At 44.7% G+C, this 288,358-nt stretch overlaps 1 protein-coding gene across 2 annotated transcripts; it reads right to left on the bottom strand.

Moving 5' to 3' along the window:
• Positions 1 to 76,116: 76,116 nt before the first annotated feature.
• COPZ1 (coat protein complex I subunit zeta 1) lies at positions 76,117 to 277,421 on the bottom strand. 2 transcript variants are annotated; one of them, XM_078688353.1, is made up of 10 exons: positions 277,125 to 277,280; positions 211,413 to 211,517; positions 178,060 to 178,128; positions 130,279 to 130,360; positions 129,298 to 129,389; positions 109,244 to 109,299; positions 90,776 to 90,853; positions 89,396 to 89,447; positions 87,499 to 87,537; positions 76,117 to 77,750 (listed from the first exon to the last, which is right to left on the bottom strand). In XM_078688353.1, exons 1-10 carry the CDS (start codon positions 277,140 to 277,142, stop codon positions 77,703 to 77,705), a joined length of 639 nt encoding a protein of 212 aa, XP_078544479.1. In that variant the 5' UTR covers positions 277,143 to 277,280; the 3' UTR covers positions 76,117 to 77,702. The 2 variants fall into 2 exon arrangements, with proteins under 2 accessions (XP_078544479.1, XP_078544487.1); XM_078688361.1 differs by lacking the exon at positions 211,413 to 211,517 and having other exon boundaries at positions 277,125 to 277,421.
• Between the last annotated feature and the right edge of the window lie 10,937 nt (positions 277,422 to 288,358).

Below are 288,358 nucleotides of genomic sequence, written 5' to 3'. Positions count from 1 at the left end.
ATATCACAAATCACTGCAAACAAGCAATGGGAATAAGGAAAAATATTAGAACCATTGAGGAAATTAGGTGCTACAGCACAGTTAAAATTCACTGCTATGTTGCGAGTGATATACATGAACAAAATTCAGAATTTCAGGAGAACTGAGGAAGTAGAAGCATTTATTAAAACTATTTCTGAAGTGGATGTTAGTTAATTGTGTATGTGTATACACTAAAAGAGGGGGGACGGGGAGCTCAAATAAGAAACTAGAACAGGAAAGTGCGGTCCAGTGCCCTTGCTCCCAAGGTCAAATGTGTCAACACATATAGGGTCGAAAGTTCCTCAAGGGGAGTATACCTAAATGTAGGATGCTCCAAAAGAAAGGGTAGAGAAATAGAGATAAGTATAAGGGAATGGTTTTGCTCTTGTTCTGGACTTCCAGGTGGAGTTGTAAGAAATGCGTGTAGTGAAGTGAGTGCTTCTCCTTGGTAATCATCGTGGCACGTAGTGCCTCCATCAGTTAAGGGAGCCGCATGAAAATTGCATTCTCAAGGGAGGGGCAGGGGGGGGAAACGGTGACTTTGGCGAGCACGAGGACAAGAAGTCCCCGTACCGGTACTCACAGTTAACTAGGGACCACCAGACGCGCGAAACATGTCGACCGAATAATTTGTTTACCCCCCACTTTAGCACTTACCCTGAGAGCAGCGTTTAGTTAGACAACCGCCCCTATCATTTGTTACATAGGGATATTCCAGGGTCCACCCCCTTTTCCAGACCCCTGAATAAAACTGGTTTGAGGGTACTGTACGGTTATTTTAACTTCCTCACACTCACTACTAATTTTTGCTTGGCCCCCAGACCCCCATGCACAACTGCGGCATCTCCAAAAAAAGAACTCCGTCAAAGAGCCCCCTTGTGGGGCCCGTGAGGGACTGCAGCGCCGCCCACACAAGGAGCAACGCCCAATGATGATCTAGGGTGACAGTTAGGTTGTCTGAGGGCACTAGGTTACCAAGGAGAAGCACTCACTTCACTACACGCATTTCTTACAACTCCACCTGAAAGTCCAGAACAAGAGCAAAACCATTCCCTTATACTTATCTCTATTTCGCTACCCTTTCTTTTGGAGCAACCTACATTTAGGTATACTCCCCTTGAGGAACTTTCGACTCTATTTGTGTTGACACAGTTAATTGTGTATGACAGTCTGGGTGGTCCCTAACCTTTTTTTTTTTACATTGCACTCTTTCTGTTTTTGGTGTTAGTTGGTATAAGATAGTTATATTTCTTCTGTGCCATAATTAAATGTGATATTTTTCTACGGTTAAATCCCGCCTCAGCGCCCCCCCTCGACCCCCCCTAGGCGTAAGCCAGGAGGAAGGAAGGAGGGTTCTCTAGGGTAGGGGGGAGGAAGGAGTTAGGTAGTTTTAGGGATAGGGTCACTGGGTAGGGAGCATTGGGGGGGACAAAACAAAATGTCCTCATCAAGTAGATATTGGCTATGGCGCCTCCAATTCTGAAATACTATTGAACAAAAAATGGCTGACGATCAGAGAGCTCGAGTAGAAATATTATCATGGAATGTTAATGGCCTAAGAGTGAACGGGAGAATAGAAAGGATTCTGCAGAATTTGAAAGATGCCTCAGCTCAGAATGTAATTTTACAATAAATGCACTTAACCGAAAGTGAAATGATGGAATTATTAACTCTAGAGGTTGGGTCTGAAAGGTCGTCTGTACTAGTCAATAGCTGATGATAAAGGGGGTGGCAAAACTGATTTAAAAAAATCCTATACCACTATAGAGCACAGCATAATAGATAGAGCAGGCAGATGGGTTGTCATGAAGCTAAAATTATTTCAACAAAGGTTTACATTGGTTGGGTACTACGGCCCAAATATTGACGACACAGGGCCTTTCAAAGGAATGTTGACAGAGCTGTTGAATTTTCCTGATCCAGTCATCTTGGCTGGTGATTTTAATGTGATTTTAAGATAACACAGTGGACCGCTTGGTCAACAGCAGGCCAGCTATAAACAGTAAGATGTTATCCATAAATAAAGTCTCCATTAAACAACTTGGATTATGTGATATATAGAGGAAGATGATGGGAGTCAGGAAGGGTTTTACGTACAACAACAAAAAATATGGGCATAAGTCAGGATGAGGCATCTATTGAGGTGGTTAGACTAGAGACTGAAGAATGTTTCTCCATCAATGTAGACAGTCTCCCAGTGGGAGGAGTATGGGATGCATATAAGGCCTTTTTGAGGGGGACAATAATCAGGAGGCAATCATTTAAAAGAAAAATGTTTATAGCAGAAGTAGGTAAGCTAGAAAGTAGTATTCCGTTGCAGAACAGGAGTTATCAGGTGTTGCGGGGGAAAGTGAGAAAGTAACCCTACAAGCCTCTCTTCAAGCCTTAAGAAAAGAACTGTCAGGAGTAGTAGAAGACAGGCTAAGAAAAAGGTGGCAGATGAGTAAAATCGCCCATTTTTGAATACGGAGAGGGCGGTGGGAAATTGCTAGCCTGGAAAGCCAAGAAGTAACAAACAATGTGTTTTATAAAAGAAGTTAGGTGTTAGCATTCAGGTAGACTTCTCACTGGATGCAAGGAAATTGAAGAAGCCTTTGAGAAACACCTTGGGGAGTTATATCAGAAAGAGATGGTAGTTACGGGCGGGAGGTAAAGGCATGGCTGGACCAGGATGTTCCCCGAGTATTAGTGAAAGTAGTAGTACAGTGATAAATATGAACATAACCCCTATAGAGACTGGATCAGGGCAGGAAAGTCAGGCAAAGCAACAGGACTGGATGGGTTGCCATCTGAAATATACAAACTATTGGATGAGGTCCTACTGCTATATATGACTAAGCTGTTTGTGGATATTTTTGGAAAAGGAGCAGAAATGCCAGTGTCATGGAATGAGGCTGCAGTAACATTCATTCCTAAATCGGGAAAGCACTTAAATGTATGTGACTCTTACAGGTCCATTTCTTTATTAGATTGTGAGTATAAGATTTTCGCAAACGTTTTGGCAGAGAGACTAAATGGGGTGGTGGGAGGTCTTTTGCATGAAGATCAGAAAGGGTCTGTAAGAGGAAGAGGGATGCATGAATTAACATACAATTTGATAGGGGCAGTTGATATAGCCATCACCTATGAAGTCCCTCTAGTGGTTATTACACTAGATGCCACCAAGGCTTTTGATCAGGTAAATTGGGCCTATTTGTAGACAATGTTAAAGCTGTACAACCTAGGTGAAAATTTCTGTAGAACCTTGGTCATGATATACTGAGAACGGCGGATAAATGGAAATCTCTCCACGCCCTCTAGTATATTAAGGGGGGACGAGACAGGGTTGCCCATTATCTCCTCTGCTCTTTAATTTATACATTGAACCGTTGGCAACAAAAATCAGGAAAGATAATCAAATTCTGACTTTCAGATATAAGGGTTGGGAGAAAAAGGTGGCTTTATACGTGGACCATTTGCTGGTACATACCTCAGACCTGCAGATGACGGTTCCGTTATTAAATGACTTAACCCTACAATTTGGTCATATTGCAGGGTACTCAGTAAATAGGACCAAAACAGAGATCATGGCTTGGAATTTGGATACGAATCCAGGCACTGGCAAAAGAGAGATGAGATACTTAGGCATAAAGATCACTCAGGATATTAGGGACCTCCCGAAGGTAAACTTCTCAAAGGTAATAAAGGAAGCCTGCAACCTGATGCTAAGTTGGTCTCATCTACCACTGACTATTCTAGGGAAAGTAAATTTGGTTGAAATGTAAATTCTCCGTAAGTTTACTTTCCTATTTCAGGCGATCACACTAACTTTTAATGTTGAGTCACAAGCAAAAATGCAGGCTAAGATTAGCAGCTTCATTTGGGCTTCAAAAGGCCTGGAAAAAATTGTGAAGTAAGAAAGACAAAGAGGGTTCATGCCTGCCAGAGCTGTGTTACTATACCTGGGCTTTTTTTTGAGGAATGGGAAGATGTTACTAAGTGAACCGGACGATGTGGTCTGACGGTTAGACTGCCGACTTTGGTGCTGGAAACCAAGGTTTGAGCCTCAGGGTCGCGTCCACATCCTGTGATTCTGGGAAAATCACTTAATCTCCCCATGCCTGAACATGTCCTTGTGTAACGTAATCGGTGCTCATGTAAAGCGCTCCAATACCTTCGGGTCGAGTTTACGCTATATAAATCTGCATTAAAAAAAAACTTTGATATTTGCAAACTGTTTAGGTCTATGTTATCGGACATTAGAGGAGGAGAGCAAGGATTTATGCATACGTTTAGAGACCCAAAGTTCTTTAAAAAGGTGAGTCTTAAGGTCTTACAGAGCATGCTGCACTATGGTTTAGGATCAGAAAGGAGTCAAAACTCACCTACAATAGCAAGTTAGTGCAAATATGGGATGCCCCTTGCTCCCCCAAATGAAGTAAGGATATCCTTGCTGTCCCTTTAAGAGAGGCAGGGATGGTGAGATGGGATCACCTGGTGGATGAAGGAGAGTTGGTTTCTTGGGACAAATTGGTAGAGATTTCTAACAACAAAATCTTGAGGTTTAAATATTTTCAAATTAAAAGTTGGTTTCAGACATTTGGGGCAGATATAGGCACCTCAAATTAATTAGAATTCAGTTTGATTTGTGACGTGCCAAGGAAGAAGGAAGTGGCCAGATGGTACTAGTTACTAGTGGAGTTAACAGATGGTGTCTTCAGACTTCCAGGCGACCTGTGGGAAAAGAGCTTGTTGGCGATGCAGCCAGAAGATTTATGGCAAGTATCTCTATTCCACTTTGCATCCCACCAATTTAAGGAGAAACCACATATTTTGTCTACATAGGGTATATTGGACAACCCTTAAGTTATCGAAACTGGGGAAGGGAAGAACACTGAGGTGTGCAAAATGCAGCCAAGAGAAGGCAGATGATATTCACATGTTCTTGGAGTGTCCTGTGATTAAAAAATTCTGGGGCGATGTGAGTAGATGTATTTCAACTATACCTTGTACAGCACTTCAGGTAAGCCTGCCTTTTGTATTTTTTGGGGTGCCAGCGCAGCAGATTATATGCCTTACGAAGTAAAAATGCAGCTTTTTTATTTGATTCTCCTTGCCCGCCGGGAGATTTGCAAAAAATGGATCAGTAACTTACCACCAACTGAATTAGACTGGGGCAAATCCATTAAATACACTATTAGTTTGGATAGAGCATTGTGTGATCTGCAGTTTGGCTAGTTGGCCAGGGCAGAAAACCGAGGGAGAAGTTTATGGGACTTTTTGATCCTTGGCATAAACCAATATCTCTGGCAGGCACTTGTTGAGGGAGGGGCCTAGAGATCGATTCCAAGGTGAATGAGGACAATTCGATTTTTTTTTACAAAAGAATGGTTTGCCTATTCAATCGGAATTGTTTTAGAATATCCAGTTCTTATATTGTGCCAAGATCTGGATATGGTCTGAATAGTTGAGGCTATTGTCTCCTCACTCTCCCTGGGTTCATATGTCTGCGTTTAAAATATAAAAAGTTTGTAAATGTTTGTAAACATAATTTGAAAATAAACCACACATTTCATCTAGTTTTCAATATATATTAATTTTAAAATACATAATTATACAGACCCTAAACATGTTTGGTATAATTATTTGTCAGAAATGACTTTTTTTTACATGTTTACATTTTTTCTTTCAAATGTGTAAATAATGCATTGTAAATGTATTATATACATATATATTTTTTTTAATTTCAGCCCAAATACTGTCAATGGCGGTATAAAGAACACCACATATATATATTGCATTTAGCCACATTTACACACTACATTACACTTTTTGGAAAAACCAAATGAACATCATTAGCACTTTCTACATGTAAACAAAGTAGCCACCTTTTTGAGTGGTGGTGACGCACTTAACATTAACAAACACACTATTTCTGAATGTAAAATGGCTTACACCTGACCTCACCATCAGGACCTTTGCTATCAGACGTCCATAATGGAACCTGACCGGGTAGTGGGTGTGACACTCCATGACGGACACAGCTATAGGTTAGCATGTGTGATAGCAAAGTACGAAAGCCAATAGATGTGTACGATCACGAACAATGTGTACATGTGTGAGAAGTTGGCCTGGTATATGATGTTCACTATTCTAGTGAGCACCTTGCACCAGACCAAACAACCCTTATGGTGATTGGTTGTAAAGTCAACCTTATAGACCAGCTATCCTAGTGGTAGCATGGACAAAAGCAGTCTTAGGCTAAACTCAAGAGGGCATGTGAAGCCAGCTGTTTTACCATATGCAATCCCTTTAATACCAAATGAAAGGACACCACACAGGTTATATATTCAAAATATATATGTGTCTATTTCTAGAATAACCTCCTGTACTCTTTATGAGGACAGAAGCACAAGCGTATAACAAATAACTTAATATAACATACAGTAAGTTGCACTATATGGATAGGCCCTGGTGGCCCGTAAAACCATATACTAAAATAGTGGTATAAGAACCACGTCATGAACAATGGTAAGGCCTAGGGCCTTGGGAATCGCTGGGCCTACACTGGACTAACAGTTGTTAGGAGGCAGGAGGCCCACAGGATGCGTGTGCATTGTCTAAACACACACGCGTGCACCTATAGAAGTCAATGGGTGCGTAAAGTTAGAAAATTAAAGAGTTAGGAGTCTTCCGACTGGACTAGAACTAAACCACTTGAAACTAGAATACTAGGAGAGTAAACCTACACAGGAGCACCGCAGTACTCGCGTTACCTCACCCACAGGACGCGGGTGCACAGGTCTCAAAGTGCGTCGGGTTTCGTCATAGAGTTCTATGGAGCCTTGGAGGAAAGATGCTGCAGGCGACCAGGAGAGAAGAGTCCGGTTGGATCCAAGGGTGGATCGAGGATGAAGAGTACCTGAAAGCAGAGGGGACAGAGTCTGGGTCACTAGCCAGTGACCAGGAAGGAACCAGGAAGGAACCAGGTGATGTCGGGAAGCAATCAGGTGATGTCATGAAGCTTGTCTCTGCAGCCACGTGGACCAGGAGGTGTCGACGATGACCAGGAGCTGGATACGGACTATCCCACAAAGGCTCTCGCTGTTGGCGGTGTCGGATCTCGAATCGGAGTCAACAGGCCTTGGCAAATGCAACCCATGCAGGAATCAAAGATGGCTTCTTACTCAGACCAGCAAGGTCTGAGGGGCCGCTCCTTTTCAGGGGAGCGAGGGCCAGTCTGGAGCAACCAGACCAGCAGTGTAAGTTGAAGGTTTCGTCATCACAGAGGCCACTAGCCAACGGGCAACTGACCAAGCATAAAAATGCAAAAGGGCCCCACGCAGCACTCGGTGAGTGTGGAGAGGTGATCTTTGATGCAATTGATGCTCAGGGCTGGGGCTTTTAAAATCCCAATGCACAACTTCGAGGGTGCCTCAGAAGTTGCACGGAAAGCAATTCGTTGGCTTTCCAAGATGGCTGGTCCCACATCTCGCGTCGCCTCCACCGGTCTCAGCTTTGCTGTGGCTGTGGATCAGGCTGAAGTCTGGGTCTTTTCAGGCTCTGTGTTCGAGCTCCGGCGGGAGCAACGACAAAGCAAACCCTTGAGCGCTTGATGGTGCCTGTTTGCACAGGGTGGTCACTGCTTGGCCACAAGGGAGATTCTACAGTATCCTCTTGTAAAGTAGATGGGAGAAGGTCCAGAGTTCTGTTTCAAAGTTTCAGTCAGGATAATCTAAAGTCTTGGGACTCAGCTCCTACCTTTATTCCAAATCAAGGGGCTGGATTACCTGCTAGGTCCCTCCTATGGGTGAGACCCAGGAAGGGGGTGGTTACACCCCTTTCCCTTTGTCCAGTTTCGCGCCAGAGCGGGATTGGAGTGCCCCAGCACCTGTTTGAACTGGACTATGCATGGGACACCTTGTGTGCCCCAGGCAGTGTCTCGTTTCATTCGGCCCTCCCTGCCCCAATACACTATGGCCTGTCTGGGTTGGTGCTAGCACCTCCCTGTGACAGGAAACCCATTGTCCAAGCCTCCCTCGCTGGAAGAACTCCCAGCAGCAGGAGGTCAGACTTGTGTCTGTGGCAGCAGCATCCATTTTGTGATGCTGAGGCTCTGGTTAACTTTAACCGGGATTAAGGAAAGTAACATTTCTTCTCGCTCTAGAAGGGTGGAATGCCACCCCCCTCATTAGAACTGGCGAGGGGGTAGTATTCCAAAGCATATGACACCTTACAGGACATGTTTTGATATAGCCAAACGAAAGTTAGCAATAACCACGAGGATTATAATGCACTTAAGAGTATATGGTATGGCAATATCATAGAACAGCTATAAGGACATGGTTCCGAAAGCTGCAGACAGGCTCAGCTCATGCTAGAGCCTCATCTCACATAAAACCAAGCACTCTGCCTTCAGGATTGTTAAGGCCTGCCATAGGAGTGACTTATAGGTGTATATGTGTCTATATGTAAAGGTAGATATAGGAATACTATATCTAAGCAAGGGGTGATTACACCACCTTCCCCCAGCTGAGTGATCAGTCAGTTGTGTCAGTTTGGATGGCCAGCCAGGGGTGGCATAATACATGCTGCAGCCACTGGTAGGCCTTGGGTGCACCTATGCCCTGGGTACCTGTGGTACACTGTACAGGGACTCAAGAGTGACCCAATATCCAATTAGATATGTACCTAAGGTACATGGAGTCCATTTTATAGAGAGAGCAGATAGCCTGGGGTCCTGATTAGCAGGATCCCAGGCCAACTAAGTCGAAAACCAGCTAAACACAAGGCAAACAAATCTGGGGTAACCATAGTCAGATATCCATCCTCCTACTACATGTACGTGGCATTTCATAAAAAGCTCACATGCCTCCTAACACTGCTGCCAATAACAAAACCTCAACTTGTGCTGCTGTTTCTGACTTCTAGGAGACACAATGCCCAGGAAAGCAGGTGAAAGGGCCCCAGCCTGCCCACTAGAGGAGCTGGAGTTGCTTGTTACAGAGGTCAAGTACCTGTACAGCCAGCTCTATTGCTCACCAGAAGAACAGGTACAAAAGGGGGTGGTGATGGACGGAGCATCTGAACCAATCAAACACTCACACCCAGTCAAAAGATCTGGGTTTGATCCATCACCGTTCTTTAGCCCACTCTGCCACCCCAGTTCAGACATGGCTATATGCAAATCAGTCTGACCCTGTGCCTCATGGGAACAGTCCAGCCCGAACTGCCAAGCCATGCCTTCCCTGGACCGGAAACAAGCTTCCGAGGACCGGTTTCTGGCAGAGGAACAGGTACATGTAGAAAATGAATATGTTATTCTGACTAACTGTAATTCTTTTTTAAAACACTGGCAGGAATGTCCCTTTTAGTTCCTGAGTGAAGTGTAGAGATTAAAGTGTCAATTTTTATTTTCAATTACCTAGAACTATAAGGGTGTGTTTTTTAAACACTATATAATTACAGAACACCCCAACATTAGTATGTGTTTGAGGCCCTATATTTTATTTGGCGTGTACTGCTATGTAGATTTGATAATTTCATGTGAATTCTACAAAATTAACACCATGTTAATTTTTAAAATACGTTATATTTTATATATACATATATATTACCTACTGCCTAATGCCAAGCTGACTTCATGTATTGAAGGTTCCAATGGTCCGAATAAACTGTGACTGGATAACTAGCCCCCCACAGGTATTGCCTCCATTCCTGAAATGCCTTTTTTATGGCCAGAAGTTCTTTTTCTGCAATAGTGTAGTTCCTTTCTGCTGAGTTCAGTTTCTTAGATAAGTAGGCCACCGGATGGCACTGTCCAGTAGTCTGATCTCTCTGTGATAGAATGGCCCCAATGGCCTCATCCGAGACATCTGCTTCCACCACAAAAAGATAATCTGGTTTAGAATGGGCAAGTACAGGAGCAGTGGTGAAGGCTCTTTTGAGGTAAGCAAAAGCATTGTCAGCCTCACTGGACCACTGAAAAGGCACTCCTTTCCTAAGTAAGCGTGACAGAGGAACAGCCCCCTGGGAAAAATTAAGGATGACCTGCGATAATAGTTCGCAAATCGCAGGAAGCATTGTACGTCTCTCACACTTTTTGGGGTTGGCCAGGCTTGCACTGCCTTCACTTTTCGCTCAGACATATGCAACTCTTTTGGACAAAGCATAACTCCAAGAAATTCCACCTCACTCACCCCAAACTCACACTTGCTTAGCTTGTATAACAAGCTATGGTCCCGCAGGTTTTTCAACACACTGATGACTTATTCTGAGTATACCTCAACCTCGTCAGAATAAATAAGGATGTCATCAATGTACACCACTACAACTAGGTCCAAATACTCCTCCAAGGCATTGTTAAGGAAATACTGAAATGCCGCCGGGGCGGTACAGAGCCCGAACAGGTTCACAGTATATTCATATAAACCATAATGAGTCTTGAAGGCAGTTTTCCATTCATCCCCTTTGCGGACACGCACTAAATGGTAAGCACCCCTCAGGTCCAACCGGGTGTAAATCTTGGCATCCCTCACCTGGTCAAGCAATATAGATATAAGAGGTAAAGGGTATCTGTTTCGCACTGTTCTTATTTAGCATGCAATAGTCCACACAGGCTCTCAAATCCCCGTTAGCTTTGGCTATAAAAAGCAGGGGAGAGCAGCAGGTGATCGGGAATGTCTGAAAAACCCTATCTTCAAATAGTGATCCAAGTATTCCTTCAAGTGTTTTTTCTCTGGCACGGACAGCGCATACACTCGACATGCAGGGATAGTAGCCCCCTCTACCGGATCTATTCAGCAGTCATACCCTCTGTGAGGAGGTAACTGTTTTGACTTGGTTTCACTAAAGACATCCCTGTATTGTTGATACTCCAAAGGCACCAATACCTCCTTTTCTGCTGCCATAGCTACAAAGAAAGAAAACAACAAAGCTGCTGCCTGTGTGGGTTTGTTCTGTACAAAATGACTCTGGCATTTCTCAGCAAGGAACTGTATTGTCTTGGTCTTCCAATCGATGATCGGATTATGAATGATACAGCCACGACATTTCCAGAATTGCTTCATACTGTGGTGCATTGATTATATTTAAAGAAAGCTTGTCCCTATGTCTTCCGTTAACAACAGAGACAGTCAACAATACAAGCTCCGTTTGCTCAGTAATGAAACCGGATTTCAGTGGTTTACCATCCACTGCCAATACCTCTTCGGGGGTCTCCCTTGACACTCTGTTCAAAGCAAGACTTGTTACCAACCCGCTGTCTATGAAATTCACTGTTGCCCCGGAGTCTATCATAACCAAGACCTGATGGATCTGCTGATTACTCTCAAGACTCATAGGGAGCACAACGTGCGACTCTGTGTCCTGCAGGGCCATAATAGACAACAAGGGGAGTTTCCAACTTTTTTCTTCCTCACCCTCCCCTCTGGATTCGCCTGTTTTATACAAAGCAGGACTCGAGGTGGACACCACCACCTTCTTGTTCCGGAACCAGGCCCCTGAGGTCTTTGGTTTAGAGGGACATTCCCTTACATAGTGTCCTTTTTTACTGCAGTACATAGACACTCCCTGCACCCTACGACTCTCCCTTTCTTCTCTCGATAAAGGAGCCCATACTGCTCCGATTTCCATAGGTTCATTTCCAACCTCACAGTTTACCATGGTTCTACGAGGTCTTGTGTCAGTCCTAAAATATCCTCTATCCCATTTCTTTCTCTCACCCCCTCTTTCCGACATCCTACCATCTAATCTCAAAGTCAGATTAATTATCTCTGCACATGTCATTGGTTGGGGGTCAATCTGTGCTATGACATCTTTTATCCCTTCCCTCAAGTCCTGGTAAAACAGCGACATCCTCTTCTCCTCTGGCCATGCTGTTTCTGCCACTAACCTATTAACCTCTTCCCTGCTTATGACGGAACCACGCCATCATGAGCCACAAGCGGCATGTGCTCATGACAGCATGGTTCCGTCATGCTGCGGCCGCTCCACCCACACGGCACTGATTCCCCGCATTAGTGAGTGCGCAGAGTCGTGATGGAACCAGCCGTCATGAGCACAGCTCGCCTGTGACTCATGACGGCATGGAGCCGTCACGAGCATGGTGGCGCCGTGCTCAACCCCCACACCCCCAGCGCCGCAGCGGAATTACCAAGGGGTTAAAGGTAGTCAGATAAGTAACCAAATCATTTCTCCCTTGTTTGAGATCTAACAGTTCCCTGTCCGCACTAAACGTAGTTGCCCTCCGATCAAACACCCTCTCAAATTCGGACCTAAAAGCAGACCAGTCTGATAACACAGTGTCGTTATTCCTAACTTTAGGAACGGCCCAAATGGCTGCGTCATCTACCAAGTATGAAGTAGCAAAAGCCACCCCAGAATGGTTATTAGAGAAGGAGGCAGGTTTGCATGAAAAGTGCTCTGTGTCAGGAACACCTGAATCTTCAGAGGGTCCCCAGCATATCTCTCAGGACTAGCCAGGGGGATGTTACGTTATGTTATGTTATCTGAATTTATATAGCGCACAGCTGCCTCAGCAAAGAGGCGTCCCGGCGCTGCCAGCATCAGAAGGAACCAAGAGGCAGGAAACCAAACCTGAAAGCACATATCACCAACAGCTGGATAGAAGGCTAAGCAGAGGGGAAAAGAAAAGTTGTAATAGCTTTCCTGAAATCCAACAGGCGGTCCAGGCTGAGAATCTGGGGAGGCAGGGAATTCCATAGCTTAGCTGCTAAGCAACGAAAACATCGACTCCTAATCCGAAGGCGCTTCACTCGTGGGACTCTAACCAGGTGCAATACCAAAGAGCACAGCTGGCGAGCCGGGACAAACGGGTCTAGCAAATTAGCAAGGAGGCCAGGTGGGGGTGGTACAATAACCTGTAACTGTGAGGCAGTAGGAGAAGCATCAAAAGGATTTCTGGTCAACTTGTCTATTTTCTCTCTTAACGCTGTGGTTTCCACCTTGGATGATGCCAATTCCTGTTGAACCATTACTAACGCCTGAAGGACATCATCCATTGATGCCATAACCCAAGACACCTGGTTTGGGCGGAGCAATATACTTGGGTCCAAAATTCTGTCAGGATACGCTTTGCAGGATCCAGTTGCCGCAAGCAAGGGTCCACCTCCTGATATCAACAACACCCTAATATGGGTACAGAGTGTTTGAGTGATCAGGCGAGAGAAAGGCATGGGAAGGGGCAGCAGGGGAAAAAGAACCTGTAACAACAAAAGACAAAGATATAAACAAAGCGATCAAAAGACTACTCTCGTACATTCTCACTAAGCTCTTCCTATACCTTGTTAACAGACAGCAATTACTCTGATCTGTATACCCATTGGGACATCACTCAGGCTATGCCTCATGCCTGACACAGAGAATTCTCACAATCAGCGAACCCATGAGCACAGCATGTCATCAGTGCATTTATAGCCAGTCATCGCCCATACATACCATTTTCTGTGCAAAACCCTCAAGAAATGTCTTTGTATGTCCCAAATGTTATATAATCAAAAATCAAGGGTGAGGGAGTGAAGAGGTAGTGCTCAAGAGCACTCTGGTGGATGCATCCTCCTCCATGCAATGGTACCAGAAAACAAAAGGATCCACCTCTAAGAGGTTTACTGTATGTCTAGAGATGTAAGGCATACACAGTATTTGTTAAAATACCCCTCACACACCAAAAGGGCCCTTGGTGTCATGCTTCATCATCGGGGTCTTCCCGCCCCACTGCGGGACGGGGCGTGCTGCGACTGGCGACTACGGTTGAGCACTTTAAGTTTGTAAGTGCTATGTGAGGTGTATTTGTAGTGAGTGATGTAGGGTATGGGGTGGATGGCAAAGTGGTGATAAAAAGTACCTGACCTTATGGATTCAAAAAACTTCATTGGTCATAGGCTGGTACCGTTAAAAGCAGTGTATCGGAGAGTCAAATCTATTAATGTGCTGGTTCTCCTGGGGATGTCAACATGTTTCAAAGCTGTGAAAGCTTCTTCGTCAGGACGGAGTAAGATCCTTCTGTCACTCACTATGTTGCTATTAATATGTGAAAAATATATACAAGTGGTTAGAAATGCTATACCTATGTGGTATGAATATATGTTAGCTCTGTCAGTATTTCTGAGAATAAGCCTGTAAAATAAAGAGCACACTTACTTTAATGTGCGCTTCCCAAAGCGCAGGCACTTGCCACCTAAGGAAGGAAAAGGTGACATATAGTGACTTTTGGGTGATAGAATATCCTATAGTTAAACATAGGTGCCGTGACCTGTGGGGTAAAGGGAAAGACAATACATAATCGAACATACACAGAAAACAGAAAACACACACTCTATATAGTGAAATGAGAGAAGGCTGTTGCTAGCTGAAAAACATTTTTTGATTGGAAATCAAGTACATACTAGAAACGTACGGAGTCAAAGCCCCATGAGCCTTCGGGTCGAGAGGTAAATGAAACTCTCATCTGTTGGTTTGGAAAAACAGAAAAACAGAGTCTTAGCTCTCAGTTGGGGAAGAGAGTCTTCAGATGTAGTCAATTTCAGGAGAAAGGCAATCATGATAATGGTCAGGTCCCTCCTCAAGCGGCTATGCTGTACTTACATGAAGTCGTGTAGTCCTCGCTCCCTCTCCCTCCCGCGGCTTCCGTGGTATGAAGGAGAGGGTCAGCGGGGGCGTTTTTATATGCAACTCAATTGGATAAGGGCTTCTACCTGGCCGACTCGCGCCACGGTGAAGTAGGCATAAACACTAGAAGGATGACGATAAAGCGCCGTGGCAAAATGGGGGCCATGTTGCTTTTCCGAAAAGTGAGAACGGAAAAACTGGATTGGTCATCATAAAGGCGATTTGGTATAGGTTTGCCTGATTAGAAAAATGAAAGCAAATAATTTAGGCACATCAGTCCCTCTGAGAATAGAACTGTAGGCGGGAAAGCTGAAACGTGCCCCACATATTGTGGCTGTATTGCCGGAAGTGTTTTAGGGGAACACCCAGTGTGGCGGCCATCTTAGTGTGGTCACAGCTCAAGCAAAGAGCCCAAATGCTGGCTGAACTATGATTACCAGATTAGGCAATATTTTTCCGGGGCATTACATCGGTGATGTGAGGATCAAATATCATATGAGGCAAACTACTGGCGTTGCTGTGGTGACTTGAAACACTCGCAAAACATGCATTTAAAGAAACATGCATTTGTAACATTTATCAAACCATGCATTTACAGCGAGTGGTAATTCCTAGCATGATGGTAGTGCCCACTAAGATCTGGGAGCTCTGTTGGGGGAATGCAGGGGGGGGGGAGTAAAAAGGGTTATTTTCTTAAAAAGGGTTATTTTCTTAACAAACGCAGTGTACTTCATGCCGGTGGGCAGAGGGTACTGCCAAAAGATGTAGAGCTACTGCAGAAACATAACTTCTGTGATTAACGGTGTCATGCCAATGCGCAAGGAAAATGGGATGATATTGTGAATCATACAAATGGTATATCAACACGGTAGATGATAAAAAGCCTAGAAAGCAAAAAGGCTCATGAGTCCAGGGTTCCGTGTGTTTATGTCAAGTAGTGGTCATGTCGGTGAACACAAGAGCAACATTTGTTGCAAAAAAAGCACGACTAAGATGGCCGGCCACTACTTGACAATAGGTCATGACATCAAAGATCTTCGATGGACGGTGATTGAAACATTGGGAACGAAAAACACCTCCTCGAAAAGGAACAACGGTGGGTGTTCTGCCTAGGAACACATATCACAGGGCTCAACGATGATATACCTTGGGCACAACTGAGCTAGCACTCTAACAGAATAACTCTAAATTTATACAACTAGATATACCCAAGGTCCACATTTTTCCATGAACACACGGTACCCTGAAAGCAGCCCAGGTGCCGGTTACCTTACACCAAGGGCTGGAGTGTTCACAAGCCTTCCGTGACACACTCAAATAATGGACTCACTGTAGTACCGCATTTCCGCCAACATCCAGCAGAATTCACACTCACGAACACAGAAGCGAACAGACGGCTTCTTCCCACCATGGAACTCTCTCTCGGGTGAGAGCTAGAAATGTCAATTCCTGAATTACGCACATCGGCCGATGCATGACGTTGCCTCAAGTACCTTCTCCCCGTAGAGCATCATGGGAGTTGTAGTTCAGGTACATTGAGGTAGGCGTCAGTGAGGCACCTTCTAAATCCTCCATCCAGACACTTATACACCCACTCATTCTTCAATACACCTCGGCACATATATATAATACATATTTAAACTTTACAGAAACACACAGTCACTGGATGATGTCATCAGTGATGTACTGACCATATCATGAATGATGTAATATGTGACGTCATCAGCAGTGCATTGCGGGGGCGCTAGTTATAGTTAGCTGAACTAACTATAATGGGGGAATTTCTATGGTTTTGTATGAGTGAAATGTCTAACTAACTATAACGTCCCTGAAACCTATGGTTTTTTCATTGAATTTCTAAGGTTTTTTAAATGCTAATTTCTAACTATATAATGTGCCTGAAACCTGTGCTTTTTTCAGTGAATATATATATATATATTTATATATATATATTTAAAAAACAAATATATATATATATATATGTATTTAAATACCAAATAAAAATGTTATTTGCTATTTGTATTTTCCCAAAAATCACTCGGCCTACTGGCTGAGTGAATGGTTGGCGACTAGTGTCTCCAATCAGTCGACTGTGAGCTACCAGTAGCTCCCAGATAACTTCAAAGTAGCTCACAGTCTTGAATTAATTTTTAAGATAGGACAAGCTTATTTTTCCCTTTCAAAGTTAAGTGAAGGCTGTGTTCATTTTACATCATTTTCATCAGGCTGCAGATAGCAGTGTCTGATAATGAGCAGGGTACAAGAGATAAGCGAACTCAAAAGGTTACTATAATTTTGGTTTATTGTATGATTCTTTTTTAATGCAGTTGGGCTTCATACTAATGTGTGTGACTAATATTTCAAAATTGTGGTACAGCAATACAAATAAACAATGAATCCCAAAACATTTGTTTTTTTCTTTCTTTTTAAGTATCCATACAGGTCAACGCCCATCAGAAAAGACAATCTTGAAGGTCATCGCTAAGAAGGTGCAGACCATGGGAGTCGACAAGCGGTGCAGTATCCATTGCCGCAAGAGGGGGAGGACCTACAACGCTGGACCAAGAGGTCAGCTGAAGTCCGGTTTGACCAGTCCTCCCAACATGGGAAGCAGGTGCACCACACCCTGACCCCCCTAATGGCCCACATACTTGTTGGTGGCCTATCCCCAGCTTGATGGGCAGTCGAGATCCCAATAGCAGCATTAAGGGGTAAGTTATTTTTGGACTTTTTCATGATGCATAACTTTTCTTTCATTACCTCAAAAAATTATGGTATCAAAATAAATGTGGACATATGTCCATCGAACAAGAAGAGTTCTTGGAAGGTGAAAGTTTTGCCCAAGCTCTTTGATGATGTGTTTTGAATATGAATTTATGGAAAATGATTCCATTATATTTCTGTTCATTACCAAAGGACTGTTTTATACAGACATATGTCTTCCTGAACAACAAATATAACTGAGATTGTTAGGTGTTAGAAGGGACAGTTGTCCAAAACAGGCCACAAGTTATCATTGTGTCAGGTGTGATACTCCGTCACAATTTTGAAGGATGTTATGGTAGCCCTATTACAGGTGACCGCATAAAATGCACTTATGATACAGTGGATGTTCCAAACATCAAATTGGTAAGTTGGTATTCTAAAAAGTCAATGGCGAGGATGTGGGCCTAAATGACTAGGCACATTAGATTAAATTCCAAAATGTTTGATTTGAAACACCTCACCAATATGTTTTGCATCACAAAGACAGTTTAATTTATGTTCCAAGAGACAGATATTCATGTCGCCCTACTTCTTCATAAATGTGCACATAAGCCTGTCTGATTTTTGATAAAAATATTTTTGGGCATGCATATTTGAAAAAAACAGACAGGAATGAGTACACATTGGTGACTGAGAAACACATGTCCAAAAATGTATTTTAAATGGCCTTTGTTAAGTCCAGATCATAAAACTATGATGAACAAAATAGGACGCGTAACGGGACTTTTGCAGATGGAATGTTCTGTCACATATATGTTGGGGTATCCCATCTTGAAACCTCAAAATCAGGCAGAACTCATGCTTCATTTTGAAACTGTAGGAATGCATCAAGGTTTGACCTGTTGCATATTGTGATTTTAATGTTATTTGAATCAAAAATTGTATATTAAACAAGTGTATGTAATTTTTGCTGTGATGTTATACCAATTTTTGCCTAAAGCAAAAGTTAGCATATTTTTGGAATATTTTTGCAATGGAAAAACAAACTGGAAATAACGCAAGATATTTTGGAGTCAGAAGTAAAAATGGGTTTGCTCTGTACTAAAGTTGCTTTTCAATGTATCAAGCCCTATGCATTTACTTAAGATGTAGAAGTCATTTGCAATTCCCTCCAAAATTATTATTTAATGTCTTCTACAGCATACGTGTATACATAGGGCGTGATACACTGATAAGCAACTTCAGTACTTAATCCATTCAATATTTCAAGCATTCTAAAAAATACTTACGTTACTTGAAGTAAGTGTTACCATTGTCAAATGGCCAAACAAAGGGATCATGGTTTCAGATTCCACTAATATTGGTACAGCATTGGAGTAATTGTTTACACACACTGATTCATATTTGAACATTTCTAAAAGACATTTATTATATTTTGCCTTGTGTACACACACTGTACTAAGGGCTTTTCGCTTTATATACATTTTTATGGCATAAGTTCACTATTTACAACCTTAAATCAGAATTATTCAGAGGTGTTAAACTATTCCTGGAGTGAATGTACAAAGGTTAAGAGACAAGATCATTAATGATATAGGTGCGATAAGGGGAATTTCTAAATACTGTGACCAAATGCTTTCTGAAGTTGTTCCCTACATGCATGAGATTATGATGAACATGAACCAAAGTTTGAAAGCTTTGAAGCAGGTGAAATATGACAATTTGGAAAATGTTTTAATAAAAAGACTTTGTGATCAGTTCTAGTTACACAGATACTAATCAATCAATCAGGGAATTCTATGCGTGCTACTCACCCGTGAGGGTCTCAAGATGCTGTGGGGGGGAGCAGTTCCGGTCAGTCGAAGACCAAGGTCTTGAGGGTCTTCCTGAAGATGGGCAGGGTGTGGGGCACGTCTAATGTTGATTGAGACTTTGTTCCAGGTCTTGGCCGCGATGTAGGAATAGGTTCTTCCACCCGTTCTTGCTCTGCGGATGCATGGGTGTCAGCAAGGTCGGCGGATAGGAGGTTTCTCTTGGGTACGTGGAAGGTGATTCTGTCGTTGAGGTATTGTGGCCTGGTGCTGTAGGCTTTGGGTGAATATCTTGAAAGTTACTCTCTTCTCAATGGGGAGCCAGTGGAAGTTGCGCTGGTGTTGCACAATGTGTTTGTGTCGAGGGATGCCTAGGATGAGCCTGGCTGCGGTGTTCTGTATGGTATGGAGTTCGCGGAGCAGAGACTTGTTGATCCCGGCATAGAGTGTGTTTCCGTAGTCCAATCTGCTGGTTATGCATGTGTGGGTGATGGTCTTCCTTGATTCGGGGTGGGGATCCATTTGAAGGTCTTCCGGAGGATGCACAGTGTGTTGAAGCAGGTGGAGGCGACGGCATTGACCTGTCGGGTCATCGAGAGGAAGGAGTTGAGTACAATGCTGAGGTTCTGTGCGTGGTCCGTGGGGATGGTGGGGCTGCCAAGGGTGGTGGGGAGGGTCTGATGACAAGGACCTCTGTTTTCTCTGAGTTGAGCTTCAGGCAGCTGCTGCTCATCCAGGATGCAACGTCCTTTATCCCTTCCTGGAAATTGAGTCTGGTGGGGATGGGGTCTTTGGTGAGAGAGAGGATGAGCCGGGTGTCGTCAGCGTAGGATACTATGCTGCGTCCGTGATGTCTGACGATAGCAGCGAGGGGGGCCTTGTAGATGTTGAAGAGCGTGGGGCTGAGCGATGATCCTTGGGGTACTCCGCAGGTGATCTCTGTAGGTTCTGAGAGGTGGAAGGCTGATTTGTCCGCAGCACCGAGATGCCCAAGGGCATTTGTTGCTCTTTATAAGTTTCAAAAATAAATAAATAAAAAATAAATTCTTTGGGTTCTGCCGGTGAGGAAAGAGCGAAGCCAGTGGAGGCTGGTATCCTGTATACTGGTGTTGTGGAACCTGGAGGTGAGTGTGCAGTGGGAGACAGTGTCAAAGGTTGCAGAGAGGTCGAGTAGGATTAGGGATGTGGTGTGTCTTTGGTCAAGGAGAGTGCAGATGTCGTCTGTAGCAGCAAGTAGAGCAGTCTCAGTGCTGTGGTTGCTGCGAAATCCGGATTGGGAGGGGTCGTGGATGGAGTTCTCTTCAGTGAATTTTGTTAGTTGGACGTTGACGGCTTTCTCAGTGATTTTGGCCGCGATGGGGAGGAGGGAGATGGGTCGGTAGTTCTTGAGGTCCTAGGATCTGCTGAGGGCTTCTTGAGTAGAGGCCTGACTTCTGCGTGTTTCTAGTCGTTTGGGAAGGTGCCAGTTTTGAAGGTGGCATTGATGCAGCGTCTTAGTTCTGGTGCGATGGTGGCGGTGGGTCTGTAGAAGATGTGCAAGGGCAATGGCCCACAGGGGCTCCTGAGTGAATACCTTTCATGGTTGATGTGGTGTCTTCAGTGGTGACTGGGGTCCAGGAGGAGATAGTGGGCTGGCTGGCGTTGCTGGAGGAGGCAGTGGTTTCAGAGTCAGGTGTCTGGTTGTTGAAGTTGTTGTAGTTGTTGTAGAGTAGAGTTCTTCAAGTTGTGGGATGTGCCCCCCTGGGAGGGGCGTGAGTGGGTTCCCAGGGGAGGTGCACATGCCTCTGCAATTGCATGTAAATGAAGATGGCCTGGAAGTGTGGCATGTTTATTTGCTGCATTTCCAGTCTGTCTTCATTTACTTAGAGCCCTTGTGAAAACTGTCATCAGAATGCCACGGGGTGGAGGTCAGGAAGTGTGCTGGCAGAGTCAAAAAGGTTGGTAAAAAAACACAATCATTTGCAATGCAATAGGTCTTGAATTTGTGAGAGTTAGAGCTATTGCATTGTAAATTATGTTTCTTGACGAATTGCTGAAAACAAAAGACATTTATGTATTTTTATTTTTGCCTCATTTCAATTCCTGACCTATGTGAGGATTGCTCAAGAATGTATTTAACTAACATCCTGCTAACAGCAAGAGTACCAAAATAAGTGCTTCAAAACCCATTGAATTTTACTGAGTTAACAACTGGCTGTATTTATTTTGATGCATAAACATCAACAGTTAGGCCTTTATTACAGAAATGTCCATAGTCCCGAATCTTGTGGAAGCTGTTTTTTTCTGCTTGAATCATGATTATAAGAAATGTGGTAATTACAGGACAACACAGTGTTGGTAAATTCAATTGTTATTTCCTATGAGGTTTAAATGCACACCACACACGGAGGGACTTACAGGGCACTGGGTGGATTGGTAGGTACTACTCTCTTCACCCCGGGAGATTTGGGAGTGTTCATTGCTTCACAGCACTGAATTCACAACCGAGCTGTTATTCTAGGGAAGCACTGAGCCTACCAGCCCACTCTGGTACAGGGACAATAGGCTTCAGCAGCAGGATGAGCACTGGGAAAGAGATGCAGTCAGAGAAAGAGGTATTAGTTATAGAGGTCAAGCTCATCAAAAGGACGAGTTTAGAGGTAACAGGGAAAAGAGCAACGGAAAGTAAGAGGAGAATGGTGGAATAAAAGGAAGGCAGGTTTGGTCCAGGGGCAGATAGGCTGGTTCGGTGAAAAGAAATATTGGGGTCAGGAAAAAGGGCAAACGGGTCACTAACGGAAGTTGTCAATATGAAGTTAAAGAAGAAATTGTTGAATTGTTTAGCAGCAAAGGGAATAGTTAATATTTGTTTGAGTGCTGTGAGGACATATTAATCTGCCCGGCAATAAGCAGATGGTTGTTTTTTTTGTACCTGGGCTCAAACTACCTTATGACAACAGCAACAAGGTGTCCGTGGTGATCCCATCCCAAGGTAGGTTTGGGAGACTAATGGCTGCTCAACATATTTAAAAAACATGGCAGAAGACTACAAAAGAAGTGAATTGTGCAGCAAAATAAACCGCAACATACATAGAACTAGGTTCACTTAAAACATAAGCGTGCAACAAGAAAGCCTTTGTCTTCCTGTACTGCACAGTAAAGCAGAATAAAGCAGAATTATTGAAAATACATAAATCTGTCCTCCAGAATAGGAAGTTTATAAGTACTAGTTTACAGCACTGAAGAATTGGATAAGCAGTACTATGCAGCAGATGATGGATTACGTAGCAAATGCGGTAATATAAGTGGCCTTTTTTCCCCCTATTTTTTCTTTAAAAAAGGCCATTCATTAGTGAAGCAGGTACTGCTGCCAGGTGTGTGAGTGGCCACTGCTGGTTATCAATAATTAAACAGATGCAGCAGGACTGGGGCCCAACGGTTTGAGGGTCCCACTGCATCACAGGTATCACTGTCTACCTTCAAAAAAGGGGAATGGGAGCTTATTTTCCTTTTTAGCATTAGAACCGAGGGCACCTTTACAGAAAAAAGGTAGACAACGTGTGGTAGCTTTCTTTTTTTCTGAAAGGGACAGGGAACCTTATTCAAAATCAGAGTGATGGTCAGGCATGGTAGGGAAGAGGTCAAAGCTGCAGAGGAGATAGCCTGCTACTCAGGACTGCTGTTATCAATAATACAACAGGTGTAGTTGCATTGGGGTCCAAGAGTGTGAGGGGTTCACAACACCCCAACTATGGGGAGCAGTATTTTTGGGACCATACATGTTTTTGTTGAATGCATTTGCTGTTTTATAAGTATCATATTTATTGTGGTTCATGAGCTATAGAAAAAGTACTTCAGAAATCAACTCATAAGCCCTGTCCCTTGCACACAGCCATGTCCCTCCCACTCCACCAATTGTTGCCTTAAAGTTTTGTAGGGGGGCCGACCTCAAAACATTTTGCTTAGAGGGTGCTCAGAGCAAAACATTTTGAAGACCTCTGTTGTAGAGGCATTTGATTTTCAGATGTAAATAGGAGCTGAGTTTGTTGCAGAGGTCCTGCGAGGGGGTGATGTATGTGGTTTCACTGAGGAGTTTGGTGAATTCCTGGATGATTCTGAAGAGTTCCTTTGAGTTGCTGGAGTTGGCAAGGATCTAGTTCTGGATAAAGGTCCTTTTGGTGAATCTGATGCATTGGTGGTATTCTGTCATGGCGTTCTAGTAGGTGGTGCGGTCTTCTCAGGATTTGCTGTTTCTCCAATTCTTCTTGAGACATCAGCAGGTGCGACTGGATTCTTGGAGGTCGGCGGTGAACCAGGTGGCTTTTCTGGGGTGCTGTCTGTCGGGGTTACATAGGGGTGTGAGCTTGTCTGCGCTGTTGGTGATCCATTTGTGAAGGTCTTTGGCTGCGAGGTTAGCGTCGGTCAAGGTGGAGGGGGCATCATGGTTGAGGGTGGAGTTAAGCTGCTCCTCGATGATCTTGATCCAGTTCCTTCGCGGAGGGTGGGGTGCAGGTTTGGGGTGGTGGGTTTGTAGACGTGGAAGTGTACGCAGTGGTGGTCCATCTAGGGGAGTTGCGTAGTGTGGCTGAAGTGATTTTGATACCTCCTGCAAAGATGGGGTCGAGGGTGTGGTGACGAGTTGTTTCAGATCGAGGTTGACAAGGTTGTCCAGGAGGGTGGCGGAGTTGGGGTTGCTGAGGTTGTCGAGGTGGAAGTTGAGGTCACCGATGATTATGTAGTCGACGGAGGCAATGACATGGGGCGCGATGAGGTCAGCGATGGTAGTGGTGAACGCGGTTCGAGGTCCGGAAGGTCTGTAGGCATCGGTGTCTCGTAGGGTAATTCTGGGGCTGGTCTGGATCTAGAAATGGCGATGTTCTGTGGTGGTCGGGCTGTCGTTTGAGCTGGCGGGGGTGAGACAGCGGGAGCTCTTGTGGGTGATGGCAAGACCTTCTCCTGGGTGGTTGTGGTGGTTCTTTTTCTGGATCTTGTATCCGTCGGGGATGGCGGTGGTGATGTCGGGCGGAGGTGGTCCAGGTTTCTCTGAAGAAGGCGATGTCTGACGGGAGGGTATCCTGGAGGTCCAAGATCTCTAAAGCGTGCATGTGCAGGGAGCGCATGTTGATGAGGATGTACCTCAGGGCTTCGGGGGTGCTGGTGTCTGGTGTGGGGGCGGCAGCCATAGGGGTGCGGAGGGTGGTGAAGGTATGGCGGCAGTGACGGCAGGAGAACTGGCCATGGGTGGTGTTCGGCATGGACTGCTGGCAGATGTTGTCCCGTTTGGGGTTGAGTGCGAGTATGTCAGCTGAGTCATAGCGATGGGTGGACAGAGATCCAGGATCTCTGGCGCTGGTTGCGGTCCAGCCTTTGGTGCGGCCGTGCCTCGGCTGCCATTAAGTAGGGGCAGGGAAGGGTAGCACAACTGGGAGGCAGAAGCAGGCACGGCAGAGAGGAGCGGCCGCGGGGCAGCAACAGCGGGAAAGAACCAGATAAAAGCACATTAAACAAATAGACAGACAAAAACAGAGAAACAGATACAAGGCACTAAAATAGACAGATAAAAACAATGATGGACACAAAACACGCAGAAAGACAGCAGCGGACCAGCAGGAGAGCAAGACTCTCCCACTGGACCACCAGGTATGAGGCGCAGGCAGGAGCCTGCGGGTGGAGTAGGGCCTTGAACACCTACCAGGGGAGAGGTGAAGGGGCAGCGGCAGGTGACACAGCAGCGAAGCTGTTGGGGCGGGGAGCACTCTGGCCAGGAGGTATGAGGTCCTGCTCCTGATACAATCAAACTATTGTACATGTCTTTTCAGCATCGTCACCAGGGAAGGAGCTGGCCACTGTGGTTCAGGTGGTAAGACTTTGGATGCCAACCGACACTGTAGCATGGAGGGTGAGGGACTGGAGCGAAGGGCACCAACTCTTCAACATCTTCGGTGGCCTCCACAAGCAGCAAGTCCCTAGAGGTGGCAGACCCTATAGGAACTGTACCACCTGCATCCTTGTCCACCACCCACAGACCCATCGCTATCCTCCCTCTTTCTCCTCCCCAGTTGGCAAAACCCACCTTCGTAAAAGAGGACATTGGAGAAGTAATTTGACCTATTGAAGTGCATCCAAAGCATATTGCACTGCAATGCAATTGCCCTATGCTAGAGAGGCTATATATGGCAATCCAACAATGCAGTCATTTAGGTCAACCACCCATGCCGACCATGGTAAGGTTCTGGACCACCAACCGTATCTCCATTTCTGGATCCAGTTGGAGTTGTAATGCCAATGATGCGTTTTCAGATTCAATTGCGGTCTCCTTGAAAAATACTTCAGCTTCAGCTTCATCTTCAGCATTGCCAATGACACAGTTTTCGCCCGTGGTTTTTCAACATCCTAATTTTCTGAGATACTTCTGGCAACCTCACCATCATCAACATCTTGAGAAAATTCCTGAACTTACACCAACACTTTAAAATGCTGGTCTCCTCCATTTTTATGATAGATAATTTGTCACATTTCTTATAACAAAGAGAATCTAAATGAGAAAATGTATACCTTTTTTATCCTTTTTTATAAACAGTTTTTGTACCTAGCTTCAACTTATATAACCATAGCATAGATTTTATTTAACCATCATATATGTTTGCCTTCTAGGTATCCACTTTCTTGAATTATATATGCAGTTTTTTTAGGTGTATGTTTTAAATATATGTGAATGCACATTCAAAAATGTTATTTATTGCAATATGATAATTAAGTCTGCTTGAATATATCCATGATTTTATACGTGCAAACTTAATTTTCTGTCCTGTGATTGTTTTTAAATTATGAACAAGACTTCATAAAATATGATATCTTATCTTCTCACTGATTGGTTTTAAATAATAGGCAAGGTTTCAAAGAATGTAAGTGAGTGAAAGGCTGCAAGGGCTTTAATACTAATTGGTTATTCTGGAAATGCTCAACAACATTCAGATATAATACATAAACCAGAACAGAGCAATATAAGACAGACAGGAACTTTGTACCAGGGATTGAGGACTAACAGTGACACTAAGGGTCATACAGCGCTGTTATTGTCTTCCTTTGCTGAAGACTAAGGAGAAGGCCTATCCAGCCTTCACTCGGTTAGTTGCCAGCTTGCAGATGGGTATAGCAGTTGCTGTTTCTTCGCTGATAATTGTTTCGATTGTTCAGAAGAGGAATGTGACTGTGAACCAACTCCAAAACTCAAAGTAAGCCTCTTGTAGTGGTGGGTTTAGATTAGTTAGCCAAGAGAAAGGTGGGCTTGGGGATAAAGCTGTAAAAAAGCTTTATCATAGCATCGTCAAGTTTTAATACTTTTTATTATTCACCCTCCTGATAAGTATCATTGGCATTATCCTGTTCATTTTGATAAATGTTACTATTCATATTGTGTGCACTGGGATAGGATTGTGATTCTAAATAACTCTTGCAAATATATTTCTTGTTTCTTAGTGTTCTTCAGTGTACACCTCCATGATAAAAGAGGGTTTGGGTTCCACTGACTATATTTTTGAAATCTCACAGGACGGATCGTTACCTGAAACATATCTCACTCAAGTAATGCTCAGTGGGTTGCGAGGTAGTTGCAGTACATTAGGTTTTCTGTTTCAAGTTGGCAAATTGACTAAGTCCTTGGTGCCAGAGGGTCAATAAAACCCACTTCCAGGCAGCTTTCTTTAAAAGAAATCCAGAAAATGTATCACTGTGAGTTTCCGCTGATGGACCAGAGATCTTGGAAGGCAAAACTATCTTAGGTCCTACCCTTTTGGACTAACTGGAGCAGATCTTTTTGGTCTCTTCCAAGGCCCCTAGGGCCCAGGGACAGGACTTAGGTGGCAAGACTGACTACAGCGGAGATCATCAGTATGGTCCTGAGGATGGCCAGTTACTACCGGTTCAGTTGGTCACTCCATCAAAAAAGCCTATTGCAGCTTTTTGTTTTCCTTTAACCACACAGGTGGTCAAACAACTGACACTTGGAGTCCACTTCTAAGTCCTGAAAACAAGTGGGAGCTCATCCTGCCCTGAAGGACTCCACACAGTTTACTGAAAGCAGGTCCAGTCCTCTACTGTTCTTTCTCAGGTCCAGTTGTGTTCTGATGAGTTGTGGGTGAGGTGCCACTGTTGAACGATTCACTAGCCAGCGGGTGAGGGTGACTCCTTGGACACTACCTAACCAATGAGAAAAATGTTTGCAGTGCACCCCTTCCCACTTTAACATCACATCCTGTGCCTTATTGTAAACTATCTCACAGTGCACTAGGAAAATCCATAATGGCAGCATGCATCTTTCCTTGGAGGTTCCTGGTGTCCTAGGCAGGGGTGTGTTGAGGGAAATCAGCAGTTGCCTTCTCCTCAACCTCGCCAAATGGGCTCTAGGATCACCTTCTTGTCCCCACGGGCTGGTGCTGAGCTGGCTATAGTTGGTCCAGGAAAAAATACTTTTTTTTCCAGGTCTCCCCTTACATTTAAGTAGTTACAAGTTAACGAAGATCCTGAACCCTCCCCTGCTGCCGTTCCTGAGCTGAGAGGAGTTACATAATCCTAGGTCTTCCTGCCAACAGGCATAAGCTATTGTTTCTGCTCTGGGAGCAGTTTTCACACCCCATTAAGATGAAGCATTAACTGGGGCCAGTTGCTGGCAGGGTAATGCCAATTAGCTTAAAAGTGGCTCAGGCAGACAAAGTCTAACTTTGTAAAAGTTACTTGTCCTAAATATTTCTTTTTAAAAATCTGACTTCACCAGTGAACTGGAGTTTTAATAAATATTCAAAATAGTGGCTGAATCACTCCTGTAGCTAATCCCTAACCCAAATTAGCAGAAATAGTATTTTATTCCGAACATTCGCTTTTTTTCTCATAATACAGCTACAGCCCTTTAAAGTGAAAATAGCTTTTGGTTGTTAGTCACTGTAGGTACATGCCAACACTAAATTCTAGCATGTACCACTTTGAAATATTAGGCATGCTAGCTGGTGGCTTCCAGTTCTACATGGGGGTGACTTAATTTAGTTTTGAAAATAGGGCTTCCTTCTGTCAATAGCGGTTATTTTGACAGGTTCTCCTGCAGGTTTGAAAGCTGAACCAGTTAGGCTACACAGGGAAGCCTGAAGCCATGTTTCCTTTGCTACCATAGTGGGAGGTACACCAGACACTACAGTATACATGTAACATTTAATTTCCCAACCCATCTATGACTTTTATTCACCCACCATATACTATGGCCTTACTGGAAGATTAAATATTCCATTTGGGGACTAGCAATTTTACTATGTCTTAGAGGTCAAAGCACAAAGACTGGAGTCAGGACAGAAGTACCTCTGTGTGTAGACTTCAACAACCAGCAATAACGGCAATGTTACAAATTGGATGATCCCACAAAAGTTTTTGTTTTCTCACAAGTATACCCAAATCCTTTGAACAATCTTCAAAACCATAATTTGATCCTAGCATTTAGTCAGTGCCACCATGTGCCAGGTAAACCCATCATCACACACCAGTCAAAGTCCTGATTTGCCCCATGTACCACCATGCTCCAGTCAATGGCACAGCGTACTCCAGGCTTACCAATGTGTCAATCAACACTACAATGTGCCCCAGGTATCCACAAATACCAGTCGCAGATGCAATGTGCCCCGAGTGCACAGGCCAATGCCATCACATTCTATGAAGCTACATGTCACACACTAGTCAATACCATAATGTGCTCCAGGAAACAGCTGACCACAGACACTAACAAACATGCTCCTAAACCAACACATGTGCACACACACCCACACACACTTGCATTTTCCAAACTCCTCCCATTGCATACTTCTTTGACAGATGGTGGCTGCACCCCTTATTGCTCTAGTCCTGATTGAGGGTGGGGGCACATGGCACTGTGTGTGCACCTAGGCTCAAGAGATAGTGTGCGGTAGATATCTTTCCTCTAAATCCTCATTACTGGCAGTGCGGCCCACAGGCGGCTGTAGGGGTTAAAGGTGTGGCAGCATCAGAAACAACTGTAGGGCAAGTTCAATTGAATTGGCGCTTTTCACTCTCACTCCCAGGTGATCCCATCCTCTCAGAACGGATGAGGAGTCAGGGATTTGGGCTTGACTTTGTCAGTGCTGACCCTAAAGGTGAGTACATTCAGCACCCTAAGCACTGGTAAATCTGCTCCTGCCATGTTCCTTCTTCCTAGGTTCACACTTTTATGTAACAGCTAATGGCTGAACATGGCAGGACCTTTGTTACTGCAGTGATGACTAACAAAAAAGGATGTCCCATTGCATGCGCAACCACCACTGTCTGCTCATTCTCTTTGGGTGACAACTATTCACAAGGGCAAAAGGTGCTGCAAGCCATTTACTACCACTCTCACAGCCTGTTTAACATGGAATGCCTCAGAACATCTGTAGGACCAGCAGCCACAGCAGCTGCATCAGACTGTGCCATCGTCCACTGGAGGAGGCCCAGTGAGCAGTAGCGCTTCACCCCTTTCCTTTTGCTGCTAGGCCCACCTTTCCAAGACTCAGACAGAGATTGTGGCAACACCGACTTCCTGTGAGCAAGGTAAGGGCTAGGACTACCTGCAAATAGAAAAAGAGGTTTTATGACGTGAAAGCCCCACAACCGAGTATGAAGTGATAAATAAATCTTACAAAACAATACAAGTTAGCAAAAGGCTCAGTTGGGGGCTTTAAAGGCCAGTGGGCTGACAAAGGTATGGGTGTACTATTTGTCTTAAGAGTGATTGTTCGCGCTTTACAAATATGGTTATATATTGTTATTATATGAACAATGTAGGTAAATGCTCTGTTCTCCCAGGGCAGATGTAAGCTGCAGTTTATAAAAGACTTAGTAAACATACTTTGCTGGCTGGGGCTTAGGGGTTGTGTAGAACAGGAAAGAACACCTGTTTGGAACTACTGTTTGAGTCATAGGCCTTTTGCTGAAGTTCAAAGAGTTAATCCGGGAAAGGATGTGAGAGTGAGACGACCTAGTCAGAGGAGATCAGAAAAAAAGTTAACTTGTGGATACATATAAAGCTGTTTTTCACAAGGCTCACGTGTCGGAGAAGGGCCGGGCTAAGACTAAACGAAACGAGAGCTACCAAAGATATGCTATGCTGCTGTCCTTGCTAAAACAGGAAGCAAAGAAAGACTTCTTTAATCACATTGTCTCTTATTTACCCTGAAAATTCATTCAGACTAGTTCTAATAATGGGAGCTGTCAGATGAACAAGATCATTTCTATTAAAGCATCTAAAAGAGCAGAGGTCTCTGCGATCTAATAAAAAAGTATGGGCTCGAATGAGGGGGTGAAGACAGAAAGGTGCACTTGGAAGTCCAATTCGTTTTTGTGCTGTCAGGGCAGCAACTGATCAAGCACTTCTACAATCGCCCACAAATCTGATGGGTCCCAGTCTCGCTAGGGTCCTTGATGATGACTCACCTGACTTGTGCTTGCCCACCTTTTGAAGCCTTCCAGAGCCTGAGAGAGGCTTGGGGTGTGAACCCCTGATAAACATTTTAGCCTAGCAGGAGTAGGTGAAATCAGACTCTTTAAAGATTGTCTAGCTTCTGTTTAGGTTGCAAACCTTTTTCCTTGCTCATAAGATGTACTTGTCTAGAAAAACAGAAACCATGTCTTTAACAAGCATTTACAATGCAATGGTCTCGGCATTCTCAAAGTTAGAGCTATTGGCATTGCTGATGACATTATTTTTATTTATGTTTTTTTTTTTAAAAACATAAATAAATGGCATTGTCATTTACAATGCCAATAGCTTAATCGCTCGCAAATGCGAGACCTATTGCATTTGCACTCACAGAGCCACACACACAAAGCCACCCACACACTTACAGAGCCACCCACACAGTCATTCACATAGAGCCACCCACACAGAGCCACCCACACACACACAGAGCCACCCACATAGAGCCACCCCCACACACACACAGAACCACCTACAAAAAAAGCTACCCACACAGTGCCACACACACACACACAGTGCCACACACACACAGACAGAGCCACACACACACAGTCAGACAGAGCAACAGACAGCCAGAGCCACACAGAGCCACACACAGACAGAGCCACACAGAGCCACAGACACACAGAGCCACACACACACAGAGCTACACACACACACAGCAGGAGAGCAAGCACAAACAACGAGGGGGCAGGAGAGCAAGCACAAACAACGAGGGGGCAGGAGAGCAAACACAAACCAGGGGCTTCTGCTGCCCTTTCATGTCATGACTGGGCTCGGGGAGATGCGAGTGGCTCTGTTCATTAACAAATCCTGCCGAATCAGTTTGACTGGGGGCTTTCACAGTAACCAATCAGAAAAACTCATGTCCAAGAGAAGTTCCGGTTTCTCCAACATGTCAGTACAGCAGTGACGAGTGGGCGCCAGTGTAGCCGAGTACATTTTGCAAGAGTTTGCAAGCTGTTACACTTTAACACTCGTTTTTTGGAGTGAAATAACACCTGACTGCGGGCACTCCAAGCCCACTACCGAAAAAAATACAAAGAATAACGTCTAAAGTATAAACATCGCTTGGAGTATGGTAACCTCCAAATATTATGTCACTCACGCGCATGGCTTAAGCTGCGCATTCTGCCTTTCAGCACATCATCATTTTGAAAGGCTCGTTTAACAGATCTGAGCAGTGCACCTTTACAACATACATGTAGCGCTTTCAATGTCTGCATCTTTTTAATGAGGATCGATCAATGCATCGGTTGTAGAAACTTCCAAAAACCTGCTTGATCACATGTGGTGACCGAAAATGTCACTGACTCACCCTTTCATCCAACCGAGGCCGATAAATAGGTACTACTGATTTGGACAGCAGAGTCAAGGCATTTTGGTACCGAGCATCTATGTAAGCCAAGTCACCACAGGCCTCAGTTGTCTCTCTCGACGACCTGTCGATCATGTAAGTCCCCTTTCTTACGTTACCTTCAAACTATTCATCCAGGCGAAAGAACGTCAACTGAAAGGTTAAGGTCGCCCCTCATTAAAACTCAGGTCGAGAGCTGTCCATTGTTTGGCCTGCGAAAGGGAACGTTTATTTGTTCTGCAAACTTACAACGCGATTAAAAAGAACTCGACACACAATCTATTAATAAAGCCGCTACTCTTCTAAATGTAGACAAAACCACGCTAAATTTCCGAGGGCAAGAGCACAGACCAAGGCACTGACAAAAATGTATCGTTTTTTTCCCCCAGTTACTGCCCTCGCTTTCGAATCCAGCTGCACGGCCGAGGATGCTAGGCCCTTGTAACTCTCCTGGCACAGAGTCAAAAGCTGATAAGCGTTTTGGCGAGACAGTTCAACTGCTGCGCTGGAAGAAAAACAACTGCCATGATTGCAGTTTGATTGAGAGCGCCTCGAGAAAAGGAGGGAAAGAGAGGGAGATAGAAAAATGAGTGCACGTAGAAGCGGAGGGGCGAGCCGTGAGTGCCGGGAGGCATCCAAGCAAAATTCTCTTGGAAAGGGCACGATATTTCCCTCATCCCCCTTTCCTCTCCCCTCCCCCTGGTTTTATTTCCAGGGAAAGCTTGCAGGGCAGACTCCTTCCCTCCCCGCTTCATAACCTCAAGCAAACTCGATGAACCGTGCCAAAAGTCATGCTGCTGCTGCCTACCAAGTGCATTTTCTGAAACGTCCCTTTGATAGCGTCTCCCACCACTCGCCTTTCTTTGCACAGAACACAATGGCTATCCCTTCCACAGAAGAGCACTACGGCCACCAAAATGAAAGTATTTTAATAAAAAACTTGTACCTCTGGGAATAGGATGGGAGAGAAACGCGTCCCCTATTTTCTTGCTGCATAAAGATCAGCTTGGCTGTTTCCATTCCAGCCTGCTCACTGAAACGCAATTGTAAAACAACTTCCTGCCCCTTTTGGCTCTAGTTCCAGAAACTGCTAAGCTAGCCCCTGCACAAACTTTTTTCCCTCTCTCTCCACAGAAGAAGCAGCAAGACAAAAAAAGAATTTGTGCAACCTATTCCCTCCTTTTTCTCTCCCTTTTTCCTTATCACGGAGTAGAGCTGCAGGAGCGCGCGCGCATGCCTTGCGAGTGGAGCCAGGGTTTTCATCCGGACAAAACTGAGTTGAGAAGGTGGGCTCTTTATTTTCTTTCAAATTTTTTTAAACTCGCCATCTCTTTCGCCTAGACACTGATAACCTAATATGGCGGCTGCCTCGCCAATGTTTCATCTGCATATCTCCGGGCTGGGATTTGGCTTAAAATATGCCTCGCTGCCTCCATACCCCCTCCCCTCGCGCGCGCGCACAGACACACTGTCATGGTCTGCTTCGGCATGCTGCATACAGTAACCCGTTCCGTTCACCCTTCCGTTTTGTACTTATGCCGAGTAAAAGTACAGCCACCTTTACATATCCAATGCACACACACACACACGCACACGTTCAACACGCTCAGCATTGCCCCTCTAGTGCACACAAGGATGCGAGCAAGCACTCACACTTCACCGGGGTTCTCCTGCAATCTGCACACTCTAAGCTGACACATGGATCCTTTAAAGTTGTTTTACCATAGGTGCATTACTCCAGATCATGCACGAATGCACACACATGCATGTCCCAAAGGTGCCCCTGCAATTGATACTCTCATTAGCCGAGCCCCAATTTCACATACGTACGTACTCACGCACATTTACTCTTCCAGGGGACACCCTAATTTGACAAACTACGTTGCTTAAAAAGGATTAAAAACAAGAAACGAGAAAACAAACCGTCAGGAGGGCAGTCTAACACCACCACGTTTCTCCGAGGCGAAGCAGAAATGTCTCGGAGAAACCACCGTCATTTTCGGATTCAGGGTGTGGTTTTTGTTCTCTCCTCTTCCCATTGGCTGGGCTGCAAAATTCCAGGCAATGGGAAGAGGAGAGAAAGAAAACAAGAAAGAAGCGAAAAAACACGCCCCCGAATCTGAAAAAGATGGGGCTTGAACGGAGTGATGTCCCTCTCCTCCAATGGCTGGCCTCCGTTTAGGAAGCCAGCTAATGGAGAAGAGAGGCGGGTTCAAGCCCCACTCTAGAAAACATTAAATCTCGGAGCGAGACTGCGCAAGCGCAGCCTACGGTCCGAGACCTAAAAAGGTGCATGGCTACTGCTCGTGTCACAAACTTCAATTCTTACTGATTTGGCATCATAAGACTCATTTGACAGCATTTCTGCCTTGTACATGTTGCCATATGATTTTTTTGGTTTTCGCCCACTTGCTCTGGATGTATACACACACACAGCACCCCATTGCTTCTCCAGCTAGGTTGGTGCTGGGTAGCTGCCTATTTATTTTAATCCTAATAATTTGCAAGTCTATCTTCATTAAACTGCTAGGCCCAACACCCCAAGGAAAGAGAACACCTCTGATGTCACTCACACAACACTGAAATGCTTTTGACATAGGATCACGACAAATGCAACACTGTCAACTACACACTCCTTCGTGGTGTAGCATGGTACCAGGCTGAAAATAGGCAAAGGTGCTGCACTACGATATATGAAGCGCTATACAAATGTGACAATACTGTATTACGTCATTACTTAGTGTTTCTTACCCCAACTGCTGTAAATAAACACATGTTACTTATCATCCAGTTAATGGCACGAAATTCACCGACCTCAGAAAGATGAAAGGCAGCGTTGGCTTTCCCAGCATTCGAAATAGTTTTCTGCATATCACCGGACCGTTTAACACACTGAGTAATTTTAATGAATGTTGGAAGTCACATTTGAGTGGGGAACTCCAACATAAGTATAAGGGAAGTAAGGAGGAAGACAGTCAGTCTCATTTATCTCACCACTGCTTTATGGGAGAAAATGCCACAATCTTGAATTCTATAATTTATGTATAGACCACCTTGAAACGAACGACTTTACAGAGGTTATATTAAACAGTGGATACATGAACAGGATGGAATAGAAAGCAAATGTTCGGTAAAGAGAGGGCGAGTGAGACATGCCAAAGCAATTACACATAGTATTTTACATTGAAGTAAACACGATTTATTTAGTGTGTTCACTGTAAGGAGGTGGGGGAGGGGTTTGTGATGTGGGAGGAGAGTCTTCGAGTAGCACGAGGTGGTCTTGGAGGAATATACATTTTTTTTAATGGCCAGAATGTTGAGTGCTGTGCTGTAGGGCTGGGAGAATGGAAATATCTTAATCTTGAGGTCAGGGCAGGGGGTTCTTACTACTTGTGCAGGAATAACTCGAGTGGTATGTTCCTTGGATCACACAATTGCCGTGTTCAGAGGTCGCTGTACACCCTGTGTAACTTTAGCCTCTTGACTGGGACAGCGCCTTGTATCCTTCAGTCAGGGCATCACTGCTGCTGCTGCCGCCTCTTGCTTCATTTCTATGTCTCCGCGGGGATTGTTTTACTCCCAAGGCACAAATAAAAGATCACTTCCGCCTGCAGGTCCAAGGACATGGCAACCATCTGTGAGCAGGAAAGTGGCAATGGGCGCATTAGTGAGGCACAGCAGCTGGCCCAGCATCACAATGAGCAGCTGCTGTGGATAGATAGCCCAGTGTGGGGCTCCGACGTTCAGCAGACTCCCCTGCACAAGGAGAAACAAAAGAAGGCGACCTGCAGAGACCACTAAACCAGCAGGCATCAATAAACCCACGACGCCTGACAATTCTCCCGTGGGTACGTGTATTTTGTCCCCGACATCCAGCTGTTTCTTCAGAGTTCAGGTAAGTGAAATGCTCCATCTTTCCCCAATATATAAAATAATGTACCTTCCTGTAATTGAAGTTCTCCTCTGTTGCTTGTCACAGATAAGTACATTTCATCCTCTCCGTCGTTTCCTCTTTCACAGATGAAGAGGCTTGAGTATCAAGGGGTATATTACTTACAACTAAACAAATGCTACACTAAGAGGAAGGCCGGTAAGGATATTCACCTTCCAGAAAGAAGCTGCAAAGAACTTGCTGCTCCACCAATGACTGGCGACTTCTGTCCCCATTCAGAAGCGCCTTATGAAAGTTAGTCAGTTCTTCAATGTGGCCCATGTTAACCTCATCGCTGCGGTGCAAATTCCGAAGCAGTGCTGAACATTCCTATCGCGGGCGTGGTCATAACGGCTCCTGGCTGTCAGCACACGCCCACCGTGACTCATTACGGCCGGGAGCCGTCATGAGCATGGAAGAGGTTAAAGCAGTGGTAGACCCACAGGAAGAGCCACTGATCAGCTAAACCCTTCGTAGTATTAGCCATCATGCTCCCTTGGAGAAGACAGGTGCTTTGGTGGAGCAGCAGGAGATGGCCACAGCTTTCTGCCAACATCCTGTGGTTGTTTGGGGGCGCATATTTCAACTGTTCAGGAGCCAGGCTATCAGATTCAGAGACAGAGCAATGTGACGCAAAGGCTGTCCCACCTGCCTGGGAAGGAGCTGCAGTCGTGGCCTGAGAGGGAGCAGAGGCTCTGACGATAAGTACAAATGCTCTGTGAGCCAACCCCTTCTCGGCCACACTAGAGCTATGTCAATAGGGCAACAGTCGAGTCCTTAATAATACAGCAACCCACAGAAAAAACATGAGACTCTGTCTAAATCCGACACAAGGAGGTGATGGAAGGAGTGTTGAAACTCTTCAAACGCTCACCCCCAGTCACAGATCTGGGGATGAATCCATCATCATTCTTTAGCTCACTTTCCCACCCCAGTTCAGACACAGCTATATGCAAATCAGTCTTGACCCTGTGCCTCATGGGAACAGTCCAGTCTGAACTGCCAAGCAATGTCTTCCCTGGACCGGAAACTAGCATCCTGGGACTGGCATGCTGGGACCGGTTTCGGGCTAACAGCCCTCTTAAGCCAGGCTAGCTTGAATCCAGAGGCAAAGTGGGCAAGGGTCCCACGTCTGGGCATACCCTGCCAGCTTAGGGCGAACAAAGCAAACACAAGGAGATGATGGACAGAGGGTTGGAACTTTTCAAACACTCACCTCCAGTCACATATCTGGGTTGAATCCATCATCATTCTTTAGCTCACTTTGCCACTCCAGTTCAGACACAGCTATATGCAAATCAGTCTTGACCCTGTGCCTCATGGGAACAGTCCAGCCCGAACTGCCAAGCCATGTCTTCCCTGGACCAGAAACAAGCATCCTGGGACCGGTTTGGGGCTAACAGCCCTCTTCAGGCAGGCTAGCTTGAATACAGTGGCAAAGTGAGCAAGGGACCCTCATCTGGGCATACCCTGCCAACTTAGGGTAAACAAAGCAAAAACAAGGAGATGATGGATTTAACCCAGATCTCTTGACTGGGGGTGAATGTTTTGATTTGGTCTGCATTCCGTCCATCAATTGTGTGTCTTTTGCTTTATCGTCTTAAGTGCGCAGGCTGTTTTGCATATGGCCAGGTCTAAACTGGGGTGGCATGGTGAGCAAAAGAATGATGGGTTTAACCAGGATCTGTTGACTGGGGGTGAATGTTTTGATTTGTTCTGCATTCCGTCCATCAATTGTGTGTGTCTTTTGCTTTCTCACCCTAAGTGCGCCGGGTATGCCCAGACGAGGATCCCGGGCTCACTGTGCCACTGTATTCAAGCTAGCCTGCCTGAAGAGGGCTGTGAGCCCCAAACCGGTCCCAGGATGCTTAATCCGGTCCAGGGAAGACATGGCTTGGCAGTTCGGGCTGGACTGTTCCCATGAGGCACACGGTTAAGACTGACTTGCATATGGCCAGGTCTAAACTCGGGTGGCTTGGTGAGCAAAATAACGATGGATTAAACCCAGATCTGTGACTGGGGGTGAATGTTTTGCCATTGTGCAACATTCCGTCCATCATCTTGTGTGTCTTGCTATTCACCCTATGTGGGAAGGGTATGCCCAGACGTGGGTCAAGTGCTCACTACGCCACTGGAGTCAAGCTATCCTGGCTGAAGACGGCTGATAGCCAGAAATCGGTCCTAGGATGCTTGATTCCGGTCCAGGGAAGACATGGCTTGGCAGTTCGGGCTGGACTGTTCCCATGAGGCACAGGGTCAAGACTGATTTGCATATGGCCATCTCTGAACTGGGGTGGCTTGGTGAGCAAAATAACGATGGATTAAACCCAGATCTGTGACTGGGGGTGAATGTTTTGCTATTGTGCAAGATTCCGTCCATCATCTTGTGTGTTTTGGTGTTTAAACCGGAGGCAGAGAAAAAAGCAACAAGCTACCTTCACACTTGAGCTCTGACAGAGGTAACAAAACAATTTAGGACAGCGGAAGGTGTAGGGAAAATAACACAAGGGTGATGTGGAGGAGCAGGGAGGGAGGGAGTACCTGACAGGGGAGTGAGGGCTTGAAATGTGGATAGCATTTGGCCAAGGCTTCCTGGAAGGAAGATGCACGAGAAAAATAAGGCAATTACTGCTCTTATTAAACAGTAAATGTTTTGATGCCAGACCCAAGTCAGGTTCTTCTACTCAGATTTGTGAGAGAATCCTTTGAGACCCAGTGCTGGAGAACAAAGTAATATGGAAGTGTGAAGTGCAAGCTCTCCAGCCAGAAATAAGTACGCCAAATTAATTAATGTAGTTGAATTTACGCAGATAATAGATATCCTCAAACAACTATAAACCAAAAAGGTAACTGAAATCTGATGCCTTGACTGGTCTTTTGTGCCCATTATCCCTATTCCCTTCAGGGTTTATGTAGATTTACTAATCAACATTTCTGCAGAGAAAACAAGATGCTGAATTGAGAAAACATTGTAAACTTTAGCCTCTCCTTATGTGATGGACTACTTTATCCTCCATTCCCTTCCACTGGTCAAAGAGTAAAATCAAACACTGTAACTGAGTGATAAGGAAAATGTTACTTACTCTGTAAGCATCTATTTGTGGGATGCAGTGCTGTAGATTCACATGCAGTGCAGACTCCTAACATCTAATGTTGGACTCGGACGTATGCAACTTGTTTTTGTTAGAAGTCGTCTTTGAGTGAAAGGTATGGTGACTCCACCTCTTACTGGTAATGCAAAAGAGCATCAGCTTTATTGTTGGATTGGTTCTCCGCACTGAGGGTAAAGACAGAAATGGAGCACAGATACAGAAGATGAGGACCATGTGAAGAATAAAGAAAGAAGGGCATCTGCAATACCAAAGGCTTCCAGGGAGGAGGTTGGGAGCATATGAATCTACAGCACTACATGCTACAAGCAGATACTTACTTAAAAGTAGCCTTTTCTGTTCGTGGCATGTGTAGCTGTAGAAACACACGCTGTGCATAGATTGCAGAACAGCTCCTTCAAAGCTGTGGCTATCCTTAGGATGATGTAGAAGACCTTACAGCAGTGGTCTTCAAACTTCTTAATAATGATGCTGCTGCCCCCTTACCCACTCCCGTGGGTAAAAAAATCATTGGGCTCCCCCTCAGAATTTCATTACAAGACCGGAGGCTACCATTATGCAGATAACTTTTAATGCAGACCCAAGCAGCCACATACATCATAAAGCAGAAGTTCCACATTAGAACATTAGAAAACATATAAAAGGTGTGAGCACCAAGCAATCAGCCTCTTTTAAATGCGGCTCCAAGCAAATAAGTCCCTCACTTTATTCGTCTTAGTTCTTGTTCTTGATGTTTATTTAATAGTTTATATTGTCATTGCTTGTTAGCTTATTGCTTATTGTTTAAAACCTGTACTTATTATGCCTTAGAATTATTGGCTTACTCTACTGGTACATTTCATACCTTGTACCTAGTGGTGTACATCTAGCATGCCTCGCTAATGTGTTTCACCACTCCCTGACTCGGTCACCTGACCTCCAATGTATAGCGGTCAGTTCCGTCCTTGCCCTTTTCTTCCCGCTGTTGTTTAGACTACCGTTTACCTTCAAAGATTGCTCGCGCCTCGCGCAACGCTGTTACCTCGCGCTTCGCGGTAACATTCTTTAATTTCACCCTAAATTATCGAGCCCATCACAGAATAAAAGCGAGAGCTCTGAGATCAGGCCTGTGGTACTGAGATCGTGTTTCGCTAAACCAGGAAACCATATTAGAACTGACCTGATGGTTAGACAATTTGTACACCTGGACTGGCAGAGGGATCTTTGGTTCAGCACCGGACTTTGCCTTAGGATCAGATGCGAGCCTTCATGGCTGGGGTGCCAGTCTTCTAGATCAGAACACTGGAGGAGTCTGGTCTCAAGAAGAATCGTCGCCCCATATACATTTCCTCGAACTCACCACAGGTCTTTATACACTAATGAGTTTCAAACACTCTCTTCAAGGCAGGTCAGTCATACTAAAAATGGACAACATGTCCGCTATAGCTTACATAAATCACCTTGGAGGTACCAAATCAGTAGACCTTTCTAACTTAGCCAAGAAACTCTGGATATTCTGACTAGAACACACAATCTCTCTAAGAGCAGAATACCTTCCAGAGAAATCAAACCTTTGTGCAGATTGGAACTCGAGGCTCCTTTTGCATCACAGCGACTAGAGACTCAACATAACTGTTTTCAATTCCCTCAACAATTTTTGCGGTCCTTTCCAAATAGATCGCTTTGCGAGCAGACTGATATTCCAACTGGAGGATTATTACAGCTGGATGCCCGACCCGGGGTGCTCTAGCGGTCAATGCCTTTCTCCAATCTTGGGAGGGGATCAATGCTTATGCTTTTCCCCCCTTCGCCATGATCCAGAGAGTCCCTCAGAAGGTGAGACTTCTTCACTCGTGTTCTAATAACTCCATTTTGGCCATCCCAGGCATGGTTTCCCACCACCCTGGAGCTTGCTTCCGACTTCCCCTTCCTATTTCTTCCCTTATGGACCTTCTTACAGACGTAGACTGCCAAATTCACCCTCTTGTTCAAACAGGGAATTTGAACCTTCTTGCCTGGAGAGTGTCAGGAGATCCAATGATCTCGCAGGATTTTCGTCAACAGCTTCAACTCTCTCTGGGACACACTACCGATATAACAACATTTGGAAAGTTTGGTTTCGTTGGTGCTTGGAAAGGAACCTGGATTCCGTGGAGGCACCTATCATTAACATAGTTAATTTCCTTCTGGAACAATTCAAAAGGGGTCCAAGTTACAGATCTATTAATTGTTATAGATCAGCTATTTCCGCAGGTCATGCTCTAGTTAATGGTAAAACGGTAGATACAAAATGCCTTTATTTGTAGAATCCTTAAGAGTATCAGACTAAGGAGACCTCCAAAACCTAGGTATCAATCTCTGTGGGACGTCAAATTAATTCTTGACCTTTTCTCTACTTGGCCTGATAATTCCCCTTTGAACAGAAAGAACCTTTCCATCAAATTAGCTACACTTCTTTGCTTGATTTCTTGTCGTAAGGTCTCTGATGTTAAAGCTCTTGTTATCTCTTATAGATCCTATAATATGTTTGGAGTCCAATTTGAACTGCATAGAAAAACCAAGACCATGTCTGATTCTATTTTCTACCCACGCTTTGATATATGTAAAAAAACTTTGTGTTATGGACTGTATGAAAGAATATGACTTAAGAATGAATGCACTTCGCCCCTCCGTATGAATCAGTTACTTATCTCCTTTGTTAAACCTCACAAAGGTATTACTTCTGCCTCTATTGCTAGATGGCTTAAAATGTTTATGAATCTTGCAGGTATCGATCTGAATATTTTCAAACCACATTCTATCAGCGGTACATTGGCCAGTTAGTCTTTCTGGTCCAGTGGTAAGTTGGATGATATTCTTGAAGCTGCTGATTGGTCTAATTCTAGGACATTTGCTCATCCATATTGAAAACCAATCACTCATATGTCTGATGTTGTCTTACATGGCTACCAATATGCATAATGGTAGCCTCCGGTCTTGTAATGAAATTGCGATTCTCCTATTACCATGACTAGAGAATCTGGATTTCATTAAAGACACGGAGGCTAACATTATCCCTCCCACTCTTTCCCTTGGTTGATTGATTTTTAACATACAGTATACTTTGACATACTTTGTATCTTATATTTGTTACTGTGATATGTTTATTTTAAATGCTTGCATTGCATTTCTCATGATTGTACTTCTTTACAGAATTCTTTCCTCCTTTTGCATTTTTCATTCTTGCACCATGTATATCTCTCGCTTTTTTTCAGATAATCTCTCGTAACTTCATGGTCTTGACCTACGGATCAGTTTATTCATCTTTCATCCCTTTCTTCTTCGTGATACACTAAAGAATTTATGGAGTTTTACTTAGTTTATTGGACTTTTCCTTGAAGTTTATTGGACCTTTCCTTCTTTACACCACATTTAAAATAGGCTGATTGCTTGGTGCTCACACCTTTTATATGCTTTCTAATGTTCTAATGTGGAACTTTTGCTTTATGATGTATGCGGCTGCTTGGGTCTGCATTAAAAGTTATATGCATAATGTTAGCCTCCTTGTCTTTAATGAAATCCAGATTCTCTAGTCATGGTAATAGGAGAATCGCAATTTTTCACAATTGTGATATTAAATTGACAATGTTTAAATAGGTCTATACATATTTAAACACTGCGGTTCCGTTCTGTTACTGTTTTAAAAATGCAATCCTATACATGGTTGGCAAACATACTATTCTGGTAAGGTATGCCTTACTAACACCTACAAGTACCCACAGTGTGATTATTAGAAGTGGGGATGTGGGTTTGAAGAATATTTGGAGTCCTCCTGTTTGACACCTTCTGCCAGCTAGGATATTAATAGCAAAAGATTTTAGTGATGGCCCATTACAAAGCGTCTTACTGCTGCTTATTTTTTTCAGCTTAAAAGAAAGCACTTATCAGCACAATGCTTTGGAAGAAGTGGGAGAGGTGGAAAAGCATAGGAAAATATCCCTGACCAGTTCATCCCTAGTGAATTGCTCATGGACTGGGAGTGTGGGTATCTAAAGCCCAAGATTGGGCATTTTGTGTTTTTGGTGTTGGCGAAGAGCTCTACATCGGGGAACCCCCACGGCCGGAAGTAATAATAATCCATATTTGTATAGCGCACAATCACCCGTTAGGGTCTCTAGGCGCTGGGGGCCGTCGGGAAGATTAAGCAAGCTATTGCCCAGAGTCGCATGGTGCTGGGCTAACCTGCCGCCGGAACCGGGGATCGAACCGTGATCCCCAGATTCCAGCGTCAGTCGCCCTGGCCGCGGCGCCACACCTCTCCCCGTTTAAGGCTTGCGGGTGTAGTTTAAACTTGTGTACATGTAGCTGCATCCTGCAGAGCAGTTCTGCAAAGTCCCACTCCTGATAGGCACTCCACTAGTAGATTGAATCAGTGATGGAGTGCCCACTGCCAAATGCCCTGAGCTAATGTAGAGAACTGTGGAGAGCGAGTGCCACCCTGCTTCTGTGGGCAGTACATGGCGGTCATGTCTGTACGAATGAGGACCACCATGTGCTGAAAGTGACAGAGGAGCAACTTTAGTGCTGTCTGGATGGCCAGCAGCTCCAGGTAGCTGATGTGAAGAACTTGTTGCTGGGGTGCTCTTATACCCTGAACAGTCATATTTCAAGTGCACGCCCCTCTCAGTGAGGGAAGCGTCCCTTGTGACTGTCACTAGTGGGATTGGGTCAAGAAAGGGATGGCCTTGTAACAGATTGTGGTTGTCCCACCACTGCAGAGAGCAATGAGTTCAAACATCAGTTCAACACTAGATCCTCCCATTGATCCTCCGCTTTTGGACTGTGCAGACAGGCACTCCTGCTACGGGTGCATGTGTAATTTGGCATGGAGAAATATGGCAATACAGGAGGCCAGCATGCCAAGGGGGTGCTTGACTGTACTTGCAATGACCTGGCGAACTGGCTGAAAAAGCGGCAGCAATGATTGGAAAGGTTGAACCATTGTCGGGATAACATGTAATGTAAGTGGGCATTTATAAAGCGCGAACTGTTGTTGCGTAAGGAGCATCCTGGCGCTATGTGGAGAAGCGGAAAGTCTTTCTCCCTGGAGCCTTAAATTAAAGATAAGCATATGCTGCCGGTGGCTCTGAATATCCATGTTTTGAGGGAGTTTCTAAAAAGAATTTCGGACTTAAGTTGCCTTAAGTCGATGGCAGTTGATTCCAGGCCTTGGAGCATAGGACACTGATGGTTTTGCCTCCTCTTCTTTTATATTTGTATTTTGGCTGCCTAAGGAGGTTAGAACCCGAGGACCTCAATATTCTGTTCGGGGCATAATGGATGAATCTTTTTGCCAAATATTTGGGGCCAATGTTGTTCATGCCTCTGAAAGTAATTAATAACATTTTAAAAAGGATCCTTTTGTGAAGCGGAAGCCAGTGTAGGCTTTTCAGGGCCGCTGACACAGAAGTTCTTCGAGGCAGTCTTAGAACCAGGCGTGCTGCTGCATGCTGTACTGCCTGGAATTTTTTCAGTGTTTGCTTATTTATGCCTGCAAGGATGCTATACAATAATCTAATCGGGAAAGGATAAGTGCCACTGTTACTGTCTTTCTTGTGGCCATTCCTGGTGACAGAATTGAGGACTGCTTCCAAGAAGGACTGGACCTAAAGGGGCTGGAGGTGGGACTTGACTATCTTGACAGTAAAGCCCAGATCATGTAACAGGTTGATGGTGGATTGGGAGCGCCAAGCACTGTTGTCCGCTTGCGCTCCTGATCAGCCAGTCAACCAAGTAAGGAAAGACATATATGCTGTTCCTCCTGAGATGAGTGGCTAGCACAGCAAGACACTCTGTAAACACACTGGGGGCAGTAGTCACCCTGAAGAGCAGCACTTTGAACTGGTAATGCTAGTCACTTACCACAAACCATAGGTATCAGCGATATGCTTTGTTGATCTGGATTTGAAAGTAGGCATCATTCAGGTTGAGTGCGACCATGAAGTCACTTTGCTTCAGTAGAGGAATGACATCCTGGATCTTTACCATGTGGAAGTGCTCTGACAAGATGTATTTGTTGAGTAGCCTGAGGTCGAGTGTAGGTCTGAGCGACCAGTCTTTTTTGGGGATGAGAACGTACGAGTACACCCCCTTTCCACGGTTGTGGAGCAGCACAGGTTCTCTCGCCTCTTTGCAAATGAGTGCCTTTACTTTCACCTTAACCCCTTCCATGCTCATGACGAGCTCAGCTCGTCATGAGGCACAGTGGAGCTGTGCTCATGACGAGCTGAGCTCGTCATGACCACACCCGTTTCCATTGACCTTCTGCACAGGAGAGGAATCTCTCAAGCAGCGATGAGGTTAAGGAGGTGCTGGTGCTTTTGGGAAAGGGTGTGTCTGTGTGTAGGAATGTTTGGTGGGGTTGTAGTGAGTTCTAAGCAGTAGCCCTGCCCGATGATAGAAAGAGCTCGATGATAGAAAGAGCTCGATGATGGAAAGAGCCTGATGATCAGAGGTGATCTCCCACCAACAGGCGAGAAACCCCTGCAGTCTTTCCCCAACAGGTGCAATGTGATCAGGGGAAGGGAGAGAGAGTCACTGCTTAGTTGGCTGTGGAGCGCCTGCCCTTATAAACGCCCCTCGAGTAGCCCCCTGGTGTTTGTTTGGTGCTGCTGCCTCTGGTAGGAGGTAGGTGCCTCGGAAGAGGTAGCCTTTGAGCTCCATTTATATTGAGACCAACAAATGGAACTCTGTGGAGAACGTTTGGAGTGCTACAATTGCCTCCGGTGTGTCCACATCCTTTTTGATTTTTTTGAAACATCTCATCAACCTGCTGGCGGAAGAGATGCTCCCCGCAGAAAGGCATGTGGAGGAGTTGCTGTTGTACCTCTGGTTTAAAACCAGACAAGCAGCTGGGAGTGGCATAGAACCAGGACACTTTAGTTAGTGCCCCGTGCTGTGGTGTCAGCTGAATCTAGGGCACAGTGGATGACGGAATTCAAATTAAACTTCTGTTGTGAGACAAGCTCACGTCCATGCTTCTTGAACTCATCTGGGAGATGTTGGAGAAGCTCCTCCATCTCATCCCAATGAGCTCAGTCATATCTTTAGAGCAGCCCAATGGAGTTTGCGATACTCTGTTGGTTCGCCGATTGCACAGCGTCACATTTGACAGCTGCATAAAACTTTCTTCTCACTTTATACAGTGCCCTGTGTATTTGCGCGTAGTATGAACCACCAGTCTGGTGGGTGTTGGCCAGATGTAGGGTGGATTGGAGGGCATGGCTTTGTACTTTTTATCAACATTCAGGGTCACTACTCTAGCTTTTACAGGGTCTTTAAAGGTTTCTGGAGTGGTCCTTAGCATGCCTTTCAGCTATGATGAGGATGATTGAGATTTATAAAATGCACGCATACTTCAAGGATTGTCCTGGCGCTAACTGTGAGGCCACTTGTGGTAATACTGAAAGTCAAAAGATGCTTGTTGGAAGAGCCATGTATTACATTTCTTCTTGAAGATGGCCATCTCAGATGTGGAACCAAGTTCCAGTGTCATGCAGTTCATATAAAATTATATAAAAACTGTGCGTTTAAACAACAAACTGTGGGATTGGTGTCCAGACTGATTCCAGACACCCCCACCGGGTATGTTCGTTTGTATACCAACTAGCTCACAGTGCACTGTAAACATCTCTCACCAAGGAGAGAATAGTTCCTGGCAACTATCGAACATGACAACCCTGTCCCATTAGGGATCGTGGAAACAGTACAGTACTTTTAACTCAGTCCCTCGTGCTCACTTTGTCTCAGAGAGATACACAGAATAAACGGTGGGTAAATTCTTCAATCAGCATTTATTGAACCAGCATCACTCTAGTGTAAAATAGGTTTGCTGAAACAACCATAAGACAGAAACAGATATAAATGATTATAAGCACCAAGAGAGTAAATGGATGGTAGATTTCTACCATAGTGCGGAACCAATAAATATATGCAGGCATTTAAATACATGGCAGTAATAATGCATACACCTACAACGCAACCCTAACTAGATGTACCTAAGTGTACCTAGCATGTATGTAGGTGTAGAGCCTAGAACAAGCGGCAGAGAACATGCAAAACAGGCTGGTAGGAATGATAGGAACCAAGACTTACTTAGCTCCCAAAGTCGAGGTTTGCCCACATGGAGTACCATGTGATCACGGTAACATTGCTCAAAGAGCGTTTTATCCATCTCCTTGGTGACTGGGACGTCCACTGCATAGCAGAAAAATTAAAAACAAGATCCCCACTACCAGTAGCAGGAGTAGTGGAAGTCCTTCAAAAATGCTTCCAAATAGGGAGTGTATAAAAGCCGGAATCACTCCGAAGACTGTCTGAAATGTGCTTAACAGTCAAGAACCTATGGTGTTAAATAGGTGTACTATACCCTTCATATCAGACATGTTAAAGATACGCTGTACCATGTCTCCAAAAGTTAGTCCATACCAGTGCCTGTATCTCAGCTGAGGACCTTGCAACCTGAAGATCAAAAGTCTCTCGGGCTGTGGTTAAGGGCACATCTTTCTGTAAAAGCATGACTTTCATTCAGCTCAGAGAAGCAAACCATCTAGGAAACATTCGACGAAGGCCATAACAGCGCCTCCGTGACTGTGGGTCAGTGGAAACAATACTTGCATACAACAAGTAACCCTGGAACTTACTGTGACAAGATATGTGATGCCTGGAAGCATCCACAACAACCTTGATCATTTATCTTTAAGTAACTCCCGTTTGTAAGCAGCTTGAACACTGGATTAATCACAGCAGCTGGTGACCCTTTTAAATGACAGGACAAGTTTGCAACCGAACCATTACAGGCCCGTGTGGCAGAATATCCTGGCAAATGAGAAATCCACTCTAGGAATTCTTGCAGTCTGTACGGCTGAGAAATACTTCAGTGTCCCCGTTCCTGCATCTAAATCTATACAGTAATTCCTAAGATTCATGGATGAATTCACTATCCATTGCTTCATACCTGCCTATCTGGTGGTAGTATAGGCAATATTGAAACTGGAAAGTTGTTACTGGCAATGTTATATGGCCATGAATTAACCATTCAATGGACGGTGCCTCTCCCACGGTGAAAGGTAATTGGTCCAATTTTTCAATAAACTGAAATGTGTAATTCACATCCCTTTATGCCATTGTCTACTTTTCAGTCAAATTATATGCAGAGAACAGAGACGTACTGTTGATATATCGCCAAGGCACATAACCAGAGTGCAGTGATTGTAGCGTCCAGCTTAAGGACACAATAGAACGTAACTGTGATTGTCCGTGTTGCGAGATGGACAGATCTTGTTCCATTATATCTATAACAGAAGATACAATGTTGCCCAATAAATATATCCTGGATGTTAGTGTGGTCATACCATTGTCAACCACAACCAAAGCCTTTTTCAAGTTAATTCTGTCAATTTCACGTAATCTCTCCGCAGCTTCCTGTAGAGAGCTTTTCCAAATGTTATTACAAACAGCGTATGAGAAGCGTTTCTGACGTGGCTTTCTGGGACCTAGTAAAAAATCTCTATTATCCATGTCATCTGAGACTAAGGACAAGTGTTTCACCTGTGACAGTGTCGAGGTTCTTGTCTAATCTAGGCATAACTTCCCAACACTGTATGATGTCACCACCCCCGGATGTTCGCGTTGAACATAGCATAAGTCAGGCCTATAGATACTAAACCCTTCTATGGTACCCCTGAGTCTTTACTGACACCTATTTGTGTTGATAGGCCAAACTAATAATCCCTTCCAATTGAGGTCTGTTGAATTGTATGAAACGTCATGCACGATGTCATCGAGTGTACCCTCACCATTTTCTGTATAATTTTGACATCCCTCCAAGTGTGAAAGCGAGGGAATACAGGGTGTGTTAAAGTTCTTATCCTTGGCTAACCCAAGACAGGAAGACTGTTGCACAGTGTCGTTCAGGAAGAGGATTTGTTGTGGTATGAGGCATGCTCTAAATAATGGCTCAGTTCCCTGAACCTGCCATTCTTTAGTCCCCCAGACTGATTTCATGTCTATAATATCTTTCCATAAGTCGAAACCCTGTTCAGACATCTGCGCAATAAAGGATGCAGAGTTTATCTGTTTCGTGTTAGTGAGCATACTTTTCTTCGCAGATGTAGGTGCAAGCTTATAATAATATGAGCGTGGATCTGTTGTATTAAACAAGGAAAAATTTGCAAACTTTTGTGCAAACGTTTGTGAACTACCTTTTAATGGTGTTGGGCAATGTTTCCATTGGTGATATGTGAAAACATTACATGGTGCACTTGTTTTATGCAGAAAGTGATGACCTTAATGTTGGTAACAGTAGATGGTATCAAAATCAGACGAGTCATCAAACAATTCACTTTTCGTAAATGCTGCAGATAGTTCTAAATCAGACAACATACAATTAACAGTTCCAAAATCCCAATCGTCAGAGTATGTAATGGAGGTGATGATCTCATTTAAAGAAATCTTGAATACATGTGGTATTTTTGAAAGTTCAGTGGGACCAAATACATCATATGAAACTCTACTGCTCACACAGGACAGGTCTCTGTTCACAATGAGATGACATATGAGGTTTCAATACCAAGTTCACATGTGATACTGCTGAGTGTTCTGGGAGATAGTGTCCATTCACAAGCAAGAACACGAGTCACCAAACCTATCCAGAATAGTAGAAACAGTATTCCAGTTATTATCCAGAGCTTTAGCCATGGTGAAACTAGGTATGTTTTTTTTCCGCTCTACCTTTGGTAGCTCAGCAGGTTTTGTTGAACTTGTAGATGTTTCCTGTAGCGCATATTGATGTAGATGTCTGTGCTAGGCCGAATTGACATCTGTGTTTCGATGTTCAACTTTAATAGGAACAAGTTCCATTTCATTGCTGGCAACTCCATTACTACGTATAGAAGGCTCTTCAAATGCTATCAGTCTTTCTGTCTGCACCTCCTGTATGGTAGTGAGAGGAGAGTCGGCTACCCAGGAGCCCACACAGCCTGCTATTCAGTATCGGCCACATAGTGTTGTTTGATCAGATCAATGGAGACGGATCGCTTTTCTTTCTTGCCGGCAAGAGGCTGAAGAAGTACTTTTCTTGTTCCCTCGACAGCCAGGACCGGTACAGGCGTTCTGTATGATGGCCCAAATTCGTTCTCGTTCACAATCTTTTCTATGATCAGATCCCCCACTTTTGGGATCCAGGCAGGTCTTGCCAATTCTTTTTTTACTATCCAAGTGGCTGTGCGTCTTACTTGTACGTTGCTTTGTACTGCCCAGAATTCATTGAGTTCTGTAAAACAGACACGTTTATTGATGTCGACTAGTTTTTCATCCGCCACTGTGCTGCCACAATCTAGGCCAGGTACCCACATGCTTGTCCCAAACTGGCATTCGTTAGGGATAATACCTCCTAGAGAACTTCTTGGCATGTTATTAAGTGCCCTCTGGACCCCAAATAGGTGATTGACCCAATTACCACCCGAGCCCAACACCCTTGGTGTTAAGGATTGCTTTAAGTCCCAGTTTTTCCTTTCCACAACAGAATTTCCCACGGTATGAAACAGAGAGGAGTACCGCAATGCAACATCCAAACTTCCCATAGCTTCTTTGTAAGCCCGAGAGCTAAAAGCAGAGCCACGGTCAGAATGTAATGTGCCAATTGCATATGTCCCTATGAAGACTCGCACATCCTTTATAACAGCTTGGGCGTCAGACGAGCGCGAAGGCCAAACCCACAGGAATCTAGAGCACGAATCCACTGCCACCACAATATACTTGTAAGCCCCATCAGATTGTAAGGGGCTGCAGTTCCAAATAGACACAAGCAAGAGTTCTGTCTGATATTAGTAATGGTGTATGTGCTGCACGTGCTACAGTGGAACCCTTCATCTGCTGACAGATGTCGCACTTGAGGACAAATGTTTTTGTCTGTTTTGTTAAACCGGGCCACCATTAGCGCTGTTTCAATAGAGAAACTGTTGCAGTAATCCCTGCGTGCGCAGAACCCAGACCCTCGTGTGCAGCTAAAATTAAGCCTAATCTGCGATCCATGTTTGGTATAACTCTATCCCCCCACTTCTGGAATTTGAGCATACAGAATATTTTTTGCATCTAACTTGTAGGAGTACTTGAGTGGAAAGCCTTTTGGCAAGGATGAGCTGTTTTTGCATGAAGCAATGACAGCTACCATTATCTGCCCATCTATTCTCGTACTCAAATGAGTGATTGCAGCTATGGCAGCAATTAGCACAGTCGCCTTTCCGGCTTCATCTGCCAATTAATTCCCTTCAACATGATCGCCATCACGTTGATGACTCAGCGTGTGTATCATGTGAACTCTTGGCAAGTCTTTTTTCAGCTCTGCCACTTGTTCCCAAAGCAATTTGTGCTTTATTTTGTAACCTTTTGTCTTTAAACCCATACTGATCCCAGTTCTGAAGATATGCATTGTGAGAGTGGACACAGTAAAATGAATCGCACACTATAAGTGACCCGAATTCCTGATCGGTTTGTATCAGTGCCCATAATGGGGCTTTTAATTCTGCCAGCTGTGCCCTGCAGTCTCCCAAAGACTACATCTTCGTACTGCCAGGATGGAACTTGCCTTCCTCCATATGTCCTTTTACAGTCACACAAGCTGCACTGTATTGCTGTTTACTTCCTATGGCAGGCTGAGCAGAACCGTCAGTGTAAATAATGTATTCATACTGATCCAGAGGCATCATTTCACACGGGAGAGGATATTCTTGTTCGTATTGTGAAAAGCTTGTGTTTTTAGTGTAGAGTCAAATTTGTATTCTACATCCGTTGCAGTGAGAGAATTTGCCCATTGTATCCATCGTGGATGTTGCGTTTTTGCGTTCGGAACGCTAGCTTTTGGAACTTCCTCTAAGGTGGGTACTGGAGTTATGACAATTATTTGTTTCCCCTGTGCCAGTGCCCTTTCTCTCACTACAGCAGTCTGTTCTGCTGTCATAATTTTCTCTGTAGAAGCAAAGTGCATTTCAGCATTTGTGTACAAGTGTGATTTGTATCCTATGGGTACAGTTTCTCCTTCATTGAAGGTTAGTTAAGTGTACCGTGATTGACCTGCAACTATACGGATCACCAGATTTGTGGTGTTTACACGGGTGTGTGAGTGTTTGGAAGCGATCATGTCAACTTGTAAGGAAGGAGTAGTTTCTGTCCTGTAACTCCAGTTCTGTAGTAGGGGTATCTCTGTTATAGTCATAATCTAGTGAATAGTCCCGCCCATATGCGTGGACCCCGGAGAAATAAAAAATAATCTCTTACAGTGTCAAAAAATGCCGAAATGCATAGACACTTAAGAGAGAATTTAAAGACAGATAATGCAGCCAAAAAAGGCTACACTGTCCAGTACTTCAACTAGAAATTCCACCACAAAATCCACAAAACAGCAAAGCCTGTACAGATTTCCCTTGCTTAACAGCAAAATCCCTCAGGAATGATAGAGAGAAGAACCTGGACAGACAAGCCCCATAGGCTGCCATTATGTGGCTTAAATAGGATACTGTGCCTTTAAGGAACCTTCCAGAACCTTCTCCCAGTATCCCAGAATGCATAGCAGGTCCAACTTAGTTTCAGTTCTTTTTGAAGGCGTAAACAACGCCAGACCTGTAGCATTATGTACCTGAACAAATCTCCACCGGGGAGGCGGGAGGGCGCTTATGACTATAACAGAGATACCCCTACTACAGAACTGGAGTTACAGGACAGAAACTACTCCTTCTGTAGTAGGGGATCTCTGTGTATAGTCATAATCTAGTGAATAGAATGGCAAGCCCATCCCCACATCAAGCGGCGGTGGAGAATATGAAAATCACGCCACTATTGTGCGAACAAATTCCGCAGCGAAGCCTGCCCAACCTGAGCGTCTGCCCTGGCATCAGTGTCCAGGCAGTAATGCTTAGCAAAGGTATGGACCGACTTCCAAGTGGCCGGCTTGCAAATCTCTGCAAAGGGATCATTACGAAGCATAGCTGTCGTAGCAGCTTTGCCTCTGGTGGAATGAGCCTTAGGCTTACCCCCTAAGGTCTTATTAGCTTTGCAGTAACACAATTGTATGCAGGACACAATCCACCTCGAGATGGACTGCTTAGAGGTAGCAAGACCTGTCCTGACTGAGCCATAATTAATGAACAATTGGTCTGACCTACGAATATCTTTAGTCTTATCAAGATAAAACTTCAGCACCCTCCTCACATCCAGGGAATGTAAAGACCTTTCCGCTGGAGATGACGGATTCTGAAAGAACGTAGGCAAAGTGATAGTCTGATTGATATGAAAATCAGAAACAACCTTGGGAAGAAATTTAGGGTGAGTACGCATAACAACCTTAGCAGCATGAAACACAGTATAAGGTTCTTGGCAACACAATGCCTGAATCTCACTCACCCTGCGGGCCGATGTAATGGCCACGAGGAACGCCGCCTTCCAGGACAGGTGCTGCAACGAAGCCTTATGAATGGGTTCAAAAGGCTCCTTCATCAATCTGGACAGCACCACATTCAAGTCCCACGAAGGCGAAGGAAGCCTGACAGAAGGGAACACTTTCTTCAAGCCTTCCAAAAAATCTTTGATCACAGGGATCTGGAAGAAGGAAGTCTGTGAAGGGCCTTTCCTGTAGGCAGTCAAAGCAGCCAGATGAACCTTAATGGAATGGACATTAAGGCCCGACTGCGCCAGATGCAGCAGATACGGAAGGATGACATCTTCCTTGCATGTCGTAGGGTCATAGTTCTTAGACTTGCACCAGATGCAAAACCTCTTCCACTTGTAAGCATAAGAAGTCCTAGTGGAAGGTCGCTTAGCCTCCTTCAGTATGTCCATACAATTTACTGGGAGATTCAGATGGCCATATTGCACTATTTCAGGAGCCATGCCGCCAAACTCAAAGACGAGAGGTTGGGGTGTACCATCCGCCCCCCGAACTTCGTGAGAAGGTCCGGCCTGCACGGCAGCTTCATGTGAGGAAGGAGAGAGCGGTGAAGCAGGTCCGTGAACCACCACTGTCTGGGCCATTCCGGGGCAACCAGGATCATCCGCGCCCTGGACTGGGACAGCTTGATGAGAACCGCCGGAATCAGGGGAATTGGTGGAAAAGCGTACAGAAAGCTGTTCGACCAGTTGATCCATAACGCGTTCCCCAGCGTCCCCTGCTGGTAGTACCTGGAGGCGAAGCCTCGGCATTTGCTGTTTTCGGCGGTGGCGAACAGATCCACGTCTGGAGTTCCCCACCTTGCGAAGACTTCTCCTAGTACTTCGTCGTTTAAGACCCATTCGTGGTTTTCTTGAATGAGTCTGCTCAGTTCGTCTGCCTGAACATTCTGCACACCTGGCAGATGGGTGGCCGTTATAGACAGTCCTCGAGCCAGAAGCCAGTGCCAGATCGCCTGCGCCTCCTGCGACAGAGTGCGCGATCTCGAGCCCCCCTGCTTGTTGAGGTAATACATCGTTGTCGTGTTGTCCGTCCGAACAAGCAGAGAGTTGGTCTGAAAGGACGGGTGAAAAGCCTTCAGTGCCAAGTGCACAGCCCTGAGTTCCAGGAAATTGATGTGGTACGTGGCCTCCATCTGGGACCACGTCCCTTGAATTTGTAGGTCTCCGGAGTGCGCTCCCCAACCCTGGAGAGAAGCATCCGTCACGATAGTCTGTGTGGGAATGTCCTTGTGGAAGGGAACCCCTCTGAGGAGATTCTCCTTCGAGCACCACCACTTCAAAGACTGAAGAGCATGCAGAGACAGTCGTATCTTGTCATCCCAAGATCCTCTCCTCTGGTCCCATTGATCCTCCAAGCACTCCTGTAGCGGTCTCATGTGCAGCCGCGCATGTGGCGTCAGGAAGATACACGAGGCCATCGATCCCAGTAGAGAAGACACCGTCCTCACCGTCGTGGACGGAGTAGACATGAGAGCCTGAACCTTCCGAAGGAGTGATAAACGTCGCTCTTCCGAAGGAGACACGCTTGCCGACAGTGTATTGATGGAGGCTCCCAAGTACTGGATGCACTGGACCGGAATCGGGACCGACTTGGACATGTTGATGTGCAACCCCAGCTTGTTCAAGAGAACGCACGTCTTCTGGAAGTGTGCTTGAGCTTCCGAGAAGGAGGAGGCCTTGATCAACCAATCGTCCAGGTACGGGTAGACAAACACCTTGTTCTTACGCAGGTGTGCCGCTACCACTGCCATGCATTTCGAGAATGTCCTGGGTGCAGACTTCAGTCCGAAGGGCAGCACCGTGTACTGATAGTGATTGGTGCCGACTTGAAAACGCAGAAACTTCCTGTGTTTGCATGCAATGGGCACGTGGAAGTATGCGTCCTGTAGATCTATGGCACACATCCAATCTCCTCGTTGCAGCTGAGGGTAGATTTGATGCAACGACAGCATGCGAAACTTTTCTCTGCGATTCCACTTGTTTGCCTGTCGCAAATCCAGAATGGGCCTGAACTCGTTTTTGTCCTTCTTGCGGACAAGAAAGAACCGAGAGTAAAGACCTCTTCCTCTTTGAGACAGAGGTACGTCTTCTATCGCCCTTTTTCTTAGCAGAATGTCTGCCTCCGCCTGAAGCTCGCGCAGTTGATACTGCGAGCTGACGGGAGGAATCGATGGAGGAGGGCTGGTGAAACGCAGACTGTATCCATTGCAAACAATATTCAGCACCCACTTGTCCTGAGTAATTTATCTCCACTCTGCCAGAAAAAATTGAACGCTTCCCCCCACCGGAGCGGGTAACGGACGAGGGGGAAGTAACAGCTCAGGGTCGAGGCCCGGCCGGGCCCTTGGAAGCGGTAGAGGACTGCTGTCTACCTCTACACCCCTGGCGTTTCTGGAAGGGCCGTCTGTACTGCTGCTGCTGTTGCTGCTGCTGCTGATGTTGTCCGGCAGACTGCCCTCTTCCACGACCCTGCGACCCGAACCGCCGTTGGAACTGGCGGTAGGGTTTCTTCTCCTTGGGCTTCTCCAAGCCCACCGCCAGCAGGGTCTCCGCCTCGGCCTTCATCCTGGCCATCTCGTCATCCGCGTGTTTTCCGAAGAGGGTATCTCCGGAAAACGGGAGATTCGCCACACGTTGTTGTGCTTCTGGCTTAAGAGACGTCAACCGGAGCCAAGCATGGCGCCTCTGGTTAATCCCGTGGCAGTATCCGTGCGCAGACAGCAAGGAAATATCCGCCGCGGCGCTAATGGCCTGGTTAGAGACCAGCATCCCCTCCTGGACGATCTCCATGAAGTCCTCTTTGCGGTCTCGAGGAACGAGGTCCGCAAACTGCTCCATTGAGTCCCACAGTGCACGGTCGTATCGTCCCAACAAAGCTGAGTCACTGGCAGCCTTCATTGACGAGGAGGATGTACCACACGCTTTTCGCCCAGCAGAGTCGATCCAGCGGCTCTCCTTGTCCGGGGGCACCGTGGACGCAGGGGAGGTGGCATGAAGCTTCCGGGCCGCCGTCACAATGACCGAATCCGGCGCCGGGTCCTTTCTCAAGAAGGCTGGGTCCAAGTCCGGAGCTCTGTATTTCTTGAGGAGCCTGGAAGGCGCAGACTTCACAACCGCCGGCGTCAGGAAAAGTTGTTCAGCCGGCTCGAGGAGCCCCGGCACCAGAGGCAGTAGGGGGCGAGACAGGTGTTTCTTGTGTAACGTCTCAAAGATGACAGAAGTCGAAGGCGTAGGCGCTTCAACTTTGATCCCCAACTTCGCCGCTCCGCGCAGGAGAACCTCTTGGAATGTGCCGATATCGTCGATCGGGGACACCCTAGTCTCCGGCGAATCAGACAGCGTGGGCGAGTAAGAACGGGTCCCAGATGAGCGTGACCTGGACCGACGCCTCCTATGGCGATGCCTGGATCTCGATGAAGATCCGCGGCCACTCCTGGACTTGTCCCGTCTCCCCGAGCGAGACCTCGATCTCTTGGGCCTGGGACGGTCCGCCGGCCTCCCCGGTTCCGGAGTCCGAGGCTTCGGCTTCGACTTAGGAGTCTTCTTCGGCGGCGTCGGAAACTTGGGCATCGACACCGCCCGCGGTGGAACCGGGGGCGGGGGAGTCACTGGAAGCGGGGCCTGCGGAGCCGGTCGAGCAGGCAATGCAGGGGGGGTCGGAGCCTTCGGAGGCGGACCCCTTGGCAAAGGAGGCAGTGAAGGAGGCGCTGAAGGCTTCTTCGGGGTATATACCTCGGAATACGCCGTTCCCGGCGAGCCATCATCCTGTCCGGAATGTGGGGAGCCCCCCACAGTCCTGGGCCTGTCTTTTCGACCTCCTGACGCCGAAGATCGGTGCCCAGACGGCGAGCCTGGGTCCCTAGACGTCGAACGGCCCTTCGGCGTCGACCGCCTCTCACTCCTCGACGTCGAGCGGTGTCAACGTCTCGACGTCGACCCCGACCAGATGGACGAGCCACGGAATCTCGACGACGGGCGATGGTGCCTCGACGGCGACCTCGACCTCTTTGGACGTCTCGACGTCGACCTGGATCGTCTCGACGTCGACTTCTTGGAACGTTTCGACGTCGACCTCTTGGAACGATTCAACGTCGATCTCTTTGAATGTCTCGACGTCGACGTCTTCCGCGCCGGAGACTTCTTCCATCTCGACGGCGGCCTCGACGACGAGGATCCCCTCAACGACGATGTCCTCGACGGCGAACGGCGGTGTCGCCTCGACGGCGAGCGCAGACGCCGGGTCCTCCGATGTCGACCACTCGACGCCGACGGCGAGGAGATCGACACCGGCTTCGACGGCGGCCGGAACACGTCCCTCGACGTCGACGGGCGACGTTTTCTCAACCCAGAGCCCTGGGGAGACCGGGAACTGGCCGTGGACCTTCCCCTCGACGTCGTGGTCAGCGCAACTGACCCAGACGGAGATCTTGGGCGCGGGCTGGACTTCCTGCCCCTGGGGAGCCCCCCAGAGGCCTCAGCATGGGCAGAAGGAGCCCCTCCTGACCCACCTCGTGCCTTCAATCTTCTTTCTTCAAGTCCCTGAAGTCTGATTTTACGCCTGTCCTTCAGGGTCCTTCCAGAGAAGCCTCTACAGATCACACACTCCTCAGGGATGTGGGAAGAGGGAAGGCAGAGGATACAGACCTCATGGGGGTCTGACTTGGCCTTCTTCCTGGAGCACTCCGGGCATTTGTCAAATAATGCTGGCATTATGGACAATAAAAGAGTGCAGGAACCCAAGAAGAAAGTCACTAAAGTACTTTGAAAGCACCAAAAATCGAATTTAGTGTAAAAACACCAACAAAACCCTTGAAAAGGGAGAGCTCAATGCTCCAGGGTCCTGCTTGCAGGAGCCGGAAAAAAAAACTGAAACTAAGTTGGATCTGCTATGCATTCTGGGATACTGGGAGAAGGTTCTGGAAGGTTCCTTAAAGGCACAGTATCCTATTTAAGCCACATAATGGCAGCCTATGGGGCTTGTCTGTCCAGGTTCTTCTCTCTATCATTCCTGAGGGATTTTGCTGTTAAGCAAGGGAAATCTGTACAGGCTTTGCTGTTTTGTGGATTTTGTGGTGGAATTTCTAGTTGAAGTACTGGACAGTGTAGCCTTTTTTGGCTGCATTATCTGTCTTTAAATTCTCTCTTAAGTGTCTATGCATTTCTGCATTTTTTGACACTGTAAGAGATTATTTTTGATTGCTCCGGGGTCCACGCATATGGGCGGGACTATTCACTAGATTATGACTATACACAGAGATCCCCTACTACAGAACCAAGGATATCCATGTGTTTCTGTGTCCAATGTCTCAGTGAAAAATCCGGTCTGATTAGACCGTAGAAAGGTTTTACTTTTTCTGCGTAATCCGAAATGTATGTTCTGCCAAAATTTAGGAATCCCAATATGAATTGGAAGTTTTTCAGATTTTTTTGAGGTTAGAGCAGTGCACATTTGTTTAAAATGTTAGCTGCTATGGTTTTCCCTTCACTTGATAACTAGGGGTAGGCGGAATTTTCGAAATTGACTTTCGCAAATTATCGCGAAATTGCTCAAAATCTCAGTGAGCACGCGGAACTTTCGCGAAGACGCAGAGATTGCATTTCCTGCCCTTTCGCGATGTGTTTTTGCGTGCTCGCGGGGAAATATATCTCCAACTTGCCCATGCGGTGGCTAATGGGCGCGGATATCTTGCTCGTGATGCTTATTTCCTGTTCCGGGTCGAATGACGTGTTCGCGATCGCAAACTCTCGCGGGATAGCGCGACCGGCTACCAACAATCCAACATCTCGTGGCGCACTCGAACGGATAGGAAAACTCATCGGCGAACGCAGGGACCCGGTAAGTCGCGACCGCGTGAACGCATTTTTAAAGCGCGAAAAATAAAAATACTTCCGTTTTGCGGCAGATTGCGAACGTTTTTACATTTTCGCACTCTCCGCGAAATGTCAAAATATCACAAATTCGATAACTCACACCCAAAAAATAGAACATTGAGGTGGGATATTTTCATTTTTTTTAAAGTTTAATTTGTAGCCCTTAGAGGTGTACCCCAAAAGTATGTTGCTCACCCTGGTCAAATGATCCAATAAATCATCACCAGTAAGATAAATATCATCTACATAGGACAAAGCCTCCTCATAAACATTTTGAAGCAACTCTGCTACCCTAGCTGAGAACAACCCGGGGCTATTCTTATACCTTGAGGCAGTCAACAGAATTGACTCTGTAAGCCAAGGGCTGAGAATGCTGTCACATCTGCTTTCAGGCACTATATTTAGGCAGAAAAGTCCATTTGAGAAATCTAGTGTTATTTTGTATTTTTTACGCACGTTATTCACTAATGCGGCACTGTGTGCATTCTGTACTGCAAATGTGTCTGTGCATGTGTTCAGATGTCTGTAGTCTAAAACTAGACGATAGGAATTGTCAGACTTCATTACGGGAAACAAAGGATTATTCATAGAAGAGGTCCAATTCTCTAGTACACCTTGGTATTCAAGTTGATCTAAGATTTCCCTGACTTGTTTTTTCGCTTGTTGTTTTATTGTGCACTGTCTCTGTTTTCACTGGGATTACATGATGAGGCGACTCAGTATCCCACCTTGCATGGTTGCTATATAATGCTGGAGCTAGTGCTACCGCCCACTCCTGCGTGTATGAATGTTTTAGAGCTACTGGAACAAGGTCGGAAAAAGCTGGTAAAATTACTGTTTCTCCCTTTGGGCACTCCATAACAATCTTAAGTGGCCAATCTTTTTCAATCAAAAGTATATCATAGCCATAAGTCAGGTTCTCCCAAAAGGGACCTTTAATTTTTCTGGGTTTATCCTCCTCGATTAGGAGTGTTATTTTGTATAATGGGTGTGGGACACGTACCCTAGTATCAGGTGTCTCCACTGTGATATGTTCCTTCAACGCCGCTGTCACCAGAAATTCCATCAGGTTCTGGTGAGCTATTGTTATTTCTGCTGCGCTTTCTAGCCTAGTCAGAGCCCATTCAGAAGTTGAGTCCTTAGTATCCTTGTCATTTTTACTTTAAGGCCAGCTACATTCTTCTTTTTTAAATTAAAATTTGATTTTTGTTTCTTTTTTTATATTATAGTCTGAAGTACGATGTGTATCTATGAACTTTGTTCGTTCTTCTTGTATGTATTCTGACTGTCCTTCCCTCTTGGAGTGTTTTGATGAACCCTGAAAGAAAAGAGAGGAACGTGTATCAGGATCCTGATACCTATCAGGTTTTTTAATGTTATTACGATTCCTAAGGTTATACCTCCTTAGGTAGGGCTCCTGCTGCGGAGACCAAACTCTTGATTGTTATCTATTCTTTCTATTCTTTTTATATTATCCCATTTCTACTTGGAAGAATCAGCTGCTTGCTTGGTGTTATCCTTATCAGGTCCACCCATGAGTTGATGTTTTGTTGCTCTAGCTCCCAAATTAGCTTTACCTAATTCGTCATATGTATCTTCGATATTTTTAGGTAATTCATGCTCCTGTTGTATAGGGGTGAAACCCCCTCAGGTGTTGGCATATCGCCACTGCTGCTGCCTTCCCTTTTATGTTAGCCAGCATAATAGTCGATACCTGGGCAAAATGTAATCCCTAAGTTCAGAGCAGGTTCTGCTCCATACTCATGTTGATCGGTCTCAATCATCTGGTATTACTGCTATTGAAGGGATACCAGGAGTTTTGGAGTAGATGCCAGCAAAAACTGTACCCCAAGACGTACAATCCTTTATTAGAGGAGCTATTCCCATTGGGAAGCAGATTGTTAACATTCTGTGTTTTTCTTGGGGGCTTGTGTCTGGAAACACTGCCTCTAACTGTGTGATTTTCTGAGCTATCCAGAATAGCATTTGCTCACGTTTAGTGGGCATTCTACCCGTAACTGTGTTTAGTTTTTGTGATGTTATTTTAGATGCAGTTCCTTGTATTGGTCCTACTGGTGTAACCCATGTACGTTGAAGTGTGAGTGTTCTCACAACAAACTGTGTAACATTTCTGTAAAGCTTTATTAGTTATTTGTGTGGTGGACGTAAGTCTGCTAATGGAATTGTGTCAATGTCCAGATGCAGTGTGCAAGCAGCTAGGACTGGCCAAATGGCTCGGTCTCTGCAAGCGGACTGAGTTTCACTTTATCTGTTGTGTGTGGGAGGGCGCCTTTAAACAAGTGTATTTGCTCCTGGTAGGTGAACGGAACTTTAATGTCCTCGTATGGACAATATTCCTCTGGTATTTCATCTACAGTGTATGAATGGAATGTATTTGCGAGTGCCTCTGCTGGTGGGATTTGGATCCAGGACTGGAATACCTCTGTCCTGTATTATTCATGTGCCTTAATCACAAAGGTAGCAGTCCCACCTACGGCTAAGACTCCGAATTCTGCTAGTTTTAAAGTAAGTGCATTTCTGACATTTTCTGAAATGTTATAGCAACTTTCTGTTTCCCTTCTGCTGCTGCATTCACAAGTAGTGCTGTCGCAGCGCCCTCTTCGACAGACATTATTGAAAGAGTTTCAAAGAAACTGAGATAAGGTTTTATGCACAATAGGGAACTATTTATCCCTCAAACTTGAATAAACCTACAGCCATTACATAGGATAGGCCTACTCAGCTGTGGCAGATTTTTCCCTTCCCACTCCGGACGTCTGAGTAAATGTGAGTAGGGGTCTCTGAGAAAGCACGACTGAACTACTCAGATTTGGCCGTTAAATAAGAACCAAACCAACATTGGGCGTCATGTCGTGTAGTTCCTATAAATCTACATATGATCTGTGCGTTTAGACAACAAACTGGGATTGGTGTCCAGACTGATTCCAGACACCCCCACTGGGTATGTTTGTCTGTATACCAACCAGCGCACAGTGTCACTGTAAACTCCTCTTACCAAGGAGATAATAGTTCATGGCAATTATCAAACATGACAACCCTGTGCCATCAGGGATCGTGGAAACAGTACAGTGTTAGTCGCTCATTCATGCTAACTTTGTCTCAGGAGATGCACAGAACAAACAGTGGGGATGTTTTTCAATAAGCATTTATTGACTGGCGTCATTCTAGTGTAAAATAGGTGTGCTGAAACAACCATAAGACAGAAACAGATATAAATTATTATAAGCACAAACAGAGTAAATGGATGGTAGATATCTACCATAGTGCTAAAACAATGAATATGTGCAAGCATATACATACATGGCGGTAATAATACATACTCCAACAATGTAACCCTAACTAGATGCATCTAAGTGTACCTAGCATGTATGTAGGTGTAGAGCCAAGAATCCCCCTAAGATGAAGCCAACCCCATTACCTGGTATGAGAGAATGAAGGACGCCGTCTTGGTCTCGAGATGGACACCCCGTGAGGGATGTCAGATCACTGCATGCTGGAGTGTCTGCGTGCAGGAACCTCAGTGTCTCGCGTCAGTATGAAAGTCTTTCTCCTCCGCCTGCCCCAGCAAAGATATGATGTACATATACCCAAAAAGTACCCTTCAGGGGTTCTACCTTGCTGTGTCATGTCGGCTGAGTATGACGGAGGGGATGACTCTTATACATAGTTATTATGCAGAAGATGAAAATCCTGCTGTGATTCTGAGAATCCTCATGCATAATTAATGAGGCTAGTTTTCTGGGAAAACTACACAATATTTTATCCAGCACGGTCAATACCAAAAACCGGTAGGTAGTACAATGGCAGGGAAAATGTTGAAAGGTTAGGTGACTACCCAGGCCTATATTGGGATACGTTACAAAACAGAACACCAGGAGAAGCCTTTTCCAAGCCACAGGACCAAGATAAGAAAAGGCTCTGCCTCAAGTCCTGGCCCAGTGGAATTCTGGCCAGATATCCATAGGCTGTCATTCCTAAGGGGGGCATAGGTACAGATCTTCCTCAAATAAACTGTTCCACTGACATGTAAAGCTTTATGAACCAGGACCAAGGTTTTAAAAGGAATCCTTTTTTTAATCGGCAGTCAGTGCAGCGCTTTCAGATGCAGGTCATAGGAGTTTGTGGAGAAAAGTTTAGAAGAATTGGCACTGCCACATTCTACACCTCTTGAAGTATATGGAGAAGATATTCTGGAAGACCCATGTAAAGTGTGTTGCCATAATCAAGTCTGGAGGTTATTGATGCTTGACTCACCTTTTTCTTTGCTTCAACAGATAGGAGAGGTACACATTTTTTAAAGGATTGTAACATAAAAAAGGATCCAGCCAGTGAATAAATTGATGTTTGGAAGGTGAGGGCAGAGTCCAATTAAATTCCTACATTCTTTACCGTACTCGGTTGAGGGCAGGGGAAAAAGTCCTTAGGCCAGGTCATCTTCCAAAAGTCTGGCAGAATGGGTCAAAAAGCTAAATCTCAGTTTTGTTGGTATTACATTTTAGTTTGTTGGTGGACAGACATGTGAACACATCGGAGAGGCAGGTTTTAATAGCTTCAACATCTAGTTCTTCACCTTTTTTACATATGAAAAGCAGCTGGGTGTTGTGAGCATAAGATATTATCTTCACCCTCAAAGTCTCAGCTAACCCTACCAGGGGTGTAAGATAAACATTAAAGTCGGGCTAAGTGACGAATCTTGGGGGACTCCACCTGCTAACTCACAGATTGGAGAAGTAATTAGAGTTATATTGGAGGTGTCCACACTTCTTGCTACTGGTCAGTCAGAAAGGAAGTCAGCCATTTCAGGGCTAGGCCTCCAATCCCAATAGACTGTGGACGAGTCAGCAGGTTCTCATGGGGAACGGTGTCAAGGGCCGCCGATAGAACCAACAGAATCAAGGCAACCTTACCCCCTTTATCTAGCGTGTCCCTAATATATTAAATCACCTCAAGCAGTGCCGTTTCCGTGCTGCAGCCAGGTGTAAATCCCAACTGGCTCGGGTGCAGAAGATCCTTATTTTCCAGGTATACTGTGATTTGGGATTTACGAATTTTATTAAAACTTTAGAAAAGGCAGGAAGAAGGGAAATAGGCCTATAATTTGCTTGGGCTTTGAGATACACTGCAGGATTTTAGAGTAGAGGCAGAATTTTGGCATGCTTTCAATGGACCAGCATCATTCCGCAGACAATTATGTTTTCAGAACTCTGTTGGCAATTGGATTTTTAGCATATGCTGATTTAGGAAGTATGCTGGGAAGGCATTGGTAGGATAGAGAACCCTATTTAAGATGCTTTATGGCTGCTAATGATTCTTCCATAGAAATTGTTGGGAAATTGCAAAGAGAAGGCTTCTTAGAAGCTGGCTTGCTAGCAAGTACCACTTTAAGGGGAATATCTGGGGCCTGGGAGTAGGCAAGCAGGCTAGCTTGGATAGTGGTAATTTTGCTGTGAAAATATGAAGCCAGCAGGCCACACCATTCAGCTGTGGGTTGTTGGTCCCTACCAACAGCATCTGGACTCATAAAATATCTACATTTTGAAAATGTCTTTAGATTTATTGCTTGACTTTTCGACCCTACTCTTAAAGATGCTTTTTTTAGCTAAACAAACCAGTGAGTGATAATCTTTTAATGCAAGGTTGTAAGTGTGTTTATCATTAAGGTTGTAGCTTTTTCACCATTTCCTTTGAGGCGTTTGCAATGTTATTTTACAGTCTTGATATTGTAATTGCACCAGGGGGCGACTGTTTGGTTCTGAGAGAACTGAGTGTGGATGATGGAGCTAAGTCATTAATAACAGTATGAATCCATTCATCCATGCATTTCACTTTCAAATCAGGATCACCAGAAAAAGAAGGGGGATCGGATTCCAGAAAGGGGCTAAGGTCTAATGAGACCATTTTGAGAAAAGCTCTTGACATGATGCAGATTTTCTTTCAGAATGAAGCCGATTAAAATCGGATTTGGGCCATCTGAACTGAATTAAATAGTGATCCGTCAAGAATAATGGTAAGGGTCAAGGTGATTCTGTATTTATACTAGAACAGACTTGATCAATAATGTGACCAGCCTAGTGAGTAGGTTTAAACACCTGTTGGACAAGATCAAGGAAAGCCAATGCCTGTGAGTGGCTACCTCAGAATCCAATGGTTTCTCCATAAGAAAGTTAAAATAACCTAGTGCTAAACAGAATTGAATATTGGAGAGAACAAGGGGCCAAAGTACTGCTCAGCTATCTCAAAAAATACCAACATGCCCTGGAGGTCTATAAATCAGTACCCCAGAAATAGATTGCTGGGGGGACAAAGTACAGCGAAAGCCTAAACTTGTGGTGCCTTCATAGGGACAGATACACAAGAATACTCACTTTTATATATTATGGCCACCCCCCACCTCTGCCACTTGGAGAATCTTGCCTGAGACTTTTATATTCTACAGGGATAGTAGTAGATAAAAACGGATTTGAGAATTCTGTAACCCATGTTTTTGTAATGAATAAAATGACTGGCTTTTCTTTGTCTAGGAACTCAAAGATGTACATTCCATGCTTTTAAGAGAGCGGACATTCCGTAGAGCAGCCGAGAATTCCAGCATTATCGGATTACTTGTATGGATGTTAGTAGTCGACTTATTCTGCTCTGTGGGATTAGCGGTCCAATGACCGTGTGAACAGGATTTTTTTTTTTAAAGATCAGTAAGAAGTGGGGCACACAGATCACTTAGCAGCTAAGCTGCACATAACTAGACTATCATAGGTCTACCTTCTGGCTTAAAACTGGCAGAGTGGCTGGAGCTGGGCTCTTTCTGGACGATGATGAGCGCAGACGGGCTTGCCTTTGGCGGGTAAATGGTACTTCCGCTGCTCGTCCCTGCAGAGCCTTTCCCTAAATACATGTGGCCAGAATCTAGAGCGCGTACTACCCGAGATGACGCCACTGGATGTCCCAAGAGTCAAAATGGCAAAACATGTTCAGACTTCCACAGGGAGGATAGTTTAGCTGCTTGCACCTCCCTTGCAAGCCCAAAACCACACTTTGAATGTGCAAATAGCAAGGTGTGCCAAAGTTTAAGAACAGAACTTGAAACATCATAAAAAACTAACAGCAATAGTGCATAAAAGCAAGGAGACCTTACTGCACCCAAGCAGAACCTCTCCTTAAATACATGTGGGCAGAGGCTAGAGCACGCACTGCCCAGGATCACGTCGATCGATGTCCCAAAAACTGGGAAAAAATTATCCAATTTCCCCAGAGGATATTTTAGCTGCTCCCACCTCCCTTGCAAGCACAAAAAACACAATTTCAATTCCTCCTCTTCTCGTGCAAATAGAAAAGCGTGCCAAAGTTTAAGAGCAGAAGTTAAAACATCATGAAAACTAACAACAATTGTGCATAAAAGCAAGGGGACCGTACTGCGTCCGGGCAGTGCATCTCCTTAAATACATGTGGCCAGAGACTGGAGTGCACACTGCCCAAGATAGCACCTCTCGATGTCCCGAATGAGTAAAAATAGAGAAAAATTATCAGATTTCCCCCAAGTATATTTTAGCTGCGCCTGCCTCCTCGGCAAGGCAAAAAAAAAAACACAATTTCAATTCCGCTTTCAAATGTGAAAATTACAAAGTGTGCCAACGTTTAAGAGCAGAAGCTAAAACATCATAAAAACGAACAGAAATTGTGTATAAAACAAGGTGACTTTGTCTACCAATGGTAGATAGTGCACCAACTTCACCATAGAGGTAGCCCTCATCCTCTTACGCCCTATGCAATTCTACTTTGTGGAAGGTGGCAGCCCTGCTGATGACCGCATGGTAAACAGTAGAATCATTAGGAGGTGATGGCTTTGTGGGATAAAGGTTTGGGTCCATATTTACAAGTGATTCAATGGTATAATCATCCCAGGCACCTGGGTCAAATTGTGCCTCGTAGTAATCAAGGGATTACAAGGGGCCACATTGAACAGGGTACAAAGGCAAAACTGCATCCACACAAAGCAAGCAAAATATCATACATAAAATTATTTGTTGGGTAGAAAAACTATCTTCAGAAAAGAAGAAAACCCTGTACCATAAGGTGATGAAACCCACGTAGGGCCAAAAAGCAAATACGTCCCAGTTAATGGGAGCTAAAAGCCATTATCGACAGCTTGAAGGTATAATACTACCTGCAGAAGGCAGAAAACCATTCCACTTTCTAGTGGCACCCGGTGAGGTTAACTAGAAAAGAAAAGCTATAGAACTCCACACTGGAACGGCTCATATGTGAAAGAATTCAAAGACGAAAATCCCCCATACTATCCTAGTATGTGGGGAGCTATGGAGAAAGACAGCATAGAAAATCACATTTCAAGATTCTGTTGCACCCCAGACTGTCCCTGCGATGCAGAATGAGCTTGTGTGCCGAACAGATGAATGCCATCGAAGGACCATGTCTACTAAGGTGGCCTGAACAGACTCCCCAAAAAATCTGAGTTGCGGTGCAAGGCATGACGGTGGAGTGACACTATAAAAGCCATGGCTCAACCTACCTACCGAGTCTGTGGTATCCGTACTACATAGTACCACCAACTTAGCTTCCTGTTGTCTATCCTGGAGTATCTGTGTTAGGTCATTCCCGGTCTCATCCAGAAGCGAGAGTAGCAGGCCACCGAATCCCACAACACATGGGACAATTGGCCCAGAACGCAAGCAGTATTAACTGACTGTAAATATGAGCTCTAGAGAGTATTGTTAAAGTTCTTTTAGCTTTAGCGTAACATGTTTCAATGCATTTAACAATCCATCTGGCAATACCATATTTAGAGATAGGATTGAGTTTGTGAGGTGGAGCAAATGCAACAACCAGTTGTTTTGTTTTGCGAAGGTCTTCTGTCCTATATATGTAGTTCAGTAAATTTCTTTTACCGTCAAGTGTGTGAAGAGCACGTTCAGCTACAGAATCAAGTTGAGGGAAGAAAACTGGTAACTCAACCGATTAGGTTATATGAAAAGCAGAAACTACTTTTTGAAGGAATTTAGGGTTGGTGCGGAGAACTATCCTGTCTTTGTGTAGCTGAAAGAAGGGTTCTTCTAATATTAATGCCTGTAGCTCACTAACTCTCCTTAATGATGTGAACGAAGAAAACAACCTTCCATGAGAGAAATTGCAAAGGGCACTTGTTTTCAAAAGGTGGCCCCATGAGCCTTGTGAGAACAATGTTGAGATTCCATACTGGGGCAGGAGGAATCCTTGGTGGTATTACTCTTTTTAATCCTTCCATTAAAGCTTTGATTACATGAACTCTAAACAGTGACAGATGTTTGTTCTGTAGGTACGCAGCTACCGCTGCAAGGTGCAAACGAATAGATGTGTAAGCTAGTCCAGTTTGCTGTAAGGGGTAACAGATAATGTTTTGTTTAGAAGCATCTAAAGGATTGATTTTGGTGTTATTACAGTATACAACAAATCTTTTCCATTTTGCTGCATAGCAATGTCTGGTGGTAGGTCTTCTTGCTTCCTTTAAAATATTCATACAGTCTGGTGGTAAATTTAAATACCCAACTCTATGATTTCAGGAGCCAGATTGCTGAATTCAGTTCTTTGGGATATGGATGCCTGATTTCTTCATGGTTCTGTGTGAGGAGACTGGAGGTGAAGTGCAGCTTTTGATGTGGAACTATTGACAGCTCCAACAGGGTGGTGTACCATGGTTGATGGGCCCATGTGGGAGCTACTAGAATTAGTGTGAGGAATGTTTGCTTGAGTTTCCGAACCACAAACAGAATGAATGGGAGAGGCGAAAAAGCGTAGGAAAATATCCCTGACCAGATCATCCATTGGGCATTGCCCTTTGAGAGCGGGTGTGGGAACCTGGAGCCGAAGCTGGGGCATTTTTGGCTGTGGCGAACAGGTCCATCTGTGGAAAACCTCATTGTTGAAAGTAGGGAAGGAGAACTTGAGGATGAAGTTGCCACCCGTGAACTTTCGGTCTCCTTCTGCTGAGAAGGTCAGCAATTTGATCGTTTACTCCTGGGAGATGTTCTGCCAGAAGATAAATCTTGCGATAGATTGCCCAATTCCAAATGGCTTGAGCGAGTGTGGACAGTTGGAGAGTGTGGATCCCGCCCTGTTTCTGCACATAATACTTCGCTGTCATGTTGTCTGTTCGGACTAGGACAGTTTTGGCTATGAGGTGAGTTTGAAAAGCTTTGAGTGCTAGAAAAACTGCTGAAAGCTCTAGATAGTTGATGTGGAGACTTTTGTGCTCGTTGCTACACAGGCACTGTAATGTGTAATATTTGAGATAAGCTCCCCAATCTGTTAGAGATACGTCTGCTTTGGGCATGATCTGTGGAATAGAGACGATGAAAGGCCGGCCTTTTGATAAGTTTTGTGGTTTCCACTATTGCAGAGAGTTTTGGGTACGGCTGGCCGTCTACCAACACTAGATCGGTTAATTAACCTGTGATTGATTCCACTGACGTGCTAGGCACACTTGTAGGGTATGCATGTGAAGTCTTACATGGGGTACAATTGCGATGCAAGAAGCCATCATTCCAAACAGTAGCATGAACACTGGCTGGTAAAGCTTGGTTGAGTTGAAACTGTAGAATCAGATTACATATTCTGGCTACATTGGGAGAGGCTAGAGCTTTGACTGTGTCTAGACTGGCTCCGAGGTAAGACTGCATCTGTGAGGGATGCAGGTGAGATTTTTGAGCATTGACTGTGAACCCCAGTTGATAAAGTAGATCTATTGTGATCTGTGTGTGCTGTAGACAGATCTGGTGAGTGCTGGCTTTGATAAGCCAGTCGTCTAACCTGAACCTGATGTCTTCTGAGATGAGCGGTGACTACTGCCAGACATTTGGTAAAAACTCTGGGCGCTGTAGTCACTCTGAAGGAAAGCACTTGAACTGATAATGCTTGCCTGCTATCACAAATCCGAGGTATTTGCAATGAGCCGGATGAATTGTAACATGAAAATGTGATTCTTTTAAATTTAGAGTACACATACAATCTGCTCTTTGTAAAAGTGGGGGTACCTGTTGAAGCGTCAACATGTGAAAGTGTTCTGACAGTATATAATGGTTTAACTCTCCGAGATCCAGAATAGGCCTTAGGGAACCATTCTTTTTGGGAATGAGAAAAAAACGGAGTAAACCCCTGAGCTTTGGTACTGTATTGGGACCGGCTTTGTAGCAACTGTAGGTGTTCTGGAGCCAATTTGTGAGATGGAGGTGGAATGTTTGGGGGATTGCTGGTAAGCTCCAGGCAATAACCATGTTGCATAATTCCAATCGCCCATCTGTCTGGTATAGACTGCCAAATGGGGAGAAATTGTTGAAGTCTTCCCCCAACAGGTGTGGAGAAGTCGGGGGGAGGGGGGAAGCATGGGCAAGTCACAGTTTATTAGGGGAAGGGGAGTTACATGGTGTGTTGCTCTTACCCCAAACCTTGAAGTTGTTGCCTCTATAACCTCCTTGAAAAAATCCTCAGGAGGGAGAGGACTGGCTGTTACCTTTATAAGTTGAGGTATTCTGGTCTGGGGATGGAGTTTTAGACCCTCCTCTGTAAAAGGAGCGATGAAAGGAGCCTCTGTTGGATGGAGACTGGATTGCTCCCATGGACTTGGGCACTTCAGTGTCCTTTTTCATCTTCTCTAACGCTTGATCAGCATTTGGACCAAAAAGGTGTTCTTTATCAAAAGGTGTATTAAAGATGGATTGTTGAACTTCTGGCTAAAATCCAAAAATCTTTAACCAAGCCTGTCTCCTGAGCAAGATTCTGATATTAACCTCTCGAGCCACGGTGTCTTCAGCCTCCACAGCACAACGTATAAAGGAATTAGAAATGAGTTTACCTTCATTAACTAAGTCCTGTGCCTTAGCTTTATGCTCGCCTGAGAGATATTGAAGCAATTGCGCAATGTCATCCTAGTGTGCCCTGTCGTACCTGGCTAAAAGACCCTGCGTATTTGCAATGCGCCACTGATTTGCACCTTGAGCATCAATTAACTGAGACTCCTAATCTGGTGGAGGAGCATCTCATGATGTCTGGAAATTCACCCGCTTACAAGCATTAGACTTTACTAGAGAATCTAATGCCAACTGGCCCTTGATAAATATGGGGTCTATAAGGGAGGCCTTATATTTTTGACAACCATAGGAGTCTAGATGCATGCTCTCACTAGGACCATAAAAATCTCATCAGTGTGCCTCATCATGCCTTTAAGCATGGGAAGTGTTTGTGATGACCTGTGTGTGGATCTTAAAGTTTCGAACATAAAATCTTCCTCTAGTGATTCTTTGTGTAGTGCCACCCCATGATATTGTTCAGTCCTAGCAATGAGTTCTTGATGGGATGAATTGTCATCTTAAAGGAGATGGCTTGACTGGATAGAGAGGTCTGGATAGTTATCTGCTGGGGAATCAATTGTATAATCTGTCCATGGAACTATTGGGAGCTGTATCCCCCGTCATCAGCATCGTCATAGTCATCATCATGGTGAGACAGTGGAGAATCCTGTGGTTTAATTTGCAAGGGATTCGCAGGTGGAGAAGGAAGCGGTGGAGATGGTAGTTAAAAGGACTTGTAGCAACAGATTTCCTCTTTAAAGGAATCTGGTAAGAAAGATCCTCATCAGGAAGCTTGTGCTTGTGTGGCCGCTTGGTGTGAGTATGGCCAGTTTCAGGATTAATATATAGCTTCTTTTGCTTGGGAGCTTGCATTATAATGTCTAGATTCTGATCCAAAGGGTTATCTTTCTGTTTTGGTGCTGAACTTTTCGGTGCCGGCATAAGCTGGCCTTTCAGCGCGGAAGATTTTGGTTCCGAACTGGACTTATGTTTGGAACAGGAGGGCTTTGGTTCCAAGGAGGACTTTTGACGACTTGGCACCTAGCTGAAAGGCTTGATTGACTGTTTCTGGGCAGGAGGCGGGGCGTCGGGGTAGTTGGTGGGGGCAGGGGTTCTTTGGTACTCACTTCATTAGGTCTTTATTTCGTCAGTTTGCGTCAGTTCTACAGCGTCGAGATCTAGCTCGAGCTCAGAGTCTTGCTCAAAGAAGGCTTCCTCCTCTTCTGCCACGGATGCCTCAATGTCTTCTTGGCCGGTAATCTTGACCGAAGATGTCCTGAGTATCATCGATGCTTTGACACTGCATCTCTCAACGTCGAGCCCAACGAAAGAGTTTTCTTTGATCGAAACAATCTGCAAGCGTCACAGTCTTCTTTGTCCTCAGGAGACAAGCACAAGAAGCACACTTCTTGTGAGTCGGTGCACAGATACTTCGCGTGGCACAGAGGACAGAATTTAAACAGAGTCCGATCCATCGACGGAGAGCTAAATCTGCACGTTTAGGCCCGAAGACCGTCCACAAAGCTTTCTGATCGAAAAGTCTATTCCATTGCAGAAACAATGCATGGAGAAGTGGGAAACATATATGAAACAATACCATCAAGGTAGAGAGGATTGCGCGTTGAGGGGAACCCGAAGAACAGTTTCGAACGGGAGAGCGGCAAAACACGTCCAAACTCGAAGGCGGAAAAAAAACAATCTAACAATGGAGTTGATGACCATGTGCTCTATCACCAAAAGAAGTCACCTACCTCGTGACTAGGAAAGACTGTTTCGAAGGAAAACAACTCGCAAACATCCGGACCCAACACTAGATGGCAAGAGTATGCAGGCACGCATACGAGGGTAGGCGTTACAGAACAGTGTACCCAGCACCAACCCCTGTTACAGTGCGGACGGACATGCGTTAGCCTATGGAGCGATCTTAAATGTACCAATAGGTCGCAACAAGTGGAGTCATTATTTGAGATTATGCCACCATGCACTTTTCACAAGGGGAACCGCTCTACTTTTAATAAAGGGTTCTTTATTTGTTTTTCACTGTTCACATTTCAGCCTTTTTGGTCCTGATGAAGTGCCAGGGATTGTTTTGACCATCGAAGGGCGCGAAACATGTTAACCTGAGAGTTACTGGGGGACATTATTACCAAGCCAGTAACACATAACCTATGGGTTTTTTAAGTCTGTCAGGGGAACCAACATGTTAAAAAAAAGCCTTAGGGTATCCCTTAGCCAATTTTAGTCATTCATTCACTCACTCACCCTCTCTTTCACTGAAAGTCTCACACCCTCATTCATCATACAGAGTAATTAAAAGATCTCCGCCAAATTGACCCTTCGTGGGACTGTAGGGCATTGCAGCGCCGGCCCGACAAGGAGCAACACCCAACGATGAAGCATGATATCCCTCGGATGTGTGAGGGCAACAAAAGACAAAATCTGTGATTGTCTCAAACTATGAGGTCCGTACCTAGACCCCTCTGTCCTCTCCTATTCCTTTCCTCTGTGGACAGTAATGGTGTCCCTACAGGAACAGGAACTTTTTGGTTCTATACTACTACGTGGAGCATGGGTACTAGACCTCAACTAGCTCCTTGTCTCCCCTCCTTTTTGATTGACAGGAGTATGCAAAGCCCACCCATGCGCTATAGACTGGTCCACAGGGGCCCCCTGTGGGCTTAGTCCAAGCCCCCAATAGGTCATATAATGCATCAATGTAGGGAGGCACAGGCTCTACTTCGGTTTGCCCCTGATTAAGTACATCCATCAATGGGGCAGTGTGTCTTTCCACAAAAGAGAGCAGCTATTCTAGAACCACAGATGCCCTTCTCAGCACCTCAGATAATGAGGAGGTCACCTCTGCAGCAAGGCAAGGAAGGGGGGGGGGGCAGAACAGAGGCTGGTGATAACTCAAGTCCACTAGCCTCACCCACATTCAGCTAGTGGTAGTGCTATAATCTTCATATATTTTCTATTTAGGTACCCACCTTCAGCATTATATATGTTCATTTATTTCACAAAAAGGCACAAAAGCCTAGGTCATTAAAATCTGTTTCAGTGTAATGTGATAATTCAACGTATTTGAATATATAGTTCATAGGCTTGATCTAGCATAGCTGGATATTTTGATTTTTAGTTATTGTTTCACAATAGTCAACAAGGTTCCACAGAATTTGATATCTTGATTTCTCTGTTACTGTTTTTAAACAGTAAGTTCAAGTTTCACAGAACATAAGTAGGTGAAAAGCTAAAGTAGCATTTATGCTGATTTAAAAAGAAAAACAACCAAACATTCAACACTGTCCAAGCTGTCTAAGCTGCATTGAAGCATTACTAGAGAAGGGAACTTCGATCTAGGTATTGTAGACTGATGGTCGCACAGACGAGAGCTTTCGCTGTAATAACATTTTCTTACTGAAGTTCACAGAGAGGCACCTCTATACCTACGACAGACATTTTCGAGACCAATACAGCCACTGTGGCATAAAGACAGAAACTACAGTCTCCATACTACGCACCATTTCTTTGTTCTAAAAAAAGTAAAAGGCATGCTGGTGTGCGCAAGGCCATCTAGGGCACTCACAGAAAAAGATCCGTTTACGTAGCGGAGAAGAAGGGAACACTAATGTAGAATATATATATATATATATATGTATTTGAATACAAAAGAGGCGGCACAGCCAGGGTACTTATTCAGCCTTATTTTATTCCTGCTTCACCCCCCTTTTTTTTTTTTTTTTTTTTTTTTTTACTTATTCAGCCTTATTTTATTCCTGCTTCACCCCACCAACGCGTTTCAGCCACAACTGGCCTTGCTCACGGTCGGTTAGTCCTTCCACAGTGTCGTTTTTTGTACTATCCCATTTTGCCAATTAGGAGGCATTCTGGGAATTGTAGTCACTACGTTTCCAAATAATAAAAACAAAAGAAAGACCGTGTGTGTTTTCAGTATTTGGTGACTAGTCATTCACTGTTACATGTAATTACATGTTTTTTAATGTCAGAATATTGGGTATAGTACCCTATTTTTCATGATTTTCATTGTGGGCGTTTATTCCAGATGAATGTGGAGGTCTTCCCCAAAGTTCATTCCTCTGGGGTGCTTTGTTCGGAGTCTAATTATCATCCGGGACTCCATCTGACGGAGTTTACGGAATAAGGCTGAATAAGTACCCTGGCTGTGCCGCCTCTTTTGTATTCAAATTCGTTCTGGGTCACGATCCGACCCCTGGGCAGAGCACACGCTGTGGAGCGCTCTCGCACGGCTGTGGATCACTTTGTATGCTGATATATATATATATATATATATATATATATATATAATTAGTCTATGCATATATTTTTTTTAAGGAGTTTTATATAGCGCAAACTTGACCCGAAGGTATCGTGAATCAGAACGATTTACCAGTTGCGTTACATAACATTTTCTGTTCTATTGACATAATTTTGCCACTATCTTGTTTGTTTTCACAGTAACCCCTATTTATATTATGTACATTAAAACAGGCTTTTGATTTTGATAAATCTTAAAAATATATTCCTAGTGTTCTTGAGTGTGTCTATTCATGATAAAAGAAAGAGAATTTGGGAGCACTAAATATTCCTGTGAGTGTCACAAGGCTTAACATTACCTTGATATGCACCTTGCTCTTGTGAACAGGTTTTCTAGAAACTCTCTCTCTGGCCATGTTCGGGAGAGAAATCCAGAACACGTATTGCCAGCAATAGTTTACAAGATACCATCATAACACTAAAACATTTCAGGCTAGGGCTCTTTTAAGTAATCATACCACAGGTTGCCCTGCCCTTTTGCAAGAAAACTATCCCTGAGGTCCCCAGACAAGATAAGTTGTCACAGTAGGGTCAAATGAAGGTGACAAAAGCAGTAAGTAGCAATACTTTTATACACGCATTTTTACTTGTTTTTATTCCATCAGAACTTCATCCCAGAATACATTCAGCACACAGTGTCAAATATTTATTTACTTGAATCTTTTACATACAAGTTAAAAAAATGGACAGCATGAACCTATCTTCTGTTCCAACAACAGGCTCAGCATAGTAGGCATGGAAATACAGAATAATTGCTGGAAATCTGGTCCTTTGGAAACGAGATTGAATACATGACTGAAGTTCCCCCTTTCCACATTTAAACCCGGTGGAGTGGAATAAATTGGTAGTCATGAATATAAACTCTTCTTTTTCTCCAACTTCGCAAACTCTTCCTTCGATACGTGCACACTTTCGTAAGTATAGATAAGACACATATAGGGTAACTTTATTTTAAATAAACAACTTTTACAACTACAATGGACTCTTGTTGGTCTGGGAGTGTTGCTGAGAAGATTCTGATTGATGCCATTTGTGCAGTGTTTCAAATCAAATGAAGCCCGCCTGATCCCACGATGCAACACTAATTGAGTCATACGGGTTTTCTGTGATGTGTCTAATACAGCTGCCACCAGACATTGCTAACTTCAAGTACTAAGATAAAAGATTTGAGCTATTCAGCTACACTTAATGAAATCAGGCACTCTCAGCAATATACGATTCTCTGTCCTTTTGTCAATACCTTCGATTATCCTATTTCCTGAACGCAAGAGCCTCTCTTCATGCAATTAATGCAGGCCAGACAGCCTTAAAGCTGAAAAGCTTTGCAGACCTTTGCTGAGCCTTAGGTACTAAAGATTACTGATTGAGAACAACCCAGTGAGGAGGTATTAAACCATTGCAAGATAAAGATACAATTCTCTGCTGAAGTGCCTGTTCCCTGATCTGGAAGTCACAGAAGTGGATTTGTGTTTTACACTAATCCCAGTGAGGCAAACTGTGGAAAGGTAAGGGTCTAAATTTCATAGCGACACTCTTACTTACTATGACTGAGTAAGAAAACAATTCCTTAGGGGGCAGGAGACTGAATATGGTACAGAAGGTACGAAGGGACTGGAGCTATCCGACATGTAATACCTCAAAGGCTCAGTTTTAAAAGGAACCCTATGACACAAGTGAGAAGAAACATTAAGAGCAGGAAATGTTACAAGCCAGCAAAGGATCAACTTGGTTAACCGCAGAGTTCAGTGCCTTAAGAGAACAAAAAAATTAACCATGGCAGAAAGCCCCATAAAGAGATTCCATAATTAAAGTTAGGCAGGCTCATCCCAGTTGATTGGTATCCATTATAACCCCAAACTGGGCCAGTCATTGTTTTGTAAACATACTAAGTTACATTTTTTTTGGGTGCGCAAAATAATTTGAATTTTACAATCCCAAAATGCCCTCTTGCATTAGGTCATTATTTGTGATGCAAAAGCATCACAAATTTCAGCAGCTTGGTACTTTACATACAGTACAATTGTATGTCCGGTATTGCATAAATAGAACTTTTAAGACAATACAGAATAAAAGAAATAATCAAAACAGTGACAGAGGAATGGAATGGTTCTTCGGCACGAGAAATAAATCTCCAGCATGGACACACAGGAACATTACCGGAGCAGGGACCACTTGATCTGCTCCTTTGCTGACTGCAGCACCTGTGGGGATAAACAATGACAGGACGTGACTTTCAGATACGAAGTATTTAAGCAAAGCTGAAGGCAGGAAATCTGACTTTGGCAACACCGCTAGGGTGACCAAGGTATTTATCCTTCTAGCACTAATTTGATCAATAAAGGTTCCTGAACGAGTGAGTTTGTATACTTTTGATGTTGAACAGACTAATTATAGGAACATCTTTTGTTCATTGTACATACCTATTCTCAAGTTAGAAGTTCTTCTTCCACAAGTTGCCACCTTATAAATTCTGACTACTGTTTAATACCATTAGTTCATGAAGGAATTACGCAAGTTAAAATTGCCATGTCTAGTTTACAATTTGAGCAGTTAGATGTATGCCATTCTAAAGGGTAGGCAAGTGCTGCCGTCATCTACTTAAGATTATATACACACACACACACACATATATATATATATTACCTACTGGCATTCGCTAATAGGTAGTTGTAGTTACAACCTAGTTTCCATAGGAAGAGTGTTTTGATAATAACTGATTTTGTTTGATTAATCCTTGTGAAATATTAAAAACTAGTATAACACTTACATCAGCGGTTGTCTTGAAATGTTTGTGGCAATTCATCAAGCGGAAAAAGGGGGGGAGGAGGGGGGTGGTCTCAAAATGAATTCCCCCCCCCCCCTTTCCATTTAAATTCCCATCGAGATTTTAGACACGACTAAAGCCTGACCCACTGAACGGAATTACACCAAATTTGTTTGAAACTTAACTGTTGGTCGAGAAAGCGACTGTTTTGTAAATTGGCATAAATGCGTTAAGTAGTTTGGGAAATATTAATGGAAACCAATTTGACAGTCCCTGTGCTGAAATCTGATTAGCTGCCAACATTTCAATCAGGAAGTGTTGGCAGCCATCTTGGGACTCTGTTTTAGTAGAGTCCCATAAAAAATATTTACAAAAATGAAGGAAAGGGGGCAGTGTAGGAATACCCTGACCCCCTAGGGAAGCATTATTTTATTTGTATTCATTGGGAACCATGCTGGATCCGTATCTCCCGCTGAACAAATAAATCATTTCTGGCTCCCATGCTCCACTAAGGTTTAGCCCCTTGGTGGGCTAGGTCCCAGGGGAAAGAGCAAATATCGGCAGGAGGGGTTCCCCGGTCCTCCAATAGCATATGGCTGACCCAGGGACCGCAACTCCCTGGGGCACTGGTTTTAATGTATGAATGGGGTAGTCATGTGACACCCCCGCATGCCCTGGGGACCACTTCCTCCCCAGGGAAAATCTTAAATGCGGGGTCCCTACACAGCCCTCCCACAGCTCTGGGGACCACCCCCTCCCAGGGGCACTTAAACTAATGCAGTGCACTGCGGGGCTTAAGTTAGAGCTAGCTGAGGTAACTATAACTGCTGAAATGCTATGGCTTTGTGCGAGTGAAATGTCAGCCTAACTATACAGTCCCTGTAACCTTTGGTTTTTCAGTGAATTTCAATGGTTTTTAAAATTCTATTTCCTAACTATAACTTGTGAGAAAGAGTGTGCGAGTGCATGAGTGCCTCGGTGGGTTTGTAAGTGACTCCATGAGAATGAGTCAGTCTGAGAGTGAGTGCATGAGTGTGATTGAGTGTGAGTGGGTGTCTGACTGGGCGTGTGAGTGTCTGACTGGGTATGTGAGTGGCTGTTAGTGTGAGTGGGTGTCTGAGTGGGTCTATGATTGTGTGTCTGTGAGTGGGTGTGTGAGAGTCTGAGTGGGTGAATCGGTGTCTATATGTGACTTAATCCAACAAGACTCAACAGTTTTGCACAAAATATCTATCCAAGTGGAGTACTTTCTACTTCTTGATTACTAAGTGCTATCTCTTTGGGTAAATGTCCAGTACGTATTCTACACTACAGCTGCGTAATGGAGCACGAGGAAATGTCACCAAAGACCTTGTGAGTGTTTTGACAATCGGATTGTTCCTGGTGTGTCTTTATCCAAAAATATGTGATAACAAATTCTCCTATGAAGACAACAAGACTACAAAGAGGTAAATAGTCACCTAACAAGGGTCTTTCTTCTTAACTATATTAAGCAAGTGCTTCTTAATTTGGTGGAGACATCCTCATATTCCTCAGCATCAAGAACGCCTCACCAAAATTGTCAGGAAACACACTGGGAGGGCCGCTTGTTAAGCTGTCCATCATCCTGGCAAAAGGCAGGAAGACATTGCATACTACTAAGGTAGGCGGGCGAAACTGCAAAGCTAACAAATCATTAGTACATCTTAATACTTGTAGCAATTTAAAGGGACAATCATGGACTCTACTCTTTCCAGGTAGGGACAAAAAAGGACCCACTCATCACAGTCGCTACTGATTGATTTCAATAGTCAACAATGCTTTCACCTCCATGAACATTTCAGATCATTTTTCAATATGGAATTGCAGAGAAAACACACTTTATTTGCCTTTGCCAGCCCAAGAGTTAGAATTATTATTCTTTTAAAAAGTGGAGCTTCTGCAGGGGCACCTGCTATGGTTATATTTGTAAGTGCTTCCCGCTGAGGTTTAATTTCTTTGAAATGAACATCAGGGCCACAACAGCCCTGGGGACTCCATCCACCAGGCTCTGGCTGAAATTTAATGGAAGCCAATTTTGGCCCCGAGGACCTCAGGAGCCATGCTGCCCAGTTCAGTGAAGCAAGGCTGGGATGGAGAATCCTCCAGTCCGTCCATTTTGGTCAGCAAGTCCGCTCCGTAAGGCAGTCTCCTGTGGGGGAGTACCGACAACTGCAGAAGGTCCGGGTAGTACCACTGACGCGGCCAATCTGGAGCTATCAGAATCATCTTCACGTTGGATCTGATGAGCTTGGACACCACCTTCGGTATCAGAGGCAGAGGAGGTAAGGCGTATGCAAATGTCTCTGACCAATCCATCAAAAGTGCATTCCCCCTTGTCCCTGGACGGTGGAATCTGGATGCGAAGGTGTGGCATTTTTTGTTTTTGTCGTCAGCAAACAAATCTATTGATGGACGACCCCACTGCTGGAAAATATCTGCCTCCACCTCGTCGTGTAGCACCCAGTCTGGCTGATCTTCGAAGTGCTGACTGGACGCGTTTTCTCGCACGTTTTGCTCCCCTGGAAGGTGCACTGCCACGATGGAGAGGTTCCAAGCCAGAAGCCAGTGCCAGATCATTTGAGCCTCCAGGGATAGAGGGCGAGAGCGCGTACCACCCTGTTTGTTTAGATAATACATGGTGGTCGTGTTGTCTGTTTAGATCAGGATCGAGTTGAATGTGATCGATGGCCAAAAAGCTTTCAGAGCAAAATAGACTGCTTGTAGCTCCAACATGTTTTTATGTAAGGACTGCTCTTTTGTGGACCACCGGCCATGCATCTGAAGGCACCCCATGTGTGCACCCCATCCTTGCAGAGATTCATCCGTCATCAACGATTGCACTGGAACTTGTTGATGGAAAGGGACTCCCACCAATAGGTTCTGTGGCCGAGTCCACCACATAATGGACGACTTTGCTGCTTGAGAGAGCACAATTCGGTCCTCCCAGCGACCCGTTGCTTGGTCCCACTTGTCCTCTAGATCTTGCTGCAACGGTCTCATTCTCAGCCTGGCGTTGGAAATGAGAAATATGCAAGAGACCATTGATCCCAACAGAGATGCCACTTGCCGGACTCTTGGGTGATCTGTCTGTAGCAGAGCTTTGCACTTCTGCTGCATTGAAGAAAGTCTCTACTCCGAAGGAAACGCTCTTCCTTTGTTTGAATCCAGAGTTGAGCCCAAATAATGGATTGTCTGGGTGGGCCGGTGATCTGACTTCTCCATGTTCACATGAAGCCCTAGTCTGCGGAGCATATTCAGACAGACTTGAAAATCATTCAGTACTTTTTGAGGAGATAGCCCTTTGAAGAGCCGATCGTCTAAGTAAGGGTAGACAAACAGACCTTTTCTGTGTAGGGCCGCCGCCACCACTGCTATGCACTTGGTAAAGACTCGTGGAGCAGATTTCAGTCCGAAGGGTAAGACTTTGAACTGATAATGCTTGCCGCCGACCAAGAATCTAAGGTATTTGCGATGAAGTGGAATGATAGGTATATGGAAGTACGCATCTTGGAGGTCCACCAAACACATCCAATCTCCTGCTTGTAGATGTGGACATATTTAATGAAGGGCCAACAGGCAAAACTTTTCCTTCACAATGACTTTGTTTAGCAAGCGAAGGTCCAGGATAGGCCTGAATTTGTGCTCCTGATCTCTTTTGGGCATAAGAAAGTACCTGGAGTAAACTCCCTTACCTCGCTGCGTGTAAGGAACCTTTTCCATTGGCCTTTTTTCGCAGACGGGTTACCACTTCCTACTGTAGCAACTTTAACTGGTGAGGACGAGATCTTTCCGGAGGAATGTCCTTAGGAGGCACACGGAAACATAGTGCGTATCCATTGCGCAGTATACGGAGCACCCAACGATCTTTTGTTATGCTGCACCACTCTTCCAGATGATGTGAAGCACTTCCTCCCACTGGAGTGGGCAACGGCGCCAGAGGAAACTCCTGCTCATTGCTTCCCTGCCGATCTGTCCGTGTTAGAGGACTGTTGCTGATGACCTCCTACCTCTGTTGGACTTATGACCTTGATACTGCGATTTGCCTTCGTTTTTGTTCTGGGACCATTGAGGTGTTTGAACCCTCTGTTGGTAGCCCTGCGTTGGTTGGGTCTGTATCGTCGTTTAAACTTTTTTCTTCTCCAATCCAACTGCTTTGAGGGTATCGAGCTCAGCTTTCATCCTACCCATTTCCTCATCTGCATGGGTGCCAAACAGGGAGGAGCCAGAAAAAATTAGATTTAGGATCCTCTGTTGAGCATCTGGCTTGAGAGCTGTTAGTCTCAACCAGGAGGATCTCCTGGCGCAAATTTCATGCGCATATGAGTGCGCCAACAGTGTAGCACCATCCGCTGCTGTGCTAATCACTTGGTTGACAACAAGCGATCCTTCCTTGATGACCTCATCAAAATCCCTTTGATTTTCCTTTGGTAATTTTTCTTTGAAGCAGTCCAAGGAGTCCCATAAGGCTCTGTCATAGCGACCTAATAAGGCTGCTGCACTAGAGACTTTGAGCGATGATGCTGCAGACCCGCAAATCTTCCGTCCCCAAGAGTCCTGGGACCTACTTTCTTTATCCGACAGGACTGACGAAGACGCAGCTACTGCATGAGTTTTCCTCGCTGCCGCAGTTATAACAGAGTCCGCAGGTGGATCTGATTTCAAGAACACAGGGTCTGTTGCTGCCGGCTTGTATTTCTTTTGAATCCTAGCTGGTGCAGCCTTAAACGTAGCTTGTGTGAGGAAAATGTCCATCACAGGTTCCAGAAGACCAGGAACCAGAGGAAGCAACGGACGAGAAGCTGCTCTCTGATGTAGTCTCTCAAAAATAACTGTTGTTGCCACCTGAGGAATAGACATTTCGATGTTCAGCTTCTGAGCCCCTCTCTGAAGCACATCATGATATGTGTTAATTTCATCTATCGGTGATACTCTTGACAAAGGGCTATCCGATAGTGTGTGTGAATGGTCCCTCTTAGAGGATCGAGTGGAAGAGGAAGACCACGTAGGCGACCTTCTCCTTTTGCGATGGGAACTATGTCTGCGCTTTCGTGACCTGCCCGCACGTTCTCCACATCTGGGCGAGGACGATCTATCCACTTCCTGCACCAATCTTTGCAGAGGTGATCTATGAAGAGGACTGGCCTATTCTTGCATCTGTCGGGATGCTCATGTATCTTTACTCCAATGATGTAGGGGAAGGAGCTATCTCGGGGACAAATTAACAGCAGGGGAAGCCTCACTATGCTGCTAAGGAGATCTATGACTTGGTCTGCCTGAAAGCCTTTCTGCTGAGGCAGATGGCGAATGCCCCATTGAAGAATGTCTTGATGAGTGAGAAGATGAGTGTTGTGACGCTGATTCTGTCACCAGAACCACAGATCCTTCTCCAGACCTCACTGATGAGAGTCTTGACGCCGGGCGTGTGACCTTTTCTGACTGAGCCCTTCTCGACGCCGACCTTGACCTCCCTCTCGACGTCTAAGCCTGGCCTGGTGTTGGAACCGGCCTCGACGTCGACTCTTTGTTCCTCGACGTCAAGTGCCTTACAGACTATGCCGGAGCATCCCTTTGTCTCGACGTCTAACGTCGATGAGCCGGCGACGGCGGAGGGGTTCTGCTCCTCGACGCCGAACGTCGCTGTGCTGACGAAGACAAAGGGCCTCTGCTCCTCGACGCGATCGTCGCCGTGTTGATGACGGCGGAGGGCTCTTCTTTCTCGATGCCGATCGTCGCCGAGATGACGGCGGAAGGCTTCCGATCCTCGGCGCCAATCGGCGCCAGGTTGACGCCGGCGGAGGTCTCCTGACCCTCGAGTTCGATTGCCGATGGACTGACGACGACGGGGGACTTCTGCTCTTCGACGCCAATCGTGGCAGAGTTGACGATGGCGGAGGGCTTCTGCTCCTCGACGCCGATCGTCGCCGGGCTGACGATGGCGGAGGATCACGATTCTTCGACGTTGACGACGTACCTGAATGAAGAGGTCTTCGACGGCGAGCCCTCCCTCGATGGTCTTTTCTTGGACAAATGACCCACCGGTGGTAGATTTTTCAGCGCCGAGCCCGACGCTGAAGCAGAAGAGCGAGGGACTTTTCTTCTGGATGGAGATCTCACCCTCTGGGAGCCCTTCCTCACCGGTGACCTGCCTCTGGAAGATGCCTTCTCTGCCAGCCCATAAAGACGGATCCTTTCTCTGTCTTTTAGAGTCCTATTGGATAGGAACTGGCAATGAGGACAAGTCTTGGGGACATGGTCCTTAGGTAAAAAAAGAATAGAGACCTCATGAGACTATTTTATTAATTAACTATTTATATTTTAATGATGGAGATTGACCTTATGTAACATCTTACTATTTGTTGATGCTATATTTGCTACTGGATTTGTCTGAAATAGCCATAAATGTAAAGTGTCCTGTTATTGTGTCTTATGATTTTTATCGAAATAAAGACTTTTGAATTGACCTCATGAGAGTCTGACCTGGCATTCTTTTACCCACAAGAAGGGCAGGGGTCAAAAAGAGATGGCATTTTGAGAGGAAAAAATGACCAAAACTGTCAAAAAAAGACAGAACCTTACTTCAAAAGCTGAAAGACGTCGAAGTAAGTCAAAAATTTCCAAAAAAGTAAAGATTCTTTCTGACTAAAATCAGAAAGAAGTGGAGCTGTGTATCCAGGATCCTTCCTGAAGGAGCCGGAAAGAACAACTGACCTAACTGTTACCCCTGAGGCATGATGGGAAGCTGGGGGTCATGACTGCCTTAAAGGCACGGTGCCAGTTTATTTCTATGTTGCTATGAGTTAGCTTTTCAGCCTTTTTAGGCTATGTTTTCTGCAATGCAGCCTGGGAGCTGTCAATGCTTTCAGTCCTATCTGAGAGTTTGTGCTAAGCACAGCATTAAACAGTTTTTAAACGTTCTGCTGTTGTTCTTCCCTGTTTCTAATGTATTCATTATTCAGCTCTAGTGTGTGTAAGGATGCATTTGAAAAGACTTCATTAGAGACAATTTCATGCTGCGTACAATGAAATGAATTCAATGCAATTTGATTTTCATATGTACTTTACTAATTAATTTAATTCATTTTGATTGATTTTCATATGTACTTCACTATGATGTTTGAGTTCCTTCACTTGAGAAAATGGCGACTAACTTTTGACCATAATTTGTGAACAAGGTTGACAGTCTAGAGGAGGAGTAGAAAGAGACGAGGGTACCTTCACAATACACTTTAAATATGGTCTAGACAACAGGGACTCTATGGTCCAGTGGAAGGCTAGTAGTAGCCGAAACGCGAATGCCGTCCTATTATTGCACGTTTTGCACATGGTGTGTATAGAATAAAACTTTCATAAAAAAGAACCTACCTGTTGTGCCGTTACTTCCGCCAGGAGGGTACTGGGAGGGGAGAAGGTGTGTGAGAAGGTGTGTGTGTGTGAGAAGGTGTGTGTATGTGTAGGTGTGTGTGTGTGTGTGAAGGTGTGTGTGTGAGAAGGTGTGTAGGTGTGTGTAGGTGTGTGTGTGAATATACACACACACACATATGTATATATATATATATATATATATATATATATATATATATATATATATATATATATATATATATATATATATATATATATAGATATATATATATATATATATATATATATATATAGGTCACATATATGATTGTGTTTCCAGGGTTCCGCACATGGGCGGGAATATTCTAGTGCTTATGACTATTGATGAGGATCTCCAGGAAAAGAACTACGCTTCCAGCAAGTGGGAGCACTTTGACAACGCCCACTTGCTTGGAAGCAGAGTGTTTGCTTTTGCTCAGCGGTAGCGATAAAAGCATTTATAAAGTAGGAGGGGGCTCGGAGCGCCCCTTCATGTATAACTGTTAAGCCCCGGGGAGGTGGTGGTGGTCCCCGGGGCTTTTGAAGACTTCAGGAGGGGGCTGTGCGACCCCCTCCGAATAAATAAAGCACTGGGGAGGTGGTGGTCCTCGGGGCCCAAACTGGACTTGGAGCCACCCCCTTTCCCCATTTATTAATAAAAGAAATGTCTCCAGGATCTGGTCCACTCGGGGGCTGAAAGAGAAACAAGTGCAGGAGACTGCTTGTTTTTCTTTTCAATTGTTGCCACATAATTGTGAATTTCTGCTATTTGGTCCATATGTTTTTTTAATGCTTTTTTGCCCCGCCAGGGGGACCTCAAGACCAAGGCTAAGGAGTTAGGGTATTCACACTCTGCCCCATTTTCTTTTTTTTGCATGTTTTTTTTGGGGGGGGGGGGTGGGAGGAGGGACTGGCAGAAGTCCCAAGATGGCTGCCAACACTTTCTGGTTGAAGTGTTGGCAGCCAATCAAAGCTCTGCAGATCTCTGCACAAACTTGTTATTATTCGAGAAGGCTTTGCAAGCTTAGATATTCAAATTTGGATTTCCTTTAATTTCTCTCAAACTACTGAGCGAATTTACACCAAATATCTGAAAGGGTAATCGGCGAACCAAAAGCTACCCCCCCCCCCTTTCTCGACCACGCTTCACGGATCGTCCTGATACTTTTCCTGCACAATTAGAATAACCGGAGCACTTTGTGTAGAAAACTTCGTGAAGATTCGTCAAACGGCTCTAAAGATCTAGCCAAGTCAAAAAACTCTCTTCCTATGGAAATATGATCCTAATTATAACTACCTACTGGCAACCGCCAGTGGGTAAAAAAAAAGAAATATATATATATGTAGACACATATACACAAACAAACACACACTAGGAACAAGTTCATTCAGAATAGGTTTATTCTGTCTACCTCCCCATATCCATCACTCCCTACCCCTGCAGTCTGGTATGATGCAAGTGCAGAACGTTTTTCAAGCTTTATGTTAAAATCTGTTATTTTCAATCATGTGCTTTGTTAAGGTGGCAAACAAAAAGCCATTAATTATGTCTAATGAATTAAAAACAAAAAGTCAATGAAAAGCTGTATATATTGCCCTCTGGGGAACAACGTAATAAAAATATACATTATTTATTTATTTATCTTGTTAAGCGCCCGAATCACCCCCGAAAGGGTGTCTGCATTAAGGATTCTGTCTCTGAGCAACATGTTAACAAACCGTATGGCCAATTAGAATGTTGGTATTTTAAGTGTCGAGCTCAGAAATAAAATAGTGGCACACACCTGAGATACAGTTTGCTCTGTGAGAGGGACATCTTCTCCCTAAACAGAAACAAAAATTAAATTAATAAACAAACAACCAAAGCTTCTTGAAAAGTGCAGCTGTAATATGACCATTTACTTTTTAAGCTATATGAACATTGGATATATTGTACATCACCGTCCTCCTCAGACCTCAATGTACTTTACAGACAGGGTACACGTTACACAGGACGTTCTACCATCAGACCACATAGTTCTTTACAGTCAAGTTTGATTTGATTTATAGTTATAAAGCATGCCAAATGCCAAAAAGGCACTACCAGAATCAGCAGAAAAGCACGGTCAGGTCTAAATATAGTCAAAAGAGGAGAAAAGCCAGGTTTTTAAAAGTTTCCTAAAAACCCGAAGGTATGATTGAGACCTTAAGGTCAACGGCATTTGGTTCCACAAAAGAGCTGTGCCATGCACAAAACTTCTGCCAACACAGGTGGCTTTGCAGATGTTGGGGATTTGCGTGATCTTCACAGAAGAAGATCGCAAACACCTTCTAGGAATATACCCGCCCAAACAATTGTCCGGTAAACTGGGCCTATTCTATGCAGGGCTTTGTGTGCCATACAGAGCGCTTTAAATGCAACTCCACTCTTTATCGGCAAACAGTGCAGATCCTTGAGCCCTTTAGCCGCCAATTCATATTTCTTGTTTTTTTCAGGAGTAGAATGGCTGAGTACTGCAGCCAATTCATCTTTAGCAGACCTTGTTGAATGCCCAGACAGATAGCATTGCAATAATCTAACCAACGACAGCGAGTTACACAAAACAGTACTTCCCACTGACCTACAGATACGAGACACATTCAACATACGCGGTCTGCAGACCTCATACCATGCTCTACAGACTCGATAAAGGTAACGCAACAACTCTCAAATGTCAACATGCCTTAAAGATAGGTTTTAAATATTACGCCAGGTCATTGCAGCAATGTACTGAGGTTTTGTAAGTCTTTTTCTTGCATGTCCGAAAAATATCAGCCTCAAGCATTGGAAAATGCACTATGCTGCAGTTTTATTTGCAATTAATTATTTCTTGTAGCTTGAAATCACCAATTACTCTCCCCTAGGCCCACCTCTGAGCACTGGCACAGAATCATAGGTTTGCTGGGAAAGGAACATGGCAAATTAATGCAGTGGATATGAGCAACGCTAGTGGAGCAAAATCTGTTACCGTTTGCTTCCAAGAGAACAAAGACCAGTTTTAATACAGACTGTATATATGCACGTATAGACAAGATAAAAATGTGTAATACCATGCAAACATGTTTTAAACAGAACTTGAACATGTTGTAGTTATTACTAAAATAAAGACTAGCATCAGACCGCTTAAGCCAAAAGAAACATAACTTGAATTGTCTGCTTAACAGACACCAGTCAGGTTGTCTTGGACTATGGATCAATTAAACCAGCAATTAAAAAAGAAACCCAGCTACTGAAACCAGTCAGAGGTGCACATCGAGGAACAGCAATTGTACCCGGGCTAGTGTCTTAACCCCTTGCATGCGTCGGACGGCTGGCTCACAGTGGGCGTGTGCAGAGTACGGCCGGGAGCCGTCTCAACCACGCCCACGCCATCAATCACCTGCACCGCGGCGGAATTTCCGCTGCGGTTAAAGGGTTAAACGACTAATGCATTCCCAGTAGGGGCCTGTGTTTGACCTCATGGTCACAGGTTCACACCCCAGCGGGAAAAGCTCAGCCTTTCATCCTTCTGAGGATGATAAAATGAGTACCATTGAGTTGGGTAACAATAAACATCTGTTATTCAATGCCAAAATACCCTTCTGGATGAAAGTCTGCTTTACAAATACATGTTATGTTAACTTCTCTCTCGGAATGCAGGTAGTGCTATGAGCTTGACTTACCCTGAGGGCAACTCGGTGGACCACTTGCTGTGGGTCACTTTCCAGGATGACCCTGTAAAGGAAAGGTGACATGTTTCTAGCAGGAGAAAGTAAGGTCTAAAAAAAAAACTGTTTAACAATTTTATGTTTTGAGCAATCCGATGTATCATAAAAAAATACAATTAATTTTAACTCCTAAATCATTAAAAATAGAAGTCTCAAACTGATATATTAAAGAAATTATTTGACAAGGTTGTTTACTCCCCCTCACCTTTATTCATTTTGTTACACTTTTCATTTGTATTACCCTTACGAAATCAACCGCTTAATCCAATGTGATGATCAACGTTTTTGCATGTGCATGAAAATGTGGACATTACATGCCTCTCGCTGTTCCTCCTATGATGTCATACATCAGAAAACCAAAAACCCGCTGGTGCTGTTCATTGGGAATTGCATTGCGTTACGGTTTCCCCACTCCAGCACTGGCATAGACCAGTTCCTACCATGCTACAACTCCAAGCTGCTGTGGTAATGTATACTCCCTGAGAGGGTATGCGTCAACATGGTTTGACCACAGTGATTGACACATCTTAGTAAATGGATTGCGCCACTATAGGGATTAACCCCTTCGATGCTCATGACGGAACCGTTCCGTCATGAGCCGGTAGGCTCATTAGAACCTTCAGCACAGCGCAGGAATCTGCGCCGCGCTGAAGGTGTTAATCTTTCCTTTCACTCGATGAATCGGTTAGATAAAACCTTGAAGAAATCTTGCTTGCTCTATTTCATCTATTGAGAAATGGGACTTAATTCAATTGTTATATTTTACACACACGTCCATATGAACATGGATGCATGTGAGAAGGCTTATATACTTGCAACTACACAGTAAAAATGTTTTTGTTTTAACAGGATAAACTTTCAGATAATTTCACACATATATATATATATATATTAGTCCACAGGGTGATTGGGAACACCTGCTGCCACCAAATCAAAGGGCGCGTCGACACATGGACCTCCCAGTCACGGTCCAAATCAATTCACCAGCGCTTCCAATATTGCAAAAGAAAGCAGTCGACGCCGTGTCCTTTTGCAACATTGGAAGCGCAGGTGAATATAATATATATATATATACACATATATATATACACATACATATACATATATATATACATATATATACATACATACATATATATACACATATATATACACATACATATATATATATATATATATATATATATATATATATATATATATTTATCCTCAGTCAGAAAAAAAAGATAAAACGTCATTCTAATCAATACGCATGACGTTTAATAATACAGAAGGCCATTATGAAGTATTCATGAAAATCAAAAGGTACAGAAGAGATGGATGACATTAACTTACCCTCCATCCACTATTTCATCTACAGCTAGAAAGAGGCCCTCCATGTTTTCCAGCAGTGCACGTTTTTCCACATTTTTCCTGAAACAATAAGAGGCATTTACTTGCCTGGATCACAATGACTGAAAAACATATGGCTGCATGGAGCTCGTCCTTCTGTGTGGGAGGTCCATGGCTACAAATTACCAGAGATTTTTAACACGGGACATGAAAGGGATTAGTGATGAAATCAAGCTTTAAAAACAACGAATGCAGGCTTGTTTAAATAATCCTTGATTTAAGACTGGAAATTATTGTTAAGGTACAGGAAATTACACTTCATTTTCAAAGATCTACATTACAGCATTTCTGAACAAGCAAAAGAGCTTGAACTTACTTAGTTCCCCACTTGTCGTTCATTTTAGATTTTCAACATACTGTCAGTTGTCACAGCAATCATTCTTTAATTCAGGAAGTCTAGGAGGGCTGCATGTGAATCTATAAAGTATTGTTCTGGTTAACTACATTTACACGTAAACAACTCAATTTCCTCCAGCATTTTGACATTTTGTGCATTCACGTTTCTCTGACTAAAGTACTGAGCAATGTACTCTGAAAAGTGGGTAAAAAGGCTCTGTATATTTTATAAACAGGAGTTTCAAGACAGACAACCCTACCTGTACATTTGACTTTGCATTCACATCATCGTGGAGGCAAAGTCATGTAAAGACTTACTTATGGCAGTCTTGCTAATCTCCGACAGCGGCAAGCCTTATTGGACCACAGCAGTTGTGACTATGGTCTCTGAAGAAAGGCTACCAACCATTCAAGAATTAGCTGCATTCGTTTTCTGGGCATTTGGGAGAGGGGTCTGTCTATCTATCTATATATCTATATCTATATCTATATCTATATCTATATATGCTATGATGACCTAGCCTTTGTATGTTGTTCTTGAAGACAATGAGAGGTTGGAAAGTAGCAAGCAAGGTTTTAAAAAGAATGCATACAATTACTTTTTGGGTGGAAGGTTTGAACAGTTTCAAACATCTGCAGAGAACGGAAAGGGTACAAATGATAGTGTAGCTTGTAGTCCTGTAGACTTGCATGCTCTGCATACTCCTGCTATCTAGAGTTGGGCAGAACGTTTTCAACTTATTTTTCTTCGAAGATGTTTGAGTCACAAGATCTATTGTGACTCCTTGCTTGTTGAAGAATGTATCACCTCACCCGCGCCAACTCAGATTGTTTTCCATCTTACTGGGCGAGCAGTCTAAGCGGAAAGGCTTGACTCACTGAGAGAGAGTGTGCTAATGCTTAAGACATGAATAGTGTATGAGAAATATATGAAACCCGTGAAATCATTGCTAACTTGCGGGGAGGAGGTTGGGTGTATGTTAATCTACATCACTACACTCAATGAACATGGTGACATTTTGCAATGATAGCAAGTGCAGCGGTTGATACACAAGCTCTGCATAGACTGTAAAGCAGTACACCTACAAAGAGGTGGCTAACTAGCAGGTGCAGAGGTTTGGAAAAATGTTCTTAAAACGGATTAGCCAACTAGAGCTTGCTGGCGTGCAAACACTTCTACATAATAATGTTCATCAAAGTGTTTGGCATCTACCTTGTAGCAGCCTTACATATCTTATGGATAAGGTTTTCCTTAGAAAGGCTCCAGTGGTCCCTCTTTTCCATGTAGAGGGCACTGGTAGAGTGTCCCTTAGCATTAGCATAACATATTGGTGTACATTTAACTATCAATCTGGAAAGATCAGCTCAAGAAGTAGCAGACCTTTATATGGTTAGCTACAAAAGTTGATTAGACTTTCTGAATGGTTTAGGTCTGTCGATTATGTTGATAAAAGATAAGACAACCTTTAGTAGGAATTTAGGGTTAGTGCCAAGAACTACCCTATCACTTTAATCCTGAATATACTGCAGCGACTGCTCTAATTTGGAAGTGGAGGGGCAACAGGAACGCATGGGGCGGGGAGAAATAATATATTAACTCACTTACCTGCCCACTACGATGCCGCCTCGGTGCTTCGCTCCCAAAGCTGGTGCACTGCACAGGCTCCCAGGAGTCAATCACGGCGCAATTCATGCTAGTATCAGCATGAGAGCAGAGCTGTGATTGGCCTGAGCAGGCTGACTTGATGCTCGCTCAGGCCCATGGAGCTTGTGCCATTTCCCCACCTGGCTGTGAATAAAGCTGGGTTTTGATAAATTTCAGTACGCATGTCGGTTTGGCCATCCTAAGAGATCTGCCAAACCGATATGCCCACTTGCAGTGCACCCACCACTCCTCCTCCTCTCTACAGTGGACACAGTGACGCTCCCAGGATGGGCCCGCCCCTGCAATAATACTTGGCTGGCAATGGCAAGGTAAGACAAAATAAAATGATGATAAAAAGGTTTTATCATCATTTTATTTTTCATGTTTGCCGCTGCTGCCTCTCAGAGGTGGGGCAACGCTCTTCCACCATAATGGAGGAGTCACCCCGAAATACTGTTCCTGAATTTTAAGAGCTTGGAGATCACTAAAGAGCCTAAATGAAGTGATTGCTATGGGGGAAGCCATCTTCCAAGATAAATATTGTAATGCACATGAACGCAGAGGCTTAAAAAGAGGGGCTCATAAGTTATGCAAGTACTACTTTTTAGTTGCATAAAGGTGCTGGAGGCATTCTTGCAGGGATACCTATTAAGTGTAATCTGGCAACCAAACCAACAATTTCGGAGTTAAAGTAGGCCGAATTAGCTGGACTCAGCTGCTGTAAGACAATTACTCTGCAGGAATGTGCATTATCTGTGTCACATCAATCAATCCATTGTTATGCTAGTATAGTATCAGGTGTCTTTGTTTTTACTCTGCAGGCTGTGACATTTTATGAAATATCAACTTGCCCAAGGGATGGGAAGCTTCAGAAATCTACTTTCTAGGTCTCGCTTGAGCCAGCGCGCATGCTCTGCCTTGCAAGTCATTTAGTTAGGGCTTTTAAATTCCAAACACATGCTACTGCGTATGCTTTTTTTTAATCACTTGCTATTGGGCTTTGCGTGCTGCCTTTCTAAGAAAGACAGCACGCAACTGGCCCAAGGCGGGTGCATGTCCCGCCTTCTGTGTCCTGTGGCCTAGGGTCCTCTGGAGCGAGCAGCAGCGCAGCCAGGTGCCAGCTGCATTCCTCTCATTCCTGCAGTGTGCGCACACCACGCTTATTGTGATCGCAGGCACTAAATCTTTGATTTTCGCCCTTGAATGAGGTAGCGGACTGCACGTTGCCATCTTTGAATTTGCTTTCATTTGACAGAATAGCATTGCTGGAAGCATTAACATAGATTCTGCCTGCAGCATCTCTTTCATATAATTCTACCGTAGGAGAATGTTCTTTCTGGGCAGCACGCGCTCCTCAAAGGACAGATCGAAATCCCCGCCGCACCAGCACTGCAACAGCCAGACAACGAAAGCAACGACTGTACATTTTTGCAATCCCACACCTGTTATGTGAAATGGATCTGCCATTTCAAGGCTGAGCATTGCAGCAAGATGTTGACATTTGCAAATGTTTCATCTCACTTGCAGCAAACGTGCAGAAGGGATACCCAACAGCCCACGCTGCTTGCTTTCCCTCTCTTTACCAGTCCCTTACAAGCACAAGAACAAAAGCCAGCGGAGGCATTATGGAGAGCATTCAGCCTGGGGCACTTCTCCGGTGAGCTGCAACAGCGTTTTCTGGGCTCTTTTCATCTCAGTGCAGCCAGCACCTGCAAGCCACACCCACCAGGCCCATTAAATCAGCAGCTGTGTGATGTAGCTTTGCGGTCCCAATGCCACCTGGTATAAATGCAAATTGTACACTTATCCAGTCCTGGAGAGAAAGTATATAAAATGCCTCTGCTGCCTTTCTATCCTCCCTGTAATCATAAAAGTTAACAAACCTGACAAGAAAAGAAAAAAGTCAATGAAGACATTTTCATCCTAACAGATGTGTGTTGTTTAAGAAATCCTTTTAGAGGGAGAAATGAAAGAAACACAAACCGAAGCCTAAAGATTGGCGAATACCATCCCACAACCAACTCCCAAAATATATTATTTCTTAAAGGTAAAAGGAACTTTGCGTTATATTTTTGGTACTGGGTAAAATTAGAGCCTGCACACAGGCTGGAACACAAAATGTTCTGTACCGTGCTGTTTTGATTATTATATGAACTTCAAGTCTGAAAACAGCAGAGCGAGACATATTAACATATGGCGCCAGGTGTAGGAGAGAAATGTTTTCCAGATGGAGCCTTTATTAAAAAATATTACTAATAAAAACAGGTTTTTAAGCGTGTTTACGCCCCCCAGACAAAAGACAGTGGCTTTGAGGCAACAAATAACTGTCCTGAAAAGACGACGTCATTCCAAGAAGTTAGGGGGTTTTCAAGCATTTTCAGTTGTCCAAGGCGATGCCGCTCCTGTAATCCCACGATAACTGCTCGTTTATGAACTCTGATTGCCTGCTGTCATGGCAACAGGGCTTTAGAATGCATTTCAGCCTTCAAATGACACACCATTAGTTTGGCAAAACAATTGCTGCAGTCACATTTTTTGCATGACTAAAGTTATTGAAGCCAAATTAGATAGGTCACAGGCTCGCATGAAGCTATGAACTGATGAACATTTAAAAAAAAACATGCTCATCAATTTTAAATATGCAAAAAGCTCTTTATAAAGAAAATCTATATGATGTTGATGTGAAAAGGGCATAACAGCAACAGATGTAGAACTTCAAAGTATATTTATTCTGTGCCATGGAGACTTTAACTCCCATTTCTACTATTATAAATGCTTCTTGCATGAGGCTGTTGATCATGTATGACACATAAGGTCCCAAAGGCGAGACCTATTGGCTATGCCAATGCTTGTTTTAACATACAAATAAAGCCTACTCGTCTCTTGTGATGCCATACACTGAGGTAACACATTATGGCATTGCATCAAAGATCTAATAACAGCCTCTCTAATTATGCCAGGGTTCATATTACATCAAGGTTTAGATTCAAGAAAGACTCAGATTTTGCCTCCTGTCCACAAATGTACATACAGGGGCTTAAGTAGGCAGGAAATGGTAGTTCCATGGTTGGAATGCACATCTACAAACATAAAATTAAAGGTATTGATCAACTCGTCTCCAACCTTCTCTCATGCTGGAAAAGGATGGAAAGGTATGCCAAACGAGGACACAAACGTTTTACAAGAATAAGAACAAGCATTGGCAAAGCCTACAAGTCTTGCCAATTAGACAGCTATTGACATTGTCAAAGTCAATGTCTTTTAGCCATGAGTTATGGAGTGGAGTGGATGTATTTGGTGTGGATTGGAATTATGTTGGCTGGATTAAAATGGTTTGATGTGGAATTGTGTGGTGTGGAATGGAGTTGTAGAATGGAGCTATGGGTAGTGGAATTATGTGGCATCGTGCACAGTGGAATTATGTGGATTGAAATTATGTGGCATCGAGTGTACTGGAATTATGTGGTTGGGATTATGTGTTATGGAGTGGAATTATGTGGAGTGGTATTGCTTGTCGCGGAATGGCAAGTAGTGAATGGAATTATGTGGTGTTGAATTTTGTAGTACAATGTGGAATTCTGTGTTGTGAGCTGGATATATGTGGTTTGTAATGGAATGGTGTGGTGTAGTTGAAATCATGCGGTTTGGTGTGGAATTCAGTGGTGAGGAAATGGAATTGTGTGGTGTAGTTGAAATCATGAGGTTTGGTGTGGAATTCAGTGGTGAGGAAATGGAATTTTGTGGACTTGAATTGTGTGGCTTGAAACTGTGTGGTGTGGAGTGAAATTATGTTGAGTGGAATTATATGGCATGGTGTGGAGTGCATTTATGTGGATTGTTATGTGGCATTTATTTATGAGGTATTAAGCAGAGTGTCTATGTTGTGTGGTGTTACACGGTGGGCTGGCTGAATCATGGTTGTATTATCCCTTCGCCAGCATGCAAGGTAATACCTATATTAAATGCTTAAGAATGCCTATTGCGGTAGCGATCGCCCTCCAGAGAAAACAGACGATTATAGGAATAGACAGCAACGTGTCAAAGGAACAAACAGGAAAAGTAATATTCAGTGTCAAAGTAGGGGATCGCTCCTGTTTTTGCACTATTTTCAAAGAAAAGCTGACATTTGCTACTCATATGGTAAGTGAAAAAATAATATCCATCTAAAAAACTCAATGGAGTAAATATTTTAAAAAACAACTTGGTGCCAAAAGGAAATTAAAGTAAAACACATGCCTGCATTTACTTATCTGGCCAAATCACTTAGACTTCCAGGGGTAGATTTATAAAGACTTTGTTCTACTGGAAAGTCACGCAAAATGAGGTAAAAAGGCACAAAGCTTTAAAAAAGTGTTTACTTGAAGGGCAACACTTTTTTGCCCTGGAAAAGTGTACTTTTTAGTGCATAGCACTTCTCTACGCCACTTGTGTAAAGTGGGCATTGCATGGATGGTATCTGGGCATACCAGTACATGCCCCCGTGCTTTTTGACACACAGCCCTATCTAATAAAATTGTCAGAACGAACTTTGCATCAAAACATTATGCCTTCTTGAGACAGGTGAAAAGATGGAGAAAGATAAGCATTCCACCAAAGAGTTCACACATTGCATGTGTGTTCTAATGTAAAGTATTTTGCATTGGAAGAGTATACTTCCAGTCCAAAACGCATGGTGGACATCTACACACACCTTGGCACCACAGTGAAAAGGTTTGTGCATAGCGCAAGCAGCGTCTGTTTTGTTCCAGAACAGGGCAAGGGAGAAGTGAACATGGCTCTTGCCAGCAACTTTGGTTGCTGTGCAGCATTGCGCTATATTTTACTAACTCTGACTCCCAGAGTCTTTCAGTTTCATACACAAGTCAATTGCATTTTCATCCCTGTCGGTACAGTTTCTCAAATAGAGAGATAATCCACTATGGAGGTTATGTTTCTGGCTGGGTTAGTGAAATGCAATGCAGTATTATGGTTTTTTGTTTTAATGAAGAGAGTTCTCATTACTTTGTCATTGTTTTCTTTGATCCACATGCCTAAGAAGTGTACATGAAAGTGTCCCATGTGCATGGTGATATTGAGGATAAGATTGTTTATGAGAACCCAGTATTTAAAAGTTTGAGTTGATCAATTGTACTGTACCAGAGTAAGAGGTAAGAGAATAGCAATTAAGTGGTGCTGCCACAGCTCAATAATTGGCATTTTGGGTTCTCGATATCACATGCATAGGATCCTCAAAGTGGGCCATGTATATGTTTGCGACACAAGGGTCAAAGGTATCCCCATGCAGTTTTATTTGGTTTACTAGAAGTGTTGTTCATACAGTAATCAACATTTTTTACCACTACTTACATACATGAAATACGTTTGGAGAATTTGTGGGTGTGGTCTGCTATTGAGTACATTTATTTATTTAAGAAGCTTATAGAGCGCACAGCTACCCCTAGGGGTCTCTCGGCGCTATAGGCGGACAGTAGTATGGCGTAGCAAGAATAATATAAAAAAGGCAGGGTTTGATCAGGGCTACTAAAAAGTAAAGTTTTTAGGTTTTTTCGGAACTGAAGCAGTGAGTTACAGGATCTGAGAGCAAACGGCAGAGAGTTCCAGAGTTTCGGGCCCAGCACTGAAAAGGAACGCCCCTTAAGACGAGCTGTGATAAACCTGGGCACCGAAAACAGTTCAAGGTTGGCTGATCTCAGCGCACAGGTGGAAACATATTGAGACACCCGGGTTTGGATGTAAGAAGGAGCAAGACTGTGTCTAGAGCGAAACAAACAACACAAGGCCTTGAACTTAATCAATTTGTCAACTCTCAACTAGTGCAGTCTCTGCAGCAAGGGAGAGAGAGACGAAAAACTCGGAAGTAGAAAGAAAAGGCGGGCAGACGCGTTTTGGATGATCTGCAGGCGACGACTCAAGGCTTTGTCAGCACTCCGATACAAAACATTCGCATAATCCAATCTGGAAGTGACCAGAGCTTGTAGCACTGTTCTCTGTGAATTTCAGGGATCAGCCAGAGAATTTTCTTAAGCCATTTCAAAATGGAAAAACAGGAGGCGGTAAGCTTAGAGACCTGTGTTGTCAGGAAGAGTTTTATCAAAAATGATATCGAGAATCTTGATTCTATTCACCGAGATGGGCAAAGCCCCCAATATTGCAGTTCAATGACTGACTCCCCAGAGATTAGGGTTATTTCCCAGGATCAGTACTTCGGTTTTATCGCCATTGAGTTGAGGGCGTTTCTGTTCATTCAGAGCGCGACATTAGCCAAACCTTGCCTGAGAGGAAAAGGGTCTTTGTTTGGAGCATCGGATAATGAAAAAATAATCTGAGAATCATCCGCATACGAGAATACCGTGAGACCAGATTCTTCAATCACATCCATTAAGGGGCGTAGGTTGATGTTAAACAACAGAGGGCTCAAAAGGGACCCCTGCGGAGCACCCGAGGTTCGCTGAAAAGTACAATCCTTCACAAAGGAGGCTAACCATTTCAAAGCAGTGTCGGCAATGCCTAACGCCGCCAGTCTATCCAAGAGGATAGAGTGTGAGACCGTATCGAAGGCCACACTTAAATCTAAGAGGATAAGGGCGGCTGTCCACCAGAGTCAAGGTCTTGCATCAGAAACTCAGTGACTTCAAGTACGGCGGAATCAGCGCTAAAACCCATTATAAACCAAGACTGAGAAGGGTGTAGCACGCTTCCAAGTGGTCACAAAGGAGGAAGATGAGCATTAACATGTTTTTTCAAAATTTTGAAGGAAACAAGAGAAGTGAAATTGGCCTGAAGTTGGACCAGCACTGAGGGTCAAGTTCCTTCTTCTTAAGTAAAGGGAGTATCAAGGCATGCTTCCAGTCTGAGTTACCTCCCCTGAGACCAAGGAGGAATTCAGGAGGTCCAACACTACTGTGAGGGCTGCCTCCTCAAGTAGGCTAAATTTAGATAGTGGAAAGGGTTCGAGCGGGGAACCGGACTTAATGGTAGCATGTAAGGTTTGCAATCATTCAAGGTCCAGAAGAGGCCACACATTAATTCTCAAGGTCCGACTTTACTGTATGTTGACCGTCCCTGAGTGAGGAACTGATGGACCAGGTGGTTGAACATCCTGAGAAGGTTGCAAGCATGGAAGCATTAGCTTCAAATTGCCGGTGAATTGTCTCGACTTTGTTTAGAAAAAACAAGGCAAGTTCGTCACACTGTTGGTGGGAAAGGGAAGGTGGAGGTGTAAATGAGCAAGCTGGCGACAAATCCTTTACTACTTTAAACATGTTTTTTGACAGTTGTGAGCATTAGAGATTACTTCAGTATAAAAAGCTGCCCGTGCAGCTTTACAGGAGGCATGATATTTTTTCAAGGCCGACACCTAAGCAGCCTTAGCCACAGGTGCATAGTGGTTCTTCCAGACCGTTTCCAAAGTGGAGGCTGTCATTAAACCAGGGTGCCAGAGAGCACACTCTGCCCTTTAATTTGGAAGGTCGAGGCAGAATTCAAGCCGTGGCACTTTCGAGCCAATGGTGTACAGTGATTTGGTCAGTACCCTGTCTAGAAGAAAGAACAGGAAGGGTACGAGGAGGAAAGTCTCAAGGATCCAAAGAAATTCAGCTAATGGGATGTTTTTGTAATTAATGAATATATTTTTTGCTGTGGTAAAAGCTGTAGCATGTACACGGACATCTTCAACATAAGGGGAGGTAGCTTGCTCTATGGGTTTCAGGAAATGGTTGATATATTGTGAGCGGTTACCCTGTAATTAATTTTTGCCTAATATAGTTGGTCATGGTTGCAGCATTTTCAGAATATCATTTTCCTGCCCTCGCCACTATTAGATCCCATTCAATGAAAGAAGACCCTGTGCCACCCCATCTCACTGCAAAACACACTGCACACCACGTGCAAGGTCCACAAAACCATATGCTACAGCTTACAAATACAGCTGTAGGTGTTGAAAGCTTACAATGCTGTTGGAATATTGTAAAGACAACATCAAACAGCTAGGAAGGCAACATAGTTTAAGGGATTTTCGGAGTTTCAGCTGAGAGGGTTCAGAACGAAGAAGGCCAACGTTCCAAAACTTATCTGCCCAGAAGGCACTATCTCCTATCCTGACATTCCTCGTGGATGACACTTGAAGAAGGCAATATTAGTTGACCTCAGTGACATTCGATGAACATCCCACTTAAATTAGTTGGACGTGAAGTCAGGTGACCATTTGGTATATGGGCTGACGTACACTTATTCCTGCTACAATAGTATTAGGTATGTACATTAATGTATAGGGATGCAGCACCTGAGCCTTTAGAACTAGAAAAAAGTCAATAGAACTGATAAGGAGAAGGATATATTTAACTTAAATCTGCTTACTTTACATAAGGAATTGGACATGGGTAGTTGTCCTGGACAACTACAGCAGACTGACTAAGATGGTGCTGCGCCAATAATTTTAAAACTGACAGCATCCCTTTCTGTTCTACTGACTACCACAAACACTTGGGTTGTAAAATGTGCCTTCTGAGCCTCCTTGTCCCTTCAAAAACTGGAATTTTATGTGCTCCACACCAAATCTTTGAACAAGAGATGCTCTCTCTCCCCCCCCCCCCAAACTCCTTAACAGAGCCTTAACAACAAATTTGATTAGAAGCGCATTCGTTCTCTGGAACCTTCAAACATATATTGTTACCCCAAGTTTGTACGAATGCCCGCAGGAACCTCACACAAATTTTTCAGCATCATTATATATAACTTGCATTGGCAGCTCTTGTAAGGAAAACATTTCCACATACACATTTGAATTGGAGCTTGGACCATAGTGTTCGAAGGGTAATTCTTCTTAGGAGATAGCATTTGCTGCCTTTGAGAGTAATATTGTGTGCATGGGAAAAAGTAAAAAGGGAAGAAACATTTGTGATTTGTGTAAACTGAGTGTTCAAGACTTGGACCATGTCTTATTTGTAGGTCTGGCATTACATGTTGCACAAACGTTTTACCTGTATCCATTTTAATAGAAGATTTGGTATGTTTACCATGGAGATGAGACGTTCGTTTTTAAAAACAAGCACTTACAAATTTGTGGAGTAGCAGCAGCGACACAAAAGTTTTAAAAATAAAAACGGTGCTTGTAGCGATTAACAACATGGACCATACAGGAAAACGTTCAACAAAGCATGCACCGGTAGAAGAAACAAAAAAAACATTGGCATGACTAATGCACAGTTTAGTAAATTATGCCTCACAGAAATGGCATTTAAAATTGCATTATCATTAGCTAAAAGTTGCTTTTCAAGTTTCAATTATTTTTAGCTCATTTTATTTTTAAATTAAACAATCACCTAACGAGCTATCATGCTGCTGCTTGTATTTGTTGCATAATCAGGATGCACTGAGTAAGCATTATAAATAGCCTCAAACTGTTATATTTTGCAAATGTGATCATAATTTTTTAACTGGAACCACTGTCAGCAACGCACAGTTCACTGCAGTTTGTTACAGCACTCAACGGAATTTTAAAGGCTTTGCAACAGTGTGCCCTTTAGAAGAGGTTTAAACAACTCATACACAGATACAAACTTGCCTTTTTGACACAAACCCATTTCACAAATCCACACTGCTGGACAGTAAAAGGGTTTGTGCTGCAAGGAGTTGGACTAACTTGCCAAATTTGATTGCTGTGTGTTGTTTGCCTTTCCTATATTTTGTACTGTGAATCCTATTTTGCTTGTTTTGCCTTTCACAGATTTCTTTAATAGCTGCCGCTTTTCTCCTCTTCAAGGTGCTGTCCTTTTTGCTGATGCCCATTTGTGATAAAAATCCATTATTCGTCCGTTGTTTATTAGTACCTTTTTGTTGCTTTACTTTGCAAACTTACTTTCTTAATAAGTCGGCATAGTGACCTAATTTGAAGGTCGACCTGATCATCCCTGTAGCTTCCATTACATTAAGGTAGCAACACAGGCATTTGCAACATTGCGAGTAGTTGCAGAGTGTGGCATAAGCCAATGTCTTTGGCAGCAGGATCTCACAGGCAATAAATCGAGGCACTTGGCGCTAGCGGAGGCCACACCCAGAGTCCACTTCGCCCAGTCAATGTGCTTTGGGTCCTGTGGGCACAGTGGCCTCAATCAGTAGGTTTAAGGTGAAGCCCTGCGTCCACATATTGTAATGCATGATTTTGTGGGTATGAGGCAGGGAAATATAATGCAGCCAAATATTAGGGTCATGAGATAAAAGCACAAACTGTGGTTGGGGTCCAAACATTGGTCGCAGAGACCAGTTCAAAAGGCCAGAGGCAGAGTACAGCAGGTCCTGGGGCATAAGCGCTGGATGCAGTGGGGGTTTACTTTGATCTCAGAAACCAAATTACACCAACATTGACAAAATGAGGACTTCGGTACGAATAGGCCCTTGCATGTGGTACGGTATAAAGCCTTTTAATAGTTTTTGAGGTGTGCGCAACAAAAATGTGCCGGTTGTGAAAGAGTTCCTTTTCAAAACCCTGCCTCACCCAAAACTCCTCTGACGCTTGGAATGTGTAGTCTTGAATCAAATCAATGCTGCTCAGGAGCCAGGGAAACCCTTCATTAAATTGCTTCCGACCACATGGCTTGCATGGAGCTTGGCAGCTGTGGAATCTGACACTAGTACCCCAAAACATTAAAATATAATGTTTGCAAAATGTGTCTCAACCAGTCATCAGTGACAATGCGATGAACATCTACCCAAGGAGCCACAGCTACAACGGAGACTATCAAAAGAAACAAAGGGTAAAGGTTTTCAGTCCCTCAGAGCGTCCAGTTTCCTCATTCCTAAAGTCAGGGTGCGATGTGACCAATCAGACTTCTCGCGGGACTTCTGAAGTACTCTTGCTTAGGATCGGTAAGTGCAGTGGTCCTTACTATTCTAGTGCCGGTACACGGAGGAGAGGTGACGCCTAATGAGCACCTTGGTGCCCAGCGAAATGGCGCGCCAACCCCTTGCAAACACACCCAGTGCAAGGAGGAGCTGGGTGCCATATATTAAAAATCACTTGTAATGTACCTCTTGTACATCTCTCTGACTAAGCCAAATTGTTGGCCTCGCTAGACATCTTTGGGAAAGTCTCAATGACGAAAAGAGGACCCCGAAGAGCCGGTACCACTTCTTAATTCACCGATGACTGCTCTCAGAGACGTGATTGCAGACAGAATATTCCATAACTTGAAAAGCCCAGAAATCCGTGTACTTCAAGACCAATTCGTAATAGCTCTTGCACTCGAAATGCACAAGGACACGGGAAGCTGGCCCACGAGCACTTAGAGTACCTGCGAGGTTCAGCCTTGTAAACATGTTATGGGCACACACTGTGTTAATCTAAGCCTTTTCCATGGTATGGGAGCAAGGAATCGTTGATGGGAATGAGGTTCACACCAATGACCTCCACCACAAAAAAGAAAAGATTACAAACCTTTTCAAGGAGCTCACAGTGGCATGGCTGACCTGCACAAAGTACGTGAGGGGCCTTGTGCCTAGCTGGTGCCAAGAAAAGGGTCCAGTTTTCAATCTTCTTCAATAAATGGACTGTTTTTAGGTCGAGCGTGCAGGATCGCGAAGGTGCTATATCGACGATCAGTTGTTTCTGGTGGGGGAAAACCTATCCAAAAGGGGGCTTTTAGCCCACCCATTATTTACCATTCATTAGAACACTGAAATACTCCGGGCTTCTAATGGCTAATAGAATCCTGGAACATTCCAATGTTTGTCGTTCACAGTTGCAGCTGTGAACAAAGGCCTCACGCAGCCCAAGGGGATTTCAATCACCCCGGCTCCGTGAGGCCTATGTTGAAATAATTGGAGCATTGTGCCATCTAGGGGCGAAATGTTCTAATAGCCTTAGAGCCCTCCGTAGCGGGCTCCACGGCCATTGAATGCCCGCTCCCTAGTGAAAGGCCTGAGCAGAAGCGGGCCTTTAAGGTCGATATAGTCTGCTACGGTGGGCTATAAGGCTATATTGGCACGATTATCACTCTTCGGCTGCCTTCTTATTTGGCAGCCCGTGCAATGCCGTCACTTTCTTGTGTTCATGTAGAGAATGGCCCAGGTACAGATTAGTTTAGCTTAGTTAGTCTCCCTCCGCCCCTCGCACTGCGATTAAGATACTATTCTTTTAAATTTTTTGCATTTTTAAATAGCGCCTGGAATGGAAGGTATGGGATGGTTTACATGAGCACTAGTTACATTACACAAGTTCACATACATTTTCATTTTTAATGTCAGGGAAGATGTGCAAGAAGATGCACTTCTCTGCTGCAGATGCAAATTCTTTCTCAATTTACGTTTCAGTCCTATATCCCTTGTGCTGGAAGTGGCCATCACTTACTTGGTAAAATACTACTACTCGTCATGAGTGTGTTACCAGATGAAATGCTCTGGATATAGTGCCCTGTAGGTTTCAGTTTTCCTTTCACGCAGAGTTGTTCATAACGATGGCACATATTCAGCATTGTTGCCTGTCAACACAAATTACACTTTTTGCATGCTCACGTCATTGTGAGTGATTCCCCTTAAGGCGACGAGCTCTTGTTTCAATTTGTTGGAGATTCACCTACTCATCTAACGTCAGCGCTGTCAAGAAATGCGTCTTAGGGCCTGTGTGGACACTCCACCTCAAGGCGCTTCCTCAGTTTTGCACCTTCCCCATTTAATTATCTTGTTAACGAGAATGCACATTACTTATCTGGATTGCCTGGAAACATGCCATGCCCTGGTTGGGCCAGGCTACGTAGCGGCCCACTCACTTTGAATAAATCACCAACTGCAGAGTATGTGACCCCCTCTCATCATATGGTTTATCCAAGGCTAAAGTCACATCAATCTTTATCGCCTGTCTGGCAGGTAAAATGAGGGCCGGAGGCCACAGATTCAGGCTTTTATCATAGATTGTGAAGCCTCTTAGAAGGTGACTTGCTACCTAAGTGATGTCTGCAAACTACAAAGTATGTACTTCCTCAGTGCAGCACTAAATAATTCTAATGATAGTATTTGGTGAAACAGTTCATAGTTTTCAGTCACATATTTATCTTGCACTTACCCACTTCTATTCTGACTTTCAAGGGTGGAGCCACAGACTCATGCTATGTTTTTCTGTGTTTTCGCTTTGGCCCTCCAAATACTTTTGTGCCACACGCGTTCCTTGTTTCCGGTCCAGGGAAGGCATGGCTTGGCAGTTCGGGCTGGACTGTTCCCATGAGGCACAGGGTCAGACTGATTTGCATATAGCCATGTCTGAACTGGGGTGGCAGAGTGGGCTAAAGAACGGTGATGGATTAAACCCAGATCTTTTGACTGGGTGTGAGTGTTTGATTGGTTCAGATGCTCCGTCCATCACCACCCCCTTTTGTACCGCTTTTGGCCGCCATAAGTGTGGCAGGGTATGCTCAGACGTGAGTCCCTTGCTCACTTTGCCACTGGATTCAAGCAAGCCGGGCTGAAGACGGCTGTAATGCCAGAAACCGGTCCTCGGAAGCTTGTTTCCGGTCCAGGGAAGGCATGGCTTGGCAGTTCGGGCTGGACTGTTCCCATGAGGCACAGGGTCAGACTGATTTGCATATAGCCATATCTGAACTGGGGTGGCAGAGTGGGCTAAAGAACGGTGATGGATTAAACCCAGATCTTTTGACTGGGTGTGAGTGTTTGATTGGTTCAGATGCTCCGTCCATCACCACCCCCTTTTGTACCACACACGTTCCTCCAGCATTAAAGCGTGAAGTGGTGAGAGGTCTTAATCCTTCAGGCATACAGAGCCACATAAACCCTCTCTTCCAGTGCTTAATTTGTTACATAAATGAGTAAGAGCCAGCGCTCTGGTTAGGAAGCCACCGCAGCTCGCATCACACATTGTCTCTACCAGTGCTGCCAGTGAAAGTACCTACACAACTAATAACCATCACACAGCTAAAAGTGTGACAATTCAGACCATTCCAGGCATGGCTTACGGAGCAGGTATTAATTATTTGTAATGAATAATCAATTAGTAAACAACATATGATGTGCACCTCACTAAATTAGATAAACAGCGCCACCATGTGGCAGGCTGTCTAGAAGGGCCAGTTTTGACAATTAAGTACCGGTGCTGAGCACCAAAAAACCCCAGCTCGAATTAAGCAATACTCTCTTCCTATTGACTCATGCTTACTTTTAAACCCTACAGTTTAACAGTAAATATATCATTCACTCAAACAATATAATCACAGATCATGAATACACTTAGTTATTTATATAGTTACACACATTCTGAACAGGCTTCGGTTGGCCTTGATTTATCATTACTTGCATCTAAGCCCCCTCACAAAGCCAATCCCTTACTCTGAACAAACGCGGAAGGAGGTGACCTCTCACCCTGCTGCATTCAAGTATAGGAGACGAGCAGCCTAAGTCCAAAACTTAAACACCAGGAAGAATGTCTGCCATGCAGTCATCAGCACTGTTTCATTGTCAAGGTCCTTCACAATGATTTTATACAATATATACCGCCTCCTAACCCTGCCACTCCCCCATCGCCTTTTTCGTTTATCCCTCCAATCCCTCCGCCCGCTCATCTTTTTGCAGCCGCATTCCCTCACCCCATGCCCTGCCTCTCATGTCTTATCCCTGATTTCTCTCTCTTATGCACACCTCTAGAACCTCGTGACATTTCTTGCACTTCTCTTTCTGTACCCTACATTACTTCCCTTTTTCTCTCATGCCCTACTTTTCCTACCTCTTTAATACATTTGACTCTTTACTGAACTCTTCCCCTCTCTTTATTTTCACCTTCTCCTCTTTCATGGTCTCTCCTCTCCTCCTCTCTACCTTCATCTCTATCCTGGACTCTACTCTGATGCCCTCTTCCCATCTTTACTGTCATCGACTCTGCTCCCTTTTACAGTCCTCTCCTCCCCATTTTTCTGGATTCTGCTCTTTCCACCTGCATTTTTAGGTCGATCCTGCGATAGCACAATGCGCTGCATGTGTGCACGCTTGTGGGATGTATTGTTTACAATAAAGGGCTTGGAGCTCACGGCTTGCCATTTGTTGGCTTCAGTGTCACTCTTCTTTGTTGACTTCGATTTGCTCAGCACAGGCCAAGCGTCGCTTACGTTCCTTTCTGTGGAGTATGGACAAAGCACAGATTGAATTGGCTTAATTGGTGCCGCTGTTTGTGCAGTGAGGTACTCTTTCCCCTCCTTTCGCCATGTTGCTGGACCATCTGTTGATGCCCTTTCTTTTTCTTGTCATGTTGCACATTAGCTCGCACTGCTATACAATGTTTAAAAAAACAATGACAAAGTCAACAGATCTCACATAGGCGAGACCTGTGTTGCCTTTGCCAATGCTTGTTTGTGAATGTGTTCTTCTGCTTTCCAAAGAGGAGGAATATCCAATTAGCATGGGGCTATGAAACAGAACATAACAGTAATATAAGAGATAATATGCAGCGTGAAGACAGGAAGGGTGACGTGGGGGTGGGTGGGGTTTGAAGGGTGAGGGAATGGAAACCAAATCTATGAAGGATCAAAGGAGAGCAAAATTGCTGTTTCTACTACAGTGGATGGGGATTGCAGCTCTTCCCATTCCCCTCATATCAATTAAATGCTCGAGAGAGAGAGAGGCAGTTATTGCACTTTCTACTTCAGTTGTCACGAAGTGAAATTATTGCCATCTGTAATATAACAGCTGGGTGCTACATTTATTGCCTTTTCATTTGTAATGGTCAGGCACAGCTCTGAGTGCCTTATATACTACAACTTTTGGTGTAATGTAGTTTTTACAATCGCAGTAGCCTAGCATTCAGCTAGCTTAGAATTGTGGAGGCTAATGTTATATTGTATTGCAATTGCATTTATATAGCGCTTACTACCCGACGAGGCGTCAACGTGCTTTTTCGGCGAGTAGCAGGCTACTCCGGAACCCATAAAGGATTAGTGTTGAATTAGTATTGTGAAATATGAAAGTCATTTGAGTGGTGTTATATGTTCTGCCAGAGTGGAAGAGAACACATTGCCATCACAATGGCAATGACTTGAGGAGAAATGGTGGTGTCCAAATAGTTTTCACTTTAGTTCTCTGCTTGACATTGGATATCACAAACTATTACCTCTGTTGCGTAAATGCAAAAATGTTGCTTACAGTGAAGCTCTGCCACCCTACTCTCTCACGGCCAAATACAAGACTCCACAGAATGTAATATTCATACCACCCACACGGTTGTGGATGGACCATGCCTGGTTCCACAGTATTCAACAAATTTTTAACAACATTTATTGAACAACAATCCACAGTCCTGCAATCCGCGCCCTTCCCTTTCAATTGTGAAGTCTCATGATAATCCTCCACTCACCATAAAGGCCAGTGGGGGTTGGGGAAGGGAGTGGGGGGGGGAGCTGGTGCCGATAACATGCAGCTGTTTCAAGCGCGGTAGGTCATACCTTAGCATCTGGCTCAGGGAGTCAAACAGGCAATTCAAGACCGCCATCAGCATTAACTACAAGGAAAGGGAGGCAATAAAGAGAACAGAAATAAGAGACAGGATAAGGAAAAGTTTCTTTAACATTGGCACAGATAAACAGCTTCACTTGTACATTCGGAGCTATCTGGAAGAATCTGTTGAATTTGTCTTAATTAATAAGGGAACTGATAGCATAATACCTTACATTTCTTGACTGCATGAGGAACATTTTCGCTTTACATGATATCATTTATCCCCAGCTGTTTTTAAACCTTTTTCAGGAAAGTAAGGTGATGGTGTAAGACTTCTTTACCTAAAATTTGTTTTTAAATACACTGGTGTTTTTTTAAGTAATTCCAGGTCACTGGTAGCTTTTTCCCCTCAGTTGACACGTCACATCTATTTTCTTTAAGGAGAGGTTATATTCTGTGAAGCTTGGCCTAGTGAGGGAGGGGAATGGCCAGTCAATGTACCAATGTCCCCTGGAAGTACATTTTTAAGGCGAGGAGTCTGTGGGAAGATGCATTTAGCAGGATCAACACCTCTCTCGTACCACTCAAAATTACTTATCCTCTTAGAAGAACCTCGATCAGAACTGCATATAGAACAACAGAAATTGACATCACCTGCTTATGCACTCAGGTGCAGAATCTTAGGTGTAACCTACAGCCTTACCTCAGTGTGCTCATTGCAAGGAGTCACAGTCTCACACGAGGACCAAAGCATACATTTATATTCTACTCCTTCTACTTGAGAAAACTCGAGTAAAAAACTTCCCCCGTGTTCTGTCGTCTTTTCCTCTTTTCACACAGGAAAGGGTTGGCCTTTACCTTAACATCCAGGTTTTCTATCCGTCCACACATTACAAAGATGGGAGTGCAAAACATACTAACAGCATTAAAGCCTCTCACCCTCCACTCACAGACTTAAGGGCAGGGAGTTTGTATAAATATATATCGTTAATCCTGGAATGTGGAGGTAGTTCTCTTATTCAAATGGGCTCAAAACTTAAGGCCTAAAGTATGGCCTCAAATTGAACCCATTTAATCAGAACACCACCAATTATTAACCAATCATAGAATGCTCACTGTTCCACCTATTGCTTGAATTGGTGGCCTCCACACCGAAGACTGCAAGCACAAGCAAACAACATCACCCCCAACGAAGAAGTGCCTTTTTATGTTTAAAAAAAAAAAGTACTCTTTCAATCCCAACCTCTAAAACAAATACAAATCCCAGCTCTCTTTGTCGATATTAAACGTAAATGTAAATTCGTATTTGTAAAGCGCGAACTACTCAGCCTTACGGGTCTCAAGGCGCTGGGGGCCTTCGTGGACATTAAGTGAGCTATTGTCCAGAGTCACATGGTGCTGAGCTGAGCTGCCACCAGAGCCGGGGATCAAACCGTGTATCCTGAGCTCCGAAGTCAGATGCCCTGACTGCTGCACCACACCTCTCCACACGGTCTCCACATTTTACACTCCACTCCGGTTTTGCAGTGTGTCAGGGCCAGCACTTTAAAGGTCACCTTCACAGCACAAGCATCTCTTTATTCAGACAAAACCCTCCCTAATTCCTGGGTACAGAGATAGCCTTTAAAAATTATATAGGTACAGATACAGGACCACTTCCTCCCTGCCAAAGATTCGTTTCCACCCAATTCTTTAGACGACTGACTTCCAAGCCGAATGTTGTCATCGTGTACACCCTTTCCCACATCTACCTGAACTGAAACCCACGAGCTCTCATTTTATGCAGCTTTTATAAATGAGATCTCAAGTGCCTGCCCTCCTCCTCCACCTCACAAATCCAGCTTATGTCAACGCATTTCAGTGCAAACCAGTTTCTGTTTTCTAAGCAGTCAACCAGCACTGTGAAACTGCTAATTTTCATGTCAGTTTGCCATCTGTCCTAGACCTTCCTGAGGGACTGCTCAGTCCAAGACGAAAAAGAATCTTTCTAGTGGATATTCTTTCAACCTGCAGATTCTGCACTTGTAGAACAATTATCAGTGCCAGATTGGATCCATAAAACTTCAAAAGCAACAAGGTCACCAGAAGACAGTGTGGGACTCAGTTAGAGATGTCCCAGAGTCCATAAAGCAACCACCCCGGCGCATTGATGTCAGCTTCCCTCCATTTTATAAAAGCCTTCACGGCAAGAGGGCAGATAGACGTCGATGAAGGACTGCAGTACCAGAATAATGCAAGATGGGCACACATCCATCAAATGGGGAGGCAGGCATGTAGATGAGGTATATGCAGGCAGCTAGAGTATCCATCAGAAAGATAGTTACCGCAGGTAAGTAACTTTTACTTACAATAGATAATTCTACCTGAAGATTACTCAACAGCAGAACAGATTTCAGGAGGAGGGTTAATGGATGGTTAGACAAAGAAATCCTGCAAGATGGACCTGGTAAAGTGTCCTTCCCTACTCACCTCTGAATCCAGCTAGTAGTGTTTTGGAAAGGTGTGCAAGGAAGCGGACGTTGCCGCCTTGCAGATTTCTGCAATCAGGACTGCCCGAGCATGTGCCGAAGTGGTTGATTTAGCCATGGTGGGTTGGGCTCAAATACCTGCAGGAGTCTCCTTCTAGGCTAAGGTGTAGCAGATCTTGATGCAGAGGATGGTCCAGCAGGATCCAGTTCTCTCCTGTAAGCCTCATCTTTTTTGACACTAAAGAAGCCAACAAAGATGGTCATCTGACCAGAATTACTTGCTAACTGCCTGCAGAGGATCCAATCAAAGCAACTGCTCCTCCTCTCTCGTCAGATGAGGTGGAGGGTAAAGGGTCAGAAGAGTGATGGATTAAACAAGATGGAAAGGAGCGGCCACCTTGGTTCGGAATACCAACTTATATGGAAAGAAGGTAGAGAAAGCGGGGGACAGTTATGGGACTGTAACTCATTGACCCTTGTAGCAGAAATGATCGCAACCAATAAGTTTTGAGGGTCAACATATTACAGGTACAACTGTGAAGGGGATCACGGAATCCCTGTCAAAAAAATGAGAACCAGATTCAACTGCCATTGAGGACAAAGACTGGTCAGGCCCTTAAGAAAATGCATAACAGGGGATTTAAACAGGCATGGCTTTTTCCGGCAGGCAGAGGAATGCAGACAAGGCAGCTACATAACCCATCACAGTGCCAATGGAACATGATTTCTGAGCAAGAGAAAGTGCAAATTGCAGCCCTTGAGATCATTTGGCCGGCAAAGGATCTACACCATTTTCTGCCCACTATGCAACAAAGTTGCCCTAAATGTCGGAATAAGCAGACTCAGTGGAGGGTCGACATGCAGGCAAGAGGACATCTACCAACTCCAAAGGCAGTTGAAAGGAGCCCAGTTGTCCATGCTCAATCTCCAAGTATTTAGGTTGAAGGTTGGGGTGCAAAACCATTAGTTGTCCCAGCCATTTCGGATAGAAGGGCTGGCCTGAGTGAAAGGCGATGCTAGAGACACGTGGAGAAGCGTAGAAGGTTCACAAACCACACCCTTTAACAACCAATCCGGGACAATGCGAATGACTTGGGCCCAGTCTTGGCTTATCATCCTGTGAACTAGAGGAATCAAGGGTATGGGGTAAACGTGTAATGCTGCTTAATGTTCAACCTCAACTGAAACGAGTCACCCAAGGCTCCCCTCCACAGATACTAGGGAGCGCAGAACTTGTGGCACAGAGCATTTTTCGGGCACGCGAATAAGTCCACATGAGGACTGACCGAAAATATCCTTGACTACCTCCGGAAGATGCCACTAATGATCTGCTAAGTAAAAGCTTAGGCTGTCAGTGCTGACATTCAGAGACCCCACTAGGTGATTGGCAGTGAGCCAGATCTCTTGGGACAATGTATTAGACCAGAGTCTAAACCCTTCCAGGCAAAAGGAAGTGAGACCGTATTCACCCTTGCTTGTTGGTGTACCACATCACAGTTGTGTTGTCCATTGAGAGCTGGATGCACCAACCTACAATGGAGGTAAGGAATACCTTGAGCACCAGACAAATCACAGCCGTTCCAGCAGGTTGATGTGAAACATCCGCTCTTCTGGAGACCAAAGGCCCCTGATCTCTAGGTGGGCCCCTCTACCAAGCGAGGGCCATTCATCACTAACAAGTGTAGTACATCACTAGTCCAAGTTGGAGGGGAAGTGAAGGCCATCCCATTACTTAGGTTTACCTCGTTTCCACACTAAGCCACTTCCACTGAAGCGCTCCGGGAGATCAGAATGGTGTCTGACATTTTCCCACGTACTGGAGCCACTGACTGCGAAGGCACCACTGCAGAGCCCTCATGTGCCAACATGCAGGACTAGGAGGATGCAGGAACCATGCAGACCTAGAAAGCTAAAGATTCAAGAATGGGACTCAACACCTTGTTTAAAGCAAGGAACCATCTCCTGGATGTCTCTTATTCTCTATGATGGAGGAAAGGTGCAAAGAATGGTGGGGTTCAGTACCGACTTTATGATCTGGAGGGCCACAGGTGAGGTTTGGGCTCATTGATCGAAAAGCCCAGGTCGAACAGCTGGGACGCCCTGTCGACTTTAGATGGCACAACTCCATCGGCAGCGAGCTGGCTTTGAAGAGCCAGTCATCTAGGTACGTAAAATGGAGATACACTATAGTCCGAGATGGAACGTAACACTGCCATCACCTACATGAAGACTTAAGGTGCCACTGTAAAGCCAAAGGGTAGTACCGCAAATTGGTAGTGTGCTGAAGCCACCACAAATCACATGTACTTCCATGAAATCGTTGGATAGGGATATGGAAGTACACACACTGCTATTCCAAACACACCATCCAGGTTCTAAGTTCCAAAACCAGTAGAACTTGAGCTATGGTCATCATCTTTAAATTTTCCTTTTTGAGGAAGGTCAGGTTCCAGAGATCCAGAATAGGATGCAGACAGGCGTTGTACTAGGACACCAGGAAGTAATGAGTAAAAACCGTGGCACTTTTCCGTCTCAGTCACTAACTCCATTTCTACTTTGAGGAAGAGAGCTGCAACCTCCTCATATAGAACAGCTAATGGTCGGGAGGTGGAGAGGAAGGGGAACAGGAGGTCAAGACGAGAAAAGAAAGTGGAACCTGAAGGAAGGGAAGTTTGTATTCCTTTACTAAGCTTCAAGCAAAAGGAGCAATTGAAGGGACAGAATGCTGAACAATGCAAACATTCACCCCCAGTCATAAAGATCTGGGTTTAATCCATCGTTATTTTGCTCACCACGCCACCCCAGTTTAGACCCGGCCATATGCATATCAGTCTTGACCCTGAACCTCATGGGATCAGTCCAGCCCAAACTGCCAAGCCAGGTCATCCCTTGACTGGAAAAAAAGCATCCTGGGACTGGTTTCGGGGCATCACCCCGAATCAGCAAGTCTAGCTTGAATCCAGTAGCGCACTGAGCACAGGATCCACGTATGGGCATACCCTTCCCACTTAAGGGTGACAAAACTAATAGGAACAATGGATGGACGGAATGCTGAACAATGCAAACATTCACTTCTAGTCACAAAGATATGGGTTGAATCCATCGCTCTTTTGCTCACCACGCCATGTTTGAAGCACCCTCTGGTCCAAGCTAATGACCTTTAAGGCCTGAAGAAAACAGGACACCCGCCCTCCTACAGGATCAGTGTGTGTGTGTGTGTTTGGGGAAGTGAACTAGGCTTTGTGGTGCGGTTGAGGAAGAGGAGGATGGTTGTAAGGCAGATCCAAGTCCTTTATCGCTACCACAGCCTCTGTACTGTCAGAGAGGATTCGGATGCTTGTGGAGTGCAGGAGTGAACAGCTGGGAGCAAGGAGCCTTATCCAAAGCTACGAAAGCAGCGAAAAGACATGGAAGTCCTTGGTCGAAGGCGGAAGTTGAAGGCCTAAATACCTAGCCGTGGCTTAAAATACCTTAAACTGCTCCAGCACTAAGTCGACCTTGTCTCCAAACAAGAAGATACCATTGAAGGGGAGAACAACCAGGTTAGCCTGGACATATGACAAATTTGACCTCCTAATCAAAGTGTGGCCTCGTACCTGTAAGGATGTAGCCATGGGTCTGGTGACGGAGTCTGCGGTGTCCAGCCCAGACTTAATATGCTGGCGATATTCTCTTGAAAATGCTCCAGCATGTCGGTGGGAACATGAGGGATAATCATTTGAGCAATGTCCCACAGGGTGTGGTAGGAGCAGGCAAGAAGGCAGTTAGCATTAAGAGACTTCAAGGGCATAATCACTACAGAAAAGACCTTCTTGCCCCACCTTTCCAAACATTTTGACTTCCTGTCAAAAGGGGCTGGAGGGAAGTCCTCCCCTGAGTGGAGCAATAACGGTAGGCAACAAGCAGACCGACCGCCGGAGCAGAGGAAGGCTTCTCCCGTGACAGGTTTCAATAAGGACTCATTGAAGGGGACAAGGGGCTGCAAATTGGCTGATGAGGGAAGGAGAACCTCTGTAAAAAAAATGTCTCTTTGTTTCCTTCGTTGGCAACTGTCATTCCAACACCTCTGCGGCCTTTAGCATGATTTTGTGCAAAGACGCAACCTTTGGTGTTGGTGCTCAATGTGTGGTGTCTGAGGAGTTCATAGCCAACTCAGGTATGCTGTCCAAACCACTGGCTGAAGACAGGCCTTGAAATCCAAGGGGATCCTGATCAGGGTCACAATCAGGGCAATCCTCTACAGGGTAAGAATCTATGGAAAATATTTAATGTAGATGCGTCTTACAAGCCTCCTCTTTAAAGAAGCTTTTGGGCTTCTCAGCGAGAGTGAATCGGAAGCTTGCCATTTGGCTGCATTGCCGGCAGTGTCGTGTCTGGGGCCAGATGAGGTAGAAGTGGTGGTGGAGGTGGCAGTCCACAGCATCAGCTGCGGAGCCAAAAAGAGGAGCCCTGAGTCAAAGAAATTTGACAAAAGGCATCGGTTCATGTGATGCTGAGCCGAAGGGCATCAGTTGAAAAGGCATGAACAGTAGCAGACGCAATGAAGCTGTGGGGCCCAAAGGGGCGCCAAATGACCCTGAAGCTTTGGTGAAGACAAAATACATCATGTTCAGAAACGCTGCCGGGTCTCATCCTGGAATTAGGAAATCTGGAAAGGCTGGCATTGGAGGTTCATCAGATGGAGACGCTGCCACTGAAGACTAATAATGGAGGTCTGTCCAGAGTTGGGTACACAGAAGGAGCAGGCCTGTGCGGGGATCCGTCAGCATGAAGTCTTCATGCTCCAGTTCTGAGAAAGGTCATGTGGGAGATAGAGCGATGAGGAGACTTCTCTAGACCACTGCTTCTCCCAGTGCGTGCTTTTTATTCTTCTTGGCCAATGATGAAGATGGAAAGTGAAAACAGTGCTGGGAATGCTTCTGGCATCTGCGTTTGTCCTTGGCTCAGGCCATAAGGAGTTTGGCCTTCCGCTCCTTAATGGTATTGAGATGCATGTTGAGGCACAAGAAGCAGGTTTTCAAAACTTAATCAGAGTCCAAGCACCAGAGACAGACGGCATGTAGTTCCGTAATAGATATCTTTCCCTCAAAGTCCTGATAGGGTTTAAACCTAGATTTCGTGGGAGGAGACTAGGTGTTTGTTGTTTTTTTTTTAAGTTGGTGAGTAAATCACTCAGAGAGAAGCTACGGATCAGCGCCAAAGGTGTGGAAAAAGGGAACAAATATTAAAGCACTAGGGTGGTCGCTTTATGGCCTTGTGACGTTGCCGGTCGTCACTTCTGGCACTGACTGACTCCAACGCCCTCTATGGAGACCTTATTGCTATGAAGATCTCTGGATCCAGTCATATGACTGGGGATTGTTTTACAGGTGAGGAATCTGCAGGGAGAAGTATACATCAGAAACAGAGGACTCAACCACTACCTCCGAACACCTCAACTGATCAAAAAAGGTCTACCATCCCACCACCTGGCCCCGAAACTCTGTGCACCAACTGCCATGTCGACACAAGCACAAGTGAGAAACTAAGGACTTCAGTCTAACCCTGGTCCTCCCAAGTGAACAATCACAATAAGTTCCTTCTACATCATGAGAACTCTAAGAGGAATCTTCCCCAAGCAAGTTTAGCACACACCGAGGCTGCAATCTGCCTCGTCTTGTGTTGACTAGTTAAACTGACTCAAACTAAGAGCCCTGCTCTTTGTATCGCAGCAAATGTGAAGCATTCTCAACATCGAGGCAACACAACTTGTGAACATCTATCTCCGTGACCAAATCTCATCTGTCCTAGAACCGCTCAACTGGCTTACCCATGAATGACACTCACCATTCACAACTCTGCATCAACCAAGTGCCCATCTATGGCAAGGTGACATCCTTCATCCAAATAAGGTTACATAGCTATTCACAGAAAATACTGTTGCACTCAAGACTCGCACCGCAGCTGACCATCACTACATGCAAGAAAAAAAAGGCTACTTTGTACAAATATGAAATTGAAATCATTACTTACTTGTAACACTTGGTTTGCAGCATGTATGGCTGTAGAATCACATGCTGTGCACACTCCTGAAATCTAGTGTTCGGCTCAGAATGTTTTAAGTGGTATTATTTTGAACGAGGAGCTTTGGTTTAGAGTTAACTCATGGTACATAACCTAAAACCCACAGGACACAATCACCACCTCAAATTGTAGAAGTATGTGTTGCAAACCAAAGGAAACCGTTCTGTGTACTAGAGAAAGCACTATAAATAGTGAAGTGAACATATATTTAGAATGTGTCTAGATGTGTTTACTATGCTTGCATCACGGATGTGAATCTAAAGAACAATTAAATGAATGTTATAGCTAAATAACTATTTCTGGTTTCAGCATGTGCAGCTGGAGAACACAAGCTGCACAGACTAAAAAGCAGTTTCCAAACGCCTAATGCAGACTTGTGCGCTGAGGAAGAATACACCGGAAGAGTCAATCAATTAAAGTAAGCTTTATTCGATTGTAAGAGGACAATCATAAAAGCACAATAAAATGCAAATTACAGGAGCAGTTCATATTTAAAACGAGTTCATAGCAGTTTATTTACTCGGAATTTATAAAAATTTCCATAAAATAATACTTTGCTAATGCTGACAGAACCCCCTTTTGCCAAAAAATATACAAGCTAAAACAGATTCCAATCAGTTATAAAAATACATTAAAAAAAGATTATGAATTTAAAAAGAATACCCATATCACCGGTCACCATCCACCCCCCCTGCACCTTACTATCCCAACACATTGTTTTCCTGATTCGGAGCGCACACTTAATGTAAACAAGCAATCCTCCAGGCAATATGTGCATTTCCTAGGGATTGCAAGCGAATTAGCGCTATGCAATACTGTCTTAAACCATACGCTTTTAAAACAGGTACAAGTAATGCTTTTCTTTGTGTCACATAACATTTACAGAAAAACATCACATGTAGTATTGTCTGATTTGATTGGGAGTGACACGGGCAAGCTGGTAAATTATGCCACCAGTCATTCATTATAGGAAATGACAATAGTCTGTGAATGGATACTAACCTGAATCTAACAAGCATTTGCAATGAAATGGGTCTCGCATTTACTCGAGTTTAAGCTATTGGCATTGTAAATGACAATGCCTTTTATTTATGTTTTAAAAACTAAAACATAAATAAAAGGCATTATCATTTAGAATGCCAATAGCTCAGATTTGTGCAAATGCGAGACCTATGGCATTGCAAATGCTTGTTTAATGAGCTCCTGGTTGATTGTTTTGTGTGTGAGGGAGCATGTGCACTGTGGCAGAGATGTCTTATAAGATACGAGGGTGTAGTCAGTAACCTCTTTGCCGTATTATTTGGTAGATGAAGTTTGGAGAAATGGCTTGCGGCGAGGGGTTGTGGTGTGTGCAGTGTTATAGAAAACAGAGCAAGATGATGGACTGAGTGCTGAAACTTTTCAACTTCTCACCCCCAGTCACAGATTTGGGTTGAATCCATCATTGTTCTTTAGCTCACTTTGCCACCCCAGTTTGGACTCAGTCATATGCAAATCAGTCTTGACCCTGTGCCTCATGGGAACAGTCCAGCCCAAACTGCCAAGTCAGGTCCTCTCTGCACCGGAACACAGGCATCCTGGGACCGGTTTGGGGGTTTCACCCCCCATCTTCCAGGCTAGCTTGAATCCAGTGGCACAGTGAGCAGTGTTATAACAGGCCCTATGCCTAAGTTCGAGTTATACATGACATCTTCTGTTGGGTTATGTTGGCTGCTGTGGTTATTGCTATATTTTTGGGTGTAGCGGCATGTGTGTCCATGGAAGGAGCAGATGGCGTGGGTACAGTGTGTGCAAAAGAGCACTCAGTGAAAGGAGAATGAGGCATGCGACAGAAATCGTGACGTATGAGATATCATAAGTCAGTTTCCTTGACCTGCAGCAACGGTGATGAGGGGGGGAAAAGATTGGGGGAGGGGGGTGGAAGAAAGCTTGGCTATAAAGGTGGAGAGGGCAGAGGCGTTTGGGAGCAGTTGAGACAGCTGATGAAGAAGGGTAGACCAGGGTGAAGGGAGTGGAAACAAAGTCAGGGAGAAGGAGGAGGCGTTGAGAGAGATTCTAAAGGTGGGGGAGTGAGTTTACTGTGAGATTATTTTTTTTGCACCAGCAATTGCTAAATTGAAAATTGTCTGTCAATACTTTCCTCTTGAAAATATTTTGACGACTGCACGAACTGTTGTGTTCTTATTTATTGATCATGTGTTTATGCACCTTTTAAAAGCTGCCGAAATTACACACTCAATAACCTATATTCATGTATATTAGAAATGTGAAATGTGTTAATAATAAATTGAAGCGTTGCCATAGAAATGCAAGAGGAGAAACAAGTGAGTTTGAGCTTCTTTTAAGTAACACCCCAAGAAACAAGCTGGCTCCGTGGAGCCGACGGTGGCAGATGAAGGTGTGTCATTAAACTGAAACCGAGGAAGGGCAAGGCCGCCTTGAGTGGACAAGGGTAGCATATGTCAGCCGCGCTGTCTTCACAGCATGAAGTGATGAGATAAGGTTTGCTGTGGTGCAGGGAACGCATAGAACTGCCACGGGGAGGAAAAGTCCTTCTCAGAATTTAAAATGATTTGGGGCAGGCTAAGGGGAGTAATCATCATGGTGAAGGCGCTAAGGCTGAGCTGAAGTCTAAGCAGTGGCTAGGGCTGTGCAGCCAGTGAGATGGGCAGAGTCACTGCGCTCTGGCAGTCATGCTCCTCTCTCAGCTTCCTCGAAAAGGAGCCCAGACTCCTAGAATTATTTCCTGCCGACATAGGACCTGTAGCTGCCACTACAGGTCGCTCCGTCTCCATGGAGCCGCCTAATACACGGAGTTGATCAGACAGGTGTCTCCAGCAAGGAAGATGAAGGGTCAGATTTTACTGTGTCAGACTCTAGCAACGTCTTACAACCCGCTTCAATTAGTTTTTAAAGCACTAGTTGCATGGGGGAGAAGAGACTGAAGAAATTTCACCCTGTTGACTATTTAAAACGAGCTCTTAAAAGAGATTTACGGGCGGGTCGGAAGCGGGAACCACACGAAGTGAGGAACAAGCGAGCGGTGGGAGCGTGCAGAGTTCATGTTTTGGATGGGAGGGAGGCAAAGTGAAAGTACGCCATGCGTGTGCTGTGTTGACGCGGGGACAGGAGATGTGCACGCATACGGAGTGCACATCTCCTGTCCGTACTCGTGCACATCTCCTGTCCGCTCGTGCCACCTCCTGTCTCCCTTCGCGAACCAAAGTCACAGCAATAGAGCTCGCCAAGCGAAGCAGCTGCGCTGAGTTCGCTACGCGAGACCTAAAAAGCAACATTCTGTCAAACCCACTAGATACAAAGGACAGGTATGGCTCCATCCCTCCAGTTGTGAGTGTTAACTGATGTTTCAACACATAGGGGTTCGATAGCTCATCTAATGCTCTCTCTTCAGCTAGGTACACAAGGCCCCTAGATTTTAACTCCTTTCTAGAGATACCAATCATTGAGATGGGGTTTGAATAAAACTCAGAGTTGCCTAATAGTGATAAAAAAGACTCCACATACTTCGTACAGGGGATCATACGAACCCCGTCAAGTCTCATTATATCCGACATAATAGTTTTATTCAGTACCGTCTCTTCCTTTGTCCATATCCTATGCCAGAGGAGTATGGGTTCTAATTTAATAAGATCCGATACATAAGCAAGACCCAATTCCTCATGGCAGGCAAATGTAGACGTGCTTTGTGGTGCCGACAAAATAAAGCGCAGAAAGGTGTTTTCCACCAATTGTATCAGAAGTGTGTTCATGAACCGCTGAGAGACATTTTGCCTTATGAATTTATATAATCTCTCCAGGTGGATTACGCCCCAGTTTCCTTTAAAAAGTGGCAAGTGCTCTGGTGGTTCTCATAAATGCGAGTTTTTTCGCAGTTATGGGTTTTGTCCAGGTGTCATCGTCATTAAATAAGATACCCAAATATGAAAAACTTGTCATTTGTGATACCTTATTGCCTTCCAAAAAGGTTTCCCTTCCCCGGCCTCTGTATTTCTTTTTTCCACAGTTCATGATAAAAGTTTGAGAAACATTAATAGATAAACCCAGATCCTTCATAAAAACATTAAAACTGCCTAAAACCCTTTGTAGACCATTTTGCGTGAGTGCCCTCAGAACTGCATTGTCCGCGTACAGTAAAGTAGGTATCGGATGGCCTCCTACTCGTGGGAAGTCTTGACTGCTCTTAAGCAGCTCATCTCCTAGTGCATTTATGTACAAGTGAAAAAGGAGGGGGATCTGGACACAGCCCTGCCTGACCCCTCGCCTGACGGGAAAAGCTCTAGTGCACTCGCCTCCCTTGCCATATCGGACCCTAGCAGCCGCCTCACCATATAATTGTTGTAAAAAGGCTACTATATTGGGGTCCACACCCAGCGAGACCAGAATCTCCCATAATTTTCAGTGTCTCACCGAGTCGAACGCCGCCGATAAATCAACAAAAGCCATTAACAGGCGGGCCTTCTTTGCCCTTATGTACTTCCCCATTAACATAGACAGATTTAGAACTTTGCTCGACAGTGCCTAACCCCTCTCTAAAGCCATATTGTAGATCCGAGAGGGTGCCGGCATCTTCTGCCTACGTTTCGAGCCATTCTAAAAGAATCCGACCTATGACTTTCACCAATGAATCGAGAAGGAAGATGGGTCTATAACACCCAGGATTAGATCTTTCCCCCTTCTTGAAAATTGGAAATATTGTGGATTCTGCCCAGGACCCTGGAAATGTGGAACTTAAACTTGCGTTGATTACCTGAGTAATTAAAGGACCCCACAATTGCACATTAGGTTTAAACAGGTCTACTGGGATGCCATCGGGTCCTGGAGCCTTGCCACCTTGGCTCCGTACTAGGGCTTTTTCCACTTCCTCTAGAGTTACCTGCATAGGAATCACCGGGTTTACAGCTTGAGGAGTAATGATATGGCTCCTCACAAGAGCCATATAAGAATTATCATTATAAACTTTATAAAAGAAGTTAACCCAGTCCTCTTCCGAGATCGCAATCTCAATGGACGGACCCTGGTCCACAGTCAGAAAAGGTGCTCTAACTGCTTTCCAGAAGGCAACATTATTTTTCTACATAGCAGCGGAATGAAGGGCTTCCCAGGCTTCATCCCTTAGGCCACTTTACCTTACCTTTAATGCTCTCTGATATTCTATCCTTGCTTTTCTTACCTCAGGGATAGATCTTGGTTTCATATGCAACACCCTCTTTAGATTCGAGTGGGCTAATGTACAGTTTTTATCGAACCAACCTTCCTTTTTCTGTTTTGATTGAGCCCTTAAAAGATTCTTCACCTCTTTTGTAATCTCTATAAAGGATTGAAGTATCTCTTCGCAAGGAGAGTGCTCATCTAAACAAATATCCATGTCACGTTCACAATTGGTAATTAGTTGTTCTGTCGGCCCCACTGGGTCCAACTTTGACAACCGCAACGAGTACCCATTTATATGGTTTAAGACTAATTCTCCTGATAAAGTATCACCTCTTTTGAATTTGCAGGTATGGGAAATTATCAAGGGCAGTGTAATCGCTAGGTGTGGACCCTTGAGGCATGGATCTGGGAAACTAGCATATAATCAATTATTGATGCGAACCCTCGGACACTAAAAGTATAGGGCAAAGGTACAAGAGGAACTAAAAGGTCATTACAATACTCAGAACATATGTGGAACAGAGTTTTTAGTACTGATTGACCAACGAACAACTCTTGTCTTGAATGCCCACAAAACCGTGCTTACAGAAGACCACATGGTAGTCTTACAATGATCTGATAATGAAATATCCTAGCAATGCCGTTGTGTCTTCTTTTTTGAGAGTTGATTGTGCCTAATGTGCAACACTTAGGGTACCCTCTTGTTTTGGTGTAACATATCTAGACACATCTGAATATGTATCTTCCGAAACAAGCTTTGGAGGGCTTCTAACATATGGCAGTGCAAATACAACAAACACGTTTTGCGTTTTCCGAATGGGCCGAGATCAGTCCACATAGTAGATGAGGGCTTGTTGCTTATAGCACTCGTGCAATGGCTTTTCTACTAGAGATTGTGGATTTCAGAAAGAGGCTAGCTGTATAATCTGATTAACACGAAATGGCAATACCACCTCCAGCAAGAAAATACAGTGTGTGTGTGCAGTATAAACATGTCTACATACCTGCATATAGGGTTCTTCAACTAAGAAAGCTTGAAGCTCACTCACTACTGGGAGAGGCGATAGCCAACAGGAAAACTCCCTTCCAAGAGTGAAACTGCAGTGGACATGTGTGCTGTGCTTATAAAGGTACCCCCCAGAAGCCTCATGAGGACAATGCTATGACCACAAAAGAAACCCAGAGGCCGTGTTAGAGGGGTTACTCTTTCAAGACCTTCCATGAAAGTTTTAATGACAGGAACTTTAAATAGGGGTTTGTATTTTCTGTTTTGCCAGCACGCAGCCGTTGCCACCAAGTGTACTCCTATAGTTAGGGTTAGAAGAACACTTTTTGTAAGTATAAGTATGGCAGGGAACATGCTGGATTGCAACTGCTAAAGGAGGACTTTGTTGACTGTAACAGTAAGAAAGTAGTGGCAGGTTTGGCAGCTTCTTTTATGATTTGCAAGCATTTCTCTGGTAGCTCTAAGTATCCGAATCCTAGGATGTCAGGTTCCAAATCACAAGATTTAGCAGCTTGAGGCTCAGACACAGTAAAGGTTGCTGATTTTGATGGACTCTATGTTGGGACCATCAAAATAAGTGTAATAGCTGCTTGAAGCATTTTTGCATTACATAAGGAATCAGCGGCACTGGGGAAATTTAGTAAGCAAATATCTGTCACCAACGGATTCATAGGGCACCGCCTAGGGACCCTGGAGGCAAGGTCAGGAATTTTGCATTCTTTTGCGTGGCAAACAAGTCCACTCCCGAGTCTCCTACTGCTTCTGACATCATCAAAGCCATTTTCGATCCCTGGTAGGTACTTTGCCAACATGTAGATATGAGGACAGTGCCCCATACTAAATTAATGGAGCCAGCCTTTCCTCCCTCACTTTCGATGCAGAGTACATTGTGTTAATGTTGTCTGTGTGAATTAGAAAAACCTTGTCTTTAAGTACTGATTGAAAAGCTTGAGGGGCTCGATGAACTCCCATGAGATTCAATACATTGATATGGAGGCTTTGCTTTCAATGGGACTGCAGACTATTTCGCTATAAAACACTCATTAATTTAGGCGCGCTTCAGTTAACATAACTAGCCAATTAACAATCATTCATGACAAGCTGAAGAAAAGCGCATGCATGTTTATTTTAGGTGTATGAGCATTTCACATTCAGGTGTTTCTCTATTTCATAAAATCAGTAGAGCTCCAGGAATGATCTGTCCTCATGCAACTGAATAATATTTGTTGTTCCCTCTGGAGGGAAGGATGTTCTTTCTGTTACAAATTTCAAGGTTCTTTGGCCGAGCTCCATAGTAATTGAACGAGCTATTGTACTCCTGCGTTTCATAATTTATGATTTCACCTCCTTGATTAAATATGTTCTGTATTAACCAACAAGAAGTTAGGAGTGTTGGACTAACTAATAAATTGATTGTCATGAATGAAACATTTTTAAACCAACTTTTTTACACTATGAAATGTGTGTGCCTTCTATCCCTAAAACTTTATAAAGATGTGTCATGTTGGAGGAGTGCCACATCTTTAAGGCTTTTATTCAGAGACGGTCAGTCTATTTGCAAATCTATTTAGCTACTTATGATTATGCCAATTGTTTAGATTAGCAAACTAACTTTTGCTTTCTGTAACTATACTATTTTTGAACAAACCCATGAGGTTGAGAACATTATCATCTAGATGTGTGCAGGTATTATTTGTAGCCTTGGACTAAGTCTATGAGAGATTCACCTAACAATCCTCTTAATTTCTTAGTCAGAGCGTCAGCAGGACCATTGTCCGTTGTCCAACCTGTAAGGATCGATGTTGATGCTCGCATGCAGCTAGAGATCGAGAAGTGATCTGTCAAGTAATACATATTTCTTGTTCCACAAATGTTGTTTGTTGCATGCACTGGGCTCTACCAATGCTTGGTCCTTAAATCTTCCCTGTCATTTATGACTACTGTCTGACTAGACATTCCTGTAAAAGACATGAGCTACCTTGCACTCTGCCAAAGGACACAACAACTAGTAAAGGCGAAATGCCATCTTCTCTCGGTGCTGTGGTAAACTTTCACTTTAACCACTCATTGGGGTCACTCTCCGAAATCCCTGTGCGATCGTTGCTGAAAAAGGTGGGATGTTTCAGCACGATCGTTAAGCCCATGGTAGGTGCTAAATAACTAGCTTAGTGTGTGCGAGTAATTGTGCACGGCTCAACCACTTGACCAACACAGGCACAAATGAATTCTGCTTTGCCTCAAATGTGCTGCAAACTTGCAGAGCTGCTGTTACTCCGAATAGTAGAGCCATGAATTAGTAAAGTATACCACATACTGCTGAATAACCTAATGGTTTGGGATATGAGAGAATACATCTTTCAAACTGAGTATCATCAAGTTGTTTGCCATTGCTAGAAATGCAGGATGATTTCTTGCAGCATGACCTTCCTGAAAATGTCAGTTATGCAGCAACTGGGCACTCAAGTTCAATGGGGTTATGATGTTGGGTCCTGTTTTGGATTATGAAGTAAAGAGAGTGCACTCCTTGTACCTGTTGATACTATAATCCTAATTAGTAACCCCCTCTCTATAGAAGTGACTGCACCTCTTCTATTGTGGAGTAGAGAAGGTAGGTGTGGAACTTACAGGGCCATGGGCATATTTGGACTCCACGCAGAAGGCAGACACAATTATTGATAATCCCAAATGGTGACATATTCAGTACACCCGGTGCAGGGGGTTTAACCTCAAACTTTTCCATCAAGTGTTAAATTGTCAGGGCACTGTAAGGAATGTTACTGCTTGGTGGCAATATCACGATGCTTTGAAAAACAAAACAACAAAAAAGTTTCCTTGTGTAATGTACCTGGCGTCATGTGAAGCACTACTTTGGGTTGAGTTTCCGTCATATAAAAATCTGCACAAAAAATTAAATAAAAGGCAGTGAATGAACAGAAACCGGGAGGCTCGTCCTTCACACAGGCGGGCTGGCGGCAGAGACGGAGGTGCGCCTTTCCTCCCCATTCCAAAACTCATACAATTGGCATTTGCTGTTATTTTTGTGCAAGAATTATGCCACTTTCGTTTATAAGCCCCACTATCATCAGTAGGGCAGTTTCCTCATTTGCAAAACATCCTTTGCTGAGGGAAGAAAGCATTAGCAAAGCCAATAGGTCTGAACTTGGTGAGCTGATGTGATGCTTAAGTGTTGCCCTTGTGCGTCTGAACTTTGGGCCGGCTCCCGGGCCTCAACTCGGAAAGGGCTGCGAGGCCTTTTGCTACTGAGAGCCATATGGACTTTGCCTTTGCAGATGCTCCCTGCTGAAGCCTCAAAAGTGTTGTTTGTGTCGTTGAGGGTACTATTGAGCTAGACCCAGAGAGTGAGTGGTGGCGTTGCGCTCCTTAAATTTGAGGGATGAGTCAGCCTTCACCCCGAAATGTTTCAGCAACAGAACAATATGTTCATGTGGGCCTGCTGGATGCCCAAAGAGAAGCCTATGAAGCGAACCCAGGAATGACGCCTAAGCAACAGTTTGGTTCAGACTGACCTACTCAGGCATTATGGTGTGTCCAGACCAGAACTGATCACATATTTCACAACATCTTTGACGTAGAGGATCAGACATTGTAGGGTATACCGGACATCCTCTGGCACAGCTAGCAAGGCATTCGTCAATCTGTCCCACGAACTGCATATGCAGCAGTCCCAGGAGGCATGGGGTCGGATCGCCGGACAAGACTGGTACTGGAAAAAAATGGGTTTCACGACATTTCACATCTGTTTGGATTCCCTGTCAGGTGGAATGGTGGGAAAAGTGTAAGAGGTTCAGCTGATTGGATGATGCTTGTACTACCAAGCTGTCCGGGGAAGGTCGTTGGAGCAAGAAGTCAGGGTTCCTGGGAGCAGGCCTGTGCCATCTTGCTATTAGCCTGTTGGGTAAGTTCCTGGTTCAGCCCAGGTGACCACTATAAGCATACCGGTTACGGCCTCATTATAAGGGGACTAGATGATCTTGGACATCGCTGCAGGGTTAAGAACCTCTTTCCAAACATTGGTCCTGACCTCCTGCATACTTAAATTGACATCAAGCACCTCCGCTGCCCTCCAAAAAAAAGTAGAAAAGGCAGACTTTTCTGAGGCAATTTGCTTAGGAGATGAGACGCCAGTATTAGGGGAGGGGACAAATACACTGGCATCTTGTAGATAATCGAAAATGTCACGCCAGATGGTGGGAAAAACTATTTGAGGTAGAGTCTGTGTACTAGTACATTGGGAGTTTCAGAAAAGGTCCCATGAGTCACCTTAAAACCAAAATTCCTTCTAGAAAAATAAATAAAATAACTTAAGATTCCAAACCCAACCTTACATCACATAAATGCGTACATCATGTAACCTACAGCTAGACTTGATGAGAAGCCTTTAAATTCCTCTACCAACTAAGACACGGATCATCAGGAATACAGTAAAAACCTGGATGTTCCCAAGATGATCGCACAATGAGCCCCGCATTAGCAGTACTTGTCACTGTAAGAAGTGTTTGATGACAGAATGCAGCTCACACCCACCCAAAACTGGAACTCACTACGATAAGGTTAGAAGTCCCAAGCACACATGTGAAACTAACGTTCACTCCCCCTTTGGTCCATTGCGAACACAAGTTCGACTACATGCTGACACTGAACTCATAAGCCACCTCTGCCTAAACGCACAACACCAAATTATTTCCAAAACAGGCCACACTGCATTCACACATTTTCACTCCATCCATGGACTAGAGTGTTATAAGTCTAAGCATCCCATCGCTCACTCATTTTCTTCACTACTAGCCAAGGCGTAGCAACAAAAACATGTTCATAACGAAACAACTTACTTGAGCCACATGATATACACCCTCCAGCCGTACTTGGATGGGAGTGCGCTGCGTTCTGCCCATCTGCAAATACGCTCAGGCATCTCCTCAGGATCTGAACGCCATATAAATACAACACAACAATATCACAGTTCCCCCCCAGAGACATCTTCAAGGTATCACAGGCTTTCTTAGGAGCTCCAATGTAATCACATGATAGGCTTAGAGTTCTAACGCAAGGTCATATGGTTGGCCTACGGTACTGTGATTATAGAAACTATAATGTGAAATCACAGTCCGTTCTAAAGAGATGTTACAGGCAAACCTCAGACATTATTTTGGGATATTAAAGTGCAGTCCTAAACAAGCTCTTAACAAACATTCATGAATTAATGTCCCTGCTGCTGTTCAAGAGAAAGGAAAATACCTCCCTAAAGTTGAGACCGACTCAACCTTCATGCTTTGCCGTCACAAACACGATTTTTAAGGTTATAAAAAATTAAAGACAACCCAAAACAACTTACCTCATTTTCATGGGAACTGCCAATCACATAGAAATATAAATCTATGCTACTCTTGTACACCACAGTTAACCCATCCAAGAGCGCAATTTCGCCTGAACAAAGAAAAATAAAGGGATAGAAAATCAATGAAGACTTGGCCAGCATGGGAATAGAGGTTTAAACAAACGAAAGAAATTGGTGGAACTGGAATAGTAAATAGTGCATGTCAGTTTGGAGATACATTGGCAGACCAACATGTAAGTTATCAGTACAGTTATTCAAATGTTTTCAGCACTGGATACCTCCCAACCGCTCGATCCCCTTTGCTTACTTCAGATATCCTATGAAAGCCTGGAAGATCCCAGGTTTGTGGCCAGAGGCTAGATACACTCAAGACAGAATGAGCAGGGTAATAATAGCACCAATTTACAGCGTCTAAAGATAATCCAATGCATTGCACTGCAGTAATCAAATTAGTTATGAAGTGCTAAAATCAGAAAGACCCGTTATTAGAAAGGACTGTAGTGGACCCCAGTAACCCTACGATTTAGACCACGTTTTGTTATATACACTTTTCTAAACAAAGGAACGAATAATTATGCATCAAACAAAGGAGAATCAAGGTCACAGTGTGACCCCCGTCCTAACAGGCAACGATTTGTAATGTAGTATATGCCACATAACCAAAGACCAATAACTGGAAGGTTAAAACGCAGAGCGGTCACCTCTCCAGATTTCATTTACCTGCACTAATGGCTGTCGTACAGCATGTTCTAGCGCATTTATATGAGCCAAGGGGGGCTCGTAAATCCCACAGTGCGACTGCCTGCCAACAGCTTGTATTCCCTCGGCGAGCCGCACACCACACTCGCTGTTCACGGATGAGGGCGCAGGCTTGTGCAAAGCTAACGGGGGACTTTGGGAAGATAACTTTTTGGTTTCCGTGCATTAATTTCCCAATCCCACCCACATCCCCTTTAAGATATCTGAAAAGAAACATACTGTCTGTCCGGTGAGTTTTGTTGAAAATATTCTTCTCAAATGCCTTCTGCTCCTTCACTGTAGGATAGGTGTCATCGTAGTACTAGATGGGAAAATAAAAAGCCTTTGATAAAAACTTTTTCTTGCCAATGACAAACAGCCAAGATGAAGATGACATTTGCCTTAGACCACAGAGCCACCCAGCTTGTGACGGAGCACACGAAAACATAAGGTTGTCCCCAAAATATGCTAAGAAGATGCAGTAAAAACCTAGAAAAAGTAGCACACAACTAAATGCCTACAACCTGGTTGCCGGCAGCGAAGAACGGGCCATTTTAAGCATTAGAGAAAAATAAACAGTAAGAAGAAATACACTAAACAACAATTCCCACCCTCCACCCCCACTCCTCCACACCAGGTTCGTCCAACATTATCATGCATGGTTGGGGTATGTGCAAAGGTGCCAAATGTCTGCAGCCAACACTAAGAGGGGGGTCTATGTAGCCTCCGTATCATCTCGGGGGACCAAGTGCAATATCTGCAAATATTTCGGGCAGGTCACTTACCTGAATTCTAGCGAAAGGATTAGAATAAAAGGGCCTCACAAATCAGGATAGGTGCCCTCCTGTCCTCGACAGTGAGTGACAAACGCACCAGCGCTAGGGTAAACCATAATTTGTGTAACCATGAGACATGTTCTGGGATCTTCAGTCCCCCAGTGAGAGAGGATTATTTAGCGTGCTGCGCTTAATGGTAGGGCCATTTGCCCACCATGGGTCGATCGTAATGGAGAGGTCAGGGGGCTGGATAGACCCAGGAGAGTATAGGCACGGAAACAGGACAGGGAATAGCAGTATTGAATGCTGAATTAATGTCGTTTAAGACCTGCTCACAGAATCTAGCCAATTTCGGGCAATGCCATAAGAGGTGAAGAAGAGAGCCTGTCTGTCCACAGCCCCACCAGCATTTGCCAGAGCGCCCCTTTTTCCATCTGTGTATTTGTGCAGGTGTGAGATACCAGTAGGAGGCTACTTTATAGGCCGGCTCCATACTGGCCATGTTGTGTGCAGCCTGATGTACTCTATAGTAAATGTCATTCCATTCTTTTGTGGAGAGAGAGAGCACCCCAGCTCCCCTTCCCAATGCAATTGGCCCTTAGATTTAGAAGCGAATCCGATGTCAGAGAACAGAGCATAGAGTTCAGCAATGAGGTGTGTAAAGGATGGAACAGCAGCGTAGAGTATAGCGTAGTATTATTATATGAGTAAGAAGTCAGAGGATAAACAACCCCAACCAACTTGCAAGACCTGCAACTGTCAACTGAAAAGTTGCTTCTTACATTCTTCAAGAAATCAGTTCCACGTTCCGACTGAGTAGCCTAGGAACAGAGATACATTCTAAGAAGGAACAAGTACACTACAAGGTGCTTATCAACATCTTTACAGACCAGCCATTTCTCAAAGTAGGTAAGGGGGAGGGAGGAACCAGGTTTGTAGCTTGGGGAAGTCCCCCAGTGTCTCAGCTGTAAGTAAAGGAACACGTCTGATGAAAGAAGGAAGTAGTTCTGCTTGAGTCGATCAAAGGGGATAACCCCCCAAAGGGTCAAAAAGCGAGCCCAACGGTTTAAACCCTTTTTGCACCATTGGTTAAAAACTGAGTAATACCCTGAAGGGAAGTCTGGCTTGTCAATAATCAACACCATTGGAGTGGGAACCTTAATCAAACCATGTTTAAGGGCTACAGAGACCCATACCTTCAGTGTTGTCTGTCACCAGCAATTATTACAGCCCCCAGGCCCAGTACTTGCGAGGCAGCCAGACCTCGCTCCAGATATTAACACCAGTGACCGTCTAAACCATAAAAGACCAATGTTTTTCCAAGAGGGCCGATTGCACTCTACGATGTAGTGGGGTTGTGCGGCCTGGAAGTAACGGATGATCATAGGGAGCCCTAGGCCTCCATCTCCCTTTGTACAATACAGTTGTTTATGATGTAGGCGCTGTTTCTTGCCATTCCAGATGAACCGATTGATGGCGTCTTGCAGGGTGCGCAACACCAGGGGTGACAAGAGTCAATGGAATGGTATGGAAGACAAATAGTATGCGCAGGAGCACTGTCATTTGAACTACAGCTAGGCAGCCAGTCCCAGGCTCCACACTGATAGTGTCTTATTAGTCTGGTTGAGGAGTGCCCCATAGTTCACCACCACTATCTTCTGCAGCGTGGGAGCTTCTTGTACACACAAGTCTGTAGGGTCTCTTTCGCCAAGACGAATCAAAAACGTGCACGCAGGGTGGATTTCCACGGAGAGGTGACCGACCGGTTCAGAATCTGGGATTTTTGGAAATGGACTTTAAAACTGGAGACCTCACCAAACAACCATAACTCATCAAGTAGGGATGGCAGCGAGACCTGCAGGTTATCCCCAACTCTGCACCATAGGTTTCATGTAAAACGCGAAGAGAAGCGGGGATATGGGGCAACCCTGTCGAGTTCCGCGCTATAGAGAACATGGAGGACGACGTCCCGTTGGCACGGACTGTTAGTTTTCATTTTAAAGTTACAAATACCATCAGCCTCTTGAACTTATAAAAATGGAAAAAAATCCAAAAGTATATTTTATATTATAGCAGGGATATGCCTCCAAGGCAGAGGTTAGCAAATGTTGTAAAGCCAAGGCCTCAGTAAAATATAAATAAATAAATTTTTTAAAAGTAGGGGCCCCCCTGAATTTCTAGCAATTATTCTAATACATATGCGATGTTTAACTATGTCTAACATATTTAAATATTGCAGTTAAGTTTAGTTACCCTATCAAATACAGAATTTCCAAACATACAATTCTGGCCAGCCAGGCCTTAAAGTGTAAAAGTATCCACAGTGTGATCAGCAGCAGTGACGGGAGGGGAGGTTTTAAGAATATTTGGAGTTCCTTCCCTTCTGACACCTATTCCCAGCCAGTGTATAAATGACAAAAGGTGTTAGTGATGGTCCATTACAGAGTGGCTTACTGATGCTAATGTTTTTTTCAACTTGAAACAAAGAACTTTTATCAGCATGATGCTTCTCTCGGTCAGAGCCTGGTGCCCCCACTGGGATCAATTATAGCCTTCCCGGGGGTGGTGGGCGCCCCCTTAATTTGAGGACCTCTGCTCTAAGGGGACAGAGGATAACAGCCTGCTAAAAAAACGTACTTCTCTACAGACAGAACATTGGAGGACCACATTGAGAGTACCACAACAAGCAATGAATTGAACATCAGCCAGGGTTTAAACTGAGAAAAGAGATATACCATCAACATGTGACCAATACTAGGGTTACCGTTATTCCAAGCATACTACAGGAATCCTACAGACTGCAATTGGCTTCTGCACAGCTGAAAAGAAAGCATCAACAAAGCATAACAGTATTCCTGTATAAGCATAACTATCTATCCTCACGCTTTGGTTACACAAGCTAGAAAGTGCCAACACAACAGCCAATCACAATAACAAACCAAGCACAAACCATTTTCCTGCCCACTAACCAGCACTGCTATCGAAGAAATTAATAAAGCATGTGTCCTTGAATAACGCTTTATGACACCACCAAACCTCTCAGTATTCTGAAAAAGAAATCTAGAACTCTCCACCATGTTTAATTTGAATTTCAGGAATGTTCAGCTGCACTGCACAATCCTCACTCCCGGTGGAACAGAAGACCGCTATTTCCAAAGCGCCTGATAGTAGGTGTGGATTGCGCAATACTGGCGGAATTTCTTTACATGGAATTCTGCAGAGTTACATGAAATCTCTGCAAGATTCCGCAGAGTTGTGCAAGCAGGCAGAATCAGAACGTCTGGCTGCATGCACTGACGTTTAGTGATGAAAGCTTGTTTGGTGCTGTAAAATCACCATGCGGCACACCAGAGGTGCTGCTTCTATGCTGTCGCTCAAGTAGATTTTCTACTCGAGCGGCAGCTCTCTCAACATGAACGGTTGCAACCGCCTGCGTTGAGAAAATCTCCCCAGGTTCCTTTCGAGTGCTCGAAAATCACGCCAGGGGACACAAATTCTCGCTTGAGCTCACCAACTTACCGTTTACAAGTCACACGCAGGGCTTGAAAAATCCAAAACATGGTACTAGTCTTGCAGGACTAGTACCTTAAAAAATGTCCTCGACCTAACTGCAACTTGCTTGATCTCAGTCTATGAAAGTGGAGCAAATGTGACAAGATAACAAGATTTAAAGGCATCTTTATTGCTCATTAACTTTGTGAGCAATAAAAATGCCTTTAAATCTTGTTATCTTGTCACATTTGTTCCGTTTTCACAGACAGAGGACAAAAGTTGGTTTGTTTTCCTACTCGCCAGAAAGGGCGAGTAGGACCTAAAAACAGCTCGACCTTGTTAAATTTAGCTCGACTATGCGAGCGGTTGAGTGGAATTTTCGAGCCCTGACACGTGAGGAATAGCTCTGCAACGCGGTGGTTGGCAGAGTTTAGCCGGAACTCCGCATGAGTGGGCAAAACTAAGTGAACTCTGCCAGTAGGGTGGAAGATTTCACCCACTTCTGATGGAAAGTTAACCTACGAACTTGAGGACTGAGATCAGGAGCTTTGCTAAGTGATATAGAATATTTTAACTTGATTAAAAAGACCAATGGGTAAAGCACAAAGGAGGATTTCTGCATCAAGGACTGATAATACAGTACCTGCTCAAGCATGCTGAGCTTTTCGTCAAGTCCCTTCAAGGACTGCTCGAAGGGACCAGCCCTGGGATGCATATAATATAGCTTTTTACAAGTAAAACTGATGGCAGAAAGGCAGTAGGGAGGATAAGAGAAATTACACTAACCTTAGTTAATCTCCGTGGTTCACAGCTTTCCAGTCTCTTTTAGGCCCCAGAAAAAAAGTCTACTTATGATAACAAATCTATTTTCTGTTGTCCAATGTCCTCTTATGACTTTCACAACAGTACTGTATTTTGACCTGCTTCTGAGTTCAAGTTGTGATATGGCCAGTGAAAATTATTGGCATAACAGTTAAACAGAGGCCTAAACTATTTACATAAGTCTACTTCTGATAACAAATCTATTTTCTGTTGTCCAACGTCCTCTTATGACTTTCACAAAAGTACCGTATTTTGACCTGCTGGAGAAGCGTGGCTCAGGTGGAGAAGCGTGGCTCAGTGGTTAGAGGCGGCAGACCCGGAAGCTGAGATCGGCCGTGGACCAGGGTTCGATTCCCCGCCTCGGCGGGACTCGGGCTCAAAAATTCCACGGACTCGACAATTCTCGCTCCGGTGCCTACTCGACTCACGGGGTCACACTCTGCGACTCTGGGCAATAGCTTGCTTAATCTCCACTACGGCCCCTCGCGGCGGGATGCCTGGCTTTCACCTTGTGGATACCCTGCCGGGGTATCTCACAGGGGAATACCAGGACGGGTTCCCTAAGCAAGCGCCTTGATGCCTTCGGGTGATACGTGCGCTATATAAGTCGCAATACATTTACACACAATACATTTCTGAGTTCAAGTTGTGATATGGCCAGCGAAAATTATTGGCATAACAGTTAAACAGAGGCCTAAACTATTTACATAAGGTGAAAAAGATGGCAGCTGGCTACTTGCACTCAAAAGAACTAGCCTGACTACCCGCCTTTGTCAGCACCAGACGAGGAACAACTGCATAAAAAAAACCTTGCCAGAGGTGGCTGGTTGAAAAGAAATTGCAGTACTTGTGACCAATGGACTATGAGCAGTGAAAAGGAAAACACACTGGAACTGTTCTCAACACGCACCACAAGCTTATTGAGGATTGTCTTGCAATGGTGCCCTCCTACACAACTAGGAGAGTGCAGGCTGCAGGGCTGAGCATAAGCAGGCGTTGAGGAGAGATTGAGTGTTGGGTTGGGGTCCAGATCAGAGGCGCTCCCAAACTTAGCTTGTGCCAGGTAGCAAATCCTTGCAGAAGCCGGCAACCGTAGAAGGCCCAGGAAGAGCCTGCTGAGATCTGGCCATCCCACAGTTATCAGCTTCAGGCGGTATGGAAGATGGAATGGAAGACAAAGCCCCAAGAATATTCATCGGCTGGTGAGACTGTGTCTGCAGGATCATCGCTAGCCAACAAGCACTTCCCCAGCCACACGAGGCAGAGTAAGCATTGTTGTGCTTTCAAATGATGAATAGTGCTGCGCAAACAAATGATGGATGGAATGCTGAATAAATAATACATTAACCCCCAGTTAAGAGATCTGGGTTACATTTATTGTTCTTTTGCTCACCATGCCACCCCAGTTTAGACCCAGCCATTTGCAAATCAGTCTTGACCCTGTGCCTCATGGGAACAGTCCAGACCGAACTATCAAGCCTGGTCCTCACTGGATCGGAAACAAGCATCCTGGGACCAGTTTCTGGGTATTACCCTTTATCAACAAGGCTAGCTTGAATCCAGTGGCATATACCCATCCCACTTAGGGTGAAAAGTGAAGTGGGGTGAAACCCCAAAACCGATCATAGGATGCTTGTTTCCTATCCAGGGATGACCTGGCCTGGCAGTTCGGGCTGGACTGTTCCCATTGGGCACAGGGTCAAGAACGATTTGCATACGGCTGGGTTCAAACTGGAATAGCATGGTGAGCAATAAAAACAATGAATTTAGGCCCAGATCTCTGTACTGGGGTGAATGTATGACATTGTTCTGCATTCTGTCCATCAATTGTTGTTTTTGCATTTCTCAAATTATGAACAGGCAGAAAAACATTATCTGCAACCCAGGAAATTCAGAAGAATTGCAACAATCTTGCCTAAGACGAAACCAGAGTTCAATATCAAATGGAGTATCCTTTAACTGACAGAGTATGCCTAGTGCACAAGTGCAACTCGAATTAAGTATGAAAATGCTGGACTCACTAAAAGATGGGAAAACTTCAAAACAATAAATGCTGAAATAAACTATCAGTTATCCTCCTCTTCTATATTTGGCTCATGAAAATGATGAAGAAATCAGTATGTGTGAGGGAACCAGTGATTGCGACAACCATGGAAGTGAAACAGCAATCACAATGACACCCAATCCACGTGTTGCATTTGCAGCACGGTCAGAACAACAAATGCGTCTTAACACATTCCTTTACTACGCATGTCGATACAATGACATGCCTTGGGTACAGCGGCAGTGAACTTTAAAAGTCTAATGCTTTCCCTACTGTTGCGCATACTGGAGTTGGAATAGTAAATGATACTGTTCCAAAGTCCAGTGCTTTCCCTAAGGCAAGTCGTTGTTAAGACTTGCGTGGTAAGGGAATGTGTGGTTAAGACGCATTTGTTGTTCCGCGCGCGTTAAGGGACACTTGGTTTAGGCATGCATGGTTGTGTCATACAACCATAATGGAGTGATAGAAGCCTCTGGATGACATAAAGAAACTGTCATATCAGAACACGGATGGGGAGGGGGAAAGACTCAAAGCTCAAAGTCAGTGGGCAATATTGAAGATACATAAAGAAATCTGACCACTGTATGGGGTAAGGAAAAAAGGGAGGAAAGAAGACCGCATCTCTAGCAAGAAAGGTGACAACTAGTAAGTAATACAAATTCACACGCAAGTAGGAGCAGTCTTCAAAGGATCATGCAGAGTCGGCACTAACTCACTTGGGTAACAATAGGAAGAAAGATAGTAGTGTACATCTTCTACATACAATCAAAACAGTTGATATGACAAGGGAACCTGATATTGACAAAATTAACATCAAAACAGAAAAAGATTGGGACCAGTTAACAAACCATGGTTAGTCCTGTGTCTACTGAAACTAATAGGGAGGAGCCCACTCTGGCCGAGTTTTCCATCTTTTAGTGAGTCCAGTATTTTCATACTTAATTCGAGTTTCACTTGTGCACCAGGCATACTCTGTCAGTTAAAGGATACTACATTTGAGATTAAACTCTGGTTTCATCTTAGGCAAGATTGTTGCAATTCTTCTGAATTTCCTGGGTTTCAGATAGATGTTTTTCTGCCTGTTCATCATTTGAGAAATGCAAAAACAATTGATGGACAGAATGCATCTAGAACAACGAAGGTTAGAACCAGAAGGGTCTACTGCGAGAATTCATGAGTTGATGTCGGACCTAGACAGTACCCTTCAAGATCTCAAGCTTACAATGTAAGATTTAGATAATCTGCAATGGCGGAATAACCTACACATCTCAGGTATCAAAGAAGGATTGGAGGGAAAGATGAATCACATTTCATTGTGGACCTCTTCCATAAGGCATTCCCAGACTCCCCTGACTGGGACTCTGATGCCCAAATACAGCAGACACGTTGCTTTCCATTAAGGAGAAGAAGAACTGAAAACCCAAGATCACTGCTAATGTACATAGGAAATGTCATTTTACGGCAAGAAGGATGTTCTAAAGCCAAAGACAGCAATAGAAATAAGAGATTATCGATTATCTACATTTAGAGTAAATGGATTCACTTTCAAGTTTTAGTGGGTTAAGATGGGAAGGGTTGGGTTAGCAACTGGGCCGCTTGATCAGGTCTTCTTTTTCCTCAAAAAGTGGTGTATGGATGATGGGAAGAGTATGGTGAAAGAGGATCCAGTGGGTTGAATTGGGACACAAGGGCAGCATGTTCTAAAATTGAAGGAAGAGGGACAGGGGAAAAACTATTGGTAAACCGGGACATGAATATGATCATCAAGGTGATATGCCGGGCACACATGTTGGATGTGGCATGTCACAATGATATATACAAAGCAATCGGAGATGAAACCAGTGGAAAATTATTAAGTATTGTCAACTGGATGCGAGTAGTTTAAATAGTGCTCACAAATGTGCACACAAATGTGCACACATACAAAGCGGATATTATTTGCCTAACTGAAACACATAGCTTATAAAGATATTTCATGACATAAACACTTAGGTTATTCAGTAATCACCCACACTTCTCAATAAATGGTTGAGAAGCAAAAAGAGTAAAGTAAAGAAGAGAACAGCAGATTCACAAGGCACGAAGGCTGTAACATGAATTCTTATAGGGACTAACTGATTAACTGTCTGAAGTTTATATGGTCCAAATACAGGCAATCCAAAAGTACTGGACTATACTATCTGGTCATGGAGCTAACGGAACAGCAAGGAGAGACTGTCCTGTTTCGGGACTTCAACTATAAAATGGATCCAAAAATAGATGCGACAAATAGCAAGGCACTGCAGTGCACAAGTAGAGCCAGATATACCATAAAAAGTGTGTGTCAGGTTTTTAGCTTGGTAAGCATTTAGAAAAAATTTAATCTAGAAGAACAGGGCTTCTAAACATTCCTGCATCAATATGTTTCCATCAAGAACAATATTAAATTAAGTTGAAATTAAACTGGGCACTGCGATTATTTCAGACCACAATTTACTTCTAACCAACGCCAGATTAGGGAATCAGGGTTCGATATAAACTTTGTTCCAGATGAAATTTTGATCGATCACTATTGACACATACACTCCAAGGGTGAATGACAATAACTATGGTGGAATTTCTACATTTAAATGTTGGTACTGCCAAACTAAATATTGTACGGGACACCTTTAAGGTGTGTATCAGAACTAGTGCTGTTCAATTTGTGGTGAGAATAAAGCAATAGACGAGGGAGACAAACAGAAAAAGTGAACTGATTAAGGTTAGTTGAGAGGCTGCCTGCGTCAGACATTCGATCCTCAGCAGACAACAAGAATATAATTTGTAGACAATTGCTTGCTGTTGGACTTGGCACTTTTTGCAGGGTCATCCCTAAACCTTTTGCTTTCCTCCTAGCCTTTTTGCTGACTGGGTGATGTTTGTTTTAGGATTCTGGGCACTTTAGCACTGGTTAGCAGTGCAGAGTGCGTGAGCTCTCTGCCCTCCATAGGCAATAATTGGGAAGCCCTTCCTTATGGGATAATTCCTAAATAAGACAAAATAAGTATGTCATGTTTGGTATATGTGGAATGGGAATAATAAATGCTGCGCAATGGTGTGCGCAGATTTACTTTACTATTTTAGAAGTGGCACTTTTAGAAGTTGGCATTTCTGTGTGCTGTGTGCCTGCCTGCATGTCGGTTTCTAGAAGTGACTGGGGCTGGTGAGGAGTGGGTAGCTCTTGTAAAACAACAAAAGAGTGTCGTGAAAGAAGTGTGTAAGCACTAGACACAGAGAAGAAATCTCCCTGAAGAAGTCACAGTGGAAATCAGCGTTTTTTTTTTAGGAAGCCCTCACTCACCACCCTGGGTGGTGACATGCTTCATTATCGGGCCCACCAGGAGAAGCCGAATGACTCCCTGGTGTGCTACAACGCCAGATTACTGCGGAGCGGGTTCTTTGTGGCAAAAGTGTCAAAAAGAAATGTGAATTAAAAATGTCAGAAACTGTGCCATACAGAATTGTTTTTATTCAATGGTCAGTTTGACATAAGTAAAATATGTGTGGGAAACTTACCAGTTAATGAATAGGTTGTTTCCACTTAAAGTGGGGTCAACATGTTTCTGCCCGTCTATGTGTCATTTACTGGACTTTCATCAGGACCGTCATGTGGTGTACCTCGGCGGTATGGGCGCGCTAAGGCCCACCCTTACCAGAGGACGTGAAAGTTAAAAACAAGTGTGTAAAATAAAGTGCAAAAACCAAACAAAAGTGATGGGAAACCTTCAATTTGAGGTCCCTGTACTGTTTGTAATGCACAAGATCCACACCCCATGGGTCTCGGGAGGGGGGGGGGGGGGGAGAGACAATGGCACACCGCCCGCAACGCCTGCCACCCGTTTTGCACCTAGCGTCTCCTGCTACCGGACCCCGTGGATCTTACTGACTATGAAAATAATTAAAACTATTGCTGGAAACGTGGCAGTGTTTCTGCTGGGCATAAATTGAAGTCATACAAAATTACTATAAATTATTCAGAATGCAAGCCTGATCACTGTATAGTTATGGAAGTCATATATGCGGGAGATAGGATTTGTAGACAAGTGGGAAAGTTATACAAATAATTATACCTCCTGTCGGAGACAATATATTACTAAGCTTCACAACTGGCAAGAATTGCCTATAACATTGGTGGATAGATGTAATATAATTAAAATGATTGTACATACCCAATTTTGATGTCTATTCCTATCCGTACCATTATTTGTACACAACTCTTTTTCGCTCAGATGGATCACCTCCTTCACCAGAAGAACCTAAAGGATCCACCTTTAAACTCTAAACCCAAGATCAGTTGCCGTATCCCCCAGGTCTCATCCCTCAGCCCCACACTCTTCAAAGCATATATAATCCCTCTGGCCAACATCGTCATGTCCCACGGTCTCAAAATAATTTCCTAAACAGAGGACACCCCCTCATCCTCTCACTCACAGACGACCCCACCACCAGAACCAACTTCCACAGATGCATGAGATACGTCGCCAACTGGATAAAGAACAACTGTCTGCAGCTTAAAACAGACAAGACGGAAGTACTGATCTTTGGCAACAGCAGCAACACGTGGAACGTCTCCTGGTGGTCTTCAGACATGGGGCCTGTACCCACTGCCTCTAACCACATCAGAAACATCAGAATAATCACTGACAACAAGCTCACCATGAGATCAACACCGTCTCCTTTGTCTGCTTCCTCACTCTGCCCATGCTACGTAAGATCTCAAGTGGCTACCCCAACAGAGGAGAAACACAGTGACAAGTCCTCATCACCAGCTGAATGGACTACGGTAATGGTCTCTACGTAGGAATCTCTACACTCCTTCTACAGGGTTTTCAGATGATACAGAATGCCACAGCCAGACTCATCCTCGCCCTTACCTGATGAACACAAATCACAACACACCTCAGGAAATTCCACTGGCTCCCCACACAGAAGAGATGCCAATTCAAGCTGCTGACACACCCACAAAAGGCTCTACACAACTAAGGACACGTCTACATTAACCACTGCCTGAATTTCCACCAACAATCGAGAAGACTACCCTCCACCTCTCTTTCACTTGCCCATACTCCCTGCATCTAACGAAGCAGAGGTGGAGGACGTTCCTTCTCCCACATTGCAGCAAAGACCTGGAACAGCCTCCCCACTCACCTCCAGACAAAACAAAAATCTACTACTGGGCAATTCTTGTGGAGCTACCCAAGAACAAGTATTGTTTTTTATTGTTTTTATTTTCAGTATTAAAAGAGAGGTGGGCCAGATTTCAAGTCTCATTATTTGGCAGTTAAGTTACAAAAAATGTATTGCTTAATATTTGCTACCCCAGAATCACAGTATTTAAAAATGTATCAGATGAGTTTTGGACCACTTCCTGGTGGCACACTTCTCAAATATCTTGACCCTAGTTACTTAAAAGGGTTAATATTCAAAAAAGCTGGAAGGGCATATCTGATATGGAAAACCATATATCAGAAAAATAAAAATCTCCGGAATTCATATTTATACTCTACTGAGGGTTCCCGCTCTGTTCCCAATTGTTATATGGGGAAAATCTGTGTATAACCAGAATTGGACAATTAATAAAAGGGGGGATAATACACTTTTGAAGACCTTCAGCTCAGACTGAGCATAGCATAATTAACCTATCAGGTGTAGAAGACCTACAATTCATCAAATACTGCTGTAGACTAGGGAAGACGCCTGTGGATTAATTAAAATATTTGATCGGAAAGAGTTGGAAACTAATCTTAAATTTAACACTGAAAGAGTTGGAAATTAACCTTAAATTATACACCTACAATGGCACTCCCTACCTTGAGAAAATTCTAAGAAAGTTCCATCTAGGGGGCTGTTGAGACAACTATATTGCATATGGTAGGGTTACTCATAAGCAGAATTTTAGGGTACTGGGCAAATTACTTCGAACAAAGCCTCTCATGTCAACTTGCACCTCACTATCTACCCAATCTTACATCGCTTTGAACATGAAAGGAGGTACACAAGATGAGTATATTAGATTGAGGTTGTTGCTGATGTCACTCAGAGCTTTGGCATCCTAGAAGTTCAATATCTTATGCCAATGTTGTAGAGGGTGTAGATATTGCCCGGAGTTCCTTGCACCTTCTGCATCTTTTAAAAGAATGTTTCTTCACCCATGTTTTAATTGGTTGGGTGTAAGGTCTATTACTGAAGCAAATTAATGTGTGTTTGCAGGGCAGTGATCAACGGCTAGTTTATCAATTGCATAACTATCTGGATTTAGTAATAGCTGTTACTGCAGAATATGATTTTGGCTCTATGCAGCCCCTTACGTCCATAGCATTAATGTTCTTTGATCACGATTAAGGATCATAGCTAATGTCTGGGACTGGTGGTATGATTGACGCATTGTAGGAATAAGACATTACTTACAGAGGCGGCCTTAGGCATGTGCAAGCTGTGCAAAACACAAGATGATGGACGGAATGTTGCACAATGGCAAAACATTCACCCCCAGTCACAGATCTGGGTTTAATCCATCGTTATTTTGCTCACCAAGTCACCCCAGTTCCGACATGGCCATATGCAAATCAATCTTGACCCTGTGCCTCATGGGGACAGTCCAGCCCGAACTGTCAATCCATGTCTTTCCTGGACCGGAATCAAGCATCCTAGGACCGGTTTCTGGCTATCAGCCGTCTTCAGCCAGGATAGCTTGACTCCAGTGGCCTAGTGAGCAAGGGACCCACGTCTGGGCATACCCTTCCCACATAGGGTGAACAGCAAAACACACAAGATGATGGGCGGAATGTTGCACAATGGCAAAACATTCACCCCCAGTCACAGATATGGGTTTAATCCATCGTTATTTTGCTCACCAAGCCACCCCAGTTCCGACATGGCCATATGCAAATCAGTCTTGGCCCTGTGCCTCATGGGAACAGTCCAGCCCGAACTGCAAAGCCATGTCTTTCCTGGACCAGAATCAAGCATCCTAGGACCGGTTTCTGGCTATCAGCCGTCTTCAGCCAGTATAGCTTGACCTCAGTGGCCTAGTGAGCAAGGGACCCACGTCTGGGCATACCCTTCCCACATAGGGTGAACAGCAAAACACACAAGATGATGGACGGAATGTTGCACAATGGCAAAACATTCACCCCCAGTCACAGATCTGGGTTTAATCCATCGTTATTTTGCTCAAAGCATCACTAAGCCACTGGAGTCAAGCTAACCTGCCTGAAGACAGCTGATAGCCAGAAACCGGTCCTAGGATGCTTGAGTCCGGTCCAGGAAAGACATGGCTTGGCAGTTCGGTCTGGACTGTTCCCATGAGGCACAGGGTCAAGAAATGCAATCAATGGCAATTTCATAAATAAAAAATCATCAGTACATGCAAGTCATCACAAAGATGTCTTTGAGACACAGGAGTGCCCAATTATGTGAAAAATCACTAGATGATTATTTTTTACTTCTGAATCATCAGTCGTTATTGCTGGAATGTTGTCTGGTTACCCACTTAGGTTTTCGTTAATTATTTACTGATGTACGGTTGGACGGCCATCTTGTTACTTATTCTACAGACATAACTTGGTTAGATTTATTTTAGCCACTAAGGTTTGATCCTATTTTGACCTTCTTTACACCTCTTGCTGCAACTAGTCTTGGGGATATCACTCTCCCTCTGTGATTAGGACGGGTCCTGGAGCCAGCAAATTAGTGAGGATTTTGCCAATGTCCGGGTGGATAGACAGCTTCCTCTTTTTCATCCAGGACGTCAGTAATTCTCTCCAGTATAGACGCTCCAAGGTCTCAGATCTGAGCTTTGACGGTAGTTTTGACATTTACCGCGAGGCTGCGGAGTGCCATCCCTTCGCTGTTGAGCTCAACTTCAAAGTGGGCTGGTTGACGGCGAGTTGTTGGTGTCTTAGACGACGAATGTGCCCTAGTTTTTTGTGCCAATGGGGGTGGGATTCGACTTTGGAGCAAGTGACACCTCTCGGCGCTCAAGCTGCTTCTTGATGACAGAACGGTATGTGTTAGTGCCCTTTGTATCGCATGAGATCTAAAGGTACATTCCCAGAGGAGTTGGAGTTCTTGTGCCTTGGCTCAATGCTTTACTGCTGTGGTAGTGCACTGCCTCAATAGCAGTATGCTAGGGGACTAAAGACTGATCAGAAGGTACCACCAGGGCATGTGATGTCAACTTAGGTTTTAGCCTGGAAGTTGGTGCCTGTTGCAGTGGTGGTTTGAGGAACTCAATCTCTCCCTCTGCATTGGAAAGCTTTGAGAAGCAGGCCTCCATCTCTTCCTGTTCTTAGCCCATGTGGATGTGAGAAGGGGCAGCCTCTTTTCTTCGGCTCCGTGAATATCTTCTCTTCCAAAGACGTCAAATGCATACGACTACTCCTTGTGCTACATGCTGTAGTGCACACACTGTCTCCCTCCTAAATTCGAGGGTTTCCTTCCAAAGAAATGCGAGGCAGGCATCACAGTTTGACTCCGTGCTAGGGTAATTACAGATGCTGTGTGATCAGTCAGTCCAGGCATAATTCATGTTGCACTTTGGACAGAAATGGAAAGGATTTTGGCCCATGGCTAAGCTCTATGTGTATTCTCAAGATTAGCCTCAAGAGACCTCGAAGAGGATGTTGCAGGATGATCGAGTAGATTCCTAAAAAAACATGAAAAGAAACTTAGTTCTTCGATGCAAATGGTTGTTTTCCTCATGGGACTGAGGAAAGTCAGCAGCAGAACCCGAAACGGAACAGAAAAGGTATTCTGGAGTGATTTCATGCTTCGTCTTGGGAACAGGTTCCCAAGGGTCCAAGCCAGATTGTGGAAGAAAACAATTTAAATTGGAACCATTTAGCTTATTTATTCTGGAACAAGGGAGAGTCACAACAGGTCTGATGACAAAAACTTCAAAGAAAAACAAGCTGCATACTTCTGAGCCCAACACTAGATGGCACGATTATGTAGAGTTTGGGTGTCCACAGCCGCACATGCGAAATAGATCTATATACACACACTAACTATATCCCTTTCCCTGTGCACCCCCCCCCCCCCACCACCACTTGCTAAGCTTTTTATTTTTTTTATTTTTACTATCTAGGATGGTTCATGCTTAGGCACCTAATTTGCATCCTTGTTTCCAACATCCTGGGGATTCTAAAGATAGCCACGTTTTGTGAATTACCCAGGAGGAGCCCAAGAAAATAGCCAAACTATAGCTACATTTCGAGTTTTGGGGGAAAAACAGGAAAAAAAGTGCTCAGAAAAAAAAAAAAAACCTTAAAATTACCATCAACGTGCATGGGTACTAACAAACTTTTTCCCGGGGGGCCGCAAAGTTTGATCTTTGGTGTGACTGAGGGCCGTACTGATGGCAGTTGGGAGAGGGGGGGGTATGAAGTGGGTGCAGTAGAAGTGAAGCATATGTATCTAGTGGCTGAACTCAAATGCACAATGTGAAACCTGAGATGAAGCCCAGCTTTTCCACTTGAACAAATTGTCTGATCCTGGGCAATTATTTTATTTTATTTAAATATCCTTCCTTCTTCATTTTCACACATAAGATGACCTCGAAATACATGACTTCAGGATGCATGCTGTCCAAAACCATCTCCTGTGCTTGGATGTAATCACGAATGGCATTGTTGTCAGGGGGGGTGAACTTTCTAAACTCATATTTGAAAACCATCACTGTAAAAAAATACTTCTGAATGCACTACTATAATTGATTTATTACGGTTAAATGGTTCTACTGGTCAATAAAATACACTTTTAATTTTAAAAAGACAATCATCATTTTACACGTTTGCGGTCTTAAAAAATTAAGGATTTCCTAAAGTTAAGGGACTAGTTACTTCTTTTTCGTAACTGGAATTAACCTTTAAATAAGTGCTTGCTGTATATTAATTTTTTTTATGTTATTGCTGAGTCGAGTAAACAACAGCCCAGGGGGCCGCAGGAAAAGGTCTGGAGGGCCGCATATAGCCCCCGCGCCGTACTTTGAATATCACCGATGTACGGTTTGATGTGCTAAAGTCACTATCTTCCTAGCTTTCAGAAACATGCAGAGATTAATAAAAAAAAAAAATTCTTGATGAAAGTTTGGCCATTTTTCAAAGAGGCAGTCAATTTTTCCTATTTTTGGTGCTTTCAACCTATTTTCACTTTGTAGTGCAACAAACCAGTGTGAAACCCATGGGTGATCCAGGCAACCTATGTATTTATGAGAAGTAGACAACATTCCAAATTCAGTAAGGGGTCTTATGCATAGAACCTTCATGGGTTCCCAAAGAAACTAGCTGTTGAAATAAAGAAACACTGAAAACGAGTAGGAAAAACAGCCATTGTGACAAGGTTTTCATCTGTAACTTTTTGTCACAGAGGTTGATTTACAAAATCAATGTACCATTATGTTCATAGACCTTTTTGGTTGTGGTGATATAGGGTTTGTAGGTTCTCTAAGAACTCGAAGTAGCCAGAACCAACAACAGAGCTGCATCGTTCAATGGTTTTTCATTGTGTACTGAGGATGGACAAATAAATATGATGAAATAAGTAGAGTAAAAAAAATAGGTATCAGGGTAACCTATGTACTTCTGAAATGGGCACAAGATATGGAGTTTAGGAGCAGTGTTATTTGTACATCTCTGAATTTATGAATAGTGGTACGAGCATATGATTTAGAGGGTATTTTTCAAAATGCCTTTTTTACACAGTTGCATACATTTGGAAGGCACAAATGTTGCGAAATCCAGTTGGTACTAATACATATCCTACTTTTTTATGCTCTCACATGTCATCTGATAAAAACAGGGTCTAAGCTAAATTCCTGGGAGGGCCGCCCCCACCCTTTTTGCCATAAAATAAATCCTGGTGTCTAGTGAGGTTTTTGGCCTCCCAATCCCCGCCCGGGGGCGCAGACTGGTAAGAACCTCCAATCTGCTCCCCAGCACGATAGCAGTAGACAAAGAATTTGGTGCATGGGGAGGGGCAGGTGGAGCACTAGCATATTACCAGGGGGGCTCCTCCTCCAAATGTAATCCCTTGTGGTCTAGGGGGCTTTCTGCCCCCCCTTCCCCACCAGGGACAGATCTGAGGAAAACACCTCCTGGTAGAGCTAAAAGACTGGTGAGGGTTATATGGGTGGGTGAAGGCTAGGCCGATGCCTGGGAAAACCACCCCACCGATTCGGCCTTTGAAAATTAATCCATGGAATCTAGTGCTCCCCAGTTTGGGAGGGGGTTCAGAAAGACTTTTGGCCCCGAGGGAGGGAGCACTAGCTCATTGCAGGTGGGGTGCTAACCGCTTCAAATATAGTCCCTGGTGGTCTAGTGTGCTTTCTGCTCCTTGGTGCTAGATTGGAGGAAAACGCCTCTAATCTGCCCCCGACGGGGGGAGGGACAGAAAGACAGGTTGTATGGGGGGGCTACTCATACACCCAATCACAAACACACGCAGAGACAAAACCTAGACACTCAAGCACCCACTCACAGACCCACACAGAGACAGATGTACTCACAGACCCACTCAAAGACTCATGTACTCACTCACAGACCTACTCAGACATACCCACTCGGACACTCTCACACCCACTCACAGCCTTTGAGACACTCTTTCACACACTCACTGTCGAAGGCGAGTGGTTACAGCTAGGGAAACAAAACCTTAAAAATTCACTTTAGAAAAAAATCAAAGATTGCGGGGATGTTATAGTTAGGAAAAAACATTTAAAAAAACCTTAGAAATACAATGGTAAAAACCCCAAAGGTTACAGGGACGTTATAGTTCGGCTCACATTTCACTCGAACAAAACAAGGAAAATTCAGGAGCTATAGTTACCTGAACTAATTAGAACTTACGTCCCCACAACGCACTGCTTATGACATCACATATTGCATCACTCATGACATGGTCAGTAACATCACTGATGACATCACTGAAGACATCTCAAACGACATTACGGATGATATCAACACAGGCACTCGCCTCTCTTCTCATATACCCACTTCCACACCACTTGCATGCAACCAGAGCCTAACAGACTAGCCTATACAAGGAATCCGAAGGAGCCGGTGTGAAGAGCCCATAGGCAAGAGCTAGAACCTGAGCGATGCGTTGGGAATAGCCGGCAGTACAAGAAACACCCCAAGTGCACACCCAATCTCAAAAAGGGGAAAAATAGGGGCAAATAGCATAAATTCTAAACAAGCTGAAGCAGGTAGAAATATGCAGCAGGAAAACGGCCATAGAGACCTTAAAGTGGATTACACAAGAAGCATAAGAGTGCCCGACCGGGCATTATGAAGCCAAAGTGAGAAACAACCCACAATATAGACTTGCAGGCAGTAGTCAAGAACCACTGCCATCAGAAGAGCTGTCCCGTAGGCGTAGCTTTAACAATAGTAGGTGATAATTTGGAAAAAGGCATATCCGAAGGGAGTGGCCAAAAACACCAAGTTAACGAATGGTGGGAAGAGTCTCAGAATCCAAGACCCAACACTCCAGAAAAGACATGTACAGCATTGGACACCAAAAAGGGAGCATATGTCAAATTGGGAAATCACCCCAGTAAGCGGAAGCAAGGAGGAACCTATGGGCAATTTGCAACAACTCAGAAAAGCTCCCCCACACAGAGATATTGATACAGACCTTGCAGCCTCTAAAAGAGGTGGCGACGTAGGAAGAGGAATACCAAGGCAACCGGTACGTATACATAAATGTAGAAACATATAATTATTTAGAAACCCAACTAGCAAGGAGCATGAACATGTCCATACCGGATCATCCCTAGTACAGTAAGGGCAGGAAGGAGCCGCTTTTGAAGAGGAGACCATGAAACCTCCCATGGAGTTGGATGACCATGGCGTAAGAAGATGGCACCAGGGAAAAACATAGAACACCGTCCAACAGACCACCAAGCAACGCATGGAGCCCACAGGATCTCCAGGCCCAAGTGAGATAAGCAGAGCTATATAACAGCATACAAGTACCCCACATGGAGTATGCATACCTCTAACAACGGGGGACACCTCTAAGGGCAATAAGCCAAGCCAAAAGAGCACAGTAACAACCAAACCTGTGAACATGAGTTCCGAGTCGTATGACATTACTGAGCTGAGCCCCCGGCTCAATACCACAGTCAGAAGACACAAAAACCTGTGGAACACGGCCACAGCAGCCCAACAGGCAGCTCAAAGCAAAATGCATCCAAGAGATGCCAATAAAAGGGTAATCACCCTTGATCCATAGAAAAAAGAAGATGTAAGGCTCAATGTTCATGTTAAACACAGAGTGCATCTAAGGATGCGAAATGAACAAGCATTGGCATAGCCAATAGGTCTCGCTTTTGGGACCTTATAAGTTTTTAGCCACACAACAGTTAATGTTGTTGCACCAAGGACATTGTGGTGCATAACTAAATACTTAGAAGGGCCCTAAAGCGAGACCTATTGGCTATGCCAATGCTTGTTCACATTGTGCCACTGAAGACAATAGTTAATCATGGTACTGGTGCACGTGCATAGCGCTTCGTACTCTGGGAGAGCAACGAAGCACTATACGTTTTATCGATTCCTGAGCGCCCTTTTGGAAGTGGGTGGCTAGAAAGCGAAAGAAACCTGGTTAGGGACCAATCAGATCAGTAAATGAGGGAGGTGTGAGTCTAATGCATGCTGCTTGCTTTATCTACTTCAGAAGCATGAAAGGCAGAGCCCACTCACAATTCTGAAGCAGACTCCCTTAAAACGCATTTGGAAACTTGGTTTTCTCACTACAGTTCCCTTACTTCTTGGTTGGTTTGCCTCTGTAGATTAGTCTGTCTCGCAATAGCGCTGCTGCCCACAAGGGCTGCGTGTTTGCATGACCCGAGGGTCGTGCGGGTTCAAGCCCTGCTGCCTTCACGGAACCGGTCAGGACCGGAGCGCTGCTGGAGTGTGGGGGCGTTCAGTAGGGCAAGGGGAGCTTTAAAAGAAGTGTGGATACTTTTAGGAGAAGTGGCATTTACCAAAACAAACATGCAGGGCGGCCGTGAAAGAGACACGGCCGTGTGAATGTGACGGCCGTGAAATGCCCTGTGGTGGGGGAGGGGCAGTTGTGAGAAGCGACGAAAGGTAGGAAAAGCAGAGCAAATGTTGGTGCGAGTGATTTAATAATTACTATCGCCACAGAAATCCAGACATGTAAGGAGGGGTTATTAAAAATCGGAAATGTTGATCGTTGACTAATCATGTCGTGCTCCACTGGCAGTAATACTATTTACAATGGTACATTTACACATGTAGATTCAATCATGCCTGTCTTGCCTAACGATTATGTATCTGAGCTGGGTGGCCGTGGTAATATCAGGAGCAGAAGTGGGGTTAAACAGGTTTCTGTGAGGAACAGGAGCTCTGGTGGGAGGTCATATTGGAGCTCCAAGACTAGTATGGCAGAAATAGAGAGGGAGCATGTGTTGCGTAGGAAGCAACGGCTAGGAGAGAGAGATGTTGATAGGAGGGTTCTAATGTTTGCAGTGTAGGTTAGCTAGATGGTGTTGGTGGACCAGAGGTTCAGGCACAGGGCACGGAAGAGGTGCAAATAGGTAGACACCGGCTTGGTTTTGGCATGCCAGCTGCGAGTCCACACAGCAGCTGCCATAACAAGACAAGGAGAAACACGAGAGACAGCCTGCGGCCGTCAAAGTGAAAGTACGGCCGGCGGAGGGCATTGCTGTGGGAAGGGGGGAGGAGAAATGCGACACGGCGGGCAGGGGAGGGGGCGGAGCGGGGAGAGCGGCATGAGGGTGTGAAGCAGCCGGGGCCTTTGAAGTGAAGCTAAGCTTCACTTCAAAGGTGTGGGAGGAGTGCTGCTGGTGATTGACTGGCGATTTGATGATGTGCACGCGCATTTTAGGTCAATGCGCTTGCGCATTGAGATAGGTCGCTCAACCTAAAAAGTACCACCACGGAAGACAGGCCTAAGAAGACCTAAGTGGGAGGACGAAAGCCCGCAAGGAGCCGGTGAACCGCTGTTTCAACGTGAGCATCAAACAGCAAAACCCCATGAAAGGGTAAGTCAACCAGTCGCTGATGGATATTTTCAGGGAGACGCTCTCTCGCAACCAAGCGTGACGCCTTAAGGCAACAGAACTCACCATAGCTCGGCCAAAAGAATTCGCAGTATCTAAGGCTGAGCGTATTGCGAATTTGGCAAGGTCGCGCCCATCCCGGAGGAGGTGAAGGAGATCAACACGAGCACCTTCAGAGGTGGCAGAAAGTAAAGCCTCTGCAGAGTCCCACAGGGCAGAGGTAGCCCAAGCCAAATCACACACTGTATTTAAGGACCGTAGGGCTGCACTAGTGGATGCAAAGATGTTCCTATCCCATGACTCAAGCCATATGGACTCCCAAGAGGGAGGAAGCGTTAAGAGGGGGCAGGGAAGGAAAGGCAGTCTGCAACACAAACCTCTACGCATCAGGATGCACAAAAAGACAAACAGGATCATGTGGAGCTGGACGGTGGTGGTGCAAAACTTAACAAGCCACCGGGTCACCTGAAGCAGGCCGGACCCAGGTATCCAACAGGGCATCATAAAGGGAAGCCTCAAAGGGCAGAAGCGGCTCCACATTCCCGGACCCACGGTGAAGGACCTCAAGCAAGGGGTCCACAGACAAGGTGGCAGAAGGGGGCTGCATGATTAAAATGCAAGTAGCCAATGAGACTACTCTCAAAAAAGCTGCATCAGCCTCTGTAGTCCTCCACGGAGGGGACAACAGCTCATCAGTGGGGGAGAGTTAGAACCTGACCCTCCCAAGACACCGAGGGTGCGACTAATGCCCCACGGAAGGGAGCCCCAATAAAGAATGAGGATCCTGATGGGGCTCCTGGGGAGGCAAAGCGCCTGCTGGATCTGGGAGCTCCTGAGGAGGCTCCACAAATTCCAAGGGGGGCACTGGCAACAATACCTCCGGCGACGCCAGGCGTGAGTGCGGCGCAAAACTCTCTTCAGAGGCCTCTAGAGAAGAATCCACAACCCGGCGTCAACATGGTGCCAAAACGACATGTAACAGCGCCGATCAAGCCTCGTCAGTCGCGACTCAGCTGCATCCAGCGTCGAGTCGTCGCCGTCCGGCGCCAAAACTATGACAAGCTCCCCTTCCGAAGAAGGAGAAGGCACCAGATCCGGCGAAGCAAGCTTTCGGCGCGGCACCAGCGCAGACTCTGCCTCATCCATGACAGGCTCCGACTCCGGAGCAAGAAACAGAGCCGGGGTCGATTGGTGATGGGGCGAACCCGCCAGCGAGTCCGTCGGAGATCCCACAAGAAGTGTAGGCTCCAAGGACGCCCCAGGAACGGGAGAGGACCCAAGCGAGGCCTGCAGAGCCGCGGCATATGCCTCCATTTGGGCCCGAGTCGCCCCCCACACCGGGAAAGGGCTGATAGAGAGGGGGAGACTGTTGGAAGCGCACGTCTGGAATGTTACGGGAACCAGTGCCCCTGACAACAGAAGGGGAGGTCGAAAACCTTGGCGACAAGCGCCTCGACTTAAGTGGCAAATGACGGCCCCGGACCCCTGAGGGCGATCAACGGCGGAACTGGACAGTAGAGGGACCTGCCGGCGATGAAGAGGCCAGGGGACAAGACGACTCCTAGCGGGACTGTCGTGCAGAGAGAAGCTTCAGACGGCGCTCCCGCCGAGACTTCCGCTTCAGGTTTTGGCAAGCTTCGCACTCCGTGGAGTCATGGTGCTCGCCTAGACACCACATATGAATAAGATGCGGGTCCGTCGCAGACATCTGCCGCGCACAGGAATTACAAGTTTTAAAGCCCGAAGGCATCGCCCACTGTTTGTGACGCAAAGAGTCGGAAAGGAGGCCTGAAACAGGCCAGAGGAGCCGCTCACTACAGATCAGTGTTGCACACGGAAAAGAAGGAAACGGACATCAGCGCGCCGGGAGGGACTGATATGACCTCGCTGACATCACGTACGTGGACGACGTCAGGGCGGGGTCGTGTGGCGCCGTCTCCCAGCGTGCAGAGGTGCTGCTGCAAAAAAATTCCGGATCCAGCCTGACGCCTGGGAATATTCTAAGTCAAGGAATACTAAACACTCATACCTTTAGAAAACACTTGCACTCACTGGATGATGTCCTCAGTGATGTAATTTGAGAAGTCATTAGGGAGGTCACTGACCATGTGATGTAATATGTAAGGTCACAAGCAGTGTATTGCAGGGGCATACATTATAGTTAGCCCAGCTACCTATAACTGCTGATTTCCACTGGTTTTGTACAAGTGAAATCTGAGCATAACTATAACGTCCCTCTAACCTTTGTTTTTTTTCAGTGGAAATAAATAGATATAATTGCATTAACAGGTGGTTCTTGAATTTATGGAACATAAGTGTATTAACTTAAGCAATGAAACAATTTAATACTAAACACGGTCATCCACAAGATGAATTACAACACATGAATCTAGGAAACCTGGGTTCAAATCCCAGCTTCCCTAGTTGACCAAATTGTGCAATCCCACGCAAATCACTTTACTTCACTTTGCTTCTTTTTAAATCCGTGTCAAATTTGAGAGCACCTCGGAGAAAATGAGTTCAGGAGGTGGGCTGAATTAAAATCTAATAAAAACAAATACTTTTAACAGGCGTCAATGCAATGATATAATCTAATCTACTGAAATTAAAACACTGGTTCGAGAAATATTTTTAATTTGAAGGAGTTTTCATCATATCTTTAAGTGAAATGTACACTGCCACTTGCATGTAAATGCTTTGGCTCTCGGAGCCAAGCCAGATTCCTAGCTCGGCTCAGGTTCCGCTCTCCCTGGAACTTGCTAGCTTGCCCATCTTTATTCTTGAACAATAGTTAAAATAAAATGCTTGACTATTGTTCGCTCTCTCTCACAATGCCAGATGCAGGCACAACTAGACTTCACTGCTGCACTGCGATGACAGGCAAACTCATAATCCCCATGAGCCACTGATTGTACTCTGCTAACGTCCTGCAGTTGGCAGGATAATCAGCTGTAGTCAGCCGAGCTCGGACTCGAGATGGCTTTGGCCTTTAGAAGCTGTGATCGCTGTCCTGCTCAGTTGAATGTAATTACTGTTGAACATACATCATCATCGGTGTCACTGCACTGTTCCACAGCTCATCCCTTAGCAGCCCAATGTTTCACCCAAGGAAGCTTCCTTCCCAGACCCTGAGCAAAACACGAGCAATGCCAATTTTTAAAGAGGACATCCGCATTCCCAACAGAATCAATGGCAGAACCACCATACAGCAATACAGAAATAAGTTGTCTGTATGTTATTAGACCACCAATGGACCACCACCCATGGAATCCTAGCATACTTTGAAACAGAACTAAGTCCACGCTGGTTATTGCTGGATTAGAAATGCTCCTCAACCAGAAGACACTAACTCGGAGTATCTATTCACACTGCTTCAATCATGCACATCATCTTGGACTCCGGTGTATAACAGATGAGAGGCTTAAGATGGAACCCGAATTCCGTTCATTAGACTTAACTGGATAGTATTCTTGTTTTATTTTTCATTTGCGGTAATGCACTTGCAAGCTTTTCCCCTACCTTTATGCATTGCAAATCTAATACATTCATCTTGTTAGTCTCTTAATGATAAAGGATGTTACACTGAACTCTAGATTCTGTGTAAATATCTTGGGATCGTCAACAATATCGAACAAAGTAAGGAGATAGGTTGAGGTTATTCTGTGATGGCTTTGTTAACAGTCTGTAGAACGCAAACTGAATGATGGTTTCAAGAAGCAACTAAGACACGCCATTTGAGATGTGCGCGATGAAAGGGCCTGTAGTGTAGTTCCTATTTTCTCAATAGGCTCTGCGCATTGGAATAGTACCTACAGCAGTAAAGGCCTAGGCCAGACGTTAACTAGGTCTACTACTGTCGATACTAGACTTAATTTTTGGGTTTGCCAGCTAAGCTCAGAGTTCGCTAGAAACTTTCTCGAATGTTCAAGGAAGGAATCAACTCCCCTGATTAGACAAGAAGGGATTTAGTTTCTGACAACCATAGAACATGACAACTTTGCTCTCCCCTAATCAAGAGTCAATCTCGAGAGTCGTGTGAGCACAAGGCAATTATTTTACTCAGTCAGTACGTGCATTCTTAGTCTCATCAGATTGTAGAGAAAAGGAAGAGACGGGCGTGTTCAATAAAGATGTTATTTATTGATCAGTCTCTTTTCTTGTACAAGAGAAATGGATCGATATTATTGCAATACTTATAGTTAAGTAAAGTGCATACATTAAAAGCAATAGTATAAAATAATATCGATCCATTTCTCTTGTACGAGAAAAGAGACTGATCAATAAATAACATCTTTATTGAACACGCCCGTCTCTTCCTTTTCTCTACAATCTGATGAGACTAAGAATGCACGTACTGACTGAGTAAAATAATTGCCTTGTGCTCACACGACTCTCGAGATTGACTCTTGATTAGGGGAGAGCAAAGTTGTCATGTTCTATGGTTGTCAGAAACTAAATCCCTTCTTGTCTAATCAGGGGAGTTGATTCCTTCCTTGAACATTCGAGAAAGTTTCTAGCGAACTCTGAGCTTAGCTGGCAAACCCAAAAATTAAGTCTAGTATCGACAGTAGTAGACCTAGTTAACGTCTGGCCTAGGCCTTTACTGCTGTAGGTACTATTCCAATGCGCAGAGCCTATTGGGAAAATAGGAACTACACTACATGGCGCCCCACGTTGGGCGCCATGTAGTGTAGTTCCTATTTTCCCAATAGGCTCTGCGCATTGGAATAGTACCTACAGCAGTAAAGGCCTAGGCCAGACGTTAACTAGGTCTATTACTGTCGATACTAGACTTAATTTTTGGGTTTGCCAGCTAAGCTCAGAGTTCGCTAGAAACTTTCTCGAATGTTCAAGGAAGGAATCAACTCCCCTGATTAGACAAGAAGGGATTTAGTTTCTGACAACCATAGAACATGACAACTTTGCTCTCCCCTAATCAAGAGTCAATCTCGAGAGTCGTGTGAGCACAAGGCAATTATTTTACTCAGTCAGTACGTGCATTCTTAGTCTCATCAGATTGTAGAGAAAAGGAAGAGACGGGCGTGTTCAATAAAGATGTTATTTATTGATCAGTCTCTTTTCTCGTACAAGAGAAATGGATCGATATTATTGCAATACTTATAGTTAAGTAAAGTGCATACATTAAAAGCAATAGTATAAAATAATACTGTAAAAACATTGATATGGTTTCTGAGCCATATGATGTTTAAAATGATTAAAATATATTTACATACACATATACATTTGACTAAACGTACTCAACTGGTGTTTCTAAATACGCCTACCCCGTGTACCTGACCTAAGTCTAATGCGTGGGCGGGAATAGAAAGTTACAGTTTAAGTTAAGTTTGTTTTTGCCAAGTGAATAACTAAAGAATTCTCTGTGAGGGGTTATTCAGTTCTGTACCTGGAATTTAGGATGAATGAGGAATGGTATCTCTTTCTCTGCTCTCGATATTCCAGGCTGCCTGCGAGGGCTGCCCGAAAGCGCCGGTGCTGGGTCTCTCGGCTTGAGATAGCAGCGCGTCTCTCAGCGCGTCAGGAAGGCGGGGCTGCGCCAGCGGGGTCTGCTTCTGCTCTCGGCTTCGGCAAGTATGGCTGCTCCGTCTTGTCACCACGCGTGTGTTTGCATAGGGCAAGATCGGCAATATTTATACCTTAAAGGTGCCGAGATTGACGTAAGGATGGACATAGATACGTCAATAAAGATGTCATACGATTTGCTCGTTAGCACATTCTTTACTAAAGTTCTCTGTGAAATCAAAACAATGGCCGCACGGATTATCCAGGTTGTCATAGGTTTGATTTGTTATGAGAACGTCGTATGCCTTATCAGGGGCTGGAGGAATGTCGCTTGTCTAATTAGATCTCAAGCGTCATGACCTAATCAGATAACACGTTCCTGTGCCGTAGTGTGACTGCGTCAGATAACGGTATCTGCATCATGGGGGCTTTTCTTGCCTCATGGGCTGACTGTTAGTTAACTTGATAGTTAGTTTAACCAGAATAGGGTCAGGAATAGGGGGACTGATTCAGAACCTATAGAAATACACGACAGGCCGACATAGAACAACAAAACTGGGAGGATCATTAGAGTTCCTATTGATATTAGTTTCAAAGATATCAACCTGTCACCGTGGAAAAGAGGTTCTAAGTCAGAAGGCACAACATATCTGCTCATTTTTGTGCTGTCGATGAACGGGGCAATGAGCTACCTTGTATTTATGACATCCTGATTAATGCATATCACTTGTTCCGTCATGAAACGCATTTAACACCAATCTGACATGCACACTTTATTGGTTCATGTGGAATATTTCTAGTTATGTGATGCTGTTATATTGTATTTTGACAATTTGTATAACCCTTACTAACGTCATGCTGAAGCACTTATCCATTTGGCGCCCAAGCTGTCCAGCTGCAGAGGAGCCTTCAAGGACAAGACTAGGAGCCGTAGATATGGATGAGCCAGCCTGCTCCCCTTCTTCATATGGACAAGTACAAAGGTAAGGAAGCAGTAGAGGTCAATGCGCACTACACGGGCGCACTGGGCAAGCGTTTAGCACTTTTCGATCTATTAGTGCCTTTGCCATTGTGTGCATTTTTTTCAACACACAGCTTTATAAAACTCTAAAATCAAATACGTGTTCTATCTGAGTAATAACATCCTCTCAAGGGAGATCAATGGTGCAATGCCTATACTGTCTGCAACTAGCTCTGCCCCTTGCCACAAAACATAATATACCTCCACCTCTCCCATTTATATATATATCTTTTTTAACCTATGCATGTTTGTGATATCTGGATAGCACAAACGTAGATATGAGGTATAGTCTTTCATAGTGGTGACTTAACTTTTAAGAGGTGAGGTGGGTTTGCACGGAAAAGTTCTTAGTTCTCATGTCATGGTGCTCTGCAGAGCCTTGAAGCTCTGATTCTGTGGGCAATACATCTTGGGATGATGTCCTAGTTTCATTACCAGCAGATGCTGAGAGAGAAGCTACATCTGGAGGGGGCAAGTGGAGACCCACATTGGTTCCGCCATTCATTGATGTTTCCATGTTTATTGATTCACACAAATTGATATTTTTAAATGTCAGACGTTTCCAATGTATTCATTACAAAACATGACTGGGTCTCAGAAAGTCTGTTCCGAGAGGAAAGCTTTCAACTGCAGAGGGTGGGAGGCGATGTAGGGTGTGTAGAGAAGGAAAGTTCACAAACTAATACATAGCTGAAAGCAGATGAAGATGGAGCCGGAGCGTGAAGTCAGCAGGAACTTCTGATTTCGGGTGCTGGAGAATAATTATCACAGGTCTATTTGGTCTCATCTGTATCATGGTGCAGACCCAATCTGGTTCTGTTCTTTTTCAAGTAAAGAACTTAGGTTGACCTCAAGATACAGCTGATATGTAAAGTGATGCTTATCACAGCAGGTAGCACTGGGGCTCGCACCAACCAGGAGTACCCACAACATGGTCATAATACATCCTATTCTAAATCATTTGCATGTTTGCCTTATTCGATTATTGTTTCAGCAAATAGAACAAAACCCATTTCCCTGAAACCTAATACCTATTCTCCTCTAACACATCTATTAATCCCACATTCCATTTGCAATAGCCCCCCCCCCACCCCAAAGCAAACTAGTAATCACACCCAACTTGTCTTATTGTAATCTACCACAAAGAAACTAGAGTAAATGTATGGAATAGTTTCCTTGAGAGGACAGACTAATCCTAATAACCACAAAGTTAAGCACTAACATTAGGTTACAGAGCAGCATGCTTCCGGCGGGTAAAGCACTTCAACACCTCGTCAGGGGTAGTAAGCAAAACATAAATGCATTCAAAATACAAACAGCAAAGAGCAGCCGAACAATATGGTGAAAGGTGTCAGAACCATATTTTAAATCTCTCTCAACAAGTATCCTAAACTTGGTTTCGTTCATTAAAATAAATTAGCACAGATAACTTCAGTAATCAATAAAACTGGAAAATAGGCATTCGATTAGAATAGACTGCTAGTTGACAGGCAATTTGCTACCTTTTATCTACAAAAGCAAATACCTGTTTAGAAACTCTTGCCAAGTTTAACACTGACAATCTTGTTCTGCCTATTGCCGGCAAAGGAATTATATTCTTTAAGCTCCATATCCTGCTTGACCTTTTTTCATTATTTAGGCTGTGTGCACTTCTTTAAAAGCAACTTTTCAGTATACTCCAGGTGGCTGAAATGATTTACCTTTTCAAACCTCTAACCCCACGTGAAGGGCTGGTGACTTATGCACTTGTATCTTCTAGTTATCTCGTCAGTGGGATGCAACCAACTTCTACTCCCCACATCACCCCATTAATTAGGTTACATCCTTGATAAGCGCAGTCCGGACCAACCTCTAGTCATCATATACGATTAGAAAAGTATCAGCTAAGATGGACAAGAGCTAGCAATGTAAAAGCATAATTAGGGGAGAAACAAAGCAAGGGGCATAACAGCCAAGCACAAAAGGGCAACCTACATGTTTGGATGGCCCTAAGTATGGATGTCATAACTAGGACTATACATGTTTAGATGCACTCATACAGATAGCCATAGGCGGCCATTTTGTGTGCCCGAGACACTAATGACACTAGTATGTCTTCACACACAGTTTCTCTACTCCTATGTGAAAGAATGCAAGGTCTGCAGGACGTTAGAAGTGGGACCCTTCTTTGGTTTTTTTACTTCAAATTTGCTATAATTTGTTTTTGCAAGACAGTCTAGAAACTGAGCAGATATTCCTTGATCTTTCTGATATTTTTCATATCATATTACTCCGCTTTAGATTCAAATGTAAGTTTATAATTCTCTATATTTAACTGCTCCGACAAATATTTTTTAACTTGTGAATCTTGTGCTAATGTAAGCTGCTTGAATACAGATGGTAAAATACTCATGTAAATCACTTAGTACACTGTTGGGTTATGCGCCATGGCTTGCAAGTGCTAAGACTGCGACTTATACTAAATGTTTTTCTTTAAGCTAGAGGTGCAACAACCAGATAAAATCTGCATCCTGCAAAAAAAGCCACTGATTCTCTGTACGTGGCTTTAGGTATCAGTATGATGTACCAGAGTTTGAAAACTACCATAGATGTTAAGAATTTATCAAACAGCAAGCAGTCCAAGCAATTAAAGATCTAATGGACCATTTTCTCTCTGTGGTTGAAAATATGGACCCTTCCCAAAAGTAAGGCTCCCCACTCTGTAGTCATTAATTTAACTTAGCTCTGTGATACTGCACATGTACTCCTTTGGATGAGATGGTTACAGAACATCTTCCAGGTAGCAGACCGGTCTATAACTGAAGAACAGGTTCTAGATGTTTGTTATTCTAAGCAGTTAATGTATGCAGGTGGAATTTGGAACTTACATTGGATTTGCTAACCACAAACTGTGGTCCATGTGAAGGGCATTTTATGCAATTTACTCCCTGGAAGAGGTACAGCACTATCACAGTCTTGGAGAATCCCTGAGAGTTGGCACAACTACACCAGAGAAGGTGATGCTCTAGAGAGAATAAGGTACTGTTACTTGGTTTTCTAAAGTACAGATTCTGATACGGCTGGATTAAGAGTTTTCTTGGGGAAACAGCCCTTGAGCATACCGGGAGCCATTTTTGGTGCCTGTTTATTTTGATGCACAGTATTACTCTTGGCAGACTTTTTAGATGCAAACAATGAATATATTGTAGGCTTTCCATGACAAAAACTCCACAATTATTCACCGGAGCAGAATTTAAGGTTTAAGAGTGCAACTCTTGTGTATATCCCGCTGCTCTCAATGACCTTGTGTTATCATCCATCATCGAATACATGGCTTGATCTAGCTTTTGGCGAGGTCCAGGGACCAGTGCTTCTTAACTCAACTTGGGCACAACACATCACTGGATTGCTTTGCAGCAGACTATAACTATCTACAGATTGACATTTTGTTTCTTAGATTTATGAGGTGTTTAAGTGCAGTCCACCACTGACCAACAGTTTTACTTTGGCTGCTTTACGCACCTTAAAATGCTAAATTAAACAAATTACTCTGCTACTGTTACTGACTCTCCATTGCCATTCTCTGGTTGCTGCTGTGTTCGAGATAATATTATTATTGATCTGGTGACATCAATAATATTATTAAATTATATTATAATATTATTATTGATCTGGTGACATCGCAGTGTATCTTTCGTTAATGACAAATACTGAAAAAGAAATCTGGTTACACATTTAAGATTATCAGACAGAAAAGGAGTAGCTTCTGCACCTAAACTAGCAAATAGGATTCCTTCTTTACATTCTCATCAAAGGCCAAGGATACAAGGCAAGAGCCAAATGCCAAGGCAATCATTCATGAAATGCTATTCAAATTGAGCGGTAAGAGCAAAACAGGACACATTCCTGGAAGGTATGAAGATGCAGATAGTGGTCACCTTTTGATGCGCCATCAAGTGCTTATTTTTTACTTTTTCCACAGCAAATTACATTGTTCTTACTGCAATCCTTTACACTGCTGTGGGTCAAGGATCTCGTCTGCTTCCTACTGCTCCATTTAAACCAGGGACACACGCAGCACGGCCTAGGGACCGCTTGAGGCCCTTCTCATCTGTACAAGTGGTGAACAGCAGCACTGGGCTGCGATTAACTGGACTATCAGTTAAAAAATGTCTAATAAAAGTACAAGCATTTTATTTACGTTAACTGTAATAGAGGAAATGAAAAACATGCCATTCAGCACAACTTATCTTTGGGGAGGGTCAAAGTTATTTTAGTGTTAAGATTATGTAAAATAATTAAAATAACAAGAAAAATGTATGAAAAGAAAGACAAGAAATTATATATCATAAAATACAGTAATGGTTTCACGGGCACACACGCCGTACTATTATCAATACTTAGCATGGTCAATCATAGAGTTCTCCCTTTATTAAGGCATGCTCAAAGTACGGTAGAGGATGAAAGTGTGTCAGAAAAAGCTAAGCGGCAAAGGTCAAACCCAGCTACTTTAACTATACTCCTTGTGATGCTAGGGCTCGGTGGATCAAAACAACTAGATTTGAAGAAAAAAAAAGTATTTTAATCAAATAAAGTTATTAAAGTGCTTGTTATACTGGACTACAACAACATCTTCCTCCCACAGTTTTTAAAACAGTTAGCGCAGTCAAATTATAGAACATTATGTATCACAAACGCTCCTAAAATACATAAAAATTTCATAAATAGCATTAAAATATCTTTAGGAACACATTCATGTTTAAAGACACTAATTAAGAATGTGAACACAGGGAAGAAGTATGAACGAGCAGGGCGACGGATAGCATGGGACGCATTGACACCCCTTACGATCGATGTGGATTTGCAGTACCTGACTTTCATCTTTACTATCTGTTTGCGCAAACTCAGTTTGCCCACCATTGGTTCCACCCCGACACACGTATACCATACACGAAGCCCGAAAGCGACTTAGCAGCTCCCACCCCCTCTGGGCACTGTTTCCATTAGGTATACCGCTGGACCCCAAAGATATACAACCCCTTTCTACTACATGTTGGGCCTGGCGCAGACTAAGCCGAATGGTGGGTACTGGTTCTGTGTATTCCCCGGATCTCCCCTTGCCACAATCCTGTTGCCGTCAATCTCATCCGAAATGGTGGTACAACATACTCTCAACAAATTACAGCGCGATACCCTTGATTCCCTATTCCCAAATGAGAATGCAATAACTATGACAGACATATCTGCACACTCTGAACTGACATACATGAACAAATTTGTAGCGACCAGACTTCTTGGGGCGCTCCGGTCTGCCACCCCTTCATTTCCATCCCCGCCTCAAGAATTCACACCGCCACACTTCTTATAACCGATAAAGATGGGGACCATTTGATTACCAAGTTATACCGGGCATGTATGGTACTCAAGCAGGTTCGGGACAGGGGGTTAGACAGCGATGGGAAAAACACCTGGGTCACTCCTTAACTGACAAGGAATGGGCCTGTTGCCATGAACATATACATAGAGTATCTCTGAATCACAGGCATAAGGTCCTTCATTTTAAATTTGTCCACAGGGCATATATCACACTGCAGCAACTGGCCAACTATGACCTCAACAAGCCATCCAATTGCCCCAAATGCCAGACCCCAGAAGGGGATTTTGTCCACATGACTTGGACCTGACCCCGAATAGCTGCATACTAGACAGAGGTATTTCAGACAGTCTCTGATGTGATCTCCACACCGCTTCACCCTCTCCAAAACTTGCCCTGTTGAGAATAGTCTGTGTTATAAAAGTCTGCCACTGCAGGTTCGTCACTATAGCTGCATACTGGACGGAGGTATTTCGGACAGTCTCTGATGTGATCTCCACACCGCTTCCCCCTCTCCAAAACTTGCCCTGTTGGGAATAGTCCGTGTTATAAAAGTCTGCCACTGCAGGTTCGTCGCTATAGCATTGCTGTTAGCGAAAAGGGAAATATCATTGCCCAGGGGAACCAAACAGTCCCTCGAGAGACTCATGGCTCCGAAGCATTTCCCACTGTGATATGCAAACTGAAATATACACAACACTTCAACCACCGTCTTCACGACCCAAAGATATTTGGCATATTTACAGCCGTTATCTACTAAAGGTACAACAGCCCTCCCCGGCTTCCACGGCCAAACATCAACCGACACCAACGGGGCCCTCTCCCCTCTCTTCCGCAGGTCCAGACGCTAGGGCTGTACAATAAATACACAGATACCGGTTTACAGGAGGGTGGTCTGGTGACTTGTTCTGTAGCCTTGCAGCTCTCCAATGGGCCACTACTGTGAAGATATACGGCCTCGTTCCCAGTTAAACAGATACACATCATTATAGAAGACCACATGAGTGGAGGTTCTCCTCCCCCCCCTCCCCTTCCAGTACCTATATGCTTTTTAGGGTATATAATCTTTGTTGAATGCTTAATGTTTGAACAGCATGATACCCTGTCAGAAAAGACTATGGACAAGGACAATTGTGATTGTATGTATGTTTATGATGTTATTTCAATAAAAATCGTAATTAAAAAAAAATTAACGTGCATGACAGTGTCCCTATACCCGCAAGGAACCGGATTCTCAACAAACCATAAATTGAGTTAAAGGAGATGTGGAGGACTTGTGACAAATAATTTGGGCAACTGCATTAATAAGTATTGTCACATCTTTGTCTCTTCAAGAGACTAGGGAATTCATTTAGAGAACAGTATGAGGTAAGACTTGAGTCCACACCACATATACGCTCATCGCCGTATACCCACCCTATCCCCCTAACCTGCTGGCATCAATGCAGCCCTCAGTCACACTGCAAACCATATTTTGTGGCTCCTGAGAAACGGTCTGCGAATACCCATGATTAAACACAATATGGGAAAGTCAATTAGACAGCTTCCCAAAGAATAGACAGTCATGCTGGAAGAAAGCTTGCAACGTAATCCCGATTCCTGCCCTATTCCTGTCTAAAATACAGTCATATCTTTGGAGGGCCGCTAATGCAGCCTGTGCTCTGAAGGAAAGAGCACAAAGAACGGCAACTATGAACTCCAAATACCAGAAGACTTACAAATGAAAAAGACTCTAGCACCGGCTCTAGTGATTTTACCCACGTTGTTGTAGGCAGCATAACCATAACCAAAGTATGCGACAAATAGGTGCCCAGAAAGAGGGAATAATATTATTTGAGGTAAATGTTGAAAGTTATATTGACATCTAGGTCGTGCAATGTATTAATGATTGGTCAGCTATAGCAACCTTGTGTCATCTTGGTTTACTGATTCTCCAGTAGAAAATCACCAGTTCCAGATACGTCTGGCACTAATGTACGAATGCAAAAATAGATACCATGAAAAACCATTAAATTACAAAATGATATCTTGGCCTGTTGCGTACTGCAGGTCGTGAGCCACCAAGAACGTCCTGCTGAATGCAGTGCACTGTTTGAGAGCAGCTGGCAGAGGGACGCACGATCCAACCACAGTGAGAAATACAATTAAAAACACACCTCTAGAAGGAGGGGAGAAAGTGGAAGTGAACAGTTTACAAAGTGGATCCCAGCATCCTATCTAATCTGTCGGAAAAAAGGAACTCTGTATGGTGGTTAGGGAAAGTGAGAGAGTCGGGCTTGAGAAAATAAGACACTTGTGGCCCAAGTATTACAATTCCATTAAACTGACGATTCTTTAAAAAAAAATACTGCCAGGGCAGCCACTTTTCTATTAGCGATTACATTAATTTGTATGTCGAAGTGTTTAATAGATTTCCTCACAGCGCTCTTAAGAGATAACTGGAAATTGCAAAGCACTACATAATTACAATGCAAGTAACAAAGAAGCATTGGAGAGGTCAACCAGCTCACTGAAAGGGCCAGGAGAGCACGGGCACTCATTAACTATTTATATTTGCACTCTAACTCATTCTTTCCCTCATGCATCCAACCACTGACAGCCTTATATTCACTCACCCAGAAAAACTATATACAAAGCACAAAAAATTACCAAGCTTAAATTTGGCAGGCTTATGCTTGCAATAAAAAACAAAACTTAAAAGAACATGCAAGACCTCCTAAAAGGGCCTAATATGATTCACAGAGTGTAGTTATTCCATCTCCAGTGTTTTGTCAGGGGTAACCAACACCAAAACTCTTGCCTACCATGGAAAGCTTGGAGATTCCATGTAACGAAATCCCCTTTCCTAATGCTTCACCACAATGTAGTAACAAGTAACACTTAACCAGTTCAGTGCGAAGGCAGACTACGTACTGCCCTCCACACCAGTCCTCGTGTGCGGACAGCTCCAGGCCGTCCACGCACCGGAGGCAGAAAAACCCTCTGGTGCGAGCACCAGAGGTATTTCCTTGTACTAGACTCAGCCTCGGGAGCTGGAGAATAGCTTATTCAGCACCCAAAGCTATGTTTTTTCTTTCTTTGAAAGGACAATCAGTGAGCATGGCGTCCCAACATAATTTCATAGGAAACCAAAGTGAAATGAGCTAGCTACAACGGATGAAGTTATTAAGGCGATTATATCAATGTCAGGGGGGAAAGCCCCGGGCCCTGACAGAGTACCGGCTGATCTCTATAAAGCAGATCCTAAGCTATGGGCTAAAATGTTAACTCATGGTTTTGATGCAGCCACCCTGTCTGGTTTTCCCGTGTCTTGGGCCAAAGCGGTTATTATACCGATCTTTAAGAAGGGAGCCAGAGATGATCCTGCCTGTTATAGGCCCATTCGCTTCTTGACTCAGCGGCCAAAATGATGGGGAAAGTTGTCCTTGCACGCCTAACAGATTGGCTTGATCAAGCAAGCATAGTTTCTGACCTTCAATACGGCTTCAGGCAAGGGAAAGGCACACTGGGCCAATGCCTCAACCTTCATTTAGTGATAGGGAAGTACACAGTCGTTAAGCACGGCACCTCCATCTGGCCTTTATGGCTTTCGACCTTGTTAATAGATCAAAACTCTGGGCGACCCTCCAAGATACAGAGCTAGACGCTGACCTGATCTCTTTTATGGCGGCCATCCATGAAAATACAACAGCGGCAGTGCGCTTTAATGAAGATGGTAGCCTAACTGATTCTTGGGCAGTTAAAAGAGGGGTCCGGCAGGGTGCATTTTGGCCCCCTTGCTGTTCGCACTCTTTATTAACAAGTATGGGGACGCCCCTGACCTCTTGTTGTAAAGACATCCCTAGAGCTGGCACTAAAATGATTCCCGCACTTCTGTATGCCAATGATGCGGTGTTGGTGGCAATGACGGCAAGGGGGCTGCAAACGCTTTTAAACTGTTATGTCTATAGGCTCAAGGAGGGCAATGAAGGTCAAATTCTATTGCAAGGATCTAGAATTAGTAAAAGTCCCCGCTTTTCCATACTTAGGTTTCTTTTTGATGACCGGAGTTCGTGGTCCACGCAGCACACACATAAAAAGAACATATTAGCTAGAGCTTTGGGGGCTAGTCTAGACTTTGCAAAAATAATTGGATCTAAACCTCTCCAGGCACTCTTGAAGATATAAAATGCCAAGTGTTTCCCCATGGCGACTTATGGGAGCGACATCTGAGGATATACAGAGGCCAGGGGGCCGAAAATACTTTTTTGCGCAGATTGTTGTCGGTCCCAACTTCCATGCCAGTTTTTAACATACATGAGGAGCTAGTAGCAACTTTTATTTCCGACCAGCTTGCGGTTGCCCCTTTACTGTGCTGGCTGAGAATTTGGTCACAAACCACACAAAATCTCAACCAATTGATCATCCAAGATTGCCTCTCCCTAGACAAGGTGTTAGACATCCCATGGATTCGATATATTAAGGCCCAGATGGAATTCCTTGGCGGTCCCCGACTTATTTTCGAGCCCTATAGCATTGGGCAAATCCCCCATAATGGACTTTAAGTGGCAGTTTTTGAAGAGACGTATGTCAGTAAGGGGGGGGGGGGAGAATGAATTGGTTAAACGCATAGTGAGAAGTTTTGTCACACTGAGCCTGGGTAGACAGTTGCAACCATATTTATCCTATATTAACAAACCATCTGTTAGTTTTAATAAGAATTAGCCATGATATGGTCCCCTGGCTCTTAGCGTTTCTGAAAGGGTATGTTAAAAAAGGAACCATTAAATCCTTGCCCAAGTGATAACTTCTCGGAACAGAGCAGGAAATTCATTATTCCTCTACTCAGAGGCTGTAACTTTGAACAAGTTAGGCCAGCTCTGGCATATTTGCAAATGCTGCGTGACCTGTGGTGGTCTTTGGGGTAGCAAGCTTTCGAACAGCAGCAAATCAGGCATAGGAACAGGTTACCATTAAACCATACTGTGGACTCTGTTTTAAATGATGTTATTTAGTTATTTATCTTGAAGCTTCTCTTCATATGACACTGGATAAGAACAAGAGGGGCTACATTTTATTTCATTTATTTATTTGACTCTGTTCTTCACCTAGTAACCCGCGTTTCTGCAGTTTGTTTACCTTTTGGTTTTTCTGTTTTTAGGGGCATCTTTGCTAAAGCGCCGGGACACCCTCTGGGGTAGCCGTGCGCTCTAAAAGTGTGCCTAACATTAACATTAACATTATTTAATTCCCATGGCTGATTATTTTGTAGTGGAGTGCAGTATTTTTAATCCCCCGCCATGGATTGTCGTGTTGCTTTATTTCTTCGCATGAAGTGTTGTGCAATTCTGCAAAGTTTATCTCAATCGGTAAACAACGTTTACCACAAATATTTTTCCCCGCAGGGAATCACAACGCGGTCGTTACAACAACCGCGTTGCGATTCCGCATACCATTACACCGCAAGTCGGAACAACGACTTGCCGGGGGGGGCTTTTGGGGGGGGGGGGGGGGGCGGGGTGGTTGAATTTAAAATGCAACACCTTCCCTATTGTCTACACAGACTGGAGTTAGAATAGTAAATTATACTATTCCAACATCCAGCGCCCCCCTCCGCAAGTCGTTGTTCCGGCTTGCGGAGTAATGGTATGCGGAATCACAACGCGGTCGTTGTAACGACCGCGTTGAGATTCCCTGCGGGGAAAAAGAATGCGGGATATCAACGTATATTCATCTCAATCCATTGTAGATAATGACCCTGAACAGAGTAAGATTTTGAAGTGTAATACTGTTTTAATTGTCCTTTGTTAAAAAATCTGCTGTCTGTCACTTCGTTATAAGTTGGGGGAAACAAATGAGTTTATATCTCTGTACCTAATGCATGTTGTCTTGATTGGTTTTGTTTTGCTTTTTGCACTTTGATGGTTTTAAGTAACCGAATAAAGTTAACTTTGACTTTGAAATGAGCTAGCTGATCAGCTTATTTCACTTTCATTGCAGCGTGGTTCGGACGTAGAAGCCCCCGGCTGAAGTACTTTAGTCAAGAGATTAGTCCTGACCTGCACAGAGGGCAGCTCCGGTCCTAGGACCACTGCAACCCTCCTTACCAGCATGGCATACAAAGCCCCCTCCTCCGTAGCCACAATCGGTGGAGAGGGCATGCAAGTATCTAGTGATGTGTCCAGTCCACTGACTTCCCCAAGGTCCTCATACCAGTCCGTCTGGTCTATTTGTTGTTCTAAAGGGTCCATAGACCCCTCCCACTCCTCACCCATGCCTGAAACGTCCTCAAAATGCACAAGCAACAAGTTAGAATCATAGAGCTTCGCTGAAGTCGAGCGATGCCGAGCTGACTGAGTTGTTGGGTAGAAGGATGGGGCAAGCACCGCCGGTGTGTGCAGGCAGCGACGAAAGGCACCGCCTTTGGGTCCGACGCTGTGGAAGGTCGCGTTAGCATGACTGTCAGCGACCCGAAATCAGATCCATGAGACCCCCACCGGGCCGTGGCTAGAGCCTACAGCGTCAAATCCGATGGAGCCCCTTACGACCCCGCGGGACAAGAAGGCTCACCATAGGGGTCGGCCCGCTCACATACCCGGCACATGGGCTCATAAAATTCCTTTATTTGAGCGGGGGTCGCTCCGGCTCCCGGAAACTGAGTAAGCCGCAAAGTCGAACCTTGCTCCAGCTCCGCAGAACCGTGCCTAGAGCATCGGTGCTTCTTACCTGTCTCGTAGATGGATGACAAACGAGGTGAAGATGAAGTCTGCTTGGACATCTTCCTCTTCTTGTGCTTCTTCCCAGAGAGTCCCAAGGGCCTGGAGTGACAGGAAGGGGACTTTGGGCCCCTGGATCGGTCCAGCGACATCCTCTTCCTTGAACAGGATCTCACTGGCCGGTGTCGACTGCCAGGCCATAAGGAGCTTCAAAGCTCACTCCGGGATGACCTTTGGAGCCATGGCCCGACAGTCCGAGCACTCCTCCGTGTTGTGGTGTTACTCTAAGCACCACAAACATCAACATGGCGCGGTGAAAGGTGCCAAAAGGTTTCAAATCTGTTCGTCTGCGGGACATCACGACGACATTTGAAAAAATAACTCTACAAAAAGTCAAAAAAGCCAGTCAAAAAAGAGACAGAGGGGTAGCGCTTCTCCGGATCAGGGCTTAACTGGCGTGGAAAGAAAAAATGAAACGGACGTCCACGCGCAAGGTTGGCGCCTATATAGGTGACCGCAACATCGTAACAGACTCATACGATGCAGTCACGCAGAGCTGAACGGAGCCACACGACGGCGCGCAAGGTTTCTGCTACTGCAAATGTTTCCGGATCCAGCCTGATGCCTAGGGAATTAAAATATATGGAATCTGCAGTAAGAAGTCTCTATTAGATATGGGTTTACCTAGATCCCTATTTGGAAACAATAGAGATACCTAGTCGACCAGCCATATGTGCAAGATAAACACCATTTAGGAGAAGGCAGCCTTGTCCTCCTTTTTGGTTCTTCTTCTAGGGCTCAAGATAACTTCTTGATATATTTGTGCTGGGAACAATTTCCAAGTCCCAACAGTTCTGAATGTTTTTCGTAATTACAAACACTTTGTGTCCGAAGTCTGTTTTACGTACACAAACTATTTTTTTTTCAGAAGCCGAGGTACTGTGTACCCGTCTACACCCAAAAGTACATATGGTTAGTTTTTCCTAAAAAGAAGTTCGTTTAGGAGGAGCAAATTAATATATGTGTCCTGAAGAAGGTGGTATATCTCAATTAAGACCACCAAAATGCAGACTGATTTCACAAACATGACCCACAGCGCATGGACAATTAGAATAAATCAAGGAACATATCTAACTATACCCAATGACACACTTAGTGAGAGTGTAATTCTTTCAGAAAAACTGATTGGAGTTTTTATTTTATATTTGTCCTCCCTTTCTTGTTTTTAACTATATGTGAAGTATTGTTTTTATTTACATGTGATGTATTGTTGATTACCTTTGTGTAAATGTGATGTATAGTTGATTGTATTATTTATTTTGGACACTCCCTTGCCTTCCGCGGGAGCCCTAGTTGTAGCGCTCTGTTTTTAAAACCATTTTTTTTCTGTTTTACTTGTGTTGCCTTTTACCAACTCCTACCTCTTTCTGCTCGCAAGCACTTTGCCTGCCCAGTCCTCTCCGCGCAGCCGAGGTGGTCGCTGCAGCGGGTCGAGGCTCTGCTGGTCGCCGTCTTCGGCGTCCCGCCCATACAAGCCACGCCCACTTACAACTGGCCACGCCCCCTCCGGGCATAAAGTAGGAGCTGATCGCTAGCTCGTCCCTGGACACTCCCTTGCCTTCCGCGGGAGCCCTAGTTGTAGCGCTCTGTTTTTAAAACCATTTTTTTTCTGTTTTACTTGTGTTGCCTTTTACCAACTCCTACCTCTTTCTGCTCGCAAGCACTTTGCCTGCCCAGTCCTCTCCGCGCAGCCGAGGTGGTCGCAGCAGCGGGTCGAGGCTCTGCTGGTCGCCGTCCCGCCCATACAAGCCACGCCCACTTACAACTGGCCACGCCCTGAATGCCCCATAAATCATGTGCGCTCCTCGTACGCGCAGCGGACGAGCGCAGCGGGCGCGCCGTTTGCGCGCCGAAGGCGCGCCTAAGGCAAGCCCGTCTGCGCCCGTCCGTGACGGGCCGGGACCTGGGGCCATAGACTCTGCCCTTCCACTGATGTACTCTTCTGCCCAACTGTCTTCTCTTTCTGCTTCTACCCCTCTTTCCCCTTCCACAGTCGAACTCCTATCCTCGCATGGCATCTATGTCCCCCCCCATACTGGTTCAGCTCCATCCACCTCCCCTTCCTTAACTCCTTCCACGCCTCCCCTCACCTGTGCTACCCCTGGCTTCCCTGCTGCTTCTGCTGTTCTTCTTAACACTCGCTCCGCCGTAAAAAAACAAACTGCTCTTTTCAACCTTTTGGATACTGCCTCCCCGGATTTCCTTTTCCTCACTGAGACCTGGTTCTCTTCGGATTCTCTCCCTGACCTTCTGGCCATTCTCCCTGGCACCCACTATGCCCTCCGTGCTGACCGCCCTGACGGAAAAACTGGAGGTGGAGTGGCCATGATAGTCCGCCGTTCTTTACACTTTCAGCTCTTGCCGCATCCTAGCATTTCTGGTGTTGATTTTCTGGTGGCCCGCTCGCTTAACCTCCTGTCTCCCCTCACGGTGATCCTCCTGTACCGCCCCCCTCAAAACATGCCATCATTTGTGTCCACCCTGCAGGATCTCCTGGCCACTTTGGCTGTAAATAACTCCTCGCTACTCCTGCTCGGGGATTTCAATTTTTGGCCGGGTGACCTGAGGGAGGATTCTTCCTCTAAAGACTTCTCTGCCACCCTTCGTTGTCTTAACTTTCTCCCTCACGTCTCCGTTCCCACCCACACCCATGGTCACACCCTGGACCAGATCTGGTCTTTACGTTGCTGTCCCTCGGTCAATTCGATCTCTCCTTGCGTCTGGTCAGATCATTTTCTGATCTCTTTTTCTATCTACCTAGGCCATCCCGAGAAAGCCCCCCTGCCAAAAAACATCTGGGCTCGGAGTTGGAATAAGACTGATCTTAATGATCTTTCTTCCTCTCTGTCTTCATCGGCTCCTACCCTGATCGACCTCTCTGTGGAGAATCAGGCGGCTGCCATTAACACCTGGCTTTCCTCGGCTTGTGACCAGGCTGCTCCATTAAAAAAGATCAGATCAGCCCACCCTCACGATGCTCACAAGTGGTTTACCAATGACCTCAGATCCCTGAAACTAGAGCTCAGGCGCTCTGAGCGTCGCTGGCGCCGTAACTACTGCCCCACCCTCCGCCTCAATTACAAGGCTCTTCTAAACAACTACAAATTGGCCATCTTAGCGGCCAAATCCAAATATTTTTCGGAGCGCGTAGCCCTCTCGGCCAATAAATCTCGCGAGATTTTTTCTCTGGTGCGTAGTCTTGCCACCTCCGACCGTGCTAGCCTTTCCCCTGCTCCTTCTCAATCTTTCTGCCATTCTCTTAATGATTATTTTATCAATAAAATAATCACCATCAAGGCTAACATTCCGATCGTGCTCCAACCTAACTTGCCGGATCACTCCCTCTCTTCTTCCTCTGTCTTGGATCATTTCAAGCCCATTCCACCTGAGCTCTTCCGTAACCTTCTTGTTAAGGTCAAGTCCGGCTCTCCGGCGGATTGTGCACCCGCTCAGATCCTTAGAACCCTATACACCAGCTGTCCTACCCCTCCTCTAACTCTTCTCAATTCTTGCCTAGCTCTGGGCTCTGTCCCCTCTTCCTTTAAAACTGCCATTGTGCTTCCGATCCTGAAGAAAGCTGGCCTGGACCCCTCCCTTCCATCTAATTTCAGGCCGATCTCCTTTCTTCCCTATCTTGGGAAGATTCTTGAGAGCTACGTGACATCTTGTCTCTCCAATTACATCGAGGAGAATAACATCCTGGCCTCTCACCAGGCCGACTTTCGACCCGGCCACTCTACTGAGAGTGTGGTCCTCGCGGTCCTGGATGAACTGAAAGGGAAGGCGGACAGTAATCTCCCCCAGGCCTTAGTCCTCTTGGATCTGTCCGCTGCGTTTGATACGGTCGACCATGCCATTCTTCTCGACCGTGTCAGCGCAGCGGGCATCCAGGGCACCGCCCTCTCCTGGATCGCGTCCTTTCTTCAGGGCAGATCACAGGCAGTTCACCGCTCTGATTTCTCTGCACCCCCCCTCCCGGTCACTTGTGGGGTACCCCAAGGCTCTTCTCTTTCCCCTCTCCTCTTCAATCTCTATATCCGCCCCCTCATTTCCTCTCTTCTTGAGCTGGGGGTCTCGGTGTATAATTACGCAGACGACCTCCAGCTCGTCTTTGACCTATCTTCTCCTACTCACTCTCTCCCCAAGCTCAGCTCTACTCTTGTCTTCATCTCCCAATGGATGAGCTTCAATCATTTGAAGCTCAATCCTGACAAGACAGAGCTTGTTCTCACTGGTGGTCCCTCTAACCCCTGGTCCTCTGTTCACTGGCCCCTTTCCTTTGGTCCTCCCCCCTCCCCAGTCTCTTCTGTCCGGACCTTGGGCATCAAGATCAGTAATGATCTTTCTATGCATGCGCACATCTGTTCCGTTGTCTCCCCCTGTTTTCTTTCCCTCCGCCTCATTCGAAAAATTTCCCAGTTTTTTTCTGTTGATGCCCTCAAAGCCATCATTTCTGCCCTTATTACATCCCGCCTGGATTATGGAAACGGCCTGTACGTAGGCATTCCGGCCTACGAAACTCGCCGGCTCCAGGCCATCCAGAACCAGGCGGCCAGTCTTGTTTTTCGTCTCCCTAAGTTCTCCCACATCACTCCTGCCCTTAAATCTCTTCACTGGCTCCCCGTTCATTTCAGATCCCAATTTAAACTTGCCTGTTTGGCTTTTCGGGCGCATGCCCGCTCCGCTCCTCTCTTTATCAATTCCTTAATCTCTTCTCACGCTCCTTGTCGTTCTCTTCGTTCGTCCTCTCTCTCTCTTCTTCACGTTCCCCGCTTCCGCAAATCCCGCACCGGAGGCACCCGCTTCTCGGTGCGGGCTCCCCAGATCTGGAATACTCTCCCTCTCTCTATTCGTTCCATTCCTATTTTCTCACACTTCCGTAAAGCTCTCAAAACTTTCCTTTTTCTTCAGGCTTTCCCTGGCTAATTCCCCTGGACCCCTGGCAGTTAGGGTTGTGTTCCTCAGCGCCAGGAAGCCGCTTGGCCGCAGTGCGCTTTAGAAATTTCTTTTTCATTTCATTTAATTATTTTGCATTTGAAGGTACAGTGTTAGGTTCTTCAGAATATTGTTATGGATTTTTTTAATAAAAATTGTATCACATTTTGTGTATGTGTTTTCACAAGGTCCTGTGGTAGCAAATGTGGCTGATTGCGGATACTGGATGCAATAGATTCTTTAAGGTCTTGTAAGGGGAATCTTATGGTAATTAGAAATATGAAAAAAGACAGTTTTACCCAGAGCACTTTTTTCAATTTTCCCCCAAAACTCAAACTTTAGCTATATTTTGGAAGTTTTCACAGTCCCCTCAAGGGGAATCCTCAAACCCTAGGTGCCTTTGGAATCCCCAAGATGTTGAAAAAGGGACACAAACTTGGCATGGATACCTTATGTGAAAACAAGTAATGGCTGCCTAAGCCCAAACTACCCCCAAATAGCCAAAAAAGGGCTCAGCACTGTGTGTTAATTGGCCTATTGCCAATAACAGATGCTTTTCTCAATACGTTCAGTCTATTTCTTTTTCCTAATGTTTCCAAATATCAGATCTATGGCATTTGGCATAACTTTTACCAATGATCCTAGCAGGCCCACAGCCTTTACCACTTTTTTTTGTCAACTTGAACTCAAACTTAGTGTACACCTTCACAAGAGGCAAACATCAGGCATCGTCATAAAAATAACAATTACATACAAGATTATAGCTGGCACAATAGTAGAAACATTTCTAAAAGGGTTTATTTTCACATGCAAATCTACCAGCCCAGTGTTTTTCAAAGAGGAGCAACTAATACCAAAGCCTTGCCTACTACATTAATCTGAGTAACAAAATATCTTGGTTAACAGTGTAATAGCAAACCACGTTAAATGTCCATTTGGTTTAGCACTGGCTTTCAACAAAACAATACACCATGCCGAGTGTCTTTGGCATAACTTTTCAGAATAAATCCCATCAGACCTATGCTATCTTGCACAATTTTTCTCAAAAAACCAACAAGTCCTACAGCTATTACCATTGATTTGTCGCCATAACCAATTCAGGCCTGCTGCACTGAGCGTCCGATTTCCCACAAGGTAAAAACATGTTGCCAAAACCTAAGCTGCTCTCAGTATCACTTCTTACAGTTTTTCAGGCAATCATGTATGGTTGACGACAGCACTATCAAAGCAGACGAAATAAAGTACAAAGGAAGAAGCTTTCCAGTCACAGTGAGGGAGAGATAACTCCTTCCATCCTTCGAAGTGAAATCATAAAAACTTCCACCATGACATAGTCTACAATTTCATAAACCCGAAAGGTTCATTTTTATGTATCTATTGAAAATGGTAACTATTGACTTTTTATACACATTACAAATAAGGAGTGTGAGGATTGAACAAAGAGTGGCTGAAGTTGGGCTGTGGGCGTGAAACAAGAGCAGAATCACTGGGCATAGACTGGATGCAGCACAAGAGGGTGCCTGGTCAGAGTGGCCTTAAGTGGATGGAATGAAGAACAATCGAATGACACTGAATGAAAATGAGTGGATAAGGTCTTGAAAAGTCAGCAGTCCCTGCCCCCATTTTGTGACAGCTTATAGCCTCATACTTTTAGTTGTACAGTTATTTTTAAATGCCCACTCATCCGAAACGTTTGGCTCCTAAAGTTTAGGTCGGCAGTTACAAACTACATTTTGTGAGTTGGAGGACCACTGGTAATTTTATATATTAAAAATGTAGCCTAGTTAATTTTTAGCCAGCAGATGTTAACTCTAGCAATTTGATTCTGAACTTTAAGTTGAAGCACATTTGAGGAGAAGGGATGAAGATGCAGAGGTTGCCTGTTAGTTAACTTTGACTATATTTAGGCGTGTACCAGTCTGAGAAGATCTAGAATACTTGTTTAAAGAACTTTTGGTTAATGTTAACAGAAAAATCCAACGAAACATAATAGGTTTTTAAGGATTAGAACAACAGTTTTACTCTGGAATATTTTCTATATAATTGAGAACTATGTCTCAAAAAGTAGGGCTGCCACAACAGAGCGTTCATAGTATTAGAAAAGCAACAGTAGCAATAGTGGAGAAAGTTTTCACGAATAAAATGGTTCTTTAAACCTCTACAATAAATACGATAGAGACAAAGATGTAAAACACAATCTATTAGCTGTTCTATGACCCAGGCAACTCACCTTAGCAAACAGCCGGTCTCCATCATTGTCCAAGATGAGCACAGCTTTCACAGTGTACAGGGAGGGTTCCTATGAAGACAAATAGAGAGTGACTACAAAAAATGTTTCCTCCATCGTCACAGGCTTAGTGGGGGCCTAACAAATGAGCGAAAAGTCATGAGAACTAAAAGTTAGTAAATAAGATGAGTTATCTCTAGCAAAAGATAACAGCATGCACGTGAAACACTAGGCACATATTACTTACTGTTCGAGAACAAGCCTTAGAGGTTTTCATCCCACCCCACAACTTACAGAACTCCATTCGCGATGTCTCACACTGAAATAAAACTATTCTGAGGAGCTTCAGAAACTGATTTAGAGTTCTATAACGCTACCTCTTATACGTATCAAATTACACATTTTGTGTAATAATTTGATTTTCCGTCGGGGCTTACTTTGTTTGCCACTGTCAAATACTCCATTACAAATGTGCCCCATGCACCATAACATAACAGCCCTAGCAATATAAAAATTAATGATGGCAACTGCAGAGAGATGGGGTGTGTTGCAAGAGAGTCATCTATTAAAGTATTTTGACAATCCCAATTCAGCTTTGAACTAATTTTTCAGTTTAATACAGAAATAAAATGTGTTCATTATGTGCTGCCTAGTTGGAAAGTGGCATTTTTATCCAATTTATAAAAATGACAGCAGTGGAAAGAAGCAGTATGAAATTCAGTCATTCAACTCCATGCCCAAAGTTGTAACATACATTCTTTCTCCGAAAATGTCTCCTTGGATTCTCAAAGCGATCTACTCATAGGCAATTCAAGTAGATTGTGGCATGTGGGGAATTGCACTTTGGCCAGTTGTCTCAAGCTGAAAGATATGTCCTATTAGGCAGTGTAGCCTATTTGATGAGAGGCAGTTTCAAACAGGACTACCTTATCAGAGATCATAGTACAGTATATTCTAATGCAATCTGCCACTTTATTTCGAGAATCTTGATGGATTTAAAGCGCTTATCAGCTCAAGAAGGCCCTGGACTGGGCTACCTCCTTCCTCTTCGGCAGAACCCAGAGCATCCGCCTCCCTCCCTTCCGAAGCCACCAAAATCATCTGCGGCGTTCCCCAGGACTCATCCCTCAGCCCAACGCTGCTTAACGTCTACATGGCATCGCTCGCCCATGTAGCCTGGCTCGACGACCTCAACATCACCTCCTACGCCGATGACACCCAGCTGATCCTCTCCCTCATCAAGGACCCCCACACCGCCAAAACCAACCTCAACAAAGGAATGAAGGCCGTCACCGAATGGATGAGGAACAGCCGGCTGAAGCTGAACTCAGACAAGACGGAGGTCCTCATCCTCGGATCCACCCCCTCGGCCTGGGACGACTCGTGGTGGCCGACCACACTGGGAACAGCTCCAACACCCACTGATCACGCACGCAACCTAGAGGTCACCCTCGACTCCACTCTCTCCATGTCCAAGCAGGTCAACGCTGTCACTTCCTCCTGCTTCAACACCCTCCGCATGCTCCGCAAGATCTACAAGTGGATCCCCACGGAAACGAGAAGAGCAGTCACCCGGCCCTCGTCAGCAGCTGACTGGACTACGGAAACGCCCTCTATGCAGGAGCCTCGGCTAAACTCCTGAAACGGATGCAACGCATCCAGAAAGCCTCTGCACGCCTGATCCTCGACATTCCTTGCTGCAGCCATATCACACCCCACCTGAGAGACCTGCACTGGCTCCCCGTCAATAAGAGGATAATCTTCAAGCTCCTTACCCATGCACATCAGGCACTCTACAACACAGGACAAGCATACCTCAAGAGACTACTCAGCTTCTTTGCCCCCACCCGCCAGCTCCACTGACCTCGTCACAGTCCCCCGCATCCGAAGAGAGACCTCTGGCGGTAGATCGTTCACCCACCTCTTCGCCAAGACCTGAACATCCTCCCCATCCACCTACAGCAGACCCAACACCTGCTGACCTTCAGGAGACTCCTCAAGACCTGGCTTTTCGAGCAGTAGCAGCACTCCCCACCCCCAGCGCCTTGAGACCCTCATGGGTGAGTAGTGCTCTTTATAAATGCTATGATTGATTGAAGTTGCATGGAGACACCATTGAACTCCTACAAATCTGTTATTCACCAGTTACTTTCAGGATAAAAAATGGAGCATCTCAAGAAGCATGATTTTGAACCCTCGTAACGTCGTTAATAGCTCCTCCGCCTTGAAAATCCATTCCAGCAAAGTCTTGAGGGAACATTATAAATAAGTCTTAAGAATCCAGGAGAAGTAAGAGAATGAGCAGGATCAATAATATTATAGCTATTGACTGCCACTGTACAAATTAAACGCAGCTGTATAAAGACAGAAGGATATGGTGGGCATTATGCTTTTGCACAAAACAATGACACCTATTAAGAGCTACATGGAAAAACTGCTATAATGATGTGGCTAGCAAGATAGAGTAAATGTAATCATCAATGTTAGAATAAGAGTAGAGATGATTTGGTCATAAAGATTAGAGGTAAGAATAAGAGAAATATTGGTGGCATTGGGAAAGTTTTAATTGAATAATGACACTATAGGCAGTCCCAGTACTGAGCAAAGTGCGGGTGAAGTATCAGTTCCTACTTCATGCTCAATGTCATTCCATCCCTCATCATCTAAACGTTTACGCTGAGGTCTGGCGATGTCAAGCAAATGAATTAATGAGCAACCCGGCTCATAGAGGTCCACTGTATTCATTTAGGGTCTTAACTTTGTTTGAACTAACAAGAAGTTTACACCTCAAGAATGTGATGATCATGACAAGTAGCACATGATAAGGGTCAGTCGTTGGTTGATGATGAAATGTAGTGTGACCGTGTTTGCATCACTGTACAAATTTGCTTTTCAAAATTATTGCAGCCCTGACAGAAGTATATCACAGACGACCTCCAAAGCCTATAAATGGTATGTCACTTGAGGAAATGGGGAAATGCCGGCATGTTTACCTTTGTAGTAAATGCCATCGTTTTGACATGCAACTTACCATCATAAATTGCAGAGGAGTCCTTTTTAGTCCAACAGGTCTCACACAATACAATCTCTTGAGTAAATATTACCTCTGGCATGACATTATTATGCAATGCACAATAATACCTATTTCCATAATACTCCCTTTGCCCACCTTGATTATGAAGGTATAAAGTTCTAGAGCAAAGCTTTGTTTTGAAGGTGGGAGGGATGTTTGCCATGCTGTCACCAGTTCCCGGTTGTATATATTTAACTGTTTTGTATGGAAGCATATTAGCACAGGTGCACTGTATGTATGCGTTTATGATTTTAACACTTAAAATCGAATAAAGCTCGTTTTGGTTTGATTTGATTTGAACGGTTTTGTATGGAAGCATATTAGCACAGGTGCACTGCAGGTCAATATTTCAGATGGCGCAACTTAAGACATGGAAAGCTAAATGTATGCCACAGTGCAAGTGCAATCATAGCCATACCTTGTTAATGTTACATATATTTGTGAACATTAGTGGTATATGTGCAATAAAGGCAACAGACAGTACAGCTTCATTCTTTTTCAGACATCAAGAATGAGTATTTTCAAAGAGACAATAATAATTCAAAACCGCACACAGAGAAAAAATCTAGTCAATTCAATGTATCTTGAATTGAGTGAAAACCATTCTATAAATTATAAATAAGGGAATTCATTGTGTGGCAAACACCTCAACTTTCTCTGCGAAGCTGAACCCCCCTTCATCATTTGATCCAGCCACACAGTGCTACTCATGCAATACCCACAAAAAAAGCTGAAAAAGAGCAAATGTATGCTTCCCAAAAATACATGGTGCAATTAGGATTCTTCCACAGTTGGGGTCCCAAAGACTAATAGAAGCAAGCTAAGATTAATAAGCAAATTAATAATCAAATTTACTAACACACTGAAGGTCCTCGACTATGCACAGTTCACGTACAGCTAATGTCTGAACAATGATATAGATCAAAGTCTGAATAACTAAGGGGCTAGGTTTTGAGGAATAGTTGGGGAAAATTGTATATATACATTATTGTGGTTATAGCCTCCATTTCTTGGAAAAGGGGTGGCAGATAAACTAAATCTAGACAGAAAAACGCAAAACATGCTATTCTGAAAGGACTATTCCTTTCAAGACCACTTACATTTTCTCCTCAAATACTCTTAGTGCAACAAAAATAACTTCTTACTATGAAGATGTTAATGATCAGAATTTTAAATCTCCCCACTCTCATTAGCAGGCTTATGCTTGTTAGACGTTCTCAATTTTAACATAGCTTTAAAAGGCTCTGCTTTTTGAATACAAAGTAAAAATCAGTTCAGATTTCCAACTTAATTTGTTGGGTAGGTTTATGTTTGAAATTTAGTTTAACAGCTAGAGATATACATACACATTATTACATCGATAAACAGATGGGCAACTTCATTTTGCTTAACTGAAGTATGCCTAAAGAAGGCTGGTTGTATAATTTAAGACCTTAATCTGTTCAGTGTACCTGATGCCAGTCTGGGAAACATCTACAAAGGCAGGATTAAGACTTAACCTCAACACCCTTCCCTCAATTGTTAGGAATGTGAACAACAGCACTCAGCCATATAATTTCTCTTCTCAGGCCATACTAAATGCTGAATAAAAAACCTGCAATTTAATAGGAAACAGCAGAACCTGAGATCCAATACCACTAACATGCACTGGCATAGGCAATAGGTCTCTCCTTTGGAACATTAAAAGTGCTTAGCCATGCAGCACATTATCCTGGGTGATGTACCCTGTGAGCTATCTCCGGAGGAGTGAAGCCTGGGAGTGGAGGGGACAGGGCAGTAACAACGGGTAAGCAGCAGGGAGGGTGGTGGGCAGGGCAGGCAACTTCAATGGGGAGAAATGATGCAGTGGGGGAGGACAAGCAGCGATGATGGGAAATCAACAGGTGAGGACAGAAAATGAAGAGCAAGGGTGGGGGTACTGAGGTGTGTTGAAAAAAGAAGGGATGTGAACCCAGGCAAAACAAAATTTAGGAACCTAGATACCTAGGCTTCAATATTGAAATGCTGATTTTGAAATGTGACCTGACCAGTGCTTTTTTATTTTATACATTTCTTTAAAATCACATCATCTCCCTGTAAAATATTAGATTTGGTATGTCGATGTGTTACCTGATTTATTGGTTCATGTATTACATGCCCATGGCCAATTTTTGTTACCACTTTAAACTTGTATGGTTTGCATATTAAACAATAACATGCGCTGGGGAAATAGTTGTAAGCTTTGAGAAAGGCTTGGGGAGAGGACTGGGGTAAGTGTACAAGGTTGATAGCAATGTGGTGAGAAGCGTTACACACCAGCAACATGGAGAACAAAATGCATGAATAAGCATGTAAACATTGTTCAAAGTCTGGATGAACAGTAAATCCCCTTCTGTCTTCTATAGGTTTCTTGAGCCCAAATACTACTTGTTCTGGTGGCGTGACAGGCAGCAGACAGTCCTGTCTGTCATAATAATGAATGAACTGCATAAACACCAACAATTAATAAAAATGAAAAGTAGGCACAGAAAAAACATACACAGCGAAATGCATAGATACTTGCATACACACAAACAAGGCACAAAAGGACAGAGGCATGAACATAAACAACCATATACAACCACGGAAAGCGGGAGATATTTTTAAATAAATGTCCCAGTGTAAATGTTTATTGCAATCAACCAACACACATTAAATATTTTTATTTGGTTTCAATTTTATGGGTATTGTTCCTTTTGCAAGTGTATTATATGTAAACCAAGCTTTCAACCTTTGGTGCTGGTATACACTATATAAAAGAACAAATAAATAAAGGAATGCCAGAGAAATAAATATTCTTTGCTCTAAGAGTATATTAACCCATTCCCACACTTACAAAATCGGTGCCTACCGATGAAGAACTCCGATCCAAAGTTTTTTTTTTGTTTAAGCCAGTAGTTTACCTCTCATGTTGTAAATGCCAGCTCCTAAGTCTTCACACAATCTTCAAACACAGCTGCACAGCCCTTTCCTTTAAAAATAAATACATTCTCATGTTGCATGGAATGTTATGCCTCTAGTGAGCTGGGACTGGTGGGGCTGTGGTGAAGGAGGCAGCAGTTATGTTTGTGTTATAGGATGAGCTCTGCTGTGAAAAATAAGTCTGCAGAGTGTCCTCGACATTACCCTGCCCACTCCTCGGGTCCCAGAGCCCGAGGAAGGAAACCAAGAATAAAAATATAAATGCATGTAGCCAGTGAAACAAGGAGCATGAGGGTGGGCGGTGACAGGTCAAGCCGCAAATCCGGAGGGTGTTTTGCAGTGGCAAGTTTTGGTGTAAAAAGCCTGATGAAATAAAGTCCTAAAATACGAGCTGGAGACAGAAAGTGTGCTAAGCATACCATCTGTTTCTAAAGTAAACAAGCACTGTGAAAGTATTCACATGTCTTGAGGAAAACCCATACATTAAAAAAAAAACACAAAAGCCAACTGCATGGAGAGGGCGGAAAGAAAAAGTGGTGGACCAAAACAAAACGTGGCCACTAGTGAAATGATCCATGTAGCAGGGTCAGTCACCAGGGTGGTAACAAACCAGCCCCAAGGTGGGAGAAATATACACTGTTCACCAATGACAGCAATGCAATTTGGAAAGGCTGACCAAGCAACCAATAAAAAAAGTAGTAGGAGTGTTTAAACTCCACTGAAGGATTACTGTGTGCCTCGCAGTGCAGCGCACGTGCTCTGACTCTAGGCTCGACCTAAAAAGCAGCATTAGCTGCTTGTATTCTTGTACAGAGGAAATCAGACTGCACTGCTGCTCCTTTGGAGATGGGGTCAAGACTGATATGCATATAGTTGGATCCCATTCTAGAAGGGCAGAGAATATCAAAAACAAGATCTAGCGTAATCATTTTAAAGCATTGCTTTTTAGTTATCTCTGAACAGGATTGGTAGGAATTCCCCCAGAATCTCACCAGTCAAAGAACCAGGCTTAGCCTCAAGTAGGACTAGTTTATAATGTACTAAAATACTGATTTGTAAAAGGGAGAGTAAGGAATGTTTCTTCCACAGAAACATCCCAGAGGGTCTGAGCCACTCTGTGCGCATTCAGAAAAAAGAAAAAGAAAAAAAACATCACTGAAATGATAGTTGCCATATTTCTGAGAACTGCTCTGCTAATTTTATACTGATGTTCTTGCTTCATGTTGAAACACTCGCAAGATTGAGGCACTAGCAAACGACAGCACATTACTAGGGTTGTGGGCGGAGGTCTGTCCCTTATTAGATGTTGTTAAAGTAATCATTTCCAAGACTCATGTTCTTTTGTTGACAGATTGTGTCCTTTTTAATGACTTATTCCAAATGTGATATCATACACGAAAAACAGCCGACACGCGTTTCACCCGGTGGCCAGTTGGCCGAGGGCTTTCTCAAGGTAGAACGTCCAAAGTGCGGACTTTAATCCGTTAATCAAAGCATGAAGTAGTCTCTGTGGTCTCTGGAACAAACGAAGTGCGAAAGACGTGTCGCTGTTTTTCGTGAATGATATCACATTTGGAATAAGTCATTGAAAAAGGACAACAATCTGTCAACAAAAGAACATGAATCTTGGAAATTATTACTCTAACGACATCTAATAAGAAGGCACAGACCTCCGCCCACAACCCTAGCTATAGCATTCCCAATAGCTCTTGGGTGCAGCCATTTGTGAGGCGCGTGTCACCACCAATTGTGGGCCCTGACCACTGTAGTGTGAAGCCTAGACCAGCCCACCCTTTCCAGTAACCTACAGCACGTTACTACTCTTCCTGTCATGTCTTAACATAGTAGCAGCAAACTTGTAAACAAGCATTACTTCTAATATTAACCCAACTATCTCCTCAATGTCTCCCAATCAGAATATAACGCACATAAAATTAGAACTGTTTATGCACCTGATTACAGCAGATACTTAACTAAGGCCAGGGTATAGCCCCCCCTTTTTTATTACCTCTCCTTAGCCTTTAACACTGTCAGCTACTGAGACGTGGAGAGGAAGCTATACGCAGATCAGACGCGGGGATGTGGAGGAGGTGCAGGCGAGAGTGGGCAAGTAGAGTTGCAGGGCCACCAAAACTACCCACTACCCATCGCCCGCCAATCTTGGAACGTCGAAGCATTGGAGCCCTCTGTAACTGTCAGAGGCGGGGGAAGTCGGCGGTAAGGCTCAAACTGCACGCGGCGTAGTGATATAGTGGCACTAAAGAGAGGTGCGGGGAGCATTTAACGAAAGGGGCGGGGAGAGTGCTAGGCACACGCAGTGCAGGGCCTCTTGGTGCACGGAAGCGGCCAGCTTAGAGGCTGGTATTGCTTGTGCCGGGGGGGGCACCTGTTTTGCACTATTTAACTGTCTGATTTTAGATGTACAGCTCAGGTGTTCAATGTACTTTGTTGAGTGACGCGTGCACCTTTGTCATCCCATCAGTGCAGCCATTAGCAGCGACGTAGACAAATGTGGTAACAGCATAATTGGATTGGATTGAGAGAGCACCTTCATAGTGCACCTGAAGATTAAACAAACATTAGCATAGCCAATAGGTCTCGCCTTTAGGTCCTTATAAGTGTTTAGCCATGCAACAGTTGATGTTGTTGCACCAAGGATATTGTACTGCATAACTAAATACTTATAAGGTACCAAAGGCCAGACCTATTGGCCATGCCAATGCTTGTGTAATGCATTTTAAGTTAGTTGTTAACTAAACTACCTGGTCTGCATCTTTTATGTGCTGTCATGTATTAGATCACCCTACTCAAACTATTACCCAAATGGTTTGTGGCCGAGTCATGCAAGTGAAAAGACAAGTAGCCAGTCTTAAGTGAAGCAAACCAATCTTTCTTCCAATGGCACAAGCTTTCAGTCACTCCCAGGTTCGCCAGTTCATTTGGAAAGTGAAAACATCAGGAAAACCTAACTGCATGTGTTTCTCCAACGAGAAGAACTCTTAATTTGTGCTCGGCACAGGAACTTATTTCCTATCACTGGCACATATTTATAACACACATGGTGGCAAGGTCGGTCTATTTTTATAACATCGGCAGCCGTTTTAACAATTAAAGATACATTAAAATATTAATGCCAACGCGTCCCGGTCATTCTTGCATCTGTGGGTGATTAGGAGAAATCCAAATTGCCAGATTTATAGGAGTGTGATAGTAACTACCATCGCTGGTACTGAGATTTGGCAGCACTGGCAGGAACAATGGGTGGCGAAAGCTGCAGTGGCCTCCTGAGAAATATCTTGGGCCCTGCTAATTAAGTTTAGTTTATATGCAAATTAAGAACTGCGTCCCTACAACACCGGTCATCTCGTGGTTCCAAAGTCAGCGAATAAAGCAACGTTCTGGTATATAGCTTGGAGGTCATCAAAAACGACAGAAGACAAAGCTTTGAAAGAAACAGAAAGTATATACACGATACACAGTGACTCAGCAGTCAAGAAGAAACACAAAGATCTCTTTAGCAAACAGTACCAGCCTTCTGACAAAATCACTTTTCAATAGATTGGAGAGAAGGGCGGATTTTACTCCCTACGTTTTACAATAAGCGTGAACTATTCTCTTGGCAACATAGGGAGGTTTCCTTTACATCCAGTCATACGAGAAGGCTTGTTCATTCAGTTATCAGAGAACAATCTGAACTGTCTTTAGCAGTCCCTCTGGTGTGCAGCCAAGGAGCATTCTAATGCGATGCGAGGTTCTGCCTGGCTTTTCCCACTACAGTCCACAGGAACCTTTAATCGGGACGCCACGCTCGACCAGACTGGAATTCCTAACAGAGAAACGGAGGGTAGCTGACGGCACCCCATGTGTCGGTGAAGTGACGCTTGCGCTCTTTTCACCGGTCTTCCTCTTCCTAACCGGCCCGCACCAAGGAGCTACTTATCCGAATCCCAGGAAGACTCATAACAAAACCCACGATCTTCTGCCCAACACCCCCCTCCCCCCACGTGTTCTGATGAAGAACCTCTTGTAAGTGCCAACCTGCTCCTACGTATCTATGGGGTCGAAACGTCAACAACCGGATCCCGCACCAGATTCTTTCCCAAGATTGAAATAATTTGGCTTTCTTATTTGGAAGCATGGTCATAATTTAATACAGTGTCATTCATGCGATTTTCTGTATCTGGCGCCAACCATAGCCAGTCTCTTAATATTCCTCAAAGAAGTACTTGTGACTTGTACTGTATAATCAATATATTTTGCTTCTGCACTACTTTCCACCACATATACCCTCACTTTGTCCGCTTTCCCCCCCTTGCCTTGGGCACTACGATGTGTTGATTTGTGAATTTGTGCTATGTGTGCCAATATTACATGCAGTACTTTGGGATTAAATAACAAATGTACTTTCCACTCTTGTCTATTGTTTCTAATGTTCCCATTCCTTACTATACTATTTGCATTCATCCTGGGACCACTCCCTTTTAGTACTTATAGCTACCCAGGTCCCTGTGACTAGTTTGGGTATTCCCATTTACTATAACGTCCACAGGAACCCTGCATCGAGCATGTTGAAATATTCAGTTCATGTAATACAGACGCACGGTGAAAACAGGAGAGAATGTGCTAAAATAGCACTGTGCAACGAAAATTGAGATGGGTAGGGATTCCGCCCCAGACCAAAGTGATCTTTCGCCAGCTTTACAGCAAAACCGACTGCATGGCACATGAGAGAAAACAGTTGGCAATAGCAATTATTAGGATTGAGGGAAGCGAAGAAGTAAAGAGAAAACAAGCGCAGGTGCCTCGCGCTAAACTTTTTTTTTTTTTTTTTTTTAAACGTGCAGGCGGGAGGGAGAGAGGCAGAGGGTTGCGCGCGCTGGGGAGAGCAGTCTGCTCTTTTTTTTTTCAAAGCACATACTCATGCTTGTGGCACGCCCCTGACATGCTGCCGCAAGGTGTATGCTGCCACAAGCAACAGTATGTGCTTCGAAAAAAAGCTGAACAACAGCTAAAGGTCGCCTATGCAGCGCTGCGTAGGCTAAACCTACAAAAAGGGGGACTTAGTAAGTGTGCCCACAGATTGGGCGAACATCGGCTTGTGATTTTGTAGCCCTTCGTTGCCATTGTGAGCCCTCTAATCTACGCCCTCTGCGCAGACAATTGTTTACAGTCAAAGCTTATTTAAAATATTGGCCCATTAGACCCACTATTCCTAGCTAGTCTTCTGTCCATATTCATAGCCCGTACTGCTTTTTTAGAGGCTCCTCTTGCCCAGCATAAGTTGTACAATGTGGTTGTGCAGTAAGGGTTACAGTAAGGGCTGCCTTGGAGCAGACCCAACCTGTGGTCACTGTACAAGCCCCACCCAATGTTCTTCCCAGGCTTGGTGCCTAGTGTTTGGTGCTTAGTCTGGACGGCTGAGTTGGTGACCAAGACTAGTATGTTGGAGCGTTTGCTACAACCAAGAGGTAGGGTGAATGGGGAAAGGTTGCAAAAGGGTGCAGTGGTGAGAAATGTACACTCAAAGGTGCTCTGGGAATCCGCTGTACAATCTACCCCTACAACGCCCTCCTCTGTTTTATATACATCTGAAGTTGTCACCCTAGGGGGGCCATCAGAGTTTTCGATGTGAGAGACTTGAGAAGTGTAGACTGCCAGGGGGAAAAGCAGTTATTGGCTTCGATGGTCAATGCGTGCTAGAGGATATCACAGCATCCATCCATGGCTCTGCCTCTGCCCTTGATATCCCTAATGCTATGCAGTATGTGGCTTTGATGGTGTCTACGCTGGCTCCCCAAGGAGAGTCATTCGTGAACAATGCCAGCCGAGATACAAGGGCGGCAGCGGTGCACGGCAATCTGGAACCAGGTGGAAGGCCGAACCCAGTCTAGAGGGGCAGGCTGGGCTCTGGTATGGTAATATGAGTTGAGTCTCAGAACTGAGATCGGAACTTGGAGCCAAACGAAGTTATGACATTCATTATTCTATTAATTCTATTAAAAATATTTATACAGCGCACTATCACCATCGGTTTCTTGGCACTCTTGATAAAAACGGCAGTGATCCAGGGAGGAGATTAATCATATGCAGCTTGAAAGAGCAGAGTTTTTAGAAGCGTACGGAAGCTGTCGTACTTAGAACAGAGACGGAGAGATAGAGGTAGGGAGTTCCAAGTAGTGGGAGCCAGAACAGAGAAGCTCAGGCCTCCGTGCCTTTTCCTTTTAAATCTGGGGACCTCGAGTAAATTCAGAGATGCAGAACGTAGAGCTCTGGCAGGAATATGACGGGACAATGCTGATGAAATGAACTTAGGGGCTGAGTCTTCTAGGGCCTTAAAGGTGGTACATGCCAGCTTAAAAATACACCGTTTTGAAACAGGGAGCCAATGTAGACTGCGGAGTAGGGGGGTGACGTGGTGGTGTCTGGGCTGGCAGAAAATCAAGCGGGCAGCTTGGTTTTGCACCAACTGAAGTCGGTGAAGGTGACATGCGGGAATTCCTGCGTACAAGATGTTGGCGTAGTCAAGCCTGGAGGTGATGAGGGCAATGACTACTTGGGTCAGGGCTTCTTTGTTCAGAAACCTATTGATCTTGCGTATTCGCCTGAGGTGGAAGAAGCAGGCAGAAGTGACCGCGTTGATGTGGGGTCTCATAGAGAGATCTTGAGAGATGGTCACCCCCAGGCTTTTGACAGAGCTCACGGGAGTTGGTGCCGTCCCCAGAGATGTAGGCCAAAAGGAGGCGTTCCATGGGTGATTGGGGCCACCCACCAAGACTAGCTCAGTTTTGGTGGGATTTAACTTTAAGTGACTGTGATACATCCACTCAGCTATGGTTAGCATAGTGGACTGGAAGTTAGTGCAGGAGGAGGGGAGGGAATCGACAGGGAAAATTAACTGCAGATCGTCAGCATAATTGTAAATTGTGACCGGGAAGTTGCGGAGAGTGGCAAGCAGTGGTTGGAGATATAAATTAAAAAGAAGAGGGGATAGTGCCGAACCTTGTGGGACACCACAGTGAAGAGGAGAATAGGACGCAGAGAATGTGGAAAGGTGGACGGACTGTGAGCGCTGGTGTAGGAAGGATTTTAGCCAGTCAAGGGCCACACCCTGGATACCGGCGTTGGAGACACGGTCGATCAAGATGGTGTGATCGACCGTGTCGAATGCCGCAGAGAGATCCAGTAGGACAAGGGCTTGAGCGATGTTCTTGTCAGCTCCTTTCCTGAAGGTGTCCATGACTGCCACTATGACCGCCTCGGTGGAATGGAGGGGTCTAAATCCAGCTTGTTGAGGGTCTAGAAACAGTGATTGTTCTATAAAGGAGCTCAAACAGCGGGTCACATAAGTTTCCAGAATCTTGCCTAAATAGGGGAGGAGGGAAATAGGTCTATAATTGCTGAGTATGGTAGGGTCTGCATTAGGTTTCTTCAGAATGGGTAGAACGGCAGCTTGCTTGAAAGAAGATGGGACCACTCCGGTAGCAAGAGAGTTGTTAAGTAATGCTAGCGGGGGGCCAGGACAAGCAAGAAAGGCTCCTTTGAGGACCTGCGGGGGGCAACAATCGTTAGGGGATCCCGAACTTACTTTGTGGAGGAGTGATGAGAATTCTTGTAGAGAAATTGGTGGGAAAGTAGTCAAGGTGCTAGTGTTGGGGGGAGGGAGAGGGGGAGGCGTAGGAGATGCAGGGGTGGGGATGTTATGTTTTATGGTTATTATTTTTTCTGTAAAATAGAAATTGAGTGAATCGCATAAGGCTTGTGACGGCAGAGGTTGGGGAGTGACTCGATCTGGGAGGGAGAGCTCATTTACAATTGCGAAGATATCTTTTGTTTTATTATTTGAGTTCAGAATTTTTTGTGAGAAGTAAGCTGTCTTGGCTTCAAGAATAGATTTTTTATAAGTTTTTAAGGACTCAGTGTATATGAGTTTATGTTGGGGATCGTAGTGGCGACGCCAGCGGCGTTCAGTTTGCCGCAGGGCGAGTTTGTCTGCTTTAAGTTGGTCCGTATACCAGCGTTGAGCATCGTGGGGGCGCATTGTTTTGATTGTTTTCAGGGGGGCAGCTGTATCGCTGGCCCGGCATAACCATTCATTGAGTTTCTCAGCCTGAATCTCTACTGAGGATAGCGGCAATGGTGCCGAGGAAGCCAGTGAGGTGTGGAAGTCGGGAAAGTTAGCCCTTTTCCAATTGCGAACCATCTTATTCTTAGTGCGGGTGAAGGGACACGAGGTGTGAAGATGAAGGTGAAAGGAGATGAAATGGTGGTCTGACCAAGAGCATGGGAAGACTGAGGGGGGTGAAATGTCGAGATTGGAAGTCCAGACTTGGTCTAGCGTGTGACCTTTCAGGTGGGTGGGGGAGTGAATATGTTGTGAAAGGTTCATGCTTTTGAGAAGTTCAGTAAATTCCACGGATAAGTGGCTTTCATGGACATCCGCTGGCCAGTAGTTAAAATCGCCGATTACGATCATATTGGCATGGTTGATAATCAGTTGAGCGATAGCGTCGCAGAAGAGTTTGGGGAAGAGAGGCATAGGATCAGGGGGTCTATAGACAATAACACAGACAAAAGATGATTTAGGGGAAGTGAATTGAAGGGCCAGGTGTTCTGTTTTAGGGATAGGAGTCATCGTGATCTCCGAGAAGGTGTGGGTAGAGCGAATGATAGCCGCCACTCCGCCTCCGGTCTTTCCAGCAGGTCGATTGGCGTGCATGATATAATATCCCGTGGGAATAGCCGCTAGAATATCGGGGGCGGAATCTTCGGTGAGCCATGTCTCTGCTAAGAGGAGGATATCAATAGAGCTTTGGTGGAGTAATTGAAATATTTCAAGCTGGTGTCGGCTGAGGGAGCGGGTGTTGAGGTAAAAGATCGAAAGAGAGGTGGTGGGCTGAGGAGCAGGGGGGGCGGGGTTGTGCAAACCAACTGTGGGTGAGAGGTCAGAAGGAACGAGGATGCCACATGTCAGGGCCGCCTTGGCGGCTCGGGCAGGAATGGGGCCATCGTGATTAAAGCTCCTTAGGTCAGTAGAGGTATAAGAAAAGAACTCGGCATTACGACGGAGCCCTAGGCCTGGTCGGCCGCGGACGGGCGCAGACGGGCTTGACTTGTGCGCGACTTCGGCGCGAAGTCGGTGCTCCCGCTGCGCTCGTCCGCTGCGCGTCCTCCATGCCGCCATAAATACTGAAGGGGAGGGAGCACTAGACCGCTAACCTGCAAGGATTCAGTGCAGGGCGGAAGTGATGACCCTGCCAGGAAGTGTGGTGCCTCGAACTGACCCTCCGCGCAAACGGCACAAGCCGGGGCGGACCGGGGCCACGAGGAGTGAACAGGCAGGTGAGAGTGCCCTTAAGTTTCACATAAACAATGTACAATGAGCAAAATCAATTGTTTTACCGTGCTATTAAAATCAGCATAAAGTAACAAGAGGAAAATCACATTAGCATTTTTAAAAGAATAAGACCAGCGTGCTGGTAAATCAGCAGCGCTTTTTAAAAAAATTACGAGTTTCAGCAAGGACACAGCAAAGCCTGCATGCGCAGCCTAGATCGCCGCGTTTTATCAATCATGATAAAACATTCATGATAGATGGTGGAGAAGTGTGGCTCACTGGTTAGAGGAGGCAGACCTGGAAGCAGAGGTCAGCCCGGGACCAGGGTTCAATTCCCGGCTCGGCGGGGTCTTGAGTCCTAAAATGTCCATGGACTCGACAATTCTCGCTCCGGTGCCTACTCGATTCACGGGTTCACACTCTGCGACTCTGGGCAATAGCTTGCTTAATCTCCACAACGGCCCCTCGCGGCGGGATGCCTGGCTTTCACCTTGCGGATACCCTGCCGGGGTTATCTCACAGGGGAATACCAGGACGGGTTCCCTAAGCAAGCGCTTAGAAACCGCTTGGTGATTTGCGCTATATAAATTCCTGTACATTTACATGATACACCTTTTGTACCTGATGTCCCTGTTGTCCTGACCTTAGTAAAAACAATACTATGCTTCTTTTATAAATATAGATCTAAATAAGAAGTGTAGGAGAGGACAATTGACTCCCCATCCACTTATCAAATGCAACAAATTCAGTAACTCCAATTGTGCATCTTTCCGGCCTAAGGGGAAGCAGAAGCAGAAGTCGGTTAGGTTGGTAGGAGGATTGGCATTGTCCATACTGAACTTTGTGACAAAGCATTTCAAAGCAAGGAGCTCGACAACCAAGACTATTGAGGAGTTGGATAATCACAATGCAGCAATGAATATAGATGACAGAGCAGGGGTCAGACTAGAAGAATCAAAAGAAACCACAATGGAGACCACCATTTCTGCTTGGTCATTAGTAACTTCGCCCCTGAGCGTAAACAGTCCCCCTGGTGAGGGTGGGATGGGTAATGTAGGCATTTTGCCTAAGGACTTGGGGAGGCAGAGACCTGGAAGTACTGTAGTGATGTACCTCAGAGTGCTTTCCAGAGTGATTGTGTTCTCCTATTGTGGATATGTACGGACATCTTTCAAATCACTCAAATTACAAGGTACCAAATGAGATTATCCAAAATGACATTTCTATCGAAAAGGCTAATGTGATGGGACTGCCCACCAACTTACCTGGAGTGTCCATTTAGGGCCAGGAGATCTGGAGCTATCAAGCTTATCTAGTCTAGTGGATTAGTATCATATGCAGCGGGAGACTCTATGAGGTAAGACCCATAAGATGATCATTTTCATGAGTATCTGTGAGGGCGGGTAGAGCAGGTTTAGCCTTGAATTAATTATCTTGTAACATTCAAACTGTGGGGATACTCCTCACTGAGCCTGAGGAGTCAGGTGCAGTATTAGGAAGGGAGACCCCAGCAAACAATTACAAATGTATTGATGAGACCAATTCTCAGAGAAACATGTCCGAGTTGGCCCAAAACCTGAAAATGCTAAACCTTTCATCTCTTATGCAAGTACCGTTCACAGGGAATGTTAAAAGCCTTAGTATAGAATAACGCCCCAATGTTAGGCAGATTCAGCTTCTCGGAAATATAAGCAGAACGCTAAAAGATGAGACTAAAGGGCCTACCCTGGGAGTGAGGTCAAAAAGGTGTACCCCAAGTACAGGAGAGCTAAGCCCCAGGAGGTTATGCGATCTATACTTAATTTGTAGTGAAGCCTTCGTGGACTCACTTTGGTTCTCCATTTTAGTTTTATATTTTACACATTTTAGGCTGACATCGTTTTAGCAAACTTGTTTTAACATGTTTTGCTTGCACGATAATATTTCTGAGAAAAAGCTGCACATGCTGCTTGTTTTTAGACAGCCTTTCTGCTAAATTGTCTGTACATTTCGTTCAAGGCTAAGTACAGAACAAGATATCCTAGTGTTTGCATTGACGGTTCAGAGACAGCTTCTAACATCTAGACTCATCATTTCACCAGAGCTGTACCTTCAAAACAGAGGTTATATTATATAAACTGTGCACTGACCCTTTACGGGTCAGTGGGTCACTGGCTACAAATGTTCTGGAACGACTGCTGTGTTCGGCTGTGATCTACTGTCCTAAAGAGAGGGATTGCCAATTCCACATTACCTTGGTCCAGTTATGGGGCGCAGGCTAACCTAAGAGATCAGGCTGAGGGTACACCTACTATGTTTTCAGAGTAGGGGATGCGATAGGTAGGAATATATATAATGGTTGGACTCTTTATTCTTTTCACTATGTTCATAATGCTGGTTACATTGCTTTGTTTTATCTGCCTAATTATTACAGCTTAATCTTTCTATGCAAGATTACGAATGTTTCAATATATGTATTGAAAACTTTATTCATATTTTTCCTTGTGTTTACCATGGGCATGCCTAATATAATAAGGCAACTCAAGGGGTAAGATCTGTTTCCATGTTTCCCTTTGGGGATCAGTGTCATTTTCGAGATTGTCAAAATCACCTGCCACCCCAGGAAGGTTAGGGGTTCAGGTGAGGCACTGTGAGCTTTCTAGGAATTGGAGCAACAGTCTCTGATAGTGTAGATAGACTTATTCCCATAATTTGAAGACAAGTTGTCCTAATACGCAGCCCTACCTTTTCTAGTGGGAACCGTATAACATGTCTGTGGGGCATTCACCTCAAATTGCCCCAATCAAGTTCTTAAAAGAAGATCTGTTTTTGGGAAGAGAAGAGTCCTGTAAAAGTTTAGTATCAACCTGTCATTTAGAATGAGGATGAAAGGAGGGCCACCAGTAGGAGGGGGTAGTGTAAAATAAGGCAGAAGGCGAGTGGCGTGGCATCTCTTAGGCAACCTTCGAAGTGGTTTTCTAAAGCAGCTAATGAAACTAAACAACTAGCTCCCCGGGAGACAGCTTGTAAGACAGGAACCGGAAGATCGTTCAAACCTCAATGAGAGAAGAAAAAGCAGGAGGAGTAAAAAAAACAATTTTAAAAGTAGGCATTGGGTGCGGGGTGGGGGGAGGAGTACTATAGAGAGACCACCCCCTTTAAATATATGTCTTGCAATAGTAAAACTTATAAGAGAAGCCAAGGACTTTCAAAAAATCTCCAATTAGTTCAGGAAGGGAAAACATACCAGGTTAGGATTCGGCTGCAATTATTTATTAAACCCCAATGCAAGACGAAGATGCGACTCTCTGATAGCCATTGTTAAACCGAGCCAGGCTTTAAATTACTTTTGCAAACATAAAAAGTTTAAGAACATTTCCTCAAAGGACTTAATGCTGGTGGGCTTTAAGTCTGTAGCAGGTGCGGAGTTATCGTGTGCACTGTTTACCTATGAGGAGGCAAAGTGCTCAATTGAAGCCTCAGCGCCTGCTTCGGTAGCCAATGGTATCTGCCTATATGACTGTTCTGATTCAGAGAGGAAGAGTGCCAACCAGCGGCAGGGGGAAGTTGACTGTCGCAGGAAAGCACCATTTCTAGTTTAACATAGTGGGCTAAAGTATATTCAGGTAATTTCAACTACGTCCCAGGGTGTAGAACAGAAAGCTGGTGCTGGAAGGAGCAGGTGAGGACAGGACGGGTCGCAAGGAAGAATAGCGACCATTTTGTTCCAAAATGATAAAGGCCAAATTAGGGCGAATCAAGACTTGTCCCACCACCTAGATGTGGCTAGGCATCCACACATTTTTGGGAAGGTTGAGGGCCCCAATTTTAAGCAGTACAGTTTGCAGAGTCCTTTCCCCCAAAGTCATGCAGGGTAGTCATACCTCATCTTAGAGTGCTGGAGGAGCTGATGAGATTGATTGGTAGGAGTCAAGACGTCTACTGAAAAGACGTGTCTTGGTGTGTAACATTCATGGGTTTAACTATTTTATGTAAATTAAAGAGAAATCCAAAGCAATTATCCTGTAAAGTTCCTCCAGGAAACCTGGCTGATAGACTGCCCGGTAGTCAAGGGTTGTGTTCCCATAGTGCAAAATGCCAAGGAGTCGACCAGAGGAAGAGCTTCAGGGGGCTATTAACCTTGGTATCAGTTTGCTGTGGGAGGAAGTAAAGCTGCAAAACGCTTGTGCATGGGTACTTGCCTGCTTAATTAATTTGTTTAACAATGTTGCGGGGCTGAAATAAATGGCCTGTTTGAATATATATATATCCCGCCAGTTTGTGCTGTAGCTGAGAGCAAACTGTTTAATTTGGTTAACGATGTTCAAAAATGGTTATTGGATTATCTGGGTGCTCTCTTTACAGTAGAGGGGAGGGATTTTAATGAACAATGAATGTTTAAAGAATTTGACAACAACTTGAAGGATCAGTTGATGAAATTGAATATTCCCAACTCTGCTTCATCGGCAAGCGTCACAGAAGGGGAAACCAAAGTTCTGTCCTGCCTAGTCCAGCAGAACTGGATTAATGTTAACCGGCGATGTAATGATGATATACCTAATTCTAGAATCTTTGAATATGGTAACATTTGTATACTCATTGACTATGTGTGTTGGTGCCAAAACACCAGTTTTATTGGGTAAAATGTTTAAGGGTTCTTGGTCTAGGACCCAGTGACCACCACACCCTTAGTCTAGAGCTTAAAGATCCCTATGTGTCTCGAGTAAATTCAGTTTTGACCCCTGATATAGTATACCATTGAAGAATTCGATGTGGAAGTAAGAGACAATGGGCTTGGCTTTTATGGCAGATTGGTGAAGCAATTGTTAGACCATTTTAAATTGGCAATGGCTGGACCAAAGTTAGTTTGTGGCCATAGAGAAATGGGGACAACTGGTTTGGTGAGATTGTCGGGAGGGAAGAACTTTGAATAAGTGTCGTCGGCGCTTTAACACATAAAAATTATTCACGTATAAAAGAAGCAATGGAGGCTTCGAAAAAAGCATATTGCAGCTTATGTGCCTATAAAAAAAAGTGACTTTTATAGATCAAATTGGGAACTAATGCTAGCCACCATTGTAGGGACGAACAGTAGGCACTTCTGGAGGCTGGTTAACTCTGTTACTTGTATTTCACCATCCTGGCTTGAGGCATAGATAGCCGAGGATCACTGGTATTATTTTAACTATTCTCTCTATGGCGGAGGAAAATCGCCAAACTTGTAGGTGGCCCCGGATGCTTCACAATCTAGCAACAATGCTATCACAAATTCACAAACGTCAATGTCACTATGAGAAATGTAATGCTAAATGAAACCTTCGGGGCGAGTGTACGCCCAGATGGTCTTCCATCTGTTAGTTTTAAGAAGGATCCCAGGAAGTGAGCCTAATGAATTGCGTTTTTCATGTGGGTAACTTCAACTAGTATCCTTAAGGATCCATTGAGCGGAGCCACAGTGAAGCATATCCACAAAAAAGGTAACACTGATCAACCAGCTAATTACCACTTGATATCTCTATTGGATATCTCTAAGCTATTTGCCCAGACCCTATTAAAGCACCTAGCTTCCTGTACTTTGGACACCCGACTTATTCAAGTGGAGCAGGGAGGATTCAGGCCAAAATATTCAACAGACCACTGTTTCACTCGAGGGGTCACAAAGAGGTCTATGGAGTTGGCGGGCGGTTTTTGCTGTTGCTTCGTTGACTTCTGGGTGGTTTTTGCACAGGGTGGACAGAGGCACGTTATGGCTTAAGCTCTAATGGAATATACTGGAGGCCTCAGAACTTGGTAAAGATGGATCTCATCGGGGCAGGTAGCCTGTTGAGTAACATTCTGGTGGAGAATGGCTTACGACAGGGATACGTTTAAGCTCCTTTGTTGTTTAGTTTATTTATTGAGGTTCTCCCTCAGGTACTAAGTGCTAACCAGAGTTTTTCTCCTACGATTGGAGTCAGGCATACGTGTTGTCTCATGTATGCTGACAATTTGGTGGTGGGGGGTCTTACACCCATTGGGCTTCAACAAAAAATAGTTGAACTAATCGCTTACTGTCTAGAGAAAAAACTGTCAATCAATCCTGAGAAGACAAAAACTTTGCTATTTGCAAAGCGGAAAAGGTTGTTCCTAGGCAATTGCGGCTGGAGTAGGTGCGGGACCTTTTCAGAGGATCTAAGATGGAACAAGCAGCTGGCTTGTCAGAGGTTTACCTCGATGAATGATATCAATGGTTCGAAGTGGTCTGACGCAAATATGTTAGTTATACTCATGAGCTACTAGTAAAGTTATACTGTGCAAGATAATTCCTCAGGCTTTGAATGGAGCGAAGGGGCTGGCTACGTTTAGACAGGTTACATGGGAGGCCCTAGAAGGTAGTATCCTGAAATCAGTGCTTGACATACCAAAAATGCAAAGATACTAGCCATAAGGCAGGAGTTGAAATCAGTAGCCTGGGGTGCTCTGGCAGACGAGAGGGCCCAGCAATACTACTTTTCAATAAAAAATGGATCCCCCTGTGATAAACTATCCATGCAAATCCTCCCTGAGGTAATGGCAATCTTTCCCAGGTAAAAGGAGTCCAGTGAAAATCATTATGGAAAAGGTAGGTGCCCCAAACATGAAGGAGGCAAATTGAAAACCATTTGTTAAATAAAGAGCACACTCAGAAATTGTGCCGAAGAAACTACCTGGAGCTATGATATACAGTACTAAATATCCCCCAATTTATATAGAATAGAAAATGTACTAGCTATCGTAACGAAAAGTTTAAAATCTACTACGGATTCAGAGGGGAAGAATATACTTTTACTTTCTCCACTTTATTTAACAGCAGCCCTTTTTACTTCTTAAACAGAACACATTTCCCATGGAACACTGGGAATGGTAAAAACAAAATGATGTGCAGAACAGTCCCATAATCCAATAGGTGTCCAGAGGTCAGCACTGCCATCATAGTCCTTCACCTCTGCCACCAACTCGTCTTTCGTTTTGCGAGTCACGCCCCAGCTCTTTTCTTGCAAATCCTGTTTTCCATTCTCTGACCCCGAGAGCGAGAGATAGGATATCAACAGGCTAGAACATCCACAAGGAAAGGATAACTAATAAAATGTTGTTGCTTAAAAGCAAATATACACTGAACACAGCATATACATAACCGAAATAGACATTACACAATAATATAACCAAAGAATTTAAATATTTACTTACTAGTCACAGGGAGGTTTTACGGGATTATTATTCCGTGGGTGGGATAATCCTCAACTTCGATAACTGAAACTTTCCGTTACGATAGCTAGGACATTTTTTATTCTATGTCAGGACTAGAGGCGAAGATTATACTACTTTAAAGTTTACTAACCACCAAATGAGCCATATTCAACACTGGCTTTAAGTAGAACCTTTTAAAGAATCAACCAGAAGACCAGTCGGCCGTGTTCATGATCTCTTCCAGACGGACACCATAAAAACGCTTCAGACACCATCGCTCCGAAAGTGTAGTATGAACCAAAGATGCTAATATCCACTCCTGCATCACCCAACGTACCCACATGGCTAAGGCCGGGGAGGAAACCGCTTTAGCTGCTTCTAGAGAGCCATTAGGAGCGGTCTCTCACCCGGGGGCGGAAGTCCCCTGACATCTCCTCGTATGCCTTAAGGCACCAGGCCACGCACAGCGTAGGAGAATCTGGGAACTCAGGTATACTATAACTCTGGTAGGACATTTTGTACACTTGCTCAGTGTAAATGACACTCCTGAGGGAGAGAAGGACATTCTCATAATACCTAGGGCTCAAACATCCGACAAACTGCACAACACCATGCAGAGCAACATTGCCAGCTATGTTGAGAGTTCATCCTTTGAGAGGAACATATTAGGTGGCCATAGCCTAATACCACATTGGAGTCTACATACAAACAAGTGTCCCCCTATCGAGGACCCTTTCACCGGTAGGTGACCAGCAGAGATACCTGAACGGAAAGTGCTACTCTATTGTTACGCTATACCTTTCTGCGCTAAGTTGGCTTAAAAATAAAAAACGTGCACTACATCGGTGCCCACGGGGTCACAATCCCATGGCACATACGAATGACACCATCTCTTCCAAGCCGATCAGTATCATTTGATGGTGCCATCTGACCATGACTTCAACAGGAGGTCCTCAGCCGGCTCCGAAAGTCCCAGTAGCAACCATCGTCCCCTGTAGTCCTCCACGCCATGAGACAAAGCCACCCTTCCAACACCATCGAAAGTGGAGTTCAATCTGGACTGAGGAAGAGCGTCATTGGAAAATCTCCCAAAAACTTTCCAGAAGAACCGGAAACCAGACTTTAGATTTTTAAAGCTGGTTTATCAACACTACTTCTGCCTGGTGGCGTCTGATCTGTGCGGACGGCTTGGTAAGCATCGTAAACAGGGTAAACGCATAGCCCCTCTCCAGCTTCCAGTCCAGCAGTAAGGCATCAGTGGCGGCCAAAAGAGGATCTGGCCTCCAACTGAAGAACCTGGGCAGCTGATGATCCAATCTGGAGCTGAACAGATCCACTGAAAATTGACCCCATTGGTCCTGGAGGTTGGCACACACTTCCGGGTGAAGCTTTGAAAGACTGGAGTCCCAGTGATGCCGGGACTGCCAGTCCGCCACCATGCTATCCTGCCGTGGGAGGTGAAGGAGAGTAGGATCTGCTTCTTATAGTTACCCCCACTTTTTGCTGATGTTTCACTGTTTTTCGAATTTAGTCTGGCTTGGGCCCTGCTATCCAGGACCCCGCCCTAGCTGCTTCCTCTCTAAAATGATTCCAAGTACTTTAGGTACACTCAAGTTTGGTTACTGGGGTACCCTTATAAGTCCCTAGTATATAGTATTCTATATACCCAGGGCATAGGTACCCCAGAGGCCTAACAGGGGCTGCAGCATGTATTATGTCACCCCTGGACAGCCTTCCAAAATTACACCACAGGTCTGCTACTGCAGCCTGTGTACGGTGGTGTATGCACCCCTTACTTAGATATAGGTTCTCTATATCTACCTTCTATCACTACACATATAAACCTATCAGTCACCCCTACGGCAGGCCTTATCAATCCTGAAGGCAGGGTGCTGGGTTTTGTGTGAGAGGGTGCCCATGCATGAGCAGGGCCCTTCTGCAGCTTTCGGAATCTATTCTCCGGGGTTGTTCTGTGATGCAGCCAGACCATATTGCATTATAACCTTGCGGTAAATGCTAACTTTGGAATGGCTGCAAGGAAACATGTCGTGTTTGGTGTCAAACACTTTGGAATCATACCCCCGCCAGTCCTGGTGGTGGGGGTATGATTCCATCCTTCTAGAGGGAGAGACATGTACACCTGGTACCAGTTTAAACAACCCTGGCATCACAAAATGGATGCCACAGCCACGAGTCTGGCCTCCTGCTGCTTGACGAAACTCCGACAGGGGAGGCCTGGATAATAGGTTTCCTGTCACAGGGAGGTGTCACCACCTCCTAGACAGGCTTTAATGTATTTGGGGCTCGGTGGGTGCACTCCAAGAGTGCTTTGAAGTCTGCACTGGGGGCACATTTGGTGTCCCTGTGCATAGCCCAGTTCAAACCGGTTGCAGGGGCTATCAGTCCCTGCTCTGGCACGAAACTGGACAAAGGAAATGGGTGTAGCCACCCCTCTTTCCAAACCCTTCCATAGGTGGGTCCCCAGAGTTTGTCCTACCCCTTACTTGGGTATAAGATAGGAACCCCTGGCAACAGGACTTTAGATTACCTGGACGAAATTATGATACTGAATCCTGGAACTTCGACGATCTGCAAGAAGCTGTATGACTGAAGAATCTCCCTTGGAGTAAAGAAGTTACTCCCCTGCGTGGCAGGCACCAGAGACGCATCTGACCGGTTTGCATCTTCGAAGCTCCCGCCGGACTCCGAAGTATTTGCAACACAGGAGGTGGATTTCCAGACTTTCCCCGAGGCCGACCCGAGTTCCCAGCAAAGCTGAGAACCGCAGACCTCGTGGGTACCGTGGAACCGGAACCCCTGGACACCATGCACATTTGCAAGTGCATTAGCTTCTCAACATTCCTTGAGGCTGTCCATTGGGTTACTTGTAGAGCAGATCCAAGCACCTTTTCCACCGAAGATTACTGGCCTACACTCCACGAGTGTTCCGTGAGCCGGCCCTTTGTGGATTGCACCGGTCACTTTTCTCCTCCACGGCAGCAGCACTTTGCAGCAGATGGCCATTGAAATCAACGATGAATCCAACACCATTGTACACCTACGCACCCAGCTTCCCTGGGAGAGGTAACTCGAGTACTCCGGTGCTTCCGTTGGCCCGAGAATCCCTTTAGTCTAAAGGGGTTTGATCAAAGTCCTCTCCCAAGTGTCCTTTTTCTTTAAAATTCCCCCATAGAAGCTAATAGCGTATCGCGGCGTTGTTCTCACACTGCACGCGTCCCCCGTGGGTCCCTGGTGTCACTACCTTGGGTGGTTCCTGGTGGTACCTGCGATTCTACAGGCTCTAGGCCTTGTGTCTAGTCAAGTCGTGGTTCTTATACCACTTTCTTAATATATGGTTTGGTTCCCCCCTAGGGCCCAGTGTATATTGTGTTATTAACTGAAGTTCTATTGCATTGTAAGTGTGTACTTTGCTCTGTAATCTCATGAAGGGATTACTAGGGAGTGTTTAGTAATAAATACATATATTTTATATATATATATACACCTTGTGTGGTTCTCCTTTCATTTAGATATTCAAGAGGTTATAATCTGGTAAACCAAGCTGCTTTACACTCCTTCAAGACTTAGCCTGTAGGCTCCTCTCCATAGCTACCACTAGGATAGCGGTCAATAAAGGTTGTCTTAAACCTATCATGGACTGGTGCAAGGTGCCCACTATAACTAGTGGACAGCATATGCCAGGCCAACTTCTCACAGGAGGTATTCCGGCGTGCCCGCTATCTGATGGTCCAGGCAAGACTGCCACAAAATGGTCGTGAGATCCAAAAGGACCTTGGGCCGAGTACCCCCGAGGTGGTTTATGTACCGCACAGCTGAGAGGTCCATCTTTAAGAAGATGCAGGTTTAGATCCTGTCTTGCGTCCAATAGCGGACCCCAAAGGACCCAACAGTGGACCCCAAAGAACCCTGCCAGTAGTTCCAAACAGTTGATGTGTAACCTCTGTGCTTGAGTAGACCACAACCCTCTTGTTGAAAACTCTCCACACTGCTCGCCCAAGCCTAACCTGCTGGCGTAGGACTCTATGAGATACGGAGCCAAGCCGAAAATGCCCTTGCCGTTCCATGCTTCCATATGTGAAAGCCACCAAAGGATCTTTTCCTGCGCATTCTCCGAGAGGACCACCGACTGGGAATAAGAGAGTCCCTTACGCAAGTGTGTCGCCTTTAAGCGCTGAAGTGCACGGTAGTGCTGGGACTCTGGAAAGATGGCCTGGATAGATGAGGAGAGCAGACTTACCAGACGGGGACTCTGCCGCAAGGACACTGTTTGGTTAGCGCAAGGCGCAACTCATGTCTGATCTTGGCCACCTTCCTCGAGGGAAGGCTTAGCGTAGCCTTTGTGGAATCTATGAGGAAACACAGAAAAACTGCTCTTTGAACTTGAGTCAGAAGAGGCTTCTTCTTGTGTATGACAAAACCGAGGTTTACGAGGAGGGTGACCTCAATTTGCAACAACTGGTGGGGATCTTCTGCCAGGAGAAGCATGTCATCCAAATAAATAATGAGGCTATCCCCTGCGCCCTGAGGTGCTCCACGACCAGTCTGAGGACCTTCATGAAACACCACAGAGTAGAGACCGAAGGGCAGGTTTATGAACTGAAACACCTGCTGGCGCCAGAAGAAATGGGGGAAGCGCCTGTGTGGTGGAAAGACCGGGAATGGTTAGGTAAGCATCCTTCAGGGCCAGGCGGACCATCCAATCCCCAGGGCATAAGACATTGCGAAGGAGGAGGATCCCCTCCATTTTGAAGTGACAATAAACCAGCCGCTGGTTTAATCTGCATAAATTGATTATTAGTCTCTGCCCCCTTCGGTCTTGCCGATCAGGAGAAAATTGCTTATGAAGCCTTGTGGGTGGGGTGTGGTGGGACAATTCGCGCCTTTGTCGAGGAGCAAAGTGGCCTCTGCGAGCACCAGATCTGCCTCCTGTTGCAAGAACTGTAGCGGCCTGGGGTGCATAACATGACAGGGTGTTACACAAAACTCTGTATGAAACCCCTGAATCATGGACTTCCAAGCATTAAAAACCTTCGCCAGACAACCCCCTACTTTTAAAGGGGGCAGAAAGGTGAACACTCACTGGAATTAAAGGTAGCGTCAAATCCCTTATATCCTTAGGTCTGGTAGAAGTTACCAAAGCAGGCTTGGTATTGGTATAGCGTCTTGAGTCTTGCCCTCTATGGGAATTCCAGTAGGAGTATTGGCCGGCCGAGCAGCCAACCTGTGAGGAAAATACCCTTTTTATTCAGGACTGAGCCTTTTCTAGGGAAGTAATGGTATTCACAAATTTGCCTAACTCCTTACTAAACGGTTCCCTAACATGCTCCTGCCTCTGAATCTGCCAGATCCCTCAACATGGGGTCTGCCTTGATCAGCACAGTGGACAGTTTGAAATCGCCATTGCCCATGAAGGCTAGCACATGTTGAACCCACCCAGAGAGGACCTCGGGATATCAGAGATCCCGAAGTCTTTGTGTCCTTTGCCATGTTTAGGATCCTGGTTAAGGGGTCTAGTCCGTCCAGGAACTTATCCTGGATCGCCCGCTAGGACCGGCTGATGCCCTTTTTTGGGGTCTTTGATGAACTTGGCCAAAAAGGTGGCCATTCTGGGATCCCGCTCTGGTGTCAGTGATACATTGCCGTCTAAAGATGGGAGAGGGCATTCTGTAATTTAGGCAGCTAAGTGCCTCTTTCCCCAGCGGGGTTCTGATCCACCCTGCGACATAATTTGCTGCCTTGGTAGAGGGTGCCCACTCGGAGGAAAGGGTGTGTCTAAGTTCCTCAGGGAACATCATACCTGACTCATCATGGGGGTGGGGCCAGTGGCTGGGGGTGTAGGAGAAGGACGCCACAGGCGGGAAGGCCTGGCCACGTCTTTGGTGTCCCTGTGGGCATCATCATCTGGGGGAGAGGCTGAGGTAGGATCTGGTAATCCCTTTTCGGGATCCCATGTTATTGGGACAGAATGGGCCTGGTTTAAGAAATCCTACCTGAGGCGCATAAAGGCATCATGGTCTACTTCGCCTACCGGGGTACTTGGCTGGTATGAGGTCGGTATCTTGGGGCTGGGTTGGGGGAGGGGCATCAGGTGTTGCAGAACTCTGGACCTTGGCCCGTTTTGCCCATTTGCGTGCAATTTGCTGTAATCAGCTCTGCTCCATGGGTGCAATGGATTCTTCCACTGCCCGATATATCGCTGCATTAACAGTGATAAAATTCATCACCCTAATGAAGGGAAGCCAAGGGATCCTCCTCATACTGGGCATCTCCTTATTCCATGGCAAATGACCAGGTGGGAGGTAACAATGGTAGGTAATATCAGAGGAGTTTCCACTAATTAAAAGCCCAGCGGAATGTTAAGCGCTAAAAATTCAGTGCTCAGAGCAAAGCGCTATCAGTTTAGGTGCTGGGGCCCAGTGGGTCAATAGTGAGCAGAGCCTCACGTTCATGGGAAAGTAAGCCCCAGGGACTCCACCCCCATATGGGTATTACTGCCAGTCTTGGGTGAAGTTCAAGCCACCTGGGAGCATGTCCCCTTCCAGGCTTCACAGCCTGCCTCACAGCAATACAGACCCCAGTGGGGCGTAAGTCAACACTCACTACTGGCCATTGTGACAGGCGTCAAATCTGCTCAAAGATTAGGCTTACAAGCCTGTACAGATCCCATCCGAGGCGTCACTCTTCAGGGGCAGGCGGAGTCAAGCGACGCGCAATTTCGGCTCATCTCTACTGACAGGAATTTCAAAATCGTGCATCACAAACCAAAGAAAAATGGCGCTACCACAACGCCACCTAGTGTTGGGAGGACCCCACCACACTCTGCCGCTACCAGGGAAATTAAATTCAGTCACGTAGGAGCGCAAAGCGATCCCGCAACGCTAAATAAACATGCACACTGATTTAAAACCACTACAAAGTATGCACCATGCAAGGAGAGAAATGAAAATGCACTTATCTGGGCTGTGAGCAGCACAGAAAAAGGAGTTGGTGACAGGTGAAGAACTATAATGGCAATGGTGACCTTTGATTGGACCCCTATGTAATTATGGGACTGTTTACACACAGTTTTGTTTTTTATTATTGCCAGTGTTCCATGGGAAATGTGGTTCTGTTTAAGTAAAAAGGGCTGCTATTAACACCTTCAGCGCTACCGCGTTTACCTGCCCTGCGCTGGTGGAGGAGCAAATGGCTTGTTTGTGACAAAGCCAGCTCGTCATGAGCGCAGGGCAGGTAACGCCCATGACGAGCTGGCTTTGTCATTAGCGTCGAAGTGGTTAAATAAAGTGGAGAACCTAAATTCATAATCCTCGCCTCCGGTTCAGGCATAGAATTTCAGACAAGATTCTGGTAAATACAATTTTGCTGCGAAGGGTGGGAATTTTGACCCGGGATGGCGGATGCCAAGTTTGAAAGTTCAGATAGCGGAGAAAAATGGTCTATGTCCATGCAACTGGGGTTAAGGGTATTTGGTGAGCCACTTTTTGGTGAATTGTATATTTTTTCTAGAGGAAAGGAAGAAGATCCTGCGACCAATATTTAAAAAACATGGAATTCGGTGGAGAGAAATGGGTTTAAATATGGTGTGTGGGTTGATGCACCAGGATGTAGCCATTGCTATCAACCAATATTTGCGTAAAACTGTTATCAGCTCATGTCAGGATTTCCCTCACTAAGCTGCCCTAGAATAGCGTGTTTATGTCCAGTCTTGGGATTTAGGGTTGATTCAGGCCTCGTAAAATCCACTCACAATAGCCAGTGAGGTTTACTCATCTGTGCTGGCAAGTTAACTTAAGCTGAAAGGAACAGGAGTTCTGTTCATTTAGAAAGTGAATGAGCCATAAAGACTCCTTTAAATCTAGTTTTTTTATCTTGACACATTTGCACTCTGTTCAAGGATAGAGGTCAGTTTGTCTTTTTCTAATTGTTACTCATCTGTTCCTGGAAAATGGTGCTTCATTTTCTTTCTCTTATTATAGTTATTTTTTTGTCAAGTGAGCTATCTGACATCAATTGTGAAGCAAAGGGCTGTGAAATGTCAGTTTTTTTCTAACACAACATTTAAACAGATTTTAAATGAACAGTACGAGTATTTCAAACTATATCAGGAATTAAGAAATAAATTGTTTTTTGTCATTCAGAAGTGTGTTGCAAACAAAGATTTACACAGGAGCAAAACAAATCAGAACACTTTACTTGATGATGTGCAAATGACATATTTGCAGAAACTCCATTTCCAGACATTGTACACTATATCGTTTTAAAACCACATGTCAGTGGGAAAATCTATGAGTTGAGTTTATGGCCATTTCAATGTAAAATCTGCTGATTGCAAATTACAGAGTGCTGCTACTTTGTGCTTTAGTTATCTATTAATTAAAAGTGACAGTTTTTAAACATGATTTGAGAAACATTCCTGCCCCCTCACGGATGACAATGAGGTTAATGAACTGAGGCAAGTCAGAGGTCATGTGTATCCTATATGTGCATACATTTGCACTATATATGGAGCAAATGTTTAGTCTATTAATTCAAATAAAAGAGTTTTCTGTACATCAGACATGCCGAACTTGCATAATTGAAGGTTGTCTCATATATGATAAAGAAGAATATGGTATCTCAGGGAATTCAAATACTTGCCCAAGATCACATAATTTGAACCCAGTTAATGGGTCAAGAGCATTATAACTAGGTCGAGTAGATTACTTAAGTCACTAGACTTGCAGGTCTAGTCAAATTTTTAGGATTTTTCGAGGCCTCAATGATTTTTTAACTAACTGAGAGCCATGCAACCCAAAATAGGGAGCATGCCCTAGGTTTTAAATGGTTTTATAAATCCGGGTAAATAGGGCCCTCTAGTATGGCTATCAGTTCTGAGGCCTTCTTAAAACAACGCAGTGTATTATCTTAAGAAGTAATTGAAACTATTCGCTGCTTATATTTCAACAGGGATGATTACCTTGAATATGATGTGTATGTTCATGAATGGCTTCTGGTGATGATTCACCTACGGTGTACCTTTTAAAATTAATTTGAAATATGGATTATTGTTCCCTTCTCTGTCATGTCAGTTCTGCACAATGCACTTTAATACTTACACAAGTAAGTAACTGAAATGAATTGCTGTATTTCAATAGGCTTAAACTGTTGCACATCTCGAACATGAAATGTTTGGTATAAATGGTTTTTATAGACCCCTCCTCCAACACATAGATTCACTTTCTTTGAAAAGGTATTTTAAAAACAGATGTATATTTATTTTTGGTCTGTGTTATAAGCTGGCTGCATTGATGCGATTTAGCTCAATCTATTGGAGATGTTTTGGTATTTTTAGATGTCATGTATCAATGAAACGAAAAACTAGGTTATATTTCTGTAAGAATTTATTTTCTTAGAAAAAATTTTTTACTTGAAACTTGAATCCTCCTGGACGACATAAATATGGTGGTAAGTGTCTCACGAACAGTACATGGTCTGATCCTTTCAAATCAAGACAACGTAGAAATTAAATATTTTTCTTGCTCACAGCCACTGTGGAGTACTCAGAGCATTGCCCTTAACCTACTAATACTTTTTAAGTATGCTCTCCTGGACATTATATACTATGAAGTCAGCATGCAGTTCAATAAAACTGTCACACAGCTTTGAATCACCTTGTCAGATAGGCTCACCAATTTTAAGAGATCCTTTAAGCTGTGCAAAACTGCATGGGCTCAAATTTACTGGCATCAACACTGAACTATTTTTTTGCCCCCCATATCCCAGTAATCTACCTTCTACCCCTTCCCTGAAGCTTCCCATTAATTCAGTCATAACCGAAATCCTCAATTGTCTTTAGTCAAGGTCCTAAAATATATTTCTCTTATCCAAGCAAGAAGTGAAAGTAGATTTCAGTCTCAAAGCATAAGGAGAAGAATCCATGTGTCAATCGCACACTGTAAATCCAAAAGCAATTAAGATAAACACACTAATTAGCAACCACTCTGGTGGGTTCAAAACAGTAATGAGATTGTATCTATTTTCGATGGTGGAGAAAGGAAAGGAGACTGTGTCTACCCTACACAGTTATCACTGAAAACCATCAACTGATCCAAGAGAGATTGACAAGGTCCCTAATGATGTGTGGTGCTTTGTGGCCACAAACCCCAATTATAGCGACATATGACACAGTGAAAAACCTACAAATCGTTTTCTGCAGAGGTCATAAGTATTTTATATGACCAATGATGCGTGGGTACAGATTTCGAAGCTTACCCTATTGCACAGCCCTTTATTTCTCATGGACGGGTAAGTAGACAACAGTGCAGTTCAGTATTGAAGCTGAAACATAGAACTCTTTGAAATATAAACAACAGGCTAGCAGATTACGCTGCAGTTTATTGAAGCTGTGCTTTGACCCTCACCTGCATACCCATGACAATATTCACCCATTACGCGACTGTAGGAACACTGCGAAATGCATGATCTTTTTTTTAAAACGAAGGCATACCTTCCTGAATGTTAGTGGTCAAGAAAAGTTAATTTCGCTGGTCAATTCAATCTACACAAGGCACATTTCTCTCGAACACAGTCTGTCAAAAAACGAGCAGCAAGCATTGTATTGTCCCTTTGGCGACTGAGATTACATTGGTTCGTTTAGGCCCAGCAAGATTCCCATTAAATGCCACTCAAAATGACAAAAACACTGTTAGCGAAGCGGACCCAAAAATTGTGGATTGCAACTATTCAAAGTTTAAGATGAAGCCCATTCCATTAATGGGTTAATTGGCGTGTGCACAAGAAAGATGTGGCATCAAAAAGACTCACTGGCAACACGCAAGGCCTCGCACTTGGCTCCGCGGGTTGTGAAATTCCTACAACTCTGCTGTCGCTGCCTTGCTTTCTCACAGTCCCCGGCCCGGATTGCCTTTTCTGTGTGTAGGAGTAAATGGACCATTAATGTCGTCTGGACAGCCATCGGCAAACCAAGCAGAAAACATATGGATGGAAACGGAGATACAAACTCTGAACGACAATCAGGGAATGACAGAAAAATGAGAGCAAAACAAATACGCTTCCTAGATTAGCAATCATACTCAAAGGCACAAGACATGGTCATCTGGTGATAAGACTCTGCAATACTTTGAATCTTCTGGCCCACTGCTGGTAGCCTAATGCTGAAACGTTCCCCTACTCATACTTTCCAATCTGTAATCAAGCATGAAATCCCAAAATATTCACAGAAAGTACATGTGACTGAGCAGAGTATCAACCATTAAGGACAGTAAACATATAACAGGAAAGAAATCTGCAACTTTTTGATACAAAAAAGTATACCCAACAGCACACTGTATGGAAATCAATCAGTGACCAAGTTCACTTATTTAGCATACCAGGAATGGCACATTACTCACCTTAGTAACTTCAGCACATAGTTCCAAGCAAACGCCCATCCTGTGCAACAAGGGGGCATCCTTCTCAGCAAGAGGTAACAGAGCACATATGTAGCACAACGCTGAGGTTCCCGAGTACCCCTGCTTGCACCAATACCTCAATCTCAACATATGTGCCCAGCATAGGCAGTATAGTTAATTTTGACAATGATATCACACAGTATGTACACTAATAAAAAGCAGAAGGGATGGCCAGTGAGCTATTGTGAATAAAGGCCAATTAGAATAATGAGCACAGAGTTACTATGATGAGTTACTTCAACATCCAGTCTCATTTCTTCCCAATGCAAATTAATACTCTCAAGTAATTAGAAACCCTTTGCAATGGCAGTGATGGCAGCCAAAATGTACTCAATAAAAACTGCACCACATCACCACTTGCCAAAATCTGCTTTGGCGTAGGAGTCAATGGCTAAAGGACAATGAAGGGTCAAGTGCGACCCAAATGGCTATTCTACAGAAAGATGAAGGTGGTGCATTCTTTAAGTCACAGACTATCCTGGCCTAACATGCATGAAAGGTACCTGAAAGAGGGAGGGTGCTGATCATTAATGGAATGTTGTTCTTGTGAAATAAGCCTCATCATCGAAAGGCCACTAAACTGAAGAGAGATTAATCCATTGGAGATCATTGCAGACCCCTCTACTGAGAAAAATATCTAGGAAAAAGCAAGTCACGAGAAGTGGAAGCCTCTCAAAGGAAAATCTAGCTTTGCAGTCAACTTCTCAGGTAGATCTGTAAAAAAAAAAAAAACAACTGCCGATCTAGTCCTTCTAGCCATGGAGACAACTTTCAGGAAGTTTTCCGAGACCATGAAGCAGATATGTTCCAGATGTGTAGACTCTGACAAGGGCAAAGGTACAGGTGGTATGACAATGGTTGTCAGAATAGGAGATTCAGCCACACAGACATATTCGTCCCTGATCCTGGACGCCTGAATCACAAAGTTTGAAAAAGGGTTAAGCAGGGGTGATGCAAAAAAACATTTAAAAAAGAAGCACCACCCTTAATCTGTCCTTTTAGGCAGAGACAAAGGGACTGAAGAGAAAGAGGCTGAATGGGCGTAACCCAAAAACACTTCTTGAGTGCTAGTGGGTCTAAGGAAAATGTGCCAGACACCTATAAGAGAGGAGGATGCACTGATCTGTCAATGAAAGAGCTGGGGATGAAAAAAAAATACCATGGTTTAACAAGAAACGAGAAAGTAGCTCTAGCTCCCAATCATCAAATCGATAAAGCAAATAGTTAGATTGTCAATTGACAGAATTGAAGTTATTCTGTATGGCAGCTAGAACACTTTGTTCTGGCTCCTGCAGTTGCATATCGCAGAAAACAACCAGTCTATTGGAACAGTTAGTGTACAATGTCCTGATCATTTAATTAGCAAACCTTGGAACAAGGGGACAGGGAAATCCAGAACACGCCATGCAGGATGCTGTTCAGTAAGACGCAGGATAAGTGATGAATGCAAGCAAAGCTTCCTGGTTCTTTCTATTTTTAAATAACATATAAAAACGGCAAGAGTAAACAAAAACATGTGACTTAAAGGAGAGATGGCACTGTGAATGCCTCTTGGTTATTGTAGAAAGCAATGAATTATAATGCTTAACAGTATATATTTACTGCCAGACATATCTCTCCTGAAAATCTACACCTGCGGATACAAGTCAGTTCCTGATGCCCTGTACTGTCGAGATGAGCACCGCTCTGTCGCCCTAAACTAACACTGTTTAGGAGTGAAATCTTATAATGAGCTTTCATTCATTGCAGTAGGCTGCTTCATTCGCAGTCCCTGCTGTCATTTCATTGGTTCCAGAGTACCCAGCTGCAATAGGAGAGATATAGGCCCTCATTACAAGTGGCCTAGCAATGGTCCAGCAATGTAGGTTTGCATGTCAATCGTACTTATGGGTTCAGCAGGTACATCACTGATAAGAGGCATTGCACCCTAAGATTTCTCCAACTTCAAGCAGGAAAAGTCTTTAGGTGGAATACTTAAGAAGAAAGTCGGGAAATATTAACAGAAAGTTTGATTTTTGGAGTGTAGTCTCCAAAAATTCATGATACCTATTACTTATCGCAGTCAGAATTCTGGTACCGCAGGTAACCGCAGATCAGTGGCAGGGAAATAACAAGAGCTATTACTGGCTTCTAATTATGAGGGTTGTAATGTCTTGCACCTGAACATTGGCCTAGGTTGGTCTTACTTCTTTGTTAGCATCATTTCTTTCATGATCCTCGTCAACTTAAGGTGCGTATCAAGTGCCCTGTGCATGGTGGCACCACCTCCTAATGTCAGTGTGATCACCAGAAACACTATCATCTGCAGACCTGGGTATTATTTTCCATCCAATGGGAGTAGTATCTTTAAGTCACCTTTCAAAAGGTCACTAGTTGTCAGCTTCACTGGGCCTGCCTTTATCTTGTGTACCCTCCACGTTAGTATTCCATATGACCAACTGACTCCGGTATCTTGTTCATGGCTTCCGTATTCGGTTCCTCTGAAAAATCTTCTCATGCTTTCAGATGCCATTGTTTTCCTACAGTCGCACCTGCTGCAGGGCTATGGCAGACCATTGAAAAATGCCACCTCCAACAGGAAGGATTGCAGATTCCTGACAATTATCAATGATCTCTAGCCTGGTCTGGCACAGGACTCGCTGGATTCCTGACTGCATGCTAAATCTGGAGACAACAGATGATAGAAACAATGGCTGAAGTGGGTCCTTGAGTAAGTCACGTCAATTCTGTTCCTGACCAACTTTAAAATAAAACGCACAAACAACTAGGTCTCGTCTACAACATCTATCATCACTATCGGAGGTGGGTGAGGCAACAAATTAACAGAGAGGAGAGCAAGGGTCGTAGATAACGTGCACGAACAGAGCCCTTATAATATTTGCTATGTAAATCATACAACAAACCTCAAGTAAAATATGATGAAGTCTCGTCAAAATTCAAAAAAGTATATTTCTTTAACATGTGGAAGCTTTGATATTAATGAAACACATGATAGCACTGCACTGAGAAGTACTTATTAAAAGTAATAGTTTTGTACAGCTGGTAGTCTGAACTCACATATCTGAAAGCGTCTTCATACGTGATAATGAAGAAAAAGCATTGGAAATGCAATAGGTCTCACATTTTCTCGAGTTAGAGCTATTGGCATTGAACATGACGTCTTGACCCATATGTTTATACGCATGGGGAGATTAAGTGATTTGCATAAAGACACAGGATGCTGAGCTGACGCAGACACTCAAACCTGGTTCCCCACATCCACAGATGGCATCTTTGACCTTAATGTTAGATCCTGGGTGGGAGGGAGGGAAGGAAGGAAGGAGCCACTTGAAAGCTCGGCTCGTTGTGGGCTTGAGGCTCCAACAGGACCTCAAGCTTAGCCAGGCTTCAAGCTCAAGCTTTCAGTGGTTCAACAACCTCTAGCCACTAATACGCTAAAATATGTACATACAGTGAACCCCTTCTTCTTGATTGGCTGTTTTTCTGGTCCAGCTAATTGTTCTGCATTTTAATCAATGATTTCCCTCCCCATTATTTGTTTGTCTCACCTCTGAAGCATGTTTTTCTCCAATGTGTTGTGAATGGATGACTTGTGTCCTTCCACTCTTGTATGCAGGGGAATATTATTTCCTTCTCCTTCAGCATTCCTTGGGAGCACATCTGTTTTTTGGTCTCTCCCACAGATCGCTTCCTTTCATACGCCCGACTCAAAGATTATTCCATACTAGCAGCCCGTCCCGACTGTGTCCGGGTATGAATTGCTGCCGGCCAGTAGTATATTGTTTTGTAGGATTTTGTTTTGATAGCATTTCTTATCTGTGACAGGCCTGTGAAACGCTCCGATTCACAGTGCACTGCTGATGCACTTAAGAATGCGCGTGCAGTAGTGTGTGAACTCGAGTTTCCCTACTTTATTTTTCCTTGCAATATTATATAACGCGAACTCGACAACATGGCATGAGCACAATTTACATTACAGAAGAACACATTCATTTGTGGTAGGCACAGGGAGACAAAGCGATTTGCCTGGAATCACTGGATGTTGAGGATGTTGAGCTGATGCCGAGATTCGAACGTAGCTCCCCAGCTCTAAAGTTCGCAATTTTAGAACTTGTGGCGGGAGGTGTGTCTAAAAGTGTATGTCGGTGCTGGCCATCAATGAGAGAGACCTGTGCATTTTTCAAATTGGTGTTGAAAAAATATGAGTATGTTGCTGGAGATGTGGGCCGCCAATGTACTTACCGGGGGAGGGTAAACACCCATTATTCCGCAACTTTCTTTCCGCATACCACCACTCCGCATACTTTCATTACGAAAGTACCATGACTCCGCGATGCCATTATAACGCATGGCATTACATTTTATATGCTTTTACCACGCATACATTTACAACAAAATTCGTTGTAAATGCATGAATGGTAAAAGCATGTTTAGGGCTCGGCTGAACGCACGGAAGCGCGTCTCCGCCGAAGCTCTTTTGTTGGCGTGTGTGCTTCCCAGGAGACAATCCTGGCCGCGCGCATCGCCTTTGAGGCGATTTCAAAGTGACACGCGCACGCGAACGAGCGCTGTGGCCAGGCGCTGTCTCCTGAGAAGCACACACGCATGCGCATACACACATACACAAGCGCCCACCCACGCACGCACATACATACAGAGACACCCCTCCAGCTCACATACACACACGAGTGCACCCTCCCTCTCCCCCGCCGTCGCACACACACAACGAGGGAACCGAGTCCCCCCCCCCCAGCCCGCCGTCGCACACATGCATACACACACACGCGCGCGCACGCACACACACAACGAGGGAACCGAGTCCCCCCCCAGCCCTTTTCAACTTACCTGGTGATTTCTGAGGGACTCCGCTCTCCTTCTGGCGTCGCAAGACGCTTTCACTCCGCCTTCTCTTCCGGTCCGGATGCAGCCCCGCCCCCGTCACAGGCGACTTTGCCTGACTTCCGGCGAGGCTGCTGGGCTCGTTTATTTTTCTCAATGGGAACATGCTGCGTTGAAAACGGGAGCCCCTTTCTTTCCCTTTCACTTCAGCTGCACCGAAGACCCCGAAAGACACCAGCGCGAGACCTCCTGGAGCCCACCAGAAGGGAGGAGCCCCAGCACGGAGTAACCTTGCCTTCCTTCCTGCACAGACCTCGCTGTAAGTGAGCCTCCCTGCTGTGCGCTCGTGTGTTTTGGTTTGCTGGCTGCAGCGCCTGTTGCAGCTCAGATGTCACTCAGCGCATTTCTGCATGTGTCAGAAACTTCAAGGCGCATACGTGCTTTCTGGTTTACATTTCAGGGCATTCTATGTTGATTTTTTGTTTCTCCTGGCTGGGAACGGAAAGGGCGTGCCCCGCCTACGTATACACCGTGTTATGATTTTGATGACAGCTAAAATGTCACCAGTAAAATGTTGTAAGAAACCGGAGGAGTGTGTTTGGGTTCCTTATCACACATTTCTTGGGACATTAATTAACCATGTCTTCCAACTCATATTGTCTAGGAGGGACCTTTCATATGCATTTAAAGTATCGTATGCCTTCAAATATAATTGCCCCGATGTTCGATGCAAAGGTGCTACGTGATATGCTGACAAAATTGTACTTTCTCATGTTTTGCCAGTGCTCCACCTCCCACCTCGCTTTAGGTAAAATGAAAGCGCTCACCTTCGTGGGACCTGCAAGCATATGTGGCCAACTCATTGTCACTGGGAACTTTCATATGTGCCCCAGTAATGGCAATGGTGAGCTGCTAAGACCCTTTCCGAATGTGTAATACCAGATGCACACAAACACGTTCGAACAGTGCAACAAAGTAACTATCAATAATCTTTGACCCCAAGGTGAATAACTAAAGGGTCGAAAAAGTATCCGTACCGTACCGTAAAAGTAGTGGAAAGGTGGCATAAATCAGCATTTCACGTGTTTTTATTTTGTTAAGCACCCACTTACCAACTTCAGACCTGTAGGGTTTGGAATGGGTTAAATTGCAAGGTGGTGGATGGCGCTGTAAACCTAGCTGACTTGCCACTTAAGTAGGGTCTCAGCTGCCAAGGAGCCTCATGCCATGTGTGACATTTTTCATCAGTGATGCTTTTTTACACAACAACAATTTGGTGCGAGTTTTAAGCCCATACTCCTAATGTTAAAAGGGAAACTATTGGCTGCATGACGCATCGTGTTGCGGGGGTCTAAATCCAGGACTGGTTTGAGATTCCACACATTGAATGGGCGCAAGTTGCAACTGCTTGGAAGAGGTGAGTCTGAAGGCCTTTCCAATGGTGGTGACCCGTTTAGATGTGTCTTGTTAGTGGCAGTCCCATGTCTTGATTTATTAAACCAGTACATCCTGGGAAGGTGAGTCCGTTATCAAATGTGATTTGTAAGTGAAAGCTTTGGGCCAAAAATAGACAATGATTCGCTATAATAGCTAGGAGTAGCGGAAGTGCGAACACGCGCCCTTTGAACTGATGAAAGAATAGAGTTGACCCCTAGTTCCCCAACCTCTGACCCTCACCTGCCTCATACATGCTGCAGAGGGGTTAGGGTAGAGAGACTTATACGGAAAGTCCACAGGACTCCTAGAAGCTGTGCCTGCTTTCTCTCCCTTCTGCCGCCTACAGCAGGAAGGTCCGTGCCAGGGGCGCTAAACGACAAGCCACAGGTAGTAGCTCCTACCCCTTACTGCACCTAAAAGACGGCCATGGTTGCGCCCTAGTGACACGGCCATCTCTTGCCAATGTTCGCTTTTAAAGTTTCTTCAGTAAATCTCTTTCAGCGACAGCTCCCTCCTCTTTATGTTTCTTCTGAAGCCAAGTTTACCGATAAATTTAGAAATATCACAGAACCTGGGCAGAGCGAATCGCGCGTCCTGACTGCCAAGTTTGCATTTCTAGCTGCATACTTCTGGTGAGAAAGCTGAGGTGAGGAGGATTTTCTCTGCCGGCCATTGTTGGTTGTAGGCGGACGGTCTGAAAATTTCTATTTCATTGCTTGACAAAAATTATAACAATTGATAACTTTGGAAACCTAAAGTGCGGAAAAAAACAGCCACTCCACTCTGACCCAGTCTAGCTCTTCGTATTACAGCTCCTAGAATGCATTCCCTTTTAAGTTATTGATCTCGCCTTTTCAGGGAAGTTCATGCTGCCTGTAGGCTTCTTGCTCAACCTGAAAAACTTCCGACTCAAGCAGGGAAGTCTTGACCACGGAGAAGACCATTCAGCATTGATCAGAATTAACTTGTTTCTTCCACAGAGTACCTAGGGATGAACCTGCCAACGTGGGGAAACATTGCTGGCAGATTCAGACAATACATTCAATATATATTTTTGAATGTTGCTGCTATTGCTTCATTCTCCTCAGTGCTTAACTTCACATCACCACAGCACAAACAGGAAGAAGGCCATTTAAGGTATCAGATGCTCATGATGAGCCAGCAGTTTCAAACCTACAGAGTTCAGAGTTCATTTCAGACTCAATTCAAGCCCAAAACGTTAAGGAAGATAAGGGTTTGCCATTGTTTACTTTTTGTTGTATAGTTAAGATATTGTACTTCGAATCAGCCAAACCAACTAGTTTCAGCAGGCACACACACAGCACCAGCCGTCAGTGCACGCTTTCACCAGGCATACACACCACCGGCCGTCAGTGCACACTTTCACCAGGCACACACACCACCAGCCATCAGTGCACGCTTTCACCAAGCACACACCACCAGCCGTCAGCGCATGCTTTCACCAGGCACACACACCTTCAGATGTCAGTGCACGCTTCCACCAGGCACACACACCACCAGCCTTCAGTGAACGCATCCAGACACACACACCACCAGCCGTCAGTGCACGCTTTGCCACCAGGCACACACACTACCAGCAGTCAGTGCACTCTTTGCCACCAGGCACACACCACCAGCCGTCAGTGCACACTTTCAACAGGCACACACACACACCACCAGCCGTCAGTGCACACTTTCAACAGGCACACACACACCACCAGCCGTCAGTGCACGCTTTCACCAGGCATACACACCACTGGCCGTCAGTGCACACTTTCAACAGGCACAGACACCATCAGTCGTCAGTGCACGCTTTCACCGGGCACAAACACCACCAGCCGTCAGTGCACTCTTCCACCAGGCGCAAATTAAAAAAAAAATTAATGCGAAGCATTGTCATTTACAATGCCAGTAATTCAAACTTTAATGCTGCGAGCCCTATTGCATTGTAAATGCTTGTTTTATTTAATGTTTGGATAAGGTATGTATGGGTATAGGGGTATATGTTTTGGGGTACTGAGGTATATGTTTTGGGTGTTTGGGTATTTTATGGGTTCAGATATAGTTTGGGGTTATGGGGTACAGGGGTAGGTTTAGGGATAGGTATGGGTATGGGTTTTGGGGTACAGGGCTATTTTAAGGGTTCAGGTCTAGGTTTGGGTTTTGGGGTATAGGGGTATTTTTAGGGTTCAGGGGTAGGTTTGGGTTTTGGGGTACACGGGTATTTTAAGGGTTCAGGACTAGGTTTGGGTTTTGGGTACAGGGGTATTTTTAGGGTTCAGGGCTAGGTTTGGGTTTTGGGGTACAGGGGTATTTTAGGGTTCATGGGTAGGTTTGGGTTTTGGGGTACAGGGTTATTTTTATGGTTAAGGCTAGGTTTGGGTTTTGAGGAACAGGGGTATTTTTAGGGTTCAGAGGTAGGTTTGGGTTTTGGGGGTACAGGGGTATTTTAAGGGTTCAGGGCTAGGTTTGGGTTTTGGGGTACAGGGGTATTTTAGGGTTCATGGGTAGGTTTGGGTTTTGGGGTACAGGGTTATTTTTATGGTTAAGGTTAGGTTTGGGTTTTGAGGAACAGGGGTATTTTTAGGGTTCAGAGGTAGGTTTGGGTTTTGGGGTACAGGGGTATTTTTATGGTTAAGGCTAGGTTTGGGTTTTGAGGAACAGGGGTATTTTTAGGGTTCATGGGTAGGTTTGGGTTTTGGGGTACAGGGTTATTTTTATGGTTAAGGCTAGGTTTGGGTTTTGAGGAACAGGGGTATTTTTAGGGTTCAGAGGTAGGTTTGGGTTTTGGGGTACAGGGGTATTTTAAGGGTTGACAGACAGCTACTCCTGAGGCGGAAGCCGGGGGTGATGGTCCTCACTGTGTAATCCTTTTTAATCTTTGCTTATTTGCACTTTGCTGATTTTAAAAAAACAAATCCTTGCTTATTTCCACATTGTTGATTTAAAAACAAATTGTGTTCTCCTAGCTACGTAGTTGATTCTTAGCTGTCTCTGGGTTTTGGGGACACTCTCCTGCACAGCGGAGCCAGCGCTGTTGTAGGGAGGACCAAAACTTCGCCGCCATCACCACCCACGAGACACTAGACCACGCCCCTAACGCTAAGCCACGCCCCCTCTTCCTCCACATAACAATGCTCACTCCTCGGAAGCGCACGCCGAAGACACGCCCGTCTGTGCCCATCCGGACCAGGACGGGGCACAGAGCAGAAGACCATGCTCTACCCACTGATAAAAGGCTGGTAAGATCCCCTAGTCAACTAAGAGCGCTACGCCCGATCACTATTACTAGGTGTACAAAGCTCGAACTCCACAAAACAGGAGTCACCTCCTGCCCTAACTGCAACCTTACCCTTACTATTCGCCAACCTTATCCCGACACTGCGAGGAGGCATAGGAAACGCATACAGCCCTGTAACACTGTGGCATAAGAATACTTACTTTATAGTACTAACTGCCGCTCACTACCAAAACACAAATTAGACATCTTTAACCTCCTACTGGAAGATAAACCTAGCGCCCTCTTCCTGACAGAAACGTGGCTACACAAGAGTGCTGGCCCAGACGTTGCTACTGCCCTCCCCGCCAACTATGCATTCACTAGGATAGATAGAAATAAACAACTAGGTGGTGGAATTGCAATAATTTTCAATAGAGACTTGAAATGTACATTAGAACCAGTCGACATCCCTAAATGCGAAGCCGGCTTTTTTAAAATATCTTTGAACCCGAACTTTACGATGTCTGGCCTATTGATATACCGACCCCCCCGGCAACTCATCCCAATGGGCGTCAAATCTAGCCAATTATATCACTCCGTATTATATAGCTTCCAAAAATTTCTCACTTATCGGTGACCTTAATTTACATCTTGACGACCCTTCTATCCCCTTGCTCTAACCTGTTAGATGATCTGACGGCCCTTAACCTGACCGTAGTCAATTCTGGACCTACCCATAAAGCGGGCCATTTACTCGACCCCATTATTTCTAATATCAAGGAGCTAAAATGGCAGGATACCATCCCCATTTGTTGGTCTGACCACCATTTAGTAAAATTTAGCATCAATCTCCCACCCACCACCACTATGCAATCTGTTTTTTAGCTACGTCCAGGAAAAACTGGAAATTACTGGACATGGCAAAACTTAACGCAGCACTCCATGAAAACCCTCCTACAAAAAGTCACAACATGGATAGCTTAGCAGTAGCCACTCAACAATGGCTCAGTGACGCAGCTGATCACTGCTTACCCACCCTTCATATCAAAGGTCACAGACACCGTCACCCTGCCCCATGGTTCAATGACCTTCTGAAAATTGAAAAATCGAAATGCAAGGCACTTGAGCGTCAATGGCGTAAAGACTACGCCCCTGATGTAAAAAAGACCTACCATGAAGCCAGAAATTTATACCACACTGCTTGCGCAAAAGCACGTGCACTGTTTGTTTCAAACACCATCATGGAAGCAACCAATAAACCGAAAACTCTGTTTAATAAGGTTAAAGAACTTGCAGGTGCACAAACCACAGCCATGGCTCCCCCTCTCAACACTTACTAATGCCAAGATCTAGCCTGTTTCTTTACCGAAAAAAATCGAGAAAATCATCAGGGACATTAAAACAAATAATAATGAACCATCTCCTTTTGCTGACACAGAATATGCTCCCTCCTGTGAGAATACCCTGGAATCTTGGCCTCCCATCACGGTTAATATACTGAAGACCATTTTTAAGACCATCAAATCCGGCTCCCCCAGGGACCCGATTCCTATCAAAGTAATTAAACAACTGGACGATCGCTCCCTGGAAATCATTGTGGATACGTTAAATTTCTCGTTCGAACTTTCCACAGTTCCGGCCCTCTGGAAACACGCCATGATAACGCCATTGTTAAAAAAGCCCACAGCAAATCCAGAACTCCCAGCAAACTATAGACCTATATCTTTGCTCCCTGCTTTTTCCAAATGCTTAGAGAGACATGTCCACTCGGTGTTATCCATCTTTGCTGAAAACAATTCGCTCTTGCACCTTTCGCAATCGGGTTTTCGGGCTGGTTTCTCGACAGAAACCACCCTCCTAGGAGTTACAGAACACATCCGGAACCTCCTTGATAATGGCCAAACGGTCGCGCTGGTGCTTTTAGACCTGAGCGCGGCCTTTGACACCATATCCCACGAAACACTCATCAAGGCGTTATACAGAAACGGTGTCCGTGGGAAAGCGCTCGAATGGATCCAGTCCTTCTTGGCTCAACGGACATTCCAAATAACATCCTCCCTAGCCTGCTTCGACACCTTTAAAGCCCCTCACGGAGTGCCACAGGGATCTATTTTGAGCCCCCTGTTTTTTAATCTTTACCTCAGACCCCTGGCCGACCTAGTGGAAAGATCCGGACTTACCCTCATGACCTACGCCGACGATTCCCAAATTATTTTCTCCCTATCTGAATCTTGTCCATCTTCTCCATCTCTCCTCAAATTAGGGCTTCAAAACATCCTTAATTGGATGACAAGAAATCAATTAAAGCTTAAAGGAGACAAAACAGAGATTCTTCTCTTAGGGAAACAACGTGATCTTTGGAATCCCTCACACTGGCCCAACCAGATAGGAAATTTTCCCACCCCAGTTACTCAAGTACGTAATTTGGGAGTCATCATGGACAGCTCCCTCTCCATGAATCAACAGGCCAGCAAAGTTGCCGGCCTATGCCTTACCATTATCAAATGGTTGAGGAAAATCCTTTGGATGCTGCCCTCATCCACTCAGAAAACTGTAGTCAATGCCCTCATAACATCACGGCTTGACTATGGCAATATTCTGTACCTTGTTCCAACAAAGCGGTAGTCAGTAGACTACAGCTTGTTCAAAACGCAGCTGTTCGACTACTGTGCAAAATCCCCAAAAATTCCGGAGTCTCGAGCTACCGCCGTGAACTCCACTGGCTCAGGGTAGAAAGCAGAATCCGTTTTAAAGCCCTGAACTACATGTTCAGAATCAAAGCAGGCATTGCACCCAAATACCTCCTAGTGTTGGTTTACATTTTTTCTTTCAACCATTTTGCCTCGCGCGTCTCTGTAGTTCCACCACCCTCTCGGATAACACTTATTTCCCCCTCCCAGTCACAGTAATCGTGCTATTTAAAAACAATAATGCTTTCTTGGCATTTTTGGAAAGCAAGTAGCTGCAATTTGCTGATATAGCTCCTTTTTCAAAAGCACACTTAAGTGTAAAAAAATAAAAAGAAACAAATTACGACTGGGAATTCGTCATCCTGGAAAAGTAAATAACAACCAGGTTTGTTAGACAGCAATATTACCATTACAGAAAGCTGTGCAAGAAAACAGGGTTTGCACAAAATATTTGAAGCCTCCATCCCTCTTGCCTTGCTGTTTCAGGTCAGTAAGTTCGGAGGTTCTCTGAATACTTGACCATGAAACTGGTTCTTATTTGTACTCTTGCCACGATTGTGTGTGCAACTTTTTTGGTTTATAAGAGGTTTGTTTTCCCTTGTTAAGGATTCAGTTATAAAGATGTTTTCTTTCCTCGTTTTCTTATTAGGACTTGATGGCTCTAAGCAGGATTTGTGAGCAAATGAGTTCTGCGTGATTCGCTTAACCACTTCCGCGCTCATGACGAGCTCAGCTCGTCATGAGCGACGGCGCTCGTACGCTCATGACGAGCTGAGCTCGTCATGTAACGCAGCTTTTTTTTTTTAAACGCAGCGCGCAGCGGGAAAACCGCTAGCGCGCATGCGGTTAAAGAAAAGAGGCAGCATGGACAGTGATAATGGACTTTGTTGGGACTGTCTCCGTTTGATTGGTTGTTGTTGTTTTGTTCTAAGCCCCCATGGATTTCTGGGGATGTTAGTTTTTTAGAATGTGATGTTCTTTATATGGCTACTCTGAATTTTACTATCAGCGCAGAAAAAACTTTAAAGCGTAATCCTTGCTTCCAAGTCCTTAATAGAACTGAAACTTCCTGTTAAGATAGCTAGAAAGTTTTTAATTCTCTCTTACAAAGCCTCTTCACTCCATGCATATCTGCAGCAATAAGTTTGTTACACCACCTTAGGAGCACTCATGCAAACATCACACATGACACCAAATAGCTTCCCACATAGGCTACATTTTAAACTCACTATCATACTAGAACTGCACAACAAGCTAAGTAGCCAAATATTTGAAAATAAGGAACCACTTCTGGGCCTCGACAGGGGTCTAGGGCACTAAAGAAACGTGACAATACAAAACACACCTAATGGAAGTCACTTCTTCCATGTAAATGGGATAGTAAGAGCAGAAAAACACATTAGGAAACAAAACAATGATGCATCTACATGCAATGCCACTTGAATATTGTTATGTAACAGCAACAGTGTTTTTAAAACCTAACAAGCATTGGCAACACCAACACATCTTGTCTGTGCGAGAGTTATTGGCTTTGTTAATTATTATTTTTTGCCATGTTGTACAACAGTGCAGCATGGCAGAAAGGAAAAAAGTTACCAAAAATAAACTGTGTCATATTCAGAGCTGGCTGTGTCATAGCTTTTTTTAAAAATACACTTTCAGCTGCATAGCAGCCGTGCAGACTCCAACATGGCTAAAAAACATGGACAATGCCAAATTGCTCAGGCATGGGTCAATCCCATTTTCTTCCTGGTGGAACAAGATAAGGCAAGCAACAATGCGGGAGGGTAAAAGACAGCCTGCAACAATGGAGGACCGGGATGTTGGGAGTGGTGCACGCAACAACAGGCAAGCAACAACGGAGAGTGGGAGGGGGCAAACAAAGGCACCCTAGGTGAGGGCAAAGTAAATAAAAATTATGTTACAGAGGGGGCATGAACAGAGGATGGAGAGGGCAGTGAGCAGGCAACATGACAGCGGGAGGAAGACAACAAGGGGTAAAGAACACAATGTGGAGCAGGGGGGGCAAGAAAAAAGCCAGTGAAAAGAGGTCAGAAAGAGGAAAGCAACAAGACAGACAGCAGAAGGAGGGCAGGAGTGGCAAGCTACACAAGGGACAGTGCACACACATGCATCCTTATGGATTGCTTCCACAAGAAGTAAAAAGAAGCTCCAAAAGCGCAACAAATGTAAGGACACCTGTCAAGGAAGCAGTACTTGTGCCATGCTCAAGGGGAGGGCGGAACACAAGAAGAGGAAGAGAAGCAGTTACAAACTGACGAAAGAGAAGAAATCAAATGAGTGATGACCAAGCCAAACAGTGGTAAGCAATGAGCGAGCTCTAAACCCACTGTAAGTAACAAAATATCTTGCATGCACAGTCTGGCAAGATCCAAAAGAGTAATTATATTACTAGAGGCATCCTGCTTTGTAAATTGGAATTAGGTAGAAAAGGGTAAACTTGTTTCAGAACCTCTGCAGTCTGCTCAATTCATCCATCAACTATCGTAAAGTGACATATTACTCACATTAATCACCTACTCCATTCGGTCATTCACGATTTCCCATTTTGACCTGTTGTGGTGGTAAAATTCACCTGTACACTGCTAAAATTGGTAGATGGGAACATAGTTCACTTCTGGCTTGAACATTCCTGCCCCATGATAGGAAAAAGTAAACGGTATTTACGACAATGTTTTAAGGATGGCCATCTGTTAGCTAGGACCAAAAGATATTTGTATTTTCCCAGTGATCTATGTTCAAAGCAATGACAGACCCGCCATGAAGCAAATCCACTTAAGTTTAGACAATGAACGTGACCGAACAGACCCGTTAAGGAAAAATAAACCTGCCAACAGGAAATTTAAACATCGGCAGAGCGTATGTTGCATTTCTTTTTTGCAGCTTTAGGAAGTAAGAAAAATAAGCTAATTTTTATTTACATTAAAAATCCACATATTTGTTTTTCAACAAGCCATTTGCTTAAAACATAATTTTTCACTAGTTGTTATTCAAACATAACCAAGTCAGAAATGTTTGACAAATTGCTTTAAGATGACCTATATCCTAGGGGATGATGAAAGGATAACCTACAGTTGCACTCATTACAACTAAACTGACTCAGACTAGGCGTGGTCATAATGGAAACATTCAAAAGTGACAGTTAAATGGCTGGAAATAAATGTTACGCTGTAGGTGCGAAAAATGACAGCGCTGTCCATATAATGCTGCAGTTTGAGGTTCTCACACACTTTGGAATAACAGACTGGCTTTTTTTCTTGTGACAGAGTTCTGTCTGAAATAGCACAACCCAAAGCTACATTTTTATTACTCTTGATGCTGTTGATATCAAGTCTTCTCCATGCCCCTCTCGCACAGGTGGGGCGGTGCACACGCTGCTTTCTTTGCCTGCTGCTGGCAAGCTCTCGAGACAAAGTTCTGTGATGCACTGACTTTCAGCAATCACAGTCTAAGTGTATAACAGAACTTCACCTCAAGCGCTGCTCTGCTGATACATTGGTGCTCCATGAAGGGGAATAGGCCGGATTACACGTCCTCAGACTCAGTCATCACCCGGGGCTCCGATTTCCAGGACTACAGCAGGGCTATCCATTGTACTCGTTTCTGTTTGTAGGTTGTGTTCTTCATACCATTTCTCAAAATGTTTAAATCAAATAAAGTTTTCTGGTATAATCTGTGTCCTGAAGAAGATGGATGGTCCTGTGACTGTTATTCACCGAAAACCGTGGTGATACAAATGCACTAAAGCAACTGACTAACTGGAATAGGATATTAAGACCCCATTAAGGTTTTCTGTGTGGGGGATTTGTTTAATGCCATGACACTTATAACTTGTGTGTTATTTTTTCTTGTTTGTAGATAAATGATAATATCTAGGAATTAGTGATGGAGTTTTTTTATTTTCAATGTTTTTAACCATGTTGAACAGCACCACAATTGCTGTGCAACATGGCTGGAAAAACAAGCATTGGCATAGCCAATAGGTCTCGCCTTTGGGACCTTATAAGTGTTTAGTTATCCAGCACAATATCCTTGGTGCAACAACATCAACTGTTGCATGGCTGCATGGCTAAACACTCATAAGGTCACAAAGGGGGACCTATAGCATTGCAAATGCAATAGGTCTCGCATTTGTTGGAGTGGAGTTACTGGCATTATAAATGTTTTTTACCTAGCAATGTCGCAGGGTGCAGTGCCATATGTGGCCAAAAGAGTTCCCATGGGACTTCTTTTGGCCACATATGGTAGTGCACTCTACAACATGGTTAGGTAAATAAACACTGGCATTTATAATGCCAATAACTGCAACAAATGTGAGATCTATTGCATTTGCAATGCTTGTTTAAAATCAACCATCGCACCAGTCTGCCACTCACTCTATTCAAGGCATCAGTCCCTTTAAAAGACGTTAAGTGGTTAACAGACGTAAGCAGTCTTTGACTGAAGTGCTACTGTACATACCCACGACAATTGCAACCAAACATAAGCAAATATAAGGTGCGGCAAGAAGGCAACACCAAAACAAACTCCACACACACCTGCATACAACCCAGCAGTAAACCAAATAATCACAGCAGGCTGGAAGGAGGAATAAAATACTGCCAAACCTTGGTGTCTTTAAACGTTGCCAATTTTCTTGTTCGCAGACAAAAAGATGCCATGTTTAGGTAATTTCCCGAGATCCCAGCAAAGGAACTGTCATTCTCATGTGGGGCATTAGGAACCTGGATGGCAGTATTTTCGATTGCAATGGCTGAGCGTTGTTTTCAATTAGCTAAGGAGCAGTGTGGTGCACTGGGTGAGGGGACAGAAGCCTGCTCTGAGCTATCGCAGTGTCGTGATTAGATCGCCATTAAACGGAGCAGTGTGGAGCGCTGAGTGGGCAGGCGGATGACTGCTCTGAGCACTCGCCGTGTCGTAGCTGGCATGTGGTGGGGGGAGTTTGAAAACCTGGGATTTGGTGACTTATTATTATTATGTTAAACATAGGAATCGTATTTGGTGACAGGTTGTATTTGGTGGCATTGTTACACATTATGCCAGTGTATTCTGGCTTTTGAATAAAGGCAGTGTTTTAAAAAAACTTTTTGTAGCATTGTTTTTTTGTATGTTTCTTCCTATCTGTACGCATGCATACACACCCGTGGGCATTTGTGCGAGTGTTTGGTAATATATATAATGAAGCTGTGTTTAGCGAAACAACTTCAAATGCAGGTGCGGACTTTATGACTGCCGACCTCTGTAGCATACAGCACGAGCATTTAAAGATAACACTGAAGACATTGATTTTGTTGCGGAGCAGAGAAACAAGTCACCTGTTATTTTTGTTCCGTTATGTAGGTGCCGTAAATCACACAAGAAATGTGGTGGCCGCACTGGGGAAGCCTTGCGGGAGTGCATGTCCTGCCTACAACAGCATTGGTGACGGTAAGGGCAGATGGGTATTGAGAGGTAGCGAGGAATTTAGAGCCTAAGAGGAAAAGGGCCAAATCAACCAAGAGAGGGGAGGGAAGGAGGACTGGTCAGCAGAAAGGGGGCAGAGCAAAGAAAACAAGAGACGGAGAGAGAACGGGTGGGAGGGGCAGAGAAAGCGTTGGGCAGGGTGGAGAAAGGGAGGGGGTGTAGAAAATGCAGTAGGGGTAAAAAGAAAATGACGAAAGCAAGCGGAAAGTGGCAGAACAGGCCATAGGAAAGCAACACACAAGCGCATTGAAAGCTAAAAAAAAAAAAAAAAACGTCCCTCGCTATGACTGTTTTTAAGCACACTTGTGCTTGTGGTGGCATCCGCCTTGCAGGAGGTAGCAGGTACCAATTAGCATGTACGTCGCTGCGCGCTCCCGCAAAGTGGATGCAGCCACAAGCACGAGTGTGTGCTTCAAAAACAGAAGAGCGGCGGCTAAAGGTCCTCCTATGCAGCGCATGTGCGCTGTGTAGGCGAGACCTAAAAAAACTCTGACGTAGCCAGCATTGATCGAGTAATAGCGCTTTTTATTTTTTACTGTCAACCTTGTGGGACTGTCGTCAGTGGTAAAAAGTTGGAAGTATGATGTGGATTAACCATTACCTGTTCACCTAGGAAACTGCACTGATCAGAGATGATTAACAGAACAGAGTAATAACGATTCTTGGCCTCTTTCCTCAGTCTATCTATCTGGAGAGATCATCCCAGCGTGGTTTACCAGACAAGCATCATTTCTACTAAACAGCCAGAAGCGTACACCTTTAACAAATTTAAAAAGTATATTTACACTGTGGAGCATATGTTTTTCCTCTTACCAAATATCACTTGAGAAGATAGTCTCTAAAAGGGTCCTCAGCATATCCTCGGGTAAGAGCTCATGGCCATAATATGTTACAAGGGTGCAGAGAAGACTGCAAAAGCAGCAACCACTACAACTAAGTTGGTTTCAAACTGAGGTAGAGTCATACCATGGATAAACACTTATATTAGAGAAAGTAGAATGCAGACCCAAACATAACAAGCATGTATATAGACAACAACCGCAGAATTTCCACCTGGTGACAATGCGGCATACTATAGATGAAGCTTTGTCACACCAACCATGTAAATAGTCCTATTTTCTATTAAATATGCTAAACAAACAGATTTAGTCTTTGGACAACATATAAATATCACATTTAACAAAGCAAAGGATGTGTGTAAGAAATTCACAGGTGAGAGTTGGTTGTGGAAAAAGTGTTTTTTTTTGGTTTTCATAAAATCCTTTGCCATTCGGGCTTCATGGTGCTGGCATCGAATGGCCCACTGGAGAAAGGCATAACTGTTTTTGCACTGAAAACGTAAGGTAATTTCACAATCCATTAGAATGCCATACCCTTCCAGTAATACATAAATGCTGCCCCTCTAGCATCTCCCCTGGGGCAACTACAATGCTGGGGTAATGACTAGGAGTACAGTTCACTTCTCTTATACATACCAGTCTGTAGCTTAAAGAGGTGGAGGTGGACAGAGCAGACAACAACATTGTGGCAGACAGAGTGAAAATAGAGTCACAGAGCAAAGGGAGAAGTAATATTAAGTGAACGTTAACAAATAATAACGAGTATCAGATATAAAATCATTGTTCAATTTTTTCTGTTGATATAGTAGAGGCGACCTTAATGTCACTAGATTTTACAATGAAAAATAGGCCAAGTGTTTCCACAACCACATCCACCGCCCAGTGAATTTTTTTGCCATTCTTTCCAAGCTTCAATGTGATTTTGTAGATGCTGTGAAAATTAATCTTTTGCTTGGGGTCCTTTTTTGCAAACGTTGATGTGTGTATATCACTTTGGTGGATTGGTATAGATCGAGCTGGAAACGGGCCTCAATTATCCCTCCGCTAAAAAACCTAACTTGGACATCGCCGATCCCAATAATTATCGGCCCACTGCCAGACTCCCGTTACCGGCTAAACTCATAGAAAAAACTATGACCACTCAGCTTAGCGTATTCCTAGGAGCCACACAAGGCCTTGATACATTGCAACATGGGTTTAGAGAAGGCCATAGCACCAAATCTGCCCTGATCAAATCGACGGAGGAGATTAGGAGGGTGATGGATGCAGGGGGCCGAGCGGCCATGGTCCTGTTGGATCTGTCCGCGGCCTTCGATACGGTCCACCATAGAATTTTGGTGGACCGTTTGGAAGACTGCGGGATACAGGGGAGGGCCCTAGGCATCCTGAAAGCCTCTCTACTAATAGGGTCCAGATGGTAGCATTGGGGGAATTTGAGTCGCAACCATTCATACTACCCTGCGGGGTTCCCCAGGGGTCCTCCTTAAGCCCCACCCTTTTTAATATCTATGTCTCCTCTCTCGCCCCGGTTATTCGGGCATACGGGTTTGAACTAACATCCTACGCAGACGAAACACAGATTGTGGTGTCACTGCTTCCAGGGAGAGAGGATGGCGTGGCCTGAAAATTCCAGGAATGTATGGCAGCATTTGGCACCTGAATGGCCAGTAACTGCTTAAAATTGAACTCGGCCAAAACCGAAGTTCTACTTTTTGGCTCCACTGTCAATTTTTGGAGTCCGAATTGGTGGCCTGAAGAGATGGGGACCCCCCCCCACTCCTGTTACGAAGGTCAAGAACCTAGGGGTCCTGATCGATAACAAGCTCTCTTTCAGACCCCAAGTAAATGCACTGACCTCATCCATCCACTGGTCACTGAAAATTATCCGGAAGATCCTCCCTTTTTTTACCGGAGGAGTGCAAGAAAACGGTAGTGACGGCCCTCGTGCTATCGCGCCTCGACTATTGTAATAGTCTATTCCTCGAGGCCCAACAGGGGCTGTTGAACAAACTTCAGGTTCTGCAAAATGCAGCAGCCCGACTTATTACAGGCCTGCCAAAGTTCGCTTCCGTCTCCCAGGAACGGCCGAAAGCTACACTGGCTTCCAGTGCAGAAACGGATATCCTTCAAAGCACTGTGCATAGTCTTCAAGGCGGTCCATGGATTTGGCCCGCCGTTCCTAAAACAGCATTTCCAGTGGTATAGACTGGGTAGGCATCTCAGGTCAGCCAGTCTGGGGCTGATCAGGACTCCACGCATACGGAAAGTGCGTTGGGGTGGTAGAAGCTTCATCCGAGGGGCAGCAATAGCCTGGAATGCTTTACCGGTGACTCAGATTACGGACTTGATGACCTTCCGTAAAAGTCTGAAAACGTGGCTGTTCACGAACTAAACAGGAGGTTCAGGCTAGGGGAGTTATCATTATAGCGCCAGGACACCGCTCGGTAACAGCGCGCTCTACAAATGTTATAAATAAATAACTAACTATGGTGAGTGGTCAGTTGCATTGCCAAATGGGCAGAAATTTGAGGGTGTAGAGAAAACTCCTTACTCTGCAGTCTTAAGATCGCTAAAAATCAAACGTAGGCTGCAGCATGCCTAGCAGACGGAACCCATATCAAGGGCCTCCACAGACAACCATTCCTAGGCAGCAGAGTGACTGGGAACTACACCTCCTTTTACGCAATGTATGTCTAGATATAAACAAGAACCAATTCTGCAGGCAACAAAAACACGCTTAAATTTTCAGTAGTACAAAGAAATATGTGTTTGGAACCAGGAGGTGGTGTCTTCCTAATGTTAGAACAGTTGTAAACCAAATGAAAAGACTTAAGCGGTTCAGTCTGTACACTCTTAATAGGGCAAATTGCATCGGGTCTTATCTTTCCAGCTGTGGGTTAGATAAAGCCTACAATGCTGTTAGCCTTCACGTGCAACTGTTACGACCTACATACACGAGTCATTCAATGCCTGCCTGCTGTCTCCAACAAAAACGTCACTCTCTTTCCGGATTGTGTAGCATTGTGAAGCAACTGATGAATTGTAATAAGATAATAGTGCCAGACAAAAGGCTCCTCTGTGGGGGCACAGTTCAATGTCATCGCGACATTTATGTGGGTTTTTAGAGCTCGTTTGTGAATGAATGACTATTTTAGGGTGTGAGTGATAGAGTATTTATTTGATTTTGGAATCTGAGGAGAAGGTGACTCACTTGTGGGATTGTTGAAAGTGTTTATATTGATGTAAACGTATAAAACAAGGATTTTTGTTGGTATATATATATACACATCATATTATAAACATTAAATGATTGAGGAAACTAATTATATTTGTAATTTTTTATGAAGACTGTTCTTGATGCTTCATTATAATTATACATTACTTGCATATGTACACTGAATGCACTAAGGAATATTTAGAAGGGTAGGACGGTTGTTGTTTTCCTGCATCAGTGGGATGACATGCGTGCAAAAGCTTCACTCTCCGTGTGTGACATGCCTTCAAGAACCTAAACTCGGCCTGTGGGGTTTGACTCCTTGCATGAACCTCTTTCTACTTTTTGCTTAAGACTTTCTTGAAAAAAGTTCACAAAACTTGCAGCTAATGGGACCAAGGCAAGAGCCTCATTCTGCTATTCATTATGACTAACCTGCATTAACTGAATGCTGCCTGGTGGTTATGACATACCTGCAAGAACCTAAATTTGCCTTTGTTATGACCTCCCTCACTGAATGAGCTTCACACTTCCTGCAGGTTTTGACATACTTGCAAGTGCCTCAACTTGCTTAAAGGTAATGACCCACCAACCGATGCTGAACTCTCCCTGTGCTCTCAATCAATCAATCAATCAATCATAGCATTTATAAAGCGCACTACATACCCGTGAGGGTCTCAAGGCGCTATGGGGAGACAGCTGCTACTGTTCGAAGAGCCTGGTCTTGAGAAGTCTCCTGAAGGTTAGGAGCTCTTCAGTCTGCCACAGGCGGATGGGGAGGGTGTTCCATGTCTTGGCGGCGGGGTGGGAGAATGATCTGCCGTCGGCAGTCACTCTTCGGATGCGGGGGACGATGGCGAGGGCGCGGTCTGCGGAGCGGAGCTGGCGGGTGGGGGTGTAAATGGTGAGTCGCGGTTGAGGTAGGCAGGTCCGGAGTTGTGGAGTGCCCTGTGTGCGTGGGTGAGGAGTTTGAAGGTTAGCCTCTTGCTGATGGGGAGTCAGTGCAGGTCTCTCCGGTGGGGTGTGATGTGACTGCGGCGAGGGATGTTGAGGATCAGGCGTGCGGAGGCGTTCTGGATGCGTTGGAGCAGTTTCAGGAGTTTGGCCGGGAATCCTGCGTAGAGTGCGTTTCCGTAGTCCAGTCTACTGCTGAAGAGGGCCTGGGTGACCGTCCTTCTGGTTTCAGTGGGGATCCACTTGAAGATCCTGCGAAGCATGCGGAGGGTGTTGGAACAGGAGGAGGAGACGGCGTTGACCTGCTTCGTCATGGACAGGGTGGAGTCGAAGATGACCCCTAGGTTGCGTGTGTGGTTGGTGGGTGTAGGGGGTGCTCCTAGTGCAGTCGGCCACCAGGAGTCATCTCAGGCCGAGGGGGTGGATCCAAGGGGGTGGATCCGAGGATGAGGACCTCCGTCTTGTCCGAGTTCAGCTTCAGTCAACTGTTTCTCATCTAGTCGGCGACGGCCTTCATTCCTTCGTGGAGGTTGGTTTTGGCAGTGTTGGGGTCCTTGGTGAGGGAGAGGATCAGCTGGGTGTCGTTGGCCTAGGAGATGATATTGAGGTCGTGCGACGTGGGCGAGCGGTGCCATGTAGACGTTGAACAACGTTGGGCTGAGGGACGAGCCTGGGTACACCACAGATCTCAGTGGCTTCGAAACGGAAGGGGGAGGCGGACGCTCTGTGTTCTGCCGGAGAGGAAGGAGGTGGTCCACTCCAGGGCCTTCTCTTGGATTCCGGCATCGTGGAGGCGTGTTCCTAGTGTGCGGTGGCAGACCGTATCGAAGGCAGTTGACAGGTCCAGGAGGATGAGGGACGCGGTCTCCCCGTTGTCAGGAAGGAGGTGGTCCACTCCAGGGCCTTCTCTTGGATTCCGGCATCGTGGAGGCGTGTTCCTAGTGTGCGGTGGCAGACCGTATCGAAGGCAGTTGACAGGTCCAGGAGGATGAGGGACGCGGTCTCCCCGTTGTCAAGCAGGATCCTGATGTCGTTGGTGGTGGCGAGGAGGGCAGTTTCGGTACGGTGGTTGCTGCGTAACCCGGACTGGGACGGGTCTGGGATGCTGTTCTCCTCGAGGTAGCTGGTCAGTTGTTTCTTGATGGGCCTTTTCGATGACCTGCGCCGGGAATGGGGGCAGGGTCGGAAATTCTTGAGGTCCTTGGGTTTCTTGAGTAAGGCGTTGATCTCTGTGTGCTTCCAGTTCTCCGGGAAGGTCTCTGTCTCTAAAGAGATGTGGATGGTTTTCCAGAGATGGGGTGCGATGGTGCTGCTGGCTTTGTTGAAGTTGTGGTGTGGGCAGGGGTCTTCCGGCGGATCCGGAGTGGATGGTGTTCATGATCTTGATGGTGTCGTCATCGCTGATGTTGGTCCAGGCGAGAAGGTGGTTGGTGCGGGTGGTGGTCGCGGGAGTCTCAGTGGTTGCCGGGGGGTGACGGCGTTGAAGCGGTCGTGGATGTCTGTGATCTTGTGATGTAAGAAGGTGGCCAGCGAGTAGCACAGGTCTTGTGATGGTGGGATGGTGTTGGAGCTGGGGTTGGAGAGTTCCTTCACAATGTTGAAGAGCTCTTTGCTGTTGTGTGCATTGTTGTCTAGGCGGTCTTTGAAGGAGGTCCTTTTGGCGGATCTGATGAGGTGGTGGTGTCTGTGGGTGGCGTTCTTGTGGGCTGTGTAGCTTTCGGTGTTCGTTCACGGATCCAGTTTTTTTCGAGTTTTCAGCAAGTTCGCTTGGAGGCCTGGAGGTCTTCAGTGAACTAGCTGGTTCTCTTGCTGGTGTGGGTGTTAGAGGGCTTCTTGAGCGGGGCGAGGGTGTTGGCTAAGTCGTCAATCCACTGTCTGAGGCTAAGGGCTGCGGCGTCGGTCGTATCTGTGGGTGTGCTCTGGGCGAGGGCGGTGGTTAGCTGGTCCTCTGTAACTTTGCTCCAGTGGCGGCGAGGCGTCTGCATTGTGCAGTGGTGTATGGTGGGTTTCCGGAAGGTGAAGTGGATGCAGAGGTGGTCGGTCCAGTGGAGTTCGGTGGTGCAGTTGAAGAAGACGTGGGAGCTTGCTGAGAAGATGGGGTCAAGCGTGTGGTCGGCGGAGTGGGTTGGTGTTGTACTTAAGAATGGTAGATAGCGGAGCCTTCATAACAATGCACCTGATCCACAATAACCTCAAAAATATTTCCCCCTTTGTAAATGGTTAAATGGGGTTTATGTGCACACTGACGAAACACCCGCCATCACAGTGATAGTTCTATACAGAACTTAACATGTACTAAATTGATACGCACAGGTGCACCATACATTGCAATTGTGAAAAGGCAATAAATGTATTCTAAAGGTACAAAAAGTGATGTCCAAAATTCTTGTTTGATTGATTGATTCCTTTATTTTCCAATAGAAAGAAAGGAACAGCCGACGCGTTTCGTCCCGGTTGGGACATCACTTTTTGTACCTTTAGAATAAATGTATTGCCTTTTCACAATTGCAATGTATGGTGCACCTGTGCGTATCAATTTAGTTTTGGGTTGGTGTTGTCTCGAGTTGTCTGAGTCCGAGGTTGGCGAGGTTGTCGTTCAGGGTGGATGAGTTGGGGTCGTTCTCAAGGTGGAAGTTCATGTCCCCAAGGAGGATGTAGTCTGTGGAGGCGAGGGCGTGAGTACTGATGAGGTCGGCGATGGAGTCGCTGGACTGCGGTCGGGGTCCGGGCGGACTGTAGACGAGGGTACCTCTGAGGATGGTATTGGGGTCGGTGTGGATCTGGAAGTGTAGGTGTTCGACAGTACTGAGGGTGTCGTCGGTATCTGTCGAGATTTTGAGAGTGTTTCTGTGGACAATGGCAATTCCTCCTCCTACTCTGTTGGTGCGGTCCCTGTGGGTGATCTTGTAGCCTCCCGGGATGGCTATGACGATGTCGGGTGCCGAGGAGGGGTTCAGCCAGGTCTCTGTCAGGAAGGCGACATCTGGGGCGTTGGTGTCGAGTAGGTCCCAGAGTTTGACGGCGTGTTTGGGTGCGCTTCAGGGCAGCCAGGCAGCAGGTGCATGATCGTCCGGCGTTGAGTGCGTGGAGGGCGCTGGCGTACTAGCGGGGCTGGGTGTCGTAGCGCTTGCGGGGGCCAGGGGTCCTGGCGCTGGGCACGGTCCAGGCGCAGACGGGAGCAGACAGGCTTGCCTTAGGCGCACCAGCGGCACGCGCTCTGTGCGCATCCGATGCGCGGCTGCTGTGCGGCCTCCATATGAGAGGATGTGGGAGGGAGGAGCTGCTGGGAGGCGGGAGCAGGGTGGCGAATGAGATTGCAGGGGCAGGGGTGCAGTGGCAGGAAAAAACGGGTGGCGGGAGGAACGGGCGAGGAGTGGAGCTTGGCACAGCGGGATACAATATGGGAACAGAAGGAAAAAAGACAATAAGCAGGCACAAGAGGGACAAGTTTAGGCAGGGCAACAACAGTTTAACAATGCAACAATGCGGGTGCAGGCAGCGAGGGAAACAATATGGGAACAGATGAAAAAGACAATGGGATTGGTATGTTAATATAAATCTCATCATTGCTATAGAGTTCAAAAACTTCCGATCTGAAGCCACCAAGATCACCTGCGGCATACCCCAAGGATCATCCCTCAGCCTAACCTTTTTCAACGTCTACATGGCACCGCTCGCCAAAATCATCCGATCGCGCAACCTCAACATCGCCTCTTATGCCGACGACACCCAGCGATCCTCTCACTCACCAAGGACCCCGCCACCGCCACAGCCAAAACCAACCTCCACGAAGGAATGAAGGCAATCGCCGAATGGATGAACAGTCGCCTGAAGCTAAACTCAGACAAGACAGAGGTCCTCATCCTTGGCTCCACCCTCTCCGCCTGGGACGACTCTTGGTGGCCAGCCAGACTGGGAACCCCGACGACAACGCACGCAACCTGGGCTTCATCCTGGAATCATCGCTCTCAATGATCCAGCAAGTCAACACTGTCTCCTCCTCCTTCTTCAACACCCTCCGCATGCTTTGCAAGATCTACAGATGGATCCCCACCAGAAGGACGGTCACCCAGGCCCTCGTCAGTAGCAGACTGGACTACGGCAACGCCCTCTACACAGGAATCACGGCCAAACTCCAGAAAAGACTACAACGGTTACAGAACGCCTCCCCACACCTCATCCTTGACATCCCCCGCCACACCCACATCATAGCCCACCTGAGAGACCTGCACTGGCTCCCAGTCAACAAGAGGATCACCTTCAAGCTCCTCACCCACGCTTACAAAGCACTCCACAACGCCGGACCAGCATACCTCAACAAACAACTCCTCTTCTACACACCGAATCGCCAGCTTCGCTCCGCTGACCTCGCCACTGTTCCACACATTCACAGGACGCCCACTGGCGGCAGATCATTTTCCTACCGCGCAGCAAAGACACTGAACACGCTCCCAACCCACCTGCGACAGACCCAGGACCTGCTGACCTTCAGGAGACGTCTCAAGACCTGGCTGTTCGAGCTGTAGCTGCAACCCCCACCTCCTTGAGACCCTCACGGGTGATAAGTGCGCTCTACAAATGCTGGATTGATTGAGACACTTTTGGCCATTTCTTGAAAATTTTAGCACTGCAAACGACAGTGTGCTACCACATCATGCTTTAGTAATATATTTATTAAAAGTGAGTGTTTAAACATGAACTGGGAAACAGTCCTGCCCCTGATGGAAATGCTATCAGTAAACTGTGAGGCAAGTCAAGTACCATGTGCACCCTATATGTGGGCTAGATTCTAATTACAAGTGGAGCAAACGTTTAGTCTATTTAAACAAAAGGGTTTTATTTTGTACAGCAGAAAGGTTGAACTCACATATTTAAAGGTGCACTCATATGTGAGAATGAAGAAAAAAGGGACTCTGTAAAATACAATATTTGCCAATGATCACACAACTGAAGACCAGTTTGCGGGTCATGTTGATTATTCAAGTTACTCAACCTGCAGGTCTAGTAACATTTTTATGATTTTGAGGCCCGACACAACTTCAGCCACAACCAACAGCATCACAAAAAGGCTAACTTTGCACAATATGCATAGGACCGATGTTTAGAGTGGCTGCCCTCCTGACCCCAACCTAAAATGGATTACCTCCTCAGACACAAGCAGCTCTATTTATATGCATTCACAAAACAACCTTTAATATACTTTTTTCTCCCAGACCGTCAAGCCCTCAGAGCAGTAATGCTTTAAACTACTCCTACAAATACACCCTGACAAGTCTTCAGTTGGCAAGCCAACCCTAAAACACCAAATCCCATCTTCCAAACTGCTAGACAGCCACACCATCTTTAAGCTGTCTCCATTCTTCTCAACACTGTGCTGTGTCGCGAGTGAAACTGTACCATAGCACAAGTATCACATAAGAATATCGTGATATCAACTCTCTACACTTCCTGATCCTGCTGCAGTTGTGATACCTGTCAAACAAGTATGCACAACTGTGAGTTGTGGTCACATCGTTTCATCGGTATACAGTGCTTAACCAAACTGAACCATTAACTAAATACCACGTTCTCCACCACCACAAACTTGTGATCTGAGACAAAAAAATCAAGTTGGAGCTCCCATAACCACCAAAGCAGTAATAAGTGCAAGTCTTCACCAATGTCCCCTAGAAAGCTGCAAAAACAGCATTCAGGGTGCTCTAATGCAGGAATTTTTTTTTCTATAGTCAATGCTGGTCTTTCGGGCAAAAAAGGCAGCTAGATGACCCCCTAGTGAAAGCCTTTCAAAGCAGCACAAGGTCCTGTAAAGATGAAAAACAACCACTAATACAAATTATGAACAATAATAAGAGTTTTTATGAGCCAATCTGAAAACATCAGCCTCCTATCCCATCGCTCAATGGCTTTTTATTTTATTTTCGCTTTCATTCGCTCCGCAGTGAGGCGCCAGAGGAGTGAATCGCGCCATAAATCCGTTCCGAGGGTTAAGTTCATGCAAAGGTCTGCCGCCAGCCGCCGACTGTTAAAGCAGGACATTAAGAGTTACGGTGAGATTTATCCGGCTAATTTAATTTGACGCCCCAATAAATTAAGGCTGGAATCAATTAAGCGCGGCCCATCATAACCCAAACTGAAACTGCGCTAGAAGGCGAAATTGCAGTAAAACTTTACAGCTGCCAAGAGTCGGGCCGGAGGCTGCTCCTGCACCGTAGTAGGCAAGCGCCTGGTGCGTGCTTCTAAGCATTACTACCCTGGAGCTGCCACCCCAATGTGTCCTCTAAACCCGCACAATAGTAGTGCGCTGGAGGATCTTTAATAGTGGGCAGTTTGGGCATCATACAATAACAAGCATTGGAAATGCAATAGGTCTCGCATTAGAAACGTTGGAGCTATTGGTCTTGTAAATGACAAATATTTTATTTATTTGTTGCTTTTTAAAATAGCTAAATTGATAGCTTTGTCATTTACAATGCCAATAGTTATAATTTTTGCAAATGTGACACCTATAGCATATGTAATGCAATATGTGTTGTATTTACATGACTTACATGTATTGATATTACAAATAACAATGGCTTTTAATTTTTTTATTAATTAATACTGAAATAAAAGTTATTGTAATTTATAATGGCAATAGCTTAAACTTTTGTAAATAAATTATGAAGATTATGTTTAGTGTATTTTATTGTGACGAAAATCCAAGAACAGAAGTAAAATATTAACAGCTTTTTGTGGCATTTGTAATAAAGCTTGAAACATTTAGAGAATATATTTGAACCAGTTGTTGAATGGTTGCACAGATTGATGCTGTAGTGGCGCTGAGTGATGTTGTGGTGGCGACGAGTGATGTTGTGCCATTCAGTGATGTTGTGGTGGCGACGAGTGATGTTGTGCCATTCAGTGATGTTGTGGTGCCCCTGAGTGATGCTGTGGCATTCAGTGATGCTGTGGTGGCGCATAGTGATGTTGTGGTGCCCCTGAGTGATGTTGTGGTGCCCCTGAGTGATGCTGTGGTGCCCCTGAGTGATGCTGTGGTGCCCCTGAGTGATGCTGTGGTGCCCCTGAGTGATGCTGTGGTGGGGCGATAGATAGAGAGATAGAGTGAGGGCGATAGATAGAGTGAGGGCGATAGATAGAGTGAGGGCGATAGATAGAGTGAGGGCGATAGATAGAGTGAGGGCGATAGATAGATAGAGTGAGGGCGATAGATAAGAGTGAGGGCGATAGATAAGAGTGAGGGCGATAGATAAGAGTGAGGGCGATAGATAGATAGAGTGAGGGCGATAGATAGATAGAGTGAGGGCGATAGATAGATAGAGTGAGGGCGATAGATAGATAGAGTGAGGGCGATAGATAGATAGAGTGAGGGCGATAGATAGATAGAGTGAGGGCGATAGATAGATAGAGTGAGGGCGATAGATAGATAGAGTGAGGGCGATAGATAGATAGAGTGAGGGCGATAGATAGATAGAGTGAGGGCGATAGATAGATAGAGTGAGGGCGATAGATAGATAGAGTGAGGGCGATAGATAGATAGAGTGAGGGCGATAGATAAATAGAGTGAGGGCGATAGATAAATAGAGTGAGGGCGATATATAAATAGAGTGAGGGCGATAGAGTGAGGGCGATATATAAATAGAGTGAGGGCGATAGAGTGAGGGCGATATGTAGAGTGAGGGCGATATGTAGAGTGAGGGCGATATGTAGAGTGAGGATGATAGATAGATAGATAGATTTAGTGAGGGAGGACGATAGATAGAGTGAGGGCAATAGATAGATAGATAGAGTGAGGGCGATAGATTGATAGAGTGGGGAGAGGGGAGATGGAGGGGAGAGAGGGGAGTGAGGAGAGAGGGGAAAGAGAGGGAGGGGAGAGAGGGTTTGGAGAGTGAGGAGAGGGGAGAGTGAGGAGAGGGGAGAATGATGAGAGGGGAGAGTGATGAGAGGGAAGAGTGAGGGGAGAGTGATGAGAGAGGGGAGAGTGAGGATAGAGGGAGTGGTGAGAGGGTGGGGAGAGGGGGAGTGAGGGGGAGGAGAGAGTGAGGAGAGAGGGGAGAGTAAGGAGAGAGGGAAGAGGGGTGGGGAGAGCGGGCGAGGGAGAGGGGAGGGTAGAGAGGGAGGGTAGAGGAGAGAGGTGAGAGGAAAGGGGAGAGTGAGGAGAGAGGGGGAGGTAGAGAGGAGAAGAGTGAGGAGAGAGGAGTGTGGTGAAAGGGGAGAGTGTTGAGAGAGGATAGAGTGTTGAGAGAGGAGAGAGTGGGGGAGTGAGGATAGTGAGGAGAGGGGAGAGGTAGAGAAGAGAAGAGAGGGGAAAGGGAGGAGAGAGGAGATTGAGGAGAGGAGAGTGAGGAGAGAGGGGGGTAAGAGAGGGAGGGGAGAGTGGTGAGAGGGGAGAGTGAGGAGAGAGGGAGATGAGAGAGGGAGTGGAGAGTGAGGAGAGGTGAGAGAGTGAGTGGAGAGTGAGTAGAGGGGAGAGTGGTGAGAGAGGAGAGAGTGGTGAGAGAGGAGAGAGTGGTGAGAGAGGAGAGAGTGGTGTGAGAGGAGAGAGTGGTGAGAGTGAGGATAGTGAGGAGAGGGGAGATTGAGGTGAGAGAGGGAGGGGAGAGATGGGAGAGTGGGGAGAGTGGGGAGAGTGGGGAGAGTGGGGAGAGTGGGGAGAGTGGGGAGAGTGGGGAGAGTGGGGAGAGTGGGGAGAGTGGGGAGAGTGGGGAGAGTGGGGAGAGTGGGGAGAGTGGGGAGAGTGGGGAGAGTGGGGAGAGTGGGGAGAGGGGAGGGATAAGAGGGGAGAGAGGAGAAGAGGAGAGTGGAGGGGAGAGAGGAGAGTGGGGAGAGTGAGGAGAGAGGAGAGAGAGGAGAGGGGAGAGTGAGGAGAGGGGAGAGTGAGGAGAGGGGAGAGTGAGGAGAGGGGAGAGTGAGGAGAGGGGAGAGTGAGGAGAGGGGAGAGTGAGGAGAGGGGAGAGTGAGGATAGGCGAGAGTGGTGAGAGGTGGGAGTGATGAGAGTGGAGAGAGAGGAGCGAGAGGGGCGAGTGAGGATAGTGAGGAGAGGGGGATAGGGAGGGGAGAGTGAGGAGAGGGGAGAGTGAAAAGAGGGGAGAGTGAAAAGAGGGGAGATGGAGGAGAGGGGAGATGGAGGGGAGAGAGTGAAGGGCGAGGAGAGAGGGGAGAGTGAGGATAGAGGGAGTGGAGAGAGGAGGGGGGGTGAAGATAGAGGGGGGAGGGGATAGTGAGGAGAGAGGGGAGAGTAAGGAGAGAGGGAAGAGGGGAGGGGAGAGAGGAGGGGTGAGAGGGAAGAGGGGAGGATAGAGATGGGAGGGGAGAGCTGGGGTCACGTTTGTAATTTTAAAATAAAAACGTGCCAACATGTTTAAAAACTGCAATTGGTGATTAAGTGTGCATTGTGCGCAATGTAGTTGGGGAAATATAAGCAAAATAAGACACAGCAATGTGGGTTCCGAGATGGGATGTTAGCATTTGCTTTTCAAAACCACACCCGCTTTTTGTTTACACAGATTTCATGCTGTTTGTTAGAAGATGGAAATAAAATTGCACCTTAAAACTGCAAAATAATATGATTCGCCGCACTTTTTTTTTGTTTACAAATTAAACAGTAATAGGGCGTTTCTAACCATGACATTATTCAGTTTGCCCTTCTCCATGCCAATAGTAGAATGTTTACTATAGTTAGGCAGTGCAACAAAGGATTTTAAGACCGCATCGGGGGCACTGGAATCAAATCTAATTGTTTAAAATTTTTAAAAAAAAGCATTTTCACTACGCATCAAGGCCAGGGTTTGAGGATTAATGCAGAAGCATTTGTAAGAACTTGATCAAATTATGTCAGAATTGCGGAATTATGTGCTCAAGTCAACGCAGCGGTCTAAGTGTATTGAAAACACGTAAGGGAACTGTGATGCTGTTCACAATGGGGCCAGGCCGAGTAAGCGTGGTGCGAGGTCAAAGGAATACTAAAACAAGGACTGTGCGGCGAGAAGGGAGGGGTGAATGCCAGCAGGAAGGGAGGGGGTGGCAAAGCAGCTGGGGTGTCAAAGGATTTTAAGACCGCATCGGGAGTTAGCGCAATAGCATTTACAAACCGCTTTTTTGTGGTGAAGTTCATTGTTCAGTATTTGCACACTGCATCAGGAGCACTGGAATCAAATCTAATTGTTTAAAATAAAAAAATAAAAAAGCATTTTCACTACGCATCAAGGCCAGGGTTCGAGGATTAATGCAGAAGCATTTGTAAGAACTTGATCAAATTATGTCAGAATTGCGGAATTATGTGCTCAAGTCAACGCAGCGGTCTATGTGTATTGAAAACACGTAAGGGAACTGTGATGCTGTTCACAATGGGGCCAGGCCGAGTAAGCGTGGTGCGAGGTCAAAGGAATACTAAAACAAGGACTGTGCGGCGAGAAGGGAGGGGTGAATGTCAGCAGGAAGGGAGGGGGTGGCAAAGCAGCTGGGGTGTCAAAGGATTTTAAGACCGCATCGGGAGTTAGCGCAATAGCATTTACAAACCGCTTTTTTGTGGTGAAGTTCATTGTTCAGTATTTCCACACTGCATCGGGAGCACTAGAATCAAATCTAATTGTTTAAAAAAAAAAAAGGATTTTCACTACGCATGAAGGCCAGGGATCGAGGATTAATGCAGAAGCATTTGGAAAACAAGACGGAGGGCATTGCTGTGGGGAGGGGGGAGGAGAAATGCGACACGGCGCAGCAGGGGGCGGAGAGGGGAGAGCGGGGATGGGGGAGAGACACGGCCATAGTGTGAAGCAGCAGGGGCCTTTGAAGTGAAGCTAAGCTTCACTTCAAAGGTGTGGGAGGAGTGCGGCTGAGGGAACAGACGGCGATTTGGTGATGTGCACGCGCATTTTAGGTCAATGCGCTTGCGCATTGACCTAAAAGCGCACGGGCACAGCACCAAATCGCCACAGTTAGGTAAACTTTGTTTAAAGCCCTATAGTCTCGCTTCTCTCAATGCGCATGCACATTGATAGGTCACGAGACCTAAAAAGTTTGCCAATCATGCACAAACTCCCATTACAACGGATATACAGCTAATGTACGTCACATGAAAATGAGCACAGGACAATTATCTAGATGTCACTAGTCATTAGATGAACCTTTGGTCATCAAAGAGCTGCAGAAAAAAAAACCAAATATATATATATTATATATGAATATATGAATGATCAGACAGCAGTAAAAACAAAAGAAAATCTAGAATTTCGGTCTGACAAGGGCCTCGAGGAAGGGGGAGCGCGCGTGCCGGTTTTTCGCCAGAAGTCCGGGCAGACTTCAGCCGATCGCCTGGCTCATGTCCCGGTTTTTAGAGAGTCGAATGAAATCAGTAGAAAGTACTTGTTCTGTCTTTCAAAGCAGGACTAATTAGCAGCTGTTGTTAGAAAGACATTTAATTAACAGGTACGCTACTAGGTTAATAAAAAATGGAATGTTATTTATTTTCTTAGTGCCTCTTTTGTATGATGTGTGTTGTCATTCTGCGCCATTGGGTTGATGGCAAATTGTACTCTTTCCGCTATGTTTGAGAAATGTTTCTGGTTTACAAAATTTGGTCCCCCATCTCCAGGCCAAAACCTTGGTTTATCAATATGCATTACGAAAACGACAACAACATTTAACAAAACGATTCTGTGCTTTTTTTTTTTACACAACAAAATACATCAATTCTCAAATCCCAAAATACGTAACTGGATGTATGGCTCGACTAATGGATGTCCAACTTTGACCGTGGCAGTTAGAACCGCTTGAGTTTTCAGGATATTCATAGAAATAAACGTACATACTATGAACATAAAAGAGAATAACTTACATATTCAGCTTTTAGCCGGACGCCCTGACACGCGTTCCCGCACGTTTGGATTACAGGTTGAAGCCCCATGTTAGATCGCCCGAATTGTTGTTTAAATATTTCTCATGTGGCTGATTGGGCTATAATCCAAATATGCATTTCAATCATATTTTGTTTTGTATAAACGAGAGAATACTGTACAAAAAAATAAGCATTGAAAATGCAATAGGTCTCGCCCTCGTTTAAGTTAAAGCAATTCTATTTGTAATTCGGATTTTTTTTAGCTTTGCTTTTATTAGTGTTTTTCAAACTTTCATGTATATAACATGCATATGTATGCATATCCAGCAAAAAACCCCAACGCAGTGATCAATTTGACGGATTTTAAGTTGACTGCGGGAGAGGAAGCTGTCCTAGGCCTAGGACTATCCTATTGTCCCCCAAGCAACCTAAATTATGCGGATACGAGGATGGACACTTTAAGATTTATACGAAAATTAAAACTGAGCAAATTCCATCGGCTACAACGCAAAAAGAAAACTCAACCTGACAACATCATAAATCCCTCATTATTAACTGCCGGAGACCGTGAGTCCTTTGAAGAAATATGGGCATTACAGAATGAGCAGGGGGAATCCACAAATAGGGCAGAGCCACCCATTGGCTGATAATTTAGGTAGATGTATTACCCCATTTAAACCTAAATCAATTTTTCAGCCGACAATGGTCCATGATAATTTGGATGTTTACCAGGATATGGTCATTCAGGACTTAAAAAAAACTATATACCGCCACGAATAAGAATAATTTTATTGTCAGCAAACAGAACCGGTGCTATAAACAGCTAATTGGGAAGTTGGAGTCTGACCACAATATAATAGTCAGACAAGCCGACAAGGGCGGTAACATTGTTCTGAGGCCCCGTCAACTGTATTTGGAGGAAGCAGAGTCCCATCTGGGAGATATAACCTGCTACAGGAGAAGTAACATCCAAATCCTAAAGTCTACATGGATGGATCAGTATTCAAAACTCCAGGCCTGGAGGAGTGGGGGACTACTATTGGAGGAAGAGTTCCGCTTCCTGAAGAAGGAATATCCAGTCATCCCCACTTTTTATTTGATTCCGAAAGTGCACAAAAATATAAAGAGACCCCCAGGAAGACCAATTATTTCAGCTATTAACAGCTCAATAGCAAATATGTCCAAATATATCAACTATTTTTTACAGGACTGGGTTAAAGGATTGAATTCTTATGTTCAGGACACTTCTGATTTTTTTATGAAAAATTGACTAGGTAGTCTGGGGACCGGATTTGCTTTTAATGACTTTGGATGTATCTGCCCTTTATACAGCAATAAGGCACTGTGACGGACTAAAAGCAGTTGAACATTTTCTGAACAGGCGTCCAATTAATTTTTCACCCCATAACAGGATGTTACTCTCTATGGTACAGGTGTGTCTAGAGCAAAATGTCTTCATTTTAATAACCAAATCTACCAACAGGTTAGAGGTGTGGCATGGCGATGGGGGCCTGATTCTCCCCCACCTACACGTGCTTGCACATGGGGCTGTGGGAGGAGCAGGTCCTCTTTGGGTAACACCGAAAAATTGCTGAACACAACATAATTCTATACCTGAGATACATAGATGACCTGTTTTTCATTTGGAGGGGTTCAGAGAACAGTGCCAGGGCTTTTATTGATGAGTTAAATAGCAATAACCTTAATTTGAATTTCACATCCAATATTAATGCTAATTCAATTTGTTTTTTGGATGTAGAAGTATATGTAGAGAATAACAATTTGGCCACAAAACTCCATAGGAAACCAACGGCCGGAAACACTGTTCTGCATGCGGCCAGCCATCACCCGCACCATCTGATCCGCGGCATCCCCTATGGGGAAATGCCGCGGACCAGAAGGATTTGCAGTTCTGACTCAGTGTGCAATGGCACAGGAGGCCAGTCGGCTTAGTTTCCAAGCTAGGGGCTTCATCAAATCTTGATTAGTGCTATCAGACGTACACAGAATATGACGAGGAAGGAAGCACTAATTCCCAGAGTCAAGCAAAATCCTGAGAATAACAAAGAACCCAGTATACCATCTCGTGTCATCCTTACTTATAACCGACAACACACGGAACTAAGAAAGATCTTCTACAAAAACTGGAACTTGGTTAAGAGTGACCCTATCATTGGTCACAGTGTAGCGAGCAAACCGGTACTTACCTTTAGAAGGTCTCCATCTATGGCCAAAGCTTTAGTTAGCAATAGCCTGGAAACACAAGTTTCCAGTACGTGGATGTCCTTAACCCTTTAGGTGCTGCCGTCGGCCAACGGTCGTCACGGGCACTACCTCCCCAGTGCTGCGTGCGACCGCTGGACGTCCAGTTCAGCACTGGATAATGGACAGCGCAGCACTGGGGAGGTTTGTTTACGAGCTCCTAAGGTGTTAAGTAAAGGTTTCAGAAAGTGTCCCCATTGTAAAGATTGTCGATTTGGTAACAACAAAAAAAACTCATTACACAAGCCCTTTTAAACAAGAACCTATTGCCATTTCCAAAAGATTGTCATGTAGAATTGACTTTGCAGTCTATGTGCTGGAGTGTCCATGTGGGTTGAGGTATGTTGGGAGTACCAAGCTACACGCCCACAAACGGATGGATACTCCAGCACATTAGGGCAATCACAAGCCGGGATCAGGCATACCCGGTTGCCAGGCATTTTGAAATTAAACATGCAGGTAACCCAGCCCACCTCCAGTATTATGTAATAGACACTGTTCTTCCATCAAAGCAAGGAGGAGATCGTGAAGCCAAGCTACGTCTCCGCGAAACTAGATATATATACTGGAGTTTGACAGCAAAAATCTTAATGGGCTTAACGACAGGGAGGACCTACATACCGGTTTATAAATTCAATATTTTCAAAAACATACATTTTTTCGTTTTTTTTAAATGCCTGTCCGGGTTTTTTAGGAACATTCTGCTTTATCATTAAATTATAGGGACTTAATTGAGCTGATTATGGATAAAAGTATGTATCATCTAGGGAATTTGCTTATTCCCGAATATAAGTTATAAGGCTGCCTCTATCGGTTTTAAGAATTCCCAATGTGTAACAATAGATTTTATGTACAATTAAGAATATTTTGCACTTACAGCGTTTTTTTGCACATTGAGGTATTCTGCACACTAGATCCATTAGGAAGGCTGGTTTAATAAGTAGAGAATGGATTTGAATAACAGTGTCTTGTTTTATTTGGCTCACTGTGGGCTTTATTGACTCAATAGTATTAACAGTTAAACGGACAAAACATGTACAATTTGCATTTTGCACTAGATTTATTATGCTATGTGATGGAGGGCTGTATTTATTGATAATATTTTTTAACGTATTTAATTTTGATAATCAGACGATTTACTGTTTTTAAAAAAATGAATAACCTTGGATTTTATCTATTTTATATGCCCCATAGGGTTTAATGTTTTTAAATATTAACATTACTGCATTGCACTGATTGAACATGCGAGATTTGCACAGTGTTTTTTCCATATCTATGCCTTCTTATTGTTTGCACTGAATTAGTTTAGTCCTTCTTTTGTACTGGCACTTTAAATGGCCTTCCGGGCCTCTCGTAACACGTCATGTGATCAAGCTTCAGAGGGAAGCGAAACGCGTCATGGCGGGCGCGCTGGGCACAATAAAGTCACTTTAAAGCTTTGCACCAGCAAATTTTGGGTCTACTCTTCGTCATTTTGCGCTACAGGAAGAGAGCAAGTGGTGGTGACGATTTCTTTCTCATATGTATATGTATGCATGTATTTATATAGATATGCAGATGTGTATGTAATATATATATATATATATATATACATACATACAAACATGCACACACACACATATACATATATATATATGTGCATATGTGTGCACGTAGAGAGGTAGAGAACAGAGTAGAGAGTAAGTAGTAGAGAGTAGTAGATTGTGTACTAGAGAGTGTAAAAGAGTGTGTAGTAGAGAGTGTGTAGTAGAGAGTGTGTAGTAGAGAGTGTGTAGTAGAGAGTGTGTAGTAGAGAGTGTGTAGTAGAGAGTGTAGTAGAGAGTGTAGTAGAGAGTGTAGTAGAGAGTGTAGTAGAGAGTGTAGTAGAGAGTGTAGTAGAGAGTGTAGTAGAGAGTGTAGTAGAGAGTGTAGTAGAGAGTAGTAGTAGAGTAGTAGAGTGTGTAGTAGAGTGTGTAGTAGAGTGTGTAATAGTGTGTGTAGTAGAGTGTGTAGTAGAGTGTGCAGTAGAGTGTGTAGTAGAGTGTGTAGTAGAGTGTGTAGTAGAGTGTGTAGTAGAGTGTGTAGTAGAGTGTGTAGTAGAGTGTGTAGTAGAGTGTGTAGTAGTGTGTGTAGTAGTGTGTGTAGTAGAGTGTGTAGTAGAGTGTGTAGTAGAGTGTGTAGTAGAGTGTGTAGTAGAGATTAGTGAGTAGTAGAGAGTGCGTAGTAGTGTGTAGTAGAGAGAGAGTAGTAGAGAGAGTAGTAGAGAGTAGTAGAGAGAGTAGTAGAGAGAGTAGTAGAGAGAGTAGTAGAGAGAGTAGTAGAGAGAGTAGTAGAGAGTGTAGTAGAGAGTGTAGTAGAGAGTGTAGTAGAGAGTGTAGTAGTGAGTAGTAGAGTGTGTTGTAGAGTGTTGTAGAGTGAGTAGTAGAGTAGTAGTGTGTAGTAGAGTAGTAGATAGTGAGTAATAGATAGTATCAAGAGTATGTAGTAGAGAGTAGTAGAGCAAGTAGTAGAGAGTAGTAGAGCAAGTAGTAGTGTGTAGTAGAGTGTGTAGTAGAGTGTGTAGTAGAGTGTGTAGTAGAGTGTGTAGTAGAGTGTGTAGTAGAGTGTGTAGTAGAGTGTGTAGTAGAGTGTGTAGTAGAGTGTGTAGTAGAGTGTGTAGTAGAGTGTGTAGAAGTGAGAGTGTGTAGAAGTGAGAGTGTGTAGAAGTGAGAGTGTGTAGAAGTGAGAGTGTGTAGAAGTGAGAGTGTGTAGAAGTGAGAGTGTGTAGAAGTGAGAGTGTGTAGAAGTGAGAGTGTGTAGAAGTGAGAGTGTGTAGAAGTGAGAGTGTGTAGAAGTGAGATGTGTAGAAGTGAGATGTGTAGAAGTGAGATGTGTAGAAGTGAGAGTGTGTAGAAGTGAGAGTGTGTAGAAGTGAGAGGGTGTAGAAGTGAGAGTGAGTAGTAGAGAGTGAGTAGTAGAGAGTGAGTAGGAGAGAGTGAGTAGGAGAGAGTGAGTAGGAGAGAGTGAGTAGGAGAGAGTGAGTAGGAGAGAGTGAGTAGGAGAGAGTGAGTAGGAGAGAGTGTAGTAGAGAGTGTAGTAGAGAGTGTAGTAGAGAGTGTAGTAGAGTGTAGTAGAGAGTGTAGTAGAGTGTAGTAGAGTGTAGTAGAGTGTAGTAGAGTGTAGTAGAGAGTGAAGTAGAAAGTTGTAGAGTGTGTAGTAGAAAGTAGTAGAGTGTGTAGTAGAGAGCGAGTAGTAGAGAGTACTAGAGAGTGAGTAGTATAGTGTGAGTAGTAGAGAGTGAGTGGTAGAGTGTGTAGTGTAGAGTGTGTACTAGAGAGTGTAGTAGAGAGTAGTAGAGTTAGTAGAGAGCGAGTAGTAGAGAGCGAGTAGTAGAGATCGAGTAGAAGAGATCGAGTAGTAGAGATCGAGTAGTAGAGATCGAGTAGTAGAGAGTGGGTAGTAGAGATTAGTAGAGTGGGTAGTAGAGATTAGTAGAGTGGGTAGTAGAGAGTGGATAGTAGAGAGTGGATAGTAGAGATTAGTAGAGTGGGTAGTAGAGAGTGGGTAGTAGAGAGTGGGTAGTAGAGAGTGGGTAGTAGAGAGTGGGTAGTAGAGAGTGGGTAGTAGAGAGTGGGTAGTAGACAGTGAGTAGTAGACAGTGAGTAGTAGACAGTGAGTAGTAGACAGTGAGTAGTAGACAGTGAGTAGTGGATAGAGAGCTAGTAGAGAGTGTCTAGAAGAGAGTGTCTAGAAGAGAGTGTCTAGAAGAGAGTGTCTAGAAGAGAGTGTCTAGAAGAGAGTGTCTAGAAGAGAGTGTCTAGAAGAGTGTCTAGAAGAGAGTGTCTAGTAGAGAGTGTCTAGTAGAGAGTGTCTAGTAGAGAGTGTCTAGTAGAGAGAGTGTAGTAGAGAGTGTGTAGTAGAGAGTGTGTAGTAGAGAGTGTGTAGTAGAGAGTGTGTAGTAGAGAGTGTGTAGTAGAGAGTGTGTAGTAGAGAGTGTGTAGTAGAGAGTGTAGTAGAGAGTGTAGTAGAGAGTGTAGTAGAGAGTGTAGTAGAGAGTGTAGTAGAGAGTGTAGTAGAGAGTGTAGTAGAGAGTGTAGTAGAGAGTGTAGTAGAGAGTGTAGTAGAGAGTGTAGTAGAGTGTGTAGTAGAGTGTAGTAGGGTGTAGTAGGGTGTAGTAGAGCGAGTAGTAGAGAGCGAGTAGTAGAGAGCGAGTAGTAGAGAGTGAGTGGTAGAGAGTGAGTGGTAGAGAGTGAGTGGTAGAGAGTGAGTGGTAGAGAGTGAGTGGTAGAGAGTGAGTGGTAGAGAGTGAGTGGTAGAGAGTGTAGTGTAGAGTGTGTAGTAGAGAGAGTAGAGAGTGAGTAGTAGAGTAGTAGAGAGCGAGTAGTAGAGTAGTAGAGAGTGAGTAGTAGGGAGTAAGTAGTAGGGAGTGAGTAGTAGGGAGTGAGTAGTAGGGAGTGAGTAGTAGGGAGTGAGTAGTAGGGAGTGAGTAGTAGGGAGTGAGTAGTAGGGAGTGAGTAGTAGGGAGTGAGTAGTAGGGAGTGAGTAGTAGGGAGTGAGTAGTAGGGAGTGAGTAGTAGGGAGTGAGTAGTACAGGGAGTAGTAGAGATCGAGTAGTAGAGAGTGTGTAGTAGAGAGTGAGTAGAGTGGGTAGTAAAGAGTAGTAGAGTGGGTAGTAGAGAGTAGTAGAGTGAGTAGTAGAGAGTGCTAGAGAGTAGTAGAGGAGAGTACTAGAGAGTGAGCAGTAGAGCCAGTAGTAGAGCCAGTAGTAGAGAATAGGAAAGAGTAGTAGTGAGTGTAGTAGAGACTGTAGTAGTGAGTAGTAGAGTGAGTAGTAGAGTGAGTAGTAGAGTGAGTAGTAGAGTGTGTAGTAGAGTGTGTAGTAGAGTGTGTAGTAGAGTGTGTAGTAGAGTGTGTAGTAGAGTGTGTAGTAGAGTGTGTAGTAGAGTGTGTAGTAGAGTGTGTAGTAGAGTGTGTAGTAGAGTGTGTAGTAGAGTGAGTAGTAGAGTGTGTAGTAGAGTGTGTAGTAGAGAGTGTAATAGAGAGTGTAGTAGAGAGTGTAATAGAGAGTGTAATAGAGAGTGTAGTAGAGAGTGTAGTAGAGAGTGTAGTAGAGAGTGTAGTAGAGAGTGTAGTAGAGAGTGTAGTAGAGAGTGTAGTAGAGAGTGTAGTAGAGAGTGTAGTAGAGAGTGTAGTAGAGAGTGTAGTGTAGTAGAGAGTGTAGTAGAGAGTGTAGTAGAGAGTGTAGTAGAGAGTGTAGTAGAGAGTGTAGTAGGTGAGAGTGTGTAGTAGAGAGTAATGTGTGTAGCAGAGTGTAGTAGAGAGTGTAGTAGAGTGTGTGTAGTAGAGTGAGTAGTAGAGAGTGAATAGTAGAGAGAGAGTAGTAGAGAGTGAATGGTAGAGAGTGAATGGTAGAGAGTGAGTAGTAGAGAATAGTAGAGAGTAGTGAGTGCATCTTATGACATGCATGGCAGGAGGCAGTCCCGACCGGGCCTGAATGGGGTGGCTTGTAATCCTCTGTGAGGCTGTCAGACCACTCACGGTAATGAAGGCTAATGACGGGGCACGAGTCCTCTCACTCACAAAAGGGGGCTCTGAGTGGGCGGCCAGGCTGAATGGCGGGCGCGATTTGAGGGAAAGCAGTCAACAGATTGATTCTGCCAGGGCCATAGAAAGGCGAGTCCTGCAGGCTGGGGCCTGGCCCGGCGCGGTGCAGCTGGGGGCAGGGCAGACCCTCAACAAGTGTGAGAAGGACATGAGGAAAGTTCACTCCGTGAACTTGGAGGAAAAGGGGATCTCTTTGTGAAACTCCCGGCGCTGGAGCACTACGCCCCATAAAACCACCAAGATCCTTCGTTATTGATTAAAAAAAAGCAGGTAAACTAATTTCTCGGGGTAGAGCGGCGCTTCTGTGCTGCTTAGTTTGCACCTGTGTGCCACAGGACGCATTGGCGTTGACATGCCAAAGTGTGGGCACTGTCAATTGAGACCTTGTGGCAGAAAGAAAGACATCGAGATTATCTCATTTTTACTAAAAAATACTTCACAATTGTATTTAGTCAAACAAATGCTAAGAACTGTCACATTTTATCCTTCTAGGGGGAACCCCTCTCCCAACGAAATGACAGAGATGCCCTAAGATCATTGGCGTTTGTTTCGTTGTATCGCCAGTCACGTAGCAATCTGTCACAAGTGCAACAGCTGCAGTAGCACCAGTGTCCCTGGGTACGAAAGGCCCATTGCACCACGAACATGACCGTCTTTGACTACCCAGTTGGCGTAAATGGAAGTTGTGGGGGGTGCATTTCCCTGCTTGCTCGTGGAACCTCTAATGCACTGGTCAACATTTTAAAAGAGGAAAGTGGGAGATTTTGAAATAAATCGGGGGAACATATTTTCCCATTGACCTATGCTGCAGAAGAGGCAATTTCAGGCGGGAGACAGATAAAATAAAGCCATTTTTTGGCTTAGTGAGTCTCCAGCATGAATCGGGTCTTTTAGCATATGTTCTCTTACGTCCCCGTTACATTGCTGTACACACCTGCTCTGTCTTCTTTAAAATGTGTTTCGTTTTCATAGTTTTGCTTTTGGGACTTTTGGAGTCATTTTCACGATTTAGGGCATCGCCTTTTTTGATGCAGGAGGCATTGGTGTACGGAAAATAATCTCAAGTGCTGTTTTGTTGTAAAACGTTAATGCAGCCACAAACATTTCACACTAAATGTGAACTGCAAAAACAAAACAAAACAAAGTTTATTCAAAAACTTCTTTACAGTAGCCGCCCAGAATAGACGCTTCTGTGCAGCGAAATTAACGAGCTCTGTATTTTAGAGGTTTCGGGCTCTATGCCTGGGCAGATCTATTGTTCGTTCCTCTTCTCAGCTCCTGTAAACACATTATGTACAGTAAGCGAGAACGTCTGAGTTAATAGCTCCCCTGGTCCCCCTGCTTGCAACCTCTCCCCGCCTGCAATGACGCCCACGCCCAGGGCCACAGCCAGCCCATCGCCCTAATCTGCAGACAAAGCCTCCTGCAACACGGCGGACATCAAACAAGACAAAATAGGCAAGGCGTTTCCATAAAACACGCCTTTTCTGTTGCGTGCGACGTTATCAACAGCGCTGGACACAATTACCTTTTTCTGACCTTGTGTGCAAGTTCATCCCCTGAAGGTGGTTCGCCGTCAAGTGCACCACGAACACCTTTCCACTGAACCCTCAGAAAATCAAAAGGGTTGTTGAGTGAGACAAACGCCTCAGAGCACGAATAAATTCGGGTAAATACCAGAATGTTTGGTCTCCTCACTCTATCCATATGTGCACTGAAACAGATAGCATCAGGGGCTAGGTCAGTTTCCTCCCGTGGAGGACAGACAGTGGTGTATGGCAGGACTCAAACAAAAAAAAAAGCGGACGCCATGACGTACACTTTTCTCTTTTTCTGCCCTCTCACTTGGACGGCCTCGGCCTGCTTTCCTTCTGGCGTAAAAGGTTTATTATCTTTATGGGGCCATATGTTTGGTCCCATAAAGATAAGAAACCCTTCATGCCAGAAGGAAAGCAGGCCAGGCCGTCCAAGTGGTACGGCAGAAAAAGAGAAAAGTGTACATCACAGCATGCTCTTTCCCAATGGCTGCCCACCGTTTAGCATAAACGGTGACGCCAGCCAATGGGAAAGAGGGGCAGGGCTTAAAGCCGGTAATGGAAAGATCACCAAAAACATAAAATCTCGCAAGCAAGACTGCGCAGCCTACGCTGGCGAGACCTAAAAAGGCTGCATGCTGACGTTGTGTTTGACAATACATCTGAAGTATAATAAAAGGTAAGCAAAGCTCAAAATCAGGTAAGGCGCTAACCTGCTCTGATCTCAGGCATATCACATGATGTCTGCTAGTATTTTCAACTCATCTCTTTCGTAAGGGAACACGTTTACTAAAATTCCTAACAAAAGGTACAATTCTCTGCTTTCCTTGACATATGGTTAGTTCGCTACTTACACTAGCACAAAGACGTAGAAGTGACTACCTTACTCATTTTGTAGTGGGACTGCCTAGAGTCAGAGGTGATGCTAGGAGGGGACATGATTTAGGTCTGTTACCAAGGGATAAGGCTACAAGGAGGCTTAAGGTGGCTTAGGGGGTTTGGAGAGAGGTAAAGAAACTGAAATGTACATATTTTATTAGCAAGGCAGCGAGCTAGTGATAAAAACAAGAGCTGGCAAGGGTTTGGGCTACGGTAATGTTTGAATAAAAATCCAATGTCCACACAGCTTGGAAAAATAGTGATCCCATTGAGAATATATATCGCATCGAGATAGCACCAATGAATGCTGATGGTTTCAAGGAGGGGTGTTAGACTTAGGCCATAGAAAAAGCAATACAAGTAAGCCTTTTACCAGCATCTATCAATTCAAAACGTGCCTCCTCTAGAGTAGACCTACTCACTTGGACACCTACCTTAATCCTTTCGACTTGGAGTAAATGCTACAACTCAAATTCTATCAGAGGAGCAGATGAAGATTCAGTTTAGAAAATATTACAAACAAGAAAGCAGAAGAGCCCGAGCTCAACACTTCACTGTCTGCAAGCATATAGTTCCGAGGGTTATCTAAACTTGCTGCTATCGAGATTATATCAAGATCTGTATGGCAAAGTACACAGTGCTTGGACTACAAACTGCAGCAAAAAAACAAACACGTTTTGAGACTTGCTTCTAAGAAAAACTTGCTACTGAGCCACACTAGGAAGGGTGGGGGAGTTGTGAGGGGGGGGGGGGGGTAACAAGTGAAGGTAGACAAGGGCTTAAGATTAGTTTCCTACTAAAAGAAGTCAACCCACTAGCCTAAGGAACAAGCATTTGCAATGCAATAGGTCTCGCATTTACGAGAGTTTGAGCTATTGGCATTGTAAATGGCAATGCTTTTAATTTATGTGTTGTTTCTAAAGCAGATAAATAAAAGACATTGTCATTTACAATGCCAATAGCTCAAACTCTCACAAATGCGAGATCTATTGCATTGCAAATGCCAGCAACCGTGCAATAAAAATAAAAAGCGTTAGGACGAAGCCATTTGAGAAAATAGTGCTCAGAGGCTGTAATTAAAGTCTACTGAGTAACAACACACGTAACATGGGTTGTCACCATGGGAGGTTACAAAATGAGACAAGGTGGTACTAATCCCTTCCAAGAGGTGTGGCGTGCATATTAAACAATGTCATGGGTTGAAACATGTAGACTAAAACCCTGTGCTTCCTTCCCACAGCTACAACCCAACCAGTACTTTGATGCCTCTCTCTGATCGTTCAGTTATTACATCCAGATGTACCATACAATATGGACATACACCTGTTGGCTTTGCCAATGCTTGACAGCAGTTTCAGGACAAGGAGTAACGACGATTTTGTTGTGACTAATTAGAATTGAAAAGTTTCAGTTTTGAAAATGTGACACTGCGAATTAACCATTATAATCCCTGTGGAAGCAGTAGTCATTTTCATGTTGACTCGCTCACTCGCTTTCACTCCCTTTCCATCACACTCACTCCCTTTCTCTCCTTTTCCTTTACTTTCCTCTGCAACCTCTGTTAGACCCATGTGCCCTTTTACTCCACACCTCTTTCTGAGACCCCAGTCTGCATATCTTAGGCCTCATTTATTTCTGCTTCAGCACGCTCTTTTCACGCTCTCCTTCATCTGGCCCCTACACACAGAATAAACCCATGCACCTGTGAGGTCTGCATTTTCTTTTACTTTCATTCCGTTAGTATGTTGTAATTTGTGCATCTCCTTAGCACATAATCACAATTACAATCGACCCAATAACCACTGCTCTGTACGATTCACAGAGAGGCCAAGGATTGGATTGGCATGTATTCTGAACACCTTTATGACCTACTGACAGACTGTGAGAAACTAGCACTGGCTCACTAGAAACACCCCCCGCCGCTCACCCCCAACAACCTGAACTGCCACTCAGTAGACTCGGTTCATACTACACAAGAGTAAAATGCTGCACACATAAAAACACATAAACATGTCTTGGAAAAAGCAAGCAAGCTTAGGGAATAGCATAACATAGCCTGACAGCAACACCTCACGCCACATGCGTAGAATAACGCCTGCCCGCCCTTGGCAGTTTCACACTCTGGGCAGACACCATGGCTGCCTGTGTTTTACAAGGAGCCCCTCGCCCTCCCTTGGACAACCAGGAGGACAACTCAGCAGGCGCTGTATCCTACCTCACTGAGGCAAGGCTCGTCACGGCGCTCCACTCCGGCTTCCAAGAAACAGGGTGGACATTCCTAATGGATCAAATCGTTAGCCTTGGTTTAATATGGGGGGGGTTGGCCGTGCGCTTTCTTCCCGATGCACCTCGCTTTAGAGCAGTGCTTAGGATGGAAAAAGGGAAGCGAGATACGCACACAATTAATGGGGCCGTGTCCTCGAGGCAGGCATGTACAATATCAGCATTTTTTTCTTCAAGTGTAAAGTGCCCTTGAGCACTTTGGCCAAGTTCAGCTGCTAGGTGCAGGGCGTAATTAGTATTTTGTTTTATATAGTTTATATAGCGTGAACTTGGCCCAGGCCATTAAAGCGTTTTACATGAGAAGCAGAAGTTTTACTTTGAAGCATACTTTTATGTTTTTATGGCATGGGTAGATTTTAGAGATTTGCCTAGAACCACAGGATGTTCAGCCGACGCAGGGATTTCACCTCCCTGTGCCATAAAAACACAAAAAGTATGCAGTCATGTAGAACTTGTGCTTCCTATGTAAAGCGCTTTAATGCCCTCCTGTTATCTATAACTGCAAAAAGCGAGTACCAATTGTGCCTTGAACTTGGCCGAAGGGCGTTAGGCGCTCTGACCAACAATGGCGCTGCACCTGTCCACTCTAACTGAGGGTGGCCGGGCGTTCCAGTGTCGGGAGCTCAGGCACGTCTACTTACTCTTACTAGATAAGAGTGTAAGGCTGCAGGAGCAACCATCCTCTGGAATACACGGGCCACTAACTGTCGCACGCCAACACCCCAGAACCTGCCGCCAGCATCACAGCACGTCACTAGTCTAGGAGTACCGGTACTCCCTTGACACAACGAGAGGTCCCGGTACTCAATGAGTCGTGCCTGTTACTCTGTACCGGTGAGAACTGGCACATTTAAAGCGCAGGTTTAGAGTAGTCTCTGTAGGGTGAATATTCAAACCCCACACGTGCGTTCTGCACACACTATCAAGAAAACCCCACTTTCTGCAGGAGAGTCGGGGACCTGGCTGGCCACTTAAGTCCCTCATGTATGTGCGGGTAGCGGCTTCCTGGCGAATCACACATCATTTGCATGCGAAATCATTCTAGAAATTTGAGTGGAAGCACCAAACGTCATACTTAGTTGGAAGGTGATTCATTTGAGCCCAGTGTGACCTTGGGGGGTTCAGAGACAATTGGCTGTTTCCTTCTCATCTTTTGGCGACGGGGTCCGCTCGCGGTGCCGGTGCAGTCATCTTCTCGGCAGCTCCCATTTAGGGGTGCGGGCTCCTTTTTGAGAGGTAAAATCATAGCCATTCGCTGAAATTGGCAACAGTGCTTAGGAAACCGAAACATCCATCTGCGAGCTCTCAGTGGTGCGCGCGCATCACAGAGGAGAGGGGGCTAGGGAGCCTGTTGAATGTGCCGCGCTGATGCGCGTGCTAGACACCGGTGGGAATGGGCGGAGTAAAGGCGGAAAATGCGCCCACCTTTGCCCAATAGCGTGCCTTATTATTATTATTTTAAAAGACGCTAAAGCCAATGGCAGCGGGCGAAAGCAAAACCACACGCGTGTGGTGAGCTTTCTGAAGCCCGTACAAGAGGTCTCGCGCTGCAGGAGCAGTGCTGTGCACTGCAACTCTAGTCATGAGCCCCAAAATGGAACTATAAGTAACACAGTCTACGTCAAACACTCTACTGCAAAGTTGATATGTAGGAGGAGCCCTTGGAGGCCAAGTCAAACATTTTCAGATATGAGAAAAGACATTTCCAACAGTCCCCCATAAAATTACAAAGAACATGAAAAATGTGGACCTTTTATCAATCTACTCAGTAAAATGTAGAATTGAAGGACAGGTGAGCGATCTACCATGGCATCTGTGTAGATAGTAGCAAAATGTGCACATTCTGCAAAAGAAAAGCTGAAAAGATTCTATCAAGAAGAAACAAAGAAGGTTGCCAGGTGTGGCTATAGTGATCTAAAGTGCTCTCTTGCCCTATTATGTACCTCGCCAATTATAATTGTAAAGGTTTAGTACTCCAAACCCATCAATTGTCTGGTCCTCGTTGTATATAACAGCTCAATATAAAAGTATCCTCATAAAGTTTTGACCAATGTTAAAATATTCAGACTCCACCGGTGTCTATATTGTTATCCGAGGAAACAGAAGAGCTTTTAGGATCTTCTATCCATTGACTGGATAGGTTACTTTGGGCCATGGGATTTAGAAATGATTTTAAAAACACAACATTGAACGAGAAAGTTAACTTGTACACTCTTAAACTGAAGCAAACAGTTTGTTTAGAGGGAGTACAAATACAAGGGTTAAAGCCAAACACCCAATTCTAAATTGAAAAGATTCACATAGCATAAATGGGTACCCACCAAAAAGGGAAACATGGAAAACTGCAAGTTAGGGCTTCTGTAAAGAGTATGAGCTAACTACCAAGCAACGAGCATGTCAAATACTCATTAGAGCCATTGCTCTCTCTAGCACTCAAGTCATGGGAACGAGGACGGGCGTGAGCCGAAGTTATGACACCAACAGGTCAGAGATTTCCATACGAAGCATTCACTAAACTCACAGTCGCAGGTTACTTCAACTAGATACTTACTCTTCAAGTTGACACCACAAGATGACAAAATAAACAACTTAGCAAAAAGGAGTCCCTCATCTTAGAATCTCCTTCACTTCACAAGTACAGTGGACAGTGAAAAGAAAAGGACTATGGGTCAGATGTACGACCATTCACTTTAGCGAGTCGCAAACTGCACCAAATTACGACTCGCAATTTGTGACTAGTTAAAGTGAATGTACAATAGGGTCTCAGACACTGTCTGCGATTCCCAATGGGGTCGCAAATTGCATACCTCATCAATAGTCATGTGGCAAGCGCAAATTGCGACCCCACTGGGTATGGCTAGCACTCACAGGGATGGTGACCTCCTGGGGTCAGCAGACCACCACATCTCTGACTCTTTTTAAATATAGCAGTTTTTTTTTTTTGTTTTTTTTTTTAAATGCAGCCCATTTTCCTTAAAGGAAATGTGCTGCATTTAAAAAAGAAAAATTTTACTTTTCAGTTTCATTTGTTATGGGCAGACAGTGGTCCTTAGGACCACTGCCTGCTCTTAAAAAATATGTTCTCACACTCACAAAGAGGAAGGGGGCATCTGGGGACCCCTTTCCGTTTGCGAGTGGTTTACCACCTACTTGAAGTAGGTGGTGTTTTGCGACCGCAAATGCGGTTGAAAAACAATAGTACATGGTATTGAGACTCGCTATTTTCCGAGTCAGTAACTTGCAAAAATGCATTTGTACATGCCTTGACCCTTTTTTACGGTCGCAAACGGGACGATCTCCCATTTGCGACCGCAAAAAAGGGTCGTACATCTGGCCCCTAATCTTTGTGCGCAAGTATATTACATCATGGAAAGACCACAAAACAAATGCAGGAGACAGAGTGACAAGAGCAGAGATATTTCACAGCCCTTGTAACGAAAGACATCAAGTCAAAGGGTGGCGAGGTACGCTTTAAAGTGGCTGAAAGCCAGCATTATGAGGATTTCTAGAGAGTGAAAGCAGACATTGCATTCCCTTTAAATGCAAAAAAATCTGAATGTATCAAAAGAATAAAATAGAACAAATAAAATACCGGGCTAGCAAAGTGTCCAGGCCCAGTAACGAAGGCAACACAAATTGTGTTCTAGTAAAAAGAAAAAAATATAATAATAATCAAACGGCCCCAGAGGTGAAGAGGGGAAATTCACCATTCTTTTTTGGTTGTTTTTATTTGGTGATTTACACAATGGCTACTTGCGTGGGAGAGAGATAAGAAAGGATATGAAATCAGGACGAGACCAGAACACAAGAGATCTACCCTTGGAAAATAATATTTTAAATTATTATAAAAACTGGCACAATCAGCTAACATTGAGGGTTTCTAAATGACAACCAAAGCAGTGAAACCTTTCTGATTAATGTTCTCAGGTCAAAACACAGGCAGATGGATTGGGGCTATATATGGTCCACCACATACGCCCCTGAATGAGCAATGAAAACAAGAGATGTGCAAGTTCCTTTGTGTGTCTAGGTCTGCCAGTAGGTCAAGTCGGGGCGAATGCTCCATTTAGGAGCAGGGACCCTCACACATCCTGGTGTTTGTCAGGCTTCATCATCTGGCAGCTCCTCGTTTGGCTGTCGCTACAATGCCCAATGATCCCCTCGAGTTCTTTACTTTTTGCTGGTGTGAAGAGTGAGGTGGGATGACTAGAAGTGAGTAGAATGAGAAAGAAGTGTGTGTTAAAACGACTAGAGGGATCCAAAGGCTATTTTAATCACTGGGTCCCTTTGTCATGGTTAAAAGCATGGGTGGAGCAAGAGAATGGTATTTTCTAGCTACAGTTAATGTGAGCTAAGGGTCAACAAGTTTTAGCCTGTTACTGTCCGGACGGATCATGGCATTTCATCAGGACTAATAATCCATTTCTACTCAAACAGGGATGGAGAATTAAAGTGTATAAAAACCATACCCTGCATATATAACATAGATATGTAGTATACCTTCTGGGGACAGACCCACACTCAGTGGAACGAGAGCCCCAATTGGACTGGTCTGGGCGGACGCTTAAAGAGCCTACCGGATGTCAGTAGTCGGTTCTCAATACGGGCTGCCGACCTACCCCTAGCTCTGCCTGTGCGGAAGTCAAGTAATCTCAGGTCAAAACAGAGTTCAAAGAAGTGGGGTTTCAGACAACCATCTTCTTCCACCAGATATGTTTGTGTCATTTAGATTTTTCGCCCATCCTTTAACACATACAGCATGAGGCATTGGGTTAATCCACTTCAGCCATTGGTTAACTTCTACATTCTGCCCTTTCACAAGGATCACATCTGCACACAAAGTCGCTACCCTCAAAGCTAGGGACTGCTATGTAAATGTGTGCTTGTTGAGACCAAAACATACTTTGACTCTTACCATTTAAAAAAAAAATGGTGAAAGTTCAGCAGCTTCCACAACTACGTTTTATAAAAAGAAAACATGGTATAATAAGCACTAAAAGTCAAGAAAGGCTGTCATCCAATGTTAGTACAAGTGGATTTGCGAATGCTTGTTACTTTTTCATATTGGTACACTGAGGGAATTGGTAGAGTGGTTAGCTAGTGGGTTAAGCATAGGAGTTTGAATTCAATAGATGTGTTGAAGGATGCCACTTTAGCTTAGCGGGGATCTTATAAGGGTCATCCTTCATAATTAGAAGAGGCAAGCTGTCTTGTTTTGGGAATGTTTATTTTATTATTAGGGGTACACTAGAATAGTATCAATTTACAGCACTTGGTTCAGGGGAACAACAGCTTTTGTTAATTTATGTCAAAACGTGGATTTCATGATGGGGTGACATTACGGACATTTAGTTCGTAGATGCCTGTGATGACAATTCAATTAGAAGTTCATTTGCAAAATCAATATTTAAGATCTAGAAATCATCAGAGCTAGTAAGTCCAAAATAGAGGGGAAAGAAAGCTTTCTTATTTAGAAATTCAACATTTGGCTTTTGCCTATGGAGCTTTTCTATGGTGTCGCATTATGGGGTATTTGGAGTTCTGTGGCCCAAATATTGGTTATGATTGCCCTCACCCTGGTCCCTCATGAAAAAATAATAACACAAAATCCACAATATTAGCAATTTGGATAATAAACACAAAAACTGTATTAATTGCTCATGTTATATAAACACACATTCACGACTAATAACAGCTGACAAAACAATTACTCTAATGAATTAGATGGAAACACCGTGACCTTTATATAACTTCTGTGACTAAACAATCCTAAATTCTGCATTATCACAAGAAGTGAAATCACCTTCTGTTCTAAGTTTAAAATGAATGTGTCGGCTACTCTAATACCCCCAACCCTTTTTTAATTTAGTTTATTTTAATTAGTCTTCATGTTGCTATTTTTTCTAATGCAACTGAAACCTTACCTTTAATTCTGCAACTAATTTCAATACGTAAATAACTTCACTTCATTTAAAACGATGCCTGGTTTGATGTGTTATCTTTGCCCTATCATTAATATTATCCTGAAGTCTAATTTTATAAAATGTATATAAATTGTATTTAACCGAAAACAAACACGAACTCAAAGCTTAACATAAGCTATTTAAAAAACAAATACATTTATTGTCCTTAACCTAAACCTATCCATAAATATAAATAAAAAACTCTTTTAATCGTACCCAAAATCTTAATTTAAAAACTATTGAATTGAATAAAATATCCTACCTTATCCATTGTATTAGCTTTAACTACTCAAAGTTAAACCAAATATAATCCTTAGCTAAAACTAAACTCACTTTGTTTAAATATTTTCCCTGAATCTAACAATCACAATAAACCTATGCTTCAACTATAATACACTTTCTTTAAACTATAATTTCACTTATATATTTAACATACATAATAAATCACTTAGCCTTACCTAAATTATATTACTCTCTCTGCAGTTGCTAAATGAATGCAGAGGCATAATGTCGTTTTCCACTGATTTAGTGACTTCACGTTAGTTGGTTTATACTGGCAGAAAATGACCTACAATACCGACTTGCAGAAGGACATTTTTGAAAACACACTAAAATATGTGACCAGGAATGTCATTATAAATCTAAACTATAAGATGTTTTTTTAACATCCATTCTCGTTTAAGAAGCTCACTAGTTAAAAAACAAAAGAGCTGCTCTGTAAGAATTCGCTTTTTTCTTGACGAAACATGCAAAGGATTATCTGAAAATATGTCAAATGAAGATCAGACATCACGGCAAGACTGTACTGTTGTGGATTTTGAGAGGTGCAATATCCACTCATCACCAGGCTTCTAACAGTGCCAAGGAACAATGACAACTGGTGCTCTATATTCAATCTTCATAACATACATCAATTAGCAATGGACTTTGAAGAGAAGGCTGGAAATGAGCTTATTAATCGCCAGAGAGACATCCATGCAGGGGTTCTGGAAAACTATTGGAGAATGGTATATGATGGTATATGGTGAGAGGCAGCACTCTGATATTCAAGTCAGGAACAGAGGTGAGGACTATGCATCACTGTAGGTTTATTCCTACTACAAAAGTCCGTTTAGAGCTAGAAAACAGAACCACCACCATCCTTACAGAAAATCTTTAAACAGGAAATTAGATCACAAACAGTATTGAGTCTCCCAATCAATATCTCCGGTCCATAGTGATGTACATTCAGAACATTCTTTGAATGCAGAACATTCCGAATTTGGTGATAAAAGGCTGATTTGTTAAACTAGGAATGTGAATTTAAGTCAGCTCTCTGGTTACCAGTTCTAGTGCAGGCTATTGAAGACACCTCTTTTTGTAACAGCATGCGACTCAGTCTGGTACCAATTGAATATATTTTGGCTCCCAAACAGGGTCTGGCCTTGAATTAAATGTTTGCAGCCAATTTTCAGAACTCATACTGCTAAAGCTATGGGGCAGAGCCAGTATAACAGCATAAAGCAATGTACTTACTTTGTTGAGGCATGGGAGGATTAGAACACTAAAATTATCCTTCTCCATCAGTTAATTTCAGGTCAACTCACCACATGATGAAACAAACATTGGCAGTGCAACAGGTCTCGCATTTGTTGGAGTTGGAGCTATTGGCATTGTAAATGGCAATGTTTTTTACTTATGCACTTGCCCAAAGGACCTGAGAGTTCAATGACAGACAGTAATTTGGAACCCAACAGCGAATCCCCATTTAAGAAAACCTTACTACTAAAATGCCCTGTGTTCAAAGACCCCTCAGCTCGAAAATATCTAATAAATGTAATTTCCCAATACTGGAAACAACCTATTAACTACCTGCCAAACCCATGACAAGATTAAAACCAATTAGACTTATGATGTGTGTGGTCACTTATTTCATTCCAATCAAGTTACCTTATCCTAAAGTCACTGGGCCTTTGTTACTCTGAACAGGAGAGATGAAACCTTCAGTAGAGTAGGCTAAAAGTATATCTTCCCCTGTAAACATGCTGTAGTTTCTGCCTCCATTGTCCTTACACCTAGCCAGTTTAAACAAGGGCATAGGCGCAGTCTTCTTATAAACAGAAAAGCACAAACAGACAAATTATACGTGGCAATGATTCCACGTGATGTACACACAAGTCTCAAGCAGCTAGAAGTGAAGAAAATAGTTTATTTGGTTACTTAAAATCCTTACAGAAGATAAACATGGTAAAAGCCTTATTAAAGCTGCAACAAAAGAGATGTCAATAAAAAGAAAATACATGTTTACAATTGTAAAAGGAATTCATAGATTGCAAAATGAAGGTCTTTTAGGTATTTAGTTTCATCTCTACTTCAGTCATACAGCTAATGTATCTACAATACACAGTATGAATGTGATTTAAAAAAGAGAGGGGGGCTTTAACAAAAGACTTCGCTCAGTGTTGAGTCCTAATCATGTGCAGAGTAGATGAAAAATTGAATCTAGCTGGTAACCAAGACATCAACAACTTGTATCCATTTCCCCATGTCACACATCTTAAGAAAGGAAGATCCCAAATTGGTACTGAATAAAGTTTTATTTGATATTTGTTGAATAAGTCCGTCATAAGTATTGTTTGTGGATGTCCTTAGAATAGGCATTAATCACTGAACATGCAAAGGAATGTTTACTGAGTAGGCACGTCTTCAATAAAAGCGATACTTCTTGCAATTGTATTTCTCTTTCTTTTTTTTACTCGTTTTTTCTTCCCATAGATCTTCTAATTTGAGTGTTTTTAGAGAGTTTGTGCGAGGTTCGTATCACGGATATTTTGTGGTGAAATCTTCTGAGCAATTTGTGTCCAAATTCAGTTGCTCAGTGTGTGTTCTTTGAATAGTTTGTTTTGTGCAAGAGTTTCTTTTAGATTATCTGATTACACAGACCAAACTAAACCCTTACGTGTGGCTGGAAGGCGTTTGGAGGGAGACAAAAGAGATTCTTTTAAATTTTGATGACAAGCGTATTCACAAATGACGCGACTTGAAAATGTGTGACTACCTGTTTGGTCCGCTTAACTGTCTGATGTACCAGAGGTCACAGGTGTTCCCCAAATTCCTGGAGGCACCCAAGAGAGTGGGTGAACGCTTCACCCCTCAGTTTTTAGCCGACAGTCTAAAACGCCAGAAGCCAGAGATTGTACATGGGGCTACAGGGCCCAGACTGCCCACTTTGAACTTCCTTAGAGGAGGGGGCCAGAAGTGCTCCTAAGCATGCACTCGCCTCCTGCTGAGCATGACAAAGCCCGGCCAAGAACAGACCCGTCTTCACCCGGAAGACGCTGGGCTGGGCCACCTCTTTTGGCTCTCGAACTGGAAGTGGTGGTCTCTGCAAGGTAATATCTTTTCTGGTACCATAGCGCAAGTTGACTGTAAAGCCCTTGTAATCCGTTTGTATCAAATGGGGAAAAGGAAGGCACAAGAGACTCCCCAGGTGATGTCGCTGCCAAAGAAACCAACCAACCAATCATCTGATGATAATAAGATGAAATAAATAAATGAGCTAATCAATGAAGTGGAGACCATTTTAAGCCCACATCTTCTCCCTTTAAGTCTAAAGCAAAAGGGAAACCTTTCACGAAAATATTTGCAAAAATATCTGGTAATCTACGCAAGCCATCATAGCGCCAGGTCAATCCCCCCCCCCCACAATGCTGCCAACGGATGGGTCCTGAGTCTCACCTCAGATCGAAGCAATTTGCAAACCTGCTTCAGCGTTAAGATTCCTGTGATGTCATAGTGCCATGTGACAATTGTTTCGTAATTTTTGCTGAACAGGAACCTCTTTTGGATCAGAATGTCCCTGCACAGGGGGCTTCTTTGAACTGGGATGTACTTAAGGTGGGCAACGTCTAAAGTTGGAGCTTTTGGGAACAAGTGAAGAAATTAACTACCGAAGTTTCATCAATAATCCCTGATTTACAGCAATTGGCTCCATTAAATCTTCACCACAGAAATATTTTGCACTCTGGAAACTATGTCCCTTCTGTAGGATATTGTTTCGTTTCTCCTGATGGAACAAACCATCTAGCCTCCCACTGTCAAAACCCAACCCTTCCCTTTTCTCTAATCAGGGTTGACTGGGAGCCAAAGTTGGGATGCCTATGCTTGGATCTATGTCTAACCTGTCTGTTTCATGTGAAGGATTTTATTTGCCAGAAAGGAGGGAAAGCCCCTCTATTTGGACTCTATTAACTTAGCCTCCTGGCTAACTCCGTTTTATGATCACCCTACCAGCCAGAGTACCAACTCACTGCTTATTATAAAAAATCCATCTTTTAATATTAAACGTGCCTGTGGAAATTCACAGGTGGGGATGTTTACGTGCAAAATGTTATCAGACTTTCCCATGGGGCAAGATAAGGCAGTGACTCAATGACTAACATGGTGATCTGCTGGAATTGTAATGTGCGTAAATGTTCTTCAATAGTTTGTTCAGATATTGTGAAGGTGATCCACCATGAAGCACCATGAGGCAACTTTGATTATGTGAAAATCTCACTAATTTCTATAATATAAGTTGTTGCTGAATTAATTAATTGCCTGGGAACTTCAGTCTTCTTATCTGGTGTCCAATAATGTTAGATTAAATTATAATCCTCCTGTGACTAGGGTGGTCTCACACCTAGCTGCCACCACCACCCCTCCAAATCATGTGAAGACCCTCCCTAGGCATCGAACAGCAGAGAGTGACTAACAGAGGAAGTTTACAATCAAGATGTCTCTATATCTCCCACGATTCCCATTGGCGAGTGGAAAGTTTTCTCCCGGTACATTGTTGGGCCAAAATCCAAACTTGCAGACCTGGTATGGGGGACTTTTGTTGACTCTTGTCATCTGTATATTCCAAGAGTCTTGGTGTGTAGACCCTGTTTTTTAGGTCAGGGTTTACGAGTTCTGCTGTGAAGCAATCTCTCCAGGGAAGGGACTGGAGGTCTCGGAGTAACGGTAAAAACACTCTTAATTGTAGTATCTAAAGGCTCCCTATAAACTCCCCCAATATACTTGGTCTGTCAATTACTGCTGTCAATGATAAGCTTCTCTATTTTTTTATGTGTATAATAGGCCCAGTGGACAGAAACAAGAGTCATGTACTCCCACTAAATGTATTGATTGTTTAATGCCTAGGAGACCCATGATAGTCGAAGGTCACCGTAACGTTACCTTTGTACCATTTAGCTTGGTGTATACGGCAAGTACACCTTACACCAATGAAAAGATGCTCTGTTTTAGCTGCCCAACTTCTGAGGCTAACCCTGAATCATGGCCTCATAGCATGTAACGACAGATCTCCTTTTGATTTAGCTGGTGCCCATACTTTCAAGCAATATAATCAGTTCAATAGTATTGATTATAAATGGCTTTTTCTCCAACTATTGCTGCATATGGTGGATATGAAGATCCTTCCAAGAAGCAATAGTGATCATAATGCACCTCAATTAAAGGATTTATGCTATTGAAAACTAACATACAGTACTCTGGAAACCAGAGGGAATTAGGCCTAGCAAACAATTAACAGTCCCTAAAATGGTCTTTGTCTCAGATGAACCTATTACTATGCCTCAAATTAATAACAAAGTTGCAGGCTCAACTGAGTTGATCTCTAGTATTGAGAGAGATGGGGATGGTGTAACTCGTCCTCTCAAACAACACAATGATTTATTTGACCTATTAGGCGAGTTCTTTTTTTAGGGAACACAATAGTCCATACAAAGGAAGACCAGTTTCTAACCTTTTGTACTGAGCGGGATCTAGAATTCAATATTAAAAAGAAAATATGCATATCCTTCAAAATCTAGGACGTGTTCTATTAAGGCAGATACATTGCTTGAGCAAGCAAAAGATTTTGACTATCTGGTAGTTAAATTGTCTGTCAAGCTATGCTGGCCTTGCAGATCAAGAAGAGTTCACTTCAGTTGCAGCAGAAATCTAGGGCCATCTTACAGCTGATGAAAAAGAATTAGACTAGAGGGCACATGTACAACCGTCTTTAGCGGTTGTAAACAGAGAATCGTGACGTTTGCGACCGCTGAAACGGCTTGTGCAATGTACCAACCCTATTTTGCAAGTTGGTAACCTATTACCAACTCGGAAAATAGGGTTGGTGAGTCGCTATTTGGAAAGAACATACCAAGCACGTCCCTTCTTAATAGCGAGTCGCAAGGGTATGCACAACTGTTTAATGGGAATGTGGTTGCAAAACAATCGCAGTTTGCAGCCTACTTCAAGTAGGTGGTAAGTCAGTTGCAAATGTGAAGGGGTACCCCGGGGACCCCTTCCCCTCTGTGAATGGCAGCAAAAAGGTTTAAGAGCAGGCAGTTGTCCCATGGTCCACTGCCTGCTCCTAAAAAAAAGAAACATTTAATTTTTCTTTTTGAAACGCATCCTGTTTTCCTTTAAGGAAAATGGGCTGCATTAAAAAAAATATATGTTTTATTTAAAAGCGAACAGCCAAGGCAGTCTGCTGTCCCCAGCAGGCCACCACCTCTGTGTTATGCCCATTGCCAATTGGTCTCAAATTGCAACCTGCCTCATGAATATTGATGAGGCAGGTCCACTGCGAAACCCATCGGGAATCGCTATTGTGTCTGAGACACATTAGTATATTTCATTTTACAAGACTCTAATAGCGACTTGCAAAAAAATTGTAATTAGAGACTTGCAAAATGAAATGGTCATACCTGTGGCCAGTGGTCACACTCTCAAGCGGTAGAGATGTACAATGCCAAGGCCAAAGGGTTAGCTTTCTATAAAGCAGAGTTGTAGGGCAATGCTAAGGTTAAGAAACTCTCATTGGCAAAAAAGAAATTTGTTAGGTCCTTACTAAATCTTCCATAAAGTGCCCCCTGTTTCCCAGAGCTTCAAGGCGTGGGTGTCTACCCAATTGCATTGATAAGTAAATTTAGGCCTCTATTATATTGGCACAGATTGTGGTCCAATGATGAGCTAGCCCTTATAGGGTTCTCTTATGGAAAGAATGTGCTCTAATACTCGTTTCAAAATTCCCTGGCTAAGATATGTTAAGTAAATGATTTTTAGGCTTGACCTTGCAGTTCTTTCGGACTGCCCTGATCTTTAGATCTGTGAAAAAAGAACGACTAAAAGTTATTTTATAGGTTGAGGAATTACAAAAGTGTAAATCGGCAGTCTGATGAATAGATTTCAAGACTTTAAAGTGGTCCTGTCATTCGAGCCTTTTCTGGATAAGATTAATTGTCCTATAGCTAAACAGCTGTTCACGAGATTTAGACATGGAATGGAACATTACCTAAAATCAGTTTTTACATTCGCTAAGAAGCAATCTACTGTACCAGTACTTTATGTCAGTCATGTACCATGGAGATCGAAATGTGCATCACATCTTTTTCTTCTGTAAATCTTACTTGATTCCTCGTAAGAAGTGGATGAAGCCAATGTCTCTTCTTTTCGGTATTAGGCAATATGAACATGTATTAAGAATTGGGAGTTCTGATACGAACTAAATGATTTATAATAGTGTTGCTAATTTTTTTATCTTCTGCATGGATCATTTGAAAGAAAATTCAATGTCCAATGTTGATCATTTTAAGTAGTCCAATTAATATTTAGCTGCGGTTTTAATTTTATTGTGCACATTACTTTATATTAGTCTCCTGCACTTTATAACAACGTATGTGCAATATTATACGTGATTTTGTGAGGTTTACATTATGACTGTTATCCTTCTATTTAATGTGAACTGTACAGAACACTCTTATACAAAATAGGGCAACGCAATAATCCCCTTGGGACTGGGTATAATCAATCACAAAATATCAATGTCCCTAGAGGAATCATTTAACATTATTTGTTATTGCAATACTGTCACAACAGTGAACATTAATTGATTAATACAGGAAATTTCTTCATAAACAACCAGTTATCTAAAGAATTATTTTAATCAAGGTTTTTTATACAAGTCAAAATCTGGCAACCAGATGTGTTAAGTAGGATTCGATTTTGTTAGTCAGCCCACAACTCAAGGTTGTGTAAAATACACTTTACAAAATATTCTCAATCAAGCAGCCAGACTTCCATGTCTACAGTTTTTCTTTTAATACTTTTTGGTCTACCTCACCTCCAGTTAGTCCTCACTGCCATCATCATCCCACTTTTTCACGCCATCCTGTGCTTCAGCTTCTGCAACACTACTGGGGTCATATACTCCATAAACGTTCCACTATCTGTTGCCATGAGCCTTGTTGCTCTTGCTTTTCACTCACGTATAACTCTTTAAGTCCCAGTTTATTCCATGCTATAATCAGTCACACCCTATCATCTATGAGAACTTTCCCTAGCCTCTCCAACATATCCTAAAGAGACCTATTTTACAAATCTAAAGATCAAGCACTTTTAACGGATGTACGTTGTTACAACGCATGCTTTTACCACGCATGCTTTTACAACGCAGGTTTTTCAACGCAAGTCGTTACAAGCTCAACATTCTAGACTGGATAGCAGAGCTGACAAGATGGTTTGATTGGCTGAGCAGTTATCGTTCACAAGTAGTAAAACCGGCAGCTTTGGATCTACACCTACTGGCATGTGCTGTAGTGAAAAGATGTAGCCTTACTTATAGCTCCAAGGTGAGAAATCTGCACAGCTAGTGAGTTACACGTGCGACTGGCTTGCTGTTTGTTGCTGTGCCGTTATCACAGAGTAGCATTTGAATGGGCTGCAAGTTCATCTGTGGATTACTCGCAAGCACCCCTTACCTGGTTATTGGGGTAGCGTGGAGTAGGGTAAGTAGTTAGTTGGCACAAAATTCAGCATCCTGCTCAGCGACGTTTGGCGCGGGCACATACCTGGAGCCACCCAACGCCACCTCAGTGTTTTGTATTGTTTGAGATTGGGATGATTCTTATGGTGTGTGTGCCACCCGTTCTTGCTGATGGGGGGGGGGGGGGGGGGGGGGGGAGTCGAGAGTTTGTCACCCATCTCTGTTGTTGTGCAGGACAACCTTGTATTGTTATAAGTCACTCATTTCTAGGTAGAACAGTTGGGATGTCTGTTGTGTTTGAGATGACTGCTTGTGGATAAGTCACTCTTGTCTGCCAAAATTGTGTGGTTGTGGAATGGGTGTAGGTAAATCATCCGTTTCTATGTGTTACTATAACTTGCGGTTGAGATGTCAGAGCTTTGTGTGGAATGATGGTTAAGTCACCCTTTTATAGGTCGAGCTTAGCAGCCCGCATGTGCTGCTCTGCAAGTCTTGTAGTATTTAGTCAGGTTGGTTAGGCCACACCCTCCACTTCTGTTTGTTCCTACTTGTGCCTTTCTTAATTCTTTTGTTCTTATTGGCAAGACGCTGCTCTTTGGTCGCCCTTTGGGTATGTTTTTCACTTTGTGGCAACCACCCATGTTACATATTCCCTTATTTTCTGATCGTATTTCCAGTGTCGATTGGACCCATAGCTGTGAACACAGCAGCTCTTTGTGTCTTCTCTGCCACGCACCTTTCACAGAAGTTCCACATGTATGTGTTTTAGCAGCCCTGCCGCACACATTTTAAAAGCCCCTTGTTGGCTATTTCTTTACATGCTAAAAGCGGCCTCCCACAATTTCCTTTCGTTTTCATTACTTTTGTTACAATCGCAGCACACCGAGCACGTGCCATGAATGCATCAAAAGTACGAACTAGAAGAAGAAAAACGTGCTTTTCTATTTCTTTACTTTTTCTGCAATTGTGGCATCCTTGCAGTTGACGCGATTGTAACCAAAGTAATGAAAACTAAAGGAAATGGTGGGCGGCCGCTTTCAACATGTAAAGAAATAGGAAACAAGCATTTGGGAATGCAATAGGTCTCGCTTTTACTCGAGTTTAAGCTATTGGCATTATAAATGACAATGCCTTTTATTTATGTTCTAAAAACCAAAACATAAATAAAAGGCATTGTCATTTACAATGCCAATAGCTCAAAGTCGCGTAAATGCGAGACCTATTGCATTGCAGATGCTTGTTGATAGAGGTGTTTGTTGTTGGGATGACTGCAAAAAGTTTAAGCCATCCGGTTTTGATTGAGATGTGTGTGGGATGACTGCTCAAAGTTTAAGCCAACCATTTTTTCATTTAAATGTGTTGTTTGGGATGACTGCACAAAGTTTATGTCACCCGTTTTTGACAGAGGTGTTCATTGTTAGTATGATTGTACGAAGTTTAAGTCATCCTGTTTTGATTGAGATATGTGTGGGATGACTGCACTAAGTTGAAGTTACAAGCTTTTTCATTGAAATGTGTTCTGTGGGATGATTGTTCGTAGTTTAAGTCACCCGTTTTCATCTGTAATCTGTATTGGTGATGCCAGTAATTTTATTTTTTAGCTCTTTATGTTCTTTGCTGCGCCGCTTTTTGTGTGTTTTCATTTGGCTGCATTTCATGATGTTCTGGTCAACTGGTGTGTTGTGTGGTCTCTGGAATGTAGTTTGGGATGTGAGGCGGTGTAGAGTACAGTGGTGTCTATTGTTCTTTTGAAAGAGGGTAGATGTGGTGGTGTCTCCTTTATGATTTTGTGCTTTTATGTGTGTAGGTTGCACGTTTTGTCTTTTATTCTGTGATTTTATATGCATGGTCTCTTATGTACTACATCCAATTTGTTCCATGCCTTCTTTATCAGATAGCTAAATGTCCATCTGTCATTCTTTTATTGATTGCATCAAACATGTTTTGGATATTCATGGGGCAGTTGCAATGTTGTTTGCGTTTCCTGCAAAAAAGGTTGATGTGTTATAGCAGCAGGAAGGCAGTTCCTGGTGGGACTCTACTATAACTCTTCATTGAAACTTCTTAATAAACCTTCTTACCTAATCTACACCTCGGCCAATGGACTCCTTTATATTACAACAGTCTACTGTTATCTGGCTGTTCCGAAGGGAGGGGGGGGGGAGCTTCAGACTGAATCTTTGATCAGAGAAATACCAGCCGCCCAAGCAGGAAGAGAATCCCGAACAGACCTTTAATGTGGCCTAATGGCTAGAGCAGTCAACCTCGAAACTGGTAAACCGGGTTCGAGACACGGCAGGGACACTCAGCATCCTGCGACTCGGGGCAAATCACTTAATCTCCACATGCATAACAGAATGAATGTGCCGGTCTGTAATAAAAATTGGTGCAAATGTAAAACGCTCCAATACGTTCGGGTCGAGTTCGCACCATATAAACCCCCCCCTCCTAAAAAAAATGTGCACTCGAACTTTTGAACTGTCTGACTCACCGCTGCTGCAGGAGTAGTAAAGCTGTGTTCGTGAGTCTGGCTACACGGCACTTAATTATGTTATGTTTAACCGATGCCTTCTAGGTTAAAAAGAGTAATTTCCTCTGACAGAGAACCGATCTCATGTAATTTTCTATGATGTCATTGTTAGGCCAAACATCATGAATGGTTATCAGTATGCTAACTAGTAGTTTTGAAACCAGAAAACGATTGGCCATTTTGGGTCACAAAACGAAGATATGTCATTTACTGACGCCACATACCGGTAACAACGCAGTTCTCGTTAATACTCTCAATTTCACGGGCCACTAATTCCTCCATAAGAGGTAAACTGCCTGCCACTAGTACGTAGAAGGCCGTTTATGTCCCTCCACAGGACAACTAATACTTTAGCAGTTTACTAATTCATCTTCAGCCCCCAACTTGGCAACTTCTCATCTACCCGAGAACTGAAAGCCTGTATCAGATACACATGAATACATAACATATTCAAAGATCATGTTAAACACCAGCACTTATAACCTTATATGCATATTGACACCTAATGTATTTAGGTATGGACTATATGTACTGCCCCCTCTACCTGCAAAGGTTACTCCACCCATCTCCACACTGTTCTACCGGCTGGCCTTGATATCTGAGACCATCACAGAAGAACGGGGGTTCACGCCATGGAGCTAAAAGCTTCACAGTCTGCTAGCCCGGAGTGCGAGTGGTATCGCCATAATTCACCACCCAGTTTCCCAATCCCAGACAAGAAAGAAGCCGAGATCCATTCTCTTCATCCCCCACGTTCACCCTACCAGGATAAGCGCGTCCATCTTCGCCGACGTGGAACAGCAGGGGATATCCGATCCTCTGACTGGCTAAGGAAGCTGCCAATCGTTCTCTGACACCCCGCCCACTACGTCACATTCGCTCCTCGCATTGGCTATTAAAACATTTGACGTTAACCGGAAAGACCGCGTTTGAACTCTCCCATAAACCTATGGTAGATTCTGAAAATAGATTGGATTAGAAAGCAGTCGATTAACTTTCAGCACACACTCCGCCTCCTCTCAGGAACTGAGACTAATCAATGTAGTTCAATGATCACGGATATTTTACGAGTGACGTGGCACTTTTGGTAGCTCAAGTTTGACGTAGTTTACGTTTGGCTTCTGTTCATTGGTCAAACGAGTTTTTGGTAGACAAAAGACTAGAGCGCTAATGCTGCAGCAGGCAGTACCTGCCCATCTGTTTTGTGTTTTTGCAGATTTTTAGGCACGAACTCAACCGTAGGATATTGGAGCGCTTTACATGAGCACCAGTTACATTACACAAGGAAACATTCGTTTTTGGGAGGCTGTTGCGGAAGGAAAGAGGACTCGTATAAAAAGTATAGATGGTAAGTTTATTATAAGAATATACAAGTAACGGCCCAAGGGGAAAACGGACTGACCAGGTCATAAGGGCAAAGACGTCTGACCGGACAGTTGGAGTGACGTCACATCTATAGCCACCGAACATTCGGAGGTGCCTCACAGTGACGTATACCATAGGATGAAATGGAAAACAGACTATAGAGCATTGACCATAACTAAAGGCTATTTTACACGGAGTAACACGACACTACAATAGAACCTATACAACATCTCCCTTTCCCGTGAAATTTGGAACAGAAAAATAGATGAAAAGAATACATAGTCATCAAAACGTTTAGGAAACCTAACTTCTCTCCCAGACATAGTCTGTGCCTGCGCCATAGTTCAGTTTGTGTGACATTAGCATCGGCAATCTTTTGATTTACATTTTGCACTTCACTACATCCTTCCGTGTCGTATGTCCCATCCTGGTCTAGAGTACCACTCATTTCCTCAATGAAAGTATTGTCTGAACTATCGTTGACAGCATTGTCTGTGACTATAGCAGACGAATTAAGGCTTTCATTCATGTCGTAAAAACTTTGGTCACAGTTCACATTTTCCTCAACATCAAACATGCTGTCATTGCCACCTTCCATTAGTTTTGACCTTCCATTCATTATGATTTTTTCCTGACCAGCCTTTAACTTTACTACATCATCTTTGCTTCGCCATCCTTTACCTCCCAGGAACACTGCTCCCTTAGAAACCTCCTTTACACAAATCAGATGAGTGAAAACGGACCCTCCCTTTGCAACTTTGTATGGCTTTTTCACAATAACCCAATCTCCTTTTTCTATCAATTTCTCCTTAGCCTTATTTGTCATGTCAGTATATCTTTTAGTTATCCTCAGGTTAGCAACTATCTTTTCTTTCACTTGGTCAGATCGTCATTTATGGTTTCTGTCTTTGTGTCATTCTCATACCATTCATTGTATTTGGGTGTAAGCTCATTGTTACATATTCTCCCCCTCATCATATAGAAAGGTGTAGGTTTAGTTGTATCATTAGTAGTGTTGTTGTAGCTGCTAACCTTTTCTCTTAAGTATTCTTTAATGGGCAAATTTGAAGCAATTGCTAACTGAACTTTTAAGAACCTGTCCATCCTCTCCACCTGCCCATTGCTCTTAGGACTATATAATAGCGTTTTTCCTGACTAATTCCTAGATTTTTCAAAAAGTTTGTCATTTCTTTAGATACTAATTGGGTTCCGTTGTCGGGAACTAGAATTTTAGGTTGCCCTTCAAGTGCAAAAATCTTTTTTAGAAACTATATCACGGATTCAGTAGTTATATTCTGTACAAACTCATAATGCACCCATTTAGAATAGTAATCAGATAGTACTATTAAGAATTTGCAATCACTTTGTAAAACATTAAACGGTCCTGCAAAGTCTATTGCTATCTTTGACCATTGTCCATTAGGTACTTCGACCATTTGTACTTCTCCTTTATTCACTCTCCAATGTTTGTCTGCTTTCAAGCATTGTTCGCATTTATCCGCGTAAGTATTAACATCATTGTTTAAACCTGGCCACCAATAATATGCCTTTAAAATGTTTTTAGTAGCAGTGCTTCCTGAGTGGCCCTTGTGTGCGAGATGTATTAGTTTTTTCCTCAACATTGTGGGTGGTATGAAAAGGTTGTGCCTTTTAAGGAATCCATTTTCAATAGTTAGTTCATCATTAATTTGTTGGAAACACCTTAGCTCAGCTTGAAGGTTCCTAACTGGAGGCCATTTTGTGGTTAAATACTCAAATACCTTTTCCAGCACATTGTTTTTCTTTTGGTTATCTAACCACTCTTTCTCAGTGATCGATCCATTACACATGATCGTGGCATCAACATGAGCTACCACACATTCTGTGTCATCTAGAACACCTTCCTCGTGATCATTTATTGGTAGCCTTGACAAACAATCTGCCCTGCTGTTTTGGCCTCCTTTTATGTGCCTGTACTTTAAAGAACGGTGATGAATTAAACCCAGATCTTTAGACTGGGTGTGAGTATTTGATTGGTTCAGATGCTCCGTCCATCACCACCCCCTTTTGTAGTACTTTAAAGTTATACTCTTGTAGTTTTGATAGCAGTCTTATTAGTCTTGAACTAGCCTTCCCATTTTCATGTCTAGACCCATCCATCATGTATATCAATGGTTTATGGTCTGTGTTGGAAACCGGCTATTTCTGGTAGGCTAAGGCTTATGCCAAAGCCAGGCAGAAACCACCATTCCAGTCAGGGCAAGGAAGTCACACGCCAAGATAACCCCTGCTCGCCCTCTAGGTAGCATGGCGCGGGCAGTCTAGGCTAAACTCGGAGGCGATGTGTAAAGCATTTGCGTCAGCGCACAACAGCAACAACATACTAGGTACACCACAAAAGAGGCTCCACACAAGGTTATATTAAAATAACTTTTGTATTGTCAAAACATATCAGATAGAAATTACACATGTACATTGTGCCAACTGGCACGGCAATATTCACAAGGGATTATGTACACAGGACAGGGCCACATAGGCCACTGTCATAATCAGCACTTCTAGAAATAGAAATAGTACTTATAGAACTTAGAATAAAAGTGTATAAAATCACTGTACCACAAGTAACAGTTATAGATCACATCCAGTAACTACTGGGGACAGGTAAGTACCACCTACGCAACCCTAAACTCCTTGGGAGACTGTCACGCAGGGGACCAGGACCTCACTAGGACCACCTGTACTAAAAGAACAACCACCTAAGTATCACACAGCATTTAGGGGTCTAAGAAAGAACACAGTACCCATGATGTATGAAGCACATTCAGAGGAGTAGTAAAGGAAAACCACCTAAGTATCACACAGCCTTTAGGGGCCTAAGAGAGAACACATTACCCATGATGCATAGATATACATTCAGAGGAGTAGTAAAGAGAAACACATAATGTATAAACCTACACATTCAGAGGGGTCAAGAGTAAAGCAATAGCGCAAGAATCACATGATGTCTAAAAACATTCAGAGGTGTAAGATCAAGGTGCGTAATCATACTAAATGCATTACATTTCCTAGCACCACATCACAATGCGCAGAACTCACATTAGGCAAATACTATCACATGAGCCACTACCTGTGGCAGTCCCTAGGCCAACGGCCTTGTTGGGGCTCAGACGCCCTGAGTCTCAGTGTCAGGGTGCGCTGCCATGCAGCGCCAGTCTCAAAGTATAAAAAGCCTAAACGTGGCAGGTGCCCACAAAGTGCTGGGCACCTGGAGAACAACAAACTTGTGCTAGGGCCCTCACTGGCCCTTAGGCGCCAACTGCGCCACTGCTGGAGCCACACAGGCTCTGGGCATATCACACATGCCCCAGACGTTGGATTCTCAAAGGCTCTAAAGCACCATGCCAACCGTTGGAGCCACACAGACTCTTAGAACAATGATGCCCCCAGGAGCCTCACCGGACTCTAGTCCTCACACTCGGGGGCAGGAGGGGACGAGCACCGACAATATGCCCCGAAGCCCCCCCCTCTCGAATATGGCCCTCTCTGGAGCCAAACGGGCTCTACACACCGTTGGGGCGGCCCGCTGCCATCTGGGGCCGCCCTGAAGCAGTGCCTCTAACCCGGCACCAACACGAAGCAATGCGGGCCCTCAAGAGCCCCTCGCGGGCTCTTTGCTCACGGTGGGGCGACCCACTGCCATTCGGGGCCGCCCTTCCTTGGTGCCTCTACCGGCACCACGAGAACCCATCTGCTCCCTCACGGAGCAGCAGCATCACGGAGCCCCCGTCTCACCCGGTCCACGCGGAGCCCCCCAGCCCTTCAACTCACCGGGCCTCAGGGGCGGCTCCTCCGGGCGGCGGCTCTCTTCGTCTGGCCAGCGCGGGGCTCCTCTTCCACCACGGAGCCCCGCCGGGCCGCTCAGCCGCTCGCGGCCGCTCTCCTCTCGCTGCAGGGCTCCCTCGGCACACGGGAGCCCTGTTAACCGGCCGCCACCTTTCTCGCCTTCCCCTTTCTTCCACCACGGCCTCAGGGGCGGCCCAGCCAATCGCGTCGCGGCTCCTGCGACGAGCCTCTCATGACGCGAGGCCGCCAACCAATGGCAGCGCGGCCTCGCCGATGACGCGACTATCCACCGGCCAATCCGATCGCGGCCCCTTCGTGGTTTGTTTTCACCGCGGCAGATCGAGGTGGGCACTCGTAATTAATTAAGTAACTACGGCCAGGAATCCTCAGCGCCTCCAGCGCTATAAGCGAGCACCAAAAGCGCTCCTAAGCACTAGAAAGTCCAGCGACAACGCTCTCATGCGCTTGGGGGAAATGAAGCGCTCCAAAGCGCTAGACAGCAGGCAGAGCGCTCCCAGGCGCTCAAGGCGAAGCACAGCGCCTCTAGGCGCTAGAAACCAACTCCAGCGCTCTCCACAGGAAAAGGGCAGCTTCTCCATGCTGCCATGGTCCCAGAACTTCCCCAGGGGCAAAGCCAAGTCCCCCCTTCAGCCCAGGCAGGCAGAAGGGTCCCCCAGGAGTCCAGGAATCCAGGTGTCCAGGGGCTGGGCAGCGCCCAACCCTGGTAGATCCCAGTCAGCCACAAGAGCAAAGACAAGAACATTTTGGAAGGGGCAGAGCCCCTTCTTATACACAGAAAAAGCTTTGAAGCCTTTGAAGCTTTCGTGCAAGGCGAGCCCTAAGCTCTGGGAGTATCTGGTTTCCCTCTCCTGTCAGCCTCAGGTCAGAGGTGACAGGGGGCCATCGGGAGGGAGAGTCATCCAGGGTGGGCCGACAGACACAGCCTGGCACCACCAGAGCTCTTTCCACTCCTCCCTAACAGCAGATGGGGGGCCTTTCATCTACGGCTTGACTCAGACCCCCTCCTCCAGACAGTCCATCTACCAACAGGCCCAGGCATGCCTGGGCCAGGCCCATCAGCCAATCACGTGCTAGCAGACTCACTACACAATTATGCCAACTTCTAAAAGTGGCGCTTCTGGACTAGATACAGCCATGCCGCATATACCATTCTGCAGCATTCATTCTCACGAGTTCATACATATCAAACTCGACCCTGCACTCCCCATGCATCAGGAATCTACCATGGGCATACATATTCCCCATTCATTCCTATGGGAGGGCAGGTCACTCACCATCCATACACAGAAAGCACACGCACTTTACACTGTACCACAGTGAAAAAGTGCGCAGAGGCCTAAAAATCACCAACCCAGGTTCCCAAAACAGGCTAGGAAAAAGCAAAAAGTCACGGGGTAAACCTGCCCAAAGGACCGGGTCCAACACATCCCCCTTCCAGCCAAAACGCAGGGTAGACCAATCACTACACTGATGGTCTTCAATGCTTTGGGCGACAAAACCACGGAGACGGGCCTGCAGGGCAGGGCCACCTTACAGTTTTTCGCCACTCTGAACCCACAGGGATTTCCCTCAACAAAAGCTCTCTGACACAACTAGGATACCCCACTGGTACACACTATTCATCCACAGCCAGGTCCAGGCCCTAGGCCATCCAAAGATCACAGGTCCTAACCAATCCACAGAGTGGGGGCAGAAGCCCCTGGCACACAATAGCCAATCTCCACTCTCTCTCTCAGGGTAGCTACACTACCACTGACCCTACAACCTAGGGACCACACCCTCAGGCTGACTAGAGGTCACGGGCAAGCATGCCCCATCCTACCTCTACTCCACCAATGTTAGAACTGGGGGTCTCTAGTTGGCAGAGGTAAGTACCTTAGACCAAGTAGGGACCCTTGCTTCCAGTCAGGGTGAAGGAATAACCCTCACAGGGAAGCACTCACCAGAACACAACTCTCCTACCAGATCAGGACCTCACTCCGTCACTGGTCTACCACCTGGAAACGATTCCACTTCTGAGGTACAAAGCACACAGCACAGTCCCTCTTCAAGCAGGTGGGGGGACACAGCACACAGCAAAGCCCCCTTTCGTCTACCTTAGTGGAAACAACAAACTGCAGGTGGGCCCCAGAACACACAGCAAGGGCCGCCTCCTCAGTCTCTTCAGTTGATCCACTTTAGTAGAGACTCCTCTTGACCTAGAAGTTTCCTAATCTCCCAACCTAGGATTTACACCCTTAAGTTGCACCGGGGTCAGAAGTACACCGTCCTTCTGCACCCCCTTCCAGTTCCACTATCACAGGCACAGTATGTCTCAGGCTAGACAGAGCACACGCCAGCGGCGTAGCAGCGACACACTCTCCTCCCACCGAAGTCAGAAGTAAGGACACCCTCCCTCTGCACCCCCCTCCAGAGTTCTGCACCCTCCCACCTTGGAGCGGTACCCCTGGAAGCCAACAACCGGTCAGGACACTGACTACAGATGCCCTTCCTTCCAGGTCAGGCTGAACCTGAACCTGGCCTCCCCCCTCCTCGGGGAATGACCTCCAGAGGCCCCAAAAATGGTCGAGCACCCTAGACGGTCAAATGCTCAGCGAGCCAGGACTTCTGCACCCTCCACTTAGGAGCGGTACAGCCCAACACTAGGACCGCCGGAGTTCTGGTTACAGAAACTCCCCGTCCTCTAGACACAGGAAGATCCTCTTCAAATGACTTGTAAGTACAGCCTAGGCCCCTGACCTGGCGCTCCCTTAGGGAACCCTCCAGGCCCTGAGACAAGGTTTCGGGCTAACGTGGGACACACCGTCCCACACTCACTCCGCCTCCACTGAGACAGGACGTGAGCCCCTACACCCCTATCATCCTAATGGGACATAGCTGGGCTACACATGAACCTCTTCACCTACACAGGATCATCAGATACACAAGCCACTACTTTTAGAATCACTTTCTAATGTCTCTGCACGACATCCAGCACACCGCCAGACATCCACCTTCTTGTCCAATGCCTCTGCAGGACGTCCTGCACACCACCAGAGGTACACCTCACGTGCAAGCTCCTTAAAAAAACTCACACGAACTCCTCCAGTTCAAGACACCACTCATCCACACACTCCCCCTCCAGACTGGTGAGACAGTTCCTCACTGCCTCTAACTCTCAACCTGTCACTCTCTTACTGAGCACCAGGCACCATACTCTGGGAACTGGGAATGGGACTTCACGCACTGGACACATTTAAGCTGCCACCACTGGATCCTACCATACTGGGGAATCCAGACACACACACTACACTCAGGGAATAACCACCCTCCTGAGTAAGCAATTTCTCCTCCACCCTCCCTCTCTTCCATCTACCCACACAGGGACAGGAATAGGGATTGGACACTGGACCCAGCAAGGGATTCCTAACCTATGGGAACCTCCCCTATCTACTGGCGTCCCGCCCTGTCATTTTCTCTCATCTGCCACTTAACATAAAGCGCAGGAACACCATCTGAAAATGACACTTTTGAGGAAAAACAAAATCAGAAACAATAATCCCAAATATGTGACTATCTGAAAAACGCAGAGTTTTTGTAATGTAGCCAGTTGTCGCTATGGCACTAGGCAAACGCAAGTCCAAATCCGCACCGCTGACCCACCAATGTTGGAAACCGGCTATTTCTGGTAGGCTAAGGCTTATGCCAAAGCCAGGCAGAAACCACCATTCCAGTCAGGGCAAGGAAGTCACACGCCAAGATAACCCCTGCTCGCCCTCTAGGTAGCATGGCGCGGGCAGTCTAGGCTAAACTCGGAGGCGATGTGTAAAGCATTTGCGTCAGCGCACAACAGCAACAACATACTAGGTACACCACAAAAGAGGCTCCACACAAGGTTATATTAAAATAACTTTTGTATTGTCAAAACATATCAGATAGAAATTACACATGTACATTGTGCCAACTGGCACGGCAATATTCACAAGGGATTATGTACACAGGACAGGGCCACATAGGCCACTGTCATAATCAGCACTTCTAGAAATAGAAATAGTACTTATAGAACTTAGAATAAAAGTGTATAAAATCACTGTACCACAAGTAACAGTTATAGATCACATCCAGTAACTACTGGGGACAGGTAAGTACCACCTACGCAACCCTAAACTCCTTGGGAGACTGTCACGCAGGGGACCAGGACCTCACTAGGACCACCTGTACTAAAAGAACAACCACCTAAGTATCACACAGCATTTAGGGGTCTAAGAAAGAACACAGTACCCATGATGTATGAAGCACATTCAGAGGAGTAGTAAAGGAAAACCACCTAAGTATCACACAGCCTTTAGGGGCCTAAGAGAGAACACATTACCCATGATGCATAGATATACATTCAGAGGAGTAGTAAAGAGAAACACATAATGTATAAACCTACACATTCAGAGGGGTCAAGAGTAAAGCAATAGCGCAAGAATCACATGATGTCTAAAAACATTCAGAGGTGTAAGATCAAGGTGCGTAATCATACTAAATGCATTACATTTCCTAGCACCACATCACAATGCGCAGAACTCACATTAGGCAAATACTATCACATGAGCCACTACCTGTGGCAGTCCCTAGGCCAACGGCCTTGTTGGGGCTCAGACGCCCTGAGTCTCAGTGTCAGGGTGCGCTGCCATGCAGCGCCAGTCTCAAAGTATAAAAAGCCTAAACGTGGCAGGTGCCCACAAAGTGCTGGGCACCTGGAGAACAACAAACTTGTGCTAGGGCCCTCACTGGCCCTTAGGCGCCAACTGCGCCACTGCTGGAGCCACACAGGCTCTGGGCATATCACACATGCCCCAGACGTTGGATTCTCAAAGGCTCTAAAGCACCATGCCAACCGTTGGAGCCACACAGACTCTTAGAACAATGATGCCCCCAGGAGCCTCACCGGACTCTAGTCCTCACACTCGGGGGCAGGAGGGGACGAGCACCGACAATATGCCCCGAAGCCCCCCCCTCTCGAATATGGCCCTCTCTGGAGCCAAACGGGCTCTACACACCGTTGGGGCGGCCCGCTGCCATCTGGGGCCGCCCTGAAGCAGTGCCTCTAACCCGGCACCAACACGAAGCAATGCGGGCCCTCAAGAGCCCCTCGCGGGCTCTTTGCTCACGGTGGGGCGACCCACTGCCATTCGGGGCCGCCCTTCCTTGGTGCCTCTACCGGCACCACGAGAACCCATCTGCTCCCTCACGGAGCAGCAGCATCACGGAGCCCCCGTCTCACCCGGTCCACGCGGAGCCCCCCAGCCCTTCAACTCACCGGGCCTCAGGGGCGGCTCCTCCGGGCGGCGGCTCTCTTCGTCTGGCCAGCGCGGGGCTCCTCTTCCACCACGGAGCCCCGCCGGGCCGCTCAGCCGCTCGCGGCCGCTCTCCTCTCGCTGCAGGGCTCCCTCGGCACACGGGAGCCCTGTTAACCGGCCGCCACCTTTCTCGCCTTCCCCTTTCTTCCACCACGGCCTCAGGGGCGGCCCAGCCAATCGCGTCGCGGCTCCTGCGACGAGCCTCTCATGACGCGAGGCCGCCAACCAATGGCAGCGCGGCCTCGCCGATGACGCGACTATCCACCGGCCAATCCGGTCGCGGCCCCTTCGTGGTTTGTTTTCACCGCGGCAGATCGAGGTGGGCACTCGTAATTAATTAAGTAACTACGGCCAGGAATCCTCAGCGCCTCCAGCGCTATAAGCGAGCACCAAAAGCGCTCCTAAGCACTAGAAAGTCCAGCGACAACGCTCTCATGCGCTTGGGGGAAATGAAGCGCTCCAAAGCGCTAGACAGCAGGCAGAGCGCTCCCAGGCGCTCAAGGCGAAGCACAGCGCCTCTAGGCGCTAGAAACCAACTCCAGCGCTCTCCACAGGAAAAGGGCAGCTTCTCCATGCTGCCATGGTCCCAGAACTTCCCCAGGGGCAAAGCCAAGTCCCCCCTTCAGCCCAGGCAGGCAGAAGGGTCCCCCAGGAGTCCAGGAATCCAGGTGTCCAGGGGCTGGGCAGCGCCCAACCCTGGTAGATCCCAGTCAGCCACAAGAGCAAAGACAAGAACATTTTGGAAGGGGCAGAGCCCCTTCTTATACACAGAAAAAGCTTTGAAGCCTTTGAAGCTTTCGTGCAAGGCGAGCCCTAAGCTCTGGGAGTATCTGGTTTCCCTCTCCTGTCAGCCTCAGGTCAGAGGTGACAGGGGGCCATCGGGAGGGAGAGTCATCCAGGGTGGGCCGACAGACACAGCCTGGCACCACCAGAGCTCTTTCCACTCCTCCCTAACAGCAGATGGGGGGCCTTTCATCTACGGCTTGACTCAGACCCCCTCCTCCAGACAGTCCATCTACCAACAGGCCCAGGCATGCCTGGGCCAGGCCCATCAGCCAATCACGTGCTAGCAGACTCACTACACAATTATGCCAACTTCTAAAAGTGGCGCTTCTGGACTAGATACAGCCATGCCGCATATACCATTCTGCAGCATTCATTCTCACGAGTTCATACATATCAAACTCGACCCTGCACTCCCCATGCATCAGGAATCTACCATGGGCATACATATTCCCCATTCATTCCTATGGGAGGGCAGGTCACTCACCATCCATACACAGAAAGCACACGCACTTTACACTGTACCACAGTGAAAAAGTGCGCAGAGGCCTAAAAATCACCAACCCAGGTTCCCAAAACAGGCTAGGAAAAAGCAAAAAGTCACGGGGTAAACCTGCCCAAAGGACCGGGTCCAACAGTCTGTGACTATTTCGAATTCCTTCTCCCACAAGAAAGTTTGA

The sequence above is a fragment of the Lissotriton helveticus genome, chromosome 1_1, assembly GCF_964261635.1.
Source record: "Lissotriton helveticus chromosome 1_1, aLisHel1.1, whole genome shotgun sequence".
In the NCBI taxonomy this organism is placed as follows: domain Eukaryota; kingdom Metazoa; phylum Chordata; class Amphibia; order Caudata; family Salamandridae; genus Lissotriton; species Lissotriton helveticus.
Note: the sequence above shows the minus strand (reverse complement) of the source record. Positions and strands in the feature narration are given on the sequence as shown.

Excerpts from the sequence above, each read along its gene's own strand:
- COPZ1 (XM_078688353.1), bottom strand. Across the intron at positions 130,361-178,059 it reads GAGACCGGCTGTTTGCTAAG|TACTACGATGACACCTATCC; the intron begins GTGAGTTGCCTG and ends TTTCCCATCTAG. Across the intron at positions 87,538-89,395 it reads TCCACCGAGTTGCCCTCAGG|GGAGAAGATGTCCCTCTCAC; the intron begins GTAAGTCAAGCT and ends GTTTCTGTTTAG.